At 51.5% G+C, this 233,666-nt stretch overlaps 8 protein-coding genes across 12 annotated transcripts; 5 read left to right on the forward strand and 3 right to left on the reverse strand.

Annotated features, from left to right (window-relative positions):
* Positions 1 to 449: 449 nt before the first annotated feature.
* ATP13A1 (ATPase 13A1) lies at positions 450 to 17,038 on the forward strand. 2 transcript variants are annotated; one of them, XM_080828811.1, is made up of 26 exons: positions 450 to 864; positions 3,054 to 3,143; positions 3,259 to 3,449; positions 5,133 to 5,205; positions 5,432 to 5,587; positions 5,715 to 5,784; positions 5,860 to 5,966; positions 6,469 to 6,598; positions 6,727 to 6,782; positions 7,350 to 7,476; positions 7,553 to 7,690; positions 7,770 to 7,890; positions 8,242 to 8,399; positions 8,813 to 8,988; positions 9,059 to 9,169; positions 10,151 to 10,276; positions 11,097 to 11,205; positions 12,687 to 12,886; positions 12,973 to 13,069; positions 14,275 to 14,435; positions 14,508 to 14,622; positions 14,714 to 14,910; positions 15,722 to 15,864; positions 16,060 to 16,171; positions 16,255 to 16,398; positions 16,484 to 17,038. In XM_080828811.1, exons 1-26 carry the CDS (start codon positions 463 to 465, stop codon positions 16,592 to 16,594), a joined length of 3,621 nt encoding a protein of 1,206 aa, XP_080684937.1. In that variant the 5' UTR covers positions 450 to 462; the 3' UTR covers positions 16,595 to 17,038. The 2 variants fall into 2 exon arrangements, with proteins under 2 accessions (XP_080684937.1, XP_080684936.1); XM_080828810.1 differs by having other exon boundaries at positions 14,275 to 14,622.
* Positions 17,039 to 19,557: 2,519 nt separating this feature from the next.
* On the forward strand, positions 19,558 to 28,335 carry GMIP (GEM interacting protein). Its single transcript, XM_080825549.1, has 20 exons — positions 19,558 to 19,685; positions 20,155 to 20,230; positions 20,343 to 20,400; positions 20,709 to 20,834; positions 20,917 to 20,981; positions 21,097 to 21,204; positions 21,631 to 21,711; positions 21,821 to 21,991; positions 22,081 to 22,218; positions 22,566 to 22,762; positions 23,079 to 23,185; positions 23,259 to 23,348; positions 23,938 to 24,015; positions 24,091 to 24,245; positions 24,467 to 24,655; positions 24,752 to 24,889; positions 24,991 to 25,187; positions 25,528 to 25,921; positions 27,327 to 27,390; positions 27,525 to 28,335. The coding sequence occupies exons 1-20, from the start codon at positions 19,579 to 19,581 to the stop codon at positions 27,899 to 27,901; spliced, it is 2,916 nt and encodes a 971-aa protein (XP_080681675.1). The 5' UTR covers positions 19,558 to 19,578; the 3' UTR covers positions 27,902 to 28,335.
* Positions 28,336 to 30,391: 2,056 nt separating this feature from the next.
* Positions 30,392 to 34,868, forward strand: LPAR2 (lysophosphatidic acid receptor 2; the record flags this gene model as incomplete). Its single annotated transcript, XM_080825984.1, has 2 exons — positions 30,392 to 31,133; positions 31,848 to 34,868. 2 exons carry the CDS (start codon positions 30,392 to 30,394, stop codon positions 32,159 to 32,161), a joined length of 1,056 nt encoding a protein of 351 aa, XP_080682110.1. The 3' UTR covers positions 32,162 to 34,868.
* An 864-nt stretch (positions 34,869 to 35,732) lies between these two features.
* PBX4 (PBX homeobox 4) lies at positions 35,733 to 71,864 on the forward strand. Its single transcript, XM_080816311.1, has 8 exons — positions 35,733 to 35,954; positions 49,059 to 49,132; positions 64,983 to 65,230; positions 65,503 to 65,693; positions 66,151 to 66,286; positions 68,766 to 68,922; positions 69,128 to 69,234; positions 71,503 to 71,864. Exons 1-8 carry the CDS (start codon positions 35,803 to 35,805, stop codon positions 71,593 to 71,595), a joined length of 1,158 nt encoding a protein of 385 aa, XP_080672437.1. The 5' UTR covers positions 35,733 to 35,802; the 3' UTR covers positions 71,596 to 71,864.
* Positions 71,865 to 86,035: 14,171 nt separating this feature from the next.
* On the reverse strand, positions 86,036 to 94,809 carry CILP2 (cartilage intermediate layer protein 2; the record flags this gene model as incomplete). The annotated part of the gene is made up of 8 exons (XM_080810431.1): positions 94,511 to 94,809; positions 93,412 to 93,510; positions 92,142 to 92,414; positions 91,353 to 91,508; positions 90,029 to 90,307; positions 88,965 to 89,073; positions 88,612 to 88,769; positions 86,036 to 88,371 (listed from the first exon to the last, which is right to left on the reverse strand). Exons 1-8 carry the CDS (start codon positions 94,572 to 94,574, stop codon positions 86,036 to 86,038), a joined length of 3,474 nt encoding a protein of 1,157 aa, XP_080666557.1. The 5' UTR covers positions 94,575 to 94,809.
* A 417-nt stretch (positions 94,810 to 95,226) lies between these two features.
* Positions 95,227 to 111,750, reverse strand: LOC308348646 (yjeF N-terminal domain-containing protein 3-like). Its single transcript, XM_080812851.1, has 10 exons — positions 111,628 to 111,750; positions 105,580 to 105,658; positions 104,349 to 104,420; positions 103,909 to 103,978; positions 103,577 to 103,686; positions 99,388 to 99,496; positions 97,410 to 97,520; positions 97,041 to 97,154; positions 96,809 to 96,959; positions 95,227 to 95,495 (listed from the first exon to the last, which is right to left on the reverse strand). The coding sequence occupies exons 1-10, from the start codon at positions 111,719 to 111,721 to the stop codon at positions 95,287 to 95,289; spliced, it is 1,119 nt and encodes a 372-aa protein (XP_080668977.1). The 5' UTR covers positions 111,722 to 111,750; the 3' UTR covers positions 95,227 to 95,286.
* Positions 111,751 to 112,573: 823 nt separating this feature from the next.
* Positions 112,574 to 113,395, forward strand: TSSK6 (testis specific serine kinase 6; the record flags this gene model as incomplete). Its single annotated transcript, XM_080815206.1, has 1 exon — positions 112,574 to 113,395. The coding sequence occupies one exon, from the start codon at positions 112,574 to 112,576 to the stop codon at positions 113,393 to 113,395; it is 822 nt and encodes a 273-aa protein (XP_080671332.1).
* Positions 113,396 to 116,802: 3,407 nt separating this feature from the next.
* Positions 116,803 to 221,624, reverse strand: GATAD2A (GATA zinc finger domain containing 2A). 4 transcript variants are annotated; one of them, XM_080806389.1, is made up of 13 exons: positions 221,282 to 221,624; positions 180,790 to 180,878; positions 156,524 to 156,792; positions 133,814 to 133,946; positions 133,554 to 133,685; positions 131,922 to 132,011; positions 131,147 to 131,278; positions 130,502 to 130,669; positions 128,565 to 128,844; positions 124,059 to 124,357; positions 123,318 to 123,392; positions 122,829 to 123,024; positions 116,803 to 120,325 (listed from the first exon to the last, which is right to left on the reverse strand). In XM_080806389.1, the coding sequence occupies exons 2-13, from the start codon at positions 180,802 to 180,804 to the stop codon at positions 120,195 to 120,197; spliced, it is 1,920 nt and encodes a 639-aa protein (XP_080662515.1). In that variant the 5' UTR covers positions 180,805 to 180,878; positions 221,282 to 221,624; the 3' UTR covers positions 116,803 to 120,194. The 4 variants fall into 4 exon arrangements, with proteins under 4 accessions (XP_080662515.1, XP_080662517.1, XP_080662516.1 ...); XM_080806391.1 differs by lacking the exon at positions 221,282 to 221,624 and adding an exon at positions 207,077 to 207,177 and having other exon boundaries at positions 156,524 to 156,787; XM_080806390.1 differs by lacking the exon at positions 221,282 to 221,624 and adding an exon at positions 207,077 to 207,177.
* Positions 221,625 to 233,666: the final 12,042 nt, after the last annotated feature.

Consider the following 233,666-nt stretch of genomic DNA (forward strand, 5'->3'; position numbering starts at 1 on the left):
GCCACTAACAAGTCCCGCCCCTTCGGCCTGTCCAGGCCTCGCCCCCAGAACCCCGGCGCTTTTGTAATTAACCCCGCCTCTGCTGTGTTCAGGCTCCGCCCCCGACAGTCCAAACTGGTCAGTGCCGGGGGAGTCCCCGACAAGGGCTCCCCTCTTCCGGTTCAGGTGTCAAGGTGGCGCCCAGCCCGCCTCGCCTCGCCTGTTCCGGTCTCAGTCCGGCGTGGCAGGGCCAGCAGGCAGCTTTAGCCCTTTCAAGACTCTGTCATGGCCGCGCCCTGCCTCTCCTTCCGGCCTCAGCCTGTCATGGCGGCGCCTTGAGTAACAACTTCTAAACCCAACTCCTAACGATGGCCTGTTCTTCCTACCCTCCGGCTGCCATGGCGGCGCCCGGGGCTCACCGGAAGTACAACTTCGGAAGTGAGGCGGTGCTTCTGCCCGGAAGCGAGCGCGGCGCTGGGAAAGATGGCGGCGGCTGCGGCGGCGGTGGTGGGCAACGCGGTGCCTTGCGGGGCCCGGCCTTGCGGGGCCCGGCCCGGCGGGCAGCCCAAGCCCGGGCCGCAGCCGCGCACCCTCCTCGCCGCTGGTCCGGCGCTCATAGCGAGCGGCGACGAGCTGGTCGCAGCCGTGTGGCCGTACCGGCGGCTGGCGCTGCTGCGGCGCCTCACGGTGCTGCCGTTCGCGGGACTGCTCTACCCCGCCTGGCTAGGCGCCGCGGCTGCCGGCTGCTGGGGCTGGGGCAGCAGCTGGGTGCAAATCCCTGAAGCCGCTCTGCTCGTGCTCGCCACCATCTGCCTCGCGCACGCGCTCACCGTCCTCTCGGGGCATTGGTCCGTGCACGCGCACTGCGTGCTCACCTGCACCCCGGTAAGTGCGCGGACACGAGCCCGACCCCCGCCTGGGTCGGGCCTTGCGGCGGGTTCGAGTCGCGACGTTCGTGTCGGTCCGTACCCCATCCCGGGCTTCCCGTTTGCTGGGCCTGAGTCCCCAACGGTGTCTTCTGGGTGGCTAAATCCTGGCCCCGCTACTGACCTGCTGTGCGACCCTGGCGCAGGTTACTTCCCTTCCTTGGAATACCTCCCTGGTGTGGTCATTTAGATTCGATAGGGTAATACCTATAAAAAGCTCAGTGTAGGCTCCGGCATAGTCGCTCTTTGGTTTGGCTTGTTAATGCTAGCTGGCCTGTTATTGCTACCATACTAGCGAGTCTTAGGTTGTTTTTTTTAGAAATGGTCTGCCCTTATTTTGGTTTTCAAAGTGTGAGGCTAGATCTGCGGGGTGAGTTTCCCTATCTGTGGAGCTTGGTTTGAGAACTCTGTTGTTCATTGCTTAGAGGCTCTTGAAATGCACTTGGATTGCAGCATTTAAGAGTAGCAGGAGCAATTTGTCAGCAAATGACAACTGCTTGGATCCTCTTCCTATCTGCCTCCAAGATGATGGTGGTGACAATGAGGACTTCTGTTGGAATACAACAGCCTGCTAGCACTTCTGACCCTTAACCCCAAGATCTGGATAGGGAGAGCTGCCCTGGGTCAGCAGTTACTGTTGGTGACTGCACCGTTGCCCTCTGGGCCTGCCTCAGTTGACACTGGCATATTTGGGGCCATCTAGGGACACCAAGGTCCCGCTAGCCTCCCCTTTGATCCCACGTGTGCGGTGCTGAAAAAAGAGGGAAAGGGAAGAGCCTGAAGGGCTGCAGAAAGAGACTGAAGGCCCCTGTCTTTGACTTCAAACATGGACTGGATCCTTTCTCTTCTGAGAGAATGGTTTTCCCAACAAGCCTTCTCCCAGGGGAGGGGCTCAGACTTACAGGTAGCTTCAGGTCAGCACAATGAAAGACTCCAGTGAGGGACCAGAAAATTCAGGGAAGTTGTAGGGAGCGTGACACCACCCCACACGTCCAACAGTCTTTTGACCTACAGCTAAAAAGCGTGTTAAATTCTTCCAGGGATGGAGGACAAGGAGGAGCTAAATGACCACAGGGTGAGGATGGGCACATCTGGGTTTGCATCAGAGAGCTCAGACAGGGGTGCTTCTCTTTCGGTTTCACTTTCCCTTTGTGTAAAATGAGAACCGTAACACCCACTCGCCTTGCCACTCTGAGAAGCAGCAAAAAACTGCCAAGTGCTTGGTATGGTGGTGGCCCCGTGTAGCACTTTGCCCTTTTTTTTCCCCACCGTGTTACCAGCATTTAAGTCTTTGTCGTTCTTTTCTGCCCACCCAGAGGCCCGTGGACTCCCCAAGGGGCAGGGCCTTTCTCCTTTCTCCTGAGAGTTACCCTTTGGCACCTTGCGCCGAAAGCACACACAACCACAGGGGCTGGTGCCCGGTGCAGCAGCAGTGAGATGGGGGCAGCCCAGGCTTGAGGGCGCACTACCTGACCCTCATCCAGCGACTCCAGGTCGTAGGTGCTGAGGAAACAGCAGTGAACAAACAGACAAAATCCCTTGCCTTCATGGTGCTGGTGGGAGAGGTAGGGCCCGCGCTCAGCTGCTGCTGCTTCTAAAAAGAGGAAAACCCCAGGCAGAGCAGAGGAACATTGTGAGGGCCCTTTGTGTGGAGCCTCCTCCCGGGGTGGGGGTGGGGGGTCTCCTAAGAAGGTGACGTTTGAGCCAAGGCCTGGAGCTGACTGTGTGACCCCATGTTTCAGGCAGAGAAAACGGCTCATGCCGAGGCTTGAGCCTCCTTGTCCCTCGTCACTTTGGGACATGAAATGAATAGTTGAGAGAGCAGATGCAGAGCAGTAGCAGGCCAGTGGGCTGTGACAGGGCGTGGTCCACGTGGTTTGAGGGTGCAGGTCACGCAGGGGACATTCTTCCTGTTTGAGTTCGGCAGGGCCCCAGGCACTGGGTGCTCTCCGTCACTGAGATTTTATGATAGGAGACCAGACATGTGGTGAGGTGGTGTCTTTGTCTCAGCGACAGACTGCAGAGTGGACAGGCCAGCCCCCGGAGCCCGGAGCTGGTGTGCTTGCAAACTCCCCAGGGCGGGGGCTGGGTGGGCTGTGGAGCTCGGGGGTGGAGAAGGGCTCAGCTGTAGCTCTTTGCCTCTCATAGGAGTACGACCCCAGCAAAGCAACCTTCGTGAAGGTGGTGCCGACCCCCAACAATGGCTCCACTGAGCTTGTGGCCCTGCACCGGGATGAGGTAGGGACCAGCTGCCGGGCTGCTCAGCACGGGGCTTGGGTGGGACTCGCAGGCACTGACGGACGGACACCCCCAGGTGTGGGCCTTCTGCCATAGACAGCGCCTCCTCCCACAGGGCGAAGACGGACAAGAGGTGCTGTCCTTCGAATTCCAGAAGATCAAGTATTCCTACGACGCCCTGGAGAAGAAGCGCTTCCTCCCTGTGGCCTTTCCCGTGGGGAATGCCTTCTCATACTACCAGAGCAATAGAGGGTTCCAGGAGGACTCAGAGATCCGTGCAGCTGAGAAGAAGTTTGGGAGCAATAAGTGAGTCCCGGTGTGCCCATGCGTGGTGACAGACCTGGTCCTCTGCCCATGGTCACGGCGTGGACGCCTGGCCAAGCCAGTGGCTCCTTTCCCACTTCTGCCCTGCTGCACTCCTGAGTCCTGGTGCCTCGGAAAAGGGGAAATGGGGTGGAGGGGTCCAGAGTACATGCCAGGCGAGAATGGCGGCCACCTTTTGAGAAACGTGCTCTAGTCGTGTCTTCCCTGGACTTTCCTGCTGACAGGGACCCTGGTGGGCTCTCCAGCAGGAACACATGCGGCTCTTCATGGGAGCCTAGCCCGAGGCCCCCCAAAAAAGATTGTTGATCCTCGTTTTGTAATTATTGTAGGATTTCTCTTTGGTTCTAAATTTTTCTTTTAAGTGTCAGTTGTCACCATGCTCCTCATACTCCTCTCAGCACTTTGAGAAGAGTGATAAAAGGAGTTGTTGGTGATCACCATAGCTCTCCTCGGTACCAGGTGTGACGGCAGATGCCCTGTACACGCTCCCTCCTTTTAATCCGCAAAACCACCAGTGCCCACACGTGACTGGGAGGGGCAGAGCTGGGCTTCAGACCCTCTTGTTCATCATCAGAGCCCCCGGCCCTACAACCATGATAAGGCCTCCACCTGAGAACCCTCAGAACTTTCAGGGAATTCTTCCCCGACTCAATATCTTTTTAAAAATTACAGCTGTATTATCACAAATAGCGATGTAACGGGAAGATTTTTTTTTTTAAGGATTTATTTGACAGACAAAGATCACAAGTAGGCAGAGAGACAGGCAGAGAGAGAGAGGAGGAAGCAGGCTCCCTGCCAAGCAGAAAGCCCGATGCGGGGCTCGATCCCAGGACCCTGAGACCATGACCCAAGCCGAAGGCAGAGGCTTTAGCCACTGAGCCACCCAGGCGCCCCATAATGGGAAGATTTACAAGAAGTTTTTACCTATCCTCTCTGCCTGAGGTCATCCTTGGTGGTGGCCTGGGATGTCCCCTTTCCCACCTTCCCAGCTCATGCAAAGTCACCCAAATAACACAGAGTGGGGCCTGGTGGTGGTTTTTTGTTCTTATTACAGTGGTTGCTTTTTCTCACACCCCGTATCTGGGGAATGTCTCCAAGGGCAGGGCGAGGTGGCCCTCCTGGTTGACCTGGCTGGTCCCCTGGCCGGGCTGGACCACCGCACACAGTGCCACAGAACACACCTTTAGCTCCTCAAATCCTGGGACTTTTATGAAGGGAGTTTTAGGAAAATTCTAACTCCAGAACTCCCCGCTCCGACTTGGGGTGGGGCTTAAGCCTCAGAAGACTCAGCAGCGCCCAGCTGCCGGGCCTTTTCTGTGGCAGCTTCAGGGCTCCCATGCCACAGTCGGGTGCTCCTTCTCTGCCTGCCTTCTTACCCAACCTGATGACAGGTTCTTACACTAGCCCCACTTGGGTGGGTGGCTGCCTGAACAGCCTGTCTGTTGCTGCTTCGGAAGCTTTACCTTGGTTCTGCGGAGGCAGGGTGGCAGCAGTTAGCAAGCTGGGCCCAGTGCCTCAGGGACAAGGAGAGCCGTAGTTGAGTAGAATGTGCCTTCTGGCTTCTCATTTCCCGGGGAGGCTTGTAGTGCCCCAGGTCGGGGGTATCCAGGTAGGGCCTCTGAGGCCTCATACCTGAACAGGATATGGGGGTCTGGTCTCTTGTAGGGCTGAGATGGTGGTGCCTGACTTCTCGGAGTTGTTCAAAGAGAGAGCCACAGCACCCTTCTTTGTGTTCCAGGTAAAGCAGCAGCTTGGACCCTCTTCCACCCCTTTCTTCCTGTTCCTTGGGGCTTTCACAGCCCAAGCGGTCTCCATCTCCAGCCCTGAAATTTTCTCTGTGTCCTCATGGGTCTGAGCCCCAGGTGGAACGGCCCTTGGTGTGCCTTCCCAGCCTCCACAGGTGTCTCCGTGTGCTCCCGTGGATGGCCGGGCGGGGGTGTAGACACAGAGGCTGTGTCCTGCAGGTGTTTTGCGTGGGGCTCTGGTGTCTGGACGAGTACTGGTACTACAGTGTCTTCACGCTTTCCATGCTGGTGGCCTTTGAGGCCTCCCTGGTGCAGCAGCAGATGCGCAACATGTCAGAGATCCGGAAGATGGGCAACAAGCCCCACCTGATCCAGGTGTGGCCAGCGGGGAGACGGGGGAGGGGGACACCTCTCAGTCTTGGGGTGGCCCCAGCGCGAGGGAGGCAGCTGCGTCGTGCCCACTGTGGGACCCCAGAGCTGATGGGCCCTCACCTCTGCCCAGGTCTACCGGAGCCGGAAGTGGAGGCCCATTGCCAGCGATGAGATTGTCCCTGGAGACATCGTCTCCATCGGTGAGGCGCGCTTCTGTCCTGGTGGGAGCCCTTTCTCTCAGTTCCTCACACTGACGCTGCTATCCCTTCCTGCAGGCCGCTCCCCACAGGAGAACCTAGTGCCATGTGACGTGCTGCTGCTGCGGGGCCGCTGCATCGTGGACGAGGCCATGCTTACCGGGGAGTCGGTGCCACAGATGAAGGTGCGAGGTGGGGCACGGGGGTCCAGTCTACCCAGGTGTGCCATTGGCCCGTTGGTGGGGGAGGCAGAGGGCTGGTGCGTGGATAGAGGAGGGACGGAGCCCTGGCCTACGGGGCTAGAAAAGGAGGAAGAGAAGCAGTCACTGGTGGAAGGCTCCAGATTTCCTGGTGGTCTTGCCCCCTGGAGGAGGGGAAGCTGGGTGAGGAGAGGGAAGGAGGTGAGAGAGGCTGAGATCGTCAGGGCTTGTCCAGGGGAGGGACCAGAGACGTCGGACTGAGGTGGGCTGAGGGAAGCCAGGAGTGCACGGATTCTCGGGCCAATTGCCAGATCACGAGGAGTTGCTACTGCACGTGCAGGTGGAGAGAAGACAGGGCAGGGTGTTCGGTCAGATATGCTGCATTAGGCCAGGAGCCCTGCGAGGGTCGGAGTGACTCTTGTGAGACTGGGGCCAGAGAAGGGGGCTGCGGCGGGAGCACCCTCACCATCCTCTCTTTCCTCCTCAGGAGCCCATCGAAGACCTTAACCCTGACCGGGTGCTGGACCTCCAGGCTGACTCCCGGCTCCACGTCATCTTTGGGGGCACCAAGGTGGTGCAGCACATCCCCCCGCAGAAGGCCACCACGGGCCTGAAGCGTAGGTGCCTTGGGGGGTCTGGGGTATCCTGGCCCCACCACCCCCCTCCCCAGCCACCCCATCTCTTCGGCTGTGAGGGAGTAGGGATGAACAGACACACATGATGCCGGTCTTGCTTGTCCCTGCAGCTGTCGACAACGGGTGTGTGGCCTATGTTCTCAGGACCGGATTCAACACATCCCAGGTGTGGACTCTTGACTGGCTCTGGGGAGGGTTGGCCCCAGGGAGGGTGGCAGACAGTTGAGATGGTGGCTCTTTCAGACCCTAGAACATCCCTGCCACAGACTTATTCTGACACCAGGTACCAGCCTGGGGCCAGGGTGCAGATGTGAGCCCCGCACAAGGCTCGCTGTCCTCTGCTGGGGTTCCGGTACAGAGCACACACAGGAGACAGGCTGTTGCCTACACACTGGGGTCATGATCAGAGTCACGCCCGTAAACTCTTCACTAAAGTGTGCTGTGGGCTGCCTCATAGAGGTGATTGGCTAGACCTTTTTCTGGAAGTCTTAGTCCCCTACCTCAGCCACTTTTTTCCCTAACCTCCAATTTCGGGCCACTGGTCTCTATAGTCCTTAGTTGAGCCACAGCCACCAACCTAGCTGTGTGCTCCCCTGTGTAATGGCTGCAGGACTCAACGGGTGGGCCCAGGGCAGGCACTCCCCATCAGCAGAGGGAGAATCTGGCCCTGGTGCTCTCGAGTGCAGGAGGCCAACCCCTGCCAGGAAAGGCCTCTAATCCTCTCGCCCTCTAGGGCAAGCTGCTGCGCACCATCCTCTTCGGAGTCAAGAGGGTGACTGCAAACAACCTGGAGACCTTCATTTTCATCCTCTTCCTCCTGGTCTTTGCCATTGCAGCAGCTGCCTATGTGTGGATTGAAGGTATGTGCTGGGGCCCCTCCCCTGTTGGTGGGCCCCGCCCCCACGGCCCCCAGGTTGGCAGGCCCTGTCTCTGCAGGCACCAAGGACCCCAGTCGGAATCGCTACAAGCTGTTTCTGGAATGCACACTGATCCTCACTTCGGTCGTGCCCCCTGAGCTGCCCATCGAGTTGTCTCTGGCTGTCAACACCTCCCTCATTGCCCTGGCCAAGCTGTGTGAGTGCCTGGGACGGGGCTGGGGTGCTGAGTGTGCTGGGGCCTGGCAGAACCCCTGACCCTGGTTCCCCACTTCCAGACATGTACTGCACGGAGCCTTTCCGGATTCCATTCGCTGGCAAGGTAGAGGTGTGCTGCTTCGACAAGACAGGGACCCTGACTAGCGACAGCCTGGTCGTCCGTGGGGTGGCTGGGCTCAGGTAAGTATGGGTGGCCTGGGCCTCTTGCCTAGCAGGTGGCTTTCTGGGATCTTAAGGGACAGAGAGCACCCGCTTGGAGCTCTCACCGTGTACACAGAAGTCTGATCGGGGGTGGGGGGACTCCCCTATATTCCTCAGTGGGACAGCAGTATGGTGGCTCTGCTCCATCCCAGGCAGCCATGTGATCTCTAGGGCGTCCATGAGATGGGCACAGGTGTCACGAGGACCAAGACTGTGCATCTCTCTCATCCCCTGCAATGACTGGCATAGAGTGGGGGTCCATCCCTCATCCTGACTAGCAATTCCCAGGGGTCGCTCTGCTCCATAACCAGCTGTTCCCTCTCTTTACAGAGATGGGAAGGAGGTCACTCCTGTGTCCAACATCCCTGTAGAAACGCACCGTGCTCTGGCCTCATGCCACTCCCTAATGCAGCTGGACGATGGCACCCTTGTGGGTGACCCACTTGAGAAGGCTATGCTGACAGCCGTGGACTGGACTCTGACCAAAGGTGAGGGGCTGGAGCTTCGGGCCCAGCTGGGATGAACAGCCAGCCATAACACCCCCGGGAAGACGTATTGCACCCCTCAGAGACACCCATGTGTCCAACACAGGGGCAGGCAGGCCCACAATTCTGATGGTCCGTTAGGTGGGTGGGCACAGGCTCACGTCTGACCTGAGACAGTCCACCTCTTGGGAGTAGAACCTGCCCCACCCTGCCAGAAGCCATGGGCAGGGTCCTTTGGGAACAGGTCTCCCAGTTCTGACCCTTCCTGGAGCGAGGAGCACCCCCCACATCTCCCCACATCCCGTAGGGTCTGGGTCTGGGGTTGGTGGGGGAAGAGAGGGGCGGAAAGGGAAGGCGGGGGCTTGGCTGCCTCTTTGGAGCGAAGGCCCTCAGGATTCGTACTTATTTGTTTCCAGATGAGAAAGTATTCCCCCGAAGTATTAAAACTCAGGGGCTGAAAATTCACCAGCGCTTTCATTTTGCCAGTGCCCTAAAGCGAATGTCCGTGCTCGCCTCCTATGAGAAGCTAGGCTCCACTGATCTCTGCTACATCGCGGCTGTGAAGGGGGCCCCCGAAACCCTGCACTCCATGGTGAGCCAGCCCTGGCCCCGGGGGAAGGGGGGCGCGGGGCGGTCGGTGACATCCCCTGCGTTCCCTGCAGTTCGCCCAGTGCCCACCTGACTACCACCACATCCACACGGAGATTTCCCGGGAAGGAGCCCGAGTCCTGGCGCTGGGGTACAAGGAGCTGGGGCACCTCACCCACCAGCAGGTAAGGGTCCAGGCTTCCCACCTGTTGGCCCCTTGTCCATACAGCCTTCTGTTTCCTGCAGCCTCACCATGAGCAGGCAGGATTCCGTCTTCCTCCTTCTGGGCCTCTACTTTGTCAGGCCCTGAGTGGCACTCAGCCCTGAGTCCCTTCTCTGCTCTGTGCCCTGCCCCTTTTAGGGCCCCATCCCATCCTGGCTCCTAAGGCCACTCCCTGCAGTGCACAGCTGGACCCCACCTCCATCCAGCCTCTTACCCCATACCCTTGGGTCCTCACACCTCCCCAGGGATCATCAGGAGGCACCTTGGATTCCTTTCTCCAGCCTGGTTCTGCCCCTGCCCTGCCACCCCGTCACCACATGGTCGTGGGGTGGCTCCAGCTCTCTCTCACACCCCATGTCCTGTCGGTTATCGGCCCTCCTCCCACCTCCGCCATCAGTACTGCTTTCTCTGCTTCCCCCTTACCTCTCATCCAGTCCCACTTTTACCTGACGGCTGAGAAATCCTTCTAGAATGCACACCAGGTCGTGGCTCAGTGCCCTGCTCTCAGAACCAGCCTGCTCGGTGCCACTCCCTGAGCTGGTCTGCCCCATTCCCCTGTTTTCATTTCTTGTGACTTTCTTTATTATACATCTTTTCTGGTAGAAGGCAAGCTCTCTGAGGGCGAAAGTTTGGGGTTTCTGGTATGAGATTCCGGGTGAGCATGTGCTCAGTGAATAATAAAAGAGGGTCTGACTTTACTGTCTTGAAAGCTGAGTTACACAGGCTTGTGCCCTGCTGTTGCGCACAGCAGGGAGTAAAGGCCCTGTGGTGGGAGGACCATGCAGCACTGCCAAGGCCCCGTGGGTCCAGGGTGCCTGGCTTCCTCCCTACTTCTCACCTAACCCTCAGATGTTCCTCCTGTAAGGGGGCCTGACCTCCCCCCACCGCAGCTCAGAAGTGGAGCAAAGATGGGTCATGAGGGTACCCCTGTGTCCCTACACAGGCCCGGGAGATCAAACGGGAGGCCCTGGAGTGCAACCTCAAGTTCGTCGGCTTCATCGTGGTCTCCTGCCCACTCAAGGCTGACTCTAAGGCTGTGATCCGCGAGATCCAAAATGCATCCCACCGGGTACAGCTGCTGGACCCCTCCCCACTGGGCCCCAAGGGTGTGTGGGCAGGTGGGTGGGTCTTGGCTCCTTCTTCCAGAGAGGACGATACAGTAGCAGAGGACAGTTCCTCCCTCAGTGGGGCAGGTCTCAGTAGCGAGGGTGTCTTTCTTGAACTTTGGCCGAGCTCCATCATGGCTCCAGTGCTGTCCCGCATCTGAGGATGCTTTGGGACCTCGCCTGTGCCCACCCTTCTCAAGTTGCTTCCTTGGCTCCCAGCATACCTGGGAGGTGAGGGCGATTCCCCCACTGCACCCCATCCCAGAGAGGAAGTGCTGGGCCGGGACAGGGGATGTGGAAGCAACTCACGGACAGGCCACATCCATCTGTCCTGTGGTTTCTGTTTTCTAGTTTGGGACTCAGGATGCAGTTTAGGCTGTGGGAGGTGAGTGAGCAGTGTCAGAGGTGGTGACATGAATAACCCCCACCTGGCCCTCAGCCGTCACAGCCCATCTTCCCATCCCTGGGCTCTCCATGAGAAAGCTGGAGCATCTGTCCCCCACTTCCTGGGGCAGCTTCCAAGCCAAGAGGGTCCACGGCAACGGCCGGTTCTTAGCCTGTATTGCAAAGAAAGGCTGTGGGTGTTCTCAGTCACATATACGTGTATCCATTTGCATAAAATGCTACCAGGTTGGGGTGGATTGTGGCCCCTGGGAGCCCATTCTGCATCGGAGCCAACACCTCTTCTGTGGCTCTCTTCAGAGGGGCCTCGGCCACCAGGTCTCCAGGCTGGAGCTCTGACCTGCTGGGCCCTGCCCCACGGAGACTCTGTCCTCTCTGCAGGTGGTCATGATCACCGGTGATAACCCACTCACTGCCTGCCACGTGGCCCAGGAGCTGCACTTCATTGAAAAGGCACAGACGCTGATCCTGCAGCCTCCCACAGAGAAAGGTGAGGTACCATGGAGCCGTAGGCTGGGGGTACCTGAACCCAAGAACAGCCCCTGTCTGGTGGCCCGCCGGCATCTCAGGCCTGAGCAAGAATACCCAGTGTCATCCGGAACCGGTGACCCCAGCCTGTGGAACACAGCCATGCCTTGTCAGCACGTTCAGGCCCTCGGGCCAAGGAGCTCCACACCTGCATGTCCAGCAGCGTGTGGGCCATCACTGGCTTTGGGATCAGGGACGACTGACAACCGGGGTGCTTGGTTGTCATCAGACCAGGCCGTGTTTCTTATCCTCACGCCTGCTGTGGGTCTGACACGCTGCCTGTGGGAGGTGAGGGTTCCCCTCCTTAGCACAGGGATGCTGGTGCTCTTGCTCAGCATGGCCAGACCCCAGGCAGAGGGCTTGGTATGTGTGACTGCGTTGATCTCTCTGCACCATATGGGAGGCCTTATCATCCCTGTAGCACAGAGAAGGAAATGGAACAGGTGTGCCGTTGGGGCCCCCACTTTATAGACAGAGAGATAGAAGTAAACTCACCCTACCTCGGTCACTCAAGTGACACTGTGACTAAGGATTTGAACCCAGATGTCCCGACTCCAGAGCTCATGGCTCTGGTCCCTCCTGAGTAACCAAACTGGCTGCAAATGGTGGCCCATAGTAGAGCCAACTGAGGGGCAAAGCCAGCCCCAGCACCTCCCAGCTGGTGGAGTGTGGAGTCTGTCAGACACTGAGGGATGGTGCCTGGCCAGAGAGCCACACAGGCTGCAGGTCGGAGGAGGGTGCTGGCTTCTGGAACGATGCCAGGTTCTAGAATTTCCCAGTCCTTGTCCAAGTCTGCACTGTTGGTCCCAGATCTCTCTCATTTGTCTCGTCTCCAGGCACTAGGCTCTTTCGGAGCCTGGAGATGGTAGGCAGGTGGCCCCGAGGTGGTTAGCAGAACCACTGACTGGCAGGTGAAGCTGCTCAACAAAACGGCCACAGCAGAAGCCAGGTGGAGATTTGTTTCCCTCCTGGCCAAGACTGCCCAGATGAGCCACGCAGTGCCGGAAGGCGTCCCTCAGCCCTTCTGCTTTAAGTTCAGTGTCCATCCATCTAGAAAGAGGAAGTGGTTGGCAAGCAGGGTCTGGCCCCAAGGAAGTGACTCAGGGGGCCCTGGCCCCAGAGGAGCAGGGTTTCAGGCAGGCCCCAGGCTCAGGGGTGCCTTGCCTCTGAGGTTGGGCTGTCTGGGTTTGAATCTGACCATCGTGTGGTCTCAGGCCAGCGGCCTAGGCTCTGGGTTCTCGAATCCTTTATAGCAGAAGGTTCTGTGAACGTCGGGGGTTCCTGGGGTCCAGGGTACAGGTGTGGACAGGGATCGCTAGGGCTAAAGAGGGGTGAGGGCCAAGAGGGTACTTCAGAGAGATGAGACTGGGGCAGCTTAGGTGGGGTTCACGTGAGGGGGACTTGCTGAACTCCTCTCTCTGATCCTGGGCTCCGGCCCTGCAGGCCGACCCTGCGAGTGGCGTTCCATCGATGGCAGTGTCGTGCTGCCCCTGGCCAAGGGCTCCCAAAAGGCGCTGGCCCTGGAGCATGCGCTGTGCCTCACGGGCGATGGCCTGGCCCACTTGCAGGCCGAGGACCCCCAGCAGCTGCTTCGCCTCATCCCCCACGTGCAGGTGTTCGCCCGTGTGGCCCCCAAGCAGAAGGTGTGTACGGAGGAGGCAGTGGGGGAGGCAGGCAGGGCCCTGGGGACGGCGCACAGCCCTCACTCAGCCTGTCTCTGCGCACGTAGGAGTTCGTCATCACCAGCCTGAAGGAGCTGGGCTATGTGACCCTCATGTGTGGCGACGGCACCAATGACGTGGGTGCCCTGAAGCATGCTGATGTGGGTGAGTCCCTCGAGCTGATGGACTGTCCCTTCCATCACCGTTCTGCCCATGCAAGCCTGGTGTCAGAGATGCGTCACCGAGGGAGTTCTTTGAGGAGGCAGTGAGGGCACGGGGCAGGCGCCAGTGGGATTGGGGATCTGAGGAGCTGTAGGCCTGGAAGGGACACCGGTATCTGAGGAGCAGTGCAGGGGTACAGGCATGGCGGGCACCTGGGCTTCTGGGAGCATCGGGAGCCAGTGAGGCTCCAGGGGGCAGACACAGCTGGGTTCAGGCCTCTCAGCGCTGTGTGGGGACCATGTGGGGGCTGAGGCCAGAGGCCAGGGAGAGCTGGGACAAGTGGGAATGCACAAATGGGAGCTGAGGCATTTGCCAGCCGTCCATAGCTTTGTTCTCTGTCAACAGAATGTGGTCAGCAGGTTGGTATTTACGACCAACCTGACTGTATGTGGTGGCTCAGTCTGTTAAGCATCCAGCTCTTGGTGGCTCAGGTCATGATCTCAGGATTGTGAGATCAAGGCCCGTGTCAGACTCCAGGCTTGGGATGGAGCCTGCTTGAGATTCTCTCTCCCTCTGCCCCTCCCCTCCCTACACCCCTCACCCCACCCCTGTTCACATGCACACTCTTGTGGGTGGACACACACACACACACACACTCTTTTCCTCTTAAAAAAAAAAATGAAAGAAAGAAATCTACCTGACGTACTTAATAGCGTTGTCCAAATCCTTAAGTGGTTTATTAATTGACAAATACATCCTAGAATATGATCCTTGGCAGTAGACCACGGAAATCAGTGTGTGTGTGTGTGTGTGTGTGTGTGAGAGAGAGAGAGAGAGAGAGACAGACAGACAGACAGCACGCATGCACAAGCAGGGAGAGCGGCAGGGAGGAGAAGCAGACACCCTGGTGAGCAAGGAGCCCAGTACGGGGCTCGATCCCAGAACCCTGAGATCATGACCTGAGCTGAAAGCAGAGGCTTAACCCACTGAGCCACCCAGATGGCCCTGGAAATCAGTTGGGTGTATTTGGGTTTTGCTTTCCAAATGCAGAAAGTAAGATAGATGCTCTCTGAGGCACTCTGTGGGGAGAGCAGCTGCGATGGGGAGGTTTGGCTCCTTGTGAGCAGACATCTCACTCAGCACAGGGCCAGCAGGCCTGGGGCGACAGGCTTCCTCTAGGTCCAGACACACTCACATACCTCCCCTAGGTGTGGCGCTCCTTGCCAACGCCCCTGAGCGAGTTGTGGAGCGGCGCCGACGGCCCCGAGACAGCCCTGTCCTCAGCAGCAGCGGAGGCCGGGCCCCCTCCAGGGCAGCCAAACAGAGGTCAGGGCTCCCGCCCCCCGAGGAGCAGTTGGCCTCTCAGCGGGTGAGTCACAGGAGGTGGGGGTTACTGGCCCCCTTTGGTGGCCAGGTCTCACCCCCGCTGCCTGTGCCGCAGGACCGCCTGAGCCAGGTGCTGCGGGAACTCGAGGATGAGAGCACGCCCATCGTGAAGCTGGGGGATGCCAGCATCGCTGCCCCTTTCACCTCCAAGCTCTCCTCCATCCAGTGCAGTGAGTCCCCTCACCCCAGTCCCTCCCCCTGGGCCCGTCCTGATGGGCCCCCACGCCCACACCTTCCTCCCTTCCCGTGCCCCCGCTGCAGTCTGCCACGTGATCAAGCAGGGCCGCTGCACACTGGTGACCACGCTGCAGATGTTCAAGATCCTGGCCCTCAATGCCCTCATCTTGGCCTATAGCCAGAGTGTTCTCTACTTGGAGGGCGTCAAGTTCAGTGACTTCCAGGCCACGCTGCAGGGACTGCTGCTGGCCGGCTGCTTCCTCTTCATCTCCCGCTCCAAGGTGGGCTGAGGCACAGGCAAAGCAGGGGTTCCCTCCCCAACCCAAGAATACCCTCTGCCTCTTTGGGCTGGCTAGGGGAGACTGTTAAAGGCCCCACCACGTGTCACCCGTTCGTCTTCCCAGCCGCCCTCAGGGTGGGAATTGTAATCCCACATGTTACAGATGGGGATCAGGGGACAGGCCAGGTGCACGCTGAAGCTCCCCAGAATGACACGACTTGGCCCCCAGCACTGTCCACCAGCTGGGGCCTCAGGTGGGCTATACAGAGCCTACAGGCAGAAAGGACAGATGGGGAGATGATTATCAAGACCACTCAGAAAGCATTCAGTGTCGGTGGAAAATACAAAGTGGGTCACAGGCTACAGGGGACAGCCTCGGGATCATTCAGGGGGGCCTTTGTGATGCACGAAGAGCAAGGGGAACTTCCAGGAAGGAGGCAGAAAGGGCATAGATAGGTGTGGGCTGATGCAAGAAGCATGCAGGGGCTGGAGGAGGTGGGAGGTGGGTTGTGTCAACCACGAACACCCACTGGGTCCCAGGGAGGGCTTTGGTTTGTTCTAGAACAAGGGGAAGGGAGTGGATTTTAAGCACCCTGTGGCTGCTACGTGGAGTGTAGGCCTTCAGTGAGGGTGTAGTGGGATCCCGGCTAAGAGGCTGGGGAACCAGCAGGGCCCTGGGGTCTTGTGCTAACTTGTAACCTCCAGGATTTGGTGACTGCTCTCTACATGAGTCCGGCTAGGAGGCTGGGAGTGGGGGGTGGGTAGGCCCAGGGTGAGCCTGGACCCTGAGCCCCCCCACCCTGCCACTACAGCCCCTCAAGACTCTCTCCCGAGAGCGGCCCCTGCCCAACATCTTCAACCTGTACACTGTCCTCACGGTCGTGCTCCAGTTCTGTGTGCACTTCCTGAGTCTTGTCTACCTGTACAGCGAGGCCCAGGCCCGGAGCCCTGAGAAGTGAGTGCTGGCCTGGCCTGGGGCTTGGGGTGGGGCAGGGTGCTCCTAGGGGTGGCAGTGTCCCGATGGTGGTGGGTGCAGGAAGGTGAGCACGCAGACATGGCCTGACCAGAGGGGTCAGCCAGGCCGAGACCTGGTTTTGTGCAGGGATGGTGCGGGTCAGAGAGTGACCCTGTCCCCTCTGTGTCGCTGCAGGCAGGAGCAGTTTGTGGACCTGTACAAGGAGTTTGAGCCGAGCCTGGTCAACAGCACCGTGTACATCATGGCTATGGCCATGCAGATGGCCACCTTTGCCATCAACTACAAAGTGAGGCCCTGCCCCTGGTGCGTTCGCCCTGCCCACTTTTGGGCGCCTATAGCACATGACTGTCCATCTGTCTGTCCCCACAGGGTCCACCGTTCATGGAGAGCCTGCCAGAGAACAGGCCCCTAGTGTGGAGCCTGGCCGTGTCGCTCCTGGCCATCGTGGGCCTGCTGCTTGGCTCCTCGCCTGACTTCAACAGTCAGTTTGGCCTCGTGGACATCCCTGTGGAGGTGAGTGGCCCCGTGGGTGTGGCCCCAGGGCTCAACCTGGGCCTGTCCGTGGGCACCCAGCTCACCAGTGCTCCTTTCCCTGCAGTTCAAGCTGGTCATCGCCCAGGTCCTGCTTCTGGACTTCTGCCTGGCGCTCCTGGCCGACCGTGTCCTGCAGTTCTTCCTGGGGACCCCGAAGCTGAAAGTGCCTTCCTGAGATGGCAGTGCTGGCACTTGCTGCCTGTGTTAGTGCCGCCGGGCGGGAGCCCCAAGAGGGAACACTGCCCCCATGATGAGGCGGGCCCAGCCTTGCCACCAGGACCGAGCAGAGCTGGGACCACCCCACAGCCACCTGAAGGCCTGGCTGGCAGAACCAGCCCTGGGCCGGCCCCTTTGGTAAATAAAGCCGCATCCACCATTTTAAGAAGCCCTGCCTCCACCTCTGTCTGCACTACTGGAGGGGTTGCGGTCCCGGCCCCCTCCCTGGGAGCCAGGAGGTCATTAACAACAACCCCTGCCGTCCAGATATTCAGTGCTTAGATGGGCTGAGCTCCAACCCCAGAGGGTTGTGATATTTCCTAATTTGACAAGCGCCTCCCTATGTCTGTGGTGTCTCAGCTTCATCTTCTGGTCTCTTGGGCACTGGTGGAAAGTTTTAGGATCAGTGGCATTTTCTTCTCTTCAGTAATATGTGAAATAACAGCACTCTTTCCTCTCACAGTGTGTTAGATGTGAGGAAGTTCAGTTCAAATTGTTGCAGATGCTACCTCTGGTCACGCTTGCCCCGAGGGCACCATTCATCATCTGTCTGCCCAGCTTTGCAGCCTGGCTCCGCCCTTGTACCGACACCATCCTTCCTTTCAGAGGGCACGCACTCATTGCAACTCAGGAATTGTGAAGTAGGCAGCATGAAAGCAGTCATGGCTGTGGGAGATGTCTTGCCTTCTCAACAGCTAAGAACTTTAGAAAGCCAAGTTATAAACCTGTTTCTATTTATTTACTTATTTATTTATTTAGAGAGTATGGGTATGGGTAGGAGTATGGGTGGGAGAGGGAGAGAGCCTGAAGTGGGCCTCGATCCCAGGACACCGGGATATGACTTGAGCCGAAGGCGGATGCTTAACTGAGTGTTTAACCGGGTACCTAGTAAATCTGTCTTTATTTCAAACTAGAAGTTCCACTAGGGGTATGGGTGCAAATTTTTATGATTTGGACAAGCTGCGTGTGAGAATATGAAGCCTGGTATCCAGGCCCAGGCTAGAACACAAACTCTGCCTCCCTGCTGGTATCCGTGAGGGGCTCACCACCCTTTCGCATCTTTACTCCTTGGTCATCCTTAGCAGTCTGACTCTGTCCACCTTCCCCATCAGGAGGACTGTGACCCATAGCCCAAGGAAAGCCCTGGGTTCCAAAGCAGGAAAAGGTCAGGGACCATCAGTGAATGACTGCGCGCATCACATGGGCCGTGAGCACAGACCAAGGTGTACGGAAGTGTAAGGGTGCTGGAACCCACCAGGCAGAGGGACTGTTGTGATCACTTGGAATCCCTGAGACAGTTTGAGTCAACTGGGAAGCAAGAACTCTGAACTTGGGATTTGTTTGCTGGGAATGATTCTTGGGGTGCTCAGGGTGGAGATCTGTGACCCCTGTTCCTGAGAGAGGTGCTAGGGGCACTTTTGGCTCTACTGTAATGAGGGCTTCAAGAGTCTGATCCAGTTTCCAAGGTCACTGGGGCTGCCCTAGAGCACTGGGGGAACTTAAGATTCCACTGGAATAAGGCCTGCCATCAGGCCTCTCCACCAGGGGGCACCATGGACCCAGTGGAGCCAGTATGGGTTCAGAATACAAGAAGCCCCTGGGCTGGGAAGACTTAACGTCGTGGAGGATAGAAGATGCAGGGATAGGCGCCCCGGACATGAGTGTGCTGGGGCTTTGGAGCCGCGCAAAGATTTGGCGGGGATGGAGCCATGGGGTGTCCAGGTCTGGGATGGTCACACTGGAATCCCTGGCCCCACAGCATCTCCCGAGTCTCGGGCAGGGCGCGCAGTACGCGCTTCCGGGCCTCAGAGGCGTGGCCAATCGGCCGAGGTGTGGCTGGGGGCGGAGCCTATGCTGAGCAGGGGCGTGTTCGGTCGCGGGGCGTAGCTCCGCTGGGCGGGGCTACGCGGAACCCGGGCGGCGGTGGCGGCGGCGGCGGCCGCGGCAGGAAATCGGGGCAGAGCCCCGCCGGCGCGAGATCCCGCCCCAGTCCCGGACCCCGCCGAGAGATCCTCGGGCCGGGCCATGGACACAACAGAGCCGGGTAGGCAGTCCGGGATATGGGATGCGAGAGGGACCTCCCCCAACCGTACCCCACTTCCTAAATTGAGTGGTCTCGCCTGCCCTTTCCGTCCAGAGAACGAGGAAAGGAGTCCCAAATGGGAGGGACGCGAGCATCCTCCACTGTGGGGACTCCCAAACCGAGAGGGGCCCAGAACATCATTCCCTTTGGAGTCTTCACCCCGGATGCCTGGGGGAGGGGGCCCAGGAAGGGGAAGTGGCCGCTTCTGCTTCTGATATTTGTGATGGGGGCAGGGTGTCACGACCGCTGATGGAGAGGCCGACGCGGCAGAATCCCCACCCGGCTCCTCCATAATCAGGGGAGGGGGCATTGCTGATCTGGAGCCCACAGAAGGGGGGCTGTGGCAGAAGTGTGGCAAGGTCTGACTTGTATTTCCGGCTGTCTTTGTGTCTCTGCCGTGCATGTCTAGTGTCAGTCGGTCTTTATGTTCCTCTGGTTTCAGTCTGCCCATATGCGTTTGTGCCACAGGCTCTGTGCCGGTCTCTCCCACGTGTATTTCCATCTGTCTGGCCTGAGTTCCATGTGGTTCCATTGTCAAGCTGGCTCTCTCCCCAGGGACAGTGTGGCTGCATCTGGGGCATCTGTTTTGTCTCTTTGCTTCTGGGCCCATGTGTGTGTGGGTGTCTCTGTTCCTCCGAGCAGCTGTCCCAGTGTTGGGTTGTGCCTGAGTTCATCTGCCTGCCCTGAGTTGGCTTCACCTCAGGCAACACTGCCTCAGTCCTGACTTTGACACCAGCCCCCATCCTGGACTCTCTACAGGTCCAGAACACTTTCTGTCTCTCTCTTCCCAACCTCCAAATAGCTGGCTAAGGGCCATGGTGTCGGGGCCTCCGTGGGTGGAGGGAGGCTTTGATTGGCCCATGTATGACACTCCCCTCCCCCAGGGCTACCCCCGGCTCCAGAGAGCAGGAAGAGGTACAGTGACATCTTCCGGAGCCTGGATAACCTCGAGATCTCCCTGGGGAACGTGTGAGTCTGAGCCTGGGCCAGCCCCAAATCCCTAACCATTTAGGTGCATTAGGAACCTATAACATCTGGATCCACTTACCTAACCAGAGAAGTCTAAGATGGGTCCTTCCAAAACACCTGAAAAATCCCAAAATTCAGCCCCCAAATCCACTGGAAATCCCCCAAATGGTCCTAGGACCCCCATATATCCTTGTGACCACTTAAAACATTTGAGATCCTTATAATCCCACTCTGTGGACCCCAGATTCACCTGAGACCTTTCAAACTCAAGTCCCATTTAGAAAAAAAAAAGGAAAGAAAACAAACTCATCTAATCCCCCCCAGAACCACTCAGACCTCCCAGATACAAGGGATGTCCCAGAGGTGAAATCCAGGACCATCACTCACACTGCTCTGGGGGCCCCCCAACACCCTGTAAGCAATTCTGACCCGGTGGAGGGTGGCATCCTGACGCCCTTACCTCCCAGGACCCTTGAGATGCTGCCTGGAGACCCCGTGCTCTCAGGAGACCCAGAGTCTGACAAGACCCCCACAGCCAATGAGGTGAAGGGTGGGACCAAGGAGGCAGGGAGGAGGGGGTCTCCAGGGGGAGGGGCTCTAGGGGATTGAAGCCCCTCCCCCGCTTGCTCCTGAATGCTGTCTCCCTCCCCCTCAGACCAGTGAAACCAGCCTTTGGAGTCGCCCCTCCACAGAGGGTCCGGTGCCCCTTACAGGTAGGGGACTTTGAGGCCGGGGAAGTGGGGGCAGAAAGGAGTCCTTCCTTCAGCTAGGCATCAGCCCCTGCCTGTTCTACACACCAGGGACACGGCAGTACACACAACAGAGCTGAGCCCCTGCCCTCAGGGAGCCCCAGGCTCGGTGGAGAATGGGTGTAAAATTGCAACTGGACAAGATCATAAAGGGCTGTTTTGGGGAGCCATAGGGTATAGAATAGGGGTCACTGGTCTGGTCAGTCTTGGGGCTCAGGGAAAGCTGCCACAGGTCAGGGTTCAGAGGTCAGAAGTCCAACCTCCTGCCCCAGGGGAGGAGCTGGACTTGCGGCTCATTCGGACCACGGGCGGCGTGGATGCAGCTCTGGAGTATGCCAAGACCTGGAGCCGCTATGCCAAGGAGCTGCTGGCCTGGACAGAGAAGAGAGCCAGCCTTGGTGAGGGCCCCTTCTGCCTGACTCCAGGCCCCAGGCAGTGCCCACATCCTGCCCAACTCAGACCCCTGCTGTCTCCCCACAGAGCTGGAGTTTGCCAAAAGCATCATGAAGATCGCCGAGGCTGGCAAGGTGTCAATCCACCAGCAGGTAGCCATGACCAGACCCCTGCCCCGGGGTCTGAGCCCTCCAGAACCCCAGCCCTGACCCCCTAGATCCTCAGCATCCTCCAGTGCCAATCCTACCCCCACCCCCGCCCCCTCAGAACCACATGCCACTGCAGTACATCTACACCCTGTTTCTGGAACACGACCTCAGCCTGGGAGCCCTGGCCATGGAGACAGTGGCCCAGCAGAAAAGAGATTACTACCAGGTGAGGGGGCCCTCCTGCCCCAACTATCCCATTCACACCTCCCCAGGAGGAAGGCACTTAGCATCAGTGCCATTTCGCTGATGAGGAAGCTGAGGCCCAGGGATGCTGAGGAACTTGCCCAAGGTTACCCAGCAGAGATTCAAACCAGGCTTCCTGTGCAATTGCAAAACTGCTTCTGTTCCTTTGCAGGGTTTGGGGGGGGGGGGTGAGGGGGGATGGGGCAAGGTACGGAGTGTTCCCAGGAAGAGGGCTTTGGCATCTCTGGGTCCAGGCTTTAGAAAGGATGAGGTGGAGAGCCGGTGGAGGTGGGGGAGAGTGCAGACCCCCAAGAGGGTCCAGAGGATGAAAGGCACGTGGTAGAGGGGAGCAGAAAGACCAGGTGTGGCCCTGAGGCAGCCTCCCCCCACAATCTGTCCTCCTTGCCAGCCCCTGGCAGCCAAACGAACTGAGATTGAGAAGTGGCGGAAAGAGTTTAAGGAGCAGTGGACGAAAGAGCAGAAGCGGATGGTGAGGGCTTGGCGGGGTGGGTGGGTTCACACCTGCTGGGCTGGCAGAGGAGACCAAGAGGTGCTGATCCGTCCCCTTCTGTCCCTGCCCCCACCCCCCACGGCCCCAGAATGACGCAGTGCAGGCGCTGCGGAGGGCCCAGCTCCAGTATGTACAGCGCAGCGAGGACCTGTGGGTTCGCTCCCAGGCGTCCCCCGAGGACCCGGCACCCCAGGCCTCCCCAGGGCCCAGCAAACAGCAGGAGCGGCGGCGGCGATCTCGAGAGGAGGCCCAGGCCAAGGTGGGGACCTACCCCTGCGCCCCCGCCAGAGCTGCAGCTCACCCCGCCCCACACTCTGTCCCACATGTGCCCTGGCCTGGTCTCCCCAGGTGCAGGAGGCCATGGCGCTATACCAGATGTGCGTCCGCGAGGCCAACGCGCGGCAGCAAGACCTAGAGGCCGCCAAACAGCGTATTGTGTCGCACGTGCGCAAGCTGGTGCTGCAGGGGGACGAAGTGCTGAGGCGGGTGAGACCCTTTCCCACTGCCACCCCCCATTCTCCTTTGGCCCCAGTTGAAAGCCCTCTGTCCCTAACCCATCCCCAGGGCCTAGGACTCCTTCTCCCTAGGCGGCCAGTTTCCACCCTCAGTCCCTGACCACACGTCAGCCTCGGCGCCACCCGCATGGGGTCCTGTCTCCCTCTTCCCCCTCCTCCAGGTCAGGCTCTGACCACGACCCCCCAGCTGCTACTCATTGCTCGCCCCACCCCCAAACCCTGGCCGCAATGGCGACTCTAAAGGTCAGGCTCCGCCCCCTCTGACTGCAGTTGGTGCTCCCCTCCCCCGCCCCGCGTCTCCCTCACCCCCCACCGCAGGTGACCCTGGGACTGTTCAGGCTCCGAGGGGCGCAGGCAGAGCGGGGCCCCCGCGCCTTCTCCGCCCTGGCCGAGTGCTGCGAGCCCTTCGAGCCCGGCCAGCGCTACCAGGAGTTCGTGAGGGTGCTGCAGCCCGAGGCCCCGCCACCCCCTCCACCTGCCTTCTCCTTCCAGGAGTTCGTGCCCAGTGCGCACAGGTGGGCCTCCCTCGGGGACCAGGGTCAGGAATGAGCCCCAGAGACAGTTGCAGGCTGTTGGCACCACAGGTTGAGTACTTGGGGGTCAGAAAACTCAAAGCCTCAGTTCTTGGATTTGGTTGCCAAAGCACTTTTGGGGGTGGGTATTCCAGTTCTGGGAGAGGCTGAACTTTAGAGTCACTGAACTGGGTGCTCACTGGTGTCAAGGCTTCCAGATACAAGTGATTCGAGTTGGGTCCTCCTAGATGCAATGCACAGGTGATGTCATCCCAGGGCAGTTTCCTGGTCACCAGAGCCCTCAAACCTCTCCTTTCAGCTCTCCCCTGGACACAAGAAAGAAGCTCTCCTGCCCCCCACCACCACGGCTGGATGAAAGTGCCTCGGAGGCAGGCCCGTGGGAGGACGCAGGCACAGGCTGGCAGGGTGAGCACAGTGAGAGGGGGGCACGAGTGGTGCCGGGGCAGGGATCCATCCTAATTGACCTATTCCCTCCTAGGAACTCCAGGCCGGACTCCTGGTGGCGATGCGGACAGTGTGGGTGGTGGCAGCGAGTCCCGGTCCCTCGACTCTCCCACTTCCAGCCCAGGTGGGGCTAGGAGCTGGCCCTAACCCGTTCCCTACCTCTAACCCTCCTCCAGTCCCCAGTCCCCGACCAGACTCTGACTCTCCATCTCTAACCTTTCACTTGACCTTTGACTTACCTGCATCCCTGACCTATTTTCTTTTTTTTTTTTTTAAGATTTTATTTATTTATTTGTCAGAGAGAGAGAGAGAGAGCGAGCACAGGCAGACAGAGTGACAGGCAGAGGCTGAGGGAGAAGCAGGCTCCCTGCCGGGCAAGGAGTCCAATGTGGGACGAGATCCCAGGATGCTGGGATCATGACCTGAGCCGAAGGCAGCTGCTCAACCAACTGAGCCACCCAGGCGTCCCATCTGACCTATTTTCCTCACGCTCTGATCCATTCTCTTGAGCCACCTTCTGAACCACCCCCCAGATTGCTGACCCGTTCTCCAACCCCCAGTCACTCACCTGACTTCCCTCCTGACCTCTGACCCTTTCCCCAAGGGCATCTGTGGGTGGTTCTGGAAAGCCTAAAAACCAGGAATATCTCCTTAGCCCTGGAGCTTCCCCACAACCCCTGTGACCCCCGACCTCTGTGACCCTCTGACTCCAGGCTCTGGCACAAGGCGATTGGTGAAGGTCTCATCCACAGGCACCGAATCCTCAGATGACTTTGAAGAGCGAGACCCTGGTAAGGCTGGAAGCAAATGGGGTATGGTGAGGGGTGGGGGGTGGACCAGACACCCCTGACCCTGTGTCCCCGCAGACCTGGTAGATGGGCTGGAGAACGGCCTAGGAAGCCCCTTCAGGAAGTGGACGCTGTCCAATGCGGCCCAGACCCATCGGCTGCGGCGGCTCCGGGGCCCAGCCAAGTGCCGCGAGTGTGACGCCTTCATGGTCAGCGGGACCGAGTGCGAGGAGGTGTGGCCTGGGCCCATCAACCAATGACCTCTTCTGACCCCAGTGACCTCCCTGACCCCAGGCACTTCCCTGACCTGAAATCCCTATGTCCCTTCTGCCATTAGGACATGCCCTGATATAATGATGTCCTATGAGTCTCCCCCACTCCCCAGAGGATCCCTATGACCTCCCTTCCCCTGATGATCCCTGATGATCTCCCAACCCTGTGACCTTCCCTTCAGTGCTTTCTGACCTGCCACAAGCGCTGCCTGGAGACTCTACTGATCCTCTGTGGACATAGGCGGCTCCCAGCCCGGACCCCCCTCTTTGGGGTTGACTTCCTGCAGCTGCCCAGGGACTTCCCGGAGCAGGTGCCCTTTGTGATCACCAAGTGCACAGCCGAGATAGAACAGCGTGCCCTGGGTGTGCAGGTGCTGCCCTGATTCTTGACCACCCCCAGTAGTGACCCAGCACTCCTGACGGCCAGTTGGTAAGCCGGATGTTTCTCTCCTACCCCTGCCCTACAGGGCATTTACCGGGTCAGTGGGTCCCGGGTCCGCGTGGAGCGGCTGTGCCAGGCTTTTGAGAATGGTCGAGCATTGGTGGACATGTCAGGAAACTCTCCTCATGATGTCTCAAGTGTTCTCAAGAGATTCCTCCAGGAGGTGGGTACTCAGCGGCTCGGGGGTAGGGGCCGGGCGGGCTCAGTCTGAGGACCCTCTGCAGCCCACCCACACCCATGTCCCTCCCGCCATTCCACCCCCAGCTCACTGACCCCGTGGTCCCCTTCCACCTCTACGACGCCTTCATCTCTCTGGCTAAGACCCTGCATGCAGACCCGGGGCACGACCCTGGGACCCCCAGCCCCAGCCCTGAGGTTATCCGCTCGCTGAAGACCCTCTTGGTGCAGCTGCCTGACTCTAACTACAGCACCCTGCGGCACCTGGTGGCCCATCTGTTCAGGTGTGCACTGTCCCCGACCTTGAAATGTGACTTCTGACTCAAGGCACAGATCTGTGACCCTGTCCGTGGACGTAACTACTGACCTCTGGGACTGACCCCTGATGCTGACTTCTGATCTTTGCATGTGTTTTCTGAGCTCTGAATTTTAATACATGACTCCAGACTTTGGGTGCCGACCCCAAACTCCACTGCCAGGCAGGTAGCTGCTGGTCTCAAACAATGACTGGGACCACTTACCCATGACTGGGGCGGGTTGCCATGAGCCTGGACTACGGCTCCTCTCTGACAGCCAGTGACCACATATTCCGCGCTCTGATCTTTTTCCTCATACGATCCCCAGGGTGGCTGCACAGTTTGAGGAAAACAAGATGTCTGCCAACAACCTGGGCATTGTGTTTGGCCCAACACTGCTGCGGCCACCGGATGGTCCAGGGACAGCTGGGGCCGGCCCTGTCACCTGCCTACTAGACTCTGGGCACCAGGCCCAGCTCGTCGAGTTCCTCATTGTATACTACGAGCAAATCTTTGGGATGGACGACCTCCCCGTGGCCACTGAGCCCCTGCCCCAAGACCCCAGTCCAGCCCCCGGACCCCTCCTAAACAACAACCCCCAGCCACCACCCTCTGACCTTGCTCCAGATCCCCTGCCCCCAGTCCTAGCATCAGACCCCGACCCATCAGACCCTGAGCCCCATGGTACCTTGGAGAAGCATCCTGAGGCCACACCTCCTGAGGTAGGAACCCACTGGGCCCACAGACATGGGGAGGGCCTTCTTTCCATTTAATCTTCTCACTCTCCCATCTTCCTTCCTTCACTTCGCCTTTAAACTTTTCTCTTTCATTTAGGGAGAGAGGGCTCTCCCTAAAAGTGAGGAAGGGAGTGGTGGGTGATAACAATGGAAGTAATAATGGAGGAATGACAGGGTACAGCTCTGCAGAATTACTAACATAGGTGATCATTTATTCCTGCAACAGAATATTTCTTGAACATATACTATGTACCAAGCACTGTTGTAGCAGGCATTACAAATACATCAGTGAGTAAATTATTCAGAGACCCCATCCTTTTGGTGACTGCATTCTACTGGGAAAGAAACCAACAACAAATAAGAAATATGGTATAATGTCAGTTCGTAGGACATTACAAGGTGACAAGTACTATGGAGAAGAAAAGAAAGGGTAGTGCAAGGTAAGAGACATGGAGGGGCACCAAGGAGAGGTGGAGAGCAGTGTGTAGCAGTAAATAGGATGCTGTGGCCAGGTCTCCTGGAAAAGGTAGATTTGAGCAAAGACTGGAAAGATGTGGGGGAGGATTGAGCCAGGTGGAGATCTGGGGACGGGGGTTCTGAAGGGAATAGCCAGTGCAAAGGCCCTGAGGTGACAGCATGCCTGGTGTGTTTAAGGTGCAGCCCCAAGCTGTAATGAATTAGTGAAGAGAAGGTGGTAGAAAGTGAGGCCAAAGAGGGGTCTGTGGAATGCCATGCACCGCGCACCTAGTATGTATGGGCATTTTATATGCTTCCTATTATCATCACCACAGACCTGAGAGGTAGATACTGTTAGTGAAAACCATTTACAGATGAGACTCCTACTGGTGGCTTCCCTGTCCCTCAGATCCTGCTACACACATCATTCCCGAGAGCCTGCACCTCCCCCGCACAGTGGCCCAGAGCTGGCAAAGGGGCTGTCAGTGAGCGCTGGGTCTCGGAGCCATGGAATGGCTCAAAAAGTGCTCAGGACATGTAGAAAGAACTCCAGCTGCTCTTAGCATTTAGCTAAAGGATCACCTGAAGGATATACAGATACATTGAAAAGCAGGTGTGCAGAGTTGCTGAGCAGAGCAGGGCGGAGACAGGTAGGTGACCTGCTACTCATGCGGACATGGCTAAGTCACTCCCTGGGCTGGCTGGCTGGCTGCTGAATGAGGGTGTTCCTTCCCTCATGGAGCCCATAGCTGAGATTAGTAATACTGCTCTTCATAAGGGGATGAGCAGGATTACTATAAAGGGCATCGTCACCCCAGATACCAAAACTGCCAAAGACCTTTTACATATCCAGGAACAAACCCTCAGCTCTCCAAGAATCTCAAAGAACTGGGATTTTATTGTTGGGGTTTTGGTCTTGGGTTTGTTCCTACAGATTCCAACTCCACAAAGTGACCAGAGAGACATGGTTGAGGACACCAGAGAGGAGGGAGGGGAAGGTAAGTATGTTTGGGGGGGGGCAGCCCAGGAGTTATAGGGGTGTTCTTGCCTGGGGTGGCTTGGCTGAGAGATGACTCCCAGGAGATATCCAGAGGACTTAGGGGTCCTCAGCAATGACCATGCCATCCCGCAGTGTCCAGACAAGGTCCAGAGGACTCACTGCTGGGGACACAATCCCGTGGCCACTTCAGCCGTCAGCCAGTGAAATATCCCCGGGGCGGCGTGCGGCCTGTCACCCACCAGCTGTCCAGCTTGGCCCAGGTAGCTTCCAAATTGAGCGAAGAGACCCCTGTTGCATCAGTGACCCGAGGGAGTTTGCGGAGGCGGGGACCTGGCCCTGTCGCCTCCTCCTCGCCTGAGGGCAGCCCTCTGCGCCGCACCCCACTGCCCAAGCATTTTGAGATCACCCAGGAGACAGCCCGGCTCCTGTCCAAGCTACACAATGAAGCTGTGCCCAAAGCCACCTGTTGTCCAGACCCTCAACCTGAGGAAGTCGAGGACCATCTCTGACCATCCCAGCATTCTGACTGAGGACTAAAGGACTGAGAGGGTGTTCAGTGTTGGGGGGTGGGGTGGGGGAGTCTGGAGAGTTCCTGTAAGGAAAGACTACATGGCCTGGGGGACTAAAACCCTTGTTGGGACAATATACCAGGATTCCCCCGACTAGACACAGGTCACTGCCCATTAGGGCCACTCAGGTTCAGAGGTGAGTTGGGGTCAGTACTCAGGGTCAATACAAGTCCTGGGATCCTTGGTGTCCACCGTAGTCTGACTCCTGAACAGGGCTGCCTTTTGCTACTTTGGTTGTGGCCAGTCCCCCACTTCTGCCTACTTCCTTAGCTGACCTCGGGTGACCAGCTCTTGGAAGGTGTGGGCAGCCCAGTCTCGACATCCTGGTGGTACCCGGGGTCTGATGACCTGGGAATAAACTGGGTCCCTCATACCCTTGAGTGTCTTTCTTTGCCAGGCGAGGCTGATGGGAGAGATAGGTGAGGGCCGCATCCTTTGGCCCCGTTTAACCCACCAGAGGAACCAAGGCCCCCTTTCATTCCCAAATATCCTTGAGCACCTACAGGTAGTACTGGCTGGGCCAGGACACCAGGCTGAGTCACACCCGCCCGGCCCTCCCGGAGCTCCACGTCCCCGATCCGGGCCTGCATAATCAAACAAATATAACAAAGTGCAGATAACCGGGACAATGGAGCTGTGTGCTCTGGGCCGTGGGAGCCCGGGGCCGGCACAAGCCGGGGCCGGGCAGGGGGCTGCGGGGCCGGGGGCGGAGGGCGCGGGGGCGGGATTTCGAGAAACTTAAGTGCAGCTCGAGGGTCAGCTGGGGCAGGAGAGGTCCGAGGGGTACCGCAGGCCGCAGCGCGGGGCATCTCAGTGCTGGAGAAGCGGAGGCGGGGCGGGGGTCCCGGCGGTGGGAGCCCAGTCGGATCAGGGCGTGGCTTGGAACTCGGCGACGGATTGGATGCCAGGGAGCGGGCGGGGTGGGGCCGGGCGGGGGCGCGGACCCTGAGACCACCCGGAGCTTCGCCCAGGCTGCCCGAGGTCACCGCGGGAATTCTGGTGCAGTGAGTGACTCAGCCCCCGGAAGGCTCGAAACTGCGTGCGTGTGAGGTGGGCGAGGACGGGGGCGGGGGTCCCGCGCCGGAAGTGGAAAGGGGCAACCGAGAGGCCGGGAGGAAATGGGGGGGGGGGGCTGCGGTTCCGGGAGACCTTGTCCTTACCGCGGCTGCGGAGGCGGGGCTCCCCCAGGTGGCGGAGACGGGGCGGGGCTCCCGTAGGTGGCGGGGGCGGGGCGCCGCACCCAGGCAGGGGCAGGGACGGGACCACGCCTCCCGTGCCCTCTCTGCTGCCCGCGCCCAGTGCACCCGGACGCTCCTCCGCTCCTGCGGTGGACTCCAGGCTATGGGTCTGGGGCCTACCCCGACCCTCTGGGAGGCCGCCCGGTCTGCGGCGTGACAGGCGGCCCAGGTGAGGCGGTTACTGACGGTGGTGGGTGGGCGCGGGTCCCGGGGAGGGTGCGGCACGTGCCTATGGGGCCTGAGCACCGCCCCCTCCTCCCCTCTGCCCCAGCTCCTCCTCCAGCCAGCCTAGGGGCGCCTGGAGGCCCGGCGGGCCACCGCCTCCCTGACCACCCCCTTTGTCTGGGAGGCCGGCCAGGGTCCTCTGCCCCACTCGTAATGCCCAGATGCCCCGCCCGCTTCGGGAGCTCTCGCGCCCAAAACCCGCTGCCCAACTTCTGGGGCTGCATCGCTGTCCGCTCTGGTCGGTATGGTCCCTGATGTAGGAAAGAAGGATGGCCAAGAAGGAATTCTTGAGACATCTTTGGTACAAAAGGTGGTTTTATTAAAGCTTGGGACAGGACCCATGGGCAGAAAGAGCTGCACTGGGGTCTTGAGGATAAGTGGCCCATTATATACTCTCAAGTTGGGAGGGGGTTAGCGATAGCCTAAGTCTCTAAGGAATTCTGGAAGCAAGGTTTCCAGGACCTTGAGAGGGCTAGCTCTTGTTGAGAAAAGGTCATTTATTACCATCTAGTAAAACCTGAGTCATGGGACCCTTCCGATGTCTACTGGTGGGCCATATGCTTGGAAGATGATTGCCACCATGTATCTTGGGGAGTTTAGAGATAAAGGAAATTTCCAAAGGAATTTTTATATATTAAAGTAGACTTACAGGATGTTGGGGGGGGTGGTCATTGGGCCAGGATTGCCTTTTGCCCTTAGCAAAGTATTAACATTGAGGCAGTTGAGTTCCTAGAAGAATGTCACTCTGCTTGTTTCAAAGACTTGTCAGTGGGCTATTGATAATAAGGAAATTTAATAATTTTTCTTCTGCCTTTGCCCACACCATTCACCAGCACCGCTTTACCCTGAGGCATCTGAGTTTGAGACCCTTGCCCTTCCTATCCTGACCCTCCCCTCTGGCGGCTGCTCCTTCCTGTGCCCTTCCAACAAATGCCACCTGCACTGACCTCTCCCTCTGTGCCCCCAGATGGCCACCATGGGCCGGTGCTACTACAATGAGACCATCGGCTTTTTCTACAACAACAGTGGCAAGGAGCTCAGCTCCCACTGGCGGCCCAAGGATGTGGTTGTGGTGGCTCTGGGGCTGACCGTCAGCGTGTTGGTGCTCCTGACTAACTTGCTGGTGATCGCAGCTATCGCCTCCAATCGCCGCTTCCACCAGCCCATTTACTACCTGCTCGGCAACCTGGCGGCAGCCGACCTCTTTGCAGGCGTGGCCTACCTTTTCCTCATGTTTCACACGGGCCCTCGCACCGCCAGGCTCTCACTGGAGGGCTGGTTCGTGCGGCAGGGCCTGCTGGACACAAGCCTGACTGCCTCGGTGGCCACACTGCTAGCCATCGCCGTGGAGCGGCACCGCAGCGTGATGGCTGTGCAGCTGCACAGCCGCCTGCCCCGCGGCCGCGTTGTCCTGCTCATCGTGGGGGTGTGGGTGGCCGCGCTGGGCCTGGGGCTCCTGCCCGCCCACTCATGGCACTGCCTCTGCGCCCTGGACCGCTGCTCACGCATGGCCCCCCTGCTCAGCCGCTCCTACCTGGCTGTCTGGGCACTGTCCAGCCTGCTTGTCTTCCTGCTCATGGTGGCTGTCTATACCCGCATTTTCTTCTACGTGAGGCGCAGGGTGCAGCGCATGGCGGAGCACGTCAGCTGCCACCCCCGCTACCGAGAGACCACACTCAGCCTAGTCAAGACCGTTGTTATTATCCTGGGTGAGTGAGGGCCCTTCTGCTGGCCCAGGGTTGCCGGAACCCTGCTGCCCTCCCCCTCCCCACCCCAACTCCCACGAGACACGGGAGGGGATCATTTGGGTGGAGAATGTTCTCCAAGGAGGTGACATCTGAGCAGAGACCTGAATGCTGGGGAAGGGAAGAGTTCCAGGCAGAGGGAACAGAAGGTGAGAGCCCCGCAGGACCGGGCCAGTGCCTCCAAAGAGGAGAGGAGGCCCGTGTGGCTGGAGAGAAGCAGGAGAGAAGGTCAGCACCGCCTCGAAGGGCACAGGCAAGAGTCAGATTTTGTTTTGAGTTCTGTGGGAAGCCCTCCAGAGTTCTTAGCCGGGAGTGATGAGGTCAGTCCGGCTGGAGAGGGGTCTGAGTGGGGGAGGCAGCAAGGTATATCCCATGTGGATACACTCTCTACCCCACCAAGAATAAGGAGTGATTCTTCCCTATGACCCCCCCTTCCCCCACCAAGTAACTGGCCTGTCCCACAGTGACCTCCTTTCCCCCATAGAACAAATCTTCACGTAGAACGGTCCAGCGCCCTGTCTAGTGTACCTGTTAGGAAAGGCATCCCTTTCTGGCAGACACATCAGACAAGGGTGTCAGGCCCTGCAAGCTCGGGCCTGACACTCCAGCCCTGAGCTCAGAGCTGGGGGTGCTGGGCCCCCAGAACCAGCCCAACTTACCTCAGGCCCCATCCTGCAGGAGCGTTCGTGGTCTGCTGGACACCAGGCCAGGTGGTGCTGCTCCTGGACGGTCTGGGCTGCAAGTCCTGCAACGTTCTGGCCGTGGAGAAGTATTTCCTACTCTTGGCAGAGGCCAACTCACTGGTCAACGCTGTGGTGTACTCGTGCCGAGACGCTGAGATGCGTCGCACCTTCCGCCGCCTCCTCTGCTGTCTGTGCCTTCGCCGGTCACCCCACGAGTCTGCCCGCTATGCTCCCTCCACCCGAACAGGAGCCAGCACGCGCATCATGCTTCCAGAGAACGGCCACCCCCTGATGGACTCCACCCTGTAGCCAGCCTGGGACTTCAGTGCGCTGCTGCAAATGCCCTATTAGAGCCCCCGTCTGCTTGTAAATGCACCGGGCTCGACCTGAGCTGCAGGACAGACCCTCAGTCCGTGTGGCATAGCTCCCCTGCCAGCCTTCCCTGGGCTCACGGCTCTGCCTGCCCTAGGGTCTCGGCTCTGCCTGCCCTAGGGTCTCGGGGCGTGGGGTCATTTCGGAATGCCCAGGAGAGAGTCAGAGGGGGTTCAGGAATCTGCTCCTCAATCATCTCAGGTCATGGGGGTTTTTAACTGACATTTTCTGTTTTTACTGCCCATCCCTGGTAAACCCTGTGGACCACTTCCTTGTCTGTGGCGGTGGCGGTGTTAGACCGGGGAGAGGAGGGCTGTCTCAGGCCACTCTGCCCAGTGCGGCAGGGTAATGAGGCTGGCCCAGGGATGCCCCATCTGCCCGAAGCTGATTCTTCTGGGGCATGGACTGAGGGGTGCTGAGCATGAGCCAGGAAAAGGTTTGTGGCCTCTTGGAGCTTCTGGGGTCTTGCCTGTCCCGATTAGAATGGAGGGGGGTCTGTGGGGAGAGCATGATATAAGGAGTAAACCTTTCTTTCCACTGAGGTCTCCAGAGCATTTTCTGTCATCAAGTCAGATAGTCCATCTGTCCCTGTGTCCCAGAATTGTCCAGCTCAGCTCAGGCTAGGCTAGGATCTTCTCAACCCTGTTCTCTTTCCTCTCACTCACTCTCACCCTCCTCTCACTGCACAGCTGTTTCTCTCTCTCTCTTTCCCTTTAAATCCTATACACAACACGGGACTCGACCTCACAACCCTGAGATCAAAAGTGGCTTGATCTGACTGAGCCTCTCCATCTCTCCTTTTGGAGGTCTTGCATCCATTCTCTGTGTTCCCCTGCCTCTAACTCACCACCCCTATCTGTCTCTGTCCTCTGGAGCCCACAGTGGTCTCTGACCTGTGTGAGCCCTCCTTCTCCTGCCTGCCCTTTCGCCTGGGTCCAGGTTATTAATTGTGAGGCGTTAATAACTAGGTGTAGGCCCACCCCTACACCTAGATCCATCCATACCTACAGGCCAAGGGGAGTGGAGCCTGTGGAGCAGGAAGTAGGATTTGAAAGCTGCCATTTCTCAAGCTCCTTGGATGTGCCTGGCACACTGATAAGCACTGTAGGTACATTATTTAATCGTTACTTGCATCTTGTGCAGAGGCACACTTACTTTCTTATGAGGACTGGAGCTCAGAGAGGTTGCCACCTGGCCTGTGGTTACACAGTTTCCAAAGGTCACAGAGATGAATCAAGGGACTAGAGAGGCCCCCGGGGAAAGATTTTCGATCCCCACAATGTCCAGATTTGGTCACCACCCCAGTCTGATTTTCCTCACCTCACCTCGCAGCCCCCCAAGGCTTCAGACATGCCGTGATGAGCCCCCTCTCAGATGCTCAGAGAACCACCCTGCCAGGTACAGTGTAGACCAGAATCTGGATTCCCTGCTTCCGCTTCACCAGGGAGGAGACAGAGTTACAGCTCTACTTAAGGTTCACATGCTACATAACGGCTAGAATGTGGACCCAGGCCTCCCATTAGAGGCCAGATTCTTCAACTACTAAAGCACATGTCGTGGGAGAATCAAAAACATCTAAGTCCTTCTACATTATATGGGGCTAGGTTTCCCTTGGGGAAAGCTCCCCCTGCCCTAAGACAGCTCTGTGTAGGCAAGAATAAACTGGGTTGCTGGGTACTTCAGGGTCCAAGATGGGCAGCAGGACTTCTAGGACCTGAGGCCAGAATCTCCAGAGATGGTGACCCAAGGGAGTCCTGTCCACCATGGGTCTGGGCGCAGGACCATGAAAGACTTTTGCCTCTGTGGAGCTCCAGGCCTATTGGACAGACAAATTTGGGTGCCAAAGCCAATTCCTATGGGGTGGGGCCCTTGAAGGCCTCCCCAAAGTAGCTCTGTTTCGTTTGCTTTTACATCAGCTTCCCCCAGGTTCTAACACGCACTCCTCTGGTCTCCTTTGCCATCTTGTCCCATTGTTTTTTCTGTCTCGTAGATCTCTCCTCCCTTTAAGCTTTGGTCCCTAAAGATTTCAGCCCTGTGCCCCCACCACTGTTCTCTGAAGCACACCAAAATTACTCACAACTTTTAGGTTTCCTGTGCAGGGCTGAACTCTTGCCCAGGGCAACAGCTCTCTGTGGGCCCCACAAGTTCTAGTACTTCCTCTTAGTGGGGCCCAGTGTTGGGTTTCCTTAATCAGGGAGCTTTCGATGTGGTTCCTAATACTGACCCACATCACTCATTTCCATTCCCTGCTGCCTCTTTTGGAGTCCTCCAATCCAATCACACCAGATGTTTTGAGTTTTTTCTCCATCAGCAATGGGAAGAAGATGGGCCCTGCCCTGAAGAGTTCCCGGAGAGGCTGAGGAGCCTTTATGAGGCTGCATCTGGAATCTGCCCTCAGAGCAGAGAGGCTCCAGCAGATCCCAATGACTTTGAAGTGATTCACGTCCAGTCCGTTCCCTTTCTCTCGCACCACGATCCTTGTCCGATGCCATAAGTTCTAATGGCTAGAAACAAAGACCTGTGGAGTTTCACTCTTACTTGGGATATGCCTCAGAGGAGACCCTCAGGAAGCATCCTTTGGTAGTGGGTATTCTAGGACCTGATTGCAGTAGATGGAGAGAATGAATAAAGCCAAGGTCATTTTGAAAGGAGAATTGATTTGTGCAGCTGAGAAAATCACTCAGCCACCATCCCCTCACACTTCTGCACCCCTCGTGGAAAACTCCAAGGTGGAAGAACCAGTAGGCTGGGAGCCCTAGTGACGCATCTGATGGGGCTTAAACCGAGGGGACCATTAAGGGACTGAGGAGGGGTTTGGGACTAAGGGCTTCTGGAGATGAATGATGGGTGTTGGTGGGGATCTGAGAATCAGGGATTTCTGAGAAGGAGAGGGTGGCTTAAGAGAAGAGTGGGGTACCTGAGAAGTGGGGACTTGGAAGAGATGTGTGGGTTCCTGAGGAGGTGGGGGGATCTGAGATACGGGGTCACTGAGGAGGAATGGGGACCTGTGAGGAGTGAAGGCTTTAAGGAGGAATGGAGGCTCAGGAGAAGTGGGTGCTCTGGTGAAAAGTTGAGGGCGCTGAGGAGATGGGGGGCCGTTCTCCGAGGAGGCTTCAGAGTCTCTCAGGAAATGCGGGACCTCTCCGAGGAGGTGCGGCGGCTCTGAGGAGACGTGAGGGGCCCTAAGAAGGATTAAGGTCTCTATGCAGGAATCCTTGCTCGGAGCAGGTGAGGGAGGCGGAGGTATGCGAGTGGAAATAGGTGGTTGAGGGTGCGAAGAGCTGTTGCCTCGACAACTCGCAATCGAGTCCTGGGCCGTTGAAAGGGGCCGTTAGGGGCGTGTCCGTGGGCGGTGCGCGGCGGCCCAGGCGGCAGCAGTTGGCTGGCGGAGATGGAGGGGCGTGTCCATGGGCGGGGCGCTGCCTCCGGGCTGGCGGCGGTTGGCTGGAGGCGGCGGCGAGGGGTGGGGCTTGGGGCGCGCGCGCGCAGGCCGCGGGTGGCGGTGGTTGGCTGCGGCGCCCTTGTGAGCGGTACAGGTCAGGCTGATCTCCCTCAGCGCTTGCCGGGCTCCGCCGCCCATGGACTCCCCGCCGCGCCCACCGCGCCCCGCGCCGCCTCCGCCGGCCCCGCGCCGCCCGCCGCCTGGGCCCCCTCCGGGCCCCGACACAGGCGAGGTCCTGCAGCAGATTATGGCCATCACCGACCAGAGCCTGGAGGAGGCGCAGGCCAGGTGCTACGCGGCCTCGACGGGGGCGGGGGGCCAGCCAAAGTCGCGGCAGAGAAGGGGGCGGGCCCAGGGGCCAGGGCCAAGTCGGCTGGGAGCCCGAGGGGTGAGGAGGGTGAGGGGTGAGAGGTGGGGAGCATCTCTGGGCGGGGAGCGGGGAGGGGAGGTGTGGGGGCACTAGGAGGACTGTAGGCGGGGTTCTGAAGCCTAGGGGACTTAGGAGGTTAAAATGCGACGGATTGAAGGGTTTATGGGGCTAAGCGGCGGGTGATGGGTTGTAAGGGCCCGTCCTGGGGCGAGAGGAATGGGTTTAAGGGAAGTTTGTGGGTGGGGAGGTATATGGTGAAAGGCAGTTTCGTGGTTTATGGAATGTAAGGGGTAAGAGGAGAGCGGGGGCGGGGGGTACGGGTAACGGCTGAGAGATGGAGTACGTGAAGGATGGACAGCTAAATGGATGCATTAGTAGGACTTCTGAGGTGGGGAGTTGTGAGGGCAGATAATGGAGAGTGAGTTGTAGGCAGTGGGACTCAGGAATGAGGAGATGGGGGTGACTTGGTGCGGGAACCATCAGGAAAAAAGGTTGGTGGGGGAGCTGGATGGAGGGATGGAGGGCCGCCTTTTTGTTAACTCAGCAAATATTTATTAGACACTTACTGTGCGGGGGACACCCAGCTGGGTGCCGACATAGTCCCTGCTCTCAAGCTCATAGAGGGAGAGAAAGCAAGTAGCAAAAACTAAGTATACATTGTGAGAAAAGCTCTAAGAAAAGGCATAGCATGCTGTGGGAAGTCAGATGTAGAGAACACCGCACTTTCAGAGTCCCAGAGGTGGGAAAGACCTGGAAGAAAGCAGAGCCAGAGACCTAAAGTCCTGAGTTCAGTTTGGAGACAGCTTGGAACCAGGACTGTGCAGAGCCCACAAGTCTCAGGAAGGAGTTTGGATTTTATTTCAGTTGCGGTGGGAAGAATCACAGTTGTTTTAAGACGACCTGGCCTGGGGTGCCTGGGTGGCTCGGTTGGTTAAGTATCTGCCGTAGGCTCAGGTTATGATCCCAGGGTCTTGGGATCGAGCCCCGCATTAGGGTCCTTTCTCAGTGGGAATTCAACTCCTCTTGCTTCTTCCTCTTTCTCTGCCTGCTGTTCCCCCGCTTGTGTGCTCTCTCTCTCTCTCTCTCTGTATCAAATAAGTAAATTTTAAAAAAAATCTTAAAAAAAGAAAGACAACCTGTCTTACCTATCTACCTCCACCCACCACTTGTCAGCCAGCCAGGAATGGTAGAATCTGCTTTACAAGGCAATCCATTGTGTTTGGTGCCTGCTCAGATTATTAGAAAATAGACAAGGACCAAAGTCCTTTTGGAGGATGGGGCCTTGTTGAATGGGGCCTGTTTGGGGTGAAGGATGATCCTTGGGGATGGGACCAAAGTCTGGTGGTGGACAGTACAGCCACTAGAGCCCTTTAGGGAAGCGGGGTTATGCCAAAGCCAAGTGAACAGCAGCCACAGGAAGGAGGAGACAAAAGGTGGATTTGGCATGAATGTGTTCTTCAAACTTTCCTTTGCTTCTTGTGAATTGTCCACTCTCTGCAGTTTCATAGCCTCTATCTGAAAAGTTCATAGTGTTATCCCCGACTCCCTTACTATGTTCATTCTACCTGTTGGAGCGCTGTGCTGAGTGCTAGAGAAACCAAGATGGCTAAGATGTTCTCTGCCCTCTCAGGGCTCATACGGAAGTGGGAGTGTGTGGGAGACTAATTATAAATAGTTGTCACAATAGGTGTGTGCCGAGTAGTGGGGATTCCTGGCACTGGCAGAAAAAAAGAGATGGGCCAGGAGAGGGTGCCCTTGTGTGATACTCTGTCTGCTAGACTAGTCTGAGAACAGGGGCTTTGTCCTATTTTCCTTCGTATTCCCAGGACTGTGCATGATGCCTGGCACCTAGCATATAGTAAAATTTGTGGCACTGAAGATTCTATAAGGTTTAGGAGGAGCTGGGGGGTGGGGGATGGGCTCTTCATACCCAGGAACCACAGAGGCAGCACTTTGGGTGGAAGAGCTTTGGTTTGTGGAGCTCCTTGAGTTCCTTCTCTTCTAGATAGGGAGCTGCTTAAGGAGTGAGCTCTGCTCAGGTGTGGTGTTCCTCCAGCATCTGTTACCCCATTACAGCCCCAAGGCTGCACTTTTTTTCTTATAGCAATCCATACCTCCCCTAGATAGGCTTTACAATGGTGTACAGTCAGTCACATCTTTCTTGCTATTCTTGAGGATAGCTTTTTTTTTTTTTTCTTTTAAGGTTAGGAAATTGAATAGTGGGGCATTATACATGCATGACAACGTGGTTGTTAGGTAGCTGTTCCCTGGTTTCTTTCTGAAGTAGAAAGAACCCTGGGACTTTTTTTTTTTTTTAAGATTTTATTTGTTTATTTGATGGACAGAGACCACAAGCAGGCATAGAGAGAGGGGGGGAAGCAGGCTCCCCACTCAGCAGAGAGCCCAATGCGGGGCTTGATCCCAGGACTCTGGGATCATGACCTGAGCTGAAGGCAGAGGCTTTAACCCACTGAGCCACCCAGGCGCCCCACCCCTGGGGCTTTTATTTTGAGACTTAGATGCTTCAGATCTGCCCCACTTCTTTGGATATAGCCCTAAAAGTCACTCAAGTCCAGCCAACAGTGTTCAGTCCTCAGGGGAATCACTTAACTCTACTCGGGAGCAAATGGCTTGGGTGGGTCTTTCCTCATAGTAAACTCTGCAGCCTGGTAGGTTATCAGCCTGGGAGGGGAAGCAGATTGTGTCTGTCCTGATCAACCAACTGAGTGAGGCTTTTGCAAGTCTTTCTGACCCTGCCCTCTCTCTCAGTGCACCTGAACCCTTCTGAACGCTTCATAGCCCCCGCAGTCTGTTTAGTTCAACTGTCTAGCAAGAAAGAATTTTTCGTCTCGCATGTGGGACCTTTCGAACTGTTTTGTCACCATAAGTGTGTTTAAAGAGGGAAAGCACATCTACTCTCCTTAAACCAGAATTCTTACTTAACACCTTTCTACATGATTTGGAAGGCAGCTCCAAGTGCTTGTGCATTATTTTGTCATAGCTGAATAGTCTTAGAATAGTGAACTGTATATTGTTTTCCTTTGGGCTACACAGTGGACTTGTAAAGGACTTTGGAATATACCACCTTAGTTTAGATTCAGCCCAAGTCAGCTGGAGACTTTCTATGTGAGGGATAACCAGTTTTCTTGAATGATCTTCTGACCTTCAGCTATACCCTAAGCTCTTCCGGGAGGAGGTACAGCTCTGCCTTTTCTGATTTCGAGCTGATGATGTGCTTCATTCATATCTTGTATGAGACAAGTAAGGCAGAAAATTTTCTCTCACTTGCCAAGGGTTGTCTGAATTATTTTGCATGGCCTTGTTTTTTAAGAATAAATTTTACAACATTTTACATTTTTTATGTAGTTTGTTTCTTTTGCTTCTTTGATTACCTTCATGAGGGGTTTATGAGGGTTATTAGGCTAGGGTTGAGGGCCCTCTGTCAAGATTCTCAGGCTCTAAAGTTCTTCCCTCCTCCCAGGGTTCTTAACTAGTGTTTAGGTCATAAAAATCTGTTGTAAGGGACGCCTGGGTGGCTCAGTGGGTTAAAGCCTCTGCCTTCAGCTCAGGTCATGATCCCAGGGTCCTGGGATCGAGTCCCACATCGGACTCTCTGCTTGGCAGGGAGCCTGCTTCCTCCTCTCTCTCTCTGCCTGCCTCTCTGACTACTTGTGATCTCTGTCAAATAAATAAATTAAAAAAAAAAAAAAAGAAAGGAGGATGGTAAAAGAGCTCAAAATTAGCTAAATGTTGCTAAGAAAAAAAAAAAATCTGTTGTAAGCTCTGGGCCCACCCCCACTCCTCACCCGCAACAGTGCGCTCATGTACTGTACCCTTGAGGATCCTCAGACCTTAGGTGCCCCCCAGCCTGGAAGCTGCCTCTCATCAAAGGCTGGGGGCTCATTTTTTTAGCCAGTAATAAGATTTCAAAGAAATCAGCATGAAAACTCTAGAGCTGAGGGGTAAATTTTGGAAACCTGATTGAGAAAGGAAGCAGAATGATCACAGTATCATCTGGAGATCCATGTTCCATACCTGATGTTCTGGGAGAGCAGCTGAAGAGGACTGGTCTTTCTTCAAGTCGTTCTGCATAATGGAACGACAGGTGAGTTGTGCTCCATGTTGCTGGATTGGCAGATGTGGCTGTAGTGACCCAGTGCTTGCAGGTATCCACTGATCCACTAGAGAGCTGTACTGTTCAGTGTAGTAGCCACTCACTGGATGTCTTTTTAAATTAAAGTGAATTAAAATTAAATACTCAGTTACTCAGTTGCACTAGCTACATTTCAAAAGTTCAGTAGCCACATGTGACTAGTGGCCACTGTATTAGCACAGATAGAGAACAATTCCATAATTACAGAAAATACCAGACAGTGGTGCTTTAGAGCATCTCTCTGGCTGGACATGCCGCAAATTTCCCTGGGAACCTTATTGCAATGCAAGTTCTGATGTAGCAGGTCCCCATGGGGCCCAAGAGCCCATGTTTCTAACAAGCTCCCAAGGGTGCCAATGCTGCCGATCCCAAACCACACTTGGAGAGGTTGGGTTCTCAAGAATGGAGATAATAGCATCCCATTTATTTCAATTTTCATGAATTAGTTTACCTAGTAGTTGGTTAATCTGACAAATGAAAGTTATTTTGGAATCTAAGTTACGTTTGTAGACATAATAGATTTCAAATTAATCACAAGGATCACATTAGCATTGTTTTGCCTACTTAATATAGAAAGAAAATTAGAAATGAGCAAATAAGATTCAGGAAATAGTTGATTTTTTTTCTCTTAATGAAAATCTTGCCTTGGGGCCATTAGACCCTGTTGTTTCAGAGTCTGTTTACATTTTCAATCTAACGAAATCAGGTTTTGGAATTTCCAGGGTTGTTTCTGTATTTCCTTTATAGAGTCTATGAAATCACAGCCCAACTTTGTGTTTGTAGAACTTGAGTACAATAGAAAATGACTGGTGGGGAATGGGAATAGGTTTTAGGACAAAACCCCCTTTATATATAGTGAATAAAGGGATGATGGAGAATGACCATTATCATATCTGTTCAGGAGCAAGTCATGTGGTACATGGGATGGTGCATTTGAAACTAAAAAATTTCTGGGTGCCTGGGTGGCTCAGTCAGCTAAGGGTCTGCCTTCATCTCAGGTCACAATCCCAGGGTTCTGGGATCTAGCCCCACATTAGGCTTGCCACTTACCAGGGAGCTTACTTCTCCCCCTACCTCTGCCTGCCACTCCCCCTGCTTGTGCTGTCTTTCTCTCTCTGTCAAAATAATAAATTTTAAAAATCTTAATTAAAAAAAAGAAACTAAAAAGATAATGTTAGAAGTTGGCTTTTAGGCAACATAACGGGTACTACAGTGAAGGCCCTTCATAGCTTTTCTTAGGGAGAAAAGATTTCTCTGAATTTATTTATTTTTCTTTCTTTCTTTTTTTTTTTTAAGATTTTATTTATTTATTTGACAGAGAGAGAGAGGTCACAAGTAGGCATAGAGGCAGGCAGAGATAGAGGGGGAAGCAGGCTCCCCGCTGAGTGGAGACCCCGATGCGGGCCTCGATCCCAGGACCCTGAGATCATGACCTGAGCAGAAGGAAGAGGCTTAACTCACTGAGCCACCCAGGCGCCCTCTTTTTTTTTTTTTTTTTTAAAGATTTTATTTATTTATTTGACAGACAGAAATCACAAGTAGGCAGAGAGGCAGGCAGAGAGAGAGGGGGAAGCAGGTCCCCCACTGACCAGAGAGCCCGACACAGTGCCTGATCCCAGGATCCCGAGATCATGACCCGAGCCGAAGGCAGAGGTCCAATCCACTGAGCCATCCAGGCACCCCTGAATTTATTTTTTAATTTGATTTTTACATATGTGACGTTAGGTATTTTCTACTAGTAGAAATTTGCAAGACTTTCTTAATTCCTCCAGTATTTCTACAGATTGACATTGCCTGTAATATAGACTAAATTCTAATTATTAAAAGGAGATGATTTAATTTTGACCTTAGAACTTATGCAAGGGGCAAGATATAAACTGTCAACTGAATGGTGTGCCCCTTTTCTAAAGGTCTGTGTCCCCATATTTAGTATTCCAGTTCTGTCAGTGAGCATTTGGCTTTCAGCATGCCTGTTCAAAGCATGTGGGGAGTCAGAGAAGGAATTTAGGGTTTGGAATTTCCCAAAGCTAGATAGTATTAGCAAGATGGGGTCTACTCGTCTGAAGCTGGGAAGTAGAATTTCAGAGTTGAAATTTTTCTTTTCGTCATCCTTAAGGAGGTTCATTAGATCCCGGTCAACTTAGTGCCAGCACTCTGTTCTTAACTGGCTTGTAGGTTTTAGCTTTGCTCTTAGGGTTAGCTTAGCTTGGCTTGGTCTAGTGCCAAAAGAAATTTTTGCTGTCTTTGGAGTACTTTTCCTAAGACCTGAATTTTGTTTGTTTTAAATTTCCTGAAACTATCCTAAATCTAGGGGTACAGCAAAACCCCTTTTGAAGTGGTTTCTTTAAGTAAAGCAACATGCACAGTGTTTTAGAAAGTTTCACAAATAAGCAAGTACCCCTCATTCATTTTAGTGACAGTTACTGAGTGCCTCTGTCAGAACACTGACAGAGTGGTTGATGATGAAAACAATGATTTCCTTCAGGTAAACTTCCCAGTAACCATAGAAAGTGGGTGGTTCCTCACAGAGTTTCTAGATAAAGAACTAGACCTGAGTAAGAACTTGCCTGAAGTCAGACAAATAGGAAGTGGTTGGATAGAGATTTGGCTGTTTTCTCTAGAACACTGGTGCTAACATGCCACCCTCCCTGATTTTCCCAGAGCTCCCACAGGTTCACTAGAATATGACATCACCTCCTGCTCACAGGAGCTAGAAGATGATCGTAGGTGCTATGGCCAATTGGACAGTTGGGCTAAAGCTAAAGAAGATTTTTTAAAATTTCATTCTCATGGATTTAATCTCATTTTCTCAGTAAAACTTCATTTTGTGCCAGGCCCAGGGATACAGCAGTGATTCCTGAAGGCTCACAGTTTCAGGAATGTCAGACACTGGAGAGTATGGTGCTGTGGGCGGGGGGCCAGAGAAAGTGTGATGAGGAATTAGCCAGATAAGGAATTAGATCGAGGGAGACCACCTGGCAGCAAGATGAGTATGGATGATAAGACCCTAAAATCTAGGGGCGCCTGGGTGGCTCAGTGGGTTAAAGCCTCTGCCTTCAGCTCAGGTCATGATCCCAGGATCCTGGGATCGGGCCCCGCATCGGGCTCTCTGCTCGGCAGGGAGCCTGCTTCCCTCTCTCTCTGCCTGCCTCTCTGCCTACTTGTGATCTCTGCCTGTCAAATAAAATCTTAAAAAAAAAAAAAAAGACCCTAAAATCTAGCTGAAGTCAGACAGGGGGACACGAGCATGCCCCAAAGAGATGATCACATATCTGGATGCAAAGTTTTATGCAGGCAGAAAAAGAAGGCACTGCATTCTAGGCTGGGGCAGGCAGGTCTGCAGGGAAGGCACCGAGCATGAAGGCATGCAATGTGGCTCCATCGGGCATGGGTGGAGGTTCAGCCTTCAAAGGGGGACTCAGATGGGGTGACTGCATGCCTTAGCTGCTGTCCAGTGGAACATGGCCTTGAATTTCTTGTGAGACAAGAAGCGAGCATAAAGGTTTTACTGTTCCTTGTATAAGTACTTTTCAGAGTATTCAAAACTTTCTAGGGTATTGACCCTGGATCAGAAGAAAGCTCAATAGTCATTAGCTACTGTCTACCACCTCTTCTTCAGAAATGTCTTGAGACTTTCAGAGGGTTAAAGGCTCTTTTTCTTCCTTCACTCTAAAGCAGTTTTTCTCTTTCATGCATAACTTCCTCTTGCCCAAATCTCATGTCCTTTGGCCATTATCTTTTTTGATCTTACTTCTCTCTCCTCATGCAGTACTATTAAACCCCTTAACACTTTTCTTTATTCCTAGAGTGGATGAGTACCCACTGTGTCTTCGGCCCTATAAGAGAGACCAAGAAGAGGGGCTCCCAGCAGAGCTCTGTGTTCCCTTGGCTTCTGTTCTCTTCTTTGATGCTGGAATCTAGCAGTTCTCCCCCCAGATTTTGACTTCTCTATTTGCCCCAGTTTAAGTCTGGAGATGTCAGAGCTCTGCCTTCAGACTTTTAGTTTCCATCTCTGCCAGTTTGTCATACCTAACTTTTACCTTTTCTTCAGTTAAGTTCAATGAGTCTTTGCTCAGCTAGTATGCCAAGTATGATGTGGGCCTAGAGTTTCTGAAACCAATAAGTTGAAGCCTTCCTCATGCCCAAGCCAGCCATAGTAAATGCTTTAAAGGGAAGAGGGGAGGGAGTAAGGAATCCAGGGTGGAACAAGCCACCCATCAGAGTCTTGTACTTGCCTGGCTGGCTTTGTCAGGTAAGTGTCCAACTCTTGATCTCAGCTCAGGTCTTGGTCTCAGGGTTATGAGTTCAAGCCCCGCATTGGGCTCCATGCTGCTGGGCATAGAGAATACTTAAGGAAAAGAAAGGGAGAAAGCAGGGAAAGAAGGAGGAAGGAAGGAAGGAAGATATAACATGACTGTGAGGCAGGAAAGAAGCCCATAATGCTCCAGCTGACTAGCAGTGATGAAGTAATAATTCTTGTGAACATGAGGTCAGCATGATAAATAAATAAAAAGCAGACAATAAAAAAACATGCTTAATACACACCTTTTCTATTAGCACCTCCTGCATTTCTTTACTTTCCTTTGTGATCAAATGTCAGAGTTTGTGGTTGCTGCTTCCAGGTCCTCTCCCCCACCTATTCTCTCCCAACTTTCTCCTCCCTCTGCTGAGTCACCAGTGACCTTCATGTTGCTAAGTCTCTCCTGGGTTCTTCTCTTGCTTTGCCTCCAAGAAGCATTTTTCACAGATTGCTCTTCTGTCCTTGAAACTGTTTTTTCTTGGGTCCTCTTCACTGGTAGTTCAGTCGCAGTCTCTGTAGGCTCTTCTCTTCTTGACTTCTCTAAGTCCATGGGCCTTGATCTGGAATATGGACCCCTCTCTATCTACACTTTCTTATAGTGATGTCCTCAAGTCTTGTGGCTTAACGTGTCATCTCTATGCCCAGGACTCCCTATTTATATTGCTTATCTCCAACCTTCAGTCCTTGTCCATGTGCCCAACTACCTACCTGAACCTTCTCTTGGATAGCTCATAGGTGGGTATCTCAAGTGTAACCTGATCAAAGCACATCTCTGCTTTCCAGACCCTTCTTCCCTAAACCACGTGCCTTCTACTCTTCCCTATAGTAGTTAATGGTATCTCCTTTCATCTAGTTGCTCAGGCCTAAAGCTAGTACTTATCCTTGAATCTCCTCTTTCCCCAAAAATCCCAGACACTTTATCAGACGGTCCTGTTGATTCCATCGCTGAAGTCAAAGATCTACTTTTTTCATTTTTTAAAAATAGGCTTCATGCCCAACTTAAGGCTCAAATTTAGGACGATGAAATCAAGTCGCATGCTCCACTGACTGAGCCAGCCTGGCACCCCAAGATCTATCTACTTTTTATGTTTATTACCATAACTCTAACTAGGCCAGCAGCATTTCTGGACTATTCTAGCTGCAGTAGCCTCTAGACTATGTTCCTGGTTCCACCCCTTGCCTTCCATTCTGGTCTCAGAGCAGCCACAGTGATCTTTTAAAAATGCAGTTCACTTAAAGATAGGCAAATAGATCAATGGAATAGAGTTGAAAAGGCAAAAATAAACCCATACGTATATGGCCAATTGATTTTCTTTTTTTTTTTTTTTAAGCATTTTATTTACTTGAGAGAGAGACAGTGAGAAAGAGCATGAATGAGGAGAAGGTCAGAGGGAGAAGCAGACTCCCCGTGGACCTGGGAGCCCGATGTGGGACTCAATCCCTGGACTCCAGGATCGTGACCTGAGCTGAAGGCTGTCGCCTAACCAACCGAGCCACCCAGGCACCCGCCAACTGATTTTCTACAGGGATGCCAAGACTATTCAGTGAGGAAGGAATAGTCTCTTCAATGAATGGTCTGGAAAAACTGGATCTGCACATGCAGAAGAATGAATTTGAACCCTTACTTAACACCATATACAGAAATGAACTCAAGTGGATCAAATACCTAAGTGTAAGAGCTAACCCTGTAACCCTCTTAGAAGACACAGGGGATGCCTGGGTGGCTCAGTCGGTTAAGCAGCTGCCTTTGGCTCAGGTTATGATCCCAGAGTCCTGGGATCAAGTCCCATGTCCGGCTCCCTGCTCAGTGGGGAGCCTGCTTTCTTCTCCCTCTGTCTGCTGCACCCCACCGCCACCACCCCAGCTTGTGCTCTCTCTCACTCTCTCTCTGGCAAATAAATAAATCTTAAAAAAGAGAGAGAAAAAAAAAAAAGAGTTGCTGCTTCCTCTAAAAAAAAAAAAAAGAAGAAGAAGAAGAAGAAAACACAGGCATAAATCTTCATAATGTTGAATTAAGTAACAGTTTCTTAGGTATGATGCCTAAAGTGCAAACAACAAGGAAAGAATAGATAAACTGGATTTCATTAAAATGGAAAACTACTGGGGTGCCTGGGTGGCTCGTGGGTTAAAGCCTCTGCCTTCAGCTCAGGCCATGATCCCAGAGTCCTGGGATCCCATCAGGCTCTCTGCTCAGCGGGGAGCCTGCTTCCTCCTCTCTCTCTACTTGCCTCTCCACCTACTTGAGATCTCTGTCTGTCAAATAAATAAAATTTAAAAAAAAAAATGGAAAACTTCTGTGCTTCAAAGGACACTAGCAAGAAAGTAAAAAGACGACTCAAATAATGGGAGAAGAGATTTGCAAATCATGTATTTGATAAGAGGTATCCAGAATATATAAAGAACTCTTACAACTCCATAATAAAAAGACCAATAACCCCATTAAAGAATGAGCACAGGATTTGAATAAACATTTCCCCAAAGAAGAATAGCCAATAAACACATGAAAAAATGGTTAGTGTCATTAGTCTTTAGAGGAATGCAAATCAAAACCACAATGAGCTACTACCTCACACCCCTGGTGTGGCTATAATAAAAAGGACAATAATAGCAAGCGTTGGTGAGGATGTGAAGAGATTGGAACCCTCAGAAGTTGCTGATGGGAATGGAATATTGTGCAGCCACTTTATAAAAGTTTGGCATTTCCTTGAAAAGTTCAACAGAGTTGCCATGTGACTCCACAACTCTCCCTAGACACATGCTCACACAAATACTTCCACGTGAACGTTCATAGTAGCATTACTCACAATAGCCCAAAGTGGAAATAACTTAAATGTCCACAATTGATAAATGGATAAACAAATTATATCCACACTGTGGAATATTATATGGCCCTAAAATGGGACGATGCACTGGTAGACTACAACTTGGAAGAACCATGAAAAGGTGCTATGGGATAGGGGCCAGTCCCAAAAGGCCCCATACTGTGTGATTCCATTTGTATGAAATGTCCAGGAGAGACAAACTGTAGAGACAGACGGATTAGTGGTTGCTCGGTGGGTGGAGTGGGGAGAAGGGGGAATGACTGCCTACGGGAACAGGGTTTCTTCTGGGGGTGAGGAGAGTGTTGTAGAAATAGTGGTGATTGTTGCACATCATGAATTTACTAATAGCCACTGAATTGTATGTATACTTTTAAGGGTGAACTTTATGGTAAGTGAATTACATCTCAAAAAATTGACACTAATAAAAAAAATCAATCCATGTGACAACTACTCTGTAAAATCCCCATTGCTCCTGTAATGGTTTTCTGTTGCCACTGTAACAAATGACCACTAACTTAGCAGCTTAAAACACACAAATTTGTATATAGGCTTCCATTTATGTAGGTTAGAAGTCCAACATGGGTCTCCCTGGGCTAAAGTCCATCTCCTTGCCTTTTTCAGCTTGTTGAAGCCACCTTCATTCCTTGGCTTGTACTTTCTTCCTCCATCTTTGGAGCCAACAGCAGAGTGTCTCTGACTCTATGTTACTCTCTCTCTCTCTCTCTCTGACTGCAGCCGGAAGAAGTTGTACACTTTTAAGGACTTGTGTGATTGGATTGGGCCCATCTGGGTAATCCAGGCTCATTTCGCCATCTCAAGGCCCTTAACTTTAACCACACCTCCAGGGGCCTTTTTCCCTTGTAACTTATTCTGAGGTTCAGCACGTGGACATCTTGGGGAGCCAGTCTTCTGCCGATCACAGTTCCCATCACAGGCAAACAAAAGCCAGAGTCATTCCCCTGACTGACAAGGCTCTTCAAGGTGGACCCCCCTTGTCTAATTTCACTTCATGGCTCCCTCCCTCACCCCTTACTCTGCAGCATCTTGGGCTCTTAAAAAAACAAGTGTTTTCACTCAGCCTTTATACTGGCTGTTTCCTCTACCTATATTATTATTGTCTTCAGCCTCTCTTTTCCTGCCTGACTTCTCCTTGTCATTCTGATCTTGGCTTTGATGTCACATCAGAGACATGCAAACTCCAGTAAGCCCTCCAGCCAGCACTCTCGTTAGTTGCCACAAAGCACCCGCCACAGCTCATGGTTGTTTGTATGTGTGTTTGGTGTCTCTCTCTTCCTCCTCCTTAACTGCCACATGGGTGGGAACCTCATCTGTCTATGTCTGTGACCCTAGAATGGTATATGGCACATAGTGGCTGTTCAGTAAATACTAACTAAATTAACGTCTCATGACATGGGGGTAGGGTGACTGGGGTATCTGCTCTGCATGTAGGCCAATAGTGCGAACGCAGCTTTTAAGTCATCGGACCTTGAAAGTTTCTAGCTTTTGATGAGTTATTTGGATTATTTAAATTTGCATTGTTTAAAACCCCACCTGTAAAGGGAAGTCGTTTGAGTATTTGTATATTGCTCCATTTGAATTTTGCAAAATGGAATTCGTCTGAAACGCTTTTGTACCATAACTTCATAAGACCGACTTTCAACAGAACTGGCAGAGTCCCTATGAAGGGTCTTCACGCTTGTGGACAGGATGACTTCTCTTTCTCAACATGCTCTTCTGTCTCTTTCAGAAAGCATGCTTTGAGTTGCCATCGGATGAAGCCAGCTCTCTTCAGTGTGCTCTGTGAGATCAAGGAAAAGACAGGTAGGCCTTTGAGAAGACATTTTTGGTGGGTCCAGGACCATTACAAACACGCCCCTCTGGTCCTGGCTCAGCCTGACGTGTGTCGTGGGCCGTCTTGCCTGTCATATCTCTCTCCGGCAGCAGGGGTTCACATGCTGCCTTTCTGCCTGGTCAGTGCCCTGTTTTCTGGTGTATCACATCCTTGTATTTTGCAGTTTGGAACTGGAGAAATACTGTTGCCAGTGAGTAACAAGCAGCTGCTTTGTTCTTAAGCAAGACCTAAGAGGCACTGTGGCATTCATTTTGGAAAAGATGATAGAATTTGAAATGTAGAATAATAATGATTTTGTTTTATTTGTTTTAAGCATTCAAAGTAATCCCCATGGAGGGCTTTCTGCCACTGCAAATCCTTTTGTTAAAAAAAAAAACAACAAACCACAAAACTTTATTTTGAATTAATTTTAGATTTGCAGAAAAGTTAAAAAAATAGTACAGCCTGTTCTCCTGTACCCTTCTCCCAGCTTCCTCTCATGTCAACACCTTCAGAACCACAGTGCAATGATCAAAACCAGGACATTAACCCTGGTACAGTGTTCTTGAACTGAACAACGGGCTTTATTCGGATTTCCCCAATCTTTGCGCCAATGCCCTTTTCCTGGTCCAGCCTCCCACATTGCATTTGGTCATTCTATCTCCTTAGTCTCCTCCGATCTGCGACAGTTCCTCAGTCTTTCTTCATCAACTGTGACCTTCACACTTTGGGTGAGACCCGCTTATTTTTGTGGGACTGACATTTGTGGGGAACCATATTAGTTCAAAGAAATACTTCATGGCCGATCTTCATGTTACTGTTCCCAGCCCAGCTAGCAGCCAGCATTTTATCTATTGTCTTTACCACTGCTTTCCTTTCTCGTAAAAGCCAGCCTGGGCTATATTTCATTCCTGATTCTTTTACTTGGTTACTTTGTAACCAAGAAGGTTTTATTGTGCATTTGTTTTCATAGGTCGCTTATGCATGTTTAACTTTTTATTTTGAAATGATCAGTAGATTTACAGAAATGTTCCAGGAACAGTGCGCATACATTTTCTTCCTGCTCTGTCGGGGAATAGGTTGCTGCCATGATGCCCATGACCCCTGCACACCTGAGTGTGTGTTTCCAGCGAACAGGGGTTTCTACCGCCCAGGACAACACTCATTGTCAGGAAGTGACATTGATATGCCATTACTGTAGAATCCTGACCTTATTCAAGCTTTGTCAGTTGTCCTAATAATTTATAGAAAACGATGCAGGCCAGGATCTTGTCTTACACGTAGTTATCATGTCCCCTTGGTTGTCTTCTCTCTGTGACAAGCCCCATTTTTCCTTGACTTTCATGACCTTGATCATCTGGAAGATCATAGGCAGGATCCTCCATTTGGGTTTATCTGATGTTTCCTCACAATTAGATTTCTGCTTCCGTTATCCTTGGTACCTTTACTTATCTAATCAGTTGTTCCTTGCCCCCCATGTATACCTGATCCTCCTCCCTAATATGAACCCCTTTTCATCCCTCAGCCCCCACTCCCATCCCCCACCAGGTCACTGCTGTGACAACTCCCATGTGATGCCCTTGTCACCTTTCTTGGGCTCCAACACCCAGCGTCAGCTCGCCCTCCTCCACAGATGCACCCTTAGGGCTGTGTCAGCCCTTGCTGAACTCCCACTCAGGTGCCTCTCAAAGGTGTCTGAGTGTCTGATGGCCTGTCTTGTCCGTTTCGTATTTAAAGTATGGGGAGCAGATATTATGGCCTCTGGAAGGTTGAAGCACAAAGGCTGGGCTTTTTGCAGGTTTCAACAAGTTTACCCTCAGGGCCTCACACCATCCCTTCTGTGTTCTATATGAACTGGACAAGCAGCACTCCTGCAACTGAGTGAGCAGCAAACCCGGGAGTCCTGTGGGCGGGAAGAAACTGCCCACACCAGCGTATGTCCATGCCCTGGAGACACTGGCTGTGATTACATGCTCCTTAGTACTATTGAATTGTATGATATTTGTCACCCTCATAAAAAAGCAGCCGGGGTCGGTAGCTCTTGCTAGGGTGTGCTGTCCCCCTGCCCAGCCCTCACCTGGCCTTGGGTAAAAGCAGCCCCTCTGGGGCTCCCTGCCGCCCCCAGTGGTTGGCTCTGTCATCGTAGCTCCTTGGATGTGTGGGACCCTGAGGTTTTTAACAGACAATAACTTAGCTATGCAAATATGGAATTTAGCAGTAATAAAAACAATTTTTAAGGGGCACCCAGGTGGCTCAGTTGGTTAAGCGTCCTACTCTTGATTTCGGCTCAGGTCATGATCTCCCTGTTGTGAGCTGGAGCCCCACGTTGGGCTCTGTGCAGGGCGTGGAGGCTGTTTAAGATTCTTTCTCTTGGGAACCTGGGTGGCTCAGTGGGTTAAAGCCTCTGCTTTCGGCTCAGGTCATGATCCCAGGGTCCTGGGATCGAGTCCCGCATCAGGCTCTCTGCTCAGCAGGGAGCCTGCTTCCTCTGCTCTCTCTGCCTGCCTCTCTGCCTACTTGTGATCTCTGTCTGTCAAATAAATAAATAAAATCTTTAAAAAAAAAAAAAAAAGATTCTTTCTCTTCCTCACGCTTCCTTTCTACCAACTGGCTCAAATGTGGGGCTGCATAATGTGTTTTGGGGCGTGGTACCACAGGAATGGGCCAGCACTGCTCAGCCGTGAAAATTGCAGGCCATCCTCAATTGCCATGAACTGGGCTCCACATGGGCTGGCTGAGTTGTTAAGTTCACTGCGGCCAAGTGTCTTTTCTCATCTGTAGGAAGTGCAGCTGTGGGTGTGCTGTGTGTCCAGCATGTGAGTGGCAGGAGAGTAAACAAGATCTCAGTTCTGCTTCAGTGTCTCCCAGTCTTGTGATGGGAGTGACTCAGTATTAGCCCAAGGAAAACTATTCAGAGTCCTGATCCTGTCCACTGGCAGCAGTGGGTCACCCCCTTATTGGTGATCCTGAGTGACAGGTCTCCTGGGACTCCTCGTGCAGGGACAGAGCGTGTCTGCTTCTTGAGTTAACCCACATTCCTCACATTCCCTTCTGGCCGAAGTCTGCAACAGGCCTTTAGGGTAAAGACAAAACCCGAGCAGACCATTTGAAGCCCAGTGGGCATTGTTGGAGCCTGGGTTGCAGTCGGGCAGCCCCGAGCTTCCTGGCAGTATCGCCCCACCCTGCTGGCAGCCTCTTACTTTCCTCTTGTTTTATAAATAAGCAGGGTGAACCTCTGGAGAGAGCCGGTCCCACCCCAGTAGCCCACAGCTGGGCTGTGTGCTTCCCTTCCACACCCCATCCTGGTTCAGAAAGGGAACTCACCCTATGCCTCCCAGCCCGCACCCACCAGCCCCAAGTGCCGTCCGTGTCCCCGCTGCTCTCACTGCATCCACAGGGGCTCTGGGCCTTTGCCATCTCTCTCCTCCAGTGAACTCAGGGCCAGGATGTGCTGTGTTCTACGACTGTCCTGGCCCCTGGCACATGGTGCCATGTACCTTGGGTTTTTGATGAATGAAGAACTGTTCCTGGTGACTGATACCTATTAATTGAAATCCTTTTCATCCTGTTCATTGTATGAGGTTCAGGAAGATTGTGTCTGGGGCCTGACTTAGAACACAAAGCTATTGTTCATGTCACCCTGAGAAGAAAGCCATCCTGTGTGTAAACCCTGGGTTGGCAGACGGACCTGGAAACACTGCCTCACTACCTTCCACCGTCTCCTGGCCTGTGGAAGGATGCTGGCGTATCTCCCATGACAGGGATGTCTGGGCGTCCGTGCCTGCAGAGCTCTCTGAAGGCCAGGAAACCCCCCCACCCCGAGGAGTGCACCCTCCCTCCTGAATCCTTCCCTTGAGACAGCTGTTCTTCTCGGTGTCTAGAGGAGCTATCCTAAGAGAAAAACATAAACCATCTTTGGAGAGTTTCAAATTTAGCTGGGAGGACCAAATACTGGCCCAGTTCCTTTCTGAAGCCCTTGGGGCTAGATGCGTTACAGAATTCAGAAGTTTGGATGTTAGGCCTGTTGTGATGATGACTTCTGAGGCAGAGCCTGCATTCCAAAGGTGACATTTAGCACCAGAGCAGGAACATTCTTACACGCTGGTTGGGTCAGGCTTTGCCTCCAAATGAACTTGAGTGCCGACTTCTGTAAAAATATTGAATCTTGGATTGTGGATGGGCAAGGAGCTTAGACTTAGTGTGCAGAGGAAGTGCACTGAAAAGCTACCAGTGTCTTGGGCAGTTGACTCAGGGACCTGCTTTGTCTTCTCCACGCAGTCACTATCCCCTGTGCCGGTCTTAAGCACCACCTTGGTTTGGTCAGTTCTGTGCTTACTGTCTCCTGAGAAGTGAGAAGTCCTGGAGACCTGTGTCGGCCAGCCTTGCTCTTAGGCCAAGGAACCGTCTCTATGCTACAGGGGCACAGATGGCTGCCTTTCAGAGGAGTAAATGTAAATAATGGATCATATAAGGGAACATCTTGTTATTTCCTGGCCACTGTTCATTGGCCTGGCGAGGAGCCGTCAGGCTGGGGTAATCCAGCAGGCTTTTTACCTTTGTTTCCCTTCCTCATCAGCCATTCGGATCTGTTGCAGTTGCAAATTCATGATCTTGATCCTGGGGTTGTAGGTTTGAGCCCCACATTGGGTGTGGAGATTGCTTCAAAATAATACAAATCTTTTAAAAAGCTCAAGAACCTGAAGGGTTTTAGTCACAAAAAAGTGAGCCAGGAGCTTCAAGGCCTTCATATGGACACAGATTCTTGGAAAGTCTATTACCCTGTTCAGGTTTTTTCTTACAGTTTGGCCATCGGCTAAAATGATCTTTGTGCTTTTGTTTCTGGTTTGTTTTCTGATTCCCAACCTGGAACGCCAGCCCCCAAGAGCACAGTTATGCCCACAGTGCGGCCCAGTCCTGTCAGGGGCTTGGCTAACTGTAGGTATCAGTAAACTTGGAGATGGCATGAGAGTGACCAGTCTTTTTTGACACAAAATCCTCCTTGGTCTTGTCACTTAGAACTTGCTTAACATCAGTTCCTGGGATAATTCCTTTTAGGGTCCTTAGGGCATTGACTGGTCTAAAAACCTGATTCTCAGCCTGGAAAATTAGGTAGGACAGGTTGAGGTGCGTATTGCTGGGTTGGTCACCTGTGTGGATTTGGCAAAGTTAAGGTCACACCTTGGATGACGATAGCCCAGCTTTGGAAGCTTCTAGGCCTTTCCCCAAGGCTCACATAAGGCATGGTCCAGTTAAATTAGGAGCATTTCTTTGAATGAGAAATGAAATTGTTTAATGTATCATCCACAAGTGTTGTTTAGCTATTGCTATTAAATATTCTCAAAGCCTTGTAGGAGAGCATGGACTAATTTTCTAGACCTTTTACCTGGCTGTGTTTTATATTACAGTGTTTTGCTGTCTTTTCCTTTTGCTGTATTGCCACATGCAAGCAAAACAAACCTAAACAAACAGCATATCATTTTTACTTCATACAGTAGTTTATGACAGAACTGCAGAATTTTAACAAATGCCGAGTATATTGAGATGACAATAATTTGCATATTTGGTTGAGATTTCAGTACTTCAATTGTGATGTATTTTAATTAAGGATTATTAGAAATGATGGGAATTTGCATAATGTTATACTCCCTCTGTTTGGTCACTCTCTAGTGTGCATAGTAGCCATGATTTCAGATGAGTGTTTATTAAAGGAATAGTCTCTATAAGGCCCCATAGGAATGAGAGTTTGGGGACCTTTATTTATCTAGAGTGCTGCTTAGCTGGATTGACCTAGGGGACATTGCCTCACAGGTAATGGCAGGCAGATCTCAATACCAACAGGCTGTATTCAAAAGTGTCTTCCCTTGGAGTTAAGAACTCAGGACCGTTACCCGTTACCCGGGAAACAAGAATATAAAAGGGCCCTTAATAGACTCACATGAGCCCCGCCCCCCTGCTATGGCCAGATAGTTAGAATGCCATTTTTCAGCACAGACCCAACCTGGAGGCCAGTTTGGGGCAGGAGGGTGAGAAGGGTGTTGGTGAGTCCCTGCGCCACTCCAGTGATACGGGGACATCCTTCAGCCTTTGACTTGGTCACATCTCCTGTCCTGACCTTGCCCGTCTGCCTTCCTAGGCTCCTGGTCTCATCCTTTCCATCAGCACTTGAGGACAGAGCCGAGGAGAGGCCTCCTGGCCGGTGTCTGACTTGCAGCAGTGCTTCTAAAGGGTCCTCGGTGTGTCCTGAGTGTGCCGTGCAGTCTGGGGAGATGCTTGTTGTCAGGTTATGCAGGGTTCTTTCTATTCGTGGTCTGCTAAGAGTTGTTTTTTTAAGATTTTGTTTTCATGGGACACCTGGGTGGCTCAGTCCTTTACCGTCTGCCTTTGGCTCGGGTCATGATCCCAGGGTCCTGGGGTTGAGCCCCGCATTGGGCTCCCTGCTTGGCAGGAAGCCTGCTTCTCTCTCTCTCCCCGCTGCGTGTTCCCTCTCTCGCTGTCTCCCTTTCTGTCAAATAAATAAATAAAATCTTTGTTTAAAAAAGGATTTTAGGGGCACCTGGGTGGCTCAGTGGGTTAACCCTCTGCCTTCAGCTCAGGTCATGATCTCAGGGTCCTGGGATTGAGTCCTGCATCGGGCTCTCTGCTCAGTGGAGAGCTCACTTCCTCCTCTCTCTCTGCCTGCCTCTCTGCCTACTTGTGATCTCTCTCTCTGGCAAATGAATAAATAAAATTAAAAAAAAATAAAAAGTAAAAAAGGGGGACGCCTGGGTGGCTCAGTTGGTTAAGCGGCTTCCTTCGGCTCAGGTCATGATCCCAGTGTCCTTCCTCTGCCACTCTGTCTGCCTGTGCTCGCTCTCTCTCTCTCTCTCTGACAAATAAATAAAATCTTAAAAAAAAAAAAAAAGAAAAAAGTAAAAAAGGATTTTATTTTTATTTTATTTATTTTTTAAAGGATTTTATTTATTTATTTGAGATAGAGCAAGAGTGAGTGAGCACAAGCAGGGGGAGCAGCAGGCAGAGGGAGAAGCAGGCTCTCCACTGAGCAGGGAGCTGGACGTGGGCCTCGATCCCAGGACTCTGGGACCGTGACCTGAGCCAAAGGCAGCCGCTTAACCAACTGAGCCCCCCAGGCACCTTTAGTGGGTATTGTTTTAATTAATTTTTCTTTCCTTTTTTTAATCTTTTGAGTTGCAAGTTTTTCTCCTTGAGGTTACTGTTCATGACTTGCATGGACAGATACTCATTTACACTGATGATTTATACTGACACAGTTTGAAAGCACCTATATGCAGAAGTAAATCCTCTGGGCTATGATTCATATATTTATGTACGTACATGTACACAGATACCGCTGGCTCCAATTTGCTGGTCATTTAGTTAGACAACTAGTTAGTCGTGCATCTCTGGATGAATGAGGCTAGGTTGTGATTTCCTTTTGAGCTCCTGTCTTGAGGTCTCTGAATGGTGTGGCTTTTCCTGGGTCTCTTCTCTGTAGCAGTTTGTTGAAGAAGGGGCCTCTGTCTTCCTTGAGAGTTTGGTAGCCCTAAAATGACCTGGTGGCCTTTGGGAGAAATTTCTTAGCAGAAGTTTCTGTTTCTAGAACATGATTCTGTGAGGCCAAGTATGTTCCAAGGAGCTGGGGTGATGACAGCAAACTAGGTAGTGATGGTCTTTAGTGAGCAGGGTAGTTTCACACAACGATAATGGAGACAGACCTGCAGCTTCAGGGCCGTGGGAGAAGTCGGCCTCTACCTGCCTGATGGCACATCTTCTCTTCCTTGTTGGGAGAGTCTCAGAGGCAGGAATGGCTTGGTGCTCCAGGCCAGAGAGAAGCTATGTTGGAGTTGAGGGGAGCAAGCAGCAGTGGAGGATGCCAGGGAGCTTCTCAGGGCCAGGTTCTGAAGGATGTGGGGCACTTGGGTTCTCTTGGGAGAGTCAGGCCACCTTCCATTCTTGCCTCTCACCATCCTTCAGTGTTTCCCTGGGCCTCCTGCTGATCGTCCCACTGTCCTGGTCTCCCTCACCTCCATGCCACCGCCTCACACTGCCCAGCCCCCTCTTGCATGTACAGGTGCCCCTTCTTCCATCAGGCCTCTCCCAACCTGTCTGTCATCTCCTTTGCCATGCAGGGCCCCCCAGGAACTCAGAAACCCCATTCCTGTTCCTCTTGCCTTGGTTGAAGTGTTCTTTCCTAGGCCAGGGAACCTGGTCTTCCTCCTCTGCGAAGGCTTGCCTGAACTCCTTTGCTCCCAAAATCCAGCACAGCACCCATAGCCTGTGTTCTTGCCACATTTGCCATGTCCCTGGGGTGGTGTTCTCAGAGTTAGAGGGGCCTGCCTCCCCAGTACATGGATCTTCCCGTGGGAATGGATCACTCTTCTCTAAAACGTGGTCCTGCTCCTCTTTTAATGTCTCCGCATCCCCTTGATGGGAGCTCGTGGAGTGAGCCTTTCTACCATACACAGGACTTTCCCTCAGTTTCTTATCTCCAGGACCCAAGAATCTTCCACAGGGTCTTTCCAGGTGACAGCACCATCTCTACCCTGACACTGAAGACAATAATGATGCACAGAGACACAGGAATCCTGCAAACATGGGGAAGGAAATAGGTTTACTCCCCGAGAGGGTCACTTCTGGACTGTTCTTATGGAACCCCAGAGCTTGGATCTGAGACTGGAGCATCTCAGGGACGTGCCAGAGCTTTTGGCCGTGACCCGGGCTCAGTCTGCTCTTGCCTTGAGGAGGGTTTGGCTCACCACCATCCAGTACCAGTGGGAGATACAAGCAAGATGAAGTTCTGGGAAAAGGAAAGGGAAAATAAAGCAGACATACAAAACAATAAGCTCAAAGTCTCATTAGATTCAACAGACAAAATTACTCCATCATGTTGGTATAAAAGTTTCTACGTGTGTCTGCGTTGGCTTCTCCGTGGACAGGTGACAAACCAGATGCCGCCTTTTGAGGAGTCCTGACCTAGATTGGAACTGAACTAAACAAGCTGAAATCCTTTGTATTGCACCCACAGAAGAAGGGAGAAGGATCAAGAGGGGGCCCCGAGGAAAGGGCATTTGAAGGCAGTGATACAACAGTGTTAGCCTATCTGGTCCTGCACGCATACAGGCTCTTCCTCAGGTGCATAGTAGGCTCCATGATGTGCCCATTTTGGAGCAAGGATCATTAGATCATAGTGTTGGGAACAGAACCCACCTGCTCATTTGTTTACTCTTGTCTGGGGCTGTTTTGGTGCTGCAACAGTGACTGGGCAGTAGTGACAAGAGACCTCAGGGCGCCCAAAGCCCAAAAGAGTTACTCTCCAGCTCTTTATAGTTTATGGATCTTGGTGGGAGGGACTCTGCCTCCAGAGCCAGGACCAGGAAAGTGGGTGAGGGAGGGCTGTTCCAGAAGGGCGGGGCTGGCAGGGGTTTTCTGAGCTATGGGAGGGAAGAACTGTAACGGGCTGCAGGTGGGGATGCTGGGGGCATTGCTGGGGCCCCCAGCCTGGGGCTTGATGGGGTGTTCCCAGCAGCAGCAGCAGCTCCCATCCCCAGGCATTAAGGCTCAGAAACTGCCCCTTACCACCACCAACTGCCCCTGACCCAGTCTGGATCAGTCCAGTTTCCGTGACAGGGTGGGAAGGTGCCAATCCTCTGATCTCTGCAGCCAGAGCCAGCCGAGGGGGGTGCGTAGTTTACTGGCTCCCCAGGTGAGTGTGGAGTTAGTTTGGGAAACCACTGACCTATCAGGTGAAATTATCCTGATTAAGAAAAGACTCCTGGGTCTCATGTACACACTCCATTGGTGTCCATCCTCAGGGAAGGATGTGGGGGAGACCCAAGAGATAGGAGCAACAGAAAGAGCAACCACAAGCCATTGGGACCTTCCCTATAGCTGGAGTTGTTTTGTTTTTGTTTTTTTTTTCCTTAAATAATTGGGTCCAAAAAAAAAAAATTGGGTCCAGGTACAGAAGGTTATTTACCACCTGCCACCCCTTTCCATGTTCTCCAGCATCAGAGGCATTGTGTGAGGGAGGAAACACTCTCACAAAAGATGGCACTGGTTGCTGGGATGAGTACTTTGCCAGAATTGCTTGTAAAATTCCCTTAGTACCTTTGCTTCTTTGACTGCAAGAGAAGTTGGGGCCAGGGGAGCTGAACTCAAGCCCGAGAATGAGGATGGGAGCGCTAACCTCAGCATAGGTCTCAGTGACCGCACTGGGTCCGCCCCAGAGGCCCTGTTCCTGCCAAGCTGTAGTGTCAGGAGACCACCCCAGTCCCCGCTGCTTCCTGGGGGCAGCAGCAACCACTTTTCACCCTAGTGCCCCCGCTTAGGCCCAGCACTTAGCCCTTAGCAAGGGATCAAAAAGCATCACAAGGTTTCTGGAAGCAGGAAGTCCCCAAGCTTTTCTTCCTAATAATTATCCTCACCCATGACCGCAGAGACACTGGTACTGCCACTTCCAGACCGGTGCTGCGGGCAGATGGATATGGGAGGTGGTATGACCGGATGAGGGTGACTCTGGGTGCTCAGCGTGTTCTCAAGACTCTGGGGCTCTAGACCCTAACCTGGAGGTCCCAGCAGCAGGCTTGGACTTCCTGTTGTCAGAAAGCAGTTCGGTTGCCACCTGTCAGTTGGATTCAGTGTGTCCTTCCATTCCGGGTTGTCTCAGCTTCATCCATCCGGGCAGCGTGTGCTGGAGACCCCACTGTGTGGGTGAGGGGGGCAGGCTTCTGAGGGTCTAGGGCCCTGCCCGTTGAGGGCAGCAGGGAGGAAGGGAGGTCAGTGTTTTGCTAAGTCCTGCACCCTGGCAGGCTCCAGGTCAGGCCTGTCCTGTACCATCCCATCCACCAAGATCCTGTTCTCAGCTGGGAGATGCGGCCCGAAGAGTGACACATTCATAGCCATGTGGTCAGCCGGTTAGGGGCATCTGAGGTCTCTGTGGCTCAACTCATGGATTAGACTTCCTCCCATGTGAGTGTGGGCCCCGGTGACGGCTCTGCCCAGCCTCCCACCTGCACACAGGAGGAAGCTGGAACATGGTCTTACTGCCAAGCAAGAGCACTCTTGAATGGGCAAAAGGATAGGCAAGCAGGATGGGGGGAGTCAGCATGAAGGAGGCTTCCCCTCTGAGCCTTCCATCTCCCCCAGTAGCCGTGTCTTTGTTCTGTTAAGGAGAGAAAAATAAAAGCAACCAATCATCTTCCCGTCTGCTTGGGGATTCCTAAACTGCTTGGGGATTCCTAAACAATAAACATTTATTTTCTTCTAGTTCTGGAGGCTAGAAGTCCAAGATCAAGGTGCCTGGTGATTCGTTCCTAGTGAGGGCCACTTCCAGCCTTGCAGACAGCCACCTTCTTGCCTTGCCCTCACACCGAGCTTGGGGAAATGGGAGGGCTCTCTTCCTCTCCTTGAAAGGCCACAGTCCCAGGATGAGGGCCCCAGCCTGACACGCTCATTCCATCTTAATCACCTCCTCCCAACTTGTCTCCAGATGCAGTCACACTGGAGTTAGGGCTACAGTGGGTGAACTAGGGGGACACAGTTCAGTCCCTAACAGTTCCATATTATCTCTTTAAAAAACAAATGTAATGTGTTGATATTCACAATTTCCTTTCATTGTTTGATTCACCAGGCTTTTTATCACCTTCAGTAAGTTGGGAACAGAAGGAACTCTGGCAGTTGGCCCGGGGTGTGGGTTTGGGGGGGGGGCTTTATTTGAGATCCTACCTCCTCCTCTAAGTGCCTCAAGCAGACAGTGTCCCTGAGCTGAGCTCCTGGTCCCCGAGGCCTCCCAGTCACCAGTTGAGGGCCCCTGAGGGTGCTGAGAAGCACATCTGAGATGCTCTGGAACACCCTACCGGAAATGAGCTTTTTGTAATTGGTGGTAATGAGTATCTAATGACCATAATTGGGCCAGTTACAGTGCCTGGGAGGACAGGGGCTTGGTGCTGAGGGAGAGACTGAGCTGCGCTGCAGGGCGTTGGCGGAGGGCAAAGCGCACTTTGCAAGCAGGTAAAGTGACACCCAAACATGTGTGCTCTTTCCACGTCTGCAGCTATAACTGGTGGGGACCAAAGCATGGGGTCACTTTTTTTTTTAAGTTTTGCTTTTACTCATATACGTACATTTGCAAAAATGTCCAGTCGTAAAGAACGAAAGCTTGTAGGGTGTGATTGCTTTTCATAACAGCACCCCAAGGCCTCTGCCTGGCTAATACCACAGGGCCCCGGGTGCGACAGGCATGTTGTCTCCTTATTCATGGACATCTGCATAGTTTCAGTGTTTTTGTTTTTTGTTTTTTGAAGTGAAATGGAAGTTTATTAAGTGAAGGTGAGAACAGAAAGGAAGGGAAAAAAGCTCTCTAGAGTGAGAGGGGTCCCAAGTGGGTTGCCCTCAGTTTTTCAAAATCAGTATAGGTAGTGTGCCTCCTGTAAATATAGCATCTGTCGGTGTCAATGTTCCTGTAGGACAGATTCTCAGAACAATAATTTGGATATCAAAGGATATGTACTTTTTCATAGTTAATCAGCATTTCAAAACTCAAGAAAGGCTGCACCAGTACATGCCTGTAGACAGAGATGAGGAAAGGCTTGGGTATTCTCTGTGATTTTAGAATTTTCATTTGTGAAAGGCAAGTTCCATGGTTGTTTTTTGTTTGTTTGTTTGGTGTATTTCTAAAAATCTTCAATGCTGGGTGTTATACTCAGCTCGTGATAGGCTCCTAGATGCCTGCTCTTGGATGAAAAAACACAAGAAAGACTGCCCCATAGGCCCTGCAGCAGCCCAGAGTTACACACACACACAGGTGGCACACACAGACACACTTACCCTCATGTGCACCCACACTTCTGTGTGCACACACATGCCTTCACTGAGCCCCGTGTTCCAACCCTCACCACTCCTTTCCCTAATTCAACTGAAGCCGTGATGGAAGGTGAAGCGGTAGCCTCTCTGCCCCTGGGCATCAGAGCATGCTGGGCATCCTCTGGGAAGCAACTGGGTCCTGTGTGCCGCTCTTGGCCCACTCCTGATCCCCGTCCTGGACCGTAGGCACTCAGAGCACAGCTGCGGAATAAGCCTGATACAGGAGCAGAGCGTCTGCTGTGCTGTCAAAGGGCCATGTGCATGGCCCAGCAGAGGGAAATTTCACGACGGTGAGTTTGGAAGGATGTCAGGCAAGTCCCTGAGTGCCAGGTGTCAGACTCTAGGTTTTAGCTGAGGGTTCCAGGAAGTTGTTGAAGTCTTTGAACAGGACTGGAATGATGCACACAGTGTTGGAAGGTAGTCAGCTTGCAGGTGTGCATGATGGATGGGGCAGAGGGATTTCCTCCAAGGATCATGGAGGGCAGGGGAGGGGTGAGCTCAGCAGGACCCAGGAATGGCATTAAGGGAGAGGATGGATGGTGAATTGATTGAGGAGGTAGAATCAATAGGATTTGAAAACAGAGGGACCTGAGGAGGAGGGCGTCCATTATCTACTCTGGGTGAAGAGAGATTAGGGGGGCCGGGGCCTGTACCAAGACCAGGTGGTGCAGGTTAACACTAGAGCTGACTTAGGGCCCATCCAGGAGCCCCCAGCTGCTTAGCTGAGCTGGCGTATGTGAGGATGGGGGCTATGTGCAGCCCTGGGAGCCCCATCCTGGTTGAGCACGGGAACTAAGATTCACTTCCCGTGTCCTTGGGGATCACATAAGGTTGTAAGAGATTGTGGGGAACTGATGGAGGATGGCCCTCTCCCTCAGCTCTTTCAGAAAGTGCCTCCCTGTGACCCAGCAGGACTGAGTCTCCCCACACATGAGGAAAATCCCTACAAGGATAGCTTTTGAGTGCTTCAGTTTTCACAAGTAATTTGTGACAGAAAGGCCAATCCTTTATGCAGGGAACAGGAAAGGGACAAGCAATACCTAAATATCTCTACTAGGACTCCACTTCTTTTTTATTGGTGCATTTAAGTCCATTAGTAGCCAAGACTGTTAAAGGAGACTGTTCCCAAGAAAACACTTCAAACTTTGTTTCTCTGAGAGGTCGGAACTAGATGGACATCATCACCTCCTTCCCCATCCCCTGCCTCCCTCCCCTCAGGGTCACCCCTTTCCCCAGTGACTGTCCACCTGTATCTTTCTCTGTAGCCACAGACACTTCTGTCACTGAAGAAGCAAACAAAATTCAGCTCCTGCAAGACCGCCTTCAGATCTGAACCTCGCTCTGCAGCCCCTTTAGCAGCCTTTCCCTCCCTGCACTGCCTGGCTCCCATGGTCCTCTGGAGCTCTCTAGTCAGCTTCTACTCCACCAGACCCTGCAGCTGCCTTTACAGAGGTTAATGCCAGTCTCCTAAAGGCTAAGCCCATGCTTCACCCCTGTGACTACTTCTGGTTCTTCCTGGACCCACCTGATCATTCTTTCACTGTCTCCTTTGCCTGTCCCCCATAGCTGCAGGCACAGGTGGCTACATACAGATGTCCCAAACACACCACATGCAGATGACACATGAATATCCGTCTCCCATCCAAACTGGTGTGTCCATCCCCAACTCCCAGTAAGCAGCTACCTCGCGTCTGTGATTGGCTGGGTCAGGGACTCAGGCTGTGTCAGGCCGGGTCAGCCTTTCCTGCCGCTCAGCCCACTGTGCTTGGGAGAATGTGGTGCCACCCATGGTGTTGCCCACTTGAACCTGGGAGTTGCCCTGGCCTCTTTCTCTCACACCCATATCCCGTGGTCAGGGATCCTGGGGACTCTCCCTCAGGCTGCCCTGCAGCTGCCCTGTGTCCACCTGGACAGGGGCAGCTCTCCTCGTTGCCTCCCCTGCCCCCAGCAGGTCCCTCCTCTCAGCCCAGCTGAGGCCCAGCCTCCCAAGTTTTAGGGCCAAATGTCTTGTTTCTCTGTTTTATTTTTTTTAAATCTTTTTTAAAAAAGATTTTATTCATTTATTTGACACACACAGAGAGAGAGAGAGAACACAAGCAGGGAGGATGGGAGAGGAAGAAGCAGGCTTCTGGCTGAGCAGAGAGCCCGATGCCATGCTGGATCCCAGAACCCTGAGATCATGACCTAAGCCAAAGGCAGCTGCTTAAAGACTGAGCCACCCAGGCGCCCCATTGTTTCTCTGTTTTAAGTCTCTAAGTGGATTAGTTCATCTTTTCTGGTACTCTCTGGATCAAGCTTTTCCTTTCTGACTTTTTTTTTTAAGATTTTATTTATTTATTTATTTATTTGAGAGAGCGAGAGAGAGAGAGAGAGCATGGGGAGGGTCAGGGGGAGAAACAGACTCCCCGCTCAGCGGGGAGCCGAATGCGGGGCTTGATCCTGGGACTCCGGGATCATGACCTGAGCTGAAGGCAGACACTTAGCCGACTGAGCCACCCAGGTGTCCTTCCTCTCTGACTTTATAGCAACAGGTTCCCCCTCCGGGCGTGACATACATTGTCACAACAGATGCACAACAACACAGCCCTGCACAGACACCAGGCTGCCGTTCACCTTCATGTCCACACCTGTGCTTGTGTGAGCATCTGGAAATGTGCCCTCCCCTCCCTTCTGGACGCATGGTTCAGGGCTTCGGATGCCACCCCAAACCTGCCCCGCCCAGGCCTCCCCTGGGTGCCCAGCTGTGGACTGTAAGTTCTGCCCACACGGCTACGCTGAACAGTGGCCTATGTGTGCTCCCTGGACTGCCCTCCTGTGTGGCACCTGGACCACTGTCAAGGTGGATAACTCGGTGTCTCTTAACGGATTAAAGGAAGCCTTTCTTTCCCCTCAGGGGTTTGGATATGATGCCAGCGCTAATAATCTGTTGTGGTTGTTCGCTCAGACAGTGGACACTGATTCGGTCCCATCTCTCCTATCTAGTGTTAAGCATCCATGGCATTCAGGAGGAAGGTCCCCCCAGTGCTCAGCTCATGAGGTTGGATAACATGCTGCTGGCCGAGGGTGTATCCAGGCCGGAGAGGCGAGGAAGAGGAGGATCGGCGGCAGCGGCAAGCACAGCAACACCAGGTGGCTGTCCAAATGACAATAGCCTTGAGCACTCTGACTACAGGGCCAAGCTGTCCCAGATCCGACAGATTTACCACTCTGAGCTAGAGAAATATGAACAGGTGATCTTTCTGCATGGAAGAGTTTCTGTCATGTGAACGCGCATTTGTCAAAGCAAAACGTGGACCGCTAACCACCTTTCTTTTGCGGCACAGACCAGGGAGTAGATGCACTTGGTCTCACGGCAGAGGTGGCCGATTTTGTTGGAAACCCTTTGCTTCTCAGTAGCCAGCCTGTGTGGGAGCTGCAGGGGGTGGCAGGTGGCTGGTCCCGCGTGGAGCCCCAAGCCAGCTTGCTGGGTAGTCACAGGCTGGCACGTGTGTCCCCACCCCAGGCCTGCCGTGAGTTCACCACGCACGTCACCAACCTCCTCCGGGAGCAGAGCAGGATGAGGCCTGTCTCGCCCAAGGAGATTGAGCGCATGGTCGGTGTCATCCACGGCAAGTTCAATGCCATCCAGATGCAGCTGAAGCAGAGCACCTGTGAGGCTGTGATGACCCTGCGTTCACGGTTCCTCGATGCCAGGTCAGGCCCTACATGCTGCCCATGTCCCCCGGGTTGGCTCTTAAGAACTGAATTGCAGCTGACTTGGGTTTAAGTTCTGGGGGCCTCCCAGCTTGTCCCGGGGCTCCAGCTGTGGCCAGGGGTGCAGCCCTTACACAGCCTCTTGGAAGGCGATCAGAAGTGCTGACCTTGGGGTCCCTGGGTGGCTCAGTGGGTTCAGCATCTGCCTTTGGCTCAGGTCATGATCTCAGGCTCCTGGGATCAAGCGCCACATTGGGCTCCCTGCTCATCGGGGAGTCTGCTTCTCTCTCTCTCTCCCTCTGCCCCTCCCCCTGCTCATGCGCGCTCTCTCTCTCAAATAAATGAAATTTTTAAAAAAAGAAAGTGCTGACCTCTAGGAAATCACAACGGAGACACAGGGGCGTCCCTAGAGGCCAGGATGTGCGCTGGCTGAGGCTGAGCAGATGGGTCTTTGCAGGCGCAAGCGGAGGAACTTCAGCAAGCAGGCCACGGAAGTGCTGAATGAGTATTTTTACTCCCATCTGAGCAACCCTTACCCCAGTGAAGAAGCCAAAGAAGAGCTGGCCAGGAAGGGCGGCATCACAGTCTCCCAGGTGATGGGCCTCCCTGCACCTAGGAGGGGGAGAAGGTCATGTCCGGTGAGGAAACCCAGGGAAGCTCATTAACCGTGCGGAGCACGCGGGCAGAGTGCGAGGTCCCTGAGGGCGGCACCAGTGGAGTGGAGAGTGTGGCTCTCGGGACCCAGTACCACACTGTATCACAGGGATGTCGTGCTGTGTGGAAGGGAGCTGAGTGTGTGTTAGCACAGGAGAGGAAGAACAACTTGGAGCAAAATGAGGACTTCACGTGATAGCCCAGCTCTCATGCCGGAGCGCCAGTTCTGCTGTGCTGGGAGAAGTTAGGGTGCATGTGTGCTTAGTTGTTTCTCTGGCAGTCCAGACGTGTGGCTGGGGTGGTGCGATATCGGGCTACATCTGGCTCCATGTGGGGAGCGGGGTTACAGACTGGAGATGAGACCTGGACAGCCTTGGGAGGCCCTGGTGGTCTGGCCCTCAGTGGACCTGGAGCCAAGGGAGGGGGAGCTGAGGGGAAAACCCAAAAAAACATCTCAGAAGGTTTTAAAGTGGAAATGGCGAGTACAGGCAGCTCAGGAGGCAGGATCAGGCTGTACCCCAGCCCCCCACTCCCGCCCACCCCCCACGTCTGGCAGGGGCTGACTGTGTGAATGCTGGCTCACTGATCATCACCACGCTGTGCGCTTGAGGGCGCTGAGTTTTCAGCCCAGTTTGGCGAACTCCAGAGCCTGTGCCCTTAGCCAGAACTCTCTGTCCCAGCCCTGGCCAAGTCCAGCTGCAATTTAGTGACAGAGGCATGCAGGAGGCCCGTAGGGGCGCCCAGGCAACAGGACCTTGCCGGTGTCCCAGTCACATCTGACTTCCTTCACCCTGGCAGTGCTCTGGCATCCTCGGCACCAAGGCCGGCGCTGAAGCCAGGGGCGCACCTCTGGGACTTCAAGACCCCCAAGAAGCATGAGGTGCGGCAGCTTGATTGCCACCTCGAGCAGCTGTCTGAAAGAGCAGCCCGATTCGGTTCAGGCTCAAGCACCTCTGGAAAGCAGATGGGTGTTGGGTCTAAACTTCATCCGAGGAGACGGTCAGTTGCCAACAAATCTGAGAGGATATCTGAGAGCCTGGGCGATGCCCATACCTGCTTGAGGTGCTGTGTTGGGGTGCTCCCCATGGAGAGGGCAGATGCTGGCCTAGGACCAGCTCTCCTCTAGCCCCCAGGCCCCCGATCTGCCCAGAACAGGGCCAGCCTTCCCACCTTGCCCACACAGGCGGCTTGCTCTCTGCCCCCCGAAAATGCCAGTTGAGTTAACATGGAAAACTGCCTGCTGCCGTTCCTCTGCAAACTCAGTTCCACAAAGATGTTCCAGCACATTCCTTGTAGGTGGAGGGAACCAAGCGCTGCTCTGGCTGCCCTCACACCCGGGGGCAGGCGGGAGGAGACACGGTGAGGGGCAGGGAGCACGCATAGGACTTTTCCCTTTCACGGCTAACATGGAGAGGATAACGGGGAGCACGCTTGGGTAGGGACATTAAAGAAATACATTTTAAAAGAGAAAAGGTCATTGAAACCCTGCCACTGTTTATTTCTGTTTGTTAAACCACACATACTTCACTGAAGGGTCCCAGGCCTTACTTTGGGGTATTTAAGTGTTTCCAGTCATGCTGGTCTTCACAGGAATGTGCTGGCCCAGGGGCTCACTGATTCTGCCTCCAGGGGAATTTTCATTGTCACAAGCCTTGGGTGGGTGGTTTGCTGCTGGCATCTGGTGGGTGGAGGCCAGGGGTGCTGCTCAGCACCCCACAGCGCTCAGGACAGCCCCACTGCAGAGAATGTCCCCGGGGAGGAGTCCTGGCCTGGTCCTGGTGCAGGTTTGGGGTCAGCTAGGTTCGGCCCACTCCGCCCTGGGGCTCCTGCACCTGCAGAGCCCGCTGGCTTATAGGATGGCTGTGACCGTAGCTGTCCCCAGCTGCTTCGAGGAGTGGATGGGGTCATCTCAGCGCTCAGCTCCTCCCCACTGCCGTGTTGGTTAGCCATCCTCTGAGAAGTTGTGGATCCGACGTCGTCTTTCCTTAGACTGAATGCCCAGGAATGGGGTTGCTGGGTCCCCGGGGTTGGGTGGCTCCCTGGCTCTCACTTTCCCAAAAGAACAATCCAGAATTTAGTCTGTTCCTGGCCCTGCAGGGAGTGGATGCTCGGCTCTCCATGTGTCAGACATGATGTTTCCTTCAAGCTCCTTCCCACCCCTATTCCAGCAGCACCTGGTAGGACAGGCCAGCTCAGGGTGACCTCCCCCCACTGTGGCCATTTCCCTGGGCCCCTCGTTCAGTCAGCACCGGCCTCTCAGTCCAGCCTCTCACCTGGTCCCGGGGCTGTGTGTTGCCACTCAGAGACGTTCCTCCTGGCCGTGGAAGCATGGGCACCTCAGAGAGAACCCACCATATGTTCATGTTATCTCATACTGGGTCAGCTTTTCCAGCGACGTCTTTCTTTGTGTGTCCATAGGTCTCCAACTGGTTCGGCAACAAAAGAATCCGATATAAAAAGAATATGGGGAAGTTTCAAGAAGAGGCTACCATTTATACGACTAAAATGGCAATCGACACCACCAAAGTCGGGGGTCTGGGGGGCCAGGCTAGCTGCCCATCAACACCCAGCTCGGGTGAGTGAGGACCAGCCAGGGACTGTCTTTTGTGGATGGCCATGCCCGCTGAGCCGCGCAGGAAGGGGCTGGGGGAGACCTTCTCTCTGGAGCTGAGGCCAATGGGAGCCACATTCCTGGCTGAGGGGCTGGTAGATCCCACCTGAGGAGCCTCTGTAACTTTTGGGGCTGGAACACTTGTCCTGACACCTCACATCCCTTCTAGGTTCCTCTGGTCCCTTCCCGCTGACCAGTGCCGGGGATGCACTTATCACCCTGCAGACCCTGACCTCTCTCCGCCCCGCCCCTGTGGGAGGTGGCTTACGGTCCCAGGTGAGTCTCAGGGCACAATCCGAGGATGCCCTTGGGGTCCCTGACTCAGTGTTGGGGCAGAGATGAAGAACCCAGATGGGTGGTGGGTCCTGGGAATGGGCCATCTTGCCAGCCAACTCTCAGCCTCCACAAGGCTCCCTCAGAGGTCCCAGCAATGAGGAAAGTCCCACTGGGTGCCTGGTCCCTTGTCCTGATGACATCAGGTTGGCAGAACAGCCTCAGGGGCACGGCTCTGTGGGGCCCACTTTGCAAAGACCTGTGCCCTTCACTTCCAATCCCAGGACTCAGTAACTCCCAGTAGCTGCCGAGTGGTGCGCCCGAGGCAAGGGCTGTCGCTTGTGGCTGTTGGGAAGGAGCCCTCCCTTGCAGTGGGCATCTGTACCCTGGGGGGTGGGAGGGGACAGGCATCCGAGGCCCTGGCCATTGGAACGTGGAGCCCTACTAGGCTCATACTCTCTACCACGTCAGTGCCTTGGCAGCCTGCCCAGCATCCCGCTGTCTGTTGCCAGGGCTTCTGAAGAGGCCACACAGGCACAGCTGTGATGTGTCCATGTGGGTGCACAGCTGTGTGGCATCTGGCCAGGCCTTAGCCCACCTTTCCCTTCACATGAGTGTACCCTCCAGTGTCAGCTGACCCCCCCACTGATTTACCTGCAGCCCCTGGTTGATGCAGGGAATGGACAGCCCCTGGTGCCATTTGGCAGGACCTGGCACAGGCGAGAACTGTCCCATCACCGTGGTAACCCCACAGCCCACCATGAGCCCCTGGGGGGAGCAGGGAGCTCTGGCACCACCAGGTGGCCCAGCCTCATCTTGCTCTGTGCTTTCCTGGGGCTCTGTGCCTCAGGTGTGATGGGTGTGAGAGTGGGGAGCTGATAGACTCCGCCCATCCTTTCCCCTAGAACCAGCCCCAGGAGATCTGGAGCTGCCTAAGTCCCGATGTGCTTTCCCTGGACCATGAGGCAGGGTCCTGTCCATCCCACAGAGTAATTGGGAATGTCCTTGGTCTGGTGTGGACACCCCGCCGGTTCTGGGGGGGGGGCACAGATGCTCTTTCAAGAGAGCCAAACCCGAGGGGTAAGGCTGCCCAGCCAGGAGCTATTGTCTCCAGCCTGTGACCTGAGGAACATCTGGGCTGCTCTTTGGCTGGGCACTAACTAGCCTGTCAGCCCTCAGTCCTGCAGATGGACCCCTCTCTTCACCACTCATGGCCTCCTTCCCAGAACGTAGCGCTGTGGGTGTCCATTGAGGAGGGCAGGGTGTCCCCCTGAGGCCTGTGCTCATCCCAGCTGCTCCCAGATAGATGGAGGCCGGGCACCCCCATGTCACGGGATGAGGAAGTCCCCTCAGGAAGCCAGCAGTCTGTCCGTCCATTCACCTGACACTGGCATCTAAAGCACCCGTGCCATGACCTCGCAGGGGGTGGGGACACGTGGCAAGGAGAGAGCTGAGGCAGGGAGGGCCAAAGGGCAGGGTCTCAGCCTGGTGGGGTCAGATGAGGTAGAGGGCGCCAGCTGGAGGGCTCAGCCTGTTAAGGGAAAATGCTAGAGAGAGGAGGGGGAGGAGGAACTCGTGGGGTCACCTGCTGACTCAGGAGGGACCGAGTGAGCCCTCAGGGTCACTTGGAGGGTGTGACATCTGCACACCTGGGAGCATTTGGCTCGGATGGAAGCCACCCCCACTGGAGCGAGTGTTGGGAAGAGGAGTGGCCCTGCCCTCATGGGCCGCACATAGGCCTTTCCATGGAGCAGACCGCCCGCGGAGAGCCCTTTTCAGTGGTGTTTTCCACTGGCTGGGGGGCATGTCCTGTAGACAAACATCCCAAGGCCCGGTGTACCCGCTCCTGTGCCTGCAGTGCAGACAGAGCCCCATGCTTGGGTGGCTGCGACCCTTCTGGCTGCCCAGCCAGACCAGTGTCTGGCTGGGTTCCTGCGCCCTTCCGGCTCACTGCCTCTGGCCTCTATGGTTCAGGGACTGTCACCGGCTCCAGGCTGGGTTGGATCTGTTTCCCCTCAGAACATGTGGAAGCCTTGGCTGTGCCACAATGCCATATCAGTCCTTGACCGAAGCCCCGGCGGGTGTGGAGGCCCCTTCCCATTGGGGAAGTGCGTCCACCTCAGGGCTCAGGTGGCGAGGCCAACTGTGACCCAGCAGGGCTCCTCAGTCCCTCTGCTGGCTCCTGCCTCCTCTTCTGGGTTCTTCTCAGGGGGTTGTGGGGGCGGGACGGGCCATCCGTGGCCTTCTGATGCTCAGTGTCTGTCTTTCCAGGCCCGGGGTGGCTGGCAGGGAGCCGCCCCCCCAGTGTCCACCGCTTCGCCTGCTGGAGACCTCAGCAGCGTCAACTCAGATGCATCTAATTAAGTTTTGGGAACCGGGTGGCTGACCATGGTTCATGGGCACTCGAGTCTTTACTGCCTGTGCTGCTGATTACCTCAAAAACCCAGAACTGCAGCAGGCAGCGGGCGCCATCCTTTGCTTGCCGCCTGGGATCTGAAATGGGCTGAGATGCTGCTCATTTTCTCAATTCACTTTGGTTTTTTAATAGTAATTTTATGCTAAGACTGTGAATTGTTTCTTCTAGGACTTGTCACAAATTCTCTCATTAAAATTTCGGACTTATTTTCACGTCGATATTGTTCACACCAGATTTGTTCCCAGCAGTGGCCATGCCGAGCGGGCCGAGCGGCGCGGTGTTGGCGTCGTGCTTCTGTCAGCTCCTGGGTCCCTTCGCACACCGGCTCCCCAGACACTGCCTTCCCCGCTCTCTTCTGTCATCTCATTCCATATGCTCTCGATTTCCGTCTGCTGTGCACTCCAAACTTTGCTGGAGATTGGGTTTGTATTTCTTCCTGTTAATATAAGTTCTACCACTCTCTGTTGACATCCTGGCCAGGATTTTCTTCCAGTGAGTGAAGCACCAAGGCAGGAGGCCCCTGGCCTCGGCACTGAACATTTAGCTGGTTCCCATTTTGCGGCTGTGCGCTCACAACGCCACTCAGCTCGGTGTCTCTGTCCCTGGCTAGGTCGGCTCTGGTGCCAGCTGGGGACCAGCCCTGCAATGCCTGCCGTGGGCATTCCCCCTCACAAAGTTTGACTTGGGTTTTCTATCATTTGTGGCTAGAAGGGCAGCTGATGCCCTCCCCTGCCCGAGGTGCCGGTCCTCAGGTCCAGCTCGCCTGCCTCCTGGCTCCCTGTGGCCTCACTGACAGACCAGGGCCCTGCTCTAGTGAATTACATTCCAGAGAGAAAAAGAGAACAAACATGACCAGAAGTCTGCGGGTGGGCTCAGGGCCAGTCTCTAGGAGAAGGTGCCTTTTTCCTTTTTCTTTTTTTTCTCCTTCTTTTCTTCTCTCTTCCTTTTTTCTCTCTTTTCTTCTTTTCCCTCCCTCCCTCCCTTCCTCTTTCTTTCTTTCTTTCTTTCCTTCCTTCCTCCCTCCCTTCCTGAGAGAGAGCAAAAGTGGATAGGGAGGGGCAGAGGGATAAGCAGACTCCCTGCTGAGCAGGGAGCCCAACTTGGCCTCAGTCCCAGGACCCTGGGACCATGACCTAAGCCAAAGGCAGAGGCTTAACCCACTGAGCCACCCAGGTGCCCCTCCCCTTTTTTAAAATTATGGTAAAATATATGTAACATAGCATTTGACATTTTAGTCATTTTAAGTGAAGAATCCGGTGGCATGGATTACATTCTCAGTGTGATTGTGAAATCATCACCCCTCTCTAGTTCCAGAACATTTCCTTCACCATACAGGATACCCCATTCCTACGAGTAGTCACTCCCACCCCCTTCCCCCAGCCCTTGGCAAGCACCAGTATCCTTTCTGTGTCTGTGGACTTGCCTATTCTGAACGTTTCCTATCAGTGGAATCATGCACTCTGTGGCCTTTTGTTGTGGCTGGCTTCTCTCACCGTCATGTTTGCGAGGTTCATCACTTTGTGGCGTGTGTCAGGGCTTCATTGCGTTTTATGACAATAGCCCACCAGAGAAGGGAGCTCTGAGATGAGATCTTAGGGAGGTGAGCCGGGGAGAATGCAGAATGCAGGGCGGGGAGGCTGGGCACTGCCCCAGGTGCCCTCACAGGTGGGAGGGATGAGAGGTGCCAGTCAGTGTGGTGGGCGCCACGGGTACTGGGGGCCTCCCAGGCCTCCCAGCTGTTGAGCAGAAAGCCGACCTAAGGGGGTGGTGGTCAGCGGGTCCTGTGGTCATGGGGGGGGGGGGGCGCAAATGTAGGCAGACATGTCTGACTTGCTGTTGAATGGGAGTGGGGTGGCCGGAGCCGCAGGGAGAAGAGGTAGGATGCCATGCAGGGAAGATGGCTCAGCTCTGGACCATCAGGGTTGGGCTGTCTGTCACACAGCTGGATGTATTAGTTGTGTTCCCCAGAGAGAAATGTGGGAGTCCTGAGAGGCCAGAATATAGGGCAAACACCAAGAGAGGGTGTCATGGAAGACAGAGGCTAGATTTCAGGAGCAGAAGCTCTGTTAGCAGGGAGAAGTGACGGCAGGCGGAGCAGCGAGGGTTCAGAGGGGCGATGGGACCCCCCACTGCTTCCAGAGAGAGTCAGACACGGAGCACCGAGCTCAGGTGGGGAGGAGATTCCCAGCAGATAGCCGGGGGCCGTGCCATGTGGGAGGGAAACCGAGGCAGCGAGCACTGGGGAGGTCTTGGCGGTGGGAGAAGGTGGGATACGCCAGGACAGGTCGTCTGGGCAAGGTGGGAAGGAGAGGTGGAGGGTGCCGGCGTGGAAGACAGCGAGACCCGGCGCTCCCGAGGGAAATAGACAAAGCTGCGACTGGCGCGTCCCAGACTGCGCGGCGGCCCTCCCGCGGCTCGGCCTCCTCTCACGGCGCCCTCTAGTGGCCACCGTGCGAATTCGTGCTTCTCTGGGCCGCAGGCCTGGAGCTGGGTCCTCTGAGGGATTTTTTTTTTTTTTTTGAAGATTTTATTTATTTGACACAGAGAGAGAAAGATCACAAGTAGGCAGAGAGAGAGGGGGAAGCAGGCTCCCTGCTGAGCAGAACCTGATGCAGGACTCGATCCTAAGACCCTGAGATCATGACCTGAGCTGAAGGCAGAGGCTTAACCCACTGAGCCACCCAGGCGTCCTTCTGGGGGATTTTTAATTTGAAGGAATACCTTAGCTCAAATTCTGCACATAAAATCGCACTTTATTAACATTTCCTATTGTGCTATGCAAAAACGCCTAAGGGCGCCTGAGTGGTGCAGTCGGTTGAGCCTCCAGCTGGTGTTCTCGGCTCAGGTCTTGATCTCAGGATCCTGAGATCAAACCTCGCATCAGGCTCCCTGCTCAGCCCAAGGTTGGCTTGAGTTTCTCTCCCTCTGCCCCTCCTGCTCATGCTCTCTTCAGTCAATCAATGTTTTTAAAATGTGGCCACACAACAATAATTGAGCCACAAATCTTACAAGAGTACGGAGTACAGAGGAAGCACTCCACACACCTGAACTGGCCATGCAAGGCCATGGGTGCTGATGGCACCACCATGCAACAGGTGGCGACGTTGGGGCTCAGAGGCTTCCTGACCCGAGTCTGTGGGCCCCAGTCAGATACGGGCAGAGCCAGGCCTGTGATCCTGAAGGCAGTACCCTTGGGACTGCTCATCCAGCAGCTGCTCAAGAGGGCAATTTTCTAGACTCTATGAATATTAAAAATGCACACACCTTTCTCCTCAATTTCTCTTCTAAGAATTTCCTACAGCTACATGTCTACAAGCATACAAATGTATGTATATGAGAAACGCAAAATGAATGCATTTCTCACATCTTTTGTAACTGTGAAATATTGAAAATAATTGTCAGTTGAAGACTGTTTAAATCAATGAATGGTTCTCCAGTCATGCAGTGGACTACTATAAAATGTTAAAAAGGCAGGAGTGACTTTTCCTCCATGGTGCCTTAGTATAAAGAGTAGAGAGAGTGGCAGTTTGTGTACATTTTTGAAATGTACACAAAATTTGATATTTTCCAAATATCTCTGGAAGGAGAAACAAGTCACAGCTGTGGCCTCTAGGGAAGGAACCAGGGGGCTGGGGGTTGGCACGGAAGGCAGTTTCTTGTTTCTCCTTATACTCTTAGGCACTTTGCATTTTATTTTATTTTATTTTAAGATTTTATTTATTTGACAGAGAGACACACAGGGAGGGAGGGAACGCAAGCAGGGGGAGTAGGAGAGGGAGAGGCAGGCTTCCCACTGAGCAGGGAGCCCGATGCAGGGCTCAATCCCAGGACCCTGGGATCATGACCTGAGCCAAAGGCAGAGGCTTAACCCACTGAGCCACCCCAGTAGCTTGCATTTTAAAAATCCCATGGGAATGCAAGCTGGTGCAGCCACTCTGGAAAACAGTAGAGAGGTTCCTCAAAAAGTTGAAAATGGAGCTACCCTATACTGAGCAATTGCACTACTGGGTATTTATCCCAAAGATACAAATGTAGTGATCCAAAGGGTCATGTGCACCCCAACGTTTATGGCAGCAATGTCCACAATAGATACACTATGGGAAGAGCCCAGATGTCCATCCACAGATGAATGGATAAAGAAGATGTGGTATATACATATATACAATGTATATACATACATACATCAAAAAAGAAATATTGACATTTGCAATGATGTGGATGGAACTAGATGGTATTATGCTAAGTGAAATAAGTCAATCAGAGAAACACAATTATCATATGATCTCCCTGATATGTGGAATTTGAGAAACAAAGCAGAGGATCACAGGGGAAGAGAGAGAAAATGAAACAAGATGAACCAGAGAGGGAGACAAACCATAAGAGACTCAATCTCTGGAAACAACTGAGGGTTGCTGGAGTGGAGGAGGGTGGGGAGAAGGGGGTGGCTGGGGGATGGACATTGGGGAGGGTACGTGTTGTGGTGAGCGCTGTGTATTATGTAAGACTGTTGAATCACAGACCTGTACCCCTGAAACAAATAATACATTATATGTTAATTAAAAATGAAATTTAAAAAATAAAAAATTCCAAAGAGGCTGGTATAGAGACAGGAGTTGGAGCCCTTGAAACTCTGACCACTCTTCTCAGCCAGTCCTGTTCGTTGTCCTCCCACCAACCTGGGGGCTTGGCGGTGCATACATGATCAGGGGTTGTACCTAAGAGGGGACCCATCCAGAGAGGGAAATGGAGGCCACGGGCCCGGAGAGGAGATGAGGGTGGGGGTGTCAGAGGTCCAGCTGCTGTGTCCCACCACCTACCACCAGGGGTCGCCGTGGCCCGCAGACCCTGTAGAAAGCCCAGAGCAGGGGGCCTGGAGACCTGCCTCTCCCAAGGACATGAGACTCCCCCTCACCTTGGGGCTGTGCTGTCCAAGGGCGGATCCACGTAAAGGACCAGGCTCAGCGCAAGGAACGGGGCCTCATTTGTCACTATTACTATGATTATTACTCAACTTGTCTCTACTCGCAATGCGTGTCTGTGAAGCGGGAATAGAAAGCAGGGCTCCGTAGGAATCCTGTGAACACATCGGCACAAAGCACTGAGGACGATGTCCACGTAAGGGGCGCTCTCGGAAGGTCTGGGCTATCTTGTCCCATTTTCACCAAAGGGGCCACTGAGACAGGAACACAGGAGGCCGCTGGTCTGACCAAGATCCGCCTGGCTGTGAGTGCCAGAATGAACTTGAGGGTGGACTCCTCCCATCTCTCTGCCCGTTCTCCATGGGGCCGCCAGAGGGCGATCGTACAACGTAAATCGGATCCAGGCCTATTTACTTACTCAGCCGGGTTTCCCTTTCCTCTCAGAATCCAATTCCCCCCTCCATCTTATCCCCCCAAGCCCAACAAAGTCCATTTTTGATGTTATCTCTCCCTTCTCCAATCTCCTCACTACCCCTCCCAAAACGCCTTCCCACCGCAGGGCCTTTGCACTGAGCACCTGCTTGAGCGCCCTCCCTTCTTTGTACTGAGCGCCTGGCTAACTGCTCTACTGCTCCCTGAGACTTTCTTCTGCTCCCAGCCCACTCCCTCACAGCCCTTCTTCTCAGGCCGTGACCCCTCAGAGTCTCTGACTCCCTACTGACTCCTCCCCAGGGGAGCCAGCATCCTGGGACTTCAGCCTAGTAAGGGGCCACTGAGATGCTGGGGGCCTTGTCCTCCCTTGCACCTCATTCTCTTCTAGGGTAGAGATGGGACAATTCCAGCTGTTGCAGGGGCCCCTCAATTGCCCTGAAATCATGGGGAGGGGAGGAGACTTTGTATCCCTCCAGACAAGGCTGCTTCTCTCTGGCCTCAACCTTATGACTGCCTGGTGGATGGGGAAGTCATGGGAGGGTTGAGAGGTGAGGAGAGCTGGGCTGTGTGGGGGGAAGGTCTCTGACTTCAGGCACCTCATGTTGGTCCTGGGCCGAAGTTTCCCGCAGCTTCTGGTTCAATTTCTTGATCTCTCCTGGGACAGGGCAGAGTTAGGGACCCAGCAGGCACTTGGGTCTCTGTCCACCTAGACCTGGCCCCTCACTGACCCAACCTTCTCAGAGACCTCCCCTCCCCCATTTCTTTCTTTCTTTTTTTTTTTTTTAGGATTTATTTATTTATTTGATAGGCAAAGATCACAAATAGGCAGAGAGGCAGGTGGCGGGGGTGGGGGTGAAGGGGGGTGAGCAGGCTCCCTGCTGAGCAGAAAGCCTGATGCGGGGCTCCATCCCAGGACCCTGACCCTGAGACCATGACCTGAGCCGAAGGCAGAGGCTTTAACCCACTGAGCCACCCAGGCGCCCCTCTCTCCCCCATTTCTGACCCTGACTCTGGCCCCTCCCCTTCCCTCCTTGGCCCCAGGTTTATCTTCTTTCTGGGGTGTTGGATTTGCCCCTGATCCTGGCCCCACTGCCTCTAGCACTGAAGCTCCTCCCCTCGCTCCTGCTGCTCCTGGCCCCAGGCCCCCTCCATCTCCAGGGAAGACTTAAGGGTCATCTGGCCTGAGGGGAGGGTCAGAGACTGGGGTTCTGGTGGCTGCTGCCCTGGGCCCCAGAACCCCACCCTAGGCCCTGGGATTAGAGTGGCCCAGTCCAAACCTCTTTCAGGTTTCCCTCCAACCCTCCCTGCACCCCAGTCTCCCGCCTCTAAGAATGCCCACAACCTCCCAAGGCCACTGAGGGTGTGATCCTGGAAATAGGGGATTTGAGGCCCCCTATATGGGAATTTGGAGGCTCCCCATTCCCAAGCCCTAGTTGAAATTTCCAGATTCCCTAAGCCAGTCCATGGGAAGAGTTAGAGGGCTCCCCATGTCCAGGTACGTCCAGGCCCAAGTTAGGTGGGCGGTGCCAGTTTCAAGGTCCCCACATGCAGTTTCAAGATGGAAAGTCCTGATGGGCCCTAATGAGGGCCCAGACCCAAACCCTAGTAAAGATTTCTGTTCCCCTAAGACTCCAGGAAGTGTTTCAAGAACCTCACTCCAGAGCCCCAGAGGAAGTCTAGAGGCCTCAGGCTCTGGTGGGGAAACTGAGGCCCTGGTTTAGGTGCTTTGAGGAGTTTTAACTTACCCCAATCAACATCACTGCAAAGCTCTGGGGGTGGCCGTAGCTGAGGGAGGGGAGCTAGGGCTGCCTGGGACGCCCCAGCTCAAATCCCTGCCCCTCTCCTGCATGTTATTGAGGGTGATAATTGCAATTAATGAGCACCTACTGCATGCCAGCTGTGTTCACTAAGACCTGAAGAAGCAGAGGCCTTTGGCTGCTGGGCTAGCTGCTCTTCAGCAGAGGGAAACTGAGTCTGTGAGGTTGACTGGGAACAGGGCCTAGGTTTGACCCAAGAGGCCAGGCTTTGTGTTTAGGGGTCTCTATGGTAACCCAGCAAGTGTTCACCCAGAGCCCCCAACCCCACTGAGAGGGACCATGGGAGTCATGGAGGGTGTGTGAGCAGCTAAGCAGCTGAGTGACTGGAGATACTCGGGCCCACCAGCTCCCCATTTGGCCTCCAGGGGATGCCCCAGCCCAAAAGATGAGGTTGCCCAAGCCCCTATCTTGGCACAGGCTTCCACTTCCAGTATCTGCCCCTGTGACCCCAGGATACCAAGTGAACTGTCTGAGCCTCAGCTTCCCCATCTGTAAAGTGGGCAATTACAGAAACAGCCTCACTGGGAGGAGTCAGTGAAGAGATGTAAGTAAAGTGCTTTAGCATCCAGTAGGTGCTCAATGGATGTGTGGGGCCAGCCCGTGTGGCTCAGGACAGGTGGACAAGCAGCATGGAAACAGGGTACAGGGTGAGGAGCATATTTTGGGGAGTGACACTTGGGTCACCTTGGGATACACTGAGTTCAAAGGGCCTGGGTGTCCTCCAGGGGACCCACAGAGGGGTGCAGGTGTGGGATGCTTCCTGACCTCCCTTCTTCCTGTGAGAAATCTGGCCAGTTATAGGCTCTTGGCTAGAGGGCATAACAGCCGTGAAGGGGTGAACTCCCCATAGTCAAGGTCATGCAGGCAGACAAGGGGTCTCCAACAGCAGCTGTACCAGGAGGTTTGATTGTTCAAGGACCCCCTCAGAGGCAGGTCACAGCCTGACATCAGACAGAGGGTGACACCACCCAGCAGCTGGCTTGCTCAGACGACAGGTTTCAAAGAGCTAGAAAATGAACATTCCTCGGCTCTGGGCGCTGGGCAGGCCACTCCTGCTTGGTGAAACGTAAGCTGGGCCTGGCCCCGTGGACTGCGTGTTTTTCCAGTGGCTTCTTCAGCCACAGCCTGACCACAACCTAGATTCCGTTGGGTCGGCCATTTCCAAGTGTTTGTGTTTGGCCGGGCCAGACGGCAGGCGGGGGCCAAGGCCGGGGGCCCAGGCCTCCCAGAAGGGAGGAGAAGCACCCTCGGGCGTCTAGTTGGACGTGCTCTGGTTGAAAGCCCCCCATTAAGGCCTCTCAGCAACCAAATGACAAGGTATAGGGACGAGCTTACTGAAGAAACTCGAGGGGTGGGGTACTTGTGCGCAAACACGTGACCCTTGGCAAAACTGGCTCATTTGAGGCTCACTGTTCTGTCCTTCAAACTTCAGGGGTAGCTTGGGGCTGGATCAGCAGCTAGTTTTGGGTAGGAGGCCAGGGTTGCGTATGTCTGCCTTGCCTCCCTGTAGGATCCTGGGCAAAGGACTTCTCTCTCTCAGGCTTGGTTTCCTGACCTTTAAAATGGGGCTAATAATGGAAACCTTTAAGGGTTATTAACAGGATTCAAGCCAAGAGCAGGTGCTTCACAAACCTGAGGTCTCTTCTACCCTTCCTGGTTCGATTTGGCTCTGCCTCCCCCATTTGACTAAAGACGTGTCGGCCATTTCCATAAGCACCCTGAGCTTATGGGCTAGATCTTGAAGAGGAGGTGGAGACCTGGGATTTGTCTGATGGTGTCATTTCCCTGCTTCCAACCCTCATGGACAAAAAGGAAGCTCTAAAACCAGGATTTAAGACCGCTGGACCTCTGATTTTGGTTTGGCAAACTCCTATTCACCCGTCAAAGCCCGTAGCAACTGTTCTCTCCCCCAGAAAACCTTCCCTGGGCCCTCCTCTTGGTTATCCCAGCCCCTGGCCCTCCTGCTGGGGCCACACCCGACCCCACAGGCTGGGATATCTGTACCTGGCTTAGCCTCGTTCTTTGCCATGGAGCTCTGTGAGGGACAGTCCAGGAGCTGGGTCTACGCATGAGGGAGCCTATTTGTATCCACAGGTCTACACGTAGACATCACATGGGAGCCTGTGTGCACAGCTGTGTGTGTGTGTGTGTGTGTGTGTGTGTGTCCCTGTGTGGGGCCCCAGGATGAGGAGCTGGGCCAACTGCCCCCAGACCACCTGAGACATCAGCGTCTCTACGAGGCAGAGAGAGTGGGCTGAGCAGGGCCCCTTTGTGAGGGAGGCTGGCTTGGCTGGCAACTCACTGCTCTACCGACGCTCAACCGGAAAGAATTGGAGGTACGAGCAGCCAGCCTCAGCCTCCACCATGCTGGCACCATGCCTTGAGCCCCACCATTGAAGTTCCAGCTTCGTCTGGGACAAGAGGGGAGGCTGGGGCCCCGGGAGGGGCTGAGTCCCGAGTGGGAGCCCCCCTCCCACGCCTTGATGGAGGCCCCACCAGGCAGCCTTCGAGGACATACCTGAGGTTTGGCAGCGCCCCGCCAGCCGGCCCCCAGGGCTGAGTCAGCAGGAAGGGATTCAGGACTTCCCAGGAAAAGCGGCTGGGACTCTGAGGCCCCCCTGGCTCCCAGCCCCCAGCCCGCACCCTCCCCAGGGCCGTGAAAGAGCAGGAGGTGCTATGTGTGCCCAACTGTGGCCCACGATGCTCAGGGGGACTGAACTGTGGGAGGTCATGAGAGCTTATGGCCAGCTGTCTGGGGGTCAAAGTGCCCCCAAGTGCAGGCAGATGCAGGGAGCTGGTGGGGGTGTTGGTGCTACACGGTGCACAGGTGCACTTGGCCGCACACATTATCCCATGACCTTGGGGCGTGGGCCTGCAGGTCAGGGGTTGCTGCCCCCCTGGCGGCTGCTGGGGGTGGGACAGCGCCCTGCCCGGCTAGGGTATCCAGCACACCGGGCAAGTCTGGCCACATGCGCTTCGGGGCACTGGTGACTGCACGTAGAGCTGTCATCAAGAGTGACAGCATCACCCAAACGGGTGACAAGACGAATCGCTGGTGGTGTGTGAGGGTATGTCTGGGTAGGACAGGGACAGGGTATGACAGGGACAGTGTGACCTGGGAATGGATCATGCGGGAGGCTGGTTCCAAATGCTGCTCGTCGGCTGTGACCCTGGGTAGGGCAGCCTCTGTTCCCTTGCCTATGAGTGCCATAATGCTGGTGTCTGTCACTCCCCTTCGGCCTGGGGTCTCCTCCCTCTGACCTGCCTAGACCCTGCACCCAGGCCCTGGGAGGGGTGAGGCAGCAGGACAGCAACAATTCACCTGGCCCGTTCTGCTCTGCGGGCATCCTGCCTCTGTTTCCACCGTTCCCCCCCTCAGCTGCCTGAAGCCAGGTCTCCCCGTCAGGCTGGCTCCAGTCTTTGGGGTCTGAGACTGGGACATACCCAACTCTGAGGGCTGATGAGAGAGACAGACGGGGCCGGGGAAGTGGTGGGTGGCCGCGCCAGGTCCACGAGGCCTCGATGGAGGAGCCAGCAATGTTCAGCCAGGATAGGAGGCAGCCGGAGGGGAGGGGGCACCGGCCTGTAGGGCTTGGACCCCACAAGGGCTGCCACGTGGGAAGAGGCAGACTGCAGTTCCATAAGAGAAACACTTTCCAACAAACTGAATCCCGCACCAGCTCCAGATGATTCTTTGTTATGAGAAATTGTGTACCTTCCTCCACTCCAGCACCTTCCGTGGCTCTCTATCACCTGCTAGAGATAACTCGAGCTTCTCACTCAGCATTCAAAGCTCCGTTCATCACCCTGCGTGCTTGCCTTCTGCCTCTGCTCTCCATGTCCTCCTGAGGATTCCCTCTTCCTGCCTTCACAGACACGTGTGTAGCTGCCCAGAACGCCCTTCCTGTCTTTCCTATGGGTGAACTCCTACACATCCTTCAAAACCCACCACCTACGTCCCCTTCTCTGGGAAATATTGCCCTCCCCCTCCCCCAGCCCACAGTGTCCCTGTTTGCTTTGTGACTGTGGGCAAGTTCCTTCAGCTGTGAAATGGGAGTTGTTTGTGTGAAAATTACCCGCCCTACAAGCCTATTTTAACCCCAAGACAGTAAATGCACATTAAATACCCTTGAAGTGAGTCAGGCCGTGGGGCAGCAAGGAGGGCTTGCATCCAGTCAGTGCTTAATGTGTGCTCATGATTCTCTTCCTCCTCTTGGATTCTGCGGTTTTACGACTCTCTTGTTTTAAGCATTGTTCCAAGATTTTTCTCCCACTCACAGTGCTAGGAATTTTAAGAACCCCTGGTTCTAAAATTATAAAAGTCTAAAATGCCATGGGCGGGCTTGAGGGCCTTCTTGTGCCCTGAGCTGACCCCAGGGGTGGCTGGAGCCAGGGTCTCTGGGGGAGGCCTCATGCCCCCCACTCTCCCCAGGCTGAGGGGGTGTGGTCTGGCAGCCTCGGTTTGTGGGGGGAGAGCAATGGATTTACCAGGAGGCGGATGGCCAGCATTCCAGGAGGGAGGGGGCTGGACTCCTGGCTCCACTCGAATGGGGTCACAAGGCAGCAGCAAGAGGCACAGGGCTGTCAGCTCAGGCTGACGGCTTCTTTTGTCTTGGAGACTCAGTTTCCTCATCTGGAAATTGGAATTAAGGGCTGTCCTTTTAAAAAATGTCAGCAGGGATGGGAGGAGCCAGGGCTGCCGTCCCTGCCCTGTGCCAGGCATTGGCTTTGGCCGTGTCCTCCACCTGGAATGTCCTCCCTGGTCCACTTCCCTCCGGAAGCCCCTCGTCCTCCTGGCCCAGCCATGGCATCTGGGGAGGGGGCTTCGAGATGACGTCCATCCACCCCTGCCCCGCCCCAGGGAAGGGAGGCCAGCTGCCGGCCCCCACCCCAGCTGCCCCGGGTCTGGCAGCAGCCACAGCCTCGACGCTCTCTCCGTGAAAGGTATTTGGCCGTGACGCCTGACACCTCATCACTCTCGACCTAGAAGCCAGCTTTACCCGCCCGCTGCAGGGAGAGCCCCCCTGGCACTTGCTTGTCCCGGGACCCCACCGTGCAGCCTGAGGCAGGGCTTTGGGGCAGGTAAGCTCGGAGCCCAGGTCACCTTGGCCAAGGACGTGCCCCTCTGAGTCGGGGCCTCCCTGTCAGCTAGCGTCATAGACACAGTGAGTTCTGGGTAAATGCACATGCCCCCTGGCTCCCGAGGGGGCATCTCTCCACTCCTGTGCATCGTAGCCCATCCAGGGAGAGGCTGGGGGGTGAGCAACGAAGGCCTTCCAAACATCGACGATGGCAGAGTGCTGAGGCCCACCCTGAGAGACTGGGGCTGAGGCCCTTGGGTTCATCATATTCTCCCCCACCCTCTGGACCCCCAAGGCAGGGGAAGGTTGTTCCCATGAAGGGAATGGCCTGGACAAAGGCATGAGGGCTGGAGAGATTGGCTGAGGGGTCAGCCTGAGGGGTTTCGGGATGGACAAGAGCCAGCGGACTGTGTGGGCTGAGTGCTGCCCCCACAGGTGTGTGTTGGTGTCTGTGGGGGAGCCCATCTCCCTACCAAGGCTAGGCCCTCTCCAGACCCTGGCTGTTGGCACAGAGCTGACCTCTCCAAATGCTGGACAGGTAGATGGGGGGGGCGGGAGGGGAGAGGGGAAGCAAGTTGGGGAGCGGGCAGGCCGGCGCTGGAAGGGGAAATGGGTAGGTGGGTGTGCAGAGGCCCCGAGCATACCCTGGGTTAAGGGAACAGCCCCTCACCCTCACTCCCTGCTGTCACCCCATCCCTGGGGCAATGAACAAGGCACAATACCTTGCATCCCAGGTCCCCAGCAAGCCGCTTTGATGCCTTCCTGGGGCCAAGGGAGTCTCACACATATGCTGGAGGGCAGCCGCTGGGCCATCCAGGCAGACCTATTCCTGCCAGGATTCACCCCAGAGCGCTGGCAGCCCTTCACCTCTCCTTTTGGGGGCTCAGTTTCTCTGTCTGGAAAGTGGGGATGTGGTCAGAACAGTGCCTGCGCCACGGGGTGCCAGGAGGGCTGGTGGACACGGAGAGCCAGCCACAGCGCCCTGCCACCTCCAGCCCCAGTCCTGCAGAGGGAGAGGGCCTGGGGCCGTGGCCTTGGGCAGCCTGGTCACCATGTGGCCAAGGCGTGGCCAGGCCTCAATGGGTGGGGCGGAGGATGGGGCAGCGTGGCCCTGGCTGAGAAGTCCAGAGCAGCCTCGGCTCCTGCCGCCTGGGGGCCTGCGCCCCTGCCAGGGCCCCCTCCCTGCCCATTGCAGCCCTCGGGCGTGGGGCCAGATGGGAGCCGCCGGCCACAGCCAGGCTCAGAGGAAAAGGCCAAGGCGGCAGCTGCTACCGTGTTCAGCGGTCGGGGCCGCACAGGCTCGGGCTGCCCACGAGGCGGCTCTGCACACACGTGTCACAGACACACTTCTGCGCGCCTCAGCCAAGACCCACAGGCTGGCCTGAGGCCCATCTGGGACCTTGCTAAGTCCTCTGAGCAGCTCGCACACTCGTGTCCGGGTGTCCGCTTGCCAAGGTCTGGGGCCAGCAGCCCCAGTCTCCATCTTCATGCCCCAAGACCGACACCATGAGTTGAAAATGAAGCATCTTTAATTGATTCCCTGCCCCAACCCCCTTGGGGGTGGGGGGGTCTCCAAGCACCAAACCTGTGAGAATTGTGCCCCTCAGCCCCGGGAACCAAGAAGCCCCTGCCTGACATTCACTGGGCCAGGACACCGCCCCCCCAAACCCCTTGACCAGCCCCATGGGCTTCGTTTCAATAAATAACCCCTAGAACAAAGCTTGGGGCAGAAGACCCAACATAGCACCCAGCTCAGCGACACGGAGAGGGCGCTTCAGGCGACAGTCGGAAATCTCAAGGGGCAAAATATCTGAAATCAAGGTCAAAACATACATAAAATCAGAGCCAGCATGCAAGCTGGGAGCAAATCCCCCCCGGGCCTCAGTCAGATGTCCGATGGTCTCCCAGGATGCTGGCTCCCGCCATCAGGAAGAACACCATTCTGTGTCACGCAGCAACAGTGCCCTGCCTGGCATTTCCACCATCAGACACTCCTAGGTCTTGACTCTGAATTCTGGGCAGGGAAGGAGGGGGTTGCCCAGAAACCTGGGGGAAGGGAGCATCTGGGGAAGGGGGCTGAGACTTCCCAGGTACAGAGGAGTCCGGGGCAAGGCAGAGGAGTGAGGCCGGGAGCCCAGGTCACTGCCGGGCCCTGCCCCGGCGGGTACGGAGGCGACCTGTGGTTTGAGCCTGTGCCCGGGCTGCCTGGCCCATCTCCCTGCGGATGTCACCGAGCGCTGTTGCCGGGGCCTCCAGCAGCCTCTGGAAGAGGCTAGGCCGGCCGGCTGGTGGCTCCCGACACTGGAAGGTGACTGCTGTACCAGCGTCGGCCTTCATCTCCCGAGAGAAGCCGTCAGAGGAGCCATCAAAGCAGCGGCCGATGGCGATCTCCTTGGCCAGCCTCGGGCTCTGGTCAGTGACCGTGTAGACACCGTAGTTGTGACCCAGAGGGTCCAGTGGGGCCAGCATGCTGAAGGCCGCCGGGTCGTCAGCCGGGGCAGGTGGGGGGTGCCGGGCCAAGTAATCCCGCAGGAGCCCGTTGACGGCCACACGGCGGCAGCTGCCCTGGGGCATTATGGTCACCAGCGTCCTGTCCACCTGACGCTGGTCGAAGAGCATCCCGCTGCACTTGAACTCCACGCAGGCGGCGGATGTGCCGGGGCGCTCGGGGTCTCGGACACTGCGGGCATCCCGGAGCCCGTAGAGTTGGCCCTGGGTTCGCGGGTGGCTGCCCCCCGCGTTGTGCGCCCGGACCATGTACTCCTGGGAACCCTGGATCTTCACTTTGAGGAAGCAGGCCCGGAACTCCTGGGGGTTGGGCCACCAGGCCAGGAGGTCTCCAGTCCAGGAGGCCGGCGCGCCCTCGCGGAACGGGACCACGTTGTACTCGTATTTGTCGGCCTCCACGCGCGCGAAGCGGAAGTGGCTGGCGGTCACCGGGGCGTCCTGGCATTCCCGCAGGCTGCGCCACGGGTACACCGGTCCGTTGGCCTCGGCGGGGTCGCCCGGCCTGGGTTTCGCCAGGTTGATGCGGAAGCCGTTGCGTTTGAGCGCCGGGTCGTCGTGGTCCGTGCGCCTGTACCCCAGCCTGTCCAGGTAGGGCTGGGCCACGCCCACGGTGGCCGCGAGCGGGCGGGGCCGGGAGGGGGCGGGCTCCAGCTCCTCCCCGCCCAGCGTGGCCGTGACCAGCGCGGTGTAGGCGTCGGGCCGGTCCGCGTCGCAGAAGGCGGGGAGGCAGGCGCCGTTGGGGCCGGTGACCGCGCTGTCGAAGCGACCCCAGGCACGGGGGTTGGCCGAGTAGCCAGGGGCGGGCTCCAGGTTGACCAGCGTGACCACCACGCCCTCCACCTGCTCGCTGGGGGTGAACTTGTCGTTGGCGTAGGCGCGCACCTTCACGAAGCAGCGGCGGCGCTCGGGGACGTCCAGGTTGAACAGACGCCGCTCGCGGATCTCCACGTTGCCCACCAGGAAGACCCGCTCCTCCCGGCGGACCCGAGGGGCTGCCGACCCCTCCCGCTGGAAGCCGCTCTCCTCCTCCCACAGGCCTGTGTCAGGGTTCAGCGACCACAGCTTGAGGGCCTCCGCGTGGCCCGCCATGCGGATCTGGCCGGCGTTCACGCGCACCGCCACGGGCCCCGCCTGCAGCTGCTCCGCGGAGCCCGCTGCGCGGAGGTCCACCGAGAACATGCCATAGGTGCGCAGCGGGGCCAGCTCACCGTCACTGTCCGCAAAGCGCAGGTCACTGGGGGCGGCGGCCGCAGAGGTGAGATCTCGGGGGTCCACGAACGTCACCCGGGCCTCCACAGCCCCCGTGTAGGGCTCGCCATCGGCTCTGCGGAAGGCTCGCGCGGGAAGGACCAGCTCGCCCAGTGGGGCCTCGTCTTCCAGCTCCCCAAGAGGGATTGTGTTGCTCTCGCTGGCATCTAAGATGACGGGGGCTTTCTTCCGCATGGCCTTGACGTCATGGTACACGCCGCCCCCTCGAGGGTCGAAAGGCAGGACTCTGACAGTGTCCATGAACTCCCCACTGGGGTCCACGAAAGTTACCACCAGCCGCTGCGTGGAGGGAGGCACCTCCAGGGTGAAGTCACCCTGGTAGGAGGTGAATCCGATGGGCTCCTGGCCTAGCAGGATCTGGGCGAAGCTCAGGGGTTCCCCTGAGTCCGAAGCCAGCACACGTCCCCGTACCAGTCCCCGAGGGGGCAGACATTTCTGGCAGCCACACTCAGCCACCACCTTGACCGGGAGGACGTATTTGGAGCAGTGGATTTCCCTGCTCTCCAGGCGGCGAACAGAGCAGCAGCGGGAGCCTGTGTCTCCACACCGGGGGCTGGAGCCTGCTGGGCTGGGGCACGGGGTGTCGGGGCAGAGCCCCACATCCAAGTAGGTGGGGCCACTGCCAGACTGACCACAGTCATCTGGGAGCTTGATCAGGTGCTCTTGGGGCTGGGGATTGCAGGCTGGCTGGCCGGGGGCTGCAGAGTGAGAAATCAATCAGATCAGAGGTAGAGGGAGGTTTCCATTTGAGTCAAAGTTTGGGGGCCTGGACTGGGGTCAGGACTCAACCCAGGGGTTCAATGGGAGCCTGGGATCAGACTCGGCATGGAAAGAGAGCCGCCTAAAGTTGGGGCTCGATTTGGGGTTGACTTTGGCTGGTGTTAGGTCTCAGTTCAGTTTCAGAGCACGCTCAAGGTTGGGGGGCCGAGGGTGCTCACCAAGCACAGTGAGGCGGGCAGTGCCCGAGCGCACAGCCCCTGCGTCATTCCATGCTTTGCAGTGGTAGGTGCCTGCCTGGTCTGGCCGCAGCCCCCGCAGCTCCAGATGGGCCCCGTACCTGTGTTCTCGCCTGTCCAGCAGGGTCCCGTTGTGGAACCTGGGTGGCAGATGGGCAATACCATGGAGGCCCTTGGCGTAGGGAAGGGGCTGCACCTGTCCCCAGCCCCACACACAGCCCAGGAAGGTTGCAGAGCAGCCACCTCCCAGTCTCCGAGCACCACGTTATCAGGGGAAACCCAGTGGAACCACAATGCTGGGTGCAAGGCCCTTGGGTGTGGGGCAGGGCACTCACCAGGAGTACTTCTTGGGCAGGGGGATGCCTGAGGCCTTGCAGCAGAAGGTTACATTCTGTCCTGCCTCTCGCACTCGGGACTCGGGGTGCTTCACCAGGTAGGGTTTCTCTGGGGGCAAAGGTGGCAAAGGTCAGGGCCCTGCCGCATCCCAACTTCTCCCAATAACCCTTCCCAATGGCAGGGCCCCATCCTTTCCCTTCCAGGGATGCCCTGTTTCACCTGCGCCTCTTCTGATGACCTCCTCATTCAATTTCATCCCAAGGCTGCTCAAAATGACGCCCCATCTTTTTAAAAAATTTTAAATAGGCTCCGTGCCCAACTTGGGGCTGGAACTCATGACCCTGAGATCAAGAATCACATGCTCTGCTCACTGAGCCAGCCAGGTGCCCCAAAATAGTGCCCCATTTTTTTCTTTTTTTTTAAGAGAAAGAGAATGTGTGAGCAGGGAGGGGCAGAAGGAGAAGAAGAGAGAGAATCATAAGCAGGCTCCACACTTCCCATGGAGCCCAGCTCGGGGCTTGATCTCATGACTCTGAGAACATGGCCCGAGCCCAAATCAAGAGTCACTTAACTGACTGAGCCAACTAATCTGACTGCCCCCATCTTTTTTTTTTTTTTAAAGATTTATTTATTTATTTATTTGACAGAGAGAGAGATCACAAGTAGGCAGAGAGGCAGGCAGAGAGAGAGGAGAAAGCAGGCTCTCCACGGAGCAGAGAGCCTGATGTGGGGTTTGATCCCAGGACCCTGGGGTCATGACCTGAGCCGAAGGCAGAGGCTTTAACCCACTGAGCCACCCAGGCGCCCCTGACTGCCCCCATCTTAATGCTTCCCTCTGCAAGTCCCTGTCTCACCTTGTACCTTCTCCAATGTCTCACATTTTATTCATTCCCTCCATGACACCATATTTAGCGTTATGCCTTCTCCAATGTCCATGTCGCATCTTATTTCTTCCCCAGTAACCTCATGCTGCATCGCATCCTCCAAAGTACTTGGCATCATCCAGAATTTCCTGTTTAGCTTCTCAGAAGCCCCCTTACCCTCCTTGCCAGGAGGCACTTACCCAACTTATTAAGGACAACAGTGACCACAGCAGAGATGGAGCCATTGGCCTGGGCCTGGCCCAGGCCTGCAGAGAAGCCATCCATCTGGGCACTGACGTTGGCCCGGCTACTGGCACAGACTCCAGGCATCCGGAAGGTTCCATGGGCATCAGTGATGGCCGTAGTGCCAGACCAGTCTCTCAGGGAGACCCTGGCTCCTGGCAGTGGACGCCCAGATGGGGTGACCACCGAGCCCAGAAGGATGTGCTCAGGGCACCTGCAGGTCTTGGAGCTGCACCCTGGGGGACACAGGGAAGCAGAGGGATAGGGGAGCCTCTTCACTCTCTCCTGGGGCAGGCCTTCCACTCAGTCACTCAGCAAAGATGCCAAGACACTCCCCTTTGTGCCCCTCAGAGGCCTCAGCATGGCCCTGCTTGGAACAACCCTTAGTGTGAGTGGGGATATGTGGTTGAGTAGTCAGAACCGGGGCAGAGGGAGGGACCTGTGATCCGAGGGATAGGGAAAATGCCCTGGAGGAGGGGACAGGAGAGGTGACTCTCACAAGACAGAGAGGCTCCTTCCAGCAGGAAAGAAAGTGTCCAGCAGGGGCTGGGGGCCCGTTTAGGGGTTGGGTCTTGGGCTCAGAACATCTCCCTCCCCTCCCAAGCCTGCGGTTTCTCCATAAAATGGAAAATTCCGCTGGAAACTTCAGGGCAGAGGCGTCAGGAGGGCAGAGCCAGGCGGGGTAGGGTGGGGACCCCACTACCCCATTGGCCACCGTGCTCCCCCACCCTGCCATGGGCTCTGCGGGTGCAGTCTCCAGACCGTGTTTGTGGAGCCCAGGCGGATCGGAATTTCCAGTCGCCTCCTGGCTGGCCTGGTGTCTGGCCCTGGGAGGGCTTGGGCATGGTGTCTGCCAGGGTGTGAGCGCGTGTCCGCGTGGGCGTCGGGGCCGGCGGGAGCTGAGAATGCTATGCGTGTGCACCCCGAGTCCTTGAGCCAGCTTCTGTGTGTGTCCGCGTCCACGAGGCCATACAGACACTCAGTGGTGCACCCAAGGTAATGCCCACTGGATCCTCACACTCCTGGACGCAACCCTCAAGGCGTCCGCCCATCCAGATGTACACATTCACCAATGCTCCTCCGGGCCCCAGAAGGGAAAGAAGGGCCAGTCTCCATGTGGTCCAAGTTCTGGCCCTCCAGGACCCACCTCTTCCCTTCCACCCCTCTGCCCCATCAGGCTCCATCCCAACCTGCCTCTGCCCCCCAAGTACCCTTCAAAACTGGCCGCATCCAGCCCCCGCCTCTAACTCAACACTTTCCTCCAGGCCCCATCCCTCCTACCTGGACATGTAGGCCTTACACACTTCTGAGCCTCCACGGGACGCCCCGGACACGCATCCCCAGCCGCGCTTGGGCAGCGACGGCGGCGCAAGCGACGCCCTGGCCCGCAGCTCCCTGAACAGGGACCCCACGGGCCCCACGCGCCCCACGTGGCCTCTGCGGTAAGGGCGGAGAGGGGGGAAGGTGAGGCGGCCGTCCACCCCAGGGACTGCGCCTCTTTGGCAATCTGGTAACAATGTGGGACTGTAGGGTGCCCCCACCATGTTCAACCGAGGGTGGGTATACCCCAGACAGAGGCCCTGCCCACTGCCCCTATCAGTTGTTCCCCAGGCGCACCTGTTGAAGGCGCAGTTGAGGCACCGCCCCACTTCCCCCAACCCCAGATGAGCTCCCCGAAGTTAGCCCTGCTTTTCTCCCTACATCCTTCACATAGTTGGGGTCAAAACACGCCCCCACAGATCGGAGTGACAGATGAACAAATGAGGGCAGCAGGAGGGAGATGGGCTCCTGGGGGCTCTCTCCTGTGCCCCACCTGGGCCCCTATTGGCAGCCCCTCCCTTCGAAAGCCCCGCCCCTATCTAATTTTGCCGGCTCCTGAGGCCTCTTCCTAACCACGCCCACCCCCCCCACAGCCCTGCCCCTTCCTCCAGTACCATCCATTCAGGCTCCACCCACCTATGATCTATCCCGGCCAATCCCCACTCTCTCCTCAGCATGACTGATCGCGAGCCCGCCCTCTCCCTAGCCCCGCCCACCCCTCGCAGGCCCCGCCCCAGACCCCGCCCTCACCGAGAGGGCAGCGGAAGCGCACATGGTAGTTGGAGCAGCGGCGGCCGCGGGGCTGCTCGCGGTTGAGGCACCAGAAACCTCGCGTGGGGTTCAAGTGCACGCGCTCGCCTACAGTGGATGGCAGGGCCCAGTCCGTGGTGCGCGCCTCTAGCGCCAGCGGCCGCGGGCACACGCGCGCTGGTCCGTAATAGAAGCGGATGGCAGCCAGGCTCTCGAAGTCGCCATCGCCGCCGGGGTGGTCCACGTTGAACCAGGACGTCCACTCGCTGGCCTCTGCGGGAACCGCATGCGCTGGGACCCGGGCTGCAGCCTGTCGGGCCCCATCAGTGCATGCAGGGGCCCGGGAAGCTGCCTCCCCACCCCCATCTCCGAGGTAAGGGCCTTACCCTGCTGTCTAAAATGGTCACCCCACACCCAATGCGCACGGGCTGACGCAGCCCGCCCATGACCCCGCCCACATCCAGGGTACTCGGGCAGAAGGAGTTATAAAGGGATCCCGGGGGGGGGGCGGGAGTGGGGTTTGGCCTCCCCTAGCACCAGCCCCAGTTCTGCTGCCCAGTTCTTGAGCTTGCCCATCGGTGCAGGCTGACATTTTGCCACGCTGACATCTTGCCACTGTCTCACCAGTCCCCAACCTTAGAATTGAGCCTGCCCCCATCTCAGAATTCAGAACCCCTGAGGTGTGAGGAGTTACAAGGGCAGCAGGAGGAGTTGGGCCTGAGACCAGCCCTAGCTGTGGCTTTTCATCACCTGGCCACTCCAGGTTAGAGCCAGCTGGGCCCTTGCTCACTGCCTGGGAAACCCACCAGGCAAGCTCTGTTTCACAGAAGCCACAGGTGGGAAGGGCCTGGCCTCCCAGAGCTCAGATTCCGCTTCCATCAAACCTCCCCCCCCCCACCACTAGGGGGTGCTCACTCCTTTCCTGAATTGAGAGTGAATTTCCCCGCTAGGAAACTAGAGACCCAGGTTCCAGAACTAGAGGTCTGGAATCTACTGGAAGCACCCTGCATGCTGCTTCCAGTAGTGGGGAGGAGGCACCCACACACACACCCTCCATTGGTTTCCTCCTTGACAAACAGCCTGAACTCACCCCTCTGCTTCCAAAATTTAGACCTCTTGGGACACCTATGCCAGGGGCCACCATGTCCGGAGACCAGGATGGTACGGGGCCCTTCTACCTCTTGTGTCCCGTCCTCACATGACCCCACCAGCCAGAAGCTCGCACAGTAAGTCCACAGCAGAGTCAGGACTTGGACCCAGGATGACTCACCTTCCCAGTCCTCCAGGGCTGGTGAGGACTGTACAGGGCGCAGTGATGGACCTTCAAAGCCCCAGGCAGTTGCTGTGGGCTCCTCAGGGGGGCTGGTGACTGTGGATAGGAGTGTGAGGGGGGAAGGAAGCATGCTGATGGAGACTTTTGTGAGCTGCTTCTGTGCAAGGTGCTCTCATGATCATCCCCATTTCACAGGGAAGAAAACTGAGGCTCCGAGAAGCCAGAAGCTAACTCTGGCTGACCCCAAGGAATGCAGGACCTCCCCCTCCCCTTCCAGGTGAAGCCTCCCTGTGACCCCTACCCCCATCTTCTGCAGCCCCATCCCTCTCTCTGCCCTGGCCCAGATGCCATGGACTGGGGAAATCTGTGCATCTGCTCTGCTCCCCAGACCCAGTTCTCCCTGAGTGTACCCAGTGGCTATGAGCTCAGTTGGTGGGGACTCTGCATTCCCCTTCATCCATTTGCTGGCTGGAAGTCCCTCCCTTCGTGTACCTTCCATCCCTTCACTTGGGGCCCCCGCTGGCATTGGGAAGTCTTTGGAATCCAATTGGCGTCTCTGACCTTGAGTTATCTAAGCCAGTCTGGACGATGACCTCAGACAAGTCCTTTCCCTGTCTGTGTCTCAGTCTCCTCATCTGAGAAATGGATCCAGTGCCCTCTCCACTGGGTGTTCCAGAGATGGGAGTTTTTCTGAATGGTGTGTGTGTGTGTGTGTGTGTGTGTGTGTGTGTGTGGAAGGGGAGAGGAGTTATGTGAGAGGGTACGGCTCAGACCCCTTAATCCTGGGCCAGTATCGGGTGCTTCAGAATCCAAATGCTAGGGCTGAGACAGGCCCCTCGGGGTCCCCGGGGAACCCAGGGGCACCTAAGGTTCATATCCATATTCCAAGTAGCCCTACTTCTCTTTGAGGAGGGAAAAGAACAGAGAGGTGTCCTCCCCTCCCCAAGGGACCATCTCCCCGATGCCCCCTCACTCCAGGGGGACCCGGGCCTGCGGATGCGAGCGGATCCCCCGGTTCTCTCTCCGGTAGCGGCTGCAAGCCAGGCGGGCTGCCAGGGCGCCTAGGGGTCTGGGCTGGGGTCAGGGGGCGCCTCACCTCGAGCCCCCGCCAGGTGCGCGGCGGCGACAAAGAGGCAGAGTAGTGGCGGCAGTGATGCCATGGCCGGATCCGAGCGTCCGAGGGAGGGTCCGGGCTCCGCGGCGCGCGCGGATCTGACTCCCGCGGGTCGGGCGGCCGCTGGGGCTGAGGGTGGGGGCGGGAGGGGACCGCAGGCCACGCCCCGTCCAGGCCACGCCCCGCCCGAGCCAAGCTCCCTGGCCCTGGGTGACTTCGGTGCGCTAGCAACCTCTCCGGGTCGCCCCCTTCGGTGCGTCCGGCTGTGCCTCCGCCCTCAGGCTGGCCTGCATTACCCCCGCACCGCCCCCCGCCCCGTCGCCAGCTGGAAGTCCCTCCCTCAACCCACTCCATTCTCCACCTTGGGTCCCAAGCTGCCTGTGGGACGTGCCTCTCCTGGACTCGAGCCTGAAGCTGCCCAAACACTCACGCTTTAGGCAGCCCTTTAGGCGGCGAGAAATCCTCCATCTGGTCTAACTTCAACCCCGTTGGCGTTAGGCCACCCCGAGCGGGCTGCAAGTCCCACCCTGAATCTATCCTCTACTCTTCTGGCGCTAGTTTTCTCGGCCAACGGGGAAGTCCCCCTCGACGACGTCCCTCCGTCCCTCCGGCCTGCGCTCTGGGGGACGGGGGCAGTTCCCTTCCCGAGGCTGCCCCCCGGGCGGCGAACCCGGCGCACAGAGAAGGAGGAGGCGAGGTGGTGGTGGTGGGACGTCTGTTTATTGGCGCGGGTCCAAGCCGCCAGGGTGCGGGCGCGGTCACAGCGCCGCGACGCAGTCGGTGCCCGTGTATCCCGGCAGGCGCAGAGCGAACTTTCGGCGCACGTCGTCGGGCACGAACCTGCCGGCCACGAAGTGGTGGCGGCCGGAGAAGCGGCCGGCGCAGGGCTTGGGCGCGGCGAGCGATACCAGCACGTCGGGCCGGAGCCCATCCTCGGTGTCGCCGCCACCGGTCTCCGCGTCCCAGCCTGAGGGAAGAGGGGCGGGAGGGGAGGGAATCGGGAGCTGGGAGGGGTGCTTGCCTTCAGAGACGTGCCTGCTCACCACCCACTTCTCCTTCCCCATCAGACCCAGCCTCAGCTCTCTGACACGTGCGTCTTGGGCAGACCTGCCTCCCCACAGAACTGGGCCTCTGCCCTCAGACCAGTGTCTCCCTCTCCTTGGAGATGTTTCCCTCCTCCTCTGACCAGATCGTCTGCCCTCATACTTTTCTGCCCCTGCTCCCCTCATGCTACTAGTTTTTCTTCTCTATCTGACTCAGCCTCTGCCTTTAGAGTCCATCATTTCCATTTGCTGCCCTTTCCCAGTCAGACCCATGCCTCTGCCTTCTGACCCAGTGTCTGTCCCCATTACCCCCTACCCGTCTTGAGCTTCCCCGCTTAGGCTGCAGGCTCTTTCCTTTGGGGCTTCCTAGCCAGCCTTCCCCCTCTAACAGATCCCCATTCTCCAAGCAGAGGACAGACTTGCCTCCATCCTTAGGCAGGCCTCCCCCATAAGATCTGTCCCCTTATTCCCAGTCTTTGTCTCTGACAGAATGTGGCCTGAGTGTTCATCATCCTTCTGACTAGAGACTCTTCCCTCTGACATCTGTCTTCGTCCTCAGACTAGCTCTTGCCTCTTGACAGGACCCCACCTCCTCCTCCACTGTGCCCCAGCCTCTACTGCCTCTCAAATGAGCCTCTTCCTTCAGACTAGGGGCCTTGCCTTCTGCTCTGCTTGTGATCAGAGTCTGGAGCCACTAACTAAAGGCCTCCTCCCTCTGACTTTAATTCTTCCTTCTGTGACCCTAGTCTCCACCCTCAGACCAGACAGCCCATCTCTTTGTAGCTAAGCCCCCACTCTGTGGCACCCTGATGGGATGGCCCTGAGGTCTTGCAAGCTGGGGGACATCCCCTGAGTGTGGCCACCCCCGTGGAGGGTCCGGCTGGCCAACAGCTGTTTGTTCCGTCTGCCTGTCGCCTAATGGCTCCAACAGGCGTGGGGCGGCGGCCAGGATGGGCGAGGCCTTTGCCGAGTGAGCTCACGTCTGCCCAGGCAACTGGGCCAGGGTGGGCAGCGGGCATGCTGGGCTGGGTGGGGAGAGGATGGGACAGGGGATCACCTGGGCAGCAGCCTCGGTCTTCCCTATCTGAGGGATGGGCATGACCCTCACCCAGAGTGCAGGAGCCATCCACGCAAGGGAAACTGAGGCTCAGAGACAGGCTGGGGCCACCAGAAGCTGGGGTGCAGAGGGCCCCCACCCAAGCCCCCCACAGACCCCCCCCCTTCCTGCCTGGCATGCCTGAGGGAATGTCCAGGCTCACAAGGGGGATGGACAGCAGCTTGAGTGTGGCCAGCGCCCGCGTGCAGGGGCCCCCAATCTCTCCTGGCTGCACTCCAGGGCCCAGCACGGCGTCCACCACCAGCCCGTAGGCATCGTTGATGAGCTGGACCTGAGAGAGCAGGCAGGGTTAGGGGGCAGCCTTTGGGCACCATCCCCTCCTTCCCCCCATCGTTTGCCACCAAGCGCTGACCTCTGTGGGCAAATAGGACAGAAAGGGGATGTCCATCTTCTCACACTGAGTGGTCAGGTCCCGGTGCAGCCCATCCAGTGACCGTGTAGGGTAGAAGATGGTCGGTTCGTACTCCTGGTTTGGGGGGTGGGGTGTGGGGGCCACAGAAAGGAGTCAGTGCTGGGGGCCCTTCCAGGCTTCCTGCTGGGCCTTAGCCCCCAGACCTGGATACCAGGCAGAAGACCCTGCCTGGGGCAAGCACTGGGCTTCTTCTGTCACCTCTCCAGCCTCAGTGTCCCCCAGAGACACTGTCAAGAGAAGGAAGCAATTTCTGCCAGGACAGGGTTGAGGGGGTGACCCTGGGAGGCCGAGGGGGTCCTAGCTACTCACAAACATCCGCAGGTGCCGTGCACAGACCAGCCCCACCGCCCCGTTCTGCTCCGGGCCACACACGACCAGCACTGTCCTCTGCTTCCGGGAGAGAGTAGGCAAGGGGAACACCTGGCAGGGGGCACAGCAAAGGCAAAGGCACGATGTCTGGAATTCCTCCTTGTTTGGGTGGGGAAACTGAGGCCTGGAGTAGCAGAAGGGAGGGGCATGGGAGTAGAGAAGAGGCACTGTGGGCAAAGGGCATGGCCTCTAGAGGCCTCAGGCTCTTCCTTGGAGATGCAGAGTCCCTGCTTCAGGCTCTGCCAAGCTGGAGCAGGAAAACGTGCCTTCTGCCACCACCCGGCGCCCGGAGTGCGGTTTGTTTATCCTCTGCCTGAGTTGCAGACATTCTTCCACCTTTTTCCACCGCAGTGGCTGCCCCTCCCCCGCCCACGTTTCCAGGCCTCAGCCCCTCCCGGAGGCCCCAAAGCTGGGGGGGTGGGGGAGGGTTACTTTTCCAACCCAAGATGCCCTGTCTCTCTCCATCTGCCTCTGCCATCACGTCACCTTTCTCCGTATCTCTGACTGTGTCTTTCCCCAACTGTCTCTCCATAGTCTTTTGGTGCCTGCGTCTCTGTCTCTCTTTGTCTCTGTCTCTATCTCCCAGACTCTCTGCGTCTCTGTGGGCCTGTGCCTCCGTCTCTTTAACGCAAGTTCGGAGCACCGGTGTTCCGGTCTCAGCCCTGCCCAGACTCTACATGGCCTCAGCCCCCTGTCCTCTCCCAGGCTCCTTTGGCCTCTATCAGACAGGAATCACCATGGCACTGACAGGCTCATGGGGCCTTTCTGAGACAGGGGCCCCAGGGGCCTGGTCGTACTCTAACCTCCAGCTACACAAAGGGCTAGGTACTCCCTTTTTTTTTTCTCTCCTCCCCAAAGTCTCAGCGAGGTCCTGACCCACCCCGAGGGTGCTGTGACCCAACCATGCCAGGCCCAGAGCCGGAGACCAGAGGCCAGGGGAGGGCAACGATGTCTGGGCTGGCTGGGACAGAGGGCCTTCTAGACAGACTTGGGGCTTTCAGGGCAAAACCAAATGACCATTTGGTCGGCAAGGACCAGGCAAGAGTTTACCCCGCTGGGTTTACTGGTGGGGATTTAATTGTCATCATTTCCTTCTCCTGCGGGAGCTTTGCCCAGGATAGGTTTCATTTGGAAAAAGTAACGTTTAAAAACAAAAACAAAAACAAAAAACCTGAGCCTACCTAAAGAAATTGTGTTTAACGAAAGTCGGCAGTGGTGACAAGAAGGGGAGGGAGACCAGGAGGAAGAGAAAGGTTACGTGCTGGAGCCCCGACACCACGGGGCACTTCTCTAAGGCATTTGGGTTTATTAACTGGTGTCAGTTTATTTCGCTTGTTTTGGAGGAAACAGGCCCGCGGTTTGACACCCGTGGCCAAAAGCACTGGAAGGCAGCGTCGTCATCACTTATTACTGTCGTGTCCTTTGGAGGCACCTCGAAACTGGGGCTTTGCCCCAGATCCAGACAGCTCTGCTTACTTACCCCCTGGGACCTACCCTTTGCAGGCCACTCCCTGCATCTGGACCTCAGTTTCCCCATCTGCAGCATGGGGTTATTTGGAAGCACTCCACCCGCAGGAACCGACGTGTCCCTTTCTGAGATCCAGGAGATGGCAGAGGCGGGTGGGCACGAAGGGACCCGGGAGCATCCTGCTGCAGCCTCAGCCTCCAAGTCTCTGGGGACTCCTATCTCTGCCCTGACCCTCACTGACACTGGGGTCTTGGGCCCCTGCCTTCTAGACCAGCGATGAGTCTCTCCAGGCCTGTTTCCCCATCTAAGTGATGGGCTGGAGAAGCTCCACACAAAAAGGGGCTTCCTGAACCATTCTGGCCACCCGGGTCATGCAACTAGCTAGGCCTCGGCTCTAGGGGAAGCTGGCCATCTGGATGGGGTCAAGGTCAAGGATCAGGGGTCAGATACCTTGGTCACAGCCACAGCACTAGCATGGCCACACAACTCCACCAGCTGCTGCCGCCCAAAGCGGTAATCCTCCAGTAACTCGCGCTCCAGGGCGGCCGCCTCCGCAGTGCTGGGGGACAGAGTGGGGAGAGACGCTCAAAGACACAGAGAGAGAAAGACTTAGAGAGGCTGGGATGGAACCAGTAACGTTCCACCAACGTTCCCAACCAGGGCCTAGCGCCACCTCCAACCTCAGTTTCCCCATTAGACATGCATGAGGTAGAGTGGATCCGCGGGAGGTTTAAGCCGAAGCCCAAGGTATGGGCGCCCTCTGGTGGTCGAGGAACGCGTGGTGGCGCATGTTCTACAGCCCCAAAGCGGGAGACTGGAGCTCCGCCCAGATGCGCCCCCCGCCGCCGTCCATTCCCCACCCTTCCCCCCACCACCCCCTCCACCCCCGCCGCGGGAAGAACCCAGAAGGAGGAATGCGGCGGGAGAGACTGATAAGGGTGATGGACGAGTTTCACGCAGGGGAAAACACTAAGCAAACTCCAGAATACTGGAGGGGGCCGACTGGGCTGGGGGAGGAGGTGCCTGAGGGAGGTGGAGTTAGATGGCTCACTTAGGGACGGGGGGGTGGGGAGCCCCCAGCTATCAGACCTATTGGTGACCCTTCAATAATTGTGGCCAGAGAGATGGGGCTTCCTCATTGGAGGTGAAGGTCTGCCATCAACTCCCTAAGTGACTGGGATCTGTCACATCTGAGTTTTGCTTTCTCTTTTGCAAAAGTGAAGACCGGGTAGGCTAGATAATTTTCAAGGCCCATTTCAAAATGCAAACACGGGTCCCATTACTTAAGAATTTTAAGATAATGACAGCCAAGTGTTGAACTCTTCCAAGAGCAAGGACCAAGCTAGCCCTGGCTTAGGGGCCTTCCAAAGGGCATGGGCTTAGTGGCTGCAGAGACAGCTGCAGAGAGACCTGGCATTGAAGAGTGGAAATGGTCCTCACTCCAGAATCAGGGGTTGGGACAGCTGGGTAGGCTTTATGGCCTGATGCCAGCTTCCCCTAACGGGACTCTTTCCTGCTGGGGAAGAGCACCTACTCCTAGCCCAGCAGGCCCTAGTAGTAGTAGTAGTAGTAGTAGTAGTAGTAGTAGTAGTAGAAAGCAGCAGTAATAGACAGGCCTGGAAAATATTCAACCACTCAGAGAAGCCAAGTGGCTTGCCCAGGGTCCTGCAGGAAGCAAGTGAGAAAGCAGACTTGTACCCTTGGTGTCTGTTTCCAGAGCCATACAGGGTACGAGCAAAGAAGCAGAGGCAGACCTACAGATAGCAGAGGTTTCTTGGGATGAATCTTTAGGTTCCTTCAATTCTGTGAGCAGGAGACCACAACATTCCCGCCAACTTTGCAGCCTGATCAGGCCAGGGAGCAGGAGGGGCATAGGTAAGGAATGAAGACTGCTGCGGGAGGGGGACTCAGGGTAGGCTTCCTGGAGGAGGTGGCCTGGAGCACTATGGGAGGTAACTCACATGCAAGAACAGTGAGGGCCAAGGCCCTGTAGTGGGAATGAGCTTGGCAGATGGAAGGGACAGAAGTGAGGCCAGTGTGGCTGGAGCCGAGCAAGGGAAACTAAGAAACTGGGTCAGAAAGACACTTTGGGGGCCCGTGCACATGGGGAAGATTGAGGCTTAGGGCAGGGAGGACACATGCCCTGAGTCACCCCAGCCCACCAGAGCCAGATTCAGCCCCACCTAACTTCAGATAAGGTTGGAGGACCAGTTGGGGAAAAGGAGCTCATGGTGGGCCAGATGAACAGCAGGCTGGCCCAGCTCCCAGGAAAGAACATTGGAGAAGGTGTGTTTGGAAATGTGGCTCATTCCTCCACCTTCATCCGTGACAGCTCTGCCTGCTGCCCCCACAGGAGGGTGAAGGGAAGATGAGAATGGTGGGAGCACTACCCATTCCTCTTCTTCCTCTGTCCTGAAACTTTGGCCTCAGGCCACCACTTGGAACATTATCTTCCTGCCTAACCGGTCATTAGAGTGATAATGGGGAGGATGGTCCAGGCTAGGAGCCTGGGGGTGGGGACACTGGCAGCTCTGGGTGGGGTGTGAGTGGGAATTAGGGCAGGTCTGGGGAGGGGAACAGGGCAAGGCCACTGTGGGACTGGCCAGAGGTGGGGGGCTTGGTTATGAAGTGCCTCTTCATTCTTCTGATGTCGGTCCCCAGATGAAAGGAACTGTAAGGATTTCCCCAAGAGCACCAGGATTTCCCCAAGAGCACAAAGAAGGTGACTTGCTTTCAAAGGAACTGGGCCTGTTCTCCCAAAATGCTTCCAGGAGTGGGCTCTTTTGGAGGTGAAGCCCTGGGGCCAGGTTGCCCGTGGCAGACCCTCCCTGCTCTCTTGGCTCCATCTGCTTCTCCGTCTTCAGGCCTCTGCCCACCAGCCCACCACCACTGCTCACCTGGCTGCCTACAGCAGTCTCCCGGCCCCCAAACTCCTCAATACAAGAGCCATGGGGGCTTTGAAAACCTAAATGCCATCACATCGCCACTTGCCTCAAACCTGCTTTTGGCTCCCCAGTATTCAGAGAATATTCAAATTCTTCACTACACCTACACATCCATTATGTTTCTAACCTCACTGTCTCCTCTCCCCTTGCTCTCCACGTTCCACTCCTACCCACCCCACAGTGCCCCATCACTCCTCAGTTGGCCTTTGAGACCCTGCACAACTGGCCCCGCCATCCCCCACGCCAGGTGAAATCACGGCTCCAGCTTCCTTCTGTCTAGGACGTGTTGGGTCTACAGGCTCAATGTGGACATCAGCCAGTCACTGGACAAGATCTGCCCTGAGGGCCTGAGTGGAGAGTGGGCACAGGAGGACAGACAAGGGGATGTCAGATGAATGTGCTGTCAATGGTTTACACTGAGGTGCACAGCCCTGCTTGGGGTCCCAGAACGCAGGGCCTTAAAGGAGGATACAACATAACTCAGGATGAGGAGAGAGACAGCCACAGCTGCCAGCTAGAGACCCCAAATCCAAGCAAACTACTGATAAGTGGCCCATGCGTTCAAAAATCTCCCTAGCCTTGGCTCAGGCAGTGGTTTCCGTCCCCAGGCCTCAGTTTCCTTCTCTGGTCCAGGAGACAGTAGCAGGTGGGCCACCAGGAGGGGTGTGAACGTTTGAGGAGCTAAGACCTCAGCTCTTCCCAGCTCGGGAACGAAGGGTGGGCGCTCCAGGGTCCCCAGGACGGGTGGAAAGGGGCGGTGGGCCTGGACTGACTTGAGGGGTGATGGGAGAGCTTCTAGCGGTGCTGCTGAATGATTCACATAGGGGTGAGCCTGAGGCAGATGCAGTTTCCCTGGCAACGAAGCTTAGGAGGCGTTGGCAGCAGTGGGCTGGAGGCTTCCTCTCTCCAGCGATGCGGGGTGGGCCTTGGAAACTCCCAGGCCCCCTCCTGGCCATGCCCCTGCCTCTGATCCATCCAGCCCGTGAGACCCCCCTCCCAGCCATGCCCTGCCCATGATGCCCCTGGCTCCAGGCTGCATCCCTGGCATGCACGGTATTTGGCATCCCCTTCCCTGGCTGACCTGAGGAAACGCCGCTCCTCGGGCGCCTCCGCTGGGTCCGGGCGGGCTGCGCTCATGGCCAAGGTGAGCTGGTGCGCGGAGCCCGGGGGCCACAGCCACAGCCTTTTAAGAGCATCGCAGGGCACGGGGCCTCCTCCCCGCCCACCCCGTGCATCCGCCAATCAGGCGCCGCCGCGAAGGCGCTGCGCGCAGCCATTGGTTAAGTCAGCGCAGGCTGACTTAACCCTTTCGTGCCAGGAGTGGAGCTGCCTTGGGAATGGAGGGAAACGAAGTCTGGACAGGCAGGGACCCCTAAAATGGGGTCCCGGCCTGGGAGCAAGGGACCTTGCCTCTGGCGCCCCTCCGTCCCATGCTCTGCTCTTTAGGTCCCCCACTCACTGATGTGCCCAGGGTGCGGGGTTGGGGGGCCAGGCCACCTGGCAACTTCTGCAGAGTCCCCAGGTTTAGACCCTGTGTCCCCAGGCCATGTGTAACCCAATGGGTCTCCACTCCCACTCGCCAGTCACTCAGTCGCTGGGATACAGGCAGGCAGGTCTCCAGAGCATTTATTCTTTCCCAGTGGGGAGGGCGCAAGGGTCCAAGCGGTCCAAGGGGAGCGGCCCCCTACGTGTACCAAATGAAGCCATAGGTGGCGTCGACAATCTCCTCATTTGTGCGCAGCCCATACAGCTCGCCCATCACGGGAGTCACCCAGCGCGTTGTGTGGAACACAGACTCACCCACCTGTGGAGACGGCGGGATGTAAGTGGGGGTGCAGCTACCCCCTCAGGCCCACGCTGCCTAGGGGGACCCCACTAGGCCTGGTGGCCACTGTGTCTACACCGAAAGCTGCCGTCTCCCCTTCCTCGTGCCTGGCCCCCAGGATCCCTCTCAGCCTCAGGCTTCCCATGGGGGGCTGTGTTTCTGCGGGGACCGGCACCCCCGCCCTCCCTGCCCAGGACCCACCTTCCAGTCGGGCACATCCTTCATGATGATGGCCTCCTCCTCCAGGTTCTCTCGAAGCATCTGCAGGACCCTGCGGGGATGAAATGAGAGGTGGGGGACAGGCCTGAGCACCCCAAGGGGCCCCTCCCTGTTCCACTCCCCAACACCTCCTGCCACTGCCAACCCTGCACATGCTGTCTCCTCTTGTCCCTTCCTCCCCCCTACAAACTTTTACTGTCCTCCTGCTGCAGCCTCAATGTCTCCTCCTCCAGGGAACCTTCCCATTCTGTCCCTTGGGTCCCCACTTTAAGTCAAGTTTGGGGCCCTCTCCAAGGGTGACAGCAGCCCCATGTATACAAGGACACAGCTGTCAGTCCCCATATGCATTCCGGCCAGGTCCTGCACTGCAGCATGGGACACTCAGGCCTGCGACCTTCCAACCCTGGTCCCAGTGGCCCCACCTCCGGTCCTTCTCTGCCTGCAACAGTGGCATCAGCGCGATGCGGGCCTCAAAGTCCTCAATCTGCAAGCGCCTGCAAAACCCGAGAACCAACAGATTAGATCAGGCTGGAGCTGGGGGCAGACGTGGCCTCAGCCCCACAGGGTGACACGTGGGGAAGGGGGCTGGAGGAGAGGCAAGTGAGCGTGGCAGGGCTTGGCAGTAAGCTCTACCTGCCACAGGATGAGAGGCGGGGTGGGGGGGCACGCAGCTGGCACAGGCACTGATCCACAAGACTGCTGGCTTCACACTTTCTTTCCAGTTAAAAACTTTATTTCTTAATCCTAAAAATAGCCCTGGCCTGATGACTCTCGCGAACCGGGGGTGGGGGGTGGGACCTTCATCGCGGGCTCTGGGCCTTCAAAACCATATCCTCTTCATGTCAAAATAACCCTGGAGTGTGAGCCCAGGGCAGACAGCTCTGTGTCTTTGAGCCACCAACCACACCTATGCTGTGGGAGCAGCACCCAGCGATGTGGCCCAGCAGGTGGCCCCTGGCCCTGTCCCCTCATCACCAGGAATCTCACAGCCATATGGGGAAGGGTGTGGATGAGCGTCAGCCTCTCCTCTCCCCTCCTCCAGACCCAAAGGAGCAGATGCCCCCGCCACAGCCACACAGTTGTCACTCCAATGGCCAGACCTCTGCACGTGGTCCTGGGGAGCCGGACCTGGTTGGAGTGTACCCCAAGCCGAGTACCTGACACATGCGGGCCTTCTCCAGCACTACCCTCAGAGACTCCCAGACTTGTCGGGGGCAGGTGACCTCAAGGGGGTGCTGAGGACACATAGCACACCGGGGTAGGGTGGGGCAAGGCAGCTGAGAGGCAGCAGCCAGAGTCTGAACAAGAGGCCACCATCTGCCTTGGTGCCTCTGGCCCCACGTGCTGGCACGACCACCATCTATGCCCTTGTCCTCACTGCCTGGTTACCATTGGCAAAAACCCACTAGGAGAACACATCCTGGGCCCACCCGTCCACCTCCACCAGACGTGCTGTGCTAATCCAGACCCTTGGTTCCCGAGCAGCGGAGGCCAAGGGACATCTGGTGAAGAGCTCCTCGCTTACGAGTCCTTTCTTCAGTGGAAAGCTCAGAAATGGACTCAGTCCAGATCCCCACTTCCTGAGACCCCAGGGGCTGAGGACGGGCCCCGTGGGTACCAGGGGCATCCCGCCCGGGATGGCCTGGGGCCTACCTGCGCTCGCGGTTCCACCTCATCATGCTCCAGTACCCGAACAGTAAGGTCCCGATGCCCACAGCGAACATGCTGTAGCCTGTTGGGGGAGAGGCTGCCGGTCAGCGCCCGCCCGCGGGACAGGCCGCTCCCTGCAGCTTCTTCCCCGGACGTGCACTCCACTTGCCGTGCAAACACACCAGAAACACTGGCGCAGGAGAAGATCAAAGTCTTAGTGACCTGCTCCTAGAGATGGCCAGTACCGTCTCTAGTGCATATTTCCTCAGATTATTATTTTTTTGTCTCCGTGGAATGTCCACTGGCCCCTTCCCTTGGACACCCTCCTCTAAAACTGCAGACCACTCTTCAGTCCGTTCCCCCGGCCTGCAGGCAGGGGCTCCAGGCTGTCTCAGCTTCTCTCTGACAAGGGAGGCAGCTGCAGCAGCCACACCTCTGCCCCCCATGGGACAGTTTCCAGAAGGTACAGTGTGGGCAGGGACTGCAGGAGAGCCCGAGAGTCTTGCTGTTCATGGCTGGGTGGCCGCCACCCCACGATCTTGTGGAAGGCTGTTTGGCTCCCAGTTGGCAGGTGCTTCCGCGGGGCAGGATGGTGTCTACAGCTGGGTCCAGCTCCACGGTGGCGCCTGGCTGCCAGGGCCACTGCTCTGAGTGCTGCCCACAGGGGGCTGGATGGGCTGCGGGAGGCAGGCAGTGCCCTGCGGGGCCTGCCCAGCAGCCCCTGGGCTCCCTGACGTGCTGCCTCCTGGCCCAGCAGGTCGAGTCCCCTGCACGGGCACCAGGGGACAAAGGCTGCCATGAATATTTACTGACACGGGCAGGCACCTGCACTGTAATTCTGATGGACAGGCTGTGGGCCTGCTGAGGTCTTCCCGGAGGCCCTAGCTGCCTGCAGCCTGGCTGGGGCCGGTTCACCCCACACCCTCTAATCTTTCGAGCTGTGGTCTCTTCCCGGGATGGGCCTCATGGTTGCTGGGAAAAACGGACAAGCTCGGCCAGGTTGAGCTCCAGTTAACACCCAGTAAATGACCAGCAAATGGTGGGTGAGGCCACTCCCTAGGATTTGGGGGTGGGGGGGCAAAAGGGCTCTGGGAGTCCCGGCCCTGCTCGCAGCCTGCAGGGAGCCTCTGTTGTCCCTGTCTTTGTCTTTCTCCTTCAGCTCAGTTCAGCACACGGTTTTTCTGGCACCTTTGCTGGACCCAGAGATGCATGAGAAATTGGTTAGATTTTTCAGCTCCTCAGTCAAGCCTGTTAAAAACATTAGCTCAGGGGCTCAGTTGGTTAAGTGTGTGCCTTTGGCTCAGGTCATGATCTCAGGATCCTGGGATCGAGCCCCGCATCGGGTGCCTCTCCCTCCATGCTCGTGCTCTTGTTCCCAAATAAATAAATAAATCTTTAAAAAGCAAAACAAAATGAAACAAACATGAGCTCAGAGTAAGACACTTCCATATTACAGGGGGCAGGACAGCGAGGGCACCCTGGTTCCTATGCACAGAGGGAGACCCTCTCCTGCGAGGCTCGAGTGTCTAAGACCAGCTCCCAGTGCAACTATGGCTCTTACACATGGCTGACCACCTGTGCCGGGCAGAACATCCTAGAAGAGCTGCCTCTTTCTTTTCAGTAGCTATAGAGAAGCCCCGGGGTCCTCTTCTTTTGACCCAGCCCCAGGGCACAGGCCTGGGCTACCCTCATGGAGACCCCTTGTCTTCACACCAGGCACCCACATGTGGGCCCACATATAAGATCAATTCCAAGACAAAAATGGCCTTTACAAACGTGCAGCTCTTTCTTGCTGATAGTGGAGAGGCTGAGACCCCAGACCCTCAGCGGGGGTCTGTGCTTCAGGACCTGTCAGTCTGGTGGGGGGTGCTGATGAGGGTCATGCCCAGGAGTGCAGGCCACATCCTGTGTTCAATATCGGTACCTAAACTTGCTCAGATGGCAGCACGACCCAAACGAAGGTACCAGTTCAATGGGGTCCCATCCGAATCCCAACCTTCCCCCTTTACCCGCCCTACAGAAACTGAGCAGCCAATTGTGAAAATCATATGGAAATTCAAGGGCCCAGATTAACCAAAACAATTCTGAAAAACAACAAAGTTTGGAGGACTCGCACTTCATAGTTTCAGACTTCACACACAGCTGTGTGTACAAGACAGTGTGGCATGGCATCAGGATAGACATGTACATCGATGGAACAGAGCTGAGAGTCCAAAAATAAACCCTCACATTTACGGTCAATTGATTCTGGACAAGGGTGCCAAGACAATTCAATGGGGAAAGAATAGTCTTTCAGCAAATTGGATAAGTGGACAGCCACATACAAAAGAATAAAGTGTGCTTTTTCCTTCCCCCATACACAAAAATTAACTGAAAATGGATCAAAGTCCTCAATTTGAGAGCTAAAACTATAAAACTCTTAGAAAACAGATTAGTCAGTCTCTGTGACCTTGGATGAGGCAATGGCTTCTTAGCTAGGACGCCAGAAGCACAAGTGACAAAAGGAAAAAAAATAGACAAACTGGGCTTCACTGAAATGAAAAACTTTTGTGCTACAAATGATGCCGCCAACAAGCTGGAAAGACAATTTCCAGAATGGAAGAAAAGTCTCTGAAAATCCTCTATCTGATAAAGGAATGGTAACCAAAATGTATAAAGAATTCTGTAAATTCAGTAATAAAAAAAGATGAACACCCTGGGGCGCCTGGGTGGCTAAGTTGGTTGAGCATCCCCCTTCTTGGTTTTGGCTGAGGTCATGGTCTCAGCGTTATGGGATCAAGCCCTGCACCAGGCTCCACGCTGGGCACAGAGCCTGCTTAAGATTCTCCCCACACCCACCCCGCACTTGCGCACTATCTCCCTCAAAAAAATTTTTAAAAAATTAATAAAGTTGAACAACCCAATTAAAAAAAATGGATAAAGGACTTGGATGGTATTTCTCCCGAAGAGCTACACAAATGGCCTAGAAACACATGAAAATATGCTCAACATCATTAGTAACCATGGAGATGCAAATCAAAACCACAATGAGACACCTCACACCCGTTGGGATGGTTAGAATTAAAAAAAAAAAAAAAAAGGAAAATAATGAGTGTTGTCCAGATGTGGAGAAATTGGAAATCCCATAAAATAAACGCAGGAAGAAATGTACAACAGTACAGCCAATTTGGAAAACAGCTTGGCAGTTCCTCAAAACGTTTAATGTGGAGTTAGCCGATGACCTAGCTATGCTACTGCTAGGTGAAATTTTCCTGCAAGAAAAACGAAACATATACCCACATAGAAGCTTGCACGGGAATGTTCACAGCAGCCAAAAGGTGGCAACAACTCAAATGTCCATCAAGTGGTAGATGGATACACAAATTGTGGTCCATTCATACAAGAATATTATTCAACCAAAAAAAAAAAAAAAAAGCAGCTTTGAGACATGCTACACCATGCACGCTAAAAACATCCTGCTGAGTAAAAGCAGCCAGACACCAGAGGCCACATAGAACAGGAGCCCATTTACATGAAACGTCCAGAACTGGCAAATCCATAGAGACGCAAAACAGACTGCTAGTTGCCAGGGTTTGGGAGAGGGAGTTTGGGGTTCCTTCTGGAGTGATGGAACTGTTATAAATTTATCTATTTATTTACTTATTTAGATTTATTTATTGATTTATTTGAGGGAGAGAGCATGTGCTCATGCACACAGGGGGAGAGACAGGGGCTAGTGAGAGAAACCCAACCAGACTCCCCATTGACGGCGGAGCCCCACACGGAGCTTGATCCCATGACTCTGAGATCATGACCTGAGCCAAAACCAAGAGTCAGACACTTAAGCAACTGTGCCACCCAGGTGCCCCAGATGTGTTATAAATTTAGATCCTGGTGATGGTTATGCAACTGTGAACAGACTAAAAATCTGTGATTTGTACGCATGAAATAGGCGAATTATATGGTATGGTCTGTGAATTTCAAAAAACAAAAGTTAAAGACGCAAGGGAAACAAAGAAAGGGCCACCCACTGGGCACAAGAGAGAGTGGAGAGAAGAGAAATGAGTGGAAAAGATGGAGGTAGCAGTCACTTCGGGAGCAGTGGGGATTAAAGGTGGTCTGAGCCAGCTCTGCAGGTTCTAGGACGCCAGGGGTGAGTGATCTGGGCAGAGAAGAGGGGAGTGGATGCCAGGCTGTGTGCCTTGCAGGAGCAGAGCAGGGTAGGACTAATGGGGAGAGGGCCATGGGGACATATGGTTCAAGTGCAAGGATGGAGGACGGCACAGGACAGATGATTAGCACGGGGTGCAGGATGGAAAGCTGGGCTGTTGCACTTGCTGTTCCCTCCATTTAAGGGACTTTCGGAGAGGTCCTTCCAGCCCACCCTGGCTAAAACAGACCCTGGTGAGCTGGAGCCTTGCCAAAATAGGAAATTCTGGTGTGACACATTCATCTCCTCTGTGAGGCTCTGAGCTCTTCCAGACAGGACTCAGTGCCACATGCACACTCAACAAGCAACTACTGAATGCAGGGACAGAACAAAGACCATGCCTCCAGAAGGGGTCTCCTCCTCACCCCACTGTAGCCAGGGGGCAGGTCTGTATATGCTACAACGCAAGCTGGTGTGAAGGGGTGCAACTAGGAAGCCCAACCCTAGATAACGGTCCAGACGGCACATGGGAGACACTACCATGTCATGAACTGGAAGAGGACTGGGATTAAGGGCACATTGTGACTTAAAAAAGAGACATGCTGACTAGGAGGAGCCCAGTCATGGGCTGGGACCCTTCTGCAGCCTGGTCTGGGTACAGGTCACACAGGTGCACATGTATCAACAGACCTCAAGCCGCACACCTGAGGGGTACACTGGCCTGGGTGTTAAGTCACACTTTGAGAAAAGAAATTGAAGAGATTCAGATCACATTTTCGTTCAGTCTGTTCTGGGATGAGTCAAGCCTGTTTTTGTAATGGCCCTCAGGCTAAGAACACTTTTGGGCTGATAAGCAGTAACGAAAATGCAGCAGCAGAAGAGTGCCTGGGTGGCTCAGTTGGTTAAGCATCCTTCAGCTCAGGCTGTGATCCCGGGGGGTCTTGGAACTGAGCCCCACTACAGTCTTCCCACTTTGTGAGGAGTCTGCTTGTCCCTCTCTCTCTACCCCTCCCCCTGCTCATTCTCTCTCATGCTTGCTTTCTCCCTCTAATAAATAAATAAAATCTTAAAAAAAAATAAAAGAGCAGCAGAGGACAGAGACCATCTGCATTAAAGGTTTATCTGGCCCTTTATAGAAAAAGTCTGTCAACTGCTGTTCTGAGAAACAAAAAAGCCGAGGGTCTGGGAGGAGCTTGAGTTTTCCCCTGATACTTTCCCACAGTCTGAATTCTTTCTTTACCATGCCTGTATATTTTTTTTTAATTGAGGCACATGTGCTGAACAATAAATGCAAAGTTCAACGAGTTACGGGAAATGCATTCATGCTTGTTTAAAATTTTGTATCTCTCTGTTAACCCTAGGTGCAAAGTATATGCTCCTTCTACTTTTTTTTTCTTTTACATTTTTCTGTGTTGAGCCCAAGAGCAAACTTTTAAATGTTACTTAAAACATTTGAAAAATTTAATAATACATATTCCTGGGACATCCGCGGGTAGGTACTACAGAGAGGAACACCTAAATTCCCTTAATGTTCCGGATCCAGCATGGGTTTTACACTGGGTGGCCGTGGGGGCAGGTAGCAGCCTCTCTCGGGCCTCAGTTTCCCCACTTATGAAACGGAAGTGTGGCCGAGGGCTCGGGGCACGAGCTACATTGATCTGTCTAACCTACCGCAGAATGGAAAGGATTAAGGGGACCGACCTTCCAGACTGTTCTGTGAAGAAAACAAAGCTCAGTAAGCGTTCCACAAACTCCAGCAGTTACTATCGTCACTACCGAAGCTATCGGGGATGCCTGGGCTCCGCCTCCCGTCACACCGCGGCGGAAACTGAGGCCCGCGAGACTCCTCGGCGACCACCCCCACCCCCGTCGCGGCGTCCCGAAGCCCCAACTCTGACACCCCGGCGTAGTGCGACACTGACCCGACAGTCCCCGACGCGGAAGGTTCCGCTTGTAGTCGATGGGGCCATAGCCCCCCGGCGGGGGCATGTCCTGTTTCACCTTCGATGCTGCCATGCTCGCAGGACCCCAACTTCCGGCCGCGGGCGGAAGTTACGTCCGGAGGCCGTAGCCATGATGAGTGTGGCTGAAAGTACCGCGCAAGGCGTGGGCGGGACTAGGGCATCTGGGACGCTAGAGTAGCTATCCCACCGCGAAGGAGAGCTTGGGCAATAGGTCCAGGAATCCCCTGGGCGGCAGGGCTGCAGCCGAAGATTCCGTATCTTTTCTCTTAGACGGGGCTTGGTTCAGTCGGTGTAGACGCCTGTAGCCCATCAGGTCGCCGGGTTCTTGCCCTAAAGGACCTCCCGTACACCTTTCCTCAGGTGTGGTGCTGAGGCCATTCAGAGACCCTAAGCTCCTAAGGGAGCCGGGTCACCGAGTTACCAAGTAAAGCTCCCTCTCTCGTTTTCTCCCCTTCGCGGGCGTCCCAAGGCTCCACATGGCCAGGGCCAGGTACACAAAGCTGGGGGGCGACTGCTGCTCAGCTTCGAGTCATGAGGAGCCACCCCAAAGCCAGGCACGGATTTTGCTCCCGAGTGGTGGTCGGGACCCCTTGCTAATAGCCTCTCATGTGAAATGGGCCATTCAGAGCGATTATGAGTCACAAAGCCTGATGGTCTTGGGGGGCCCCGTGGGGCGGGGTCCAGGGGGCCCCCACCCGGAGGCAGGGTGACGCCCGTGGTCACTTCACAAGGCAGAAATTGTTACCTGGGCAATAAAAGGCACCTCTGCGGCGGGGACCCGGGAGTGGGCACATGGGGGTGCGGGTGTGCAGGTGCCAAGCGCCATGGGTTAGGCCCGAGATTGGAGTCCGGCCGCCCCCCGACAGCAGCCGCCTCCTGCTCCCCGCGCGCCCCAGGCGCCACCATGTCGGGTGACAAACTTCTGAGCGAACTCGGCTATAAGCTGGGACGCACGATAGGCGAGGGCAGTTACTCCAAGGTGAAGGTGGCCACGTCCAAGAAATACAAGGGCACCGTGGCCATCAAGGTGGTGGACCGGCGGCGCGCGCCGCCCGACTTCGTCAACAAGTTTCTGCCACGCGAGCTGTCCATCCTTCGAGGCGTGCGACACCCGCACATCGTGCACGTCTTCGAGTTCATCGAGGTGTGCAATGGGAAGCTCTATATCGTGATGGAGGCGGCTGCCACCGACCTGCTGCAGGCAGTGCAGCGCAACGGGCGCATCCCCGGGAGCCAGGCGCGCGACCTCTTTGCGCAGATCGCTGGGGCTGTGCGTTACCTGCATGACCACCACTTGGTGCACCGTGACCTCAAGTGCGAAAACGTGCTGCTGAGCCCGGACGAGCGCCGCGTGAAGCTCACTGACTTTGGCTTTGGTCGCCAGGCACACGGCTATCCTGACCTGAGCACTACCTACTGCGGCTCGGCCGCCTATGCGTCTCCTGAGGTACTCTTGGGTATCCCATACGACCCCAAGAAGTACGACGTGTGGAGTCTGGGCGTCGTGCTCTACGTCATGGTCACCGGGTGCATGCCCTTTGACGACTCGGACATCGCTGGTCTGCCCAGGCGCCAGAAGCGCGGCGTCCTCTACCCCGATGGCCTCGAGCTGTCGGAGCGCTGCAAGGCCCTGATCGCAGAATTGCTGCAGTTCAGCCCGTCTGCCAGGCCCTCAGCTGGCCAGGTAGCGCGCAACGGCTGGCTGCGTGCTGGGGACTCCAGCTAGAAGCCGGGGTTCCCGCCATTCCCGCCGCCCCGAGCACTGCGCAAGCGCAGTGTATGCGCGCGAGGCGCGCTTCCGTACTCTCGCGAAGCCGACACGCGCCACTGCGCACGCGCACTTCCCCCTTTTTCCTGACTCTGGATGGCTGGGGCGGTAGTCGCCCCTGTTTAGAATCTAGCTCCTCTCCCCACGATCCCGAGAGCAGGAGGGCGCAAGCGCTTCCTCTGTTCCCCAAGGGAAGGCCTCGGGAGGGGAAGGGACGAGAAGAAATGGAAGCGTTGCGCCAGCACGGAATGAGCGATGGCTGTGGGCAGGCGGTGGATACCTGGAGGAGCTGCCAGGGAGTGGACGCGTGTGGAGGGCGTCCTTCTCTAGGCATCCGCGCATGCTGGTGGGGAAGGCACGGTCCGAGCGCTGCCTCCTTGGAACTTGCAATAAATTCGCTCTTCCTCACACCTGCCTCTAGCAATGGCCCCCTTTTACCAAGTAGGGGTGGGAGGTCATCCCCCAGCGGAAGGCAGGCGTGGCGCCTCATTGTAGAGAAAGACTTGTTGAGGTTCTAGCTCTAGGTCTCGAAAAGGAATTGGGAGGATTCAAACTAGACTTTTGGGCTCTCCAGCCTCAAAAGAACTCAAAGGGTCGTGCTGGGGTCGTGATGGCCCTGGGAATAGAGATGCAGGACTGGGAGCAAGGATCCCAGCACCCTCCCCGTGTTTAAGAATGGAACAGAGCTGGGGGCGGAGGAGGGGAGCTGTCTCAATAGAAACTGAGTTTATAGATGAGGAAATTGAGGCTGACACAAGTGACACTTGCCCAGGAACACATCTGGAATTTGAAACTAGATATGGCTGGAGTGGGGTGGGGAGGTGGTGGAAGCTCTCCTTAGTAAGGGCCCTTCCTTAGTAAAGAAGTTGTCTAGCAGGTGAGAGTCAAAAGAGTGGGGGCATGAGTCTGCTGGGCAAGATGGTTACTTCAGTCCTCTCTTCATTCATGCATTTATTGAATGCCTACTGTGTGCCAAGCTCTGGGACTCCACAATGAGGCTTGGATGTATTCCTGTCCTCAGTGAGGACGCTAGTGAAAAGTCAAGTAAAAATTAATAGCATGGAAAGAAAAGAATTGTAATTTGTGCTAAATGCTGGGTGAGGGGAGGGGCAGTGACCAAGGAAGGATGGAAACAGACATTTGAGCTTAACCCTGAGAGAATCAGACACTGGAAACAGCAGAAGAAACATGTTCTGAGTGTTCCCAAGATCCACTGGAGCTGGTGTGTTTGGGAAATGCCACGAAAAGTCCTACGGTGGGAATGGACAGGGAGGAAGAAGAGGTGGAGAGGTAAAAGTGTATGTCTGGAGAGGGGACCCCAAAGGTTCTGGGGCAGTTTGGGGGTTATTTTGTTGCAATGAAGTTAGTGGGTTTAGTGACAGCAGCTCTCACTTGGGGTGCACTGACGATGTCTAAGCCCTAATTCTACCCATGTTGGAGCCCCACACAGTCTCCAAAGAGGCTGGTCATCTTTTGGGTCTGGTAACTCCCCACTCCTGCTCACTCACCCTTTGTGTTCTCAGGTGCCCTGGGGAGTAAATGCCAGCTCTTCCCTAACTGCTTTTGAATAGGCAGATGAGGAAACCGAGGCTAAGAGAGGGGAAGTGACTAGCCTCCTGTCCTGGCTGGTTCACATCTGAGCCAAGAAAGAAAACCCAACCCCTCAGGTTTACACTAACGAGGATTCCTCTTCTGGTCTGGACCATCCCATGGACTCTGCACCTGGAAAATGGAGGCAGGAATCTATCCTCCAGGTTGTAGGGAAGGGCTGTGTGGTTCATTGAAAGACCACACCCTTAGTCTTCTTGAGGCTCCCACCACACTCAGAATGAAACCCACATCCTCACCCCTTTTTCCTGTGGCTCAGCCACACTGCCTGCCTTGTCCTTGACCCGACAAGTTTGGTCTTACCTCTGAGCCTTTGCACTGGCTGTTGCCATTCCCTGCACCACTTACCAGTTTCTTTATTCCAGACTTGATTTAAGTCATCTCTTCCCTGACACTCTGTTCTTTCCCTCCTTGCTCTTGTCACAAGGAATCCTAGTGCCTTGGGTATGGTATGTGCCTTTTTCTATCTGTAGATTAATGTGTGTGAGCAATGGGGCCTGGGTCTCTTCCTACCCCATGGCCATAGACCTGTTGTTCGGTTCAGAGGGGACAAGGCCTCAAGGATTGGGGCAGTTGTCCCATTTGTTGGCTGGAGAAGCTGCTTGACACTCACCCCTGTTGAGTCAGTGGGTCAGTTAAGGAGTCTGTGCCTAACCCAGTGAAAACTCACTTGAGGGCTGAATTTGGAGCCCCATAAGTGTGCTTCTCACAGTCAGTGGTGGGGCATGGGGCACCAGTCAGGATGTGTCACAGGTAAACTGAGACAGGTTTGGGTTTAATTTCTGTAATGTCTTCTGTCAGTTCTGTGCCTTGTCCATGTGAAACGTAGTTAGGTGTGGTGGTTGGAAAGGACCATCAACCCCCAGGCTGGAAGCAGGAATGTCTTAACAAAAAAGAGGAGAAACTGCAAAATGAATGAATGAATGAATGAATGAATGAATGAATGAACAAACGAACACACCTGGGAAAACACAAGTTGTATTTTAGGCACATCAGAATTCACCAGTCACTGGGACGTCTGGCTGGATCAGTCGGTTGAGCATACGACTCAGTTTTGGCTCAGGTTGTGATCACAGGGTCCTGAGATGGAGTCCCGGATTGGGATCCAAGCTCAGTGCTCAGTGGAGAGCGTGCCTGATAGTCTCTCCCCCTCTGTTCCTCCCCCATTTGCTTGCACTCTCTCCCCCTCTAATACAAATCTTTTTAAAAATACTACCAAAAAATTCACCAGTGAGCCCAGGTCTCAGTAACTTTTCAAACAGTGCACCAACATCTGAAAACAAATTTTCACCAGAAATTGTTGATTTCATAGCTGGCACGGTAGCTCCATCAGTGCTAGAACCTGCATGTAAGCCCTGCAGCAAAGACACCCAATGCAGATGCCAAGCCTGAAAATTAGCCCAGAAAAACTTAGCACTTCGGGGGCGGGGGGTGGGCCCTCGGAGGCTGGAAGGGACCAAGAGCTAATGGATGGGCAAAACCCACTGGATTTTCACTTCACTCTCTTGGCTGTGAATAAGTAGGCCACAAAGCCACAAGTTCTGGTGAAGATGGGAGGCCTAGAAGCAAAGCCACAGTGCCCAGTTTGGGGAAGTACTCCCTCCACCTTTGGAAGTTAAGTCCAAAAGAAACCCAGGAAGCAGATGTCTCATTGTTTCCCCATTAACAAGGGGTCACCCTTCTACACCTTCCCCAGTCTCCAAGCTGTCCCAAAGCTGGGACAAAAATAAGAAATATACACCCAACATGTTGTCCATTTCTTTATTTTCCGTCAGATTCTAAAACTTCCTCATGACACAGGTATAGCCATTGATTCCAGCCTCTGTTTATTGGAACTTCTATTCTGGTTTGGTGGTAAAACTTTTACATTTATTATCAAAGATTTAGAGTCACAATAAATACAAGTGACAACCTCCCCACCCACCCATCCCGCAAACCCCCACCTTCCAAATACCCTGCACTAGTGTAACTTTCTATTACACTTTCATTAAGGATTATAAAACTTTAGCTGTCCTTTAAAAAAAAAATGCTCAGTCCAACTTCTTTAGGCAACCATCATGTGCAGCATAACTCGGCATCAAATAAAAACCCAGTGGTGCAGCAGCAACGACTGTCTTTTCCATGATTTACACCCCTGTGATGAGAGTATTTATATAGAAAACTCCTCCCCATGTCTTTCTGTCCATAGGAAAATGACGTGTGGGACACAGGAACCACAACACCCAGCGCAGCTGTACTCAGTTGGCTTTCATTCCCTCTGCACTGGGGCCAAGTTTGCTTCATAAAGGTCTTAGGGTACAAACAGGAGCGGAAGCTACCCCTGGGAGGGCAACTGTTGGCCTTCTCAATGAGGGTCCCAACATCACAGCTGGGACACTGGGGACCCAGTGACATGGGTAGGATGGCCAGAGGAATGGGAGGCTCCAAGTGGACACACATGTATCTACATGAACACTCATGTTTACATGTATGACAGCCACTTCAAACATGCAGCCCTTCACCCTTGAGTGACTAGCATCTTGAACAGTTTCCAGTTGCCATTCAGAGTTCATGTCACAGGTAACTTGGAACCATCCTCCTCCTCCCACATTGTCACTGCTCATAGGAACCAAGTCCTTTCAGTCCTGAGGCTCCTGGGGTGGGGGTGGGGGAGACCAGGACCCCAGCACTGTGACCAATTTTGACAGGCTTTGCTGCTGGGAGAACACTCTTAACGTTACTGTTTCCTAATGTCTAAACCCCACATGCAGAGAGGTATTTAATATGCCTTTCCTGCAACATCGTAAACCTCATCAAAGAACTACTCATTTGGGGCTTATCAGAGAAGTTATACTGCAAAGGGGGAAACAAAAGAAAAAAAGGGGGGGTAAGAGTTCTGATACAGTAGAAATGAACAGAAGATTAAGGCATCTCACGTTCTTCTCTCCTTTAAAAAAAGTTACATGTCACAGTAAGTGGCCCCTGATGGGATTATTCCCAGGGACCCTGGGCTGGAGGAGGCAGAGCCAGGGCCGGTAGCCCCATCCTCCACTTGTGGTGGTCAGGTTTGTCTGAATTCATGAGGCCCACTTAACCGCTCAGGGGCCGGTAGAAGTCCAGCCAGGAAAGGTGAGTAGAGGTGGGTTCCTGAGCACAGTGATGAGCGAGGTTCTAATGGGCTGAGGTTGAGGGCCAACCTGTGCAGCACAGTTCAGCTTGGGCCCATGAGTCATAGACCCATTCAACCCCAGCTGGGGCGTGACAATCCTGGCACACCCCTCCAGTGCAGAGGTGACTCTTGCCTGGACACCTGATCCCAAGTTACTGCATAGAACTGACGTCTGTTTGCCCATAGAAGTGGCCAGCCCAGGTGCTCCTTCTTGAAGGATTTAGAAAATCTGGCCCATGTCATTGAACAGAGAGGGCTAACAGCTCAGGATAGTATAAGACAAGTATTTATTTGCCAGGCACACAGAAAAATGTGAGAAATAGAAATGCTTGCATACTCTTGATTTTTTGGTGTAAAAACACCCCCCCCATGTCAATTTCCCTCCTTTCCCCCAAATCCCTGGATCTTGGAATGAAAGCCACCCTTCCTTGCCCTCCCCTCCTTCAGCCCCTCTAAGTTATGCACTCAAAACAAAAATCAATTTAAAATATAGGGTTTTACACAACAAAAAATTAGAATGTTGCAAAACTAGGTCTTCTACCGCGGGTCAAAATGTTGCTAAACATGGATATTCACACATGAGAGAGGGGGTTAAATGAGCCTTTATTAGAATGTTGTAGCAGTGTGTTTTGAAGAAGGAGGCCCTACAAAATAAGGATTTTAAATTAAGTCCCTAACTGCATGGATAGGAAAACTAGGGCTGGGGCTGAAGTGGGGAGCAAGAGTACCCCATCTCCACGTCGACAAACGTGTGTGTGCACACAGGACACCCGCGCACCTGCACGGAGACAGCCCTGTGCACAGCACACTCACGACAGCTTCTGCCTATCCTCATGGAACCGATTTTTAGGAAGTGGGAGAAACCAAAATGAAAAACAAGAGCAGACCTGATCCTTTGCATAAGACATTTCTGTAGACTCGAAAGAGAGTTAAAAAACAAAAACCAAAACAAAAAAACCAAAACCAAAACAAAAAGTCTGAAGGCGAACCCTGGCAGCATGGCCCTGTTTTAAGGGAAGGTTCTAAACTAGACCCAAATGAAAACCCTGAAGTCTTGGAAGGGCAGGGGTACTTCCCCACTAGACACACCTGACAGGAGCATAGGCCAGGGCAGCTTAAGATGGTGTCCATCAAAATAAGTAAGTAAAGGAAAAATTTAATAAAATAAAACCACAACAACAAAAAAACACAATAGCCCACCCCTTCAACTTCCCACTCAGGCTCTGGGTGTTGCTGCCAATTCTCTCTCCCTCCTCTACTGGCGGCGTGCGGCTTCTGGGATCCCAGGCCCTCTGGCTGGGGTCTGGGTTGCAGTTTGTTCTTCTGCTAAGTGTGGGAGGTCCAGAGTCTCCGGGATGAGCAGCAGCAGAGGCCTTCCGCTAGAGTGAGGGCTAGGCAGTCAGTGGCCCACCCTCTGGGGTGTGGGGGCCGTGCTCGGCAGGGACCCCTAGGTCTGCACGGTTTACTTTAAACTCCATCATCATGAGGTGATTAAAAAAAAAATCTGTCAACCTAAAGATTGCCATGAAGGAAGGCAGTCAAAGACTGGGAGGCTAAGATGGGGAAAAGCAAAAACAAAACAGAACGCTCCGCTCGACTTCAGAAGCCCCGGGCGCCGGTCTCGCCGAGCGTGTCACAGTGTCCAGGGTGAGCCGTCCGTGCACCCTGCCGGGGGGGGGGGGTTGGGGGCGCTGAAAGAAAGGGCCGGAAGCAGAACCAGCCCCCAAGGTCCACTTTTCTGCTGGTGTTGGGCAAACTAAAGGCAAAGAAAGGAAAAAAGCCCAAGGGAAAGGTCCCTCAGTGATATTCCTCATCCACCTGTGAAGCAGCCCCTCAGCTGCGACGAGACTCTGCAGCCAAGTACGGAGCCCCTTGCTTCTGCAGCGCGGCCGGCGCTCGCTCACTCGTTTCCTCAGGGAGTATGAGGTCTTCCCGAGTGGAGGGTGGCAGGGCCAGGTGGGAGGGAGGAGGGAGCCTGTTCTCCACTGGGCCCGGCTCGCACTATTTCCACGTGGCTGACTGGGGGATGGAGCGTGGCGGGATCATGTCCAGGAGGTACTCCCGCTGGCGGTCCACCGCTGAGGAGGTCTTGTGCACTGCCAAGCTCGGGCTGACAAACGCAAGGGCCCCGCCTGCAAAAGAGCACAATGACAGGGTTTTTAATGGTATGGTAATATTCTCTCATGAAAACATTAATTTTTTTAAAAAAATGATTTATTTATTTATTTGACCGAGATCACAAGCAGGCAGAGAGGCAGGCAGAGAGAGAGGAGGAAGCAGGCTCACCACCGAGCAGAGAGCCCGATGCGGGGCTCAATCTCAGGACCCTGGGACCATGACCCAAGCCAAAGGCAGAGGATTAACCCACTGAGCCATCCAGGTGCCCCTCTCTCATGAAAACATTAAGAGGGACACGGAATGGTGCATGATGCCTCTGTAGGGCACTCAGTGAGTTACACACAAGGGACATACCAGTGGAGAGGCAGAAGGGAAAAGCCCTGAAGTATAGCTTTTGCTCTCCTGGGTTAAGAAACACCATTCTTTTCTTTTTCTATCCTCCAAATTTCTCCAACGAGCAAGCATCTTTTACAAGTGGAAAATGAACAAATTACCCCCCGATCTCCAACACACACAGGTTTTGGGTTAGCCTGGGGCTAAGGACTGCCCTGTCCCCTGGCCCCATCACTGTATTACCCGAACAGTATTTTTTAAAAATTTTTTTTAAAAGATTTATTTATTTATTTGACAGGCAGAGATCACAAGTAGGCAGAGAAGTGGGCAGACAGAGCAGGAAGCAGGCCCCCTGCTGAGCAGGGAGCCCAATGCTGGGCTCGATCCCAGGACCCTGGGATCATGACCTGAGCCGAAGGCAGAGGCTTTAACCCATTGAGCCACCCAGGAGCCCCACCCCAAGAGTATTTTTGGTGGCAGCTACAACATTTTGTGGAACAAATGTTCTGAGGTCAAATGCAATATGGAAACCTCTCTACATACAAGAGAGAAACCTGACTGGGTCCTGCCCAGAAACCAAGGGTAACCTGGAGTGCTGGGAGAACCCTTTTGGGAAATGCTGCTTTTATGCTACTAGATATTTACCTCTCATCCTACTACTGAACATAGCAACTACTTACTCCTTCACATTCATTACCTTAAACACACAGTTTTCACATGGCTGCTACCACTGTGTACACAAGTACACACCTGTATCTGATTTTGCATACTTTCAAAATTTTCCATAAAAGGAATTTTCAAGCAGCTGTGAGTTCTTAGCTGCATCTTGCACATGCTGCACAAAAGCCTCTTTGCCTGTGTTTACAAATGCTCTCTAGGCTGCTCCGATTCCTCCACAGCCAGACCAATGTACTCCCTCCCCTGAGCTTCCCCCTGTGGAAGGCTCGGATTCTTGGCCACACTTCTTCTTTTTTTTTTTTTTTTTAAGATTTTATTTATTTGAGAGAGAGAGAGAGAGCATGAAAGGGGTGAAGGGCAGAGGGAGAAGCTGGCTCCCTGATGAGGAGAGGGCCTGATGTGGGACTTGATCCTGGGACTCCAGGATCATGACCTGAGCCGAAGGCAGTTGCTTAACCAACTGAGCCACCCAGGTGCCCCTTGGCCACACTTCTAACTCTAGGGTCAGCTGCACACACAGCTGACTCCGGTGTTTTCTTTGCACGGCCGGCCTGGCTTTCCCAGCTCTGCCTAGGGAGATGGTTCCCATGATGTTGCCCCCTTTTTAAACCTACGGGGATACAACAAACTTGGGCGGGGGGCAGGGAGGGGCACTGGTTCCCGCAGCGAAAGTGCTCACCTGTCTCCTTTCAGCCCTTTGTGCCTACCTTTCACTTTCCTGTTTTGATGGAAACAAATATTTAACTGTCACCTTAATGCTGGCACATGAATAATAAAAAAGAGGGAGGGAAGCAGTGTGGGGGACAACCCAGGGATGACGGGACTGTGGCAGACTGGGAGTGCTCACCTGAGGGTACCCCCCACCCAATGAGTTGTTCCTCAAATGTGGTTTTCTCAGAATCCTCTGCCACCCACCCTAGTTAAAATCCTAGCCCCAGCCCCAGGGATCTTACCCTTCGCCCATACCTCCCCATGTTCTTGTTCTAAGTTTACTCTTTGCACCACCTGACCTAAAGCAGAGGGTGGGAAGAGTGTCTCACAGAGCAAGAAATGAAGACCACCACCTGGATGAACAAGAAATTAAGTTAGTGCACCAGAAAAGGTACAACATAACAGCAAAAACAGGTGTTCACCATGGCAAGAAGGGGTCAGGGGGCCAGAATTGGCAAGATAAGTGTCTGTGCTGACAGATGTCCACTGGATGGTGTGTGTGTGAGACACACACACACACCCAAAACTCGGTTTGCCCAACATTTTGAGTCAAGAGCTAAGAGTCTGGGTATGGAGTGTACAAAGGGGGGAAATCAGCATTTACCCAGGGCCACCACTTGTTTGGGTCATCCTGTTTGGTGAACAGTGATTAAGCTGAACAGTCAAAAGTAGCTGCTCTCAGGGAACAGGTCTGGGGTTTTAGGGCTCTCTGCACCATTATTGTTCACCCTGTGTATGTGCAAGTCTTAGACAAATGCAGGGAAGGGATGGACGTCACCATGTGGGGCGGCTCACCTGTACTTAGGGGTGCCTTCTTCCAGTTGGTGGTGGCATTGCCCTTGCCAGTGCTCACAGCTCTCTCGGAATGTCTGCCGGTCCTGCTGACAAGGGCTGTGGCTGAGGCTGCGTTCTGCAGTTTGGGTGACTGGCTGAACGTGTGCAGGACACCACGGGGCGTTGTGGCCGAGCCCCGGGACAGCTGGCTGGAGGCCTACAGTGGAGAGAGGGTGTGATGGCTCATGTGGGGAAGGCGGTGACAGAGGGCAAGACGCTCAGCGCAGCCTCTCCGTGCTCTGGCCGACCTCTTCCCACCCACACAGGGTCCCTAAAGTCCAAAATCAGGAGACCAGGTAAGTTACACCGAGGGGGGAGGGGTAGGAGGGAGGGAGAGAGAGACAGACAGACGCAGGCAGCGTGACAGTCGGCGACTGACGTGGTCACGGTCTGGGGCGTGAGGGCTGGTTGGTGGCGCGGTGCAGGGGCTCCCGGCACCGCAGTTCTGACCTGTAGCACAGCCCCGTTACTCCAGTCGCGGGCCTCTCCTGAGCGGAACGCCAACTTACGCCGGGGTTTTATGACCTATACAAACGGGGTTGAAATCGAGGTCAGCACCATCCACAGACGGCCTAGGGTGACCTAGAGTGACCAAAGGGCAGCAGCTGTGGCCCCACGAGGCCCAGTCCCCACAGGACAGGCCATTTCCTGAGGGCAGCACAGCCACCCACTATATAAGGATCTTGAGAAGATGTGTTTATTAGTGAATTACAAATGACTTCCGAGGACACAAAAAATTGCCAACGGGGTGCTTTGGGTCTACAGGGGGTGGGAAAGCAAAGCATTAAAAAAAGCAGCCAAAACTTGACTTCAGACTTGCTTCTCTCCTTAATTTAGCTAGAACATTTCTTCCAAATGCCCCTTTTGCATCTCAATGTGGCTTTCAGAAAAGTCCTTTTAGACAAGAAGTACTTGTCAGCCGGAACACTGCACGTGAAAGCTACAAAATCTAAAGAAACTGCAAATTAGTATTTTCACCACCAAAGGCCACCATTAAATGCAATTTAGACACACAGTTAACAACCAGGCAGATAACTGCCCAGTGTGGGACAGAACGTCAGAACATCTTGCTTGCTAGCAACAACTCCCGGCTAAGGGAAGGGAATAAGGCCCCTCTCCTAGAAGGTGAGGCCGCCCAACCCCCACTCCCAGGCCATAGGGCCACAACTTTGGCTCCCCAAGGACTCTCACCTGCTTTAGTGCGGGGTGTGGGGCGGCGGCAGGCTCAGCCTTGGCCTGTGTGGGGGCGGCACCCTGTTGCAAGAGGCGCTGCTCGATCTCCTGCTCCTGCTGCAGAGCCTTCACAAAAGCAGCCTTCAGCCGGCTCGTGTGCTCTACCTTGAGTGCCTTCTTCTGGTTGGATGCCATGCAGTTCTCGCACATAATGGCACCACCCTTCTCCTCCCGCCAACGGCATGTGAAGTCCGTCTTGCACTGCGCACACATGTAGGGCTCCCGGGACAGAACAGCAGCAGCTGACATCCTGCCCGCTGCAGGGAAACAGGTGGGCTCATGTCATAGGAACAGGATGCCAGAGTCAGAGCCCCTACCATCCAGGACAGGATGAGGACGTGTGACAGATCTGGAGCAGTGCCCTGGACTGTGTGGCTCAGCTGGCATCAGTAAGCCAAATCCCAAGACATTGTCTGTTTGGCACGCATGTACTGGTGCCAACTATGTGTGGACACCAGGTCAGCCTTGCGCCTTGTGGAAGGTTTGCTGATAGAAAGGAAGTTAAGCAGCTTTGGAAAATGCCATGGACTAGGTACACTGGGTACCAACTCTCAAGAACCTCAGTGCTCTCTAGGGGCACCTGGGTGTCTCAGTCGGCTAAGTGTCTGCCTTCAGCTCAGGTCATGATCCCAGGGTCCTGGGAGCCCCGAGTTGGCCTCCCTGCTCAGCGGGGAGCCTGCTTCTCCCTCTCCTTTTGCAACCCGCTTTGTGCTCTCTCAAATAAATAAAATCTTACAAAGAACAAAAGTGATCTCAGATTAGCTCCTCCCAATTGCCTTTCCTACTTTCCCCCACCTCCTCACAGTGACGAGGAGGTGACCCTCCAGGTCCCACCTTGCTGTGACAGGCATTCTTGCCAGTCGGCCAGTCAACTAAGGACTAATTATCCAGCAGGTACTCCTGCTGACAAATGACATACCCATTGTCTTGTGCATGCAAATCTCCTAAAAGGGCAACCCACGCTGTTATCTTGAGAAGGAAACCAAGGCTAAGGAGATAAAGTGTCTTGCAGAGTCACACACCAGTCAGTGGCAGGGCCAGGACTCACACTTGCTGCCCAGCTGAGGGCACTCTGGGTCCTTGGCCCCTTTATCTGAGAAACCGGAGCATTGCATCCCCTTGGTTGGCCATAAGAAGGGTGACTGGGGAAGCCAAGTAAAGTGCACGCTCAGGAATGGGATCAATATTCTTTTTGTCATTGAAAGTTAAGTAAGGTGGGGAAGCCTGGGTGGCTCAGTCAGTTAAGCCTCTGACTCTTGATTTTGGCTCAGGTCATAATCTTGGGGTTGTCAGATTGAGCCTGCGCTGGGCTCCACCCTCAGGACGGACAGAGTATGCTTGTGCCTCTCCCTCTGCTCCACCTCCCACTCGCTCATTCTCACCCTTTTTCTAAAATAAGTAAACAAAATCTTAAAAAAAAAAAAAGAAAAAGAAAAAGAAAGAAAGAAAGCGAAGTAAGGGGCACATTTTGTATTTTTGGAACTATCTTTTTTGAGTTTAGAGTACTCAAGGATTTAACTTCCTCTTAACATCAGAGACAATGCTGCCAAAAGACCCTGGGCCTCTCTTCAGCCCTGGGCCTGCCCAAGCTGCCCCTGAATGCTGAGGGGCTATACAGGATCAGACTGGGGGAGCCCCTTACCCCAGGCCCTCAGCTCCAGGCTCTCACCTGCAGTTAACATGCCCCAGTGAAAAGAATACATCACCTTCCAAACGTCTAACCCTAGAGGACACAGTACCTCTTTCTACGGAGCTGTAGCAGGGATGACCAACATGAGAGTGGAGACACTGGTACAAGGCTGTACTTAGCCACCCAGCCTGGGGCTCTGGGAGGCATCAGGGGACACCTCAAGAGGAGCTCAGAGCTTCCTCCCACAGTTAGGTCCCATTTTGGGCAATACGAGAAGGATACTGACCCCTAATGAGAGAACAAGTAAACACGGGCTGACTGGGAAGAACAGATGCCCAGGGCACACAGATACAGACGGGTGGGCACCGTGTCCTGACTTGGGCCTCCTACCACCCACCTATACCGAAGTGGCCTCAAGGCAGCTCTTTTGCCAAAATCATTGCATCATAAAGATGACATCAAAGGGATCAGACACATCCAAGGGTGTGAGAGCTCGCACCCTTCCCTACTGGGCCTGGCTCCCTGACAAGTGGAGGCCACCATCCCCAATTTTACAGAGGACAATGTTGGCCCTATGTCGCTTCCCACTCTCAGCCTGACTCTCAGTCAATCCTTCATATGGCCCCATGGTTGGGGAGGATTTTAAGAGCAATGGGGTGGGTGGGTGGATGGGAGGTAGTAAGGAAGCTACAAGCTAATCTGAGGTGGCCTGCTGGGCATCCTTGGCCCTGGGTCTGGCCGCCAACCAAATACGGAGAGCTCTACCTCTAAGAGACACTAGATACAATGTCCAAGGATATGATATATTCTTTGTGATATACTGGCTAAAGAGGAGGAAGAGAGAACTCCCTCCAACACTCTGACATCAAGCAGGCACTGCAGGGACCCCAACTACCTGTCACACATACCTGCCTCCTTCCCTCTCTGGAAACGAGAAGCAAGCAAGCATAAGTTGCTTTTCCTCTGTACATGTCCCGTTACTGTTGCTCCCAACTCTGTGCTGGTAAGGGCAGCCCTGAGAGGGGTCAGTATGTTCCAAGAGACAATTCAAGGTATGTGGTCTGAAGCCTATCAGGCCCTCCCTTGCCCTGGACCAGTTACAGCTCCATCTCCTCCTCAGGTCTGAGCATCTGCTGAGATCATGCAGGGAGAGGATTCAGGCTGGCTGCCTAAATAAGATCATCACAAACTCAATCTCCAAGCAGAAACGTCTTCAGATCATCTGATGGAGGCCCCTCAAAGACCAACCTGGCTTCCCACCTCCATTTCCAATGTTACCTTTTTTTTTTTTTTTAAAGATTTTATTTATTCATTTGACAGAGATCACAAGTAGGCAGAGAGGCAGGCAGAGAGAGAGGAAGGGAAGCAGGCTCCCTGCTGAGCAAAGAGCAAGACTCGGGGCTCGATCCCAGGACCCTGAGATCACGACCTGAGTGAAGGCAGAGGCTTTAACCCAGTGAGCGAGCCACCCAGGCGCCCCACCAATGTTACTTTTGATCATGACCCTATATATGCCCTTTTTATATCACTAAAACCTCTTAACATGCAAGTGGTGCTTTCCAAACTGTTTCCAAGGAGGGTGATAAAGTGAGTCTGGCCCAGGCATGGGTGTCCCCCTCCTACCTTCAGGGCTGAGAGCATTCAGGGCTCTGAAAAGTTCTATCTGGAAAGACCTGTCTGGAAGCAAGGCCTGTCAGCCTCCTGTAAATGTTCCTCCTCATGCCTCTCTGCCTGCCCTACCATCATAGAGCAGCTTCCACCCTCAGACCACGTGTGCAGGCCCTTGGGCTTCCCCAAGGCCCAGCTCTCAGAAGAGGCCCCAACAAGAAAGGTGACTGTGATATGTTTAAGAAGTTATCCGAGGTGATAGATGGTGACCACATTTACTGTGGTGAACACCAAGTAATGTATAAAATGGTTAAATCACTGTATCATACACCTAAAACTAATTAGCACTGTATGGCAACTATACTTCAATAGTAAGCATTTTAAAAAATGTAAAAACTAGGGGCGCCTGGGTGGCTCAGTGGGTTAAAGCCTCTGCCTTCGACTCGGGACATGATCCCAGGGTCCTGGGATCAAGCCCCGCATTGGGCTCTCTGCTCAGCGGGAAGCCTGCTTCTCTTCCTCTCTCTCTCTCTGCCTGCCTCTCTGCCTACTTGTGATCTCTGTCAAATAAATAAATAAAATCTTAAAAAAAAAAAAAAAGAAAAACTAATGGGGCACCGGGGTGGCTCAGTTGGTTAAGTTTAAGTGTACGATTCTTTTTTTTAAAGATTTTATTTATTTGACAGGCAGAGATCACAAGTAGGCAGAGAGGCAGGCAGAGAGAGAGAGGAGGAAGCAGGCTCCCCGCTGAGCAGAGAGCCCGATGCGGGGCTCGATCCCAGGACCCTGAGATCATGACCTGGGCCAAAGACAGAGGCTTTAACCTTTAACCCACTGAGCCACCCAGGTGCCCCTAAGTGTATGACTCTTGATTTCAGAGTCAGATCAGTCAAGAAGAGACTGAGCCCTGTGCTGGGCTATGTGCTGAGTGCGGAGTCTGCTGAAGATCTGCCCTCACCTGCACCTCTCCCACCTCCGGGCTGCTGCAACTCCTAGCACATGCGCGCAGTAAATAAACAAATAAATAAATGTAAAAACTAAAACAAGCAAAAAGTAAAGTCTCATAGAAAGCAGGACTGATACAAAAGGTCATACATAAGATGCCCCATCCCAAGACAGCTCTCAGCATACAGCAGACATTCCAACATGTGCTATGCATTGAAAATAACCTATTTTAAGAAAAACTGCAGTGGCAAGAGATGAAAATAGCTCCAAGGCCCACTCACCTTGGGTCTCTAGCAGGTTCTGCACCACTTCCTCCAGGCCGACCAGGTAGATGAATTCGTTGTTGGCAGCGCTGGGCAGGAAGTTCATCTCTGGGGCAGGGGGCTTGGGAGGGGGGATTTCTAGCAGCGTCTTCTCCAGCTGTTTGCGCAGCGCAAGCTTGGCAGCTGCTTGACGACTGGCTGGAGAATCAGCAGAGGTGACCACAGAGGCCACGCTGGTGGGGGTGGAGTTGGCCTGAGCAGAGGTGGCTGTCGTCCCTTTCAGCGACGCTGGGGAAGGCTTTTAGGAGATAACAACTTGGTCAGGGTTCTGGGGGTGCCTAATCCCAGAGCCCAGGATGGCACTGTTAGCTGCATTGACTAATGAATCTTTAAGGTAGTAACTCCGAGCTGCTTGACATCAGCAAGCCAACAGGCAAAGCAGCATTAAACTCATCACCATATGAGATGACCAGTCTTATAAAAAATACTTGCTGAGGTTTAGCTGACATCCAATAAACCACACACATTTACAATCTGTATTCTGCTGTGTTTTGCTACATGAGGACAACAATGAAGCCAAAACCATGACCAGGGCAGTGGGCACCCCCGCTCAGGCAACACGGCCACTGTCCCATCACTATGGCCTAGCAGACTTCCTCCCAGCACAGGTCTAGATGGCTGCCATCTTCACAGGGGTGTGAGAGAAGGTCACTACAGCACTGGTGGCATTTGCTTCATGAGCACCTTTGTATGTAGTTGTCTGAGACTCTAATGTTTCACTCACCTCATGTGTCCTCATTGGGGTTATGGTGGAGAACAGCTTTTGGACCAACCTCTGTCCCGCCCCTCCCCCCACTCCTGATCTTCGGTGCTCCTGTACTACTTTCTCGTCTTCATCTGGACCCCAGAGGCCAATGCTCCATTGTCTCCTTCCTCTAGTTCACCCAGCCCTCAACCCTGTCAAGTGCTTTCCCCAAAACCCAGAGCTGATCACACTAGTGCCCTTAATTTTGTGGGGCTGAGGGCCCTTCTGAAAATCTAAGGAAAGCAGCATACACCACCCCCACAAAAATACACACACCTGACAACTTGCACACAACACATCATAGGACTCAGGGAGCCCAGAATGGTTTCCCAGGGCTCCCTCCCTCACAGAGGGTCTCAAGAGCTGAACAAGTTTCCCAACACAGAGGACACCAGCCATCAAAGCAGCTCAGCCTGGTCTGACTTTAGAGAAGACGGGGATGCTGCTCAGAATCCTGCTGGTCAGGCTCTTATCTGAGGGAGGCAAAGATGCACCATGCCAGAGGAGGAAGAGAAGCTAATACAGCCATCAGCAAAAGCCCCTGCAGACCCAATAATTTTCTCTGTCAATAAAGCTCTTGCTTCTAGCCTGCCTACCCACCCTGGTTCCATCTTCCTGGCATTACTTCGTGGGAACAGACCCACCCCATCTCAGAGGCTCTGTACAGAGGTGAAAGGACTCGTGGCTAAGAATAGATGTGCTGGTGCTGTGAGGACATTTGCAGACATGCTCCCCTCATGTGCTCATGCAGACAGGGAGGAGGGTGAGGAAGGCTCTGGTGCCACTCCACCCCTTTCACCCCCCGCCCCCCAGTCCCAGCCATCTCTAGGCCCATCGGATGCTTTACCTGGCCTCATCCATCCCCCAAAACTTCCTGGGTCCGCCACCTGAAGCCTCCCCCATACCCTGCAGCTTAGGTCTGAACCTCTCCCCCTCTCAGTACCTATCCACCTCAGCTAGACCATAGTTCTTATCACAGGAGGAGCTCCAGTCCAAAGCCCCATGGGGCACCCAAGGCCTTGCCTGACTCTGAGGGAGCAGGCGGCTCACACCATACCACTCTGGAGACCTGACTATGCTGCAGGACCAGGGGCCCTTGATGTGTGTGCGCGCGGGGGGTGGGGTTAGGTTAGCTCAGCACAGTCCTCACCTGTGGGATGTTGACAAGCAGACTGGTATTGGGGACGTTGGCGACACGGATGAGGCCCTGCTGGATGATCCTCTGTCCCTGAATTTGCACACTGGGCACAGATGCCCGGGGGGCCAAGAGGAGCGGCGGCGGCCCCGTGCTGGAATGTTGTCTGATGTTGTGGATTTGCTGTGGGGTGGGACAGAGGATAAGATGATGAAAGGGATGAGGCACCCGGGTGGCTCAGTTGGTTAGGCGTCCAACTCCTGATTTTGGCTCAGGTGATCTCAGGGTTGTGAGACTGAGCCCCACATCGAGTTTTACAGTGGGCATGGAGGCTGCTTAGGATTCGCTCTCTCCCTCTCCATCTGCCCCCTACCCTCCATGCACTCTCTCAAAAAAACCAAAAAACGAAAAAACCACACCTTTTTAAGGCTGAGTAACATTCCACTGTATGGATATTTCCCCATTCTCTTCCCCCCCTTAAAAAATAAAAATAAAAAATAAAATTAAATAAACAAAAAGATGGTGAGAAGAACAATGGAGGGAGGGAAGGGTTGGACCCTGTAATCCCCAAGCTGATGACCAGGAAGGATTGTTCTCACGAGGTGACTGGCTGGAGTAGCCTGAACACATTTTTACACCACACAAGCATACCCTGCTCACCTGAGCCCCCCTGACAAGTGGGGGCATGACGACCTGTGAGCTCGCCTGTGGCCCCAGCTTCGAGGACACCTGCTGCCCACCGCGGACCAGGGGTGGTGGGATGACACTGCCAGGCATTCTTGTTGAAGAGGTCTGTCAACAGCACCAAACCCGATTTTATACTTTTTTTTCTTTTTAAACAAACAGGTTTGCTGTTTTGTAAAAGTACATACTTGTTTAAAAGGGCGGGGGTGCGGACACTAAAATGCCTATTTATTCTAAACACAAAAGAAGAAGGAACATGGATTACGACAACAGTCATGCAGACTGGCTTCACTCAGGAGTGAACTGCACCAATAAGGTAGCACATTTTCACCCACACGACCCCTATAACAGCAGAAGTCCAGTTAACCTGGGCTGGGTGTCACTTTCTTGCTGGTCTGAATTGGGGGCACAGGACTGTTTGAGGGAAGGCGGGCCCCTGCTCCGACCTCAGTCTTTGTCTGGGAGTGGGAGCTCTGCCCATCTCACCCTTTGGGCAGGAGGCCCTGCTAGGTCCCACAAACTTGGAACTGTTGAAGCAAAAGGAACCTGGTCTGCCTAAATCTTGGTTCTCTCTCTAATTTTACTAGGAGCAGTCATAGGAGGAGCCCTCTCAGCGGTGGCATGATTTGTTCATGATGTCAAAAGTGGCCTAAGTTTGGGCCTCACTCCAAAGGAATCAGAAGGAATGGGCAGCCTTTCACAGGAACTGGATCAGGACTGCTCAGGAGACTAACGCAGAGGGAATACTGACCTGAAGGGATGGCTTGCCAGAAGGAATGTTCTGGGTGCCCCGCACAAGCGGGGGAGGGGTGGTCACGGCACTCCCAGCAGAGCCTGTGGGCTGTAAGAGAGCAGACATTCGAAAGATAAGGGGGTCGTCAGCCCCACTCCCCTCACATACAATCCAGACGGAGGAAGACTGGTTTTCTTTCTCTTCCAAAGCCATCAAGCTCTAAGGTTCTATGCTTCCAGTGTAGTCTGTAGTGTAGTCTCCAGCTAACATCTGTAGCAGGAATTGACACGCCTGAAATGGGCAGAGGAGGGGCGCCTGGGTGGCTCAGTTGGTTAAGCGACTGCCTTCGGCTCGGGTCATGATCCTGGAGTCCCAGTATTGAGTCCCACATCGGGCTCCCTGCTCTTTAGGGAGTTGGCTTCTCCCACTGACCTCTCTCCTCTCATGCTCTCAGATAAATAAATAATTAATTAATTAATTAATTAATCTTGAAATGGGCAGAGCAGAGATTTTCCAGCACCCCTCCCTCCTGGGAATGCTTGACATCACACTGTGGTTTAAGAGCAGGTTTTGCCTTCCGGGGGATGTGAAGGACTGGTGGTGATGGCTAAGGCAAACGATGCCAGACTTGAATAGATTAATCCCAACCTTGGTGAGAAACACCAAGTCCAAGCACTTCTTAAAGTAACAAATGCCACTAGATAAGGGACAGGGACAGTGTGTCTTGGGCAGTATGAGCTAACAGAGTACATAGAACACAAGTCCCCTTAAGGAAGCAGGACAGGAGAATATTCACTTAAGGCTCTGCTCGAGCTCCCACTTGAACACAGTAAGTGGATACAGGCCAGTGGACAGAGCCTGTCTATTATTTGTTTCCTTAATTGTTTAAGACTCAGTGGAGTGAACCAAGTCTGTACCTGTCCCTTATCTAGTGGACTATGTTACTTTAAGAAGTACCCGGTTTACTGAGACAGTGCTTAAAGTAAAAGGAAGGGTAGCTTTAAAAACCCAACAGCCAAAAAAGTAAAAACAGAATCAAACAAAAACAAAAACAAAACAAAACAAACAAATAAATAAACCAACAAAACAAACCTGACCTTGGCCTACATGGTAATCTGCATTTAGAAGCAGCAAAAGGAACCTCAGACACCAGGGGAGATGGCAGAAGGAGCCCCAGGACAGAGACTCTGGGGCCTGGGAAGCACTGTGGCATCCCCTTACAGCATGAGGGAATCTGTCCACAAAATCGTGGTAGCTCCTGATGGCCAGCATGCCCCACCCACAAGGTAGGAGACCTCTCTGAAAATGCGTTTGGGAAAGAGCTCTTAACCCAGGACTTCCAGCAGCTTCTAAGACATCTGTTCTCTGTTTTCTCAACACTTCCCATCTAGGAGGAGTTTTACATACTCCTATCGAGAATATTCTAAACCAAAACGCACTATAGTATCCTTACTCTACCTTCCTTTCCACAAAATGTATAATTCAAATTTCCATTTTAGACCTTGACCCTTATGCCCCGAGGAAACTTGTTTGCCTGTGATCAGCTGCTCCTGGTTCCTGGCACTAAGGTGGGCCAAGGTAATGAGTCTGGGTTTTCATTCCGTTTTAACTGGCTCCTGCTGACTCCTAAGAGAACGGACACACACACACCTTCTGGGTGGTAGTTTCCTTTTGTATTTGACTCTGCCGCAACTTTTTTAATAAAACGAGCTTTGCTTCTTCTAATCTTAACTCTTCTTTCAGTTGCTTAATCATTCTTTCTCGTTCTTCAGGACTGCTTTTCTGCAAAGGCAAGAGAACAAGGGTCGAAGGGGAGAGCCATAGCCAGGGAGCACAGGCCCCACCATCACCATCACCATTTGGGGACAATGTCAGGCAGGGTCACCCCCCAACACGGGGACAAGGCTCACCATGAGGGCCTCGGTACTGGTCTCCTTCAAGGCCTCCTTTGTCAGCCCATTCACCCTTGGGCTTGCGGGCTGCTCATTGTCAGAGAGCACAATCACATCAGGAGAGGGGGCTCTCCTCTCAGACTTCATGTCACTGTGGAGCAGGGAAAGCAGACTGTTATCAGAGTGCCTGGATGCTCCGCCAGCACCGTTCCCCAGAGCCCGGCACCTATATACCACCAATGCCCAGACTCAGACACAGTCACAGCAGGGAGGTGTAGAGCATGGCTGCCCCACTCACTCTCCCCAGCCTCTCTCCTTGGGCGTCCTCCCTACCACACACCCATACTGACTTCTCTCACTATACTCACCACAAAGCACCCAAACTGAGAGCTAGGTTCCTAGCCAAGACTATTCTTGTTGCCCACCTCTGTGTACCCAGGGCTGAGGACACCTGTGTTCAAGGGTGATGTGGTCATTTCGGAAAACACTGCAGCTCCCTTCTCTACCATGTGGTTCAGTTTCTGATAAAAATGCTCAGCCTGAGGGGCAGCTGGGTGGCTCAGTTGGTTAAGTGCCAACTCTTGATCTCAGCTCAGGTGGTGATCTCAGGGTGATGAGATTAAGCCCTGTGTAGGGCTCTGTGTTCAGCACAGAGTCTGCTGGAGAGTCTCTCCCTCTGCCCCCTCCCTGCTTGTTCAGGCGCACACATGCACGTGCTCTCTTTCAAAAATAAACAAACAAAATCTTAAAACAACAACAAACCCAGGATCCTGGAGCTGAGGCAGGGTCTTTCTTGGCCTGTCGTCAGGGCTCCTGTGTGGGATGTGACAGTGTGATGCGGAGCTTCTACTGTGTCTTTAACCGCATTCACAGGGTCCCAGAGACCATGCTGTGCGCCCCCAACCAAGCAGCTGTTTACTGAGGGCCCAATGTAAACTTTCCCTTAAGATCTGGCCTCCACTTATGCTGAAGGATTAGGATCCTTTTCATCAGTAGAAAAACCAGCAGAGGACCAAACAAACCCACTAGGTGGCACTGTGACCCAGTGAACAAACTCAATAAAGTTAACTGGGAGAAAGAGCGCTAGTTGTCCCACTCCTCCCTCCTAGACCCCAGGAAAGCAGGGACAGAGCTGTAGATGGAGAACTAGTTTTAACAGCCCACTGAATTGCCTTTTCCATTCCTGGAATGAGGTCTGTCTTTAGGGAAGGATGGGCACAGAGGACCAAATACAGGGGCATGTTTGCCCCTGGACCCTTTTCCCCAACCAGGGCTCTTCCATCCCTCCTTTAAAAGAGCCACCTGGTGGCTACACCTCAATCCTTCTAACCTTGATTTGATTTAACCAGTGCAGTTGTTGGCAGAAATCTCAAAAGACATCAGAGGAGTGGGAAAAAAGGTGTCATTTTAAAGTATACAGTCTCCTCACTGGGGTGATTAATCTACAGTTTCAAGTCCAGAAACTGGTTGGCTGTTTATCAAGTAACCCAGGACATCATATTCAGGCCTCACCAAACCAAAGACCAATGCAATATGGGAACCACCACTCACTCTGTTTGTCTCCATGCTGACTGCCCACTCTGCCCAAGGTCAACTTTCAAGGGGACCTCAGGGCTCTAATTCCATCCAGGTTCTCTAGATGCAGACAAAGATATTGAGGGGCAGTGCAAGGCCCGAGCATAGGAGCTGTAGCCACTGGTCCCAGCCCAGGTGGGCTCCCAGGTGACTGTGTGCAGACAGAGCAGCAGCCCAGGCAGAACCATGTCTAGAAATGCAGACTGCAAGCATTTCCTGAACAAGAGTGCGCTGAGACGATGGTAATCACTTTTTGTTATCTTACTGAAGGCATGCACTTTTTCTGAAGGTTGAGAAGTCTAACAAAACTCAAATTGTCTGAGGGAAAAGTGCAGGCTGAGGGACCGAGAACATCTGGAGGCTGAAGCTTCCTGAGATGGCCACTCCAACCACAGCACTCCCAGGTCTCATCTTGGCCTGAGAGTAATCAATAACTCATCCAAGCAATGACGTCACCCCACCCCCATCAATGATCACTCAGCATCCCAGCAGCCAGCAGGGAGTGAACTTCCTGTATGCTAATCATCCACCAAAAAGTCATGTGACAAAGGCATTTCCCTCCTTGGTCATGTGACCCTTTAACTGTGCCTTCCAACACGAAAACCATGGCAACAGCCAGTTCTAACCGGTTTGTGACATGCAGCCTTCATTTTGAGAAGTGAGGTAGGGTTCAGGTGCTGTCAGAAAATGGAGGCACCCTGTTCACCCTGGGGCTGCCCAGCAGCAGGTACTTCCTATGTGGTGCCAGCCCACGAGGAAATGTTGGTGTATTATAGGGGCCAGGGCCACCTCTTCCTAACACAGAGAGGCCACCAGCCCCTCTAGTTGCCAACATGGAAAACTTTCCTAAGCTCAATTTTTAAAGTAAAGGTGCTTCAAAAGTCTTCTCAGTACTTTCACAAGAGTTCTTTTAATTCAGGAGAAAGAATACCCCTTTGACACAGGCTAAAAATTAGTTTGGGTGTTTTTGGTTTTTTAATTGTTCTAAATTATAAAACCATTTAGGCAGAAGAACAAAACCAGAGGAAATCTAGCCCAACATGCTAGGGGAATAGCACTGTGGCCAGATACATTGGGCTAGAAGCTTTCCTGCTTCAGTCCACGGTGGGCATGTGGGTACCAAGTTTATTTAGAAGCTACACGATTTCAGGGCAAATCCAGCAAGCCCATCCTGCCCATCTTGGGAACTCTTGTGTAAAATATTATGATCAAAAGAGATTTTATGTGACCTATGAAAATCTCTGGAAGCAGAACATGCTATTATCAACAAAAAGAGTCTCATCACCTCCTCCCCTGTATGCCAGCCTTGGCTAAACCAACACAAAAATTCTGTTACCTGCTTGGAACTTTCATCAAGTTTCATAGAAGAAAGGAAGAGCTTATATAAACTTAACTAAATGACAGATCCCATGTCCACAGCACCAGACTACCATCCCAACTGCTCACCAAGCAGCAGTTTGTGTGAAGTTAAAATTTAGCGCCCTCTCAGTCCACTCCAGGGGAAATGGCCTCAACCAGAGAACACAGAAACTGTTCTTGGCAGCTCTGACCTTTGCTATTCTCCGAAAGGGCTTGCCTGATGTATGGGAAAGGGACACTTCGTCCACACTTGTTCATTCACTCACTCACTCACTCATTTGTATCTGCTGAAAACCCACTAAGAAAACAGATGCTGTGCCAAGCAATAGGGATATAACCCTGGATAAAAGGCAGTTCTGTTCTCAGGATCCTTCAGGAGGGACAGACCCCCAAATCAGGAGAGGAGGGGCAAGTAAGGGCATATCCACAGGTGGGAATGGACCACCACTTGCCTTGGTTCACTGAACAGCAGGGAAAGCTTCAATGGAGCGTGAAGAAATGCAGCATTCTGCTACCACAAAGACCTGCTCCATCAAAGACTGCATTTCAGAAGATCTCCAAGATTTTTTTTTTTTTAAAGATTTTATTTATTTATTAGAGAAAGAGTACAAGCAGCAGGGAGGGGCAGAGGGAGAAGCAGATTCTCCCCTGAACAGGGAGCCTGAGGTGGGGTCTGATCCCAGGATCCTGAGATCATGACCTGAGTGCGAGGTGGACACTCAACCAACTGAGCCACCCAGGCGCCCTCCAAAAACGATTTTTAAGTCACAAAGGTTTTTGTTATTTTCTTACACAAGATTCTTGCACACGCTAGGGAAGCTAAAGAGGACTATAGGCCCAATGAGGCCTCAGGACAACAAATTCCACCTCAGGGCCGGCCTAAGGAGACAGGTATGACCAGCCACAACCATTCCCTGCCAGAACTCTCCCTCTTCCCATTATCTTTTGGGCCTGGCTGGGTGGGGAGAGACAGGTAACTACTTATTAGCAGTGTTTAAGGGTGGGGTAGGGGGCACTGCTAGACCTAGCACCTGCCTCACCCACTCTTACAAACACTCACCTCCCTCAGTGTGTTCCTCCACTAGAGCCCGTTCACATGTCCCAGGTCAAACATATCAACTGGCTTTTCCAGAAGTCCCTGTACCTCAGGTTCCTACCCTACCCACAGATATATCCTGCCCGGGTTCCTCTGCCTTCACTATGGGTCCCTCCTTGCAATGTCCCTCTACCACACTCCTGAGGCTCCCATGTGAGCCCCAACTCACACTTTAAGACACAACTTTAAAACCATGTCCCCTCAGAAAGGTCCTTGTCTGGCCCAGTCCTTCGACACGCTGGCCCTGGGAGCATGATCAGCACTCCCCCAGTGCACTCATGGGGAACACCCCCCACAGCATGCATGCCTGAGGAAGCCTTCTTAGCTATGCCCAGTACTGTCCATCATGGGGTGGGGAGTTCAGGGCAGAAATCTGGGGTTCCACTGAAAGACAGCACAGGCCTGAGCAGAGGCTTCCCTGTCAACAACCAGCTTATTCACCTTCACTCCAGCAAACTAGTCCAAGGAAAGTACCTTCACCTTTCTACTGGATCAACCCACAACCCCACAGCCTCCCAGGGTGACGGTGTCATTGCCTGTTTGTCAGGCAGGTTCCCCCACTCAAGCTGGGGCTGGAGGCCATCAAAGGCACAGGAGCCTGGGACCCAGACACCAAGGCTTCCAATGAGGGCCAGGATATTCCCAGGGTGACCCAATAAGCAATGGACAAAAGGGGTCCAGCCCTGATGTGACACCACAGTCCCAGAAAAGGGCATGATGCCCCCCATCTCCCCAGAGCCAGAGGGGCAGGAATTTTCCCTTAGTGCCACACTGGCTGAGCGTAGAAGACAGGCCACAGGGCCTCCTCCAAAGCCTGTGGCTACACTCACAAAAGCTCACATAAGCAGGCACTATGAACCAAGCCTGGCAACTGGGGGCTTCCCCGGCAAAGCCACCTGAATTTCACTAAGTTCTGTCTCTTGTAAGTGAAGAGCCCATGGCAGTATATTTCCCTCTTTGTGCCTCCTACACCAGGACAGCAATTCCTGCCCTGCTGCCCCTCAGGATTGCTGGTGAGTGCAACCACAGCGCTGAGGAGGCCTGGGCACACTAGGAGACCATCAGGGAGTTCAGGCCCCAATTTTTCCTAAAACGGTAAAGAGCTGCTTGCCATGAATGCAAGCTTGGCACAGAGCAGACAACTGGCCATTGCGGGTTAGTACTTAAATATTCTCAAACCGAGGGAAGGCAGGAATTTATCTGTTTTATGAACTGCTCTGTCCCAGCAGATGAAGCAGGATCTGGCACGGTGGGTGCCAGGCAACATGGCTGGTGGACGTACCCACCTCTTCTTCTTCCTTAGCTCCTGGTTCCAGGATGGGGTCTGTGAGCTCATGAGGAATCCAGTGATGCCTGTAAAGACTGATCACCTTGCACATGCGGTCAGCTTTTCCCACATGCACTTGATGCCATGTTGCTAAAGGATGTGCAAATTCACTTAATAGGATTTCTGAAGGAAAACCTGGGTGGTTCAGTCAGTTAAGCGCCTGACTCTTGATTTCACCTCAGGTCATGATTTCAAGATCAGGAGACCCCCCCGCGCCCCCCACATTGGGCTTTGTATGGAGCATGGAGCCTGCTTAAAATTCTCTCTCTCCCTCTGCCCCCCTCTGCTTGCTTGGGTACTTCCTCTCTCTCTTAAAAAAGGGATTTCTACATTCTGTGTCATTACGTCTGTCTTTTCAAGGAACAGGTCCTGGAAGTGCAACTCCTAACCTGTGAGTCAAGACTTTGGTGGATGTTAAGAAGGAGCCTTAATATAGTCCACAAAATCATGTACAGAAGACCACCATGCTACACCCTGATGAGTCGGCCCATACCTCTCCATGTTCACACATCCATTCAGTCCTGTCCCCAGAACCTTGGCTGGTTTTGTGGCTCACTCTGTGAACTACAGGAATGCAGAGGAATCGATGCTACAAGCTTCTGAGGCAAGGTCACAGAAGCCTTGCAGTTTCCACTTGGGCCCTGAGAATGCACGCTCTGGTGGGGTCTCACACTGTGCTGAGGATGTCAAGTTAGCCGTATGGATGGAGGATCACAGATACACAGAGATGGGCCTAACATCCTACACAAGTGACAAAGCCACTGGGGACATCCAACCTGGTTGAAAAAGGACTGCAAGGATCAGAGTCCAAGAAGCAATGCCCACCTAGGACCATCTGACCTGAAGACAGGACAAGGCTACCCAAATACATCATCACTTTAAGGATTTTATTTATTTATTTATTTGACAGACAGAGATCATAGGTAGGCGGAGAGGCGGGAAGAGAGAGAGAGAGGAGGAAGCAGGCTCCCCGCTGAGCAAAGAGTCTGATGCGGGGCTCAATTCCAGGACCCTGAAACCATGACCCAAGCCGAAGGCAGAGGCTTTAGCCCACTGAGCCACCCAGGCGCCCCAATACATCATCACTTTAAACCACTAAGCTAACAGAGATGACAGCCCAGCTCCGCCCCCAGGGAACTAGCCCACATCACTGTAACTCTGTATCCTCAGACTGTCCCCAGCAAGGAGACCCACTCTAGAAATTACGCTGGGAGAAAGCAGGGAGAAACAATGTGGGAAAGAAACAGTTTACCCAAGCAACCACCCCTGCTGAACCCTGAAGCCCCCCAAAAGGACCAGCAGTTCTCTGTGCATGAGGGATGGCCATAGCAAATGCAGACTTGAGAGGATATAGCAGCACAGCTCCAGAAAGGCCCAAGACCGGAGCTGCTCAACAGAGAAAGGAAGTGAAGAGAGGGTCCCACAGGAGAGGAGGGGGCCATCTGTGTGTCTGGGAGCCACCACAGCCTCAAGCATTACACTGAGTGGTGTGAATCAAAGCCTGAAAGCAATTCCACATGCTTTTAATCTAATGAGTATTGCCATTCCAGAAACACTTCTAGAAAAGTCCTACAAGAAAGAAAGATGGTTACCACAACTTCCCAGGTTAGTTCTACCACCTGGGGACATCTCACTGGCCCCTGCACATACCTCTGGGATCTTTCATGGCCATCTGGACATGGGAGTTGCTCACCAGGACCCCTCACCAGCCCCCTCCTTTCCCAAGGGGAGCCGTTCACCGAGACACTTGGTGTGATCAGAAAGGGAGCTCTGCTGCACACAGACACAGGCTGTGCCCCAAAGCTGAAGACATGCCTGCCTCAGGGGACGGTAGGCACTGATGGGTGCCTGGTCCCCTTCCCAGACCCCCAGGGCCCTGCAGCCCACCTGCTTCCTGCCTGCCTCAGCCCCTTTTCAACTCCCTGGACTCCCTTCTTGGCATCCATTACCACTTCTCCCAGCCCTGTAACTTGACACTCCGTTGGCTGGGATGTCAAGAGAAAAGCCCAGAGCCTGCTTTGCAGGGGCTGGGAAGTCAGAATACATTTTGCTTCTTGGCCACAGAGGCCATGGAGGTGAGCAGCTGGGGATGAGATTTCTGAAACCTAGCTATCATTCTTCCTGGAGACTTCAGGTCCAACTATCACTCTGGGATCCATTATGGTGCACCCTGCCACAGCTACTGCTAAACATTTCAGAAGAAAGAAAAGGCGCTCCTGTGGCTAGGCTCTGGTCCTGAGACCCCATCCCCCCTCCAGGGCCCCTAGCACAGAGGAGGGCAGTCCCGAGGCACAGGGCCAGAGCAGAGTGCTGTGCTGTCAGCAAGGCCAGGAAGCAGTCAGCCTGTCCTGCTGGGGCTCCTTCTAGGAACACAGGAGCCCCCTGAAGTCAGAGTCTGGCTAGGGAGGCCCAGAGGACTTCAATCCAACTGTAACAACAGGGGCCAGTTTCAGGAGGGTGCAAAGTCACCCAGGGCTGTAGAGACAAGATGAGGATGGGTGAAATAGAGCACTCCCCTAGGCCAGAGAAATTAGCTGTGACCCCACATAAAGGCCCCAACACCAAATGGCAATGGGGCAACCTTTAGGGCCAGCATCCACCCAAGGAGGTCACACCAGCTTAACACTGCCAGCAGGCAACATGTCCAATAACACCAGAAAGGCTAAATCCCATTCAGTATGCTCTGCTCAGATACTTGGGAAGAAGCATTTGTTACAAATGACCACAGTCACAGAACTGAAAGGCTGACCTACCTTGGATTTGGAAAAAATCACCCAAGACATTTGCAGACCCTTTATAAGGGCTATCTCTGTGCCAACCACCAAGGCACACACTTCGGTATAATCCTTTCAAATGCTTGACTGTCACTCTACAGGTGAGGAAAACAGTCTGAAAGGCATAACTTCTTGAGGTCACACACCTATGGCCTGCAGATAACCTGGGCTTACACTAGGCCCAGTCTTCTGTGGACCCTTGGCAATCCTGCCCAACTCTGGGACACCAACCGCTGTCATGTGTACCCTGCACTGTACTGGGACCCATGCCCCCACCATGGGTCAGATCAGCTAGGTGCCTGTGACGTACAAAGGGTTCAATGGCACCCCAGAAAAAGCAGTCAGAGGGTGAGAGAGAATGCGCTCATATGACTGTCAACTCTGACACCTCTAACTCAGGTTATCAACTACCATTTTTGGAGTAGATTAAAGTAGATTAATTAAAATTATTCTTAGGATCCTGGGCAACCAGCAGCACCCACATGCCAAGTCCCTGAGTTGAGAAAGAGATGACAGTGTGAAAACATGGATGTGATCCTTGAACTTGCTCCACATGGACTGCCACCTGCCCAAGAAAGCTTAGTGGGGTTTCAGCACCCTGGAATCCAGATTCCTAAAGGGCCCGGGGCCTGGGAGAGTAAAAGAAAAAGGAGCATGGGACCCCAAATGTCATAGCACCAAAGCTAGTGATTCCTCCTTTGTCTCATCACCATACCCACATGCCAGACCAACCTTCCTCCAGGAACACACAGAGAATCCAGAAGCACTCTGCAGCATGAAGGGACTCCCTACATCGCATGAACCCAAACACAATTCATGGGATGCCAGCTCCCTCACCAACTCACAGAAAAAGAAAATCACCTGTATGCAGATGAAAACTACACACTGGAAACAAATATTGCTTTCCAACTTGCAACAACTACAAACTTCCGTGACAAATGCAAAGTGTTTGCTTTGTCTGAAAATTTACTGCCCCCTTTGAAAAATCTGTGTTTCAAACTGCTGGATCCTCCCCCACCATCCCCTGGCAAATCCCAACTTGCCCTCCCAGCATAGCTCCAGCGTCCCCCACCACCACCAAACCTGCTCCGGCACTCTTAGTGCAGCAGGACCATGGGAGGCTAGTTCTACCTCTGCAGCTGTGAGGGCTCCACCGAGTCACCAGACCTCAATGAACCTCATCTGCAGAATGGGATTCCACTGACCTCCAAGGGATATTATAAAATGTAAAAGGCAAAAACGTGCACCTAGTTCACAAATGACAGCCCCCCCTCTTTCCCCCATTCTCACTGAACATGATGTGCACAATCAGAACAGCCCCCATCACCTCTGCAGCTATAATTTAGCTCTGAATTGACTCATCTGGCCACCTGCTCTGCAGCCAGACGTCCCTGGGGACAAGGTCTCAGGCCAAAGGCTTCCCTTCCTTCTACTGTCTGATTCCAGCGGGCCATTAACCACTGTTGCCTGAGATGGGAGCACACAGCCCTGATGGACGTCCTTGTCTCTGCCCACTCTAGACAGCCTCCTCCCAGCCCATCTAAGCTCCTCTGCACTGCACTGGGCTCTGCCAGGTCACTGTTTTAACACTGAGACAACTGTCTTTTTCACCGAGTTAGGACAGTAGTACCAAACTGCCAGTACTCCGTGACACCATGCTGTAGGCAAAGCCCTGGATGAAGTAAAGCTATTAACTTTATTAAACTTCAGCCCTTGAGCACATGTCTTTTTAATATTCTGTGACAAGATAAAACACTTCTCCTGTGTACCATAGCAGGACAGCCATCCAGAAGAGAAGTATGTGTGTGAGCATTCACAAGGCTTGAAGGAAGAACTCAAAGACACACTGAGGTTATTCAGACCTGGGTGTTGCACAGACATTTCCCCCAAAATGGTTAATGCAAAGCCCATTTCTTTGGAAATAATGACCAGTATTTGTTGTCAGTGATAAACTCCAAGCTTCCTACAAACAAAATATAAAACTTTGGAAAATTTGTGTTTGACCCAAGAAGTCAGACATTAACTAATCTGATTTTGTCATATTGAATAATGCAGTGTGTCAGTATTTCAAAGGTAACTCTGTAAACTACTATTTTCTATGTTCAAAGGCATTACAAACTCAACCCTGAGTAAAAGATCATTCTGGGGGTGAAGACACAAATTACCCAGGCAGAAGAATCCCAAATAATTTGTGTAGCTACTTTGTTCTTGAGGAGGGGGTGTGGGCTACATGTGGTGACTTCCTTCCCAGGAGTCCAGCATAGAAAGAGGCAGAGAGAGTAACTTTATAGTGGAGACATCTGACAGATGCCACCCTAGCCAGGTGAGTAAGGTCAACATCACAGTGAGAGGTCAAACTGATGGCATGTGCTGTGGATATGGTGTGGTAAGAAGGGTACTTTACATCCGTGGTCCTCCTCAAACCCATTGCCCCAGGCCAACCATGAAAAAACTCCAGACAAATCACAACTAAGGGATTTCCCACAACACACCCAACCTATTCTTTTCAAAACTGCTGAGGTCACCAAAAACAAGAAAGTCCAAGAAACCATCTCAGTCCAGAGGTGTCTAAGGAGGTATGATGACTATATCCAGGACAGAATTAATAAATACTTTCAAATTCCTAACACAGCAAATGGACAACAGATATTTTTCACGTAGCCACGATGGAAAAGGGGTTACACCAACACTTTCAGCAAAGGGTTTCCTATGGCAAGTGCCATTCTGAGCAAAAGCTCCTGAATGGAGTTCTCCTGACATGTCATGCCCCATATGGCTTTCCCTCGCTGCCGAAGTTGTGTTTTGAAAAGTGAGACATACTAAAAATTTCAAAGGACTCACCCCATAGATACCCTATAATTTATTTAATTATAAGCCAACAGAAGTCGGTGACCCTGTTCTTGTGGCCTTAAAAGCGGCAACTGGACAGGGTCTGCAGTTACCCAATTCACAGAGAATATGGCACCGCCCAAGGCAGCCTAGATACCCTGCATCTGCAGATGGGGAGGCCAAGCACAGACTTGCCTCGGAAGTCAGCTGGGCGCTCCAGGCTCCCAATGCCAGGACACTATCCTGTCCATCTCACATCCCATTCCCCCCATACCTCCATTGTCCAGACAAAGGCATCTCTCCCTCCTCCCAACATGTCCACCTCCACCCTCATGTTCGGGTGTCCCACAAGCTTCTGGGCTCCACCCAGGGCAGAGCATCAACTCTCTCCTCTCCAGAGGAGGCCCCATGGCCTGCCCTCCCTACCTGCTCCAGACAGTGCGTTATGGCCCTGCTCCAATCACCACCACTGTGGGCCTTCTCAGACCCTCTCACCAAACCCAATGTCTCCAGGGATCTGGAGCCCCTGAGCACCCCAATTTCTGAGCTGTGAGCTCCCTAAAATATGCTACCCAGATCACTCTTTCCCACACTGCCCATGGACACTGCAAGTCCTCTTAAAGGAAGGCAATGCTGTGTGCCTGGATTGGTTGTTTTCTTTAGAGTGTGGTTGTGTTAAAGTTGCTTCTGAAAGCTACCAAGGCCCTGCACTGAGGAACTCTGCATGTCACCAGCTCTCAGTCATACTAAGACTGGAACAAAGCTTTTCAAAGTGGTTATTTACATCCCCACTATTTTTAAGATTTAAGCTCTAAAAATAAGCAGTCTTAGGGGGCTTGGGACCCAGGGAAGAGGATTAGTAATGTCTGGTATGTCTCCCATCTCCACCCATCAGACATTTTCCACCTCCTCTCCCACCCCACTCCCAGGCGGGCCCCCCTCATTGACATCTAGGCTGCTTTGCCATAAGGAACTCAGCGTCTGTGAAGGCAACTGACCCTGCTGTCACCACCTGCCTTCCACAGGGCTCTGTGGCCATTCACCTGCCCTCTTCTTCCTCATTCTTGGACATCCTAAAGTCCCAACAGCTTTTCCTATCACTGTGACAAACCTTACTAGACCATGCTGGGAGCTTCTGAGGCTTAAGAATGACCAACCCAATTTCAGAGGAGACAATGAACTTCACCAGGGTGTAGTAAATGGTCCCAAGCCACATGGGGATGTGAGTGGAATCAGGCTGCTGGACACCAATTTTCTTTTTCCACCACCTGCTACTCCCCTAAGACTCACAAATTATAATTCACATGCTCATTCCTCTGACAGAAAAAAAAAAAAAAAAAAAAAAACCACCTTGGAAATCTCTTGCCATCAAGCCATCTCTCCTTTTTCTTCAGGGCACTTCTGCTGAGAAAAGTCTTCTCAAGGTCTGACTTCTGCTTACCCTCCCTCCCCCCGGGGAATCACACAGCAGCCCCCCTTCATCCTGGTGTTTCACCAGGGTAGGTGGCCACAAGGGACATGACGGGATCCCTCAGGCCAGCGTGCTTGCCATCCCCCACCTTCCAGGTTTGTTACAGTTCTGATACACACTGTTTTCAATACAGCAGAGAAATGGCTGCAAAACATAAAGTAAAACACATGAAAGCAGCTTTAGAGCTCTCACGGACATCACAGGTAAAACATTTAAAGGACCTGCTACAGCTCCCAAGACACCAGTTGTAAGATGAGGAGTCTCTCATCATGTGACAAAGCAAGCACTAGCAGGAAGATGTACTGAAGAGCTATCAGAAACTTCAACTGCAGATTTAGGCCAAATAATTTCAAAGAAAATGATCTGCTTAATCTATAAATTTGCTTAATTCACATGTGTGTGAAGAGTTCATGACTGCTAAAGGATGAGTGTTTACAGGTGCTTACCTCACCGACTGTACACAGCCATCTTCTGGTTCCTGTCAGGGCAACCACATCCCCAAGAAGGCAGGCACCACCCAGTGAGAAAGAGACAGACTAGACAGCCCCTTCATGACCAGAGGAAGGTATTATAAAGGCAATGGGCAGGTGGCTTCTCACCTGTCATCAGGCTGGCCTACACTAGGCCCCATGTGAGCTGGGTCTCTCTGGGAGTTAGAAAGAGGACACCCAGAGTCTGTCACTCTGATAGGCCAGCATTACCTAATGATTTTTAGAAGTACAGGTGAACCCCTCAAATTTCAATTTCAAACCTGGGATAAAGATACAGCTCAGAATAAAGGTAGGTGGACAGAAAGACAGAATTGGGATGAGGAGCCTACAGGGAAGGGATAAAGCAGAGAAAAACATGAGAGAGGCTACAGCTAAGGCAGGGAAGGAAGCACGGAACCAGGAACAGATTTCTGAAAACACACCTCTTAGTTCCCATGTGCTAAACACACTAAGAAAAGCAAGCAAGCCATGGAGATTTCTAGTTGGAGCTGATGGAGCTCCTCCCTGAGACTGCCCAGCCTCTCCTGGAAGTCACCCAGCAGTAAAGACAGAGAATTAGCAAGTGAAAGCAGCATCCAGGCCACAACAGGTGCCGGGGAGGGGAGGGGCTCCAGAGAGCCTTCCACAAGAGTGCAGGAGCCGCCAGATTCAGGGAAGTGGTCATACAGAAGGAAATAGGCTTCTAGCTAAGAGACCTCCAAAGTTCTCACACATAAAGAGGGGGCGCACGGGCGGGGGCATCCAATCCTTGTGAGGAAGATGTCAGAGAGCCAGGGTGAGGGTCACAACCACACCTACCCAGGCTGTGCAAGAACCCAAGCCATCACACCCACAGCTGTGTCACATTCACCAAACTCACTCAAGAACACACATTCCAGCGGACAGCTGGTCAGGCCAGGCATAGCTGTGATGGAGCATGGTCCTGAGAACAGAGTAGGTGGGGCTCAGGTCAGTACATGGCTGGCGAGCACTCCGTTTCCATCCCCACACGAGCAGCCAGGGCAGCAAGCATCACCCTTCTATCACCATGGGAAAGAGGTAACAGTCACACTAGCACGTCAGAGCATGCCAGGACCTGGACCCAGACCCCTCTGTAGACCCCATGGCTAAATTTGTAAAGAAAGATGACACCAAACTGAGAATAAAGCAGCTGAACCCCCATATCTGTGAGTAAAACAGTCCAGACATTGCCGGGGGTGGGGGCAGCAGTTTCTTTGAAATAATTCAACATGCATGTACTCTGTGACCCTAATTCAACCCCTAAGTATTAAGCCGATAAATGAAGGATTGATGTCCCCACAAAGACCTGTAGGGATGATGACAGGAGCCACACTCACACCAGTCCCAAAATGCAGACTGCCTGATGTCTATGGTTGGGTGGGCCTGATGTCTATGGTTGGGTGGGTGGATACAGCGTGCATACCCACACAGGAGAAAATTAGCAAAATGTTCCATACAACAGGGATGAATCCCAAAGCACACAGAGAGAAGCCAGACCCCACTGAGCTCATGCATGATTCCATTTCTAGAATCCATTTCTGAGAGGAGGCACGATTAGTCTAGGGTGAGAGAGCATATCCCGTCAAGGAGGACAGGAAGTGTTTAAATGGCTACTTTTATGGTGACTACTAGGTTCTGTATCCTCATAAGGCTTTGGACTACACAGCTGAAAAACACACCAGAAGAGGCTCTCTAGGCTTTATCTCCTCACAGGGCAGGCAACCCCAGTTTTTCTTCTTCCTCTCCCTAGAGGCTGCTTGTAAAGAGCATCTGCCAGACAAGAACTCAACCTGTCACCTAGAGAGTCAAGTTGGGTGAGTGAAGGGATGCAGCCCTCTACCTGCAGGCCCCATTTCTATGCAGAACAGAACAAGGCCGTCCATATAAACCCACATTATAGACAACAGGCGGCTGCAACATGTTACTTTCAGATTCATTTTTGGTTTTAGGAGAACGCAGGTGTTGACGTGAATGTGGGTGATGTGCCCACACACAACACACCACTGCGGGACACCCAAGCCCTGTTTCAATATCAAATGAGTAGTGATGTCCCTGGACACAGAAGGTGTGCCTAATTTCTTTTTCCTTTTTTTTGGTGACTAGTTTCTTTAAAGATGTGTCACCCCCATGATATCCTTGGTGAATGTCAAAGTCTCTAAAGAAAGATGGGACAGTGATTCTGTCACCAAAACACCAACTTTAACGAAAGGGCCCTGCTTTGCAGGCCTGGTAACAGAGGGCGCTTTCAGTGCATTTTTAGTCTAAGTTCACAAGTGCTTGACTTAGGGAGGTGGAAAGCCAGAAAAACTCAAGCCAGGAACAGCTCTAATGGCTCATGCCAGTAGGCCATGGACCCCTCAGTGGCAGATAGGAGCCCCTTCTAACCAGGGGGCAGGCCCTCAGTCTGAGTGAAGCCCTGACCTGTAGCAAATCAGATGCATGATGCAAAGAGGGATGGGGAGAGAGGAGGGAGACATGCAGCTACCCAAAGGCCACACATCCCAACAGAACCCAGGAAGGGAAGTCATCCGAACATCTGCCCCACATTCACTGAGGCCCACATAGCAGGCTATTGAGAAGTGGAAGCTGGCCTACTTGACTGCCCCTGCCTCACCCATGGGACCCAGGGAGCCTCAGCCCTGTTTCCTCCCAGATAAAATGAGGAAGTAGAGACAGGTCTGCTTTGGCACCCATGGACTTCCATCCCCAATGAGCTATTATCCCTTAATCTCTAGACCAAGACCAATCCAAGACCTCTGCACATGGTTTCATATTATAGTACACCAGAAAGTAGCTGTGATCACATCTTGTCCTATCATTTCTTTTTTTTAAAATTAACATAAAATGTATTATTTGTTTCAGGGGTACAGGTCTGTGATTCATCAGTCTTGTAGGGACTATCACAATGTGGGTCACAGAGTCAGCCTGGTCCTGCCCTATTAACAACCCAGGAAGGGCCAATGTCTCAGAAAAAGGCATATACATACACGTTTTCAGTAAAGCATGGGGGAGGCTGTTGATGGAGCCCATACCCCACAAAGGCCCAGACTGACAAGACACCCCAGTCCTCACCTTTCAGGTGCAGAACCTCTAAAGAGGCGGCTCATGTTTTATTGAGTTAAATATTCCTCCACCCGAAAGTGGGGGGGAGGGGGAGTTGTTCTCACCTGTGCATGGCCCAGCTTATTTTTAAAGATCAACAACTTGTGAAAGAGACTCTCTATAGGAAAGTACAGGAGTAGAATCTATTTATTACAGAAACACAACAGAGAACCCAACATAGATTCCTCTGCCTACCCCAACTCCAGTCTCTTCCAACAATCCTGACTTGGGGTGGGGCAGGAGGAGGGCAGGCATGTGCCCATGACCTTTGGGTTGGTCTCACAAGACCAGTAGGCTCAAGTTCCACCTTTGTGGATTTTTGTTTTTCTATGCGCACATTTATGGATGCCAGAAAAAAAACCAAACCATTTTAATCTCATCAATTTTTAAATGTCCATATTGAGATATAATTTACATACCCCTAAAATTCATTCACTGTAGTATAATTCAATGATTCTTAATAAACTTAAGAGTTGTGCAACCTCTACCACAATCTAATTTTAGAACACTTCCACCACCCCCAAAAAGTTCCCTCGTACCCATGAGATATTAATCACTGCTCCCACCCACCCCCACCCCCAGGCAACCACTGATCACTGTCTTTATCGTAAGTTTGTTCTGGACATTCCCCAAGATGAAATTATACAACATGCAGTCTTTGGGTCTGTTGTCTCCCCACCAGCATGGGGAGTCTGAGGTTAATCCATGCTGCTGTATGAATCGGGAATTCATTTTTCAATTTCTGAATAGTTTTCCACTGCATGGTTATAGCATGTTTTATCTATCTTTGCCTGGCTATCTGGATTGTTTTCCATCTTTCAGTTATTATGAATTATGCTGTGAACACCCACGTACCTGTCCTTGTGTGGACCCATGTTTTCATCATTTCTCTTGAGTATGTTCCTTAGATGGAAGGCAGGGTCTGTGGTAAGTTCATGTCTAACTTTGTAAGAAACTGCTGAATGTTATGCCATTTCACATTTCCACTAGCAAAGTATGAGGTTCCACCTTCTCATCACCAACACTTGTTATTGTGGGGTTTTTTTTCTTTAAAAACAAAAAAAACCCCAACCATCCCTGAGAGTTGTTTAATGGCCCAGCATTTGGTCTACCCTGGAGAACGTTCCATGAGCACGTATAAAGACGTATTCTGTTTTCTGTAGTCACCGGTGCTCTATAGATTCCTGTTAGGTCAAATGGATCAACAATGCTCTCTGAGTCTTCCAGAACCTTAACAATTTTCTGTTTAGTTGCTCTACCAATTAAGAGTGGAATACTGAATTCTCTAACGCTAATTGATAAAATGTCATTTCTACTACCTTATCAGTTTATGCCTCAGGTATTCTGGGGTTCTATTCTTAGGTTGACATAATCTTATGACTGGTATGTCTGTCTCCCTGCTAGATTATTATAAAATGTCGCTCTTTGGCTCTAGTACTATTTTTTGGTCTTATAGTCAATTTCACCTGACATTGGTAACAGTCACTCTAGCTTTCCTATGGTTACTTATGGTATAGCTTTTCCTATTATTTTACCAAAGGATAAAGCATCCTTAAACCTAAGAACTGTCTTTTATAGACAATATACAATTAAGTGGGATCTTGCTTTTTTTTAATCTAGTCTGATAACCTCTGCCTTTATAATTGGGGTGTTTAGACCCCTCGCATTTAACACAATAATTGATCTGATTGGATTTACATGTGTCAATGTGTCATTTTGCTAGTTGTATTGTATATACATTCCTCTTTTGTTGTTCCTCATTGACAGTCTGCTTCTGTGTTAAACATTTCTTAGTATACAACTAAATTCTTCTGATTCTTTTTATTGTATTTTATTTTATTTTATTTTTTTTTTTTTTCAAAGATTTTATTTATTTATTTGACAGACAGATCACAAGTAGGCAGAGAGGCAGGCAGAGGAGAAGGGAGGAAGCAGGCTCCCTGCTGAGCAGAGAGCCCGATGCGGGGCTCGATCCCAGGACGCTGGGATCATGACCTGAGCCGAAGGCAGCGGCTTTAACCCACTGAGCCACCCAGGCGCCCCGTCTTTTTATTGTATTTTAAAGTTATTCTTAATAGTTGCTCTAGAGACTACAATGATCATCTTATTAATTTACCACAATCTGCTTCAAATTAATACTAACTTGATTCCAGTAAAATGTAGAAAAACTTTACCCCAATGGAGCTCCATTTCATTCCTCCTGTTTTGTACTATTATTCTCTGACGTATCACAACAGACTTTGGTATGCTTTGGTCAATTTCCAGAGAGATGAAGTGGTTATTTTTGTCTATTCTTTGACCAGTGTTAGTTACAGTTAACACTTTACATAGTGTTATGTGTTTTAAGAAGAAATAAGAATATAAGTTTTTTATGTTAGCCCACATATTTACCATTTCAAGTGCTCTTTTCTTCCTGGGAATCTAAGTTACCAATATGTCATTTTCCTTCAGCCTGAAGAACTGGCAGGTCTGCCAGTGGTGGATTCTTTTGGTCTATATCTGAAAATGTCTTTTTTGCCTTCATTTCTGAAGGAGTTCTGCCGGACACAGAATTCCAGGTTGACAGTTTTCTTCCTTGAGCACTCATGAATACCATTCAGCTTTTTTTGGCTTCCATGATCTTGGGTGAGAAGCTGGCTGTTAATCATATGAATGCTCCCCTGTATGTAATGAGCCCCTTTTCTCTTGCTACTTTTAAGATTTTCTTTTTCTTTGGCTTGTAACAACTTGACTATAACTTGTCTGGGTATAGATCACTTTGTGTTTCCGCTACTTGAGGTCTGTTGAGCTTTTTGAATGAGCAGGAATTCTCCACATATGTTCTTTTTTTTTTTTTTTTAAGATTTTATTTATTTATTTGACAGACAGAGATCACAAGTAGGCAGAGAGGCAGGCAGAGAGAGAGAGAGGAGGAAGCAGGCTTCCCGCTGAGCAGAGAGCCCGATGCGGGGCTTGATCCCAGGACCCCGAGATCATGACCCGAGCCGAAGGCAGAGGCTTAACCCACTGAGCCACCCAGGCACCCCCTCACGTATGTTCTTGAACATTATTTCTTCAAATAGTTTTTGTCTTGCCCCAACCATGACTGCAATCTTGGGCTAATAGAGTCATTGTCCTTCCCCATTTCCCACCTCTAAGACTGTCACTCCAACCAATAAGGCCAAGGTTCCAGGGCTACTGTCCACAACTCTCCTAAATCGAATGAGCCCCTTCTCACTCCTGCAGAGAAGGGGCTGGTCTTCACAGCCTGTACCTGCCAGGCAGAAGTTCCCTAGCAGTAGAACTGGGGAGAGGGCATGGAAAGAGCCCCAGGCTAAATCCCCACATATTCTCACTATTCTTACCCAAAGTTCAGTAGTTCCTTAAGCACAAACACTTCTCAGATCATTGTATGCCTCGGATCAAATTCCACAGTGCTGAAATAATTGACATTTTTGGGCTTATTTTGTCCTGTTTTATAGTTGGGGGGGGGTGAAAATCTCTCCTCAATCAATTGTTGCTGGAAATTACCCTCCAGCTTTGATTTACTTTGAAAATAAAATACACACAAACTGGGAGCCTAAATCAGAAAAGCTGCCAGAGATGGAGAGGGGAACTGTTCGGAGGGAAAGAACTGATTTTACCCTTTGGTCTTCCTATGTATGCTACACATCACACCAGTGTAGTAAAAAAAAAGTTTTATCTTGGTGATTTTAATTCATCAGCCACTTCCTTAAAAGAAAATTATCTTTCCTAGAAGCTACCAGAAACTCCCTTTAGTCTTCAACATGCCCATTTTGAGTCATAAGACAGCATGAGGGGCGCCTAGATGTCTCAGTAGGTTAAATGTCTGCCTTCTGCCCAGGTCATGACCCTGGGGTCCTGGGATCAAGCCCCGAGTCTGCTTCTCCCTCTCCCTCTGACCCTCCCCCCACTCATGCTTTCACTTGCGTGCACTCTAACTCAAATGAATTTTAAAAATCTTAAAAAAAAAAAAAAAGAACAAAACAGTGTGAAAGAAAACGAGGCAATTGTGAAACAAAGCCAAACAGAAATTCTAGACACAGAATACTATGCAGCAATGAAAATGAATTAACTACCACTAAACTCAACGTAGATAAATCTCACTAACAGTAAGCTGAGTGAAAGTAAGCGAAAGGTACAGACTGCATAATACCACTATGTATTATGCAAAACCAGGAAAAACTAACCTATGCTATTAGAAGCCAAGAAACTGGCTACCCTTGTGGTAGTGACAATAAGCAGGCGTAAGGGGGCTTCAAGGCTGTTTCTTGAATCAAGCTGTAAGGATGTGTTCACGTTTGGGCAAATGTATCAAGTAACACCCTTCTGCACTTTTCAGTATGTGTCCTATATCTCAATTTAAAAAAAAAATTCTCTCAGAACCATCTAAAATTGCTTGTTAGTTTTACAAGATTCAGTGAACCTGAAGCTGAAGAGCTTCAACCCACTTAAACTATGGTTAGTATAGCTGTGCCTTTTGATCTGCCCAATGTGGGATTTCACACTAACTTGAGAACCAATGGAACAACCACACCACGATACAGGGAGGTTCCTAAAGGGATGTTCTCAAGCCAGATGCACTCAACAAGGAAGGATTCAAAGACCACCTGTTTCTAACACAGAAGCTGGAGCCACGCACTCCAGAAGAGGTAAGTTTTAGAATAGTTGTAGGGTATACCTGATCCTATGATTTTTGTCAAAACTCACAACTGTACTTCTTAATAAATTAAACAGAATATTCTATGTGGAAACTCAGGGACATACTAGCTCTACATGTGGACCACCTTATTTTGAGTGAAGACTGAAGGACAGTTGTCACCAATACTTCCTACACTACGCCCAATTCTGGGTACATATCTGTCACCCAATAACCAGCAAGGCAGAGACTATCACCCATTTTACTAATGAAGAAACAAAAAAAACCATCTGCTCAAGATCAGGGAATATAATGTGACCCCAGCCTACCAGCCACCAGAGCCAAACTCTTTCCACACTCTCTTACTGCTCCATGAGTGCCCTGGAGAGTCTCTAGTCCCGTAGGATCACCCCTGCCCTGTGTGCCTGGGTTAATCTCTGATCCCTACTCCCTTGTTTCCTTTGTGTCATAAGGATATCATCCCCACCAACCTCAGAAAACACCACACTGTCCAAGTAACCTTGGGTTGGAAGTCAATAGGCATAATGGGGAAAGTCTGGAAGCAAGAGGCCCAAAGGCCAAATGTAGCCCCAGGCTTTGTCAACAGAAAGATGTGGTAATCTCTCCCTCATAATCTGCTGGGTTGCCCTGCAGAGAAGCAAGGTGATTACAGGAGAAAATGCACACCAGGAGCCCGGACACAAGAAGAACCCAGCAGATCTTCACAAGCAGGGGCTTTTCCTCCTCCTCAGCTACCTGAGACAGCACCTGAAACACTAAGGACCAAGTCAGATGGAAAGAAAGAAGGCCCAGACTTAACGATTTTATTTCTGAAGCTTTCAAAGAGGCCTCTGGTTTTAGAACAGGGAGAGCAAAAAGCAGAGCCAGACAGAAAAAGGACTTTTGGGGTAGTAGAAAAAGAAAGTACCCCCCAACCCACTTTGAATGCTTTCCCCATAGAAGGGGTTGGATTCTCCCATTTATCTCAGAGAGCTTAAGAACTGTAAAAGCTGAGAAATGTCAGGCCAAATGACCTCTGAAATCTGCAGGATTCTGAAAATCTGGGCTCCAAAATGAATTTAACATGAAGACTGCAGGGTAGAGTCATCCCTGTCTGAGTTAATCAACACTCATGCTCCCAAATTCCCTGGCTCTGCATCTGCTACCCTTACCCCCACCCCCAACCCAGGGCAAAGAGACTTGGAAAGGAGTCTGTAGGGGAGGACCAGGGAGTTAGGGAGGGAGGGCCAGGAGGGCCACACACCCGTTGTGGCATATCTGGTTCAAAAAACATCTAGGTGTGAACATTCTGGAGAGAATGGTTCTCTCATCAGACCTCCAAGGGGAGCAGTAACAGTAGATGCTAGGCCCAGACTTCTCTTTACAAGAAAAGAATGTTTCTGAGTGAAGAAATTGGTAGGGGGGAGGGGGTATGACAGGAATGACATTGAGTCTTAATTCTTCCGTTTTTTCCTTAAGAACTTCACAAAGCTGAGGATCGGGAAAGTTACTCTTGAAGTAATCGGTACTAAGGAGAAATCAAAACACCACACCACAGGAGACTTGAACGGAATGATCTCCTCCCTCATAATGTGCTGGCTATAAGGAGTGGTAGCACAAGTGCAAGGTATCCCTGAGCTGGACTCCAGACTCTGCCTCCAGGCCAGTGACCCAGAAGAAGCTTAGAACCCCTGCTCTCCTGAACCCCAAATCTACAAAGCAAGGAGATATATTCAAATTAAAAACTCTTGAGTTTTCCCACAAATCAAAAGCATCAGTTGAACAGACAAGAGGTAGGAGTTTAGTGAAGACTTGCTGCCTTACAAGGGAGCTGATGGAGAATACTATCCCTCCTCTTGTGAGAACCACACCCTCTGTCACTGACATCCAGGCCCCAGTGGGGAGGTCTGTCCGGGACAGCACAGCGATGCCAGGACTAGAACCCACAGCCATCTCCACAACTCACCCAAAGCTGCTTCCTGAAGGCCTGAAGGGAAGCCTCATCCCCATCTCCTCACCACCTCTTCACACCCAGGAGACCTGGTTCCAGGTCCCTCCTGCTCACCTGTATGAGGTACGCATGTCCACGGGCCCGTCACCCGCCTGCCCTTCGCATCTGCCCACGGTTGGCACCTCTGCCCCCCTCAGCAACCCTTGGGTTGGGCCTGCTCCTGGCTCAGGCGTCACTCTCATGTCTCCGTCAGTGTTTAAATCTGAAGACAACAATCCTCTCTCCATTTTTATTTTCTTGCTTTCCACATCATCCTCCGCTGGGTCCCGTTCAAGCGCTCGTTTCTGACTCCGTGTTCGGCATGCTTCTTCAGTCATTCTGAACTTTGGGAGAAGGAGAAAACATGACATTTAAACTTGGCACAACCAAGTTGCTACCTTCTTAGAAACTTTTTCAGAGTGTCCACTTGGAGAGTTTTCCTTGCCACATGCTGCTAGCGGAAGTAGGCACAACAAATCCAGGACCCACAAAGTGTGCCCAAGACCTTTCCTCACTGCCTAGGGAAGGCTGGGCAGGATCAGTGGAGCATCTGAGGAGTTGAGACCTTTGGGGACCTGGACAAGAACAATGGAAAGTGGCTCCTTATCAGAAGGAAGGGGAATCCTCTGTGCTCCAGACTCAAAAGCAAACAGGCAAACTGTTCTAGATCTGAACTCCCTGCATTTGGGATTCTGAGTACCTGCCCTGGATTGGAGGTGTCTGTAATCTGGCAAAGGGAAACCACACTGTCCCAGGAGCAGGGTCAATGCCCAGGTCCAGCCCAGCACTGCCTCAGGTTGACCCTTTTTCTCCCCTTTAGTGAGGGACAGGCTCCTCATTCCCTGCTCACCTCTGGGGGTGAGAGGTGGGGGTCACGTTTAACTCTTTGACTGCCAGCAAGGTAAACTTTGAGTGGAGTAAGAGCTGGCTCGTCACTGTGCCAGCACCCTGTACCTGCAGCACACACATATCTTGATTTAAAGAAAGAAAAGAAGAAAAAAAAAACAGCTGAGTCAGTTTTTGATCCCATGACATCACTGGGCTCCACATGACCCTTCCCAGGATTCAGTCTGAGAGACAAAGCACTTTCCAGAAAACCAGTCTGAACCGGTTCCAGACAACAAGCTGAAGTGTTGTTAACCCTCACTGAGACAGGACGGAGGACAGCGCAGTGATGTCTGTCTGCAGGGAGGCTGCTGGCATTCCACAACAGAGTCTGGGACACAGGCACTTGCTCTTAAAGGAGCCACTCCGAGCCCAGCCTTGATGTCCCAACAAGGCAGGACACAGGAAATAAAACTGCAGCAAGAGTTCAGTCAGTCTAAAAAGCCAAGCCAGAGTTCGTGAGAGGACAAAAAAGAATTTAGCTACCAGGCTCTAACAGAAGTCCCAAAGTGCCAGTTCTACACAGGATAGTAGGCATCCAGTCTGCCAACATGGGGCCCATGGAGGAATACACCATGGGCTCAGAGATTCTCAATTCATACCTGTGGTGTACCTACACTGAAGGCACCTGTGTCCACAGGCACAGGCTCTGTCTGTGTCCACAGGCAGGGCACCTGGCACCTCAGTTTCCTCACCAGTGAATACCCTTGGAGGCCTATCCTGGACAGGGCCAGTCATTCCCAGCCCCAGAGCCCACCTTCTGGGAGGCTGGGGGCAACACAGAGTAATGAAGGGGCTAATTCATCATACACGGGATACCCTCCTGAGATTATTCACTCACAATCTTCTTTAGGAGCCAATTCCACAAATGAGCAGTAGTGCAGGGCCTTGCCCCAAGGGCCCCTTTGGTTGGACTTAGAGTGAAAGGAATGAAATGGACAGCTGCTTCATGCTGCTGGCTCAGGAGGCAGAGTGGCCCATATACACACGTCAGGCCAGTGTGGCCTGGCCGGGGCATTCAGATATCTGCTACTACAGGCAGTACAAATGAGTCAAAATGAGCAAGTCTCCTGGTGGTCATGTCACCCCTAGGGAGCTCCCCACCCGTGTTGAAGGAAGGTGGGGCTGGAGAACTCTGAAGCTCAAGGGCACAGGATATTAACAAGACCTTCATTTGCCCCCAACCCCTCCTGGCATCCTATCCCGTGCGTGTCACCAACCCTGTACCAACTGCTCAGTCCCAGTCACCCTCCCCCAAATATCTCCCAATCCTCTCCTCCCATTCTCTGTGTGGATATGGTCTCCTAACTGGCTCAGAGAAAGCAAGAATACCCCCCATGTCTCTCTTAGCCTAAAGCTCTATGGTTTCTGTCCTCCTTCTTTTTTTAAATTTTATTTATTTGACAGAGAGAGAAGAGACAGCGAGAGAGGGAACACAAAGCAGGGGCAGTGGGAGAGGGAGAAGCAGGCTTCCCGCCAAGCGGGGAGCCCAAGGCAGGGCTTGATCTCAGGACCCTGGGATCATGACCTAAGCCAAGGGCAAATGCTTAAGACTGAGCCACCCAGGCATCCCTGGCTTCTGTCCTCTGATACGCCTTCACAACAAACCCGGTCAGCCTGCTCACTGAGTCTATCAGCCCTGTCTCTGTGAGACTGCAGATAAGTCACTGTCCTGAGTGTCAGTCACCCTCCTCTCCCTCACTGTGGGTGCATGGGTCATCTTTCCTCGGGGACGGCCTAAAACAGGAGCCCCTTGAACATTTGGGAATTAGACAAGAGGAACAATTTCAGTAGCTGCCTTGGACAGCAGGCAGCTGCGCAACCCAGACCAGGATCAAACAGGAGAGGACAGGAGACAGAACCAGAAAAAAGGGAAAGAGGGTCCCCACTAGTCAGAAGAAATTCTGTCCCTAAGGGAGAAGCTCCCACTCTGGCCTGGTACCCACTGGAGGAGAAGCGGGACTAAGGTTGATGTGGAGGATGCCCTCCCCAATCCTGTGCTCAAACTCCCTCATGCTTCCCCACTCTGCCTCTGCTCCAGCATGGTACCCTCACCCATCCACCCACCCTGCCAGCCAGCATAGTCTCTGGCCTTGTAAATTCCAGGTTCCAATCCATGAAACTCATCTAAACCCAGACCCTACGTGAAGTCTTTCCTCTCAACTGCCCACATAGATAAGGGGAGAGGGGGAACCAAACCAGATTGCTGTGTGCCAAGTCACCAGACTGGCAAGGTTGTGCCCATGTGACCTCACTTCATTCTCACTGGTGTAAAACAAGAAATGGCAAAAAGCCGGAGCAGAGCCTCACACCCACAGGGCTGCTCCTTCTAGCCCCAGTAACCACCCTGGGTCATAGGGTCCTCCACAGCACCCCAGTTTGGGTAGTTCATTAGGGTTCCCAGCAGAGGACCCAGAACATAGCCTGTTTATGCTCTGTGTGCAGTATCAGGGGAGCTCACTCTGAAGCTGAGGGGCTAGAACTCTGCCAACCCTAGGCCCAGAACTAACAGCCATCCTGGCAGTGCACACATGCCCTGCCCCTCCGGCTCTGGTGGGGGATTCTTGGGAGGGGGGCTGCTGCATGCCTCCCACACCAAAGGAAGGACCAGCATAGCTGGAGGGGGCACGGGGCTGACCATGGCACAGAGTGCCTCCAGCTCTGCACCCCACCCCCTGTCCTGCCTTAGGTGGAGCCTATTCCACACAAGGTGGCTGTCTTAGAGGCCACAAGGGGCATGTGCTCCTGGGGACGGCAGGTGCTGGTAAATAGCAGCTCCTCCCTCCTCGAAGCATGAAGGACCAGTGGCGCCCACCCCCCCCCCCACCTCCCGCACTTAGGGCTAGCGGCCACCACCTGCAGGCATGAACCCAGGATGGGCCACAAACCTACAGGGAAGAAACCAGCCTCGAGGAATGAAGCATGACCTATGATCTCTGCAAAAAACAGTGAGGAGGTACATTAGAATACATTCTAAAGAGCAGGTGAAGAGGCTGGATTAGTGTGGTAGCAAATTAGGATTCACATCCTTGGCCAGTAAGGGTAGAATGAAGGGAAAGACAACAGAGTTTCTACCACAAGCCCATTCAGGAACGGCCAGCCCACAAAAAGCAGCTCCCTCTTACTGAAGGGGGACCCCATGCTGGTAGGGGAATATCCTGACAGCAGCATGCCCACTGTAAAGCTGAGGCCCCCAGGTCTGCAAAAGGCTGCCTAAGGCACAGGATGCTACCCGGGAAGCAAGGCTAGAACGCAGGTGGCCTCAGCCCCTCGCAGAGCCTGCTCTAATAGATCCTCAGACAGGGATGGGGGAGCAGAGAGGTGGCAGGATGAAGCCCAGATCTTCCTCACCCCAAGAAGGAGGTTGTAGCCACACTAGAGGCTACACAGGCATACCCACAAAGCAACCCCAGAACAAAGGGCCACGAAATCACAGGTGAAATGATGACATGGGGCTTTGGGTCAGTGCAAACTGTAATTGCCTCTACCAAAGGCTACTTTATTTATTTATTTTTTGGGAAAATGCTTTGACCATGTATTTTTTATTTATTTTTTATTGTTTTTAAGATTTTATTTATTTATTTGACAGAGATCACAAGTAGGCAGAGAGGCAGGCAGAGAGAAGGGGAAGCAGGCTCCCCGCTGAGCAGAGAGCCCGACGTGGGGCTCGATCCCAGAACCCCGGGACCATGACCTGAGCTGAAGGCAGAGGCTTTAACCCACTGAGCCACCCAGGCGCCCCAAGGCTACTTTATTTTAAAGATTTTATTTATTTATTTATTTATTTGAGAGAGAGAGAGAGAGAGAGAGAGAATGCACATGCAAGTTGGGGGGAGAATCCCAAGCAGACTCCACAATGAGCATGGAGCCTGACATGAGGCTTGAACCCACAACCCCGAGATCATGACCTGAGCCAATCAGAGTCAATCAAGAGTCACCTGCCTAGCCAACTGAGCCAGCCCCTACTTTATTTTAGTAAAATTCCACTGTCTCACTGATCTGAGAACCTCAGAGGAGAAAAACCTGTTCTCAAACAACTCCAAAGGGGTGAATGACGTAGGAACCAGAATTTTTAAACCAAACTAAGGAGACCAATGAAAGCACCTGGCACAAGTTGAGCACATAACACCAGTAAACATCTCCTGATGATTTAAAAAAAAAAAAAAGTAAACAAACACAAGTCATGGAGCTATATAACCCTAAGGCATTATCATTCTGTACTTTGAAATATTATTTATACTACATAGTTACTAACACACCAGCAGGAATACTACGAGTAACACTCCTGTTTCAGGCATGAGAAAAGTGCTTAGCGATACATGCTTAGGAAAAGTGACCAGGCTGAGGCTCTGAAAGGCAGACCTGGGGTGCTCTTTCCAGAGCTGAGAGAAGAGCATGAGGAGGTGGGGGAAAGAGGGTACTGAGTGTGGACTGCCCTCAGGGGGAGCATGGAAAGTTGGGGGGGTATCCAATTTATTCTAAAGGATCATCTGGCTGATCTGGGGACAGACTAGAACGGGGGTGGTGGGGGAAGCAGTCTTGGGAGGCTTCTGTATCTTATGGATCAGGATGAGAAGGAGACTGAGCAGTGGGGAGACACAGGCAAACACTAAGGATACTTTAGAGGATATGGACAACACAACACGCCAGCAGCTGGATGGGAGGCAAGAAAGGACTGCTTTGGGAACCTGGGTGGCTCAGTTGGTTAAGTGACTGTCCTCAGCTCAGGTCATGATCCTGGAGTCCTGGGATCGAATCCTGCATCAGGCTCCCTGCTTGGCAGGGAGTCTGCTTCTCCCTCTGAACTGCCATCTTCTTATGCTCTCTCTCTCAAATAAATAAATAAAATCTTAAAAAAAAAAAAAGAAAGAAAGGACTGCTTTGTTTGTTTTTGCCTGAGTGACTGGTAAGATGGAATTATTTTCTGAGATGGGGAGAGAACAGATCTGAGAGAAGGCTGGGACTGGGGTAGTTTGGACATGCTGAGCATGGGTCTACCAGAGCCACAGAGGGAGGCTGAGGAGTGTCTGCTGACAGGTAGAGGCCTGCACATGGGCCAGCCACTGTCCTCAGTAGCAAAGGGCACACTTTCCTATCAGGAAAGAAGAAGGGCCTGTGATGCATCCAATGCCAAGCTGGGTAACAACAAGATCCAGACACTGGCCTCACTCGGCAGGAGCCAATCTCCACACTCAACAAATATATAGGCCCTGCTGCGTGGGCAGCTCTATCAGGACTCAGCTGGGCACCCACCAACAGAGTGCCTCCGAGCAGATGTGAAGTGCAGGTAGATGTTTGTGCCCTGGTGATCCTGAGGCTGGGGCTGTGATGCCCCCCTGCGTGGCCTCCCCCTTGTCTCCTGCCTGAACCCAGGAATCCCATCCACTCTCCCGAACAGCCTGAGGAAGCTCAGGAAGATGAGTCCCAGACCTGTACACCCTCTACCCACCCTCTGGAGGCTCCCCACATTCTTGAGAGTCAAACCCAAGACCCGAGGAGGGGCCAGGGAAAAGAACAGCTAAGCTGTACTTTGGTGCCAGCAGGCTCTGGCTGACAAGCACATGTCTTCCCTTCCAGAACAGAGGCCTCCCTCTGTTCGAGTCCTGAGCCACTCTCTGATATATCTCTCTGAGCAACAGCAGCAGGGATGAAGTGGCTGTGTTCTGGAAGGAACTCATACTAAAGATGCCAGTTCTCAAGTTTTAAACATCAAACCCTGTTAAGGTTGAGTATAAGGGATACAATTTAACTTGGGAAATAGAAGGATGATTCCAACAGCCAGCCTCTACTATCAGACACTAGAGAGAACAGAAGCCAGATCTCAGGGAACTGGCTGAAGGATCCTGTTATTCTTTGAGCCTCAGTTTCCCTACCCATACCTCACAGACATACTAAGTGAAGACACACATAATGATGTAAGAAATAACTTGAATGAGAAAACAAAATTGCAGAATAGTATAAACTGTAATAGTATAAGTAAAGTATTTAAAATATTTATTATGTATAAATATTATAATATAAATAGTATAAACACATGGCTTAAAAAGGCTTTAATCTTCAGAAAAAAAAAAAAACGAAAAAGCTTACTAAAATCAAAAGTGAAAGAAATTGGGCTAAAAGCCATAGCACTCATTTCTGAAGAATTAAGAAACTTTCACTTTCTGTATTAAACATTTCTGTATGAAATTATTTCTCCTAAGGATAACTTCATCTCAGTCTTATATTCAAAGAACACAAAGATAAAACAGAGCTAGACAAAGTAACACTCCAAGATGCAGAGGCTGAAAACTGAAAGGACTAGTGGGAGTGAGACAAGGGAAGAGGGCCCTTTGGAGGGAAGTGCTCCCAGGCCAGAGGGAGGGTGTCCTGTAACATAGGGAAATCACAAGGCTACGCTCCTCCAACAGGAAGAACCAAGAACATAAGACAAACATGCAACCTTCAGTGGACTGAGAGGGGATGCTGCTGTGACCTTCCCGTCCATTATGAGCAAGTGTCTATGCAGCTTAAGAGTCTACCCTCTGTGTCACTAAAGAGACTCTCAAGCTCTAAGCCATAAACCCAGACCCCTCAGCTCCTCCCCACAGTCCAACTTCTACCTGGGCTACCAGTTGTGAACTGGCTGCCAGGCCATGGCATCAGTGTGGGCTCACTCTGAGGGAAGGTGGGTCTTACCCAGTTCCTCAGGAAGACTGCCCACAGCAACAACCCCTATACTACTCAGCAGCTTCATCTCTCTTCCCAGCTTGCTAAACTCTGTTTTCCCATTCCCTTGCAAAACTCTGTTTTCCCATTCACCTTCATATTCAGTGTGGAGCAAAACAATACAGGTTCAGTACACGCTACTGAGTTAAACCTACATTTCTATAAATTAGCCTCAAAATAATGTATGCTTCCTTGCATTTGCCCTATAGGTAAAAACGAAGCAAACAAGTACTTTCATTAAATACTCTGCGTTCAGGGACACCCAGGTGGCTCAGGTGGTTAAGCGGCTGCCTTTGGCTCAAGTTGTGATCTCTGGGTCCTGGGATCGAGCCCCACATCAGGCTCCCTGCTCCACAGGAGTCTGCTTCTCTTCTCTCTCCCTCTGCCCTTCCCCCCTGCTCATACTCTCTCTCTCAAATAAATAAAATCTAAAAAACAACAACCCTCTGGGGGGCCTGGGGGGTTCAGTGGGTTGGGCCTCTGCCTTTAGCTTGGGTCATGATCCCAGGGTCCTGGGATCGAGCCCCACATCGGGAATCTCTGCTCAGCAGGGAGCCTGCTTCCCTCTCTCTCTCTGCCTGCTTCTCTGCCTACTTATGATCTCTCTCTCAAATAAATACATAAAAAATCTTAAAAAAAAAAAACACAACCCCTCTGTGTTCGGACTCTGAAAGCTGAGTATACAGAGATAGAGTCTCATAGACTAAGGCTGAGAGAGAAACAAGAATCTAGGGAGATGGTCTAGGCAGGAGAGGGTCAAACCACTGGGCTGGGAGGGTCTCAGGCAGAGAAGAGAGCCACATGAGTCCTGTGCTACAGGTTTGCTCAAAAGGACAACTAAGTCTTACTATTCACTGACTAAAGCTGGGTTCTTAACCCTTAGGGATCTGAAAACCTAAGATACTCCAAAAATACAGGTGTTTTTTCTCTTGTACACCATCAAAAAGGCCCTAGGTCCAGCTGCCTAGCTAGAAGGTCCCTGGGCCTTCAAAGACTTACACTAAGAGGATCCTAGGGAGACCCTCCCTGTAGCAGTCCTGTGACCTGGGCGGGGGAACCACACATGCTGGGGGTGATAGCTGCCACTCAACACTTACTCAACAAGCCTCTGCTTGTTGAAGATGAGCATGTCACCCAAGGTAGGGAAATCCAAGTCTCGGTAGGTGAAGAGTCTGGGCCTGAAACCCAGGTCCACCATTCCTTTCTACCTGGCACTTTCACAAGCTGCCCGTTGTGAACATTCCACTACACAGTCAAAGGGCCTCCCCCCCCCGTCTTTTTTTTTTAAAGATTTTTATTTATTTGACAGAGAGAGAAATCACAAGTAGGCAGAGAGGCAGGCGGGGGGGGGGGGGAGTAGGCTCCCCACCGAGCAGAGAGCCCAATGCAGGGCTCGATTCCAGGACTCTGGGATCATGACCTGAGCTGAAGGCAGAGGCCCAACCCACTGAGCCACCCAAGTGCCCCTCAAAAGGCCTTCTGTTAAATCATGTTTAAATGGTTTGTTTTCTTCTGGAGTAATAAGCACATAGTGCAGCTAAAATGATGCACGTGTGGGGCGCCTGGGTGGCTCAGTGGGTTAAGCCTCTGCCTTCGGCTCGGGTCATGGTCTCAGGGTCCTGGGATCGGGCCCCGCATCGGGCTCTCTGCTCAGCGGGGAGCCTGCTTCCTCCTCTCTCTCTGCCTGCCTCTCTGCCTATGTGATCTCTGTCTGTCAAATAAATAAATAAAATCTTTAGAAAAATAAATAAATAAATAAAATGATGCACGTGCTAATGAGGAGGAAGATAAAACACCCATCCTCAAACGAGAGGGAACTACACCTGAGGGAATTAAGATTTCCGCTGCCCAGGGCCAGGCCAGGGAGGACCCTGCAGCCAGGAGCCATGGGACCCCAGAGTTAAATGTCACTACCACCCAACAGATAACAGGCTACATGACAGCTGTGCCTCAGTGTCAATACTCCTGTTTGTCCCTAGCCCTGGAAGAGAAGAGTGTCCGCCACACAGCAGACAGACGAGAGACATCTATCTGATGAATGAACAAATGTAAGTTTTATGAAGAGGAGCTCCCAGTAGGGGAAAGGGTGCTGGTCCAGACATCTCAACCCCATTTCAACACTGAGATCCTCAGATTGTGACCCAAGTATATTGCTCCTCTGTTGTTACCAGAAATGTGGGGTCTTCTTACTTTTAAGGGCAAAACACCTAACACTGAGCTTTTACCTCACACAGATCATGTCAAATGATCCTCATAACCACCTGCAAGGTAACTGCCACCACCTACCCCCACCTTACAGGTGGGGAAACTGAGGCAGATTGTAGTCACACAGCAAATGGGTAAGACATGCTGGGAACTGAAGCCCATGCTCCAGGCAGTCCCAAATGAAAGATTCCATTAACCACCCAGAGTCACATGTGAGGTTTCCAAAGGATACTGGGAGCTCCTCACAAGTACAGAATTGGGCTTGACCTCTCGCCCACAAGGTCCAGATGAGATATTAAATGATTACAACTTTATGTTGTTGAATGAGATCACATCTTTCGCTGTTTGCTTTCTAAGTACAGTAAAAGTTCTGGAGCACAACATATATGCATTTCTAAAAAACCATGGCATATTGCAAAATCGTGCAATAAAAACACAGGGCTACCAGAACAACAGGGTTAGGTACACAACACCCCAAAACTTCATCATGACATTAAAAAAAAAAAGACAGGAACCTGATTTTTAAATGGTAACATGTTAAACAGCAAAGAAATACACAAATGCTACCTGAAGCCTGAAGCCTGAACCTCACTGAAGGGAAGACCTGGCATTTGCTGTGGCTGTTTTCTGAGTTACTGTGACATGCTGGAATGAGGCTATCTGACCGCAAGAGAAAATGGTATGGTCTAGAGGGGGCCTGGTGCATATCTGAGTTGTGCCTTTCCATTTTGTGTACTATCAGGTGTTCTTTCAGCTGGGAGAAATTTTGTGGATTCACCTACTCCAGGAGTTGGCAAACTTGTTCTTAAAGGGACACGGTAAATATTTTCAGCTTTGCAGGTCATTCTGTCTCTGTCCTGATTACACAGCTCTGCAGTTGTATTAGTATGTCCTCAAATGGGCATAGCTGTGTCCCAATCAAACTTTATTTACCAAAACAGACCACAGGTTGTGGGTCATAGCTCCTCAACCTCTAACCTGAACTTGGCATTTCTCCTGGACAAAATCATACATATGTGTTATGCTCCAACTGTGTCCTAATATATCAATAGTGTTGGAACAAATCTGCTTTTCCAAAACAAGCATTATCAGAGAATTGACTACAGAGGAAAACAGGTTTCAAAAAAGGACGTGAACATGTAAATTCAATCTGAGCCCAGGACACAAGGTTACCCCTTTTGATAAGTCAGAAGAAATTTAGTTTCAAAAAGTGCTGAGTGCAGAGAGCTTACCAAATGGTTAGCCTGTCTCACTATTTTATACCACCCTAAAAGCCCTACACACTCTCAAGATAAATAGGTCCATCGTATAAGGAAATTATGAGCTATAAACTCAATTACTGCAGTGGCTGGAACTTTAACCCAGTTACAAAAGCAAGCGGTTCCTCAGCACTCATACCTGAGCATCAGACCAAAGCTCTAAGGAAAAGCACAGGGATGTGAAGGACCTTGATGGGCACAGGGCTGGGAGGGAATGGGCTGGGGTGAGCCCTTCTTGAAACAGGGATGCTTGAGCTGGGACACAAAGTGACTTGAACACACTGGGGCTAACCTGCTGAAGGACCAGAAGTCCCTGGGGATGTCCTGCAGTAGGAAGGGAGCTACAGGGCCCAACCAACTTCTCCAGGTAACCAGGACTTGCCTTCACCCTTGAGGGCTAGGAGGAAAGGGGTCACCTGTGCCAGGGAAACTTCAAGAAGGGGGTGGGGAGAACCCCTCCTGGGGACTAGAAGGATGCAGATCCATACCACAGTGCCCCTCCAAGCGCCCCACTCTAGGGCAGGTCCTGGGCAGACAGGTAGCACTGTCATAGCTTTGCACCCTGTTTCCTGCCCCACAGAATGGACAGAGATTTCTTTATAATCATGACCTTCATTTGGAACATTCTGCCTACAGCTGCAGCTCCACAGCCTAGTCCAGCCTGGGGACACCAAGAGAACCCCAGGGACCCTCCTGGGGACTCCACCGAATCACCACTTTGGTCCTTCTATTCTGCTTTTATGTGAACACTGGACCTGACTGGTGGGCATATCACTTCACCCCTAACCTGGGGTCTCAATGCAAGTTTACTGAGCTTTCTCCTTTGTGTTAAAAGCAGCAAATACAGCTCACCAGGTGGACAACCACTTTATAAAAATGAGACACATGACCAACAAATTCTTCTGTCCTGTTGGGAGGGGCTTAGTCACTCTTTCAAAGGCTTCTCACAAGTTGGACAATCTCACTATCAACCTCCAGTGGCCATATTGCCTTGGCTCTGGATGCTGGGGAGGGTGAGGGAAGTGAGAAGAGAAGAAAAGGGACAGGGAACACATAATGCCCCAGACTTGGGATCATTTGACCCCACTCAGTGGACACCTTATTGGTAGGATGACATGGAAACTGGGGCACTGACAGATACCTCCCAAATCCCCAAAGCTACAGCTCACCAAGGAACTTTGCACTACAAATATACATATATGTGCATTCACACTCATGCATACTCACAGACACATGCACCCCCACATACATGCATTCACACATGTGCACAGTTTTTAATCCCTTCCTCCCACTTCCAAATCTTGCCCAATTATCTCAGAAAAGGTGTTTCCCTGTTCAATTCTAAGCAAAAGATCAGCATTTCTTATGAGTGATCAGTGTCCAACTTCTGATCCACCTGTCTCAAAAAGGAAAACCCTGAAGTTTGAAAATGAGATCAGACTTGGGGGCCAGAATCACCACAAAGACACCCAGAACCCCACAGGGCCTCGCATAAATCCCCATGCACCTCAGCCACTTTAGCCCACATTTCCCCAATCCCTGCCCAAGACTAGTGATTTCACACCTGGCTGGAGCGGCAGAGCATTTTCAAATCACCAACACTGCAACCATGTTCATTTCTACAACTTTGTGCATAGAGTAAGCTAAGATTCCAGAGAGGACAAAGAACTAACCACCCTTTACTGTTGTTTATCTAAGTAATGCCTAAACCCAGAAGGGAACTTCTGCAGCACAAGGAGCCTGGTCAGTTACTAACTACCTAGGACACTCCCATCTCTTAGTTCACAGCCTATCCCACCCAGCAGGATGTAGATGCTGACAGACTCCTAACAAATGCTGATACCACACCAGATAATGACCTCTCCAAGAGACAGTAACCCAGAGGTACCTGCTCTCTGGAGGGTAGGAGAAAGAGTAGTTCTGGGTCCCTGCCTTCGTAGGAGCATAGACCTTATAAAGGCTGTGAAATGCACGTGCTAAATCACCATTTTATTACAACTCAACGCCAGAAAAGGAGTTTGTCTTGGTAGAAGGGAACAATCTAGAAATGCTTCATTGGAGCTGGGCCCCAAGAACAAAATCTGGACTTGTAAAGATAGAGGAGGGAGGGGGATGCCTGGGTGGTTCAGTGGGTTAAAGCCTCTGCCTTCAGCTCAGGTCATGATCCCAGGGTCGAGCCCCACATTGGGCTCTCTGCTCAGCAGAGAGCCTGCTTCCCCCTCTCTCTGTCTCTGCCTGCCTCTCTGCCTACTTGTGATCTCTATCAAATAAATAAATAAAATCTTAAAAAAAAAAAAAAGATAGAGGAGGGAGGAAATATGTTAGAAAAGATGAAGTGGAAAATATACAGGAGCATGAAAACCCATCTCCAGGAAAAGTAAATGAAACCAAATAAAAGGAGATCAAAACTTTAAAGTTTTTTTTTTTTTTAATGGGATGAAATTGTGTAGAAGGAAAAGGAATCCTGTTAGGCCACTTATACTCTGTGTGAGAGGCTCTCGGTGATGGCAGGACCTCACATGGACTTCTCTGGGCACTGGGAACCTTTCAGGAGTCCAGGGACTGGGGTTGGGGTGGAGGTCAGGGCCAGCCATCAGCCTGTGAGAGTGAGAAGGGCTAGAACCTGTAACTGGATCCTAAAGGAAAGGGTGGGAGGAAGCCCTAAGAGCCATGAAATAGAAAAGGATGCTCCAAAGACACATACACACAACTTAAAATCAAGTGCCTCCAGTCACTCCATCAACCAAATCAATCTGAGCACGGGAACTCTCTTCGGGGGACTTCTCTGCTCCCAGCCCCTACAAGTGCACTCTACCTAATCCTTCTGGGAAACCCTTTGTAACTGCAGTCCTCAGCTTGGACTAGGAGCCAAAGGGGAAGGTTAAGTTCAGGAGCATCTCAGCCTCCTCATAACAGAACACTTCTAATATCCCAGGTGTGTCCACACACTGCACACCATCTGAAATCCTAATGACCCATCAAATATAAGCCTGTTACCATCAAGGGGTTGGGGGGCCATCTAACACAGGCCACGACATCATCTATCATAGTTACCTCTAGTCCTTGGTTCAAGAACCATCCAGAGAAACAGGTTAAGAATGAAAAAGATTAAAAAGGAACTGGCACCTCTAGTTTTCACATTTACAAATAAACACACATTTACAACCAGATTTTGTTAAAGCGGAGGACTTGTAAATGTCGTCTCTGAATTAATGCTTTTTGGGGATATATTTAACAAAGTTAACCTGGACAGGAGAAACTTTAACACACTTAAGTGGTGACCATCAACATTTTTTGTTAAAGATTTTATGTACTGGGGCGCCTGGATGGCTCAGTGGGTTAGGCCTCTGCCTTCGGCTCAGGTCATGGGCTCGGGGTCCTGGGATTGAGCCCCGCATCGGGCTCTCTGCTCGGTGGGGAGCTTGCTTCCTCCTCTCTGCCTGCCTGCCTCTCTGCCTACTTGTGATCTCTGTCTGTCAAATAAATACATAAAATCTTAAAAAAAAAAAAAGATTTTATGTATTTATTTGACACAGAGAGTGAGTGAGAGAGCACAAGCATGGGAAGGAGAGAAGAGGGAAATGGAGAAGCAGGCCCCACACTGAGCAGGGAGCCCCATGCAAGACCTGATCCCAGTAACCCCAGGATCATGACCTGAGCCTAAGGCCACTGCTTAACCGACTGAGCCACCAAGGCGTCTGACCATCAACATTTTAAAGACAAAACTTTATGATCCCCAGATTCCTAAACACAAATCCCACACAGGCTACACAGTAAAGAACACAGCACTCGTAGTAGCTCACTCAGGCACAGTGCATGGGAACAAAGCAGGGTTCGGGACAAGTCATCTCCAGAAAATAGACAGGCACGAGGCCAGCCTGCTGACAGTTCACTAGGCTGCTCAAACTTGCCTCCAGGATGTGCAGCGCCAGGCCTGGGACATCAGGTCCTCAGACCTCAACCTCCCTCCCTGGAGTCATGGGAGTAATGGTGGGGGGTGGGGGGTGGGAGGGCGGAGAACTGAAGAAAGTACAGATCCTATCCTGGGGAGACAGTGTACAGAGTATATTCTTATCTTCCCTCAGACATAGCCAATCTCCTGCAAACTTCTGAAAACAGGGAATAATGTGGATCAAACAGATCCCCCTCAACTACATCTGCACCCCAGCCCCATGCCTTGGCTTCTGAGCACCCCTTCCCAGAGACATGAAATGAAAGCCAGTCTTCCATCTCCAGTCAGAGCACACAGTGGGAAAAAAGTGCACTTACGCTGATCACATGTTAAGAGAGGGAAAGACCAGTAGCAAGTATCTTTAAAACTATAGTAGCTCCTCCAGGCTCACACTGGAGATAAGTACCTGGCTTCTGTGTTTGCTCCAGAAGTGCCCCGTGAGCACCCAACACCACCCACCTGGAAGTGGCTCCACATACGCATCCAACCACCAGGAGCAGCCAGAGCCGCTGGGCCAAAGCCCAACCCTACAGCCAGAAAGAAACATGCTGCTGCAGGAGCACACAACAGAGAAACAAAGGTGCTGCCTGTGAAGGGGAATCTGAGCAATATTAAATGTCCACCTGGAAACACTAACCAGGAATCCCCCTGGTGCGGGATGTTACCCTCAGGGCTAGTGGGCTACATTTGCCTCCCATGGGAAAGGAAGAGCCCTCTGTTCCTTCTCAGCTGCCTCCTGAACCATGCGCCTCCATGGTCTACAAAGGGTTACACCTACCATTTTCATGCCATCTGCAATGTCCCCATTAGGTGTCACATCACAAAATGGGAAGCCTTAACCCTTTCAGTGCCAACTCCCTCAGGGCCAAGACACAGCTCTAACCACCAGCTCCACTGAGGCCCCTGGCTGAAAATGGCAGGGAGGTTTTGCACAGACAAGTCCAAAAAGGACCAAAAAAGTCACCTCCATTCCTAGGAGGAGACAGAAGGAGAAAGTAGGGGAACCAGGGGTGCCTCTTTTGTCATTTTCATCAGGGTACCCAGCAATATGGGAACACCTGAAGGCCTTTCCTGGGTTTCCTTTGTCAAGCTCCTCCCTGCATATTCTATGCTATCAGAGCACACTGGCAAATGCCCCAGGAGGATCAGAGTCAGCAGGGAAACTTACTTTTAGGATTAAGTTTCTGGTCTCAATAAAGGCCCTGGGACTGAGAAACCATTCCTACCAAGGAAAAGTTCTCTCAGCACTTTCTGCCCAGCTGTAAGAGCTGAAACAGAAATCCCACTTCTAGCCTCTACAGTAAGTGGAAATCTTCCCCTTGGGCAGACAGTTGTTCAGATACCTACATCAATCAATCCATCACTGGGAAACAGCAGAGCTGGGCTTGCGGGTATCACATTAAGTGGTCCTTTTTACTATTCAAGGTAAAAGCAAGGCCCTCGCCTCAAGCAGCCTTAAGGTCAGGTCTGTCTCTCTGATTTTGTCTCCTCCCATCCCATGCCCCACTCCACCCTGACCCCATTCTCTTAGGCCACAATGACATTCTGGCTGCTCCAGACAGTCAAGCTCACTCCCACCCCAGGGCCTTTGCACTTCCTGTTCTCTCTGCCTGGAAGGTCTCTGCCCCCAGGTCTCTGAACTACCCTCTCTTTTTCAGGTCTTAGCTGAGACAGCAAAGTGATGATATCTCCCCTCCACACAACCCCCTCCGTAGATTTCTAACTTCTTTCCCACTTATCACCACTTAACATTCTATTTACTCATCTCTCTGTGTACCCTCCTAACCCAATCTCCCGTAAGACAAGGAATACCTCTTTGTTCAGTGCTACCATCCTAGAGCCCAGGACACATATATGTGTGTTAAACATACAAGAAAAAGTATTTTCAGAACTCCCAGCTATCATTCTCTCTTCCTTGTTAAAAAAGCCAAAATGTCTTCATGTCAATAAAAAACATAAGGATCAAAAACAAAACTCTTACCTTTTAATAAAAATTAACTCACAATAGGTAAAAGACCTAACTATTAAAAGCTAAACCTATAAACCTCTTAGAAAAAAAACAGAAGGGTAAATCATGACCTTGGATTTGGCAACATATTCTTAAATGTGAAACCAAAAGCACAGTATCAACAGAAGGAAAAAAAAAAAGGCAAACTGGACTTCATCAAAATTAAAATCTAATGTGCAAAGGACACTATCAAGGGAGTGAGGCGGGGTCTGGCTGGCTCAGTCAGAGAAGTGTTCAACTCTCTATCTTGGCATTGTGACTTAAAGCCCCACATTTGGTATAAAGATTACTTAAAATCATAAAAAAAAAAAAAAAAGAGAGAGAGAGAGAGAGAAGAAACAACCCACTGAGCCACCCAGGCGCCCCCAACATAATATATTTTGATTAGAGACCACACTCACCTCACTGGTGTCATGTCTCCATAGTAGCCATAGCCAGTGAGGAGTGGATAAAATAGATGGTTTGATCCTGTGTGTGATTTAGGGACTATACTGTAACTCTTCGTGGAAGGGACCTCACTCCGTCTCTTGACCTGGTGTCCATCTACCTGCCTCCTTTTGTATCTTCCCAGAGTTTCCTAGGAAGAGGCCTGTCATGGGGTCCAGTCAGCCCTTCGTTCCTGGTAGAAACTAAGCAGGTTGGGGTGTGACCCCCAATTGTCTGAGGCCTTGCCCTCTTTCCGCCTTGGCTCCCCATTGCTAAATTGATCTTTGCCACGTGGCCATGCTCTTAGGCACTGGCTCCTTTGGTTGGAGGCAATTCTTAGTTCCCACTTGTGTGGTGGGTTTGTTGTAAGTTCATCGCTGTAAGAACTGAATGATTGATTCACAGAACCTAAAATTCACCAGTTTCGCCATTTCAAAGTTGGCATTTAATACATTCACAATATCATATAATCATCATTTCTGTCAAATTCCAGAATGTGTTTATCCCCAAAAGAAGCCTGTACCCATTAGCAGTCATTTCCCACTCCTCCGCCTCTGTGCCCTTCAGGGCCCCTAGCAACCACTAATCTACTGCCTTCAGCTCAGGTCATGATCCTGGAGTCCCGGGATCAAGTCCCACATCGAGCTCCCAGCTCCACAGGGAGTCTGCTTCTCCCTCTGACCTTCTCCTCTTCGTGCTCTCTCTCACTGCCTCTCTCTCAAATAAATTAATAAAATGTTAAAAAAAAAAAAACCATACATACATTATGTGAGAAAACAAAGTATGGGATATCAGAGTCAAAGTATTGAAGTGAAGAAGCACATGCAGTGGTAAAATGAGCTCCAAGTACTGGGGAGGGAGGCTAGAGGCTCAGGGAAAGGAAGGTGCCATCAGCATCTCTGTGCATCAGGTAGAAATCACAATGCCTGGTTTGCCTCAGTTTCCTCCCCTGTGAAATGGGAACAATACCCACTTTATAACTATTGCTCTTTGAAGGCTCTGTGAAAGGTAATTGTATTATTATTACAGAAAGTAACGATGCTGTAATCGGAAGCTGTTCCACCTGAGAGGCCACGAGTCACAGCCCCTCATAACAATTCCAGAATCTGAAGGTTTTCTGTTTGAATTTTAAACTAACCACAAGTGGCCACCACCCTCACTTTTGTAAGCAGCTGTCTCCCCTGCCCTGGGTGACAGATGTCATAAAGTTCCCTGAGGGAATACCTGGGTTAAGCCCATTTTTTCAAATCCTGGATTATGGAAAACTGCAAATATACCCACAGAAGTAGCAAGAAGAGCATGACTCACAGTGCACATCCACCACTCAGCCTGCAGGTCTTCCACACTTGGCCTTCCTCCACACTCTACTAGCTCCTGGGAAGCAAATTCTACACAGCATTCATTTTATGAATAAACTGGTCAATATTTATCTCTACAGCACAAACAAACCACAATTTCATGAGCTGACCTCCAACAATTTAACAAGCACTTTTTTTTAAGATTTTATTTCTTTCTTTGACAGAGATCACAAGCAAGCAGAGAGGCAGGCAGAGAGAGGGGTAAGCAAGCTCCCTGCTGAGCAGAGAGCCCAATGTGGGGCTCGATCCCAGGACCCTGAGATCATAACCTGAGCCTAAGGCAGAGGCTTAACCCACTGAGCCACCCAGACGCCTCCCACTAACAAGCATTTCTTAATCTTTGTCAGTCACACATGGTTGAAATCTATAGGTGCCCCTCCAACCTTTCCTTTCAACCATACATTTATTTATCCTGTTTCCCAAAGTCAGGTTGGCATCCCTGTAACTATAATGCAACATGTCCCTGATTTACTGTAAACTAGATTTTGAGGCCCAACCAAGCACACATCATTACAGAAGGACACACATTCTCCTTGATGGCAGGCAGCTACAGAGAATCACTGTCTGGATTCACCATTTCATTATGTATCTGAAAACTTTTAAGCTTTTAATTTCATCATTTCATTTTAATTAGCTAGAATATGTTAGTAGCTGCACTGTCCACTAGTCGCATGTGGTTATTTAAAGACTAAAATTAAATGAAAATTTGACTTCTTCAAACTATTCCAGGTGCCACATTGGACAGTGAGGGTACAGAGAGTTCCAGGAAGTTCTGCAGGGCAGCACTGAACCTGTGAGGGAAGCTTGCTCTCACCATTTTGTTCCTCGAGAGTTCAGTCCATAGAAAAGTGAAAGAATAAATACTAGTTTCTATTTACCAGTTTTAAAAATGAATCGGTTCAACAGAACCTTCCAAAGAGGACCAGAGAATTTCTTCCTTTCCTTTTGAGCACCAATATAAATGAACCTGTGGATTTTTAACACATCTGATGTTCCAACTTGGGAATCTGTTTTTATTCATATTCCTCTGTCCCACCCTTCGCAGTCTTACACAATGAGGACATTCCCAAAGCAGAGTTAGAATTAAAATGTTATAACTTAAGTGCTTTGATTTTATATTTGTATTTTTCTTAGTGCTGAAAATTCTGATTCTTAAAGACATTAACTGCTTGTTTTCTCCTGCAATATAATTGTCCCCACTATCCACAGTTTCAGTTACCTGTGGTCAATCACGGTCCAGGAGCAGATGATCCTCTGGCAGACCAACAGAAGTCAATAGTAGCCTAATGCTATGTTGCAACACCTACGTCATTCACCTCACTCCATCTCATCACACAGGCATTTTATCATCTCACATCATCACAAGAAGGGTGAGTACAGTACTAAGATATTTTGAGAGAGAGACCACATTCACACAACTTTTATTTTAGTATAGCTCTAACAGTTCTATTATAATTAGATATTGTTGTTAATCTCTTACAGTTCCTAACTTTTAAACTAAACTTTATAAGTATATATGCATAGGAAAAATCATAGTATATATAGGGTTTGATAGTATCTGCGTTTTCAGGCATCCCATGATGGTCCTGGAAAGTGTTCTTATAGGGGAAGGGGCACTACTTTATATAATAAGACTACTGGTATAATTAACCTAAAACCAAAAATAATTCCTAAAAACAGTTAATGATTTTTTAAAGAAGAAGTTTTTGCCCTTATGGCTTATCACATTACAACATTTATAGTCTAACTACTATGTTTAAAACTCTAGCAAAGCAAATTCTCTCAGATGTTAAGTCACCAACCTCAGTCACAACTGACATATACCTAGATTCCTATTCACTTCCTTTTGCTTCTGGTTTTTAGGGGTTGCTTCTCTCCCCTGCTCCAAACAACATCTGCCATACTTTTGTTTATAATTATGTAAAACACCCATCTGGTGCTACACCGAAAAAGAAAGCCAGAGACATCTCCTGGTAACCCTGTCTCTTCTCAGCCTTCCTCCCAGAAATGACCATGTTGTTCATTTATGGTTTAGATTTCCTATATTTAAAAATAAAATATAGGGGCGCCTAGGTGGCTCAGTGGGTTAAAGCCTCTGCCTTCGGCTCAGGTCATGATCTCGGGGTCCTGGGATCGAGCCCCGCATCAGGCTCTCTGCTCAGCGGGCAGCCTGCTTCCTCCTCTCTCTCTGCCTGCCTCTCTGCCTACTTGTGATCTCTGTCTGTCCAATAAATAAATAAAATCTTTTGAAAAAATAAAAAAATAAAAAAAAAATAAGCAAACACATACACATATGGCCATGTCTCCCCACCTTCCCTTGGACAAGTAAGTGCACTACATCTCTTTATCCTCCACCTTGTTTTTTCCACTTCTTACTTCATCCTAGAAATCTTATCACCATAACATGAGGACATGCCTCCTTCCTTCAGGGGCTTGACACCACCTCACCAGAAGCTCTACCCCTATCCGGCTCCAGTCCCAACTGACATTCATCTAAGTCATTTCCAGTTTTGCTACTTCAGAATGTTGTAAGGAACATCCTTGTCACAATTCTTATTTTTGACAGTGCATCTTTGTGATACATTTCTAGAAGTGGAATTTCTGGGGCAAAGGGTAAGCCAATCTCTCTCTGAAGAGTTGTGAACCTCTAAAAGCAACATATGGCAGTGCCTGATTTCCACCAACAGACTGGTATCCACCCCTGGGGACAAAAGGTCAGACATGCTGTTTTGGGGAAGCTCCAATGAAAATTATTCTTAGTATCAGAAAGACCTGAGCATCTTTCCATACCTTGGTTAGAGACATCCGCATTCACTTTCTCTGTGAAGTGTATTTCTCTAAGTCACACCCATTTTTAATCCTTAACACCCAACATAAGGCTAGTCATTCAGCACACTAGCAGTGTGTACTTGAACAAACAGGGCTCCTGACAAGAAAAATTCAAGAGGCAGATGCCACATCCATTAGCCCAAGCTGGCAGTCTGACCCAAGGTGTACACACCTCCACTATGTACACAGTGGGGCACTATGTGGGGGCTGTGTGTGTACCTCAGGGCTCATCGGGAGCCTACTTTCCTCTTGCCCCGCTCCTCTTCTGTGCCCACTGAGTCCTGGATGGCAGGAATGGGGAGATACTAGCTGACCACAGGCCATGGTACAATTAAAAGTGGGTATGGGCTAGTATTAATCAGAGAAAACCAAATTGCTGAGGTGACTTATAGCCCACAACAAAAAGTACAAGCTGACATATTTACAGATCTTAAAAAATAATTATTCAAGGGTGTTTTGCCTGTTTGGCATTAACTATCACATGCCATAACTGTTCACAGACTGTCCCCTTCCTATCAAGCCCCTTCCTGTACTGGGTGGGGAGAGGCAAGGCCAGAAAGAACACTTAGGATTACTTCTAGGAGTTTAAACCCCCAAACTGTCTGCTTCTAATGCTATGGTTGTGTCTTCCCTGCTGGTCCTGCGACAGGAAAGGAGGAGCTTGCTTTTAACCATTCATTCATTCATTCATTCAGCAAGTACTTACTACTTCTGAGTTAACAAAGAACCAGGCAAATGGCGGAGCACCCATCCTAGAACCTCAGAGAACCCTAAGCTAGCCCACTGCCTTTAGACAATGACCTGAGCTGCAAGCCAAGGGGAGTCCCTAACCCCACTGGGCAGGGGTTCAAGTGAGACCTTTTTCAGATGTGAAGTTCCTTGATTTTTAAATGCTAATGTCTAAAAATAGCCATCAACAGCCAAGTGCCAGGCCCACCCCTTGTGGATGTCCCACTATGCCACCAGGACCAGGTATCAAGCATCGTCAACACTGATGATCTAATCCTCATCTAGCTCTAGGAAACCAGCACAGACTTGAGGTTACTTCTTGTCTTCAGAACTGTGAGGACCTCAGGCAGGGCTGGGCTATGTAAAATGGTACAGCTGCCATGACAACTGAGTCTGGAAGGTCCTCAAAATGTTCAACAGTTACCATATGACCCAGCAACTCCACTCCTAGGTATACACCCAAAGGAATCAAAAATACATCCACACATACTGTGTACACAAACATTCATAGCAGCACTATTCAGAACTGCTAAAAGGTGGAAACACCCAAATTTATCCCAGATGAATGAGTACATGGTCCATCCATGTGATAGAATTATTACTCAGCCATAAAAGTGTATGAAGCACTGAATCATGATACAATGTGGATGAACCTCAAAAACTATGCTGAGAAGCCAGACACACAAGGTTATATATTGGGTAACTCTGCTGATATGTCCAGGACAGGCAAATGTGTAGAGACAGAAAGCAGATTAGTGAGAGAAGGAGTATAAGGAGTGACCACTAACGAAGATGGAATTTCTTTTTGGGGTGATAAGTGCTCTGGAACTAGACAGAGGTGAAGGTTGCACAACACTATTAAACAAAAAAAAAATCACAGAATCGTATACTATAAATGAGGGAAATGTATGGTAGACAAATTAGATCTTGATTGTTAAAAAAATTTTTTAAAGCTGGGCTCCTTGCTCAGTGGGGAGTCTGCTTCTCCCTCTGCCCCTCTCCCCAACTCATGGTTGAGCTCACTTTCTCAAACAAATAAATAAATAAATAAAATCTTCAAAAAAAAATTTTTTTAAAGCACTGGTAAAGCTTGTTTGTTGGAAGAACATTCTGGAACTGTTTTCCCACTAACAGGATAACTTGACTATGCTCATGTGTTTTTGTTTTTTTGCTACATGCAAATAAGAGCCAAAACCTCACAAAACTAATCCCATCTATTGTCAAGAAGCGGGCAAATCCAGGCAACTGGTTCTCACTCCATGCAGCTATGGTGCTGTTAGACTGGCATGCACCCCTAAGCAAGTTACCTGCTGGCTGGCCTGGAAAAGGAAGCAGCTGACCAACCCAGGAGGTCTCCACCTGCCTTAAAGTTCTAACTTTGAGCTCTTAAGTTCTTCTCCAGATAGACAGTCCTCAGCCAAAACATAGCTGGGCAAACCCTGCTGATAACAAGACAAAAATCCCACCCAGGTGTCAAGATCAGTCCTGCTAGGTTCTGACAGTCCTTGAGTTGAGAGCCCTAAGCAAGGGGTCAGGCTGCCTCAGTTTCCTCACAGGCATGAGTTGGAGGTCAGGGCAACCAGCTCCAACCACCAGTGCCAGGCCCTATGCCACAGACAGTGGTCAGGGAAAAATTCTACTCATTTCGGTCAGTGTTGAGAAATCACAAAAATGGCCAGAGGGCAAAGGCCACCTGGCCAGGATTATCTTTTACTCCTGACACTCCCTGGAAGGTTTATTCCATTTAGGCCTGGGCTTTTCAAGTGAGTGAACCCTGAGACAGGAAGGGAGAAGAAATGGCCTCCCTGGAAGCAAGGGCAGGGCCTCAGTGATCCCGTGGTGACAGTCCAGTACACAATCCTGGAGCGACTTACTTCCCTCCATTTCCTCTAGAAGTAGCTGCAAGCTTCTGAAGCAGTGATCAGTTTCAAATGTCCAAGAAGCTGGGCAAGTCATTCCACAGATAACAGACCCCAAACACTCACCTGGCTTCCGTGCATGAGATGCTAGTCCTACCAGCTGGCCATGGCGGCAGCTACGTCAAAAGGCAACTTGTGTCAACGTGCTGACCAACCTAAAGTAAAAGGGAGAAAAAGAAATACTGAATTTCCAAGGAAATCTTCGGGAATATATGGATGATTTTCAGTATCTCCCACCCAAATTTATATAGCAAAATTTTAGATTTCAACCACAGCTGTGCCTGTGCTACTTTCCACAGGGGGACAGGCTAAGGAAATAAATTTCTATCACTCTCTGACCTATGACCCAATACAGTGTTAACCAATAAACCCTAGCGTCCCAGACACTGACTTCAGCAATATGGTCAGAGATATGAGGTGGTAATAAGCAGCCACATCCTGACATACCAGATATATAGCAAACGGTTCAACATTCCGGTTATAACAGTAATAACATTAATAGCAGAAACAGTAATATCTAGAATTTAACAGGTGCTCAGTAGCGAGTTCCAGTTACTATGCTAAAACTACCTACCTCTTTGAATCCCAAGGACAATCTTGGGGTTACACAATCATCCCCATTTTAAAGACAAGGGATATGATGGGTCTAATATTCAGGAATTTGCCCAGAGTCACCCAGATCTCCCTCTACAGACATGACCTTTTTGCTCCCCAGTCCATGCTCCCTCGCAAAGATGGCAGAGAAACCACCCACCATTCCAGGCAGTTGTAGGGTTTGCCCTCAAGAAGCTGAGGGTCATGTGCCCGGAGCCTGGCAGACTTTATTTACCTCCATAGGGCAACTCGAAGTTTTACTCTGAGGATCATTTCCACAGCGATTACAAAACTGCCCAGAGAGGAACGAGCTGCCTGTTTTACAGACAGGAAAATTAAGGATCAAGAATGTTCAGAACTCTCCCAAGGTCACAGAGACAGTGTGGCCCTAGGACTTCCCCCTCCTTTGTGACATCAGATATGCAGGGCTCCACCCACAGAGGCTAATCCTAGAGAACCAGCCAAACTAGACTCCTAGGCAGTGCTGTCAGTTGTAGCTTGGCGAATATTGTCAGTATCACCTCTGCTGTCATTCTTTGTGCCCATATGACTACCAAGAGCTTGGCTCTGATATGAAACCTTTATTTTTAAACTGGGTTCACAGCAATTCACAGTTCATGGATAGCGAGAAACACTCCCACAGGAGAACTTGCAAAAAAAAGCAAACATCAGTGAACTCTATGGAAAGACCTTTGGGCACCAAGGAGCACATGGCATCCTCCTCAGTGAGGCCCATGACCAGCCGTAGCCACCATCTGGGCTAGTTTTTGGGGAGTGGGGCACTTTCTGCCACTCTATTTTAGCCCCTTTCAGGCCAGTAAACAGTGGACACCGTTAACCCTGGTTCTTTCATATCACCTGAGCCATGGCCTCACTCTGCAATGGAGATGGAAAGCCCAGCAGCAGAGGCTTTCCGAACACCTACCTCTTAGGAACAAGGTCAATACAAGTCAGCAGTATTTCCACAGATTTTTAAAAATCCATTTACAACAGCATAAATATGAAATACTTAAATCTTTAAAAAAAATTAAATTTATCCTTATTTATTTTCGACAGAGAGCTTGAGTGTGAGCACACACGGGGAAGGGCAGAGGGAAGGAGAGAGAGAATCCTCAAGCAGACTCCCCACTGAGCTTGGAGCCCAACGTGGTGTTCCATCCCAGGACCCTGAGATCATGACCCGAGTCAAAATCAAGAGTCGGACGCTTAACCGACTGAGCCACCCAGGTGCCCCAAGATAAATTTAATTTTTATTTTGTGGGTTTTTTTTTTAAGATTTTATTGATTTATTTGACAGAGATCACAAGCAGGCTCCTAGCTGAGCAGAGAGCCCAATGCAGGGCTCGATCCCAGGACCGAAATCATGACCTGAGCCAAAGGCAGAGGCTCAACCCATCGAGCCACCCAGGCGCCCCAAATTAAATTTTTAAAAAGATGTTCAAGGGTAACCTTCTCAGGTCCCCTCCCTCCTCAGGAGCTTTGTGCTATCACTTTGATATCACTCAATAAACTTTGCTTCACTGCCCACCCCCCCCCCAAAAAAAATGTTCTAGACCTATAAAGAGGAACTATAGTAATACATCACAGAGAGAAATGAAAGAAAACCTAAATGAAGACATCCCTTGTCCATGGGTCAGGAGGTGTCAATTCTCTTCCAAACTGATCCACCGATTAAATGCAGACCCAATAAAAAAATTCCCAGAATTTTTTCTATAGAAAAAAAAACCAATCTGACTCTAAAATTTACATGGAAATCCAAAGGACCTAGAATAGTGAAAACAACTGAAAAAGAGGAACAAATTTGGAGGACTTACCCTACCTGATTTTAAGACCCACCATTAAGCTACAGTAACCAAGGGGCACCTTGATTTTGGCTCAGGTCATGATCTCATGGTTGTGAGATCAAGCCCCACACTGGGCTCCTCACTGGGCTCCTCACTGGGCATAGAGACTGCTTAAGATCTGCTCTCCCTCTGTCCCTCCCTCCCCCTCTTTAAAAAAAAAAAAAAAAAAAAAAAAAGCTCCAGTAACCAAGACAGTGTGAAAAAGCCAGAGGAAAGATGGATGAACAGAATACACCCATGTGCCTGTGGACAACCGATACTCAACAAAGATCCAGTATTCTACTCTGTAAGACCACAAGACACATTGGACGACAATCTCCTAGACAGTTAACCCTGCAAGGAAGAAGGCCATCTTAATGTGTTAATCACAATACACAACCTGCATCATAGGATAGAATGCAATGTGCAAGAAATTTTAAGGTAAACTCCCACTTTCACACTCAACCATAGCTTTCCCCATCTCAGCTCATAACAAACCCAGTCTTTCAGCTGCTCAGATTAAAAGCAGGAGTTGCCCTCCTGATAACACTACCCCACTACCCAGTCCATCAGGAAATCCTATTGGTTCTGCCATCAAACACATTTGAAGCCCAACAGCTTCTCAAACCTCCACTGGCCACACCATGTTTGGTGTTTGCTCTGTGAAGCCCTATCATCTCCTGGCCCCAGAGGCCTGCCTGGGGCCCACCTGCTCATCCTGCCCCAGCCATGCCTCCAACAAACCAAGGACCCTCCCACCTTGGGGTCTTTTTATGTTTTAAACAAAATCCCAAATACTTCATCATTTTTTTTTTACTTTATCATTTTAACAATCACTTCTTCAACCAGCATCCCAAATTGAAAATGACCTTTGAAAACATAATTACCATATAATAATCCCTAAATGTCAGCAAATGTCCAGTTCATATTTAGCTTCACACAATTTCTCAGAAATGTCTGTATGGTCTATTCTACCAGTAGCTGTTACAGTGTTTGTATTACACCTGCTCCCTCAGCCTTGATCACTCTCACCCCCCAGATGGCAGACCCTTCCATGTCCAAGCCCCCTTCTCTCCCCGTCAAGTCACTGCTCAAAATGTCTCCTTTGCAGAGGCCCACCTGCTCTTTCTCTCTCACAGGCCCAGCCTCTCTGCATATTCCATATTATGCAGCTACTATCTATGGACTTTCTCACCCAATAAGAACACAAATGCCACAAGAAAAGGGGTGTTTCGCCTGCCTGATGCGTGATTTTATTTCAAGCACCTAGAACAGGGTCAGACACACACTGGGTGCTTGATAAATATTTATGGAATGAACAGGCAGGGATGATTTAACATTGAAGGAAAAGGAACCTGTATGAGGATCCCAGAGCATTAGTCCCTCCATACAAATAGTGTGAAATTCACAAAGGAGCAGAAACCAGGCAGAGATCACTTAGCACCATCAGAACTAGGAGCATTTCTCTAAAATAAACTGTAGTTGCTTTTTACTGATACATCATCTGGACTGTTTTGCCATCCACCCGCATTGGCTGGGTTTAGAGAGCTTTTACTGTTTTTATTTCCAACCCATATATCTAAAACAGTATCAAGTAACCCTTAAGTACACAAATACCAACTCATTAAGAGACTCTTCCACTCCCTTGATAAATCGTTATGTTTTGGCTTTGAGCCCCACACCGGGGTCTAATGCACACCCATGCACACACGCACCACCCCAACTCTGAAACCCACCCAAACACAATGATTTCCCAGTTTAGGGGGGCAATCACCCTCAGTAAGAAGGTAGCCACAGTAATTTACATGAAATCAAGTCACTGCACTTTGGGGAACAGAAGTCCTTTGTTGCCATTTCATCCTCTCTAGCTTAGGCAAGTGAGGTTGGCTCCCTTTAAACTTGAGGGGAGGAACACTGGCCAAAAACCAACTGCTGTCTGGGGAACTCCAGTTCTGCAGACACACTCCAGCTGCAGCATCCATGGCCAGCGCAGAGATGGATCTCTGGGGCCACAGTCACCTAAACAGCCTGGGTTCTCCAAGGCACCCCCAAAGGACCTCATCTGAGGCCCAGCCCTAAAGAAACTGCACACCTCTGGTCTCCTCTACCACCATATGCACTCACCAAACATTTGTGCTATCTAAAAATTCTTCAACTGTGTCTGTAACCAAATATTTATCACCCTGGTTCTAATCTAGTTCTGGAAAATAACATGAGGCCAAAAACCTCTAAGATGAAACCCAACAATACCCTTCACCTTCTTCCATCTGTAAGTCCACAGTCTACTTCCTCCATGAAAACTGAGTGCCCCTGAAGAAAAGGGTTACCTAGACCATCTCTGGCAAAGGTCTTAGCAACTGCACCACCACGTTGTCAAGGAGGGGATTCCCCGGTCAGCCTTATCAGAAAGGCAAGAACTGAGGCAGGGCAACCGTAAAACATCACAAGGAAGCCCGGAGGTCACATTGCCCTATCCTCTGGCTGGCTAGGGAATGATTAACTTGGGCCAACAATTCGATTTCTCCAGGGTCGGCAAACTTGCCTGAGAGGTCCTGGTGAAGGGTATTCCTGAAACAAAACCACACCCACTCAAATACGCAATGTCCACAGCTGCTTCCACCTATAAGACAGAACTGAGTTAAAGCAACAGAGACGGTACAGCCCCAGAAGCTGAAAACATGGGACTACCTGATCCTTGAAAGCAGGAGGAAACTGCAGCCCTGACAGGCTGTGCTGAGTGAGTATCAAAGGGACAGAGGTGACCCAGACACACCACAACAAAAAGTCAGGGTACAGGCACACCAAGGAGATGCTCCAGCTCTGAGTTGGCCCCAGGGCACAAAGCAGTACCTGCTCTCTCCAAAGCATGGAGCCTCATTAACCCTCTGTCCCCATGGAGTAGGGGAGAGCATGACTTGGCATACTAGAGAGGCAAAGAACCAGCCCCATGAGAGCCAAGGAGCCAACAGTGAGGCCAGCTACACAAGCCCGTCCTTGGCAACCAGAACTGGCCTGTCTCTACTCTCATACCTAGGAGGTATCCACTGGGTAACAGCCAGTATGTGCCCTCCAGGCCCCTGATCTGTCCCTGCCTATCTTCCCTTAGCCATGATCACCATGCCCTCACTGAGGAATATATCATCCACTCTCCACACCATGCCAGTGCAGCCATTCCTAAAGCCCCTCAAAACCCCCCAATGCTTGTTAACATCTTACTCTGACCTTTGAGGGCCTGCCTGCTTTAGGCCCATGTGACCCTATGAAGTCATCTGACATGTATGTATTTATGTATATACACACACACAACATTCCTGGCTCACACTAATCTTGTCTCAATTCTTCATACTGCCACATCTTGCCTCCACCACTGGGCTTTTGCACACAGTGTTCCTATAACTGGGAAAGCCCTTCCCTCCTCCCACTCATCCTTTAGACTCAAGCACCTGTTACTTAAGCATCCTCTCCCTAAGCAGTCCCTCCCCATTCCCCCTTCTATTACTGAGGACTACAGCCTCAACACTTAGCACAGCTGATCTTGACATTTGACATCCAGCATCCCATTAGGCTCTCTTCCCCAAACACTGTGGAGAAAAAGCTCTTGTTCATCTCTTTATCCAATGCCTAATGAAGCAAGGGTAGGAAATGGCATCCTCCGTGAGTTATAAATACCCAACCACTATGTTTCCACCATGGACCTGAGGCAAAAACATAGCAATATAAATATAAACCCTACCCTTAATTAGAACAGCAAGTCAACTTGCCAGGAAGAAGTAACACTGAGATAGTCAAGGCCACAGTGCCACCACAACTCCTGGGGGAAGCTCTCTCCACCCTCCCTTATACTGTGTTTGGAGAAAGGCAGAGAGCTTCATGAATCACTGGGAGGTTCCAGAGACCTCTACAGCCTTGCATCTGGAAAGGCCTTCTCTGTCACTGCTGAGAAGCATGACCTACCCCTGGCACCCACACCCTGTACTCCCCTCCTCCTTTCCTGTTCTATCCTAAAACACTCAGTACAATCTTTCCAACAGATCCCTTCCCTGTCCAAGGCTTGGCTCCACCATATCACTTTTTCCTGGGCATTCCAGGAATCCCTCCCTTTCATACCACCAAACCTGAATGTTCTAGTGCTCCCTCCTGATGAATCATAACTAGTTGCAGGAGCCCACCTGAGCCCTTGGGCAGACCCTCAAGTCTTAAGACCATTCGAAGGACCAAGTTACAAGCCCCGGCACCAGGCAGGCTCTCAGAACCAACAAGCTTCATGCTAAGTAGTCTCATTAATGTTGTTCCTCGAAATATTTCAACTCCTATCTAGAGTTTCCACCTTGCCCCCCAGCAGTTGCCCTAGCAAGTCCACACAGAAGTTCAAAACTTCAGACAAACCCCTATATTTAAATTAAAATGCTCATTAATCAAATGTCCACATCTATCTAGACATGTCTGAAACTTTGGGAAGTGTCTGAAGTGTTAGTGTTTAGCACTGAGGATGCTTGGTATGTTACATTAGTAAAGGACATCTCAAAGAAAATGACACAAGAACAAAAGAGGAGATGACATCTCCGTTAACAATGAGAAACTAAGGGGCGCTTGGGTGGCTCAGTGGGTTAAAGCCTCTGCCTTCAGCTCAGGTCATGATCTCAGGATCCTGAGATGGAGCCAGGCATCAGGCTCTCTGCTCAGCAGGGAGCCTGCTTCCTCCTCTCTCTCTACCTGCCTCTCCGCCTACTTGAGATCTCTGTCTGTTAAATAAATAAATAAAATCTTTAAATAATAATAATAATGAGAAACTAAGAACTGGTGTCTACCATTCTGTGTACATGCACCAATATATGCTACTATTAAGGAAATTCGCTGACAAACAGCCACAGGAAACAAGGAATACCCTCAATCTCCAAGCCAAGCACTGGAGCAGCAAAGACCTCAATCTGTTTCTGGACACTGCTCTCCTAAGTCCCCTGAAGACTCTTAAGAGTCCCATGTCACCCCATACAGCTGGAAAAAGTGCATCCAAGCCCCACCCCTGTAGGGACCAAAAAAACACCCACGGAATCCCTGTGCTCCAACATTCCCAAAATGATGTTACAATGAGCCTTCTAGAATCACACATATATACATCCTTTTTTTTTTTTTAAACCTCATAGTATCTGGCACAAGCTAAGCGATCAAAATGTGAGTGCCTTTGCTCTTTTCTCCCTAAACTAACTCTTGGGAGGATAAAATGCATGTTCATAAGGATGCAAGACATTTCTGACTTCAGAAAAATTCCATTTTTTCCCCATTGTACTAAGATATAAGTAACATCAAATTGACCATTTAGCTAGTAAGTCTACAGCTCAATGATGTTAAGTCCATTCACACTGTTGTGCAACCATCACCACCAGCACCATCCGTTTCTGGAACTTTGTCACCTTGCAAAACTGAATCTCTGTCCCCAATTAAACACTAACTCCCCTTTACCCCCACCCCAGCCCCTAGCACCCGCCATTCCACTTTTCTAGCTCTGTGAATTTGACTACTCTAGGGACCTCGTAAGTGGAATCATACAATATTTGTCCTTTTGTGTCTGGCTTATTTTCCTCAGCACGACATCTCTTAAGGTAGAACCACATACATCATTTTAACCCTTTGAGGCCAAACTGTGTACAGAACAAAGCCCATAGGCCTTGTATTTCTACAGCCAAATGTATGACTCTAGAACTCTGCTTCCCAGACAAGCCATGTCTCTGACATCCTCTACTCTCCAAATAAACTACACAAAATGGCACTGGAAAAACTTAGAACAGTAAAATGAGAGCAGCAGTAAACATTACGCCTCAGTATCATCACTTTAAGTAAGCCTCATCACTTTAAGTATGCTTATCTCACCCCAGCTCTGACCTCCCAAAGCACCCCATCTCCCTGGGATATACCTCTTCCAGCTCTATCTCACATCCAAGAACCAAGGGAATCAAGCAATGCCTGGTGGGTGAATGGTAAAAATGACTAGCTTGTCTTAGACATAAACATTTCCTAAAATGGAAGCCAGAGATACCACAGCCCAATCCAAACCTATTCCCTGGAGCATCTGGGTTAGATGTGGAAACTTAACACATGCCCACCAGGGGTGCAAGCCTGAGCTCCTGACACAACCAACTCTACACAAGGGAGACCCACACAACTAGCCCAAACAGTGTACCTGCCAATCAGCATCAGTGAAAAGGAAAACACTGTAACCCACCTGCTCAAATTTTAAGAAACCAAGCCCACCTATCTTGTGAGGCAGAGCCAGGCCCAGGGGATTCACCACACTAGCTGAGTCCATGGATGATGCTGCCTAGAAACAGAGTAACATCAAGTGACCCCAATATGAAGCACCCAACTCGCATAGAGGGAAGACATTTCATTGCCCATTATTTCAGACAGGAATGCCCAGAGCACCCCTATCTCCTGGTCAACTGCTCCAGTATAGATTAAAAGAGGAGCAAAAATGATTGTCTGGGGTTCTCGGACTAGGGAAAGGCAAGTAGGCAGTCAGTCTCCTTTGCAAAACTCCTACGTCCCTGTGTGGCCTGTGATAGTAAAACATACAAAGAATACTCCTGAGATGCCTAAAGAGTGGTCCTGAGTCTCCAGGACCAGTCAAAACAGGAAAATCTGGGAGTGAGGATCACAAAAAGTCCCACCTGCAGAAGACATCCAACTCCAACTCCAGGGCAGCCAACAGAAAATCTAATGGCAGTGAGCCTCATTCCCAAAAACATATCATCCAGGCTGCCTCCACATCTTGCAGGATCTCAATCACCTCTATTAGCTTTATAGTTGGCTGCCAGGTCATGTTTATTTTCATGTCAAGAAATAAAACCTCCAGCCATTCTATTCTTACGGCAAGTTTTCTTGAGTTTGCTTTCAAAGAAGCAACACCTTACTTATCATAAAGGCAACCTCCTGGAAAGGTGAGACTCCTTCTTTCACCAGTGGACGGTTATCATCCACTACCACTGAGGCATCGTGGGCCCTAACCAGAGGCACCACGTGCCCCCACAACCAGGTCTGGGTGACCTGGAGCCTGCATGTACCGTGCAAGCAGGAGCAAAGCTACCAGTTGAGCACCTTCTCCAAGCTGTGAAGACAGGCCCTAAATCAGCAACCCACTCACTTTCATCTGGTGACAACACAGGCACCAACCCTGATCTACATATTCATGAGCAGGACAAAGACCAGTAAATTACACCAAGTCTCTCTGAGGAGCAGCATAAAGGCCATGGGCTGAGCTTACTTCCCCACAAGCCATGGTCCTGGAGAATAACAGCTATACTGGTACACCTGAAACTAATGTAATATTATGCGTCAACTATACTCAAATTTAGAAAGAGAGGGGGAGCAGATAGACTGCCACCATCTGGTAATCTTCTACAAGTACTGCCCAAGTCTTAAAGAACCGTATCTTACTTTTGAGCATATTTTTCTTTGGAAGGAGAAGCTTTTGTTATTCAAGAGCACCCAGAGGGAGCAGCATTCTAAAGACGGCCCTATTGTATACACACAAATGAAGACCTGGGCCTAGAAGAAAAGAACTTCACAGTCCTGAAATCTAAACAAAGTCTACCCACAGTAGTTCACATAACTTATCTTTGAAATGTCCAAGACAAGACAGTACTATTTGGGTCAGTCAGCAGTTGGTGGGATGGCAGAAATCTCACCAAAGAAATATAAATGGGAGAGAATCTCCAGTTTTCACCTCTAAACTGCACCTCACCTCTTTTCTCTGTCTTCTCACTGCCAATGAAATTACCCACCAGCCATCCTACTATAGCTGGATGAACATGGAGCCTCAGGTGACCTCTGCCACCTTGATCCCCGAGAAGGGTACTATCTTCCAAGCTGGCAATGGGAGACCAAGAAGCAGGGACACAGGTCTATTTAAGCTGGTAGTTTCCCCAAACACTAAAGGTCTGACTAAATCCAAATCCAAAGGGGCTAGTGAGTACCCAGGTAGGCAGCAGGGTCAGTGCTGTCCAACCACAAACCTTCCAGATACCCCCAAGCTGAGTTTCAGGCAGGAAGGTGGGACTTGGTTTTTAGAAATCCAGTCTGACAGCAGGTCTTCAAATACAAAACCACCTATAACCATCTGACCAACCAAACTTCCCTAAGTGGCAGAATTCATTTCTTTGACCATCAAGGCCCAGGTCAAATAGTTAATACCATCAGGTAACTTTTTTTGTTTTTTTTAAAGATTTTTAAGTAATCTCTGCACTCAACGTGGAGCTCAAACTCACAATCCCAAGATCAAAAGTCACACACACTCTACTGACTGAGCCAGGCAGGCACCCCCAACTGGTAACTTCTCAGAAGTTACTTCTCAGAAGTAGCTGAACTGTCCACCAACCACACTATGCCACACTATGCCACATGGCCAGCCCAGGAGTCCTGAGGCCTTGCAGCAAAGTGCAGGACAACGAACTGGTTCCTGGCCCCAGATGCTTCATCAGTGCTGTAAACTGATGATGTATCACAGCAATCACAAAAATTGCAGGACTAAAATGCTGCAAATGGAGAAGGAAAAAACTATAATGATGGCAACATCTATCAGTAAATAGTGGCTTACACTACATACACCAATTAAGAACAAACTGAGAAATGATGTAAACAGATGCCACACCTTCCTGACAATGTATCCAACAATAAAAGTTATGATCAGAGAATGTCAGGAATAGAGGGGCTCCCGGGGGAGGGTATTCACAGAACCATCAACTGTCAGGGGCATCTGGGTGGCTCAGTGGGTTAAGCCTCTGCCTTCAGCTCAGGTCATGGTCTCAGGGTCCTGGGATTGAGCCCCACATGGGGCTCTCTGCTTAGCAGGGAGCCTGCTTCCCTTCCTCTCTCTCTCTCTGCCTGCCTCTCTCTGCTTGTGATCTTGCTTTCTCAAATAAATAAATAAAATCTTAAAAAAAAAAAAAGAACAATCAACTGTCTTCACCATCCCCGGGTACCCTACAGGGTAAACTGAAGCCAAGGTGTAGGTGAGGGTGAACCACACCTGGCTTCTCTCAGCCATCAGAGCTCACCAGTGCCCGCATGGACACTTACCCTCACAGAAGGGTCAAGAGGAGGGGGAAGAGGAGGGACCGGGTGGACACAGGGCCCTGCTTGCTAGTTCTGCTGACTAGCATGTTGGTACAACTGCTACCTGACTAACACAGCCCAAGAACTAGCATCTAAGAAGCAGGAAGAAAACTGCACTTAAGATCAGATGCCTGGAGAACCCTGCTCCAAGAGAAGCAAAGCAGACAAGGCCAAACTGCCCCCACAGAAGCTTTACGAAGAGTTAAGGGCTGCCTTCTGGGGGGCAATGGAAAGACCAGAGTCTAATAATTTGCTTGCTGCTTCTGCCTCTAGTCAAAATTCTCCTTGCTGGTAAGAGGTTTTAGTACTAAAACTCTGAGGTGTTATAAGACGCAATGCAAACATCAAACGAACCTCTGCCTTAATAGAAGAAAGAATACAGAAATAAAAAATAAAAAGCATAAAGAAATCTGCAAGGGCCACACAGGCTCAGACCGTGTCCTTAATGGGACTTCATCTGTACCTGAGACTAACCCCAGAGTAAGCTGGAGGCACAATCAGCACATGTGCACACACAAGACCAACATATTGAGGTCACCACACAGGCATACATAGGGCTAACACACTTTGTCCTCCAGGCAAAGGCACAGCTCTAAGCCTTCAAAACTTGTGAAAACACAGAGCACACATCCCAGAGAAACACTGTCCTACATGGGTCAGGTCCAAACTTCCTCACTCTAGTGTCTCTGAACCCCAGTCTTGCCAAATCCAACCCCAAGTAATTTCAGTGGGAAGTCGCCCAGGGTCCCAGGCCATCTGCCCTCTCTCTAAGGGAGGTTGCAAGGCCAGCACAGGTGTAGAGGGGCAGAGGCTCGAGGGTGGTAGCGTTCACTCACCTAAACCTATACTGAGCCAGCCTCACAGGAGACCCTCCCGCCTCCTCCAAGGCCCACCCCACTGAACTGCTCTGCCTCCAGCTGCCTCACACAGACCTAGGTCCTATCTAACCATTCAGCATCAAGATGCAGCCTAAGACTCAGGCCCTGCAGATCTGTCCCGAAGTCCACAGTGACACCACTGCCAAGGCAAGGGCTCTACTGTTCCCATGGTCCAAGCCTCTTCCTGAGTGCCCAAGCCTCCTCCTGAGTGCTCAAGCATCAGTAGGGCAAGAAGGTGAGGGCCTGACTCTTCACTGAGAAAGCGACCATTAGGCACACAGTTTCAAACTTCTACAGGAAAGCCCACTGATGACAACTTCTGGGACACTGAAAGAATCATCTTTAACATGTTGACAAGAGATTTTGTTACTAAACAAGGAAAAGAAAAGCTAACAGTGGCTAAGAATTATTGAATTCTTTATTTGATAGCAGGCAGGGTGCCGGCACTTTACATGTTTGATTTCATTTAATCCTCATGACCACAGAACAAGGTACTGCCAATGCTACCCACTTCACAAGGGATACGGCCAGGGGGTACTTCACATGGGGGAACTTCCTGGGTTACCAAACTTCACAGAGGGTATTGCCATTATTACTCCTCCTTCACATGAGGTACTATCATTGATGTGGGCACTACCCATACTTCACACAGGGTGGCACTGATACCCAGATTTGACAGGTGAGAAAACGGAGACTGACAGAAGTCAAATGGGGATCCAAACCCAAGCCAGCTATCTCCCAGGCCCAGGCTCAAATCTGAACTACTGTACCATCAGGGACAGTCTGACTTCGAAACCATCCTGAGGCTGGATCCTTCCCAAGGTTCTGGGAAATTTTCCTAGAGCAAAGATCAGCACACCCGCAATTCCTCTTCTAAGAGCACATTAACTTAACCCTTTGCTGAATTGCTAGAAACTTCATGGAGGAGTGAGCCTCAACTGCACAAGCTGTATCCTGTGGACCATGTAGCAAATTCAATGACTCCCTTTCTTTAAAAGGCACAAAACCCCTAAAGGGTGTTGAAGCTCATATGTCTGAGCTCTTACCTGCCAAGGTACAAGCCAAAGGGCTTAAAGGACATAATCAACTGCCAGCCTAGATCACAAACCAGAACGAATTTTCATCTTCACTCCTAATAAGATGTACACATCCGCCAACCACTCTCTAGTGCATCAAAGGAGCAAAGCAGGATCCCTCAGCAAGGAGCATATATGCAGATTTCGCACAAGGCTCACAAGTGTGAGGCAGTGAACAGAGCAGACACAAACCAGTAGGAAGACTGAGCTCCTGGCCACTGACACAGCAGAGAGGACAGCAGAGGACACAGGGCTCAGGGACAGCCCAGGCCCTACAAAGAGGGCTTCCTGGGGTGGTCAGGGGCCAGGACAAATGCCAGCCCTCCCAGATCTGTATAAGGCACAACATGCTGCTACCCTCACTTAACTGGCCTGATTCCTCACTCCCATCCTCCCCTCAAAATCAGGACTCTGACAGCATATATTGTACATCACCAACCAGGTGCTACTCTGGAACCCAAGTCATTTCCTTCCAAATGCCAAATCCCCAAGGCCCCTTTCCTTCCTGCAACTACATGCCCTCCCCTCCTCTCAATGCTAGTGTTGTCACTCTGTGGGATGCCCACCTGTCTTCTCCCCTGGACTCCGCCCAAAGAGCCATGATTTGAAAACATTTCAGCAATGCATGAAACAAGGAAACTTTCTCAAAACAGGAAGGAGCAGCTGTTGAAATAATTCATGTCAATGTTTCAGAAAAGTGCCTTAATTGCTCTGGGTCTCTCTGGAAAACTGTCCAAAACCTCAAGTTGGAAAATCCTCAGAATCTGGAAAATGCAGGTTACCAACCAGCTCTTGGGACACTGGAATCATATCGAGCCTCTTCGTGATTCCTCTAATTGCTACAATTCCTCAGGCTATGTCGGGCTGTGTTCGTCTAGGTTCCATCCATTTGTCATTACTTCACTTCTGGGAACAGAGCAGAACTTTTCCTACATGTACTAGTATGTGATAGTCCCTTTTACCTGCTTTTTGTGCTTTCTTCTAACACAAAGCACAATTAGTTTAGGAGGAAGAAACATAAGAACAGATCAAGTTCTGCACCTTTCCCCCCACAACAGAGGTGGCCACAATCTGGCAAATTCACAGACATACCTCTTGCATTCAAAAGGGTTCAAGAAGTCACAGAGGGCCTTCATACCTCAATTCACTGAATCCTCCCTCCCAGACAGGTAAAACAAAGAGGAGTCATCTAGCACCAAAGGCCAGACTGTCTCACCAACACCCACTTTTTCCCAGGCAGTAGACACTACCTTGAACCACTTTCTCCAGGACCCAGTTCACCTCACCTTTGCTCAAATTCAGCACCCCTGAAAGCAAAGACTCACAATCTTGGAGCCTGTGTCACCTTCCAGTCCTCACCCTGCTGCTACCTCTTAGACATGCTTATACCCACTCTTCCCTCTCTCCGGGCACCCTATCCTATCTCCCTTATGTGGCCGTAAGACTCTTGAGGACAGGAAAAGACCATCAGCAGAACACAAGGGTATAACATAGGCTGAACAGGGAAGGGACCCCAATTTTTTTAAAGATTTCATGTATTTATTTTTGTGAGAGAGAGAGAGAGAAAGAACAAGTGGGGGGTAGAGAGGGAGGGGCAGAGGGAGAAGCAGACTCCCCATTGAGCAGGGAGCCTGATGTGGGACTGGATCCCAGGATCATGACCCAAGCCAAATGCAGATGCCTAACCGACTGAGCCACCCAGGTGCCCTGGGACCCCAGTTTTTGAAGGACAAATGAGTTGTTCTCAGCCCCTGATATCATGCTAATCCCCACCCAATCTCCTTGCACAGTGTCTCTGGCACCTGTTCTCTGCTTTTTATTCCCCATCAGGCAAATTCAACGCCATATTAGCTCATGCCTGCCTTTTATCAATGTCTCTTTTTCCTGACTGGCTTCCCTGCTCAATTCAAGTGCATACTCTCCTCACAAATCTCTGAGGGCTCTCCATGCTTTTCAGATGAAGTATAAACAATCTTCCATTTAAAGTCATCAACAATAACTGGAACGACCTGCATTTTTTTTTTAAACCTTATTTCCCACTATGACTTTCCATAAACGCTGAGGTCTGGGAAGGTTATCTGCCAACTCCATCCATCCAGAATGCTCCAGTGCAAGGAAACACTCCTTGTAAATGGTCTAGTCCCACATTACCAACCTTTTCCACGAGAGCTATGGACCTCTTGGGACCAAGAAGAGAGTCCCCTCTCAGAGGAGTGTGCTGGAGAGTGGAAGGAGACAGATCAGAAGTCCATCCTGTTCATAACAAGATGGCATATAATAAAAATTACATTTGTACAGAGTACTGGAGTATAATAAGGGTGACTCACAACCTGGGGCTAGGACCACCTGGCTGCAACATCTCTGCAACATTGTCACCCATCCCAACCAGCCTGCTAAAGAAGCTCAGAGCCAGCAACACATCTCCTCTGTTAATTCCACCGTGTGGTGGTGAGGAGTCTACACAGCATTTCCATCAGAGCAGCTACTCCATCAGAGCAGCTTAGCTCTTAAATGTCAGTGGTTAACTTAAAAAAAAAAAAAAAAAAAAAGCCAGAAGTGGTTCATAGACTCAGAAGTCTGGTCAAACAGATTAAAGTTACCTTAATTTTTCTAAGCAATTTAAGTCTCCTTTTTCCCTTAAGCCACAAACCATGGCAAGAGTGGACAAGCTCTCCCACTATCTTAACCTGCACAAAAGATGGGGACACATCTGAAATGCTCACCCAATGCTAAGCCCCTTCTCTGACCACTTTCACTGCCTATTGTGGCAGGGTCACTTGATCGTCTCTCTAGAAAGAAGAACCCTATTCCATACTCCCTGAGGGGGTGAGTGGGTGCCTACTGGCACTAGGAGCAGAAAAGGCCTCTGTCAAATAGTGACTCACCAATGGGCCTCCTAGAATCCCTCATGGCCCCCACCCCCAACCTTCTCTTTTCCAAACAAAACATGTTTAATCTCTCTAAATGGTTCTGTGATAAAGTTTAAAGACCACTCCAGCACCAGATTGTGCTGTTCTAGAACCATCCAGCACCCTTAGGTGGGTGTTAAGTGCCCCCACCCCACCCCAGACTAGCATAGCCAACCACTGAAGCCTAGTTCAGCAACTGACATTTAGCCCATTCCACCTTATTTCCATGGTTGCTTGTTTTGATCCTGAAATGGTCACCGACATGTCACCTGAAGGACTGCAAGTAAGTGCCATTACTTTTTTTTTTTTAAGGGAAAAGGAGTTTTATGCTCTTAAAATTGAAAGCCATCACCCACTCAATTCCAAAAGAGGAAACACTGCTAGTTTTGTTTTTGTTTTTTTTAAGGCAGCCCTGAGATTCCAAAACCAGCCCTGAGTTCTTCCTCCCTATGTCCAGTCCTATCCTTATACTACGGACACCATGATGATGTCAGGACTCAAAAAAGATGAGGCTCCTTCACTTATCCTGATGGCATCATGTGATGTGTGGAATTCTTTAATTACTATATTATACACCTGAAACTAATATAACACCATACTGTTAACTGAATTAAAATAAACAAACAAAAAAAGATGAGGCCATGAGGAAGGAAATCTGCCAATGGACCTCCTAATTAGGAAGGAGGAACCCAGAACAAAACAGAACTGACCAAACCAGTGGATGGAACTAGAGGGTATTACGCTAAGTGAAATAAGTCACTCAGAGAAAGACAAATATCATATGATTTCACTCATATGTGAAATCTAAGAAACAAAACTGATGAACATAAAGGAAGGGAAGGAAAAATAAAATAAGAAACAGAGGGGAGACAAACCATAAAAGACTCTTAACTATAGGAAACAAACTGAGGGTTGCTGGAGGGGTGGGGGGTGGCAGGATGAGGTAACTAGGTGATGACATTAAGGAGGGCACGTGATGGAATGAGCACTGTATGTTACACGTAACTAATGAATCTCTAAATTCTACCTCCGAAACAAGTAATATACTGTATGTTAATTAAATTGAATTAAAGTGAGAAATTTAAAAATTAGATAGACAGATAGATAGATAAATAACTAGCTGACCCAACCATAAAGAAATAAGGATACAGGGTGCCTGGCTGGCTCAGTTGGTAGAGCATGCAACTCTTGATCTCAGGGCTGTTAAGTTCAAGTCCCACACTGGATACAGAGATTACTTAAAAGTAAAATCTTTAGGGGCACTGGGTGGCTCAGTGGGTTAAGGGTTTCTGCCTTCGGCTCAGGTCATGGTCCTGGGGTCCTGGGATCAAGCCCCACATCAGGCTCTCTGCTCAGCGGGGAGCCTGCTTCCCTTCCTCTCTCTCTGCCTACTTGTGATCTGTCAAATAAATAAATAAAATCTTAAAAAAAAAAAGGTAAAATCTTTAAAAGAAACAAGTATATGTGCTGCCGAAGCAAGCACAAGAAACAAGTAAATAAGGATGACAGAGATCAGACCAAGGAAGCTCCAGGAGAGAACAGAGAGCTATGTTCTCCTTCCTTCTACAAATTAAACCAGGGGCGGGCCACTCTTCCTCTCAGGCCTCAGTCTGTAACACCAAGGACTGCCCCACTCATCTTGAAGTCTGTGTTATGTTCAGTAAAACGGCACACAGGAGCAAGGTAGTCCCAGGTTAATCCTAAACTTGTCTGGGGCCCAAGGATCAAACATAGTTACATTTCTAATGCTCTGTCTGATAAACTGACTACAAGGATTCAATTTCATTTCCATCCAAACTGGGTATATTAATATCTTTGTCCAAGAAAACTTCAAAAGCAGACCAGGCAACTCCTACTACTGACACCGGAGGTTCCACCTCCTCCCTGGCTTTCACCAGAGACAAAAGCCTCAACAAGAGAAATTTCAAAGTTTGGGAAGCAGAAGGAAGAGACAGATAACCCACATACAAACTGCTAAGAAGGTCTAATCAAACCTGGAAATCTCCCAGGTTCCAGTGCATGTAAGAGAATCCCAGGGAAGGTGGGGATTCAGAATTCTCTGAAAAAACCACTGCCACTGAAGGGACAGGTGCAAAGCCTTTTACATGCAGAGGATTAACACATGAGACAACAAAAAATGAAGTTCAGGGACACCTAGGTGGCTCAGCCAGTTAAGCATCTGCTTCTGCTCAGGTCACGATCCCAGAGTCCTGGGATAGAGCCCGAAGCCCCTTATCACATGGTCTCTCTGCTCAGCAGGGAGCCTGCATCTGCCGCCCCCCCCCCTCCGTCTACCACTCTATTTGTGTGCTCTGTCAAATAAAATCTTTTTAAAAATGTTTTATGAAAAAATAAAATCTAATCATTTGAACTGGCAATGTTCTGTCAATGATACACAAGTCCTGAGAATATTACAGGTGTGGAGTGACTTGACCAATTCAACCAATGCCTTCAAACCAAGAATTCAGTTTGCTACACTCCTACTTTCCCCAAACCATTGAGCAACTGGGAAAAAAAATGTGCTTCCTCTGCAGATGTGAATAAGGTTGTAGTGGCAAAGTTTTCAGAACCTGCTGAGTAAATCTGCCCAAAACAGACAATAAAACTAAAAATCTCTTATCACCACCACAAAAATCCACCAAGTGAAGAGAATACTGGCCTGAAACCTGCTCACCTCCAAAGTCATGTCAAGCAGCTGCCTCTAAGCTAAGAATGTGTGGAGTATAGTTCAACAGCCATTAAATCAAAGGCTAATTGCACAGAACAACTGGGATTAGAGGAAATGTTATGCTGGGATTACATGCAGGTTTAAAGCCAAGGGCTCCTTTTTTTTCCACTTCCCTTCCAAATAATTTGATGACCTTTTTAGGTGAGATCTCCTTACAATGAGCTCTAAAGACCTCCAAATTGTGAGGCTATGGTGGAATTTTGTTATAGAGAAAACCCAAAGCCTCAATCTGAATGTTTCACTGTGTGATAATTGAGATATGCAACCTTACGGGGATCACCAGGCAGTTGTCATCTGGAGGGAGAATTTTGTCTTAGAGGTGAACAGAGGAGTCAGGAGCCGGGATACCTCTTACTTGGGAATATTTCCATTTTTGTCCTCACAGTCATCCTAGATCAAAGATATACTCCCTGTCTACAGACAGGAAAGCTGAGGCCAGGTAGCCAGGCAACCCACCCAAGGGTGAAAAACAGTAAACCACTCAGGGGCAAAGCCTGATCTGTCCAATTTCTAGGCCAGCTTGGGAGCTGTAAGTCTGGAAGGAGCCTAGGATTCAGTCCCAACCTCTCCCATTTGCCACTACATGCACCATCAGGAGGCAACCCACTTCCCATCCTGGGTCAGAGACTACTTAGGGATAAAGCCAAAAGTGCTAGGGGCTCCTCCTGGTTGTTAAACGCAAGAACCCCTGGCAAATACCTTCCCATCTCACACATGGAGGCACTATCAGAACATGAGATTTAGCAAACCCAGGAAAAGGGTTATCTCCTTTCCTCTAGTGGGGCCCCACCAACCCCGCTATCCTGTATCACTAGAGAGGCACCCGGGCTAGTGGAAAAAACATACAAAATCTGAACTCTTTAAAAAAAAAAAAAATCTGAACTCATAAAGGCTGGAGCCCACTCCCAGTTGTAGAATAATCAGCAAGGTGGCCCTAGAAAGTGTCACCCTCTGTAGGGGACTCCAGTTTCTTCCATCTAGAACATGAAGACAGGCTATGGCTCCAAGGGGCACACAGCATACAGTGACAGTTTGTCCTCCAAGTGTGGAGATGTTCCACACCTGAAGCAAAGCAGTGCCTTTGTGCCCTGCCTCATCCATTCTTTTTTTTTTTTTTTAAAGATTTTATTTATTTATTTGACAGACAGAGATTACAAGTAGGCAGAGGCAGGCAGAGAGAGAGGAAGGGAAGCAGGCTCCCCACTGAGCAGAGAGCCCGATGCCGGGCTCGAGCCCAGAACCCTGAGATCATGACCTGAGCCGAAGGCAGAGGCTTTAACCCACTGAGCCACCCAGGTGCCCCTGCCTCATCCATTCTAATCGTAACAGCATTCACTGAACTATATACACACACTAGGCCCTGTGCTAAGCCACTTGAATTTATTATCGCCTTCCAACTCAGTTGTTCAAGGTAGACATTACCTCCTTTTTAGAAACTGGAAACAGAGGGTAAGGTTCAGTCAGCAAGGTCACATCACTAGAAAGTGGCAAGTGGAACTTACACCCAACAATCTAGGGCAAAGCCAGGGCTGGTCCATGACACCACTGCAGGGACCTGCTGCCTGGGAATAGGCACAGGGGCTCACTTCTCACTCAGCAAACAGCAGGCAGCCCTGGATAAGGAACTGGTTGGCCACTGTTTTAGTGTGCTCAAAGGCATCACCTCATTTAGGCTGAATTAAGTCTGAAGATTCAAATCAAAAGATCTGTTCAGCAGGGCAGGTCAGGTGGTGCCACGTCTGGGGACAAAGCTGCAGGAGGGAAGGCTGAAAGATTCTTCAACAAGTGGAGACTTTCTCACCAACCCCACACTGCTTCTACCCTCTCCAACCACCCCTACCCGCCCCTCAATCCCCAGCTGCAGCTAGCTATCTTTGAGGCCAAGCAACTGCAAAGTACTACAGTCTCAAACATTCCCCAAAACTCCTACTCCAATTTACTCCAATTTCCTACTCCAACTTGCAGGTACTGTCCATATCCTTCCAGGATACTACTCTATCTCAGATGCTGGTCTCTCTCATTCTCAGACAGATATCAAGCCTTCAGTCCTTTCATGTAAGGAACCAAGAAACAAGAAGGCAAGGCCCCTGGCAAACTTAACCTAGAAACAGGGTAACCCTTCTGAGGATCAAGAGAAAGTGGGTGCAGTGCACTGAGAAGCTGCAAGGGCCCTTCTCCCGCCCCCCCCACCTGCCACCTCAGAGGGTTTTGGAGGATTCCCAGTCACTTCCTAAGGCTACCTGCAGGTATTCAATTAGAGTAAGTTCCTTTGTCTTCTAAAAGACTAACCTACATTTTCATCAGACAAAAAGAGGTCACAAATACAGCCTAGAAAATGAGGGGAGGGTCAATAAGCCCATGGTCTGACATTCCTCTTGACTAAAAATTCCTGGATCATATTTGCCAGCATCTACAAGTATGCAGGATCTGTCCCCAGCTGGTACTTTTGTTTCTAAGAACACCAGCCTCACTACTTCCACTTCCCTGCCACCACTTCAGGTCCCATCTTTTATCTCAACCTTAACCCGTGGCCTTCTAATTCAATGTAAGATACAGTCTTCTAGAGTTAGAACATCTTACCCAAAAGAATAGCAACCTGAAGCCAGACTAACTAACCTTCTAAAACAGTACAGATAACTCAAGAGCATCCATTCTACCAACCAACCACACTTAGCAGTCAACACAGTTCTGTGAGCCTCTAACTATGACAGTGCCAACTTGTTCTTCCAGTTTTGCCACACTTCCCAACCCAACAACTGTTAAAAGGAAATCCCAGAGATGCTCTATTACCCCAGGATGACTGCTCATAAAGACCTCACCTAATCACCTGTTTCATAATCTTCCCAGTTTTCTACAATGAGCATAAATTAACTCAATTATCAGGGGGAGAAAAAGTCTAGGGAAAATAGCCTTGCTCATTCCACCTAATAGCACAGAAACATCACAAGTCCAAGCAGGTAGTTCTCCAGACAAGCATTTGAGTTGCCCATGGTTTTGGAGATTAGCACACTGACAGTCCTTAACTGAACTCATCGGTAAGGCAGTTACATTTTTGGTCTTTGTGGGGAATTGACATATCCAAGACTCTGATGGTCATTCCTAATTTTTCCCTAAGAGAACGAATATCAGAAAATGCCAGCATTTGGGGTTCCTGGGTGGCTCAGTTGGTTAAGCATCTGCCTTCAGCTCAGGTTCCGATCCCAGGGTCCTGGGATCCCCTGGGATGGAGCCCCCAACAGGCCCTCGGCTCAGCGGGAAGTCTGCCTCTGCCCTTCCCTTCCACTTGTTCTCTTGATCTCTCAAATAAATAAATATTTTTTTAAAAAACTAAAGAAAAAGAAAATGCCAATATTTGGGGCACCGGCTGGCTCGGTTGGCAGAATACGTGACTCTTGGTCTCTGGGTCATGAGCTGAAACCCCATGTTGGGGGGGTAGAAATTACTTTTAAAAATGAAGAAAACAGGCACCTGGGTGGCTCAGTCAGTCAAGTGTCTGCCTTCAGCTCTGGTCATGACCCCAGGGTCATGGGATCAGGCCCCATGTTGGGCTCCCTGCTTCCCCCCCTCCCTCTGCTTCTCCCACACCCGTGCTCTCCCTTGTGCATGCACACTCTCTCTCAAATAAATAAAATCTTTTACAAAATAATAAAGAAAATAAATATAGGGGGGCGCCCGGGTGGCTCAGTGGATTAAGCCTCTACCTTTGGCTCAAGTTGTGATCTCAGGGTCCTGGACTCCAGCCCCGCATCGGGCTCTCTGCCCGGTGGGGAGCCTGCTTCCCCCTCTCTCTCTGCCTGCCTCTCTGCCTACTTGTGATCTGTCAAAGAGATAAATAAAATCTTTTTTTTTTAATAAATAAATAAGTGAAGGATTGCTGAAAGAAAGAAAGAAAGCCAGCCAGCCAACATTTCAGAATGGCTTCACTATTTCCTACCTGTGCCTTTCAGAAGCATCCTTCAGTGGTCTGCTATCTAAGGCCCAAGGTGGTCCTAGCTGTGAATTCCATCACATGGGTCCCTGTCTTGTCCTCTTCAATAGCAGTCCCACTGTTCTCAAGGTAAATCCCAGACCCTCTTAGGTCTCTGTGCATGTCTCTCTCTCTCTGCTCCAACCACCCTAATCTTCCTTCAGTCCTAGACACTCTATCAGAAATGCTCTTCCCATTTCTCTTTACCTACTTAGCTCCTACACACCCTCCAATCCCAGCTGGAGAAGGCCCCCTTGAGTCTTGCTCACCAGGTCACAGCATCCTTTTCTCCTTGACCCTTTTAAGTTTCCCATGTTTATGAGATTAATTATGATTTCTCTCCCACTAATCTCATGGTAAACTCCATTGAGCAGGGATTCCTAGCGCAGTGCCGAAGGCACAGTGTACACTTTGCTATTTATTGAATAAGTCTATCCAGAAATCACTCCTCACAATGTCAGAATTCACAAAATACATGATGCAAAGCAAGTGACAGCTACTGAAGAATTGAGAACTGGAGTCTTTAAACTGTATTTTATTACTCAAATAAAAAATGTTTCTTGGGGCACCTGGCTGGCTCAGCTGGAAGAAAGTATGCAACTCTCAATCTCAGGGTTGTGAGTTCGAGCCCCACATTAGGTATAGAGATTACTTAAAAATAACGATAATGAAAAATGTCTTTTTGAAGCAATTTCTTATTTTTTAAATAATCATAAAACACAAAGATATAAAAACCTTTAAGGGAAAAAAAACCCACTCCTCACCCTAACCCAGAAATTTTGTTGACATTCTGGTACAAATCCTTCCAGGATTTTTCCTACCACAAGAAGCATTATTTCTTTCCTCGCTATCAAAATATACGATTGTACCTATACCCCTGGAGCTAATAATACATTATATGTTAATGAAAAAATTAAAAAATATATACGATTGTAGGATTTGCCAAATGATACTGCATTAATAGAGGTGACTTGACATTTAAAAAAAAAATGATGTCATCTGAATGGAAAAAACAATGCATCCAAATCGGTAATACAGGACCCATCCCAATTTCTACATCACATCCAAGATGAGAGGTCATAGTCTGCAAAAATCAGCTTCAGAATTTTAGGGAAAGAATATGGGATGAAAGACAAAGAATGGGGGACTACATGAGGAAAGTATCTATTGCAAATTGCTCTCAAAATCTCCACTCTAAACTACTTCCTCTAGAAAAAGGCCAACTTGAGGCACCTGGGTGGTGCAGTGGGTTAGGCCTCTGCCTTCGCTTCAGGTCATGATCTCAGGGTCCTGGATCCAGCCCTGCATCAGGCTGTCTGCTTGGCGGGGAGCCTGCTTTCCCCCACTCTCTGCCTGCCGCTCTGACTACTTGGGATCTCTGTCAAATAAATAAATAAAATCTTTTAAAAAAAAGATATAAGAAAAAGGCCAACTTTTAGGAGTTGGAAGCTGAGGAAGCAAATATAAAGGGGCAAGTCTGTGGCCTGGATCCTTCAGGGCCAGCTGGTAACTCTGCTCTCTGAGGACAACACAGGGCTACAGTGGTGTCCCTAAGTTATCAGGTCATCCCCCCTACTCCCAGCAGAAGTAGCCTGGAGCCTGGACAAGTAAATGACCTCTTGTTTTAGGAAGGACCAGGAAATGTTCACACAGTGGATTACAAACAGGAACACTCCCAGACTCTGATGCCCCAAACATCAGGCTCAAGCCAAGCTCTGCCCCTCTACAACTCAGCAGCCTTGGACAAGCAGCCTGGCCTCCAGGAGCCTCAGTTTCCTCAGCTGTAATGTGGGGATTATATCCTCCACCACACTGTAGTGTTATGGGCAAGGAAGATGTGTGTGTACAATAGGCATTCTAATCTGAGGGCTGGTGTCTATCCTGCCCTCCTCCACAGCTTGCTGTCAGGTGTAACATGCTACTAATCTCAGCATCCTGATTAGGAGCCAGCAAACATTATTTCACCTCATCTAACTTAAAAGAAAACTTGTAACCACTACCAGGAAAAAAAAAAAAAAACAAAAAACATCAAAGAACAGTCAGTACAAGTCTGAAGCAACTACACAGAAGGCTGCCTGTCCCTCAGTTTATCTGTGCTGCCACAACCAGAAGGTGTCACTGTGCGAAATGGACACAGAACCACTTAACAAGCACTGTGTACTCAAGAAAACTGAAAGAAGTAAAAGGGTGAGGAAGAGAGAAAAATTAAAGGCTCAAGTGACTCACCCGGACTTTGATCTAAAGAATCCAAAGCTCTCAAGATAAGGATGAACTACACAGCTAAAAACGATGGGTCAAATACACAAAATTAAATAGCCCCCGCAAAGTTCCCAGGGCAGGGCAGAAATGCGCACCCAAGGGTTGACATTCAGTTCCTGAGAGAGGGCTCCCCATTCATTTCTGGGTCCCAGTGTGTTCACACACACCAAGTGTCAATCACGCTCTAGGCTGGGGCCCTGCCCATAAGCCTTTCCTTGTTGAAGTGATCAATTCCGATTCTTGGCAATAATCCCTTTAAAAGGCCAGCTGCTGCTGTCTAGTCACTGATGCCGACCCATTCCAGGTGGGGGTAAAAAATCAATACAGCCACCGCCTAAACCGGGAGGCAAATTCAAAGTGTACGGCCCTATGAAGGACTCGAGCCCAGAGTGGGGGGAAGGGTCCTGCGGCTCTCGGGGGTCAGGCAGTAAGGGCGCGAGCAGGGAGAGGGCCGGCCCTGCAGGCGTGGGCGCGCGGGGACTCTTATTCTGACACGGGATCCTCCTCCGCCGCCGCCGCCGCCGCCGCGGGGTTCAGCGCAGCGGCCAGGCCGGCCCGGGACCCCCGCCCCGCCTTGCCTGGGACCCCCCGCCCCGCGCGCCCACGTGCCGCCCGCCCGCCGCCCCCTCCCCCGCCCGTCCCGGACGCTCGGAAGCGACCCCTGGAGGCCCAGCCCCTCCCCCGGCCCCGAAGGAAGCGCAGAAGGAAGAGGGGCGACGCCAAGACTTTCCGGGACCCCCGCCTACCCCGGCCCCCACGTGCCTGGGCGGCGTCGGAGCGCGGAACTTTCTAGGGTAGCGCTAGAAAGACGCTCCCAGAATAGAAGGAGTAGATAGAACTCACTCGCCCGCTCTCACTTTTCTAGGCTCACACGGGGGTCCCTCAGAGCCCACTGACCCCCGACCCTGCCCGACCCTCGGCACCCCCGCCGCTCCAGGCTCCACCTCACGATCCCAGTCCGGACCCCACCCCCCGGCCCCTGCTCCCCGCCAAGTTTGGTCCAGAACTTACCGGGCCGCGGGCCGGCCGGGCCCTAGGGCAGCGCGCGGGTTCGCGGGGCCGCGAGGTCGGGGTCGCCTGCGGGGCCGGGCGGCCGAGGGGCCGGGGGCGCGGGGCCGCGCGCGCTCGCTCCGCCTGTGGGGCCGCCCGGGCCCGCGGCGCACGCTCCGCCGGTCCGCCCGCCCGCCCGCGCCGCCGGCCAGATAATGCGCCCCTCGGCCGCACACATGGAGCCCGGCGCCGGCGTCACCGCCCGGGACATGCGCACCAGGTCAGCGCGCCCGGCCCGCGGCCCCCAAAACACCGGGGAGCTCTTAAAGGCGACGCCGCCCTCCCGCGCCCGGCTGGGCGGGGACAGACGGCCGAGGGGCGGGGCCTTATTGTGGGGGCGGGACGAGTGTGCGGGGAGGGCGGGGCAAGGGAGGCCGGCACCGCCCCGGAAACACCGCCTCTCCAGACTGTGCTCCACGCGCCGCCCAGCTCCGCCCGTTGGGTTTCCCACGCGGGTTCGGGCGGGCTCCCGCCCCGCGGATTTCCCAGTGCCTTCCACAGGGCCGAGGGGTCGTCGCCAGCTCACCGGAGCAGAGCCTGGCGGACCACGCCCAGGGCTGACTCACGACGTGCTCACTACTGACCTCGCTCCAGCTTAGCTACAAGACCTGGAGCAACTCAACTGCTTCTGAAAAGGAGGTTAAAATGCCATCCCCGTGGTGGTCGTCACACAGAAGCTGCGCTCCCGGGTATCGGCTAAACCATCACGTCTGTGCAATAAAAAGAGTTCTACTGAGTAAGCTCCAGACCCACCCACTTCTAGACACTTGAGGATGACTGCTCTCCCTCTCCAGTTACCTCCCAATCTGCAACCCCCGGCCCCGTGTTCTGGGAGGTGAACGCCCCCCACCCCGCCCTCGCCCCGGACAGCAAATCTACGTTTCCCTCTTCAGTGACTTGAAGTAAACATGGGAAACAGTCTAAACTGAGAAAGGATGGGGTTTTAGATGTGTTAAACTACATAAAGGGAAACACAATTTCGAGAAAAAAATAAAATATCTAATATCACAAGAAGTTCTTAATATCAAGATTATGTTTTGAAGAATCACCAAAAAAGCCCTTTCCATGTTCTTATTCCAGAGTTCAAACAATTCATAAGACTCCTAGACTCCTGATTAGCGGCTTTTGTTTTATAACATATATTAATACACATTCAAACAGCCGAAACAAAACTTTCACCAAACATACTTAAACCACTTGAAATGCACTCTGATATTAACTATTCTATTTCATTTCTTTTAAAAGAGATTCAATGTAATTTCAACCCACCATTGGTCTTTACTCCAAACATGAAAAACAATGTAGAACAACTTTTACATATAAAATTGTTTTCCTGCTATGTGCCCCCCAACAATAAGTTTAAAAAGGCCCATTTTAATTCCATGCTGAATTCCACACATAATTAGCCATTTTTTGTCCTTGATTTCACCCCTCACCCCACTCCCCAAATCTTACAAGGGCTTAATGCAACATCTGGCACAACTCCCCTGGGCCAAAAGCAAAGCATTCCTCAAACAAAATGATACAAAATGCAAACTGTTGACCCCAAACGCCTTTCTTGACCGAGTTTTGTCAGCAGTTTGCTTTGCTACAAAGAATTTCAAATGTTCAAATTAAAAAACCAAACAAAAACAGTCTTATTCTCAAATAGGTGACTCGGTAAAGGAATGCAGTAGGCTCCCTGATCCCATGTGCAAGGACAGGTTAAAAGCAAATATCCAATATTTTCACTGTAATCCAGCAGCTTTATATTTTGAGAACTGCTTTACTCTAGGACTATTAATCAGATGATGTATATTAAAGCAACACAAGCAAAATATTACCTCACTGCTCCTCACCTGGGTCTTGATTAACGCCAACTTAATTAACTACAAACACAGCAATGTGTGGTCAGGTGGGAGACCTAAGACTTGAGATAGACATAGAGATTCCAGAGTCTGAACTGGCAAGCCCTGTGTGAGTCACCAAGGTGACAACCACCCTGTTTTAAAGAGAGAGGCATCAGCTGCGACATATTAATGGCACACCCCTGTGGACTGAGGTGTGCACTGGTGACAGGTGGGCTGCTCCAAAGGGCAGTGCCAACATCTCCAGCTGGGAAAGCAGGGGTGGGGGTAGGGTGAAGTAGTTACAGGGTTTATTTCTGTGATAGAAAGAGAAGGCCAGGTGTGTAGATGGAAAAAGTGACAGCAAATCTAGACCTGTTTGGGGTCCCTGGAGCTCAGGCAGGCAAATGCTAAGGTTGCTCAGACTAGAAACCTTGCTACCTCAGAGTCTAGTACTGGACTAAACAGCAAATAGTTCAGCTGGCTGATTATGAAATATGATGCAATCACCTTTAGATTCCATTCTAAAGCTGAAGAAACTAATTAAAAGACAAATAGGGCTCAAACCATGTTTTTTTTTTTCAAGTTTTCCCTCTGCCTAAAAACAAGGCAGTCAATTAATACTTACAGATACCAGTTAATGTAATACTTTAAAAACACTTCTGTTACTTAGTTAAGCATAATTTCCTTCCAAATTCATTTTAAACTTAATATCCTTCAAAGATCAGATCCTTGCTAATAATAGCCAGGCCTCCTTCCACCCTAACCACTGCAAAAATCTTCTAATTATCTTTCTAACATAGTGTTAGATAAACTTCTAAATAGCATCTGAGCCTGTTCCCGCACAACAGAGGGACTAAAGAAAAAAAAAATGGGGCCGAATTCCATGTTCATGGCCTCTTTTATAGCAGAAAATTGGTCAAAGGCTCCATACTAGCAGGAAACTGAAAAGGAGTAGCATCACCTACTGCATGTTTAAGGTACTGTACTTTTTTCTTTTTAATCAGGAGATTTCTTTAAAGTTTCTGGCGAACAAGATTCAAGATGTTTTATGTGATAAACACTGATGGACAAGAACTATCTAAGAGACAACTCATCCAAAGGGTTTTGCAAGCTGAGGAGCCTGCAGGCACCATCTCCAGAAGTTCACAGGCTGGTGGCACGAAAGACAGTATGATTTCTAAGCAGAAAATGCATTCATAGGAAAGACAGGAATCACAGAGGAAGAGCCTGCTCCCCTGCCTGGGGAGGAGTCTGGGAAATCTTTGTGGATGTGACATTTAAGCCAGTTCTTAACAAATGAATATCCCAGGCACCTAGAACAGCAGAGGCAAAGGCCAGAGCTGGCCACACCTGGAGTGTGGGGTTTGGGGGGCAGAGACGGCTAAAAAGGGCTGGACTCATTATCCTTTAAACTTTCTAGGGGCACCTGGGTGGCTCAGTGGGTTAAGCCTCTGCCTTGAGCTCAGGTCATGATCTCAGGGTCCTGGGATCGAGCCCCACATCGGGCTCTCTGCTCGGCGGGGAGCCTGCTTCCCCCTATCTCTCTGCCTGCCTCTCTGCCTACTTGTGATCTTTCTGTCAAGTAAATAACTAAAATCTTTAAAAAAAAAGAAAAAGAAAAAGAAAAAAAAAACTTTCTAGGTGTCTTTCTCAAAACACAGAATGAACTGTCATCTACTTAAACTTAAATTCAAAGGCTAAGCAGACCTAGTTCTGTAGACTTTAACCAATTTTGAGATTACTGCTATCAGTGACACTAGGCTCCCACTTGTTTTCTGAGGTCTCTAAAGAATAAACAGGTGGTTCATTCAAGTGTACCAAATCTTTTTAAAAGTAAACTTTTATGAAAAAGAGAACTGAATGCTTTCCACACTTTGCATTTTTGTTATTTTTTTAAAATATTTATTTATTTTGAGAGAGAGAGTGCACAGGGTGGGGTGGCAGGGGAGAGGAAAAGAGAGAATCTTAAACAGGCTCCATACTCAGCGTGGTACCCAACACAGGGCTAGATCTCAAGACCCTGAGATCATAACCTGAACCAAAATCATGAGTCAGATGCTTAACCAACTAAGTCACCCAGATGCTTCCATACTTTGCATTTTTAGAGCTCAAAGGTCTAAAACTGTTTTCACTGAGTTCAGGGACAATCATAACTACAATCTCTAAGGGAGGAGTGTTTTAAAGTTTATTTCACCCCAAATTCACACTCACATAGTGACATTACAATGTAATTGGTCAGAAAAGAGAAAGAAAAGATTCATTTCTACGTTAATATTATTTCTTTAGTACTTTGATATCTTTGGTACCTTTTTCAAAGATAAGAAAATAGTTAAAAGGACTATTACAGTGGTACTTTATGAAAAATACAATACTCCCAGTGCATTACTCCTACTGAAACAAATGTCATTTTTTAAATCACAGCATTCTTACACTAGATTAGGAGTTTGTGGGAGACAGATCTGCACACCTTTGACCGGTCCCTGTTGTGTATATACACTGAAAAGCTCTCTGAAACACAGCTCTGTAGAGATGGGCCACTTTGTCAGCATGTTTGTTTGTTGTTTGTTCGTTTTGAGTGTCGTATCCAACCACAGTTCTGTATACTTAGTGTCTGGGCAACATGGAGTTCAGGCTCCATCTGTACTTAGTCTCTGTGTGGCCCTGAGGAAGTCCCACTACTATGGAGTTCTGAGCACATGTGCTCCCCTGAAGAGTTAAATACAAACGGCTAGATGTATCACTGTGAACCTGGAGGTATATCTCCCACTGTCCTCATCTGCATGTGTCACCAGTTGGCAAAGAATATCTCTTTTGTATCTATACATGGCTTACAAAAAAAAAAAAAATGCCCACCTGATATAGATCAATTTTAAGTCTTTGACAAGTCAGTAAGTGAACTATTTTCTATGAATTAAAAAATTAAAAGGAAAAAAATCAGAAAGCTACAAGGAAAAAGAATAAAAAAGGCTGTATGTCAGTCTTAAGTCTGGAGATCAACCTATTCAAACCTACTTAACAAAGAAAGAATGCTAGTCACATCATTGGTTTGTTAATAAACGTCCATGATTTAGACATGAAGAAAAATATGTTTTAAAAATTTGATATCCAATTCACACCCCACTCCCTGGTTGTTAAATAGCAGATATTCCAACTTGACAAAGGAAGGAGGAAAAATATTCCTCCCAAAAGCTTTCCTGATAGGATGGGCACGCCCCTCTCCTCTCCTGGTGCCTAGCATTTCCTATAAAAGACAGAGTGGGTAGGGGGTGCCTGGGTGGCTCAGTCAGTTAAGCATCCATCATGATCTCAGGGTCCTAGGATTGAGCTAGGGGCAGGCTCCCTGCTCAGTGGGGAGTCTATTTGTCTCCCTTTCCCTCTGCCCCTCCCCCTGTGCACATGTGCTCCCTCGATCTCTCTTAAATAAATCTTTAAAATAAAAATAAATTTTGGGGCACTTGGGTAGGTCAATCGATGGGTCAACCGGTGGGTCATCGGTTGAACATCTGCCTCCAGCTCGGCTCGGCGCCCCTAAATAAAAACCTTTCAAAAAATAAAATAAAGGGGTTCCTGGGTGGCTCAGTGGGTTAAGCCTCTGCCTTGAGCTCAGGTCATGATCTCAGGGTCCTGGAATGGAGCCTCACATCAGGCCCTCTGCTCAGCGGGGAGCCTGCTTCCCCCTCTCTCTCTCTGCCTGCCTCTCTGCCTACTTGTGATCTCTCTCTCTCGGTCACATAAATAAATAAAATAAAATAAACTTAAAAAAAAAAACCACAAAACTTATTTTGCTGTGTTAAGGATTTTAGACCAGCTTAAATGATAACAATTCTCGGGGCACCTGCACGGCTCAGTCATTAAGCATCTGCCTTCAGCTCAGGTCATGATCCCAGTGTCCCGGGATCGAGCCCCATATCGGGCTCCCTGCTCAGCAGGCAGCCTGTTTCTCCCTCTCCAGCTCCTGCATGCTTGTATTACCTCTCTCACTATCTCTCTCTGTCATAAACAAATAAAATCTTTATTTTTTTTAAGATTTTATTTATTTATTTGACAGATCACAAGTCGGCAGAGAGGCAGGCAGAGAGAGGGTGGGGGGAAGCAGGCTCCCCACTGAGCAGAAAGCCCGATGCAGGGATCGATCCCAGGACCCTGGGATCATGACCTGAGCCAAAGGCAGAGGCTTTAACCCACTGAGCCACCCAGGTGCCCCACAGACTACATACTCTTGAAAAGAGAGTCCAGGTTTGGTCTGATTTCACTAGACATCATTGATATTTCTAATTGAAAATGCTTACTAAGAGCTCAATTTAAATATTATTTTAGGGGTGCCTGGGTGGCTCAGTGGGTTAAAGCCTCTGCCTTTGGCTCAGGTCGTGATCCTGGGACCCTGGGATCGAGCCCCGCATCGCATAGGGCTCTCTGCTCTGCAGGGAGCCTGCTTCCCTTCCTATCTCTCTGCCTGCCTCTCTGCCTGCCTATGATCTCTGTCTGTCAAATAAATAAGTAAAATCTTTTTTTTTAATAAATATTATTTTAATCTGAGTTCAATTTTGAATCCTACTGTGGCACATTTTATAAAATTTCCTACCTTTGAAGGTAACTGGACTCTTCTTGCCAAAGGTGCTCAGTTCAAACTCTGATTTTCAGATGTTCATAACCTCCTCAGGTCAAGAGAACTCACCAGGTTGCTTTTCACCTCCAGGTCCCTGCCCTGGCCCATGCTATTCCAATCCCCAGAATGCCTAGCCACCTAACAAGTAGCTTTCCCTATTGCCCCCCTTTGCTCACCCTCCAATTTGGGCCTTTTTCCCAGTTACCCTATCCATGCTTCAGGGGGCACTGCAAGTCCATATAATAAATATACAAAGGCGATGCACAGCAGCGTAAAGCCACAATGAACTGAGGAAACTCAATGGGAAAAATCAGCCAATCTGGGAACCTCTAGATCATCGGTCCTCAGTTACACCCAGCTTGTGGCCCCAACGTGGACTGGTTTGCTCTCAGACAGTATAAACTGCCATAGGTAGCTATCCAAACTTGGGTGCCAATCTTAACAGGGCCAGTAAGCTTTTATATGATTCCATAACGACTACCTTTATTGAACACCTACAACAATCTGGCCACCTGCTTCATTCTTATCATCCCCACCTCACAAATGAAAAACTGAGACTCAAAGAAGTTAGGCCATTTGCAATAAAGCCACTTTCCTGAGGTCACAGAGCCAGCAAGTGGCAAAATCTGGATACAATCCAAGTCTTTCTAACTCGGAAGCTTCTACTCCATAGAGGGTACTGTTCTAAGATAATGAAGACAAGTAACGGTAAACCATTCTTCAGGAGCATACTCTTGCAGAAGGACCTTCTAATGTCTGCTTCCTTGAGTTCTACATACATCGCCAGAGCAGCCCTCTGTAGGCAAGCTCCTGTGGTTATGCAACAGGAAACCATCCTGTTGTCTACCCTGCCAGACAATCCTAAGTTTGTGGGTACACTAGCTGAACCCCCAGAACTGCCAAGTACAAGTCCCCTGGCGGCTTCCAGCTCTGAAAAAGCAGCTGACCAGGAAAAAGTGAGACTCTGAACATGTTTTTTATGCTCAAACTGGGGCCCAAGAACTCCGCTGGAGGTGGAGGGCAAGCAACAGGAAGTGAGGAGGGAGCAAGCATCCACTTCCCAAGGGCAGCAGAGCCAGAGGTGGGAGCCGATCATGTGCACAGTTGCATTACTTGTCCACGCCCACTTCCGGCCAGAGCCTGCCTCTTCACCTCCGAGTCAGTATTTTGGTTGAAGGAAAGGAAGACAGAGTACTAGAAACTCTCCTTGTAATCTCCCTCTTCCCCTTGGAGCCTGTATCCTGAATGAATACCCACCCCTGCTCTCTGGCTCCACCCCTCACAAATACCCTTAAGAAAAGCACCTGTCACATAACTGATCTCCATGGACTCACATCAAATTTGACCACAACATAGCAAAGTCAAAATAGTGCTTTCCCAGTCCCAATATAAGGGGGAACCCTAGGCCAGATGGAACTGTGTGCCAAGAACCTACTAATACACAAAAAAGCAATCTATTTGAAATCTCACTTTTCTTTCCTAGACTAGAAACAACAGCCAAGCACTCCACTTGTCTGAATTTGTTTTTAAGAGTTCAAACAAGGTGTAAAGGGCTTTTAGAACTGTTTATCTCTCTGCGTAATATGCACTGCCATGAAGAAACGCCACAGGATTCCAAAAACACACTGCCACTGACTTCAAGAAGAGCAAAGCTGAAAATGCTTCTGGCAGTGACCATCCCAGATTCTCTCTTGTGTCTCTGAGATTACAGTCACAATCATCCTGGATCAACTAGAGCCAAAAGCCAACAATCAACCAAGAAAACGCCAAAATTTCTGCCTCCTTTTAGAGGGAAGAAACAAAAGCAAGTAACCCAGTGAGGAAATCAGACAGATAGTGAGGTTTCTCTTCTAATCCTCCAAGAAACTCCACTCCAAGTTCCCAACAACCAAGGATAGTCCCAAAGAAGTCCTGCAATAGTCTTCCATTCCATAGTTTGTTTTCTTGTCTGTGACTGGGATGTATGCACCTTGAAAGCCGACTTCAGGGGTGCCTGGGTGGCTCAGTTGTTAAGCATCTGACCTCAGTTCAGATCATGATCCCAGAGTCCTGGGATTGAGCCCTGCATGGGGCACCCTGCTCCATAGGAAACCTGCTTCTCCCTCTCACACTCCCCCTACTTGTGTTCCCTCTCTCGCTGTGTCTCCCTCTGTCAAATAAGTAAATAAAATCTTAAAAAAAAAAAAAAAAAGAGGGGTGCCTGGGTGGCTCAGTGGGTTAAAGCCTCTGCCTTTGGCTCAGGTCATGATCCCAAAGTCCTGGGATCAAGCCCCACATCAGGCTCTCTGCTCATTGGAGAGCCTGCTTCCTCCTCTCTCTCTCTCTCTGCCTGCCTCTCCACCTACTTGAGATTTCTGCCTGTCAAATAAATAAATAAAATCTTTAAAAAAAGAAAGAAAGAAAGAAAGCTGACTTCATCCATCCTGCTCACTGCTAGGCCCACAGCACTCAGCATTGTGCACTGTAGGTACACAAACATTTATTGCTGGATTATTTGCTGGTGTAAGAAGAAGTTACATGATTCAAAATATTTAACACTATTTTTCAATCCAATTTAAGTTAAACTAAAAAAAGAGAAAAATGCCCTACGTTATGGCCACACAGGAAAACCTAGTTTAGTTGAGTGCTCAAACTGTCCCTTATAAGCCAGTTTGAAGGGACAAATTCTTTTTTTTTAAGGACTTTATTTTTATTTATTTATTTATTTATCTGAGAGAGAGACAGACAGACAGACAGACAGTGACAGAGATAGCGAGAAGAAGCACAAGCTAGGAGGAAAGGGAGAAGTAGGCTCCCGCGGAGCTGGAAGCCAGACATGGGTCTTGATCCCAGGACCCTGGGATCATACCCTGAGCCAAAGGCAGATGCTTAACCAACTAAGCCACCCAGGCACCCCTGAAGTGATAAATTTTTATTTGGACAACAAACCACTATAAACAAAGGTAGTCAGGCTGCAGAGAGATTAAAGCCAAAATTAATACTAGAAATTAAAAATAACATCTTCCATTCATTTGGATGGAACGACTTCATACAGTAGTTATTTCTCAGTTCCAAAAGAGGTCAGGTTCTTTCTTATCATCAAGATCCACAGGGATTTAATGCCCCCAGTGCTGTCTCCAACAGGAAGGAAACCCTGACTTCCCTAGCTATTTCAGTTATATAAATCAACAGTTGATCGTCCAGAGTTAGAAGCTGAGCAGTGTTGGGACCCACATGCCTTTTAGAGCTCCCCACCGACGGATAACCATGTTACATTACATCTAATAAATGTACCTAGATCAATATCATTTCTAACTATCCAAGGGTTTTTATTGCTGTAAGGACCTTTCAATTAAAAAAAAGGTTAAAAAGAAAAACTTCCTGTTAGATAAAAGAGACTTGGTGGTGGCGCCACCATCAACCAAAGTGACGTCTGTGGCACACAAAAAAAGCAGCATAATTTCAAAAGGGGTAGTGATCCCTTTAAAGTTATTTACCTTATTTTTTTATATTTTAAAAATAATAAAACTTTGTTCCTTTTTCTTTAATGGAATAATTGTCCTTAAAAGAATTAAGAGAGGGGCGCCTGGGTGGCTCAGTGGGTTAAAGCCTCTGCTTTCGGCTCAGGTCATGATTCCGGGGTCCTGGGATCAAGCCCCGCATCGGGCTCTCTGCTCAGCGGGGAGCCTGCTTCCTCCTCTCTCTCTCTCTGCCTGCCTCTCTGCCTACTTATGATCTCTGTCAGTCAAATAAATAAATAAAATCTTAAAAAAAAAAAGAATTAAGAGAAATTTAAGATTGGTGGATTCTTTGCCTCAATAGCAAAGTTGAGAGAGAGAGACAGACAGAGACAGAGACAGGCAGGCAGACAGACGGAAAGAGGGAGGGAGAGGGTATAATTTCAAAGGTGGGGGGGAATCCTTCAAACCTGGGAGTAGCCCAGTGGAGGCCTAGTTCAGATTTTCACCTATTATTTCCCCCTGGGTTTTAGATATTAGAGGCAAGTGCCATCTGTCACCACGCTAGTACGTGAAAAAAGTTAGACCCAACTCACTGGCCATGATTTTAGGGCTTTCACTAATGGCTAAAAAAGAATCCTCTCAACAACAATAACAAAGGGTGTCCTGCCCACGTTAGCCCCCTATCTCCACCCCTACCCGCAGGGGCTGAGTTAGCATCTTCTACAGCTCTCTAGATCTTGGGAGCTCAAGGTGAACTCTGATCTCCTCATGGGCACTAAGCCACACACTGGCCATCTCAATGCACTATTATTATGGGACATCAAATGCCTTTGTACATCACTTTCCCAGTCTTTTGTCCCCAAATCTGATCCATTACACCAAAAGAACATTCTGCTTTCAAGGTTCTAATGTGTAAGAAGAGACACTCACCAAGTAACTGCTGTATATCACTCAATCAAACAGTGCCAGAATATACATATGATCCTTTAGGTTTATAGTTCATCTACTTTTTTCTTCCCACAACTCTTGAAGTTCATTATAATCTTCTATTTTGCCTACAGTCTAATTATAGTAATACATCTCCCTACTTGCCCTCAACTCACAAATTACCCCATTTTACAGAGGCAGAAGGCAAGGCCAAGGCAACACAAATGCCTGCTACACAGCAAATCCATCTCACAGCTCCCATCTGAACACAGAAAAACGCTGGAAGACCCAGGGTGGCAATGGGTTTTGCCAGAGACATACCACATTTCTTTCTCTATGGGCACATTTAACTTTGGCAGAATATCAAGTGTTTCCTGGTCTGGAAGTCCAGACCAGAACCTTAAACTCCTGAGCACGACAGTCAACCTTTATTGCACACCAACCATGTGCTAGGTGTTAGGCTGGCTGCCTCCCTTTCATTACCTCAGATTCATTCATTCATTGTCTAAGAAGCACTTCCCATCTGTTGGCACCTTCACACAAATAGATATGTGACCCCTCAAATATTTAGTAATGTGCTGATTTTGCATTATAACTTGTACAGGACCACACAACTAGGAAGGACAGACCAAAACCTGGATCAGGTCCTTCTGACTTCAAAGCTCCCCCTTCCCTTTCCAACACCCCATCCTGCTGGTCCTACAGGTTTCATTCAAAATAATAAATATGTGCCAGCACTTCTCTGCCCTGTCTCAGGAAACCCTAAACTCCAAGCTCCCCACCATCCTTCCCCTTCCCCTCAGGGCAGTGCCTACAACTGACCAGGAAGAGGCAGTAGGAGAACATCCAGGTCTGAGGCACCTTCCTGCCTGGACTTGACTACCCCAGGAGCAAAGGGCCCAGGAAACTCTCCAAGCGCTTCTCCACAGAAGAAAATAGCTCGAGTTGAAACTTGTGTCCACATGGTCCACCGACAGATTTAGAACTCAAATTATAGCCTCGGCAGGAATCTTCACAAAGGACTCAAATTAAGCAAGACCCAGATGGAAATGAACAGGAGAGAGACAGCCTTAAGTCACATTGTTAAGTGAACTACAGTTCTAGCAGAGTCAGAGAGAAGAACTTGTTGAAATGCTAAACCAAACAGTTCAGTCTACATTTCAGAACTCCACTTCAAAAACGTTCTCCTCATGTTTTTAGCTCGAGACTTGTACATGGACACGAAGTGGTTACAAGTTACTCAGGTTTCAAACTGAGTTCATTCCTGTCCTTTGGACCATCTCTCAATGCCAGCATTCATCTACTTGGGCTCCAGAGAGCTCTGCGTTTGGCAAAGCAGATAAAATTAGCTACTGGAGTGAATTTGGAATCCAGGGTGGGCCATTAAAAAAAGCACACATGAGATTTGTAAAAGCCATGTAAAAACTTCCTTTGGGCCAGGCTGAAGTTACCTAAAACTTAGAGAAATACTGTCAAATACCCAGGCCTCTGCCTCCCTTCTACCCTTCCTGGATCTAAGGTGACCCATTTCCTGCTTCTTGCCCTGCCATTCAAACCAGATTGGCCCACAAACTGGGGATCCTCTAGAGATCAAGGGGTGAATCAGAGAAAACAGAGCAGGAAGACCTGAAGGAGTGTGTTTTTGCTTCTCCTTTTTGGGGGAGTGTGTGACACTATGCAGAAGGAGGACTGAGGGATGGGACAGGAAGTGGGTCAGTCCCACAGCCTAACAGTGTGATAATGGGGGATAATGGGAGGACAATGCTCCAGCCCTGTCCCTCCTGCCTCCACAATGGCCTGACAACACTGTGGTGGCCCATGGCTCAAAATGGAGTAACCAAGATGGTCATCTGGCAACAGTCCCTGCTCCCCCCTCAAATCTAGCAGGTCTCAGAAGAAGGAGAGAAAACAGTGCTCTTTGACTGTCTCTCAAAATTCCTTTCTAGCCACAAAATTCTCCAGGTCCTTGGAAGCTGAGGTAAAAGTTCAAAGGACTCCTCCTCCAATCTGGCAAAAAAGACTAAAGAGGGGGTCACATTTCTGGTCTCTTCTTCCAGAGAGGAAGAGGGTGCCCAAAAAAGAAACGGGAACCTTGAGTTAGGGGATCCACGAAATGAAAGAAGAGTTTCTCCCTTAGAGAATAGGGCAGGTAACCACCTCAGGAAAGGGGGAAATGTCCTCAGGCAAGTGAGAGGGGAATGCCTCAGAATCTGGGGCACCCCTCAGAGAAGTGAGGAAACCCACAGTGTTTCCCACCACCACAGGATATCTTGGACAAGTGGAGGCAAACTTAAGAGATATTGAGGATCCCCTGGGAGAAGGACAACCCAGATTAGGGGGAGAACCTCTGGAGGAGCCAGGAACCCCTCAGAAAATTGTGGCTTCCATAGATTAGTGGAGACCCTAAAAGAAAATATTTTGGGAAAGTGGGGAACTTTTCCTTTGAGAACTAAGGATCCAGTCAGATGAATGGGCATTTCATGGTAGTGGGGGACCACTCAGGAAAGAGAAGACACTTATCAAAATGTGAGGGTCCCAGCAAGAGTGGGAATAGTTCAGAAAAGTGGGGAACACGTCCAGAAGGGATTCTGACAGAGGCAGCAACACCTTGGATTAGTTGGGGGACCCTTGGGAGAAGGAGGTCACTCAGGGAGAGGGGAGGGCAGCAGGGAGAGTATCTCAGAAAGGGGGGGGGGCCTATGCAAAGTGGGAGACACCTTAGCAAAGCAAGGGCAAAAAGGGGTAAGAGGGACAACAGCTCAGAGAAGCAGGGCTCTCCTCAGAGAACTGGGTGGGGGCTCCCTGGAAAAGCCGGGAGGTCTCCTTAGAGAGGGTGTGCCCCCCCGGAGAAGTGAGGGGGTCCCCCAGAAGCAGTGTGTCTCCTGAGAGACGCAGGGGTCCACAGGAAATCAGGAGGGGGTCCCTCAAAGACAGAGCACCGCTCAGAGAAGTAGGGGTCCCCTTAGAGAAGTTGGGAGGGGGCTCTCAGGAAGGCGGGGCCCTCAGAGAAGGGATGAGGGGGTCCCTCAAAGGCACGGGGGAGGGAGGGCTCCCTCGCAGAGGCAGGGAGACCCTCAGAAAAGTGGAGCGTCCATCAGAGAAGGGGGGCGCCCCTCGGAAAAGTGGACGTCCCTCAGAGGAAAGAAGTATCTCAGAGAGGTGGGGTCCCTCAGAGAAGTGGGAGTCCCTCAGAGACATGGGGGTCCCTCGGAGAAGGGGGTCTCCCCTCAGAGAGGCGGGGGTCCCCTCAGACAAGAGGGTCCGCGCACCGAAGGCGGTCCCCTCAGAGAAGCGGAAGCCCCAGAGAAGCCCGGGGCACCGGAAGCCGGGGACCAGCCACCGGCGGCGCCGGCCCCTCACTCACCGAAGTTGCTCGGCGCCTCTGCGGGCGGCTGCTGGGCCCCGGGTGGCCTCGGGAGGCGGGGTCCGGTCCGATCAGCTCGGGTCCCGCGGCGGCGGCTTCCTCAGGTGGCGCCCGCGGCGGCGGCGGCGACAGGACGACGGACGACCGACCGACCGACTGCGCGGGCGGCGCGGAGCGCGCTCGGGTGGCGGGGGTGCGCGTGCGCGCGCCGGGGCGCTGACCCCGGGCGGGAGGAGCCGCCTCGCCGCGCTCGGAGCCGCCGCTCGGTCTCGCCGCTCCTTCTCACACTGAAATTGCCCGCTTCGCAGCCCGGCTTCCCCGGTTGCTAGGCAGATTTCGCCTCGCACACTTCCGGGTTGAGGCGCGTCTCGTCGAGTGGCGGCGCCGCAGGCCAATGAGGTCCGGCCGAGGCTCCGGGGATCCGCGCCCCACGGAGGGCGTGGCCAGCCTCACGACGGACAGTGCCCCACAGCCAATGAGAGAGCTAGCCGGCTGGCCCTCGGGACCGCGCCGGCGGTCTGGGCGGCCCCGAGGAGGTGGGACGGGGTGACTGACAAGCGGTCTGCCAGTAGGAGAGGGGAGCGGACCTCGGGGCCAGTCAGGGACCTTCGGGGGCGGAGCTTCGGCTTCGGGGCGGGAACGCCACGAGGGGCGGGGACTTGGAGACGCGTCAATTCGTGGCCGGCTCGCTCGGACCCCGGAGGGCGTTTCGGCTGGGCCGCCCGGCGGCCGACAACTGGCTGGGCAGGGGGTTCCCCGCAGTGCTCAGCAGGGGCGCCCCACCCACAATGCACCGGAGAGGGCCTGGGCAGGGCGGGCGTGGGGCGGTTACGCCGGGCGGTGGGCGGGACCGCGTGAGGCGCGCTCTGAGAAGACTGGGCAGCCCTTGGCTCGGCCTTGTTCCCGAGGGAATTCGTTACCCTGCCCCCCCCCCCCCTTCATCCCCCACCCACCCCCACGCCCGCCCCGATCTTTTCTGACAAGAGTTGTGGTTCGACTTCTTCTGAGAAGAATCTTGGGGATTCTTGTCCCTGGCTCCCGTTCTGAGGAGAATCTTCGGAATTCGTTTCCTAGCCCCCATTCTGAGGAGAATCTAGGAATCTTGCCCCTAGCCCCTCTCCTAAAGAGAATCTTGGAGGCTCTTGCTCTGGCCCTCTCCTGAAGAAAGTTTTTGGCGATTCTTGCCCTGCCCGCTTTTCCCAGTGTGGCCCGGATGAGGGTGTTTTTGTAGCTTCGCACCCCTAGCTCTGTTTTCTAAGGAGATTTGTAGAGTTTCGGGTCCTTGCCCCCTTTACTAAGGAGAATGGGAGGAACTTAGGGTCCACTGCCTTTCCTGGAGAGTATTTGCGGAGCAGACCCTGGCTCTTTTCTGAGCCCTATTAGGGGCCACTGACCCTATCCCTCCCTTGGCTGAGGGGCAGTGGGGGCTGTGTGCCGCGGCCTTCATATCTAAAGATAACTCGGGAAATTCCTACGTCGTATGTCCTTCCCCCGACCAGAGGAGAAACTTGCGACTTCAAGCACCTCTCTTTTCTCCAGAGACAACTCACAGGAGATTGATACCCCATCCCTTTTACTAAAGAAATGTCAGGTTGTGCTCCCTGAACTGTTTTCTAAGCAGTGTCCGTGTTACAGTAATGGCTCCCCTTTTCCTAGGAACTGTGACCGTTTGACTCTTTCCCTAGAAAATTTTGGGGAGTTAAATACTTCCTTTTTGGAAAAGCTACCCATTTAGCCCTCTTTCCTCTTATTTTGAGAGTGTTTTTCGGCGCAGCTCTCTTCTCTTTCCCAAGAGTCAATCGAATCTGTGGCCATTCCTGATTCTGTCCCCTGTTGAGCACTTTAGCTCATTTCCTTGTCTACTGGGTGGGGCCGTTCCAGGACGCATTCCCGCTTCCCACCCACCCCCAGACAAAATTCATCAGTCCCTCAAACTGCAGTGTTTGCACCTCTGCTGTAGGAGGTACCATGGGCCACCAGGTGTCAAAGGCCTTTGCCTGCCTCTGTCTTCCCCCTGTTGATCTGAACTCCTTGCTGATTTCCCCCTCAAAGAACCCAACTTTGGGGAGGCTGGTTGGCTCAGTTGGTAGAACATGGGACTCTTGATCTCTGGGATGTAAATTCAAGCCCCACATTGGATATAGAGGTTACTTAAAATCTTGGGGGGCGCCTGGGTGGCTCAGTGGGTTAAAGCCTCTGCCTTGGGCTCAGGTCATGATCCCAGAGTCCTGGGATCGAGCCCTGCATCGGGCTCTCTGCTCGGCAGGGAGCCTGCTTCCCTTCCTCTCTCTCTGCCGGCCTCTCTGCCTACTTGTGATCTCTGTCTGTCAAATAAATACATAAAATCTTAAAAATCAATCAATCAATCAATCAAATCAAATCAAATCTTGGGGCACCTGGGTGGCTCAGTGGGTTAAGCCTCTGCCTTCGGCTCTTGTCCTGAGCCCCGAATTGGGCTCTCTGCTCAGCAGGGAGCCTGCTTCCTCCTCTCTCTGCCTGCTGCTCTGCCTACTTGTGATCTCTCTCTGTCAAATAAATGAATAAAATCTTTAAAAATAAATAAATAAATAAAATCTTGTTGGGGGTGCCTGGGTGGCTCAGTTGGTTAAGCAACTGCCTTTTTGGCTCAGGTCATGATCCTGGAGTCCCAGGATCAAGTCCTGCTCAGCAGGGAATCTGCTTCTCCCTCTGACCCTCCTACCTCTCATGTGCGTGCGTGCGCTCGCGCTCTCTCTCTCTCTCATTCTCTCTCTTTCAAATAAACAAATAAAATCTTTAATAAAAAAATAAAATAAAATCTTTTTGAAGAACCTAGCTCTGGGACACCTGGCTGGCTCAGTCGGAAAAGCATGCAACTGTTGATCTCAGGGTCCAGAGTTTGAGCCCCACCTTGGGTGTGAAGATTACTTATAAATAAAAACAAAAGAAAACAAAAAGAACTGAGCTTTGCCCTTAGTAGACAACCAAACAACCATTGAATCAAAGGGGAGAAGAGAGTAGCCAAGAGAAAGGCCCACAACGCTGTGAGGATTCAATATGGCAAACTTTGATCTCCCCACTTTGCGCACAGAAACGTGCAAGGTACTGAGATTCCTGAATTATAGGACGGAACTTTGTGAGCCAAGATGAATGCTATAAAGGGAAACAGGCCTGTCAGGCAAGGCAGAATGTTATACTAAAGAGATACCAAGAAGATATTGTAGGAATGTGATTAAATGAGATAATGATGTGAAACTGTTTTGTAAACCATGAAGTGGTGGTGGAAGAGATTGTTACAAGTGGGCTAACATTCCTGGAAGAAAAGTAAAGGATAAATTCTGAGAGTCACAAAAATGGGAGGTTGGCGGGCAGCCCTGTGGGGCCTGATTTCCCTGAACTCAGCCTGGACTCAAGTGGCAAGGTTGACAGAATCCGGGGCGCCTGGGTGGCTCAGTGGGTTAAAGCCTCTGCCTTCGGATCGGGTCATGATCTCAGGGTCCTGGGATCGAGCCCCGCATCGGGCTGTCTGCTTAGCGGGGAGCCTGCTTCCCTTCCTCTCCCTCTGCCTGCCTCTCTGCCTACTTGTGATTTCTGTCTGTCAAATAAATAAATAAAATCTTTAAAAAAAAAAAAAAAAGGTTGACAGAGTCCTTGGCTAGAGAAGGAAGCCACTGGAAACATGAAGACAACTTGTTCCCAGAGCCCCTTGTTTGCACCTCTGTTGTAACACTTAACCACATTCTGCAAGTGTCTGAGCCGGTCTCGGTGGACAATAACCACTCAGAATTTGGTGACTAGCAGAACTGCAGCTGAACCCACAGGAGCTAGGCCAGTTACTTTCCTCAGCCCTGTCAGAAATGAGAACACCAGTCTCAAATGTTGCAGGGAGGAGAGTGTACCATGTATGGTGCACAATAGGACTCAGGAGCTTTCCCTTTCATTCCAGTCACTAAGCAGGATGCTTTCTGAGAGCAGGGATCCAGCCCTATTCGTTTAAGTAGTCTCTCAGTGCTTTTATAGTGACTGAGTTGAACTGGGATCAAAGAGCAACTCATTGTCCAAAGCTTCATTTTATACATGAGAAATGGAGAGACCTACAGGGCCACTTGTTCACATCCCACTGCTGCTCTATGGCTGGATCCTAAGCTTGCATTGCTTTAATCTCACGTTGGGCCTACGTACTGGAAAGGGGAGAAGAGGGACCTATCCCCTTCAGTCCTTATACCAAGTTGAGACATGTTAGGAATCAAAAACTTCCTGAGCCTTATCTCTCTCTTAGGCAAGCAGTAGGAAGATTCTGGGTATAGATCTGCTAGAGCCCCCTAACTCCAAGAGCAAAGGGCTGGGTGGGGGACCATAACCAGGGTCAAGGCCACTGAAATTAACTTTGTCAAAGGGAGATTGCAAGGTTATTTCAGGTTATTTCAGGGTTGTCTTGTGTAATTTCCAGACTGATCCCTAGAAATTTCAGGACCTATAATTATGTTTCACCTTTTTATTCTAAGAATGTACAGAATTTCTTTTTTCTCTGGAAAAAGGCATTGCCTAGAGGCAGAGATGTTGGATTAAGGGATGTCTGAGAAGTCTGGAATCCTAAACATAAACAAGAGCCCCATTTGGCTGGGAAATTGTATCCTGGAAGAGTCCAAGGCAAATGGGCATTCATCAGAGGGAGTGAAAGTCCCACCAAAATGGATGACACAAGTCGGCTTCTGACACAAAAAAATGAAAAGAAGGGCATGTGACCCATACCAAGGATGGCTGTCCTTTCCACAGTGGTAGTAACGATTGCATCTCTCGGCATCAAGGCGTGTCCCTTCCTGGGTCTGGGAAATCATGTGGGCAAACTGGCTAAGTGACATTCACATCCAAATAGGGAAACGGGAACTGAGCCAGGTGACTACACAGGCAGCAAGGAAGGCAAGGCCTCAGTGATAGTTAGAAAAACGAGGGCCTGGTGGGTGCCAGCCTCCTATTGGTGTTATGGTCTTGGATAAGGAAGAGTGCTTACCAACAGTGAAGAATGACAGCTAGTTAATACCAGTGGGAAGGGTACTAAGCACAAAAGTTAAAGTCCTCCAGGGTCACTTGGCAGTTCAAGTGACCAGAGCAAAGTGCCCTTTCTGTCATTTCCTCCTAAGATTGTGGGACTGCAGAATTCTTTGGATTTGCCAAGCACTTTGAAATTCACATTATGTGAATTGCTAATCTATTGAAACCTGCATCCTTTAGCAGGTCTTTGGAATTGGCCCTGGTTCTCCCAGGGAAAAGATAGTAAAAATTCAGTATCTGTTTTCAGGGAGAAATAGACACTACCAAATCAAGAGGTGGCCTAAGTCACCCTCCTGCTCCCCCAACAGAAAGGCAGAGAGAACCTGAAGTATCCAAGGGTGGGGAGCAGAGTGTAATTTCACCGGTGTTGGATGGCTAGAAAATCTGGAACTGAGTCCAGATGGAGCCCAGGAGCCCTCTCTGCCAGGCTTTTTTAGTCTCTAGGTCAAAAACCTGGACTGTAGTAACAAATCTTACCTGGTTCTTACTGACATAATTAAATGGGATTAGTGATAACCCTTTGCTGGAGCAAAAAATATTGTCTACACCTGCATGCCTACAGCCTAGAAGACTAAGTCAAAAGGGTGACTTCTCCAACCAGGATGGAAAGCATTTCTTAATGGGAGGGAGGTGATCTTTGACATGTGTGGCCACTTTGTGTGCAGAGGGAGGAGCCAGCTGCAGTGCTGGACGGGAAAGAGTTGCGTTATTGGCACCAGTGGAGAATTTCCCCTGAGGTTCTGTGGGATCCGAAGGCCTTCAGCATCCCAGACAAGCACTTACATCTGAGCCTAAAACCCAGGTCAGGGCTTTCATTCCACTGCATTTCAGACCCTTCCCCCAACCTCCCTCTGCCTTGAGACAAGAGTCCTGTGCCCTAGGACTGAAGTGACTGCCTCTCTGCCTCCAAGCGGCATGCATGTCACGCCTGTGAACCTGGCCACTACTTTCATTCCCTTGCCATTCCTTCTTCCCTATTGGGCTGGTGTCTAATCCTGCCACTAAAATCCTTCTCTCAGATTACTGAGAACTCAGTGATTCCCTTCGAGGAGCTCTTCTTGGTCTGCATTTTCTCCAACCTCCAGCTTCTAGAGAACACTCCCTACTCCTTGAAATGTCTTTCATGGCTTCTGGAGAACTTGCCTCTTCTGGTCTCCTGTTCTGTCTTCGTCCAACTTCTACCTGGAAATTCTGCCAGGCTGCTCGTCTCTTGCTACTACTCTGTGCCTTTGATGTTTCTTCAGAGAATGAATCCCTTCAAGGAGTGGAACTCAGGAACTCCCAGATTTGTATTTCCAGTCCACCTGAGTTCCTGTCCAGGATCTCCTTCCCCTCCAGGTGAGATGTGAGTGAAACCCAACAGCTAAATGTGTTTCAGACAAAATTTGATGTCTTTCTCTTTGACCCATTCTCCATTCTTTTTTTTTTTCCAAAGAAAAATTCTCATATATTTATTACTGAACCAACCTACTCATGCAGAAGCAGAGAAACAAAGAGAAAAAAATATATTTTCCTAATAAAACACATCCAACTGTTCAGAGAAGAGTGGTGACCTTTTCAACATGACATGGTAAGATGTTAGTGACCTTGATACAGTATAAATATGTGTGTCATCTCATAAATGATTCCTTATAGATTCAGTTTCATCTTTCTTCAGTGTCTCCTCTTGAGTTATACCTAATTTTATTACCAGTTTTCATCAAAATCCATGGGGAACGGAATGATTCTACTTTTGTTTCTTAACCAGGAAGTTGACCCTAAAAGTTGTGCAAAAAGACATGAGATCTGTGCACAGAATCAGCTGCACACACCACAGTGGCAGAAAAAGAGAGAGGGAACCTTATCCTTTCAACCAACTTCCCTTTTTCACTCCTTTCTTCTGCACTAACATTACCTTCCCGGTGTTCCAGATTGAAAGCTCTTAAATCTTTGGAGATTTCTTTAACATCACTCATCATACTCAGTTAGTTGCTCAACATTATAATTTGTCCCCTTGCTTTTCTGTCTGTTCTTTTGATTTCTGTCACTACCACCTGTTCCCAAAAATGCTCTAAGTGACTCTCTCATAATCAATTACACACAAACTGTTAGACGGATTTCTTTTTTTTTTTTCTTTTAAAGATTATTTATTTATTTATTTGACACAGAGAGAGAGATCACAAGTAGGCAGAGAGGCAGGCAGAGAGAGAGGAGGAAGCAGGCTTCCTGCCAAGCAGAGAGCCCGATGCGGGGCTCGATCCCAGGACCCCGAGATCATGACCTGGGCCGAAGGCAGAGGCTTAACCCACTGAGCCACCCAGGCGCCCCTAGACGGATTTCTCTTAAATCAAGAACCATGTCATACTCCTACTTAAAAAACTTCCATTTTCAAGGAGGTTGTACTCTATTGGTTTGTAATTAAGAAAAAGAAATTTTCTAAAGCTGCCCATCACCAAAGGTTGAATCTTGGCTTGGCACTCAAAGTCTTTCTTCTCTTTGGCCTTCCCTTCACTCCAGTTTCTTCCTGGAATGTGTCATAACCCCTTTACCTGAGGTCTCGCTTTCCATGGTTCAGTTCCCTGAGGATAAATGCTGGTCTGGGTACAGACGATCCTCCTAAGGTATTGTCAGGAGGTCAATAGTAGCCCAGTACTGTCACAATGCCTACAGCATTCACCTCACTTCATCTCATCCTGTATGAATTGTATCATCTCACATCATCACAAGAAGAAGGATAAGTATGATACAATAAGATATTTAGAAAGAATGTGAAAGAGACACCAAACACACTTCTTTTATTATTTATATTCTGATTATTCTATCTTATTTATTTTTATTTTTTAAAAATATTTTATTTATTTGAGAGAGAGAGAGAGATCGCACAAGCCAGGGAGAGAGGCAAGGGAGAATCAGACTCCCCTCTGAGCAAGGAGCCCAACGCAGGGCTCGATCCCAGGACCCTGGGATCATGACCTGAGCCAAAGGCAGATGCTTAACCAACTGAGCCACCCAGGTGCCCCTATTTTATTATCAGTTATTGTCATGCCTTTCTAATTTATAAACCAAACTTTATTGTAGGTATGTATATATGAAAAAGTCGTAGTATATACAGTGTCCATTACTGTCTGTGATTTTAGGCATCCACTGGGTGTCTTGGAATGGACTCCCCCCCCCACCATGGGGATACGTTGATCCGCACAAAACGTCCCACTCTGGATTCCATGGGACATCAGAATGCCTCAAGATATCAACAGAGATTCTGTGATTAGTTTCTCTCTTACAAAAAAAATTATTTTTCAGGGTGCCTGGGTGGCTCAGTGAGTTAAAACCTCTGCCTTCAGTTCAGGTCATGATCCCAGGATCCTGGGATCAAGCCCCGCATCGGGCTCTCTGCTCAGCGGGGAGCCTGCGCCCCTCGCCCCCCACAGCCGCCTCTCTCTCTGCCTGCCTCTCTGCCCACTTGTGATCTCTGTCTGTCAAATAAATAAATAAAATCTTAAAAAAAATTTTTTTTAACTAGAAGATTTTGCTAAACCTTTCCTATTGTTAATGGATGTTGTCATGGTATATCACAAACTTCCTTCATGACATGGTCTATTTTCTTTAATCCTAAGAACACCCATTCACCTCCTGGAGAACTCACAGTCAGTAGACCGTGGGTCGTGATTTGAAAAGGGCTGGTTCCGCATGCTGCCTTTGCCTAAGCCAGCTTCTGTCACCCTTTATTGCCTCCCCCTCTCTTAGTAGTTATTTGGGGTCAAGGGATAGTGCCCCATTTTGGAGGAGATACAATTGAGGCTCAGGGATTTTTATTTGGCCAGGGTCACAAATAAATAAAACCAGAACCTCAGTCTGAATTCCAATCTTGAAATCTTTGCAGTTCCCCACACTGTCCCCAAAGTCCTCCCGGCTGCTTCAGATTAGACCTGGGTATGGTCACAGCTCTTTGGGCTGCAGCATGGGAAGGTGGGAAGGTGCCAGAGTGAAGAACAAAATCCCTGACTCCAGTCAAGCCTTTCTACCTGCTGGGGCCACGAATGTGTTGGTGACTAATATTTTCTGTTTATAATCCTTTAGGTTTTGTGTATTTTGTATTAATTCACCACAAAAGTGTTCCCTTCCTTCCTTCTCTCCTTTTCCCCTCCCTCTTCTCCCTTCTCCCCCGCCCCTCTCTTTTTTTAAATTTTATTTATCTATTTGATAGAGAGCACAAGCAGGTAGAGTAACAGGTAGAGGACAGGGAGAAGCAGGCTCCCCACTGAGCAAGGAGCCCGATGTGGGGGACTTTCTGAGGACCCTGGGATTGTGACCTGAGCTGAAGGCAGATGCTTAACCAACTGAGCTACCCAGGCGCCTTTCTTTCTTATCTCCATTAGATAATACATTTCCAGAGGATTAGCACCATATTCCTCAGTATGTATGTAATGAATACACATACACATTTAATATACACATGGCCAATTACCTATAAACAGTAACTGCCCAGGGCACCCATCTTCTTGGAAATGCCTCCTCATTTCTTTTTCTCTGTGTCCCCTCTTCATGTGGATAGTCCCACGTTGGGGACCGTCAGAGCAGAGAGGAAGTTAAGAAATCAGCCAGTCCACCTTCTACATTTCCCAAGGGAGGAGGGCCGGGAGAGGGTGTGACTTAGCTCTGGGGGGAGGAGAGGGCCAAGCTGGTCTCTGAGCTGAGCCTGACTCAGTCTCCAAGGCCAGATATTCACTGCGCTTTCCTGCTTATTTAAGCTCTAGGGGGAGAACAGACAGCTCGGGGTTCCAGAGTTTGTGCTCCTGTCTTGGGTGGAATTCAGCAGTCCCCAAGGGGCTCTGAGCCCTCAGGCACTATGCCCCAAGGGTCACACGTGTGCCTTAGCAAGGGAGGCTTCCCTGTCGCTGTCGCCGCCTGCCGCTGCTGATTGGCTTCCGTCCTCCATGTTAAGGCCTTTGGGCCAGTCTGCGGGGAAGCAGCCACCAAGGTTCCCTGATTTTGGCTTCCACCCAGGCTGGGCCAGCTTTGTCCTTCCTGTCGCTCCGCCTCTGACACATCTGATCACCAAGGCTCTGGTCTTCTTTAGGAGAATTTTTTCCTGGATTGTTGCTAAAGCATAGGCAAGAGAGCTGAAAGAAAAAGATTTTTCCCCCCAGATGAATTAAAAACTATGGAAACAGACCTGGTCAGCCCAGATTCTCCTCTTTCTCCCCTGTAGAGGGGCACAGGGCTGGCAGTGGACAGGTGAGCAAGATGAGCCCCGCAAGGGGGCCTGGAATGAAAGGGGATTCCTAGTACCTCCATCTCGTTTTGTTCTTTTGGTTCTAACCTTTCAAAAGGTCACATATCTGTTTGTATATTAACTTACGCAGTAAGTGTTTATTGAGCTTCTAATAAGGGTCAGACACCCTGAGGCAGAGCAGTGGGCATCTCTCTCTCTCCCTGAACTTCGGGCCTCCTGTCTCCTCGCCCACAGGCGGTGTGATGTCAGACTCTGATCTCTTAAACTGAAAGCAAGGGATCTGGTGGGCAATGCTTCAAACCACAGATTCAAGCCACCAGCCTCAATCAGTGATTCAGGACTGTCCTGTGGGGTTCGGTTTCAGCCTCTGGAATGTTACTGAGATTGCTGTCTACCATAGAAAGCCCTAGAAGCTCCTGCACTGGGGAAGGTGCTAGGATCCTTGGAGCAAGGGTATTTATTTCTATATGTCCTGGGTTGGAAAATGCTGAATCCCAACTTTTGCTTAGATTTAGAGATTAACTTACCGTTCTTACTAGTATAGGAGTGTCTCAAACTGCCTGGTCTTGGCAACCTTCATTCCTGCTCCAGGTGATGCTGGTTGGAAGGTTGGAAGAATCCAGAGAGAGATGATATGGCCATGGGTTGCTCTTCCCATCCCAGGGACTGAGTGGACACTGCCATGGCATCTCTGTGTGCAAAGCCCACCTGGCCTTGCCCTCTGGAGTCAAGCATGTGGGTATCCCACATCCGGGCCAACCACAAGTATGGCCTGTGGCCATTTCAGGGCACAGTCAGGGAGGGGTAAATAATCCCTGAAAAATAATCTCCTTAAGCTTTTGGGTCTGAGGAGAACTAGATGCCGAGAGAGAAACAGATCCTGTGAATGAGGGATTTGGGTGTGGCCCAGCTGGGACTTCCTTCTGCTGGCACCAGAAGACAGAGGAATGTTCGGGAGGCAGGAAGAACTGCTTTAAGAGATGAATTCCCTTTTCCTGGGGAGGGGGTGGCTCAGGAAGCAGTGTGGTAGGAGTCCTCAGATCAGGGACCTGGCTCTGAAGCATCTGGTTGGGTTGTAGTGATGTCAGGAGTGTCCCGGCCCCTGGTCACCTGCCAATGGGAGTCCACATTATACAAGGGGGTAATGACCCCATCTTTGTCATTGCCACTGTCTGACCCACAGTCCTCTGCACATTTAGCCCTGTTTGCAACACCATCACCCCCAGTTTGTTTCTGGGATATTGGCCTGAGTGTGGCGCGGGGAGAAGGACCTGAGGAGATCCAGGGATTTGATCCCTCTTCTGGAAGTGGGGGCTCAGCCACTTTCCCCACCCATCCGTGTCTCCCAGACATGACCCAGGCATCAGCGGTACTCAAGGTGTTGTGTGGCAGCCTCTGGCCTCCAGAATGCCACCGGAGGGCTGGCAGCTCCCATGCCCACCCAGTATCCTCTTGAATAGCCAGACACCAGGGTCGGCCCATCCCCTTCCCACAGTCTTGGCGTCTACATAGCAGAAGTTGAAACATCCATCCAGCTGTGACTGGCTGGCTGAGGGAGGTCTCCCCTCTGTCCTGTTACAGTGTCCCCCACCTGTTACTGATCTCCCATCCTACAGTGTGCAGGTCTCATCTCCCAAGTGGGGCATGGCTCACTCTTACTTGAGGCCCATGGTCAGACTCCTGGTAGAATGTCCGCTCCCTGAGGGCAGGGACTTTGCCAGAAACGGCTCCTGCTTGTCCCCAACGTTGAGCATCCGGTAAGTGCCAAATAGTTGTTTGGCAAGCAAAAGAGGGAATGTTGTAGCCCTAACACTTGGGAGATCAGCATCTCCTCTCCCACGTGATACAGGAGAGGAACTGAGAAACTCTGCGGTGAAGGTTTTTCCACATCCCTGCAAATGAAGACAAGGCCAGGCCGCACTGGGGACTGGCAACTTTCAGCCCATCCTGCCAGCGGGGCGCTGGAGTCCCGTCGGCCCAACCTGGTGGGAACTCTGCCCGAGCCGCCGCGCCCCCTGGTGGCCGAAGATGGAGCAGGCCGGGCTGCCCACAGCAACTGGTGACACATGCAGATGAAGACGGAGTAGGAGATACACTTCCGGTTCAAAGCCGTAATTCTGAGCAGTTTGTACTTAACCCTTT

The sequence above is a fragment of the Martes martes genome, assembly GCF_963455335.1.
Source record: "Martes martes genome assembly, chromosome: 1".
Taxonomy (NCBI): domain Eukaryota; kingdom Metazoa; phylum Chordata; class Mammalia; order Carnivora; family Mustelidae; genus Martes; species Martes martes.

Excerpts from the sequence above, each read along its gene's own strand:
- ATP13A1 (XM_080828810.1), top strand. The coding sequence starts at position 463 with ATGGCGGCGGCTGCGGCGGCGGTGGTGGGCAACGCGGTGCCTTGCGGG. Across the intron at positions 6,599-6,726 it reads GGCCACCACGGGCCTGAAGC|CTGTCGACAACGGGTGTGTG; the intron begins GTAGGTGCCTTG and ends TTGTCCCTGCAG. Across the intron at positions 7,477-7,552 it reads TGCCTATGTGTGGATTGAAG|GCACCAAGGACCCCAGTCGG; the intron begins GTATGTGCTGGG and ends CTGTCTCTGCAG.
- GMIP (XM_080825549.1), top strand. The coding sequence starts at position 19,579 with ATGTATGACACTCCCCTCCCCCAGGGCTACCCCCGGCTCCAGAGAGCA. Across the intron at positions 20,835-20,916 it reads AGAGAAGAGAGCCAGCCTTG|AGCTGGAGTTTGCCAAAAGC; the intron begins GTGAGGGCCCCT and ends GTCTCCCCACAG. Across the intron at positions 22,763-23,078 it reads TTCGTGCCCAGTGCGCACAG|CTCTCCCCTGGACACAAGAA; the intron begins GTGGGCCTCCCT and ends CTCTCCTTTCAG.
- PBX4 (XM_080816311.1), top strand. The coding sequence starts at position 35,803 with ATGGACTCCCCGCCGCGCCCACCGCGCCCCGCGCCGCCTCCGCCGGCC. Across the intron at positions 49,133-64,982 it reads TGAGATCAAGGAAAAGACAG|TGTTAAGCATCCATGGCATT; the intron begins GTAGGCCTTTGA and ends TCTCCTATCTAG. Across the intron at positions 66,287-68,765 it reads GCGGCATCACAGTCTCCCAG|GTCTCCAACTGGTTCGGCAA; the intron begins GTGATGGGCCTC and ends GTGTGTCCATAG.
- LOC308348646 (XM_080812851.1), bottom strand. The coding sequence starts at position 111,721 with ATGGCAGCATCGAAGGTGAAACAGGACATGCCCCCGCCGGGGGGCTAT. Across the intron at positions 103,687-103,908 it reads AGGATGTGCCCGACTGGAAG|GTGGGTGAGTCTGTGTTCCA; the intron begins GTGGGTCCTGGG and ends CCGTCTCCACAG. Across the intron at positions 97,155-97,409 it reads CACGGCACCTGCGGATGTTT|GAGTACGAACCGACCATCTT; the intron begins GTGAGTAGCTAG and ends CCCCCAAACCAG.
- GATAD2A (XM_080806389.1), bottom strand. Across the intron at positions 132,012-133,553 it reads AGGAAACTACCACCCAGAAG|CCCACAGGCTCTGCTGGGAG; the intron begins GTGTGTGTGTGT and ends GCTCTCTTACAG. Across the intron at positions 130,670-131,146 it reads CACTTGTCAGGGGGGCTCAG|CAAATCCACAACATCAGACA; the intron begins GTGAGCAGGGTA and ends CCCACCCCACAG.